Consider the following 251,778-nt stretch of genomic DNA (forward strand, 5'->3'; position numbering starts at 1 on the left):
TTTGCTCTTTTAATAAATCTAAAACATTTTTTTCAGTCTGTCAAGGAAATAATTAACATGGTATACTTCATGAGGTAGCAAGAAAATTCTTAACACAGTTGGCCCAGGGTTTCATTTGGTAGGTCTAATTTCTGTCTGACTTTACAGCTATGAAATTCCAAGTTTGTGCTTAAATACCTGACTAAAAGAAAAAAAATGAAACAACCAATAGTATGTAGCATTTAAACTTTTATTAATTAAACAGAAAACTAAACTCAGGCAGACAACTGCTCTGTTCTTTCATCTGATCTGACCATATGCCAGAGAAGTGATTCTATATGAGCATACAGGTGAGAACTTTCAATATACCAGTTCTATAAAAAATGGCATATTGGAATACCTAATAAAGTTAAGTAAATGAAATGAAAAAGAGAACAAATTAAATATTAAAAAATAACAGAACCTCTTCCTCAAATATCAGGGGCCTTAATAGTCTTCACTGTAGCTCATTTGTAATCAAGATCAATCATATTGCGCAACTCCCCAAGGAAAATACTGAGGGAACTCATGGATAATTTTCACAGCTTCATTGTAAAGTTCAAGATCTGAAAGAAACATTTTAGCAAACATTTAATTTACAGTGAAAAGTTGTAACATTAATTATCTAAAAGATTTCTACCTCTTTCTCTTTCCTCTCCCTTTTAGAGGTCAACTTATTTTCACAACCTATCTTCTAAAACTGAGATATGGATCATCATATTTATTTATTTTGTGGCTCCAACAAATAAAAGACATGGAGGTATAGGAGACTATTCATTGTATGGGCAGTTCTTGCCCGGTTGTGTTTTAGGTGTTATGCATTATTTGATGCCTTTAAACCATATAGTAAAACAAAACAAGATTAACACATTTTTGTTTGCCCTATTTTAAAATTTCTTTCCACAAATATTGATTAATGTCTACTGAGTTCCTCCATACGAGTATATACATACATGCACTACTTAGAAGCAGCCTAAAATGTCCTCCCATTTTCATTTGGGATCAGAAAATTCTACAGAAATTGAAAATATAGCAGGACTGAGATTCAAGACCAAGACATGTTGAGTTAAGAATAAAATTGTTTCCCTCCTAATACATGAAACTAGAATGCTTTATTTACCGAAAGGACAGATATCTTCTTTAAACTGGATATAAGATGCACACATAATGGTTGCCTTGGCTGTTACTCTTCCAACTACTTCCACGATTCCAGAGAGTTCTTCATCAAGCTAAAACAAAGAATGCAATGTCAACTTCATGTTACCACGTTTTCAATTGATAATTGTAAATTGTTATACAGCCTAGTATCATTTCATATAATTTTAAAATTTACCAATGCAAAAATTGAATTGTAATTTTAAAAAAAATGTTTGCATACTTACTATCAGCATGTCACAAGTCCTGTATCTGTAACACTAGCTTTAGGTCCACAGATACAATTAAAGTTTAAGATGAAGATAAAATCACTTAAAGATACTGAGAATGTCCAGCATTTCTACAGGAGTAATTCATTTAAAAGACCCATTGAAAGGAAACTTCTATTATGGATTTGTCTTAAAAGACCATGAAAATGTAAACATAAAATGTAAAAACAAATTGACAATTGAAAATGTATATAAACAAAAATAGAAAACAATTTAAAAATGTAAAACTCGTTAAGGAAAGTGATTTAAATGGGAGAATTTTCTTACATGATTTTATGATCTTTCTTAGAAATAAGAATTGTCACCCAGTATCTAAGGGATATAATAAAATAAAAAAAATCACAGCCCAAAGAATCATTGGTTAGACACGTAAAGGGAAATACAATGTTAAGAAGAGAACAAAATTTAATTTTAGAGCCAGGGAAGTTTTATAAGCTGGTCCTTTATACATCCACTTCAAGAATCAGAAATACCAGCAACAAACCAAAACAATATCTAGAATTAACTATATTACACTTGAATTAATACTTAAACATACGGGCTCCATCAACTCAATGGTTCCACTTTTTCCTTCTCCGTCTGAAAGAATAAACATTTTTCCACTGGGATGAACCTAAAAAAACATTAAAAAATACCACAAAAACAAAACCTTAACATCTCATTAAACATATTAAAAGTTTGATAAAAGATGGGCAGATTGACCCGAACTTAGTAGATGCACACAAAGTAACTGTCTTTGAAGTTTATTTGGTTCAAATTACAATCTTGTGTTACTCTATCAAAGGACGCCCAGTTAAATTTCAATTTCAGAAAACTACTTTAGTACAAATATATATTTCTATTTGCTAAAGCTGCAACGCTACACTAAGAACAAATCAAAGGAGTCTATCTAAAAGTGAGATCTACTGGCACCTATGACTTAAATAGTACATATCCCCCTGAGGGTATGTTTTAGGAGTAAAAATTAGGCATGGTGAAGTAAAGAGAGATCTGGTTGTCAGAAGACCTGGGTTCTACTCCTGTGAGGCTGCTGCCAAGAGTACAGTCAAATCCGGTTTGAATGCCAGCTTTGTAACTTGCTGCGGCCTTGAGCATTTTAACCCTACGCCACTCCTACCCAGTTTTCTCACCCGTTAAGTCAGAATAAAAAACCAGTTTCACAAAGAGGATGTGTGGCTGAAATAACTACTAAATAAGCCTGTATGTAATACTTGTTTTTCTTTCAGCTTGCTCAGTGCAGTGATTACGAGGTTTTGGGCCTGTTTCTCACCAGTAGAATGAAGGGGCTGCACTCTAACACTGGGGCAAGATAAGTGACTGCTATGGGATCTGGAAGGGACAACTGAATGTTTTATGCAGAAGTGACTTCAACGAGAAAACGAGATTTGAGAAGAATTGCAGAAGAGAAGGAAAGAAGAAAAGGAGACTAGCTGTCAAGTGTGGCGAACCTAAAATGTCAGGAGAGGAATGTGGGAGTCACGTCTACAATCTCTTCTACGTAAACACAAACAACGGAGGTGGGGGGACTAGAATTTAGAACGGAGAGCATTCGAAAACATTGTTATTTCGCGCCATAAAAGAGGCGCCAAAACGGGGCTGCAATAGCTAAAGTGTGCAATTAGTCCCCTAGTACAAAATAAAGCTATCGGGCGTGCAGTGATGCTATGAAAGCCTTCTGTCCTCCTTCAACCCTCAGTTACCCGCCCTGAGGCCTCAACCCAGGCGGTCACGGGGTCCCTCCACCCGGACCGGGGAGCCCCGGGAGGCAAGCTCGCGCACCTTTTCCAGCCTCCCTACGAAGCAGACAGGCCGGTCGATGTACTGAGCTAGCATGCTGGCGTTGATGCGGGACTTAGGCAAGTCCATCACCTCCACCATGATTGCGGTGTTAATTCTGAAGCCGGCGGAAAACAAGCAGAAGAGTGAAAATGAGCGCCCCGCGGGAGTCTATGGGACGGATTTCCCCGGCACCAATCGGCGGAGACTAGCACTCTGGCTCCACCAATCAAACGCGCGGAAATTTTGATGGCCATGCTCGGTGAAAGAAACCGCGAAAGAAGGGATGCGTCCGGAAGAGGAGATTTACTACTTAGTGACGCGCGGCGTCCCGGAAGTTGCCCGGGTCCTCCGCTAAGTGCCCAGTGGAGGCGGGGCTTGGATGGGGCGGGGCCTGAGGCTTCCTCTCCAGATTTTGGGCCTCCCCGCGGCGATTTGACCCCCGGAAGCTTGGTGTTGGATCCTGTGCAGATGCGGCGGGGGACTGCGGCCAGAGCCTCAGGTACCTCTTCTCGCGGGAGGCGCCGCAGCCTTACTTTTTCCCCTTCTTCCCACCGACGGATGCTGAAGAGAGAGGCGGAAGTCGGTGCCTGGCCCGCCCTAGCATTCTCGGTGCTGTGTACCAGCTGTTCACATTTCTCTGCTTCCCCCTCTTCCAGTTTCTCCGTGGGAAGTGCGTGATTCTTGCTGAATGAAATCTAGGGATCGGTTTCTTTTTTTTTTTTTGACACCCACTCTCCCGGAGACGGAAAGTGGGGTCGCCAGTGATCTTCACCGCCTTTGTCGGGTTCCTGATGCTGGGTGGCAGAGGGTTGGTGATTGACCGCCCAAGATGCGTCACTTTCCCTTGTCAGTTTCCCCACCTCTAGTAAGAGGAGTTACCCAACTTCTACGACCCTTTCTTACCCTGACACTCTGGCCTCACTGCGGAGGTGCGGGTTTTCTCACCTCTGTTAGCAACGAATTGAGGCGTTTGGGAGTGGGTGGGAGGAAGTACCACAGAGCTAGGGTAGGAGGCGGATTTAAACAGATGTTAGATCCTGAGCAGGTGGGCTTCTCTCTTGAGACACAATTTCCCCATTCGCAAAATTTAAGAGGTTAAGTAAGTTAATGTTTAGCAAGGTCCCAACTGACTAACTTTTGTGCATATGATTCACGGACTCTTTTTAAATCCCCAGCGATCGTTCTTTTCCCCCATTGCTCTCCGCACCCCAGGACTGTGGAGGGGAAATCCGGAAGTGTGGAAGATAACCTGTTTCAGGGAAATTTGGGGGGATTCTCAAATCTGTCACTGGGTTACATGGCAGTTAATTTTCGGAGTTTTACCTCCCAGAATGAGTGCTCATAAAAATAACTGCCAGCGGTGCTGCGGAAATTGGAAAACACCTTTTATTGAGAGATTATTATATTGAAATGAATTTGCCTAAAACCACCTAGTTGTCACCGTTCAAATTCAAGTACCCGTGCCTTACGCCAATAAGATACTTTTGAGACTTCACGTGGCAACTTAAGGTGGAAGTCTGATGTACCATAATTAAATGATAGCTTCTCTCAGTGTTTACGTGGCACTTAATATATTTGTCTGAATGTTGCTGTCACTGAAACAAATGTCAAGGATCTCATTAACAGATGCAGGGTGCATGTCAGTTGGTGTGTAAAAAAATGGTTGTATTGGTGCAAGTCAATAAATAAAATCCATGTTGTATTTTTGTGCAAAACCTTAACACCTTTAGCACTTGAGTGTTGCTTTGGAAAACAAGTTGATGTGCATTATATAGGGTAGTGTATGCATGAATATCTTCAATAGCAATTTTTTTAAAAAAGCAGCCCTTAAAGTAACAGATGCTACTATCATTGTTTTATTGCAGTTAAAAGACCACTTTTATGTACCCATGACATTTTTTTAAACAGGAAGATGAGTAAGAAGATAATTTAAAACAGCTTTTTGGCTGTCTTTTGAGTCACCTAAAATTTATTATGTAATATATTAATACAAGGCACAGAGAGGAGTATATATAACTGATATTTACACAGTACTTTCCAGAGAGATTAAGTGAACCCATGTGGGCCTCTCATTCAGCTTAAGAAATGGAACTTTACCTATTAGTTGTACTTTCTCAATTAAGTCCTCCCTGCCAGCCAGAAATAAACATCTTGAAATTTGTATTAGGCCCCCTAAGCTTTTCTAGTTTTACCACACATGTAGGCATTGCTAAGTGGTATGTTGTTTAATTTTGCCAATTTTGACCTTTATATCCTTTATATAAATGGAATCATACCATATATAGAGGGTGCCAAAGAATGCATACACATTTTAAGAAAGGAAAAAACTGTATTAATTGTAATACTCAATATATACCGATAACAAAAGGTGAATACCAGTCATGTTTGACTTCTGCAATTTTAATAGGTGCTCAAAGTGGTTACCATCAGCGTCCAGACACTTCTGATTATGGCAAACTACTGCTTGAGCATAGATAACATCTCTTAAAATGTGTATACATTTTTTTGGCAACCTGGTATATGTTCTGACTTGTTTTTTTGCTTGTTTTTGAGATTGATCCATGTTGACGCATGTAGGCGGTGTTCATTCTTTTCACTGTTATTTTGCTGTTATTATTGATTGACATTTTGATTCTTTGCAGTTTTCTATTGTATACAGGGCTTCTGTGAATATTTTTGTCCCTATTTGTTGGTGCATGTGTGCAAAGATTTATCAGTAGAATTGCTGAAACATAGGGTGTGCATCTTCAGCTTTACTAGTAAAACCAAATTTTTCCCCAAAGAGTGGTACCAATTTATTCTCTTATCAGGAATGTGGGAGAGTTCCACATCTTTGGCAACTCTTTAATGTTTTTCCTCCCAATTTGGATGGATATGAGATGATTTATTATGGTGGTCTTAATTTGCTTTCTCTGATTACTAATAAGGTTAAACAACTTTTAAAGTATTTATTGGTTAGTTGTGTTTACTAGTTTTTGTTTTTTGCTGATTTTTCTTATTGATTTTTGAGAGCAATTTGTATTAGTATGGATAGTAATGCCGCATTTCTTAGTTTTTGGCCTATTTTTCCTTTCTTTTCATCTTCCTTTCTTTCCTTTTATTCTTTCTTTCATTGGAAAGAGCTCCTACTTTTAATATAGTTAAAATGTTTTTTCCTTAAGTTTAATATAATTGAAAGGTCAATTAAAAAAAATTAAGAGTCCTTTCTTAAAATAAACTCTTAAAGCCATTCTATTTTAAAATGTTTTGAATAGTTTTGTCTTTCATATTTAAAAAATATTCCATCATTTAGAATTGAGTTTTTATGTGTGTTGTCAGATAGGTATCCAATTCTTTGTTTTGTTTTCATTTTAATTGTCCCAGCATCATTTATTGCTATATCATCATTTGCCACTGACCTTAAGTTTCCATATATGTGTGAGTCTGTTCCTGGCCTCTCAATTCTGTTCCATTGGTCTATTTTTCTGTTCCTGCACTAGTACCCACTGTCTTTAATACTGTGGCCTTATGAAAATTTTGGGTGTTTGGGGAACAAGTCCTTAGATCTTGCTATCTTCTTCAGGAATGTTGGCTCTTTGCTGTTCCATATAAAATTTAGCTTGTCAAGTTTCATGATAAAATGTGTTGGGATTTGATCACAGTTGCATTTGAATCCTTGGATTGATTTAAGGAGAAGTAACATCTTAATGACAACTCTTTATTCTTGAACTATTTTCGTCTTCTTAAAATCTTTTCAAAAATTTCTTAGTTTTTTTACGTAAAAGTTTTGACTTTTAGATTAGATTTATTCATAGGTGTCTTATTTTTGTTCCTACTATAAATGGTATGTTTTTTAATTAAAGATTTTTAACCAATTTTTGCTGATATCTAGAAATGCATTGACTTTTTTTTTTTTTTTTGGCCGTCCTGCTAAACTCTTATTTATATTAATTTTCTGTAAGATTAATTTGGATTTTCCATTCATATGTGAATAATTATAATTTTATTTCTTAACAATTCTTACATGTTCTATTTTTCTTGCCTTTGTGCAGGTTAGACCTTCCAGTACCGTTTTGAATAGAAATGGTGTTTCAGTTAAGATTGGTGTTTCACTGCATAAATAAAAGTGTCCTTAAATATACAAAGGCTTAGTTTTACATGTCAAAGACATCCAGGGATGCAACTCAGCATGCAACTGTGTGGTAGTGTCTCCCCAGACATCAGGGACCCAGCTTCCTTCTTTCTCACTCTTCCTCTATGCTCACTATCTGTTTCCATCCTTACGATCACCTCATAGGCCAGGATAGGAGCATCAGCCGAGAATCTAGTCCCCATTCCAGGCAGCAGAGATGTGGGCAGACAAAAGGGTGGGCTTCGCGGGATTCAACTCCCTTTAAGGAGTCTTCCCAGAGGTCCTCACAATTTGAAGTTCTATTTGCTGGGTTAAGGGCCTTAGAGTTTTCTGAGTGGTTATTATTATTTTTCTTTAACCTTAATTAAGATGATTGATGAGAATATATTTTCCAGTATTGAACCACACTCGTATTCCTGGAAGAAACACAACTTGGTTATGATATGTTATCTTTTATTATATATTCCTGATTTGATTTGCTATTGTTTTGCTTAGGATTTTTGCATCCATGTTCACGAGTAAGGTTGACCTGTAATTTTTCTTTCTTGTTAGGTTCTGGTATTATTAGGATTATACTAGTTTCATGAAATGAGTTGTGGAGTGTTTCCTCTATTCTCTAGGATTCTGTGTAAAATTGAAATGATCTGTTCGTTTACTGTTGGGTAGTACTCACCTCTAAAACATCTTGGCCTGGTATATAGGCATACTGTGCTTTATTGTACTTGGCTTAATAGCACTTCATAGGTGTTGCATTTTTTACAAACTGAAGGCAAGACCCTCCACAAGCAAAAAGATTATGACTTGCTTTATTGCAATACTTGATTTATTCCAGGGGTCTGGAAATGAACCCACAATATCTCCGAGGTATGCCTATAGTTACCTGTATCTACTGGTTTTTCACTCTTGTTATATTTACTTTTCTTTTAAATTGTGATTCTGTTGTAAGGTTTCAGGTCTCTTTATCTGCTTGATCCTCAACTTGTCTTTGGTGTTCTATAATTCTACTGGGTTTCTCGTATTTAGTTTGCCGATGAATATGTTGTGCTTTGTGAATCTGATAATTCTCATTTTTATCAGTATTGAGACATTTTCAATCATTATCCCTTCAAATATTGCCTTTGATAAGACAAAAATTCTCAGATGTCCTAAATTAAATTACAACAGGCTGCAGGGCAGGAGGAAGAGACAATAGAAGTTAATCAGTTTACAGCCTAGGGCCAAAACCAACAGAAGACTGCTCACATTCCTGAATGTATGTTGAAACTTTGAATGAACTTCCAGGTCCGTTTCAGCTCTTACCTAGAAAGGACAGCCAACCACTGCACACCACAGAATATTGCTTAGGTATGAAGTTTTTGGATTGTTGCCCACAACAATCCAGAAGCATCAAATACTTCTTCCTTATGGACTATTCACCTATCCCAGAACTGTCCCTGCCTCACCTTTTCCCCCACACCCTTTATCTACCACCAGTGTAATTCTTTCCTCTCCAAATCCATAGTATACAATAGCCCTTTCAACCCAGGTTTGTATTCTCCATCTGGCTGCTGCTGGTAATTTAGAGGGTGTGGTCCTTTTCTGGCTAGCATATGGCTCAAAAAAGCTTTCAGCCTTGGAGGTTTTCTGGTGTTTGGTTTTTTTTTAAACTTTTATTTATTTAAGTGTGTTTTTCCAGGACCCATCAGCTCCAAATCACATAGTTGTTTCAATCTACCTTGTTTCCCCGAAAATAAGACCTAGACGGATAATCAGCTCTAATGTGTCTTTTGGAGCAAAAATTAATATAAGACCCAGCATTGTATTATATTGTATTGTAGTGTATTATATTATATTATAAAGACCGGGTCTTATATAAGACCTGGTATTATATTATATATTATGTTATATTATATTAAACCCGGTATTATATGTTATATTATATTATATTATATTAGACCCAGTCTTATAATAAAATAAGACCGGGTCTTATATTAATTTTTGCTCCAAAAGACGCATTAGAGCTGATTGTCCGGCTAGGTCTTATTTCCAGGGAAACACTGTAGTTTTGGAGGGCGCAGCTCACAGTGGCCCACGCAGGGAAGAACCGGCAATCTTGTTAAGAGCACCGCCTTCTAACCAACTGAGCTAACCTGCCGCCCCCCCCCCCCCTTTTGTTTTAAGCACCTCTCTCCTATTCTCTAACTCTCTCTGGAATTCTAATTAGATGTAAGAACCTTCTGATGTGCTCTTGACCTCTGTATTATAATTCAGTGGTTTTCATTCTTTGTTCTGAATTCTAGATTATTTATATCTTTCAGTTTACTAATTCTTTATGCAGTTGTCACTCTGTTTCTAGAAGTTCTGTTTGGTTCTTTTTTACAAATCTTAGTAGTTGTTAAATATATATATATATATATATATATATATATATATATTCTCATAGTTTTAGGTCTCCCTTTGTCATGTTATAGAATATAAAGTATATTTATAGTCTAGTTTTGATACCCACAGTCTTTATGGGTCTGATTCTGTACTGTTTTTTGATTTTGCTTACTCTTCCTTGTTGTGGCTCATTGCTTCATTTATGTAGTAAGTTTTGATTATCAATTCATTTTCTTGTTGTTGTTGATTTCTCTGAGGTTTAGTCTGGGAGTGCTTTGCCGGAGAAGATTGTGTTTTCTTCTCACCAAGATGTTAGGGCTCCATCTTTGTCCTTGTTCCCTGTGAAATATGGATCATTAAAACCCAGGCGTTTAGCTATTAGAAATCAGCAGTGGCCACAGGGAAAATGTGAGCTCTAGTACTTGCATATACCCTTGTGGATTTGTAAACTTTGGTCCTTTCTGTGTTCTATAGAATTTCTTTATTACTGGCTTAGCCATACATAAAAAATAAAATAAAAGACTTTTATATTTAAGACATTGGCACGAATGCTCTTTTAGAGTGCCGGTGTGGGGATTTTGTTAGTTGTTGAGGATAACACTGTCTGGCGAAGGCATCGTAGGGCAGTGGCAAGAATGAAGGGTAAAGCTTAGTAGAGACCAGAACTTGGAATATCTTCCTTATATGCCATCCCAAGGAGTTTAGTTTAATAGTGATGCTGGGGGAGAGCGTTGGATGGGGAGGGAAATGATCACTTGATATTTCAGGTAGAGGATTTAGGGTTCAGGATAAAGCATGGCTTGGGACATCCTAATCAAGGTGCTTTTGGTACAAGTGACATGACCACTTTAAACCAGCTTAAGCTTTGGTTTGATTGGTTGATGTGGTAAACTATACTCACAGAAAATTTGCCATTTTAATAATTTTTGAGTGTACAACTCAGTGGCATTAGGTACATTCATATTGTTGTGCCACCATCACTACTGTCCCTTTCTAGAACTTTGTCACCATCTCGTACTGACACTCTGCATGCATTAAACAAGCTATGAATTTGACTACTCTAGCTACCTCGTAAGTAGATGCAAACGATATTTGTCCCTGTGTGTCTGGCTTATTTCACTTAGCATTGTCTTTAACTTTCTTTCATGTGGTAGCATGCATCAGAGTTTCATGCCTTGTTAATGTGGAATACTACCCCATTGTATGTATATACCACATCTTGTTTATTCATTCTTCCATTGATGTACGTCTGGGTTGTTTCCACCTTCCAGCTTAAACTTTTAAGTCAGGGGGAAACTGATTAGATCATTTTGGGTTAGCTTGACTAGCCCAAGGTTTACTGACCTCACGAGAGACCGGAACCGTGAACAGGAAACCCTTTAGAATCCAAAGCTGTCTTCTGTCTTTCTGTGAGGCCACCTTCTCTTCAGCTAAGCATCTGTTGCTTCATTGTTTACATAGACCTACGGGGTTATCCCAGGCTTTGTGATCAGCTCTTGGGAGAATCTAATTTGCCAGCTCTAGTCATTTGACCATACCTCTTCCAAACAGCTATGATGTGGAAAGGGACTTGGTGAGGATTGGGTACAAACATGGCTACTGGGAGTCCACTGTGTTGAAAAGGTGCCCAAGGAGGTTGTCATAAGCCATACCAAAAATCCAGGCAAGCTGAACTAGTGGTAGAATGAACAGAAAGAAGCCAAAAGTTTCATGAGCTATCATGAGTTACAGGACTGAATGGTTGATGGACGGGGTGAAAGGGAGAGGGTGAAATCAAGGTAGCACTTACGGTTCTATCTCTAGCAGCTGTTTGGAACATCATACTTTTTTTTCTGAGATGGAAAATAGAGTAGGGACAGTTGTGCCGGGAAGATGAGTCAGGCTTGGACATTGAGGCAGTGGAGCACAGAGTGAAGAACGCAGACTTTGGAGTGGACAGCTTAGGCTAAATCCTGATACTTTCCCTTCAGTGACTTTTAGACATGTTATCCTTTCACAATTGCAATTTCTGTACTAACATGGGAGATAAGGTTAGCGGTAAGCATTAAGTAAGACTGTGTTTATATAGCCCTGAGTACAATGCTGTGTTATGCTATGCACTTAACTAATAATTTGCAACTTATAACTGTTACTGGCGTGACCACATTTTCCTTAACTATCTGTTGGACATCTTAGTGGTGATGAATAGTGAGATAGAGAGAAGAGGGAAGAAAACCCCCGGTGCTTCCCCAGAAGGGAGGGAGGATGTGGGCTTGTCTAAGACTGGAGATCTCGGATCCACCTGGTTTTACTCAGCTCTGCTCAGGAGCCTGGATGTAAGTAAGTAAGATCCTGGATGTAACCAAGATTCTTTCTCTACCTTTCAACAGTTACTTGTGGAAAATTACCATCAGAGAGCTCTTCTTCCTGTTAGTCTAAAGCAGGGGTGTCCAAACTTTTTTCAACGTTTTTCACCACGGGCCATATGCGGTAAAATACACAAACAGCCGGGCCACTCACTCGAGGTGAAGTACGTATTGCCTTACCTGGTTTATTTAAGCAAACTAAATATATTTTTGGAATTTGCTGCGGGCCAATAAAAAATGGATTGCGGGCCGCAGTTGGCCCTCGGGCCGCAGTTTGGACACCCCTGGTCTAAAGGTCCATGTTTTCCCTTCTTTATGTTGTTCTTAGTCTGTTGATCTCTTACTGAAGGAGAGACTGGGGGGGGGGGGGGTGATTACCTTAGTCTCCAACTTTATTTTATTGCAGGCAACTTCTTGTTTCCTTCTGTGTCTAGTCCTGAAACACAAGATGGATGCACATACTCCACGGCTTGTGCAGTCCCCACCGGCTGACCAGCTCTCGTGTGCAGGGCTGCTGGCCTGAGATGGAGTGGCTCAGCCTAACTTAGTTAGAGAGGAGGAGCAGTGTGTAGTTCTTCAAACATGAAGACCTCCTTCCTCTGCTCTGCTCATGAAGCATTTTCTGTTTGGGACCCTGTTTTGCGAAGTCTTCTTGGGCCGTTACAAACCACTGACCTTCTCACCCCTCCCTATTGCTCACCCAGGCCAAAAGCTGTCCTCTCTGAATGGAGGTGGAAGGTCTCCTGGGAGTGGTGTTGGGGTGGGAGGGGTAGGGATAGGGGAGAGAATCTAGTTCTGCCAGATTTTAGAACAAGTTCCCATGCAGTGGATATCCAGCAGCCTATTTCTTCCAGTAGGTATAGGTCCTGAATTTTAGAATTATGTTTAGGCAATGGGAATGGATGAAATGCTTTCCCCATCTTTATGTTTCACTCTCCTGTTTCAGTTTGCTTGTTTATCTGCTTACTTATTCATTCATTCCTTGGATGGAAGATGTAGCATGTGGTAGAAAATACAGTAATGAACTCTTGGTCTATCTCCATGGAAATTTGACTCAGCTTTGGCATGTTGTTGACAGAGTTATTGCCAGTTTTTGTCTTGTGTATCTTATGTGCATTTTGATGAAACATTAGGAGGAGGTAAAACAGCCAGCTTTCATGTTTACTCTGGAGTCTAAAACAAGTTTTCTGACAGCAATACTTCTTGACTACAGTGTTAGCCACGTGTTAGCTACTTGCATGGTGGGGCTGGGCTTACAGAGCACTCAGCGCGGTGCTTTGTGCCCACTGGCATGTGAGTGGTGGTACAGAGCAGGCCAGGAGGCAGCAGATCAATTGGGTCGTTCCTTGAATTTGGAGAAAGTGCCTTGTCTGGTTTTGTTTCTCTAGGGCCTAGTACTGTGCCTGGCTGGTATTTGGCTTTCAAAACATGTCGGTTGAATGAATTAAAAATGAAGAAATGACTGATCTTAGTTTGTTTGTTTTTTCGAGAAGGAAGTAAAAACTTTTGATGTTACAGTTAGGTTGCATTAAAAGTCAGTGATACAGGTTTTTGGTGGGCAGTTTCGGGAGTGAGTCCTCTTGCAAGTTGAATGTGATGGTTCCTCTTGTGTTAAATGCATGTAAAAGTGAGCAAATAGAGCAACTGAAAGAACCACACTAAATAATGTTTTGTTTTTTCTTATTCATTCTAGGTTTCCCTGTGCTATAGAGAGTTGTAAAGAGGTGTGACCTCACATCGATGACTTCTTCTCCCTTAAGACATTATTTAAATGTGTTGACTCACCTACGATATTTGTTTTATGTGAAGGGATGCTTTTTGTGAGAGATGTCTGGAGACTTTTTGGGGATTTTTTTTTTCATTTCAGAGTTGCAACATTGAATGCAGGGGGTAAAAATTAGTATTGTATTGGTAGGTTCAATGTTATTTAAGCCAAAATTTTTTTGGTGACATTTTTGTAGAATTATGTTTGTAACTGTTTTAAAACATAAAAATACATGTATTGTTGCATCATTAGTTTAGAAGAATCAGGATAACACTAAAGTGTCTCAATTACCTACTTGGTCAGTGAATGAGACTTAAATGATATAAATTATAAGTACAGTCTGTTTATGAGCTCCAAAGTGGCAGCAACTTTATCTTCTAAATTTCGATATCTCCCCACGTTATTTAGAAAAAGAAAAAAAAGTATGGTTTTCACATGTACTGCATTAAAAAGAGGGAAATTGTTGTTTTTGTTTTTTTAAATAAAATTTCTTGAAATTAAGATGTCTTCTGACTACAGTGCATCGTATACTAGATTATCACACCCGACTACAGAGGAGTAGATTACAACAAAGAATTATGTGGACAAAATGCTAAGAATGAAGAGATTGAGAAACCTGGGTATTCTGTAATGGGACATTCCCCCTGCCCCAGATTAGTGGACTCAGAGGAGACTTTATTATACAGCTGTATTTTTCTTTTTATGAGTAAGGAACAGTAGAGGGAAAAAGTAGTCAGTTGCTGTCACTGCCAGGCTATCATCTTGATTCTGAAAATAATAGGGTAGTTAATTAAAAGGAAAACAAACAAACAAATTCCCCAAATCCAACAATAAAACTACACACAACTTCCTGATGATTCTAATAGAGACTTTGGAGGTCACATTTATTTACAAAGTAATGAAAGAGAGTAAAATTCTATGAGGTCTGTTTGACCTTAGTGAGACTTTCTGTATTCAGTGATGGAAATAGGATCTGAGAAGAAGGAAGCCTTTGTTCTAATATTTTCTTAGGTCAACTTGTGACTTTTCAAGATGACTATCATACACTTGAAAAGGAATTCTGCTGGAGAAAATTCCAGAAAATTAATAATTCCAGATAATGCAATGCTTCCATGATAGCAGGATTTTATTATTATAGTGATATGATAGCTAATGCTTGCAAACACTTCTTGGTGGTAGGTATTTTACATGCTGGTGATGTGTAGCTGGCAGTTGAGATTATCAAATGAAGTCTCTGTGCTGCTCTCCATGGCAGATAACGCCAACTGTTAAAATTCATCAAGTTATAGTGATAAACTAGGATCCCCCCACACAGTATTCTTTTAACCTAGGATTTCCTATGTTGTGTTTAAGGATTTCATGTTTGAATCCTATGTGTCCTGTTTCTGAAAAGCTTTTCCTGCTTTTAATTAATATGAAGTAAAACAGGGAAGGATTTAAACTATAAGGATAAAAATAAAAGAACTATAAAATCAAGAAAAAAAGGCTCGGCTGGACCCTGTTGAAATCTACACTGTGAAGTTCTTGAGAGCTCCTTTGCACTCTTCCAGAATCTTCCATTGCCTGATGAGTTACTATCATAAATGAGCTTGAGGCCTCTGACTTTCTAAGTATTTTAGATATTTTGTTGGGGCTAAAAATGATACGTGCTTAATTTCTCAATTTGCTAAAAGCAACTACGGTCATATTAGGGAAGTGGGTCTTATTAAATCATGGAAGTTCAATTTTAGTGGCTGTTACATATGTGCATTTTGTTGCTTTCCAATTAGGTGACAAGTGCAAGGTTAGGAGTGTTAAATTAGAGAAGAGGCTCTCTTAGAAATGAGGTTGCCACCACCACTTTATATTCATCTGGATTGTGGGAAAAGCTCCACTATTGTGTTCCCAGGGCATCTCCAAGCTGCTCCATACTCCAGACCAGTGGAAACAGAATGGAAGTAAGAATTCAAGGAGGAAAAAGAACAATGTGCAATTTCCTGCTGTTAGAAAAGAACTTGTTCATCTTTTTAAAAAAATGGTTGATGGTGGATATGAAGATGTTATGGTGCTTAGAGTCCATTGAGTAAATGTGGAAGAATAATGTAATGGTTTTCTTTCAACATACAAATATTTATAGTATGCTAGAAACTAAATCCTTTATAATTTTCAATGGCAAATTTTAGATGTCAACTTAAAAAGTGCAATGAGGTGCATAATTTTTCAAAATTATCTTAGGAAGTATGTGAACCCCAAGTATGATTAGTGGCTTTGAAAACTTTTTGCTTGCAACCCAAACTAAGAAATACATTTCATATCATGACCTAGCATATGCACCCAAAAGCAAAAGTTCATAAAACATTACTTACCATATATGATGCTCTCTGAGAATGTGTTGCTTCCCCTTCTCTTTCTTCTTTATTTCTCCTATTTCATTCTGTTAAAAACTGTGGTCATGATGTATTAAAATGAGTTTATTTCCAATAAAGTATTGGGACCTACAGTTTGAAAACCAGCTATAGATCCAAGATTCAGTTCTTTATTGTGTTTCATGGGTGTTTTTTTCTTCCTTTCTTTTTTTTTTGGTGGGGGTGGCTGAGCATAAGTCAGAGAGGTGGAAATAAAATTTATGTTCTGTGGAGCTCATTTGGGACAGCAGTTTAAAGGTCTTTCCCTGCTCCCCTCTTGCTTATCCTTCTAGATATCTGGAATTACATCAATATCACAAGCCTTCAAAAATGAAAAAAACCTAGGTTGGGTGGAAAAATGGGAGAATCTATAGGTAATCCTTACTGGTCGTCTAAAGTTATATAAATATATAATCTATCAAAGACTTTACTTGTTAATTAAGGAAGAAACTAGTAAGATATTATAAATGGTTCAAAAGATTACTCAAAGTATCATTTAAAGTATTATTTATAGTCAAATGAGGCAATGATGATTTTATAAATAGATGCAAAACTGGTCCCTCCCCTAGGACAGTAATTAATACATTCTACCAGATACATTTTTGTGGACCAGGGATTAACTGCAGGACTGTCAATTTTCTACGTATTATCTCCTACAGGGTTGTAATATAATCTAGTCAAAGATAAAAGATGGAGATAACCTGGATGAATGAGCTAGCCAGAATATCCACTAAATTCCAAAGTCTTTCACAATTTCTCTTTATGCTGATCAGATTTAGGCTATTAAACACATTCCTATCCTAAGTGAAATTTTGCCACCTGAAGGCCAAATCCAGTTTTTAGAGGATTTAGCCAATCTGCAGAGTATTTTTAAACAGTTTGAATGTGTTGCTATCATCTAAAAATTAGATTTTTACATAACAGTTGGATTTCCAGATTGTCTCAAAATATCAGACTTGATGACACCGGGCCCATATTCCTTCATAGAACAGTGGTTGGAGCTGTCAAAGGTGCCTTCTGTTTTTTGTTTTTCTTTCCAATTTTAAAAAATCTTTATTTTTTATTGTAAAATAATGTATGGTATTTGGCTTAGAAAAAGCAAATACACAAAAGACCCATAAAGTGAATGACTATAAACCGGTCGTGCATCCTGCTCACAATAAGTATTAGGTTTGGGGTGTATGTTTCAATATTTTTTTTCTAAGGCTATGCAAACTTACTCTCTTTCACACACAAAATCAAAGTTACTTTTACGATTAGAAAGCCTTACTAGTTTCATTTGAAAAAAACAAATGAATTAGAAAAACTACTGGAAAGGATAAAATAGTATAAAAGAAATATGCCAACTAAAGGTCACCTCTCCAAAAGAACTGGGTGACAATAACAGCAGCAGTTCTGAGCCCAAGCTTCATAGTCCCACACACAGGCATTAAAGGGGAGAGACCTTCCCATACAGGCAGCTTCAGACCTCCAAGTTCCATGTCACAAAGGCTCTTCGATGCCTTTACCTTAGCTTCAGCCTGGGCCTGTTTTTTTGTTGTTTTATTGTGGCCACAGCCTAAGTGCAAATATGACTCCAGGCCTTCCCAGATCAACATCTTCAAAAACTCTCACTGGCTCCTGAATCGACTTGTTTGGGGTGAGGGCTCCCTCTGTCGGCTCCGTGGGTGTCTCTGTCTTTCCCTAAAGATGCCTTTAAACCAGGCCTGCACTCTCCCTCACTCTTTCTGTTTCACACTCTGCTGGTGTCACTGAGTTACCTGCCTGGCATTTGAATCTACCACCCCTGAATTCTGCTGCAAAGGTCACTTGTTTCTGAAGTTTTAAAATATGAAACTATAATGGAGTAAATAGTTTAGTCTTGGTACGGCAACCAAGTATAATGTTTTTGAAAATTTTGAAGAAATGGGAGTATACGTATCACTTTGGTGATATTTAAGGGGATGTATATATGTTTTCTGTGAAATACCACTGATGTTCATGATCTCATCTATCACTTATATGCTAACAACTCCCAAATTCCAACTTACTCCTTTCAGTGGAGCACTAGCTTCTATTTTTCCAACTGTGTTTTACATATTTCCATTTGGACCAGTCGCTGTTTCTCTACATCTATCTTGTCTGAAATGGAATTCATTTTTTTTCTTCTCTTGAAATAAACTACCCTCCTTCCCTTTTCTAATTCATAATATCACTTTCTTTGGTCCCTTGGGCTTGAAACTTCAGCCATTTTTTGTTCCTTTCATCAGTATTTTGTAGAGTTGAGAGTCACTGGATCCTACTCCATATTTCTGTACATCCCTTCTTTTTCATTCAAACTTCTCCCATCTTAATCCAATCCCTTTCACCACCTTCTGACTTCTTGACTTCCTACTTTCAATCAACTTCTCCAGCATATTACTTTAAATTTTAATCTTTCTGAAACACTCCTCTCTTCAAGATGCCAGACTATACAATAATGTCAAACAAATTCTGATATGCCACTCTGGATATTCTAAGTTTCTTAACTTTTCAGCCCTTTCGATAATTTCTGTGTCTACCTTTCTTTTGCAGACTTACTTTCTCCTGCTTCTCTACATGCCTCTAGTGAGCTCAGCCCGGTGGCTGTCCTGTAAACACTGCTCTTCGTTCATACTGATCCTTTTTACAGGAAAGGCCTTCCTTCTCTTTTGTGTTTAGGTCTATACCCTACCCATCAGATGAAGTTAAACTCAAGATAACCTATTTGTGAAGTCTACCCAGGGCTCTTCTAATTCTCATTGATCCTTCTGGAATGTTTTATACTGTTTAATGCTGTTTTGGGTAATAAAATCTTGTCTCTGAAGATTAGAACTACCAAAAGCATGGACCATTGTCTGTTTGGGTATCTCTCAGAATAAGTTAGCAAACTTGTTATCTAAATTGGTATTATTCTTGCATAACTGTGTAATTCATAATCCACCATACAGAAGAAGAGGAGGAAGATTAAAACATTGTTCAGGATTTTAATTTTTCAGCAGCATGAAATTTACATATATATTGGATTTGGGCACAAATGTGAAGAAAAGATGTGTATATATATTATACTTACTGTAATTAAGTGGCTGCTGTTTGTGTATCACACATAGAAATTTCAGTTTATTTGATATATTTACATTATGTAGTAGTTTGTTGAAATTGAAAGAAGATAATCAAGTTGAGAAAAGCAGGTTGCCTTAATCATTTAATCCTTCTGTAATGGGTAACATTACGTAAAAGGTGAGCCTTAGAATAACAGGAAAAGAAGACTTATATTACTTGCCCTACACTTCTCTCCTTTAGAGCAATAGTATCTGCTCTGCTTAGCAATCAGCCTTCCCCTTTTATATGCTGCTCCTGGGAAGAAGCTGTCATTTTATTTTTCAGTTTTGTGTGAATGCTTACAGAAAAGAAGCATTTTGTTTTACATACAAAGACTCTATCTGTAACACACCCTAAACATGGTTTAAGATTTGAGATAATTTTCTGAATGATTGTGAACTAAAGCATTTGTACAACACAGCATCTAGAATATCGTGCTAATGAATTTTAAAAATAGCTTTACTGAGATATTATCAACATACGATAAATTACACATATTGAAAGTGTTCAATTTGATGAGTTTTGACGTGTGTTTATACTCCTGAAACCATCACCACAATCAAGATAATGAACGTATCCATCACCCCCACAAGTTTCCTGGCGCTCCTTTGTCATCCCTCCCTCCTCTCCTCCCTTTGCACTTCCCCATTCCCCAGGCAAACACTGATCTGCTTTCTGTCACTGTACATTAGTTTGCATTATCTAGAAGTTCATATAAATGGAATCATACAGTGTAAACTCTTTTTAGTCTGGCTTCTTTCACTCAGCTTAATTTTGTTGACATTCACGCATGTTGTAACGTATCTTAGGACTTCGTTCCTTTTTCTTGCTGAATAGTATTATGGATATGCCACAGTTTGTTTATCCATTTTTCTGTTGTTGGACATTTGGCTTGTTTCCAGTTTGGGGCTATTACAAAAAAAGGCTGCATAACATTTGTGTAGAAGCGTGGACATATGCTTTCAGTTTTCTTAGGTAAATACCTAGAGGGAGAAGGTCTGGGTCATATAGTAGGTGTATGTTTTACGTTTTTAAGAAACTGCCAAACTGTTATCCAGAGTGGTTGTGCCACAGTGTACAAGAGTTCCAGTTGCTCCACATTTTTGCCAGCACTTTGCATGGCAAAGCCTTTTTAATTTTAAATATTTTAATAGGTATGTCGTGGAATTTTAATTTGCTAATGATGTTGAGCATCTTTTACATGTTATTTTTTTCCATTCATATGTCTTCTTTGGCAAAATGTCTGTTTATATCTTTTGCCCAGTTTTCATTTATTTGTTTTTTCGTTATTGAGTTTTAAGAGTTTTTCAATATATTTTATATACATGTCCTTTATTGGATATGTGAATTGTAAGTGTTTTCTCCCTGCCTGTGGCTTTGGCAGGTGAATTCTTCATCCTCCATCTATTATCAGGGCAGCTCCAGGATTCTCATATTTGAGAATTAGGAAATATTCCGTGTTGGATCCCAGCTCAGACAGGCAAGAGCATTCCTGCTAGCTGATTCTGTATGTTTAAGAATGAATTTTGGTATTTTTTTTTCTGTTTATAAATGTAAAATTTGCTCTTTGTAGGCAATGTTAAAAATTCTTAAAATTGTAGATAAGGAAACAAGACTGGGATATGCTTGAGAACTTCAAGCAGAAGAAGACCAACTGTCAAGGCCATGCACATCAGAAGCATGAGTGCTTGGGGCTTAGCATACACTAGGATTGGGGCAGCAGGACTATTATTTTAATAGGGCTCCTCCACTCTGGGTTTGGGGCTCCTCAGTTATTCTTAGTTTTTCTAAGGAATGCCTCAGCATTATGGGAGGCTCAGTTTGCAGTTTGTTCCCTCGAAATATAAGTCGAGTGCTGCATTTGCAGTGCTCAGTCACTAGCTGGCCTATGCACTTCATAAATGTTTATAAAATACAAGTATCAAATAAGTGAAGGTCTTGTTATAGAATTCACAAATGTTTTCAGAACCTACAGCTGAGCAAAGCTTGGAAAGTAGGGATTGATAAAGAGAAACATGAAATTAATCAACTGTATTTGACTAATATTGGGAAATAGTATATTAAAGTTCAACACAACTGTCTTAAGTGTCAAGGGCTCCTTTTCTCTGGTGCTTTGTTGATGAAAAGCATCCAGTTTTGGTGCCCAAAGGACCAGGTTTAAGATTCTAGCTCTGCTGTTCACCGGCCTCATGAATTTGGACCAATACTTCACCTACTTCAATTCTTTTGCTTACACATTGGGACTAATGTGTGCCTAACGGGTGATTGTAAGATCATAGGAGACAGTACATAAAGCATTTTGATATAGTGCCTGACACATTGTAGTGGGGTTTGCAGTTACTCTGCTTTTCCTTCCCAGTTTCTAGTCTGAGAGTAACCAAATCTGCCTGCTGCGGCGGTGACCTAACCATGCAGCTTTCCCACTGTGAGAAGCAGCTCCTAGCGGGGAGATGTTAGAATAGTGTTTACCAGCCCTGCCAGGATAAATTTTTCTACCACAGTGTGTTTTTCAGTGATATGAAAAAATATATATATCATGGGATAAAGATAATTTGATTATAGATTTTATTGCCTCAGGACATAGTCTTTTCATGCGTGGAGCAATTACTGTAAAGATATATGGTGAGACTGACTTGAGGTACCTGGCGGAATGAGTCTCTGATGTCGGCAGCAGGACTGATTGTACAAGGAAATCCTGAGACTTGTAAAATTGGAACCATGTTCCCATGGGAAAACGTCTTGAGGTGGACCACTGTGGAGGAAGGAGTTAAGGTGATGGGCAGATTGGCAGAATGCTCGAATGAGGGTGACTGGTACCAATTGTACCAATCGGTACCCAAATTGTACCAATTTTAGAGCTGTTTCCAATGGATATGGGTAGTAAACTTGTCCTTGCTGCCATTCCGAATTCTCTTATACTGTCTCTGCTACTTTTCTCTTATTCCTGACCTGTGTCTTCCATGCCTGCAAGTTTCTTGACTCTTAGAGCCTAAATTATCCCTCCTTCTCTAAATACGTCTGGAATTTTATGATGTTCTTACTGGCATTGCCAGTAAGTCATACTACCAACAAACTGCTGCAGCCTGTAGATTAAGTTTTATGTTTTAGGTCATGAAAAACTTACATGCATTGCTTAGTTACTTAAGTTATAAATTCTGTACAAAATACTTACATTAAGAATAGATTCTTGCACGACAGCTACGTTTGGTCTGGCTTTTGTAACAACATATCTAAAAGATTGGAGCTTGATAATGACGTATCAGAACCACTTTATGATTTCCATGTTTGTTCCATTTCTGTTTTGTGGCCAGACATGAAAAGATATTGGAAATTCGAGTCCTTCTATTAAAAGGCTTTTCTTTATATGTTAGAACAGGAACCACTGTTTTTTGTTTTTTGTTTAAATTTTATTGGGGAAGGGGAACAGGACTTTATTGGGGAACAGTGTGTGCTTCCAGGACTTTTTTTTTTTCCAAGTCAAGTTGTTGTCCTTTCAATCTTAGTTGTGGAGGGCGCAGCTCAGCTCCAGGTCCAGTTGCCGATGCTAGTTGCAGGGGGCACAGCCCACCAACCCTTGCGGGAGTCGAGGAGTTGAACCGGCAGTCTTGTGGTTGAGAGCCCACTGGCCCATGTGGGAATCGAACCGGCAGCCTTCGGAGTTAGGAGCACGGAGCTCCAACCGCCTGAGCCACCAGGCCAGCCCAGGAACCACTTTTTAAAGGGCCTCTTTTTCTCTGTGTCCACAAGGCTCCTTGTTATAGCATTCTAATGGCATGTGACACAGTGAATTAAGTAAGCCACATGGCCATACCTACCTCATGGCGGTAAACAGCTGCAGTCCTGATGTGTCTTCATAAGGCAGAGTGCCAGAGAGCAGTCCTCATGATTCCGTGATTTTCGTTCATGGTCACCATAGACTCAGCTCTCTTCCTGCTGTAGGCAAAAATGACTCATGCCTCCTCAAGAGCAATAACCCAAATTGCCCCATTCAGCTATAGCATCACGTTCCAAGTTCAGTATCTCTTCATCAGGTTTCAGATGTGTTATCTCTTGGTCTGGAGACTTCAAGTAGTCTTTCCCTTCTGTCCACTCCTGCCCTAGTGGAGTTGGGAAAGATAACTGACAAAACCATTCCCACTCAGAATGGGAAGGACTGGGAGCTAGCTAGCAGTCACTGAGTGGTAGCAATTCTGAAATCCCACTGAGCAGGCATTTTGGGGGACCCTCACCTTGGGTTGGAAAATGTTTATTCCCAGAGCCTGCTTCCTGGAAGAAGCCCCCCAATCTGTTGTTCTCCATGTCCATTGGCTCTACCCTCTTGGAGTTCCTTCCTTTTCCAGTAACTTTCTTGGCTACCACTGAAGTGGGCGTTGGAGAACAGGCCTTCTGAACAGTTTTCTCTGGCAGCTTCCTGTCTGTAGGGTGGTTTTTCATATCTGACACTCGTAATCCTCTTAATCTAGGCTGGTAGTTATTTTGGTTAGTACAACTCTTCAAAAATTTTGTTGACTTCTTATCTGATTGTAGTCAGCTTCATGTATCAATAGCCAGATCTACAATTTTGGATAGGTGTAATTCTTAGATTTGCTGTATTTCTCATCTTTTTCACCCCTACCTGTGCCCCCTCTCTCTTTATTTATTTGAGGGTATCTTTTCTCTATCAGGCTTCATTCAGCTGGAGGCCTACCTCCTTTGTCTTTTTTTTCCTGAACCATTTTATCCGAAGTGAAAGAATTTACCGAGTGCCACATTAATGCATGCTGAGGTTTTAATATCAGGTGTGATGGCTATTCCCCTGGTTTGAGCCTTACCTGAGGCTGAGTTTTAATCAGCTTTTGTTCTTTCAAAGGCCTTCTCCATTTTACTTTTAACCGTTTGGGCTTGAGAAGTTAGTTGCCTCTTTCAATCTTTTAAGTCTTTGAACTTGAACTTTATTTTCTTACATTGCTTCTTATACACCAACCATTTTTTTTTTTTTTTTATTTCTTTCTTGCATGGGTTTCTGTTTATCTGATTCAGTAATAATAATAATAATAATATTATTTTGTCTCGTTCTTTGTCCTTTTGTATTTTCCTTTTGCTTTTTTACCTAAACTTGTTTTTCACCAGTTTCACAGAGCCTGTGTCTTCTGTACTCTATCCAGTGTGCCAAACTATTTCCACATTTTTCTTTTGGATCCATCACTACGTCCTGTAAATTCTTTCTTTGAGAATTTCAGAGGCTATTCCTTTCCTTTATTGGAATATTTTCTTTTTTACATGGCTTGTGTTTTTCTTCATTTTTCATTCCTTTAAAAAGTGAAATCTGCCAGATTGTATTTATCAATAAATAGGCTCTTTTACCATCCACTGGGATCTACAGATCAGGGCAGGTTGACCTACACAAATCCCAGGTCAGTTCTCAGTTTCTAGAAGGCTTTTTACTCAGGTAGAATTTTTACTTACCCTCCCCGCTTGATTTTCTGGTACGGGTGGAATATATTAAATAAAAAATATGGAGCTCTAGCTGCCGCCAGGAGTTTTCCTTTTTTTGCTGTCTCTTACATTGCTTTGCTTATAGGGACTGTCCCCAGAATGTAATGTGCTCTTGCAAGTTCACTCCAACTTCCTTCCCAGCTATTTTCTAGGAGTTGTTGCCCTGCGTGAATGTACAAAGATGGGAGGAGAAAGAGGGTGTGTGTGTGTGTGTGTGTGTGTGTGTGTGTGTGGTTTGGCGGAAGTATATAATAATCTCACCAACACAAAGATCTGCACTGAGGGGAATTTAAAGTTGGCTGCAATTTTACAATGGATACAGTTCTTAAGAGTCTGAATCAGATAACCAACTGCAGAGAATGTTTGAAGTGCCTTCTTTTTTCAGATGGCGTCATGCGGAGCGGCCTGCGGGGCCTCTGGTCCCGCTCCCCACATAAGAAAGCAGGATATGGCTAGGCCAAAAAGGACCACCCCCAACCATAGATAAGGGAGTCATACCACTATATTCTCTCTGGTGGCCCTTTGCGACACACGCAGTAGTAGCCACATGATCCGCAGTCCGCCATTCACCTCTCTGCCTGCCAACCAACCAACCAATCAACCCAGCCCCACAGTTACATCAGTAGCCAGTTGGCTAACCAGTTACAGTTGATGGCCAACCAATCACAGTTGATGGTCATTCACTACCTGAGCCAGCACCTCCCCACGCTAGGCTGAGAGCCTGGAAACCACACTCCTGGCTCTGTCCCCACAGATGGTCTCAGTTTTATGAGGCATAAGCTAGTTATGGCATGACAGGTCTTTCTGTTTTTTGGTTTTATTTTCGTTTCCTCCATTGAGTGTCTGATTTACCGTTAGCGAGATCCTTCCAGGTTCTTGGATTATATGTTGATTTTAGTGTTACATGCAGTGATTTCTTGGGTTATTCCTGCATGTTCAGAAATCAAGAGGTTGCATGATTCAAGGCACACATGATTTTCAGCTGGAAGTCCATGTCCACTAGCTTCTGGCTTTGTCTTCTGACCCTTAGAGAGAAAAGCTCATGTTTTTAAGTCTGGTTATAGAATTCCTATTATAATAAAAAGTAATTCTTGTGATATCTTTATATTCGGCTTTTTACTAGAAAGGGTAAGAGTTTTATAGTTTCATTTGACATTATGTGGTATTTCTATTTCAGATCACAGCAGCAGCAATGTTTCACTTCTTCAGAAAACCCCCGGAATCAAAAAAGCCCTCGGTACCAGAGAAAGAAGCAGATGGATTTGTCCTTTTAGGTGAGTCTTTGTAAGCAAGAAAATCATAATTAGATGAATTATTTTTCTTTTAAAAAATTACTTGAAATATGATTGATTTTTAAATTATTTCCTACCAATGCCACAATTTACGTATATGAAATCTATAAAAATAAAGTTCATCGATCACTTAGAATATTGTCATCAAGTTGGACTCTTATATAGTGGTGTGGCTATGTTTTTCAAATTAAATTTGTAAAACCATCCCATTTTTTGAAATCTCCGCTATGCTAGTCAGTGTTTTTAATTGTGAAAAACCAAAAGTCTTGAAGAATCCTTGATAATTTCACATTCTGTTTTATAAATAGCACCAAGCCTTGTTTCTTAAATTAGCATCTGAAATTAAATGAGGCATCCAATACATATTTGCTAAAGGAATACACTTTTAAATCTAAATAATGTTAAATAGTGTCTCCTAAATGTTTAAGCCCAGTTTATTTCCTATTATAAAATTAATACTGCCAATTATTAAGATCTTAGTGGTTTTAAAAAATATTGCTTTCATCCAAATACTGTGCTTTTCCCCAAGGGGAAATCTGAAAAATAGCATTTTCTTCAAGTCACTGTGTCTTTCCCTGAGGAAGAGATTTACAGTCTGGTGAGGAGGAGCCAAAACCCATTGTCCCCTTGTGGTACAAATCATCTTCCACCCTGGACTTCCCCCGCCAAATTCGGACTCTTTCTCCAAGGGGATTTGTATGAATTCATAGGATGTTTCCTCCCTGGGATGTTTCTCAGATGTCATCCCTTCCAGAGTCTGGTTTCATACCTCTTCCTTTACCTTGGCCCAGTCAGACTGGCATGGGTAGGCTTTAATGATAATCCTGAATTTTCAGCGTCGGCCCTCTCCGAGCCAGGGCTCACTCCATGCCTCTGACCCCACACATTCAGAAGTATGGTGGGTGGGTCTGCCTCTTCAGCCTTTCTCTTTAAAATCTGGTCTCTTGCAAAAAGGACACAGGGCTTTTACCTCTCTAGCCCTCTTCCACTTCCTGGCCTTAATCTCTGGGACATCAGAGTAGAGGTTTTCTCATAGCTAAACGTGACTGTAGAATATGCCATCTTTTCCACAGTCAAGTTCTGGCCGGCCTGTGTGTTTTCTGAATCTGCTTCATGTGGCCTTGGACAAGGGCAATGGCTGCGGTAGTCAGAGTTGTCTTCTCTCTGACCAGATCTTCTACAACTCAGGCAAAATGGTGGGGCATAGTCTGGTGAGGGCTGGTGATTTTTTTCGGGAGCTGTCTGTCCGGGATAAAGTGGGGTGCTGTGGACATGACCGCTTATCTGGTCTTTCTTACCGTGTGTGAGGAATTTGTACCTTGGTTTCTAAGTCAGAACTGGCTATCAACCCCAACTTCTGTTCTTTGAAAGCTGCCAGTGTTGCTTCCCTCTCAAAATTATTCTTTCTATTAGCAAATAGCTGTTTAAAGGATGTGAGTTTAGTGTACAGATAATTAAATAGACATAGGCAGATTAACAGGAAAAAAGCATGCAGATTTTTAAATGTATATGGGAATCCTCATAGAAAATAAAGACCAAAACAAGTGGCAAAGCCTAAGTGCTTATAGACCCGGTTGAATAAAGAGGCAATTGTGGAAAAGTAACTGAAACATGTGGGGAGACTAATGGAAGATAAGAGTTATTTTAACAAGGTCTGCTTGTATAGTTTCTTGGCTTCCACTCTGCATCTCTGGTGATAAGCATGTTTCTTTCCTCCTGATATCTTTCATATGGGGGTTTTTATCTCCTGCTTTCAGCTCAAAATAATCTTATGCCAAAGTGGCATATTTTAAGGGTGGTATATGTGCCACCCTTCACCATTTTGGGCAAATTATATAATCTCCCGGGTGTCATTTAGCTTATCTAGAAAATAAACATGCTAACAGTACCAACCCCATAGGGTTACTGAGAGGATTAAATGCGTTAATGTGTGTAAAATGCTTCGAACAACGCTGTGAGTGAAGTGGTGCTATTACATCTCCATATACAGGTAAGGACTTAACTTGTCTAAGTTTCTCCAGCTAACAACACAGAGCACATCTGGAATCAGCCCCGGCAGTCTGACTGCAGAGCTGTCCCCTTAACCACTATGCTAACCATTTTTAAATGTCATTATCATTTTTAATTTTGAGACATCAGTGACATTTTAATCTCTTTTTAAAAAATTTAAATTGTGGTCCTTATTTGTTTAAACGAGAAAGTTTTGAGTTTATTTTTAATAAAAGAGGGTTGGTTGTTATATGACTGTTCATAAAGTTTGGCTTTAATTTTGGCTACTCCAAACTTTTCACTATTTAATATATTAAATATTTAAAAATATTGCATAAAACTGTAATCTCCTTAATGAAGTTGAGATTGGAAGATGGTATACATTGTTTAGTTGGTAAAAAAAAAATCCTTCAACAGTTAAGTACTTAACTGAATTGACTGGTAAAAGTCAGAACAGATTATTAGGAATATAATTAATCTCATTTAAAAATAAGATGGTAACCTCTTTTTTAAAAAACTGATTTGTTCTGCTGAGTTGTTCTTTCTAGCATATGGTTCTATAGTGACGTATATAATATCTACTTTAGTCTCAGAGCATACTGTGTAAAATATTTTGGAAAATGTCAAATAGGTCAAATGGTAGATATGAAAAGCCATTACTAACATGGCCCCATACTTGCACACATGTACTTTGGTTATCATGTATACACATAACTTTCTTTGTCCTCATGCGCAATTGATACATTGCAGGAAAATAAATGTATATGATTGTGTGTTTATTAACCTCTAAATGATACAACGAACTAAAAACTTAGAAACGTGATTATATTTATGGCAACAACTTCTTGTTCATATATATTTCACAGAATTTTTTAGATGACCATCTTATGCCTCTGTAACTTGTTTCTAATTAAAGGTATAAATTATCAATTTTTTCCCCACTTGAGAATACCTTTTCCCCGAGTCCAGCCTTCCCACTTAACACAAATAGGCTTTAGGTCACATTTATTAGATGGCATTACTGAGTTGCTAAAGTAAGCTCCTCGTGACTTGAAATTCAGGGTCCAGGCAGAGCCTAAGCACTTTTGTTGATGATAAGAATATCTGGGCTGTTCATGTACAATCAGCTCACTTTTGATCGGACAACTTTTTCCGTGTTAAGGTTTCCAAAACATTTAGCCTTTGTAAAATGTTGAGTGTGTTGAATAGGAGTAAGGAGGGGATGAAGGCCGAGTAGAAAAACATCCTTTCTCTTGTATCCAGTTCCTATTCACATAAGAAGGTAATAGCTATTCATTCATTCAGTAATGAAGTTGAAGTAATCCTCCAGGGTACTCATTTTACACAAAAACAAATTGCAGTTTTCATTTGCATCACTGGGTGGCGAGTTTTCTTAGCCTTTTACTGCTGTTTGAAAATCCCCAGCAAGCATGGTACTATTTGTAATTACCAAGGTTTCCTTCTGTTATGACATATTTAATTGTACTTTTAAGACATTATCTTTAAATTGATTACCAATTTGCTGTAGTGTGCAACCTCATAGTTATTTTAAATTAGGAAAAAGGGTATCTGTTGCTTGTATGTTAGCATATAATTCCTTCCAAAACTAAGACAAAGGCATGGATTAGTTTACTATGCTATAGCAAAAAGAAAGAAAAATAACAACAACAAAAAAACCCCACAGAATAGAAAATGAAAGGGAATAATTTACATTACTGTATAGACCAGATATTAAACATAACTCTGGAGCAGGCAGAATGAATTGGGCAAGCGCTATTTCAGAGATTAAAGGAATTGGGTTACATCATGTTTTTCAGACTATGCAGGTGCTTCTTAAAGTAGGGCATAAGAACTTCTAGTTTCCATTAAGCTAATTATTTTGTAAAACTCGCTGAATTTAGAATCAGAGCTTAATAATTCACAGCAGCTTGGATGTCATCTTTTAAGTATTGCTATTGAAATGTGTAATTTAGTCTCCCGTTTTCCAGTTTAAATGATAAATCAGATTTTGAAAAGTAGTGGGTTATTTTTAAGATTGTCTCCAACTGAATTCCTCATACTGGGAATTATTCAAACCATGTACACACACTAAAGGTAAACTACCACATTTTTATATGGAGCTAAATTTAGGTCATTTCTTCCTCTCTGTATTCTTTCCTTTATTTAAAAGTGGAAATTTGCTGTGTATAATAAAAATTTATATTCCAAGGAATAAGGGACAGTAAGTCATTTTGATAATGTCTAGGATTGAAGGGTTTAATTAGAACAATGACAAAAACCAAACAGATTTTCAGCACGTGCTTCCTATTTTTACTCCGTTCTTATAACAGAATTATACCAAATCTTAAAAAGAAAAATAGTGTTTATGGATTTTAAAAGCGACTTACCCTATTAATATCTCTTTACCCATGTGTAGTGATATCCAGAAAGAATCCAAGAATAATTAATTTACTTGGCAATCCTCGTGTGTTTACTCTTGAACTTTCAATTCTAAAGCAAAGCGAGCCAGGATTTTTCAACCAACTTCATTATTCAATTGCTTGTTTTCCCACTAGGAAATGCGAAGTTGTACATCTGATTGATAGAATTAACGGAACTTGCATACTCGTTGGTTCGTAATTCTGGTTCACCTGTTGACCTCGTGGCGCTTCAGAGGTGAAAATGTTCAGGCCACGCTGTCCCATGAGGGGTGTACCTGCCTTATCTCCTTGAATGTGCAGAGAGAAGGGAACTTCATGGGGCAGAGAGAGGTGCCAACTGTACGGAGAGGCAGAACTGAGCCCTCTGTTTCATGCAATTAATTATGAGAAAGTCATTCATTCTTACAGGGGCTGAGTGGACTTAGCTGACTCAAATGTAAGTTAGGGCTGTGTCTCCCTAACTCCAGGGCTCTAACCTTCTTGAGCAGTAGGGGGCGCTTTGAATATATACTGGTACTAGGGCCTCATCCCTAAGTTCTGATTAGATGGGCCTGGGGGCTGGCTTGGATTTTCTTTTTTTTTCTCAGAGTTTGGTTCTATTGTGCATGGAGGGCTGAGAAACTCTGTAGTTCACTCTATAATTTTGTAATTGAACACCATCCAATAATGTGTTACTTTGAAAAAGACCTCATAAAAATACAAAGTTGTAGTTTTTCTTCCACTGTTGTTGAGCCATAAACAAACAAAAAGCAAATAAAACCACAGAATTCTAGGTTAAACATACTTCCTCTCGGACATTAAATAGACAAAGAATAGAAAGCTTCAAAATTCTAAGAAATGAAATCCGTTTGTAAGAGTAATATATTCAGAACCTTAAGTGTGTGTTTGTGTGTGTTTAAATCAGTTACAGCAATTAGGAAGTATTTTATTAAATTAATTATACGATTGTGAATTCCAAGTAGCCTATGACTTTTTGTCTTAGCAATAGTACATCTGTTAGGTTGGTGCAAAAGTAATTGCAGTTTAAAAGGTTAAAAATAATTGTGAAAACCGCAATTACTTTTGCACCAACCTAAGAGATTGACTTGAGGTAAAACTATTTGACAGATGAACACGCATAAACTTTTCAGAGGAACTCTGACATTCTTTTTCTTTGAACTAAAACCTTCAGGCAGTCATATTTTTAATATAGCTATTTAGGGGTAATTGACTGGTTTACTATGGTGCTGTTTCCCTTAGTAGAGAAAAAATTGAAGTATGCACACAATATTACCTAAATGGAGTTTCCTTTAGTATTTCCTTAGAGGCTTGCATAATGCTGTATCTTCTACATCTGAGACTATTTGACTGAAAAATTGTGATGCATAGCTTTTATAGTTTAACAAAGTTTATTCTTATTTCCTTCTGTTGAGGAAATAAATGATGAGGATGAGAATCTGAGTAAAGCGTACACAGTGTGAGCGTTGTACTTTGTACTAGTAATTCAGAGAGCGTAGGGAGACCTAAATATTGTCTTTCTGGTCATCTTAATACTACAGTATTGTTTTATATTTAAGTGGTCATGTTATTAACCTTCTGTTTTTGTTTGTTTGTTTGTTTGTTTCCCTTTGAGTGCAACCAAAGCATTTTATGAAGGGAAGAATCCTTACTGGGGTTCTAATCTTTACGTACTAATCTAATCACATACTAATCTTTATAAATGTGAACTTATAAAAATCTAAGCATCTTCTTTATTATATCATGATACAGTTATGATGTTAGACCAGAATAGCATTATCTAGTAAACTAAGCCAGAAGGAAAACATCTTGAATTAGTGTGATGCAGTCTTTTCTTATTGTAGAAATTCATCATCAAGGGAACATTCTAGATGTTTACCTTCTTTGTCCCAGGCGCTCTGCTCCTTGTTAAAGAAGCTACAGGTTCCTGGGCCTGGCCCATACCTAGTGAAGTAGCAGAAGTGATGGAGCTATAGCTTGAGAATTAGCATTTTTGAAAAAAACAACACAGCAATGCACGTGATTCTTATGTGTGCTGGTATTTGGGAATTGTTGGAATAATTATATTATAATGTGGTAGAAGAAAAGCTTCCAGGTGGTGACAGACTCGGTAAAATATGTAGATTCAGAAGGATTGGGGACATTTAAGCCACTTGTAGAAAGGCTTCTGTTACTTGTAGGAAAATGTCTAGACTGATGTTTGATAGGTATGCTTGTAATGCTACATCTTCCTGGATAATCTTTTCTTGGCAAAGACCCTTTTAGTTTTTAATATCCAGACTTCATGGAATATCTATCTTTCTATCTATCTATCTATCTATCTATCTATCTATCTATCTATCTATCATCTATCTATCTATCATCTATCAGCTGTCTATCTCAATAAAGTTCTTCAGTTGATGTTTGTATAGGGAAAGTTTATTTTATGTCCTCTAAAACTCAATTTTTAACAAACAATGTATGGAGATAGTTACACTTCAAATGAAATGAATAGATTGTCAGAATCACATGGAAACATTTTGAAAGGTGTGCCTGGTGGCATCGAAAAGGATGTGAAAGGGGATCAAGTATATGGTGATAGAAGGAGAACTGACTCTAGGTGGTGAACACACTATGGGATTTATAGATGATGTAATACAGAATCATACACCTGAAATCTATGTAACTTTACTAACAATTGTCACCCCAGTAAATTTTAATTAAAAAAAGAAAAGAAAAGGATGTGCATCTTGGCTCTTGCTGGCACCGAGGGAGGCCATGTCACTGCTGCAAAGCAACCGGTGGTGAAGAACCATATTAGTTGTTGGGTGATCAACATACTAACAGAATAGTTTGCTACTTGTACACAGGCATTTTACTGTGTTACAAGAAATTGGTGGGTAGGTTTAGATTGATGTACAACACATTGTAATTTTTCCCATCTTAAGTAATGGGAAATAGGCTCCTGCTGCATTTTTCTAAATGTCCAATTTTCGTGCATGGATTACTGATGTTAAGCAAGAGATTCCTCTACTAATCTCGACCAGCTATTTTATTAAGTTAACAATCCTGCTACCGCTAATATAGTGTTACACTTAATACAGTTTTAAGATAATATAGTCTTAAAGCAACTCACCAATTTGATTCATATGTCTTTATGAGTTACATATTTAGAAATGTACCATTTCCAAAAATGCTGAAGGCAAATTATAATCCTTTTTTTAAACATGGAAATTTGGGAGAAAAATTGAAATGTATATGTTTACCTTTATCATCCCCAATGTATAGCTCTAAAATCCCTTTTTAAAGTTCAAAACCAATTATATTTTATGTTTTTATTTTAATTGCATGTTAATCATGCTCAATATGTCAAATTTTAAAGAAGAGTTTTTAAAGGCCATGATAAAAATTACATTAATCTCTTTGTTAAATGTTTATAATTTTTATTATAAATTGAACTATGATTCATAACATTCTGCCATTAAAGGGTGGGAGTAATACAGTATACAGTTTTTAGGGCTGGAAGGACATCTTAGGGATAATTCTAAACAGCTTCATATGTGACTATTTCTGATTAAGAGTTGTATATATTCAGAATACAGTGTGTAAATTCTTTTGTTTGCTAAGGAGAGAATGAAAGGTATATATAGTATAGAAGCTACGTTGTGTAAAATACCAAATTATGGTATGAGCCAATTATAGTAAAAGCATTTCCTTCGCAGTGAGATATAAATGCCTTTCTAGCCTGTGGGCATCTTTTTATTGCTAAAGTTGGGTTAAATTTACCACCACAAAAATTCAATTATGATTTCTGCCTGTTATGAAGATATGCTAATACACCCACATATATTTTGATATTCTCAGGTCAGATATACATAAACGTTTCCATTCCCTAAAGGAATGTAATTTCTTTCAGGTCTCTGTAGGTCTCTAAGGTTATAGGACCTTGGAGCATGTAGAGCTCAGTGAGATACAGACCTGTGTTTCTCAAGTTATGTTCTATGTGTACTTTCCTGGAACTGGGCAGAGGTGTTACACTGCCAAAATTGAGTAATAGTGGTGTTTTCACACTTTGTAGGAAAAAATAAGCTTATGGAATTTCAGGCTTTTCCTTCTGAAATTTCCCTTAAATTCTAGAGAAAGCCAACATTAATTTTACAAGCAGTTATTAGGTAGGTAACATATATGAATGAGGAGCAAATGGTTAGTCAAGGAACAGTTTGTAGACAGACAATCACATTTACTTGTATGGCTGTTTTGTTCTTTGAAAGTTTGTAGTCATAGTCCTGGTTTTATGTTCTATTTTGTAACCTGTAAAATAAAATAAATTGAACATTAAAAGCAATTTAAACTTAGAATAACAAAACATACAATTTTATCTAAAATTATAGTTTGTATGACAGAATTTAAAATACCAGTATTTCATAATGTTCTGCGAAGAGCATTTTGACTTCCAGGCACTTGATGACATTCACTGTGTGATGAGATTACATTTTGAGGAAGATGGAGTCTCCGTTGCTTATTTTTTTTCTCATTTTCTACAGCTCAAATCACTTTACTGGGGCACAGAGTCCTCATTTGGTGAATGAGAGATTAAATTAGATTTTTATTTCTAAGATTTAGTTTGTTTTTATAGCTGAACATTTTAGTAATACTATTTTTGTTCTAGATATTTAAAAATATGGACAGATCGCTCAATTTATTCTAATCTCTATTGGAATAAATTGATGGTACTAATGTGTTTTCTGTTACACTGAGTTCTTTTTCAGGAGGGCAAGAAATCTGTCTACCGGCTGCCAAACAAAAGTCAGTTTGAAGATTTTTTTAGTTAAAATTTTATCTGGCTTGTAGCCTCAGTTTAGCTCTAACTAATCCTTTATTAAAATACTCGTGATAACAGAGGGAAACTTTTGTAACCATACCAAAACTTAAGTGTGATAGCTTACTGCCAGAATCAGGGGTGCAGTTAGACTGAGGAAAACCGCACTCATCTGCGCATGGTACAGTAGGGATGTTGAGGGTTCCATCTTAAACACCTAGAACTTGGCAGTGCTCCCTCTCTACCCCTGGGGTTCTGTTCTGTGAAGGGAGCAGAGGACTTTGTTTCCTATTCCTGTACTGCCCTCACATACTTCACCATGTTTCTCCATTTTGGAAAATTGTTGGTCAGCAAATAGAGGAGGGACCGGTGGTGATGGAGGACCCATGAGGGCGGTGTAGCTCCCGCCCGTAAAACAAGGTAGGCGGGAACAGAGATAAAACGGGTGGTAGTACCAGTAACTTGGGACATTTTTATTTTAGCTTTTAATATACTCTGGAGGAAAAGGTGGTAGCAAGGAAAGGAAAAAGACGTCCCAGAGAGAAGAGTTACACTGGGTGAACGCCTAGGAAAGACAAATGGATTGAGTGCTCCCTGCAGCCGCCTGCCTCCAGCTGGTGGGGATTTTTAAAAAAAATAGAAGTATGTATTAGATCTGAATAAGTGAGCAAAGTAAACAGAAATAGTCTCAGAAATATAGAGGAAAAACTGATGGTTGCTAGAAGAGAAGGGGGTGGGGATAAGGAAGAAAGGGAAGGGATTAGACAGCATAAATTGGTAACTACAGTATTGCCATGGGGATTTGAAAGACAGTTTGGGGAATATAATCAATAATGTTGTAAAGATTTTGTAGGGTGTCAGGTGGGAACATGTCTTATTAGAGAGACCACTTCAGGGACGGTGTAGATGCTTGACCACTGCGCTGTACAGCTGAAGGTGAAGTTGAATAATATTGTATGTCAACTATAATTTAATATATATAGTCGTGGGATATGGAGTATAGCACAGGGCATAGAGTCAATGGAATTATAATGTCTACCATGTGAGAGGAGCAATAGATTGGGGAGGGCGGTTATCACTTTGTGAGGGGTGAAATGTCTATTGCATTGTTTTGTATACCTGAAACTAATAAAAAACAAAATTTCAGGTATAAAACAAATAAGTCATGAGGATGTAATATATAGCATGGGTCAATAATATCATAGTCAATAATATCGTGATAACGTGGTATGGTGTCAGATGGTTACTAAACTTATCATGGTGACCACTTCTTTAGTTGGGTGTTGAATAACTATCTGTACACCTGAAACTAATATAATATTGTATGTTAGCTATACTTTTTTTTTTTAAAGGGAACAGGACTTTATTGAGGAACAATATGTACTTCCAGGATTTTTTCCAAGTCAAGTTGTTGTCCTTTGAATCATAGTTGTGGAGGGCGCAGTTCAGCTCCAGGTCCCATTGTCATTGTTAGTTGCAGGGGGCAGAGCCCACCATCCCTTGCGGGACTCGAGGAATTGAACCAGCAACCTTGTGGTTGAGAGCCCACTGGCCCATGTGGGAATCGAACCAGCAGCCTTAGGCGTTAGGAGCAGGGAGCTCTAACCGCCTGAGCCACTGGGCCGGCCCCATGTTAGCTATATTTTAATAAAAATCTTTAAAAAAACTGAAGTATAATTATCATATAATATCCTGTTAGTTTCAGGTGTACTTCATAGGGACTCAATATGTATATACATTATGAAATGGTCACCACAGTAAGTCTAGTTACCATCTGTCACCATATAAAGTTATTATAATATTATTGACTATATTCCCTGTAGTATATATTACATTCCCATGACATACTTATTTTGTAACTAGAAGTTTGTACCTCCGCCAGTTGGAATTTATATTTACACAATCTGTTTGGAAGATAAATTGGTATTTTATAAATCAGAAACTTTAAAGAAGTAGATCCTTTTTGCCTTATAAATTCTACTTTTAATAATTTATCATCAAAACATAAACACATGCAGTTTATAAGATGGTATGTTTAGCAAGAACCTTTTCGTTATATATATTTTGTATGCTTAAAAGTCTCTGAAAGGAAAACCACTTATTTACCTATAGATCTTACGATTACAGATGATTTGATTTTTTTCTTCCTTTTGGAGAGGGAGAAATAGTTACCTAATTTGATTAGTTATACTTACTGTAATGAACGTGTAGTACATGTGTAACCCTAAGACCAAAAGGAGCCCCAAAAAGATATGTCCCCAAACCCTTGATTCTCTCATGAACACTGTAGTTCTTCCAAAAGCAGAAGTGCATTTCACTCTTACTACCGAATTTGCATTGTACTTCCTGTTTTCCGCATGTAGTTCAGTTCACCAAACATTTATTGAGTAAATATAAATACTGTTAGTTTCTCTTAAATACTGGGGGTGCCCAAAGAGTGTATACAAGTGGACACTTTGGTCAAGGTTGCTCAAGCAGTAGTTCACCGTAATCAGAAGTGTCTGGACGCTGATGGTAACCACTTTGAGCACCTTTTGTAATTGCAGAAGTCACACGTGACTTATATTCATCTTTTGTTGTCAGTGTATATTGAATATTATAATTTTAATACAGTTTTCCTTTCTTAAAATGTGTATACATTTGTTTGGCACCCTTTGTATTTATATTCATAATTATAAATATTGATAGATTCCAGGCTCGAGTATATAACACAGGAAAATCTCATCTTAAACTCTTCATTCATTTTGCAATAACTTTAATAATTTATAGCATTTTTCAGAGGAAAAAATGGCTTGGGGAAAGAAGTTAACCAACTCTTCCTTAAGTTTCTCTGTCATTTTTTCCTGGATGTTGACAATCTTTTTATTCCGTAAATACCTAGAACTTCCAGTATATCAGGAGGCATCCTGTAAATATTAAGGCCAATTTTAAGAGGAAAGTTCACTGTATTTAAGAAACTGTTTATGTAAACTATCATTTTTATTGGATTACACAAGTGTGTATCCTGTTTACTATAGTCTATCTACTTCTTAGCAATTTTAGTAATATGAATGTGGTTTTATATTCCTCTTAAATTACTTTGCACGATGTTTCTTTTGAAATTTTAAGTTTAAAATTTTAAACTCTAATCATACTGTGAATATACTCATATATAAAAATTTTTCCTCTACAGTGGGTTTTTGCATTGATTGTTTAGTTAATAAAGTTAAAAATCACATGTTATTTTAAATGGTGATTATTTAAAAAAAGGTCTTTCTGAGGAATGAGATCTCTTTTTGTTACCATTGTTGTCAGTTGATCTGGAATGTCTGTGGCTGAAGGCAACTGAGTTTTTATTTCAATTGAGTGATTATCTACTTAAAGCAAATATATCAGAAACTTTAAAAAAAAACAAAAAACCAAAGCACCAAACCTTTGGTTTTTCTCTATACATATAGAGGGGCTATTAAGTACCTTATTAAGTAGTTGGAAGTTTATCTCTAAGTTCTATTTGAACATTTGGAAGAAGGAATTAAGCTATTTTCCAAGTAGAGGAAAGCACCATTGCTCCCCACCAGGTAGGTAAGCATACAAAAGTTTGTTTACTTGCCATCAACGTTTTCCCCACCATAGTTTATCTCAGACAAAATTTTCAAGCCCAGCCAACTTTAGGATTTGATTTATAATAATGGTTATGTTCTATTAGATAAGAAAGGATAGGGAGAGAGAAAAATCCGCTAACTTTGTCCCTCCATCTTTTTCTAGATCTAGTAAGTTGATTTTTACTCTGATTCTTTAATTTTTGTTACATGTGCTTCTCCACCATGCACTTTCCTTGCTGCTTTGAGGCATAGAACTTCCTAAATATTTAGTCTCAGCGCAAGAACACTCAGGCTTTTCATGTTCTTTGGCATTAGCGGCTGTAACACATTGAATTTTTGGCAGTGGAATTTCTCCTGACAGAATCTGACCCCTTGCACTATGGCCCTGAATAAAGAAACCTTGCTTCTGAGCATGTGTACCTCAGCACGGACCTTCAACTCTCGTGCTAAGTAGACCCAGCATCTTTTATGTCTATGCGTGTTGGGAATTATCAGTCAAGTATCGCTTTTAGGTTCTTTATTTTTCCGTATCTGTCTTCTCACATGATTATAAATGTTGATTACAAATTAAGCAGCATTATTCACATTATATTTTATGCACTCAGAGTTGGATTTAGTAAGGTGTGGGTGTGAAAGAGATGGATTATCAACCTTTATCTACACGAGGCTCTTTTAAACGCTACTGTATCTCCATGTGTTTCTAACAAAACTATTAGCAGTAAAATTTCTTTTCTGCCTGAGTGTATGTGAGACTCATTCTTTTAGAGCCGAAACGGATAGGAATAATTTGGTAGGTTAAAAAAATATATGGTCTGATTGGTGAAGTATCATCATAATTTGGAAAACTACATGGAATCATATTAGATGTGTCTTAGTATAAACCTTTATTTTCTAGAAAAAATATTTTTTAGAAGACCCGAGTTTAGCCACTGAAATTTTCAGGCCATGAGTCCTACTGAGGAATTGCAAAACTTGTGGTATGAATTTGGTAAGTATAATTGTGGAAATTCACATCCCATTTGATCATGGGGAAGAGTATTTTTCTCCAGCTATTAACTGATGTCAACTGCCTGAAATTTATCGATCTCAAGGCTCTTCCTCATTTGTTGCCAGTAACTCTCCCTCATACAGAACAGATGACTCACAAATTCAAGCTAAATAAAACACTCTGTAAAGATTTTCTGCCTCTCAAACTGCTCAAAGTGGGCATTGAGTTGTGGGCACTGATCCTTGCCAACTGGTTTACCCTTAATAATTCCATGGGTAGGGCCCTGTCAGACCAGACTCAGATGTAGACGCTCCCATTTTTTTTTTTTTTAAACTGCCTTTTTCAGACATTCCATCTGAAATCTGTTAAGAACAACATAAGACTGGTCACAGATTTATTGATTTTTCCTGGTCATTTGACTATGTGAAGTGGAACCAGCTATGACCTAAGCTTAGTGAGCTCAGTAAACACCCACTACTTGCTCCAAGTTCTATAGAAGTTCAGTTTTACTAAGTGTTCCAAGCAGAGTCAGTAGGAATGGTCTTGTGGTAGATCAGATCATTTTTAGTAACAGTAAATTGAACTGTTTTGCTCTTCCTTTTATTTTTAAAAATTCTCCTTTTTTCACCCATTAAAATCTTGATGAACAGATGGCTCTTCTCAGTGAACTGGGTACCTGACTGAAGAGAGAGATTGACATCTACAACAATGTTGATTGCGTAATTTTTTTGACAGGTCCTTCACTGCCTCGTGCTTCTGTCTGATTTTTCTCTAAAACAAGTGCCTAATAGTTATTGCTTTCACATCAGAATCATCAGGTTTGCCAGACAAGTTGCAATATTTAATTTGCTTATCTCTAAAAGACCTATGGAACAGATAACTTATCCATTTCATCTTTTTAAAATTAAATTTATCGGGTTAACATTGGTTAATAACATTATATAAATTTCACGTGTACAGCTTTATAATACAACTCTGTATACTACTTTGGGCGCTCACCACCCAAAGTCCAGTCTTCTTCTGTCACCATATATTTGACCCCCTTTAAGTGTTCCTTGAAGTTATCTGCTTAAAACATATCTTATGGGTACCTTTTAGAGACTTTAAGAAATGGCTAACATAAAATACAATTTTAAAAAGTATTGTGGCCTCTCTGTAGCAGTTCTACTCAAACTTTTCTTTCAAAGTACCCCAGTGATGAAGGAGCATAAACATATACCCCCTAAAAGCCTTTGGGTCAGGCACTTGGCTTCGAGAAAAAAGTTTTTCCCCCCGGAGCTGGTGTTATCTTAAACTCAGCTGAATTTTTCACTCAGTGCCTAATGTAGCTGTGATTATTTTAACACAAAATGCTTTAAATTATGTAGCATCAAACAGTAAACTAGATGCTAGTAGATTACTGTGTTTTCCCTTTGTCATCATGTATCTTCTCACCTGCTGCATATACTCCTGGGGTACCCGTCTTCCAATGGGAGAGTTTACATCAGAGTTCCTCAGTTGCTTAAATGACTCTGTTTAATGAGACCTGAAGTGTTTTCGGGGGCAATTTTGGTATCCCTTCAGCCCACTTCATAAGGGCTGTTAAGTGACCTTTTCTTTGGGGGAGTTGCTTGGAGTAGATTCCTTGTCAGGCTGACCCTCTGCTCATTCAACTGTCAGAGTGTACAATTCTGCTTTTAATCAGCGGTAGAGAATTTCTGCATGTCAGGGTCTAGCCAGAAAATATGTTATCTGGATCTTTTTATTGTCAAATTCTTATCAAAATCTCAGTAACAAGCAATATTAATAGTAGACTGCCTGAAAGATAACTAATTCATCCATTACTCAAAATATGTCTTGTCCTTTTTTGAATATGGACTGTATGAGAATCTGATGAAAAATGCTATGTACCCATGGGCCAAGTATTTTGCCTCTAAGTTTAGGAGACTTATAGAATCCTTATGAACCATTCATGGACTTCCAGTAAGTTAATCATTTATTCAGTAAGTATTTATTGAGTGCCCTTGGGTTAGACACCGTGCTGGTAAGTACTAAAAATTAAACATCTCTGTTTCTGAAGGGATTTTACTTACTAGGAATTGCTGGGAGCTTCATCAATTTTTGTGTGTATGTGTGTGAAATTAATGAAGTAGGATAGAGGTGGGTCAAATTTCTGTGAGAATGTTGCAAAATATAACAATTGTCACTTTTAACGTAGCTGTGGAGCATTTTCTTTAGTGTTTTTTTGTGTGTGTGTTATATGAGTGCATTTCCCCCCTCACCTCTGCCATCAATTTCATCCGACTTGGCAGAAGTTTTGATTAAGTGAGAAATGACCGTAAGGTGACTGGCTTTCAGTGTTTTTAGAACTTTGCCTTTTCCTTCGAAATCACTTCTTGAACCAGACCCACCTGACTTAACAAAAAGTGTTTGAGTTTGAGTCATTGCAGACTTGATTCTGTCTGAATATTTTTCCTATTTTGGGGTATATCATATGCCTGGAGATCCTGTTAGGGCTATTCAGTCCAAACTTTTGACTATCAAGTAACCAAGATTTACTATGGGTGGTGCAGCTTTAACTTCTCAAGTCCTGTTTCACCTTTCCTTTTCCAGCCCTCTTTAGTATTGCCAACCCCTCTTCCTTAATAATTGTTGAACAGTAAAGGGAATGAGAATCTTGTCTTAAAACGAACTCATCTCAAGGTAATTTGGAGCCCAAGATCCTGATTTTTCTTGCAGCATATAAATAATGGGTTCTGTGGATATCGGTTTCCCCAACATACCAGCACTGACTTCACCGATTATGGGAACAGCAGATCTTGCTTGGAATGGTTTTGTGTTTTTCCATCTTAGGTAATTTTTTAAAGATAATAGAATGAGATTTTTTTTAAGGCAATAGAATGAGATTTTAGGTCTCTCAGGTCCCTTTTTCCAATTGATGATTTGAAAATTAAGTATGTTTATTCTTTCACCATTCATAAACTTGGGTCTCAAGTTAAAGTTTTAATTTCCTTAGTTCCTTAGAATTTTATAAGAATTTATGATTTAGAAGTAAGTGCGGATTTATTTTATTTTTCTTACATTAAAATAGAAATCATTAAACTGTTTAAAAATAGTGGCACCAGGCTGAAAACTAAACAGGAGTACTGGAAAGTTTCCCTTTAGAAACTCTGTTAAGAGAAGCAAATCCCTAGGGTGGTCCAAGATGTGATGTTCCAATCTGTAAGGTCATCTTGGAAATAGATTTAGTTCTAAGTTTAGGACCAGAAAAACTACTTCCTTCCTCCAGGCTTTTCACATTTAGCCCCAAAGTTATATTCAGTGAGGGCAGATACATTTTTAATTCCACAACTGCTGGGGATTACAAAGCTTATGAGGCTTTGTAATCTTAGTGCTCATATAATGCCTTACAAACATTATTAGGTGGTCAGTAAATATTTGTTGAGTGGGAGAGAGTGGATGAATTTGCATGGTAAGACCTCTAAACTGAGCTCTGGGTTATAAATAATACTGTTTATGTGGGTGGAAATAAGTTTTTTGTTTATTTGTAGTCAGATTATACTCAGAAAACAATATTTAAAAATAGGGGAAGTTCTGAAGAAAAGTGAAACTAAAAAGTAGTAAAGTATTTTCTTCTCATGAAGTGTGGTGATATTTTACCCACTTATAACCCATTTAAATATTTAGAGATGCTCACGCAAGTAACTAATTTTTTTTGGGAGGGGAGGGCCCAAATTCAAAAATTTATGGTAAGAAAAAATCATTTAAGTATAATTCACATTTGGATTTCTACAGAGATTTGGTTAATATTTCAGTTGTGTATCACGCATTCAACAAGCATGTTCTGTATCCTCAGAGAAAAATGTGTGAGTTAGAATGGAACCTATTGGTACCCTTTTAATATACTCATATACATCTACCTTTAAAGGGATGAACCATATAGTTTCCTCACTAACTGTTGGAGTTAGGGCCCTGAAAACTCTTGTAAAGATGAAATTGTAGCCGACAACTGAAAACCTTAAGGGGAAACTAAGGTTGGGGCCTTATTTGGACGTGTTTCTGTGACAGTTTTTGTGTTTGCTAAAGGAAAACAGTAAAGCAACTAAACTAAAAACAATCTACATGACATTTTTCACATGTTAAATTAGAGATACTGGAAACTATCCTGAGCGATTCCACTTACCATTCCTTTGTTTGCTAGAGACTTTCCCAGAACTCTCTCCCACACTTGTAAATTTGTGTTGAGAAAAAAATATTTATAAAGAAGCATTTTTCTGAGCCTCCCCTTTCAAATAAATGTGCTGCATCTTTCTGCTTTTCTGATTCAAAGTTGACTTTCGTCCCCTGCCGTACAGGTCCTGCCTAGTCGTGGTCTTAGAGAAGTATGATAAGATGCTGATTAATTATTAGGATGATTAAGGGAACAAGTGTGGGTGTTTACCTGTGGTTACTGCCCTATCTGTTCATCTGCTCCCTTCATTATCTCTCGGTTTTGCAGTTGTAGGCTTTTCCCCATGTTTATTTAACGATAAAGCCTTTTACCACTTCTCTGATCCTTTGCTCTTAGAGGATACCTGAGTGTATTACTTCCTGCTATCTCTCTGTAGCTTTTCTATGATTTCACTGTAACCATTTCTGCTCTTTTGGCCGTCAGCTATACTTTTCTTTTCTATTTCTGACCTCTTTAATCTTCTTTTATGAATTTTCCCAACAAAAGGGGGTCATGATTTATAAAAGGTAGAACTGAAATTCTTATTGAAATTTAGGCAGAAAAGATACATGGAAATACAGAGGGTGCCAAAAAAATGTCTACACATTTTAAGAAAGGAAAAAAAAAAAAACATTAAAATTGTAATACTCAATATGTACTGATAACAAAAGATGAATACATGTCACGTGTATACATTTTTTTGGGCACCCTTGGTATAATTACATATAGTTGAATTCTGTGGAAAGGATCTCAAGGTAGAGAAGTGATTACTATATAGATGTCTAATCATCTCCCTTTTTCCATTATTTTTGTGATTGAAATGTAGATTTTATAGAATTATTCATAGCTTGGCTTTAAAGATAAGGCATTTGATAATATCAGTACAGTAATAGCAGGCTATTTCACATTTTAAAATTCTAAATCTCTATTAACTAGCTCTTTCACAAGTTGGTAATATATTTGATATTTTCCTTCAGGGCCTGGAGTTCCCATGCTTCCCAAACTGACTTTACAAGGAAGAAATAGTTCAGAACAGTTTTAATGTGATATATTTTATTAGATTTTATTTTGAAAACATATTTTATTTATGAAGTAAGATAGAGAGAATTCTGGTCTGGGAAACAGGAAGCCTGGCTTTCAGTCACACTTAAGTGGCTTCTAGATAAAACTTGGGTGTTCTTTTCTGTAATACTGTATTCTCATTTAAATTCTTATTCCCTGTCTTTTTCTTGATGCTTTTAAACTTTTGTTTCATTTCCAAATGAACAGCCCTCAAGGATGAAAATAAAAGCAACTATTTCTTAATACATTAAGCAAATACTTCTAAATAAATTATTTTAAGTGATTTTCCTTAAATTGAGTCTTATTTTTTTTCCACTGACTTCTATTATAAGCTCTGAAATGTGTTCCCAGGAGTAAAATATGATCATAAGTCAAGCTGCTCGGTACCCTTTTTCATTTTTGTAAAAAATGCTGTGAAATAAGCCAACTAGTTTGTGTATTGAGAAACAGATGCTATGCCCACCTGTACAACTTCATTGTCCTAACTTTTACTTCTATCATTCTTCAGTCCCATTATAATATGAATTTATTATGTGTTCTTTGAAACCATAAGACCAGCCACAACAGAATTTCATAGAGAAAACCATCAGCCAGTCTTCTGGAAGCAGTAGGCTCACTGAATTTACTTCCTGCTTTTAAAATTCCTGCTTGCCAAACTTTCACTGAATGGCTCTTCATGTAATTGAGTACAGCTATAGTTTTGTTTTGTTTTGTTTTTTTGCCAAAAATAATTACTGTTGCCCACTAAAATGGCGATAAAATCCTCTAGATGTTTGTAACTCTTTTTGCTAAGATTTTGAAAATGTGCTTAAAATGTGACTTCTACAATAACAATCATGTCAGTTTCTTGAGTTATTGAATTTGTATGTTTTTGTTTACAGCTGCTGTTTAAACTGATCTTTTATCAAAATTGACAGTGAAGAATAAATTCATTCCCATTTATTTTAACTATAGAATTTTAACCTTTTTTTAATATGGAGTACCATTTTGATATTACTCTGATTTTTTTCATTTATTAAATAAAAATAAAAAGAAACTCTGTCCGTTGTGTAGCTGTAACAGCACACATGGCAGGAGTATCTTATTAATTTAGAAAACATTTTTTCTAACCTATATTGAATCCCAGAGGCCCTGACTCAGGTGTTAAACCACCTCTGAATACAAGTGCCTACAATGCAGGGGATACCAACAATTTGTCCTAATCAGCTCAGAGGCTGAAGTTGAGTCCCTGCGTTTTTTCACTTCTTTCTTCTTTGGCCAGTGAGATGTTTTAATTGTGAAATACCTTAGAGCGGCAGTTCTTAAAGAGATGCTTTCATGGGGTCCATGAAGTCTTCCCTTTCCAACTACATATCTCTGTGACCCTGGGTTTTCTTTGATATACTTCAACCACACAACATGTCACAACAGCCTGAATGTAGAAGCAGCAAGGAGAACCTAGCTGCCCACGCCTAAGTGAAAAATTAAGGGAGATTTATGAAAATAATGCAAATGAGACAATGCCTCTCTATTCAGTACATGTTTGTGTTTTTAAATATAGCTATTTTTCATAAAACATGATATTTATGTTAACATTTAAAACAATTTTAAATGAATTACTAAGTAGATTTAAAACTTCTCAGTTTTGATTTCTACTATGATAAAGTATGAATAGATATAACTGATATAAATAAAAGCCCTTTGAGGTCCTCAATCATTTTTGAGAGTGGAAGTTAGCTCACAAAGAACTGCTGCCTTAGAGAATCGCTTCTGTACCAAAATGTCAGTTTGACTTACAGTTTTGAATCACAAAAGGCTTATCAACAGGAAAAGATTATGATGTGTTTTATTTGGGTGGAAGTAAAAAGGCAGAGAAGATGGGGCAGATCGTAAATACTATTCATTATCTGGAAAGGGATTCTGGAGTAACTCAGCATGTACAGAAGACGAGTGACACACAGGGCCCATGATGCTCCTTGGCATCTGTGAGTGACACGGCTGCCGAAGCTCTTGCTGATATGGTCATTATTCTCAATTCTCACATGTTGTGAACCAGCCTTTGTTTTTTAAAACTTTTTATGCTCTGGTGAAAAGAGAATTCACCTTAGATCCGCTCAGCTCTTACTGAACTGCATAGCATGAGAAATGAATATAGGAACGAACTTCCAAGGTGATTGTAATGAAGTTTGTATAACTGATGCACTACAGTTTAGTTTTTGTCATTATTGAGACTGTGTTTGAAAAAATAACTGGTTTATAAAAACAGAATTTTCACAGTTTTTAATTATAATAACCACTTACATTATTAGAGTATTTTGAAGTACTCCAATGAATGAAAAGTAACTAAGTAACTTTATGTGTTCTAAGAAGGTACTCAGATGTAATGTCAGCATAATAAAGTAACTATGTAGGACTAGGTAAGTATAAGAGGATTGGATATAAATGCTCTGTGTAGCCTACACCCAGTGTTTGTATTCAGTGTGATATCATAAAATGCTTAATACATATTTTAAATAATCATCTGACTCTAAGTACTATACTTACCTAATCCATTATTTTGATAATCATTTGATTATTTCCATTATAAGGTGATGAATTACAATTCTGGCTGAAACTGTTGAACGTATTTAAAAACAGAAATGTATATGTGATCCATAATCTATTATTGTTAGAAATCTTTGTTGCTATTTTTGTGTGGAGAAAAACAAATGAAATCACTCTTCCCTAGAATAAGCTATAAGAGTCACCAACCAAAGTTATCAGGGAGTTTGGGTATTGAAAAGAAAGTAGATGATGCTCTGTGGTGTTTGAGTGTATTGAGTGATTTGGGGAAGAGAAAGAGTAGAGATTAGTTAAAATATGTGAAATCCATATTGAATCAGAACAAAGTGGATAAATGTATTTTGAAAAGAAAATCATCAAAAAAAGTCTGAAAAAATAATTATTGACATAGGGTTGGGGAAAATCTAGAAGAGGTGGGACAGTGAGGCTAACAATGTTCTCACACTGGTCTAGCTTTGCTGGTTAGAGTATGTATGATTGGAGAAGAGAGGGACAAGCTCCGGAAATAACAGCAGAACACAGGAACTGCCTTCAGAGATTCTAATAAAATTCAAAACTAATAAGCTAGCAATGCTAACAATATAAATGACATATTTGGTCATTTTAAGCACTTTCCAAAGCCTCAATTAAATTGTGCCTAAAACAATTAGGTATTGTTAGTTTTTAGAGTTGGGGAAAAGTAAGTACACAAAGCTTAAGTAACCCATCCAAAGACACACACCAGCAGGTAATAAAAATAGCAGTGATGATAACTAATATTAACTCATTTAATCCTCATAGCAGCTCGAAGAATTTAGTACCACTATCCCAAATCACGGATGGGGAAGCCAGTTGTGAGGGAACTTGAATAACTTGCCCAAGATTGCACAGTTACTAAGTGCCGGAGCTGGGATTTTAAACTAGACTCTCTGAGTCTATGCTCTTAACCAGTGTGTTCTATGTCCTATCTGTTGTGTCTGTTATTTTTGGATAGACTGTCTTGACTTAGATTTTAAAAATAATTCAGGACATTACAAACGTTTGCAATGGTGCCTAATCAGATCCTGACAGTGGCCTAGGAAAATGATGACAAATCGTTCTTATATTCTTCTCCCTTCTTACCTTTGAAATCAAAACATTTTCAGTCAGTCCCTAGAAACAGTAACATGACTGTGTTAGGGCATTCGTTAATTTAGTAGTGAGGAGTTGTTTTCTCATTATAAATACATGACTAGCCTTCTTTGGATAGTAGGATTACTATTTGTGCATGTATTTGAATAGTTGGGACAAATAGGTTAAAATCAGTTTTCTCAGCCCTGTGTGAATATTGGTCTCTGCAGGAAAAACTGTATCTGTTATAGTAGTAATCTCGCTGACGTGCCTGTAATGTTAATATGGAATGAATTTTATCATCAAATAAGTGTAGCTTAGAAGACTTGTGAAAATAGCCTTATGAGTATCAAATTTGTGACTACAGCATTTCACTTGCTTGAATGGCTTTCTTAGAAGCCAGAAGCCTTGTGTTCCATTTCTAACACCATCATGAAAGGTGCCTTTGGTAAATCATTTAAACATGTTAAACGTATGTTTCACTTGGCAGTGGGATGCCATATGCCTTAGTGCAATTTTGCAAAAGTGACATTGATTTTAAAATATGGATATGTAAAGTGATTCCATCACTTATTAAGTAGTATGCATTGTATGCTTCATGAATCTAACCAATAATAAAAGAATAGTTGATGTTTTAAAAAAAAAATGCTTTAGGTTTGTATGCCTCAAAATTCAGCTCAGTTTTGCCTTTAAAACTATCCTTAGTGTTAACATCTAGTGCTTTTAAAAAATTCAGCCAAGATAGTCTTGATATTTAAATTCCTTTTTGTTCAGAAATGTCATTAACTTGAAATATAAAGATGCTTTCTAAGGAAACTGGTTTGCCTAGCTAGATCTTTTAATGTACTTATTTTGTGATGTGAGCTGTAAAACCCAAACATTGAGGCTACTTTCCACAATGCCTTGTTGCCCAGACAGTGATGTCATGTTTTAAGCATGTTTAGTTTGCAAAGGTCCTGCTTTTGATCCTTTAGTTGTCACTTTTTTTATGCAGCTCCTCCTAAATTACAAAGGTATTGAAGTAATTTGCTTCATTAAGGTCTGTTGCTGACAGTGTTGTATTTCATTCGTCATTCTTCTGTAGCCTCCTTCATTAAGACCTTATTCAAATTTGGATCATGGTTCTACTGCGACATCCATGTCATTATCATCTAAATAGCAATTACATATTCAAAAACAACAGCTTCTCCTTAACTGTCTGTAACTTAACATTTTACATAGATTCAAGTGGGAATTAAGAAGAAAATGAATCTTTGTGATTTACAACCCTCCCTTTCACCCTTGATTTTCTAGTAGAAGTTGAATAAGCTACTTGCAGACGAAGGAAGACAAAATTATTGACTGCTCAGCTTTAGTTTTGTAGAGGTATATATAGTACATATTGTATTTAACAGTTACCCGAGTGACAGTGACTCTGATTTAATCACCCGTTTATTTATTAGACAGCATTTACCATTTTGGATATAATGGAACCCGGTTTAATGCTCTATTGAGAAATTAATAGTATCTTTTATAAAAGTAGCAGTGCTTTATAACTTGAAACATATAAAGGAAACCTTTTAAAATGATTCAATGTATTTGTCCTTTGTAGTATAAACCTTAAAAAATAGAAGCAAATTCTACTATTAAGATAATATACTTTTCAAACTACTTTGTTTTGGCCATCTTAAAATTATGTTTTATAAACAGTAAATACTAAGCTGATTTGACAGTAATAAACAGCTATGGTTATTGAAGACAAAGGGTTTCAACAGATACAGTAGTCATAAATATTAGTACTTTTTTATTACATTAATATGTTATTTAAAGGAATATGTCAGTACCAGATTCCAAGCACATGTGTATATTATGTATGTAAAATATAGACAATTATATTGTATGGGTCTCTTTTGAGAATATTTTAACCAGTAATAGTGTGTGTGTTTGTGTGTAGGAGGGAGGGAGGGAGAGGAAAGAGGAATGCAAGGGAGAAAAGAGGAGAGAAGAGGGTCCTAAAGAACTGAAATGCTAATTACCTATTCAATACCCGGTCTTTTGACGCCATGCATAATAATTTCATACATATTTTACAAATTTCTTATGGTTAAAGAATTTTATTCTTCGCTTGAGATGAACTTCTGTTTTTTTCTTTTTATATCCATATTCTCAAATGTATCAGAATTAGGTATGTGTGAACAATTATATAACACAGTTATTTCCAGTGTAGATTTAAATGAGATTTTAGGCTAATTTTTATACATGTGAATATTAGAAACGTGTTCAATTGTGTGGGTCCTCACCACTGAGAGTCAGAAAGACTCATTCTTTGTCATCTCATCATCTTTTGTGAAGGTGAGTCCTGAGGAGACTCTCAGAGGTCAGATGTTGTTCTTTTCAAGCAGCACCAACTGAAGAGCTCTGAATGCTCTAAAACAAAGTAGAAGAGTCTCAACAGAGGTGAGCCGTTGGGAAACTGAGGAGTTGAAAGGAAAGTCAGGCCCTGAGCCTACAAGGACTAAGTGAGGCTTGAGGGATGCGTAGGGTCTTTTCAGAAGTCATCGGTCCCAAACAAGTGTCTGTTTGACGTGTCCCTTTATTACGTTTTGTAATATTGTCTTGTGACCAGCTGGGACATAGAGGACACAATGTCATAGGTCATAAAAACCTAAAATTGATCTAAAATCTTTCATATTAGGAGAGAATAAGAGAAGACCTTGTAATCATTCAGTTAAATTGGAGACATTAACACTTACTAGTTTTATGGGGGATGTTAACAGTTGGTAAAAAAGGAGAATCACGTTTAAGTTAAGCTTGCGAAATGGTTGGCTTAAAATGATTAAAAATATATCCCAAGAACTCTTTAGCCTTTAATATATTACTGTGCCTTGAAAATATCTAACTTGGGTGTATAGTATTCAACATTTCCCAAACTGCCTAAAGATTTCTTTTTTCATTGAGGATCTTGTAAAACTGAGTATTTTACTACACCTCATGTATTAAAATACTACTTAGGACAACTTTCAGAAAGTTATCATTAATTGTTTAACATTTCAGAAAATCCTCAAATTACAGATTTGGAGATCTTTAATTAAAAAGTCATTAAAATTAATTAACTTGTATTAATTAATAACAGTGCTTAATCTTTGCCCAGTGCCTTAAAGATTTCAGAGCACAATGACATATCTGATTTCATTTTGTCTTTGAAACAGCCCACTGTTGTGGGCAGGCTGCGTGTGTCCATCTGGATTCATTAAAGCCTCAAGTTAAACACGTCCTGTAAATATTGCTAGAAATTCCATTCAGGAATTCTGAACTTTGTTGCTAAAATTCTTTCCATCTTCATTATTGATTCATTGAAGTAATACATTAGTGGAAAACAGTAATCCAATTAATTAAAACTTATATCAGTTTATGTTATCATTTTCTGGTTCTATGTGACTTATAACTTTGTGATGGTCAACCTTAGCAATTTTAGCTTGACTAGTAGAATTCTGATTGTCTGACTTCACTATTACTGAAAACACAATATTATCTATATCAAGGTGGAAAAAAATACATCCATTGTTTGTTCTATTTGAAAAATGAGTTCTGTTTCACTAAGAAAAAATTTAGATTTAAAACTTCTCTGATTGATTGACATTTAATTATGTATACACCAATCAAATTTCTTTGGAAAACTTTATTAAAAAATACAATGATAATAGTATATTATCAAAATAAGAATTAGGCTGGTCCTTGACAAAGATTTGGAGAGTAAATATTTATTTTTCCTTAATATCCCCCAAATACTATTGCTTACTTTTTGCTGCCTCTTTTATCCATTACTTTGAGAAAGCGGGGTCCCGTTTTTTTCTCAAAAGTGTACAAGGGAAATCTTAACTGACCTTCAGTTTAAGTGGCTTTGCAGATTGACGGATATTCTTCACTTTTCTATGAAGTCCTGAATGTTTGCAGCATGTTCTCTGGTGAACAGGCATGCTTCTGCTCCTCTAGAAGAGTCGTGTTCTGTCCAAGTGACATACTCTTTGCTCCTAAGCATGTGTACTGGTTAACTGTAATTGCACAATTTAAAAATATATGAGTATAAAAAAGGCGTAATTATTTCTACAAAAAAGAAAAAAAGGAATCTAGGAATCTGCATCAGACTGATTTGTAACTGTCTTTGTCATCTGCTTAAAGAGATTGGAGATTGTGTACAATTAATTAAATTTTGAGCTTACGTAAGAAAGGCTCGGAACTCTCTAATCAAGAGGCTCTACTGCTCAGAAAGGCCTCGGCCCAAAATGTTTAGTCATCAGTTGGGTTAAGGTAGTTCAAGTGATAGATCTTATCAGAAATTATTTTGAGCTCTTGCTTATGCTGCCTTTTCATTGATAATGACAATTTTATTGCAGTCAGTTATGCTGTGTAGTTGAAACAGTTCTGCAGAATGTTGACATAGAGGCAATAGAGTAAAAAAAATAAAGTTAAACAAAAAAGTTTTTTTTTAAAAAAAGATGGAATTACAGTTGCCTTAGGCAGCCGTGCAACTAGAACTAACAAATTACAGGTTTTTGTTATAGGCAAATCTGCAAATCTTAGAACTTTAGAAAAATGCACATTATACACGTTTTAGTTTTTTTACCAGATGGACTCTAAATTATTTATAGGATTTTTGCCCATTAATATGTACCTTCAGGATAGGAACACTTGAAAATAAACTTACCTGAAACGACTGTGCTCCCTGTTCTGAGAACCTTAGAGAAACTGTTCGAAAAGGCATAGTTTTGCCATTGAATGTAATGTCCTTGCTCTACCCTTTGAATCAGAAGATTTTGGAGTTTTAATTTGGGGAAAAAGTATAAGATAGAACTAGCTGTCATATAAAATAGATAACATCAAATATTGAAAAAAATAGGATAGTGATAGCATCAAGCAAAATTTTGACAATGAGCATTTAGTAAACTTTGGTGAAAACTATGACTTAAGAATATTCTGAATTACAAGGAGATACTGAAAAATGTAGTTTGTTGTTGTGTTTGTGTTTTTCATTATCTCAGACAAACTGAAGACTTTTATCAATTAGTAAGAGTAATGTATGGTAAACTAATAGTCACAGTTTTGTTTTTTTAAATGAAATTATGGATGATACAGAAACTATACAGGTTGTGACAGAAAAGGATGGATCTATATGAAGAGGAGTAGAGCAATCCAGAGCCAAAACTTACTCATGTCGTAGTTATAAATGCCCTAGAAATAGTTTTATGTTGTGTTGAATAATAGCCTGAATCCGCATTCAGTAATATTATAATATGGGATGGAACAGTGCTGGGAAAAATTGTATTTCTTCTAATTAAGTTCAATTTATGCACTTTATTAAGTTGATACAATTTATTTGTTTTGAATTAAAATGTTTAAGGTATGCATTTTTTAAATGATTTCCTGTTAAACTGGATTTTTATTAAATGAAGAAATGGTTTCAATCACATTGGATAAGATGGCCTCTACTGTATTTCATTCATCTATTTTTTTCCACTTGAGGATATGAACAAAATGGAGTGTTTGTAGAACCACTTGTATTTTAAACAAATAAAATAAATGTTAAATAACAAAGAAATTAATTTGTAATTGTAGCGATCAGGAACTGTGGTCTGGATGTGAGATTGAGATTGAAATTTTGACCTCAAGATTTTGCTTAAATCTCACCACTGCTATCTATGCGTAAGTTTATAGCCATAAATAACTGTCAGATTAACATTTCTGTCATATGAAAGCCTTTTTGGAGAGTTGCCTGTTAATTAGACTTGATGTTTAATGGTTATTTTAGAATATTAAGTAGAGTATCTGAAATGTCCGTAGATTCTATTTATCATAGTTGTATAGCTTTTCGATGTTAGGAAAATCCAGTTTTTAGAATTGACAGTGATTCATTATTTGAGCAGAGTGTTGAAGAACCTGTTGTAGCAGAATGTTTGTTAATTTTGTATTTTTGTATAAAAAACAATATACGTTTTGGATCAGATAATGAAGTAAAACTGGCATCGTTCATTTAGGAAGGAGAAATAATTGCATAGTGATTTTTCCAAATAATGCGTTGACTATAACTTGAATGTGTTATTTTTATCCCCAAAGGCATTTTGAAATATACTAATGTGAATTTCTTATACTACATTTTACTTTGACCATAGAACTATTTTAATATTTTAAATTTTTTTATGATGTTATACATGATGCTAGATGTGTGGTGAGGGCATGGGTTATCTGTTGTTGTTTATCACTGTATTCCCAGCACTTGTGTAAAATGAATGAATTATTAAGAAACAGGAGAGTAGAAATACATAATTTAAATTTTAAAATGTATACCTTCAAATTCATACTTTAAAGTTATTGTGGAGAAAGTTATTTTGAAGACAAAACTATATGCCTGCAAGAAATTGAAATAGAGGCTTATAAAAGTGAGGCTATATAGAAATGTGTGTTTTACTTCTCTTCATTATTGTTTACATTCAAAAACATCCTCTTGGAACCTGTTTTCTGATTAGCCTCTGTGGCGCTGATGATGCTAGGGTTTTATTTCTTCCTTTGTTTTAAAAATTCTTATAATTTCCCTCATCTGTTTGTATATATATCATTCTTGACATAAGGTATTTATTAAATATGGACAGTAATGGGCAGTAAAAAGACTACCTGAGATAGGCAGAAACCTGTTTCTTTCTGACTCTTAGAAGCAATACCAGCATAAACTTTATTTTAATGTGTAGATTAATTTTAAAAGAAACCTCTTTAAATTATGACTCATTAAATGTAATGTGAAGCTGGAGAAGTCTACGATTTTTTTCCAAAACCTCTTGGATGATTTTGATCATCAGTCAAGTTTAGAAAGCACTGAATATGATTACTTTCCTTAGAATTTCCTAGTATGTTTAATTCCAGGCAGGGAGAAAATGGAAAAAAAAAATTTTTTTAACATATAAATAAAATTTTTCTAGAGGACCTAACTTTTTTTTTTATTTAAAAAAAAATTTTTTTTTTTAAGAACTGTTTTTCTTCTGCCTTTTTTGTTGATAAGATTCAGTGGTGGCTTAGAGAGCTAAAAACACCTTTGGGATGGATTCAGGAGATCCAAAAGATACAGTGATGAAATGTGATTAGCAAGCTCTAGGGGAGGGTCACAAATGTGTGATTTTGAATTCTCTCCTATTTGAAACCCATTTTCAGAGTCTTGAATTTGATCCAGTATACAGTATGCTGCAAATGGAAAGCTTAAACTGGAGCAGTATAATTAGGGTAAGCCATTGCATCTGCACTTGTATCACAGCAACTGAATTTGAAACCAGCTGCAAAATGGTGACTAATCTCTCTGACAAACCCACATGAGAGTGGAGCACAATAAGCCAGCTTCAGCCTCATGAGCACATGTTTCCTCAGCTCGCCTCTGAGCAGGTGATGGTGCTGATGCCATCTGATTATACTTTTGAATTCTAACCACAGTCAACAGTTGAGTCTCACAAGGGATTTCACAAAAGACTCCAAACCGACTATGTGTTCTCTCAGATAGTTTCAACTATAGAAGCCTATGACAACTAATATAAATTTTCCCCTTAGTGACTGGAGGACTTTATAGCCCCTTGTAATCTTAACTTTGGGAGGTCTTAATTAATTTTTGCATGTGAAATGAAGACGAGAAAAATAATGTGGAAAGAAGAAAGTACTTGAACTTGAGCTCTTATTCAGCATTGTCCATGACTGCTTGTACGGACCAATTAAAATAAGTAAACTTCCCAGATTGTTTAATTCTGTACAGGCAAGAGATGGTGAAATCAGTGGGCTGGGAAGTGTTTCCGTGGTACACTAACCTTTTCCATATTCAGAGATGTACCTCCCCAGATATATACGCTGTCCTGATGAGGTGACGTTTAACAGTGTACTGAACATTAAAGGTGTTTAATAAATACTCAGTTTGACTTGGCCTTGAGCCTTTGTTTTCCATCTTTGAAGGGAATAATAGTTTCTTCTTCCAGGGTAGCACAGAGGGATATAGTGAGGATGAATAAAGCCATCTGTTTAAGAATGTATGTCATTTTTTGGGGGAAAAAGTTGACAGGACCTGAAATATAGTTACCAGTCTTCCAGTAATCGGAATTTATAGAAAAGTAGTTTTAGATTACCTGGAGGAATGAGTGGTTAGCATGTGTTATGGGTTGACTTGTGTCCCCCAAAAAGATGTGTTTAAGACCTGTGAATGTGACCTTATTAGGAAGTATAGTCTTCACAGATGTGATCAAGTTAAGATGAGGTCATTCTTATTTGAGTGAGTCTTCATCCAGTGATGCGTCCTTATGAGAAGAGGGAAATTTGAACACAAATATACACACATAGAAGCGAAGGTCATCTCATGACAGAGGCAGAGATTGGAGCAATGCCGCTATAAGCCAAAGAACACCAAGTATTGGCAGCAACTACCAGAAGCTAGAAGGAAGCAAGGAGGATCCTTCCCTAGAGACTTCCGAGAGCATGGTCCTGCTGACACCTGATTTAAGACTTCTAGCCTTCAGATTTGTGAGAGAATAAATTTCTGTTGTTTTAATCCAATAAGTTGGTGGTACATTTTTATGGTAGTCCTAGGAAACTAACACAGATGTAAGTGTCTCTTCTCTTATTTGGATTTTTAACCAAAATTAGATAGGAGAAAGATGTTGATGTTTCTTTTCTCACATATTCTATATGTGTATAGAGGTTTAGGTGCTTTGGACCTGCCCTGTGGGCAAGTTGGAATTCTGTTTGCAGTGTCCAGCTAGTCTGGAAGGGTTACCAAATGAAATCTCTCTAACTCTGCGTGCTTGCAAGCCATAGGGGTTCCCGCCCTTAGCACCCAGTTGTTTCTTAAAAAGAAGCTCGTGTGTTTGAATGAATATTAAATGGTGATGTCTGAGTTTGACTACAGGATACGGAAGAGACTTTTGTCATTAGTAGGAACTGCTCTCCTTCACGGGCTCCCATTGCAATGAAAATTCCCTCCCGTCTCAGGGAAGATCCACAGAGTCAATGAATCAACCTTTGTGCTGCTGCTCCCTCTTGTCTCTGGTCTCTTGTGCCGGCCCAGGAAGATTTGGGCTACTGTTCTCTCCATGATTTTATTGAGCTCCCCGTCCAAGCCTATTCTCCTGCATTGACCCGGTTTCCAACTTTTGGGACCACCATTCTGTTATAAAACATCATGGTGAAGAGCAGCGGCTTGAAGCCAGTCAACACTGGTGCGTGTTCCCATATGTGCGTGCATCTGGGGTTGGTTTTCTGAGGAATATGTGGCTTTAACAGTACATATCCGTATGGCCACCTCTACCAAGGGATAGAGTACCTCTACTTGGGAAAACCTTGGCTCTGCTACTTATCTGGTGGAGGACCATAGGTAAGTCATTGAATCTCTCCGAGTGTCAATTTCCTTATTTATAAAATTGGGATGATAAAACCTACCTTAGAATTCATGCAGGGATTAAATAAGTGGTCCTATCTGGTCTATAAGAACTGCTTGAGAAATGGTATCTCTGGGTACTATAAGAATAATACCAAGATTCCATCAGCCTTTTCACTGTGTTCACATATGTATCCATTCATTTATTCATTCATTCATTCACAGCATTTATAGTGGGCCTTGCCAGTCGCTTTGGTAGGCATTGGGAATAAGTGGTGATTGTGATAGATACAGTCTGTGCCTTCACTGAAGTGACAGTCCAATTGGAGCGACAGACATTAATTATACGATCACCCAAGTAAGTGTAAAACTACAGCATTGATATGTGCAATGAGAGCAGATGACCAGTGCGGAATCTTCCCTAAGTAAGTAATATTTGAACTGAGAGTGGAAACATGTATACGAGTTAACTGAATGGAGAGCAGCGGGAGGTGAGAGGGTTCCAGACTGAGGGAACTGCAAATCATAATGTCACTTTCGGTGAATTGGAAAAAGGCCCTTAGGCTCTTGGGCAGGGAGTTGGGAGGGAGAGTGGAACACGATGAGGCTGGGGAGTTAGGCAGCCCCAGGTCATGTAGACTTTTGGGGTCTGGTAATGTCTTTATCTTAAGAGAATTGGAAGCCATCTACAAACATTAAGTTGTGGGTGAGGCTGACAAGAACAAATACGGGTTTGAAAAGATCCTTCTCCATTGTCTTCCTTTAGTAGAGAGGATTCAGCCCTCTCAGACAGATGCTGCACGTATTTTCATACACTTGGAACTTCTGTGATCAGGGTTGTCATTCTCCTGCTGCCACCCTGCCACATCAGTTCATTTCTTTTCTACTTATTAATAATAAGGACACCACCTTCTGAGCTTCACACCACCTGCCATCCTCTACTCACTCTAGAATGTGCCTCAGACTTCATAGGCCCTTTGACGTGGCTTTTCCCCTTCCCAGCTGCGATAGCCTGGGTAGCCCTAGCTACCACTCTAACCTCAATCTCTTGTCCTCCAAAGACTTCTTTGCACTGACTCTTACCTTTTCTACTCTAGCAGTTCTCTGCTGTGGCCTTGCTCTAGATTATATAATCACTCAGAATGATGCCTCCTCGGAAATCTTTCATCTTTAACCCAGAAATCCTATTCTCAGATGTCAAGTTCTCTCTTTCATGCCACTAGTCCTGCCCGTTCAACTAACTCATTAACAACTGTTGTTTGTTCAGTCTCTCACCACTTCCCGACTTCTTTTCTTATCCATTCCGGGGCCTGTGGTCAATCATTGCAGTATTGTGAGATCAGGTCTCTCGGTTATTTTGATCCCTGCCAGTTTTCAACTGTGGATAAACCCATCCTTTCCCTTTTACGCCCCTGTTCCCAGGCCACTAAGCATTCCTGGAGAAAATCATAATTACGTTTATGGGCACTGTAATGAGCTGTCAACTCTCTTCTTCAGTCCTCTCTCCTCGGCTCTGTCTTAACACAGTGGCGGTCAACTCTGACTGCACATTAGAATCATCTGGGGGTGTTCTAAAAAATACCCATGCCTTGGTTCCACCCCTGGAGATTATGAGGTAATTGGCCTGGAATTACATCATAACTCCAGGGAGTGTTAGATACTCCCCTGGTGATTCTAATTGTGCAGCCAAGGTTGAGAAGCACTGTGTTAGGATGCCCACAGAGGCTGTGTCCCCTTCTTTTGGAGCTTTCTGCTAGCCCTCACTTTAAGCAGATGATCTTGTCTTCTCTGACTTCTCTTCCTTTTCTGCCTTTAGACGGACTTACTTTTCATTGCATCCATACATCCTTTTTCAGAGAAAAAAATAAATCGTCTGCATCCTAATATTGAACCCCTTTAAAAGTACACCAGGTGTCAGTCTCTTTCTCCTCCTCCACTCCTGATCCGAGCGGGGTGTTCTGAATGGTTAGGCTTAAAAAGCAGGCATGTACTGATAAGCACGCATTTTCTCTCAAAAATAAAACTTGGGGAAATAAAGCAATCAAACCCAAGTTTAAGCAGTATTAAGCAGAATATTGAAAGATGAGAATTTCCAAAGTGAATAATATTTGATGAAATATAGTAAGAAGTGATGCCTGAAAGATGGTTGGGACTGCACAGGGGTAGCAGTGGGACTGGGAGTGGGGCTGTGCATATTATCCTAAAATTGTTGAACTTTGATTTTCAAATACTTTGAAAGTTTTTCTTCTGAGTGGAAGAAAATGGTCAAATATATGTTTTAAGGATAGAACTATGGTAGCAGTATGGGGCATGGTCTGTAGAGGAAACGGGTTTGAGACACGAAAGACATTTGGGAGCCAACTGTCATGGTGGAGGCAAGAAATGATGGTGTCCTGGACTAAAGTAGTAGAAGAAGAAAGGGGAAAAAGCTTCTAGAGATATTTTTAGAGGTAAAATCAGGAGGATTGGGTCATTTTATATTTTAGAATATTATTTATGTCCAAGACTTACAGGTATATTAATGTGCTCCTAGTAATTAACCCAAAAGATTCTTTGCTAACTTGCCTATTTATTTTTAAACTACCTTTCTTAGTCTGTTTGGGTGCTATAACAAAATTACCTGAACTAGGTGGCTTATAAACAACAAATATATTTCTCACTGTTCTGGAAGCTACGAAGTCCATGATCAAGGTGCTGTCAGATTGGTGTCTGGTGACAACTTACTTTCTGGTTCACAGATGGTACTCTAGCTGTGTCCTTACATGGCGGAAGGGGTGAGGGATCTCTTTTATAAAGGCATTAATCCCATACATGAAGGCCCAATGACCCCTTATGATCCAGTCACCTTGGGGGTTAGGGTTTCAACATGAATTTTGGGAGGACCCAAACATTTAGTCTATAGCATTGCCCCAATAAAAGAGACTTTTCATAAAACATTTTTTAAAAGAATATAAATCTTATCTCTGGAATATAGTGTTAGACCAAATTTGAGATTTGCTAATTTGATTAGTGTTACAGAATGTCTTTTTATGGTCTATTAAAATGTATGAAAGAAGCCTTAAGTATAAAAGCATCATAATTAGGAGAAGTGTAGTGCAAGGGTTTGGATAGTGTATACAAACTGGATTTGAAGCTTGGCTCCTGCCCTAACTGACCTGGTGACCTTGGGAAAGTTGCTTAACGTTGCTACGCTTCATTTTTCTTATCTGTAAAATGGAGAAAGTAAGAGGATCCACCTCAGAGGATTGAGAGGGATATCTGAGATAAATGTTAGCTAGTATTATTTTGTATTATATAGTCAATTCTAGATAAATATTCTTACGGTTTCTGCTTGGATTAATTGCTCTAGCTATCAGTATTCACTAAAATATTATTTAGTAAGCAAATGCAATGAGTAATTCACGTCCCTTTTAAGAAAATATTTATTGTCTGAGCATTTGTGAACCGATACGTTTGACTCTTGATAAGTGTAAAAAAGTTGATTCTCCCATGAAGTTCCAGTTGAGCATTTTTTCCTGAAATTTGCTTATTGTCCTTAACTGCTTTAGTCCATAAATTCTGTGAAGAGAAAACAGGTAGGCAGAATAGTAAAGTGAAAAGGGAAACAATTATTATCATTTTTTTGGATCTTCTATTTTCTAGGCCTTTTATTTCCAACACTTCCATGAATATATCTGAGCAGTAGCTTCCTTTTTGTTGACAAGTGGTGTCTAGTTATCTTTTGCTGTGTAACAAACTACACAAACTTAGTGGCATAAAACAATGATTTGTTATTGTCTCTCATATTTCTGTGGGTTAACTGGGCTTAGCTGGGCAGTTCTTGGTTGAGCTTTTTCATGTGGTTGTAATCAGGTGTTGGCTGGGGTTGGTGTCATTACAAAACTTGACTGGGCTTGATGTCAAGAGTAGCTTACTCACATGACTGCCAGTTGATACTGGCTCATGCTAAGTCTGTGAAGAAGAATACCTCTACAGCCCCTCCATATTGCTTGGGTTTCTCATAAAATGGTGGCTGGGTTTTAAGAGTCAGCAGCCAGAGAGGCAGGAAGTAGAAGCGGCTAGGCCAGTTAAAAGCTACACCCAGCAGTGGTACAGCATCACTTCCACCACGTTTCATTGGTCAAAGTAGCGGCAGGGTGTTCCCAGATTTAAGGGTATAGAGAATTAAATACCAGCTCTTGATGGAGAAATGCTGCTAAAGAACCCATATGATGGGAGATGTTGTGGCCAACTTTGGAAAATAAAATTTGTCACCATCAGTGAGAAGAGGGAAGGTAGAGAAGAAAGTAAGTACAGAAGCTACCAGTAGTCTCATCACATTAAAAAATAACAAACTTTTATTTTGGAATAATTTTAGATTCACAGAAGAGTTGCAAAGATATCACAGAGTTTTTTTGTTGTTTGTTTGTTTTTATCCTTCCTTCACATCTTACACAGTCATGGTAGATTTGTCAGAATTAAGAAATTAGCATTGGTATAATACCATTAACTAAACTCCAGACTTTATCTGTGTTTTACCAGTTTTTCCACTATGGTCCTTTTTCTATTCCAGGATCTAATTCAGGATACTACACAGTATCTAGCCACTTTCTGTTTTATAAACCAATCTCTGTCTCATACAGATTTTTCTTCTTTCACAACCCATTAGGAAATGGTTTACTTATGACTATGTATCTTTATAAATAGTAATATTTAAAAACTATATTGTTTAAGTCAATTGGAGAATCAGTGATCTCTAAAATATATGTTAAACTTTTTAAGATACTATAAAATATTTTCTAATGAGTTGCTGTTAGTCTCCTAACATGGGAAAAATAATAAAATTTCTAATAGAAATATAAACAGCATAGCCATTTTGGGAGCTTTTAAAATTTCCATGTTAACTTTAAACTTTAATCTTTGTTGTATTTGTGAAAGAAAAAATTAAAATGACTTAAATCAGTGTGAATAAGACTTTAACATTGCCATTTAAATTTATAGACTTCAACATAATCACCATTTTTTGGTGATCCAACTTTCAGTCTGATTTTCCACCTCATTGAAAACATTCTCCAGCTGCTGCCGAGTGATTTCATAAATTGCATTCATGATCCTGGCTTGAAGTTCCTTTAAAGAATGTGGTCTGGATGAATACACAGCAGTTTTAACAGAGTCCCATAAAATATAGTTCAGTGGGATAGGTCAAGTTTAAAGTTGCACAAGGATTTCATAAACACCCCGAGTAGATGGGCACTAAAACTTTGAATGTGTTATATGGAAAATCCTTATAAAGGATGGCAGTGTTCCAAACCTAGATTAAGTTGGTCATCTATGAAACAATTCCTACTACTGATGGTTCTTAATAGTGCCACCTGCTAGTTCTTTCATATTAAATTGCGTGAAATAACACATTCTGTAAACTGATGAACTGCTTATTTATTTAATAAATCCATCAATGAAAGAAACTTCTGTCATAAGAAATGGAGTTATTTATGAGACCCACAAGGTCTTAAGCCAGAAATGTCAGGGATTTTTGTGGACAGAGAGTGTTGTAATATGGCATTGTTTTTTAAAACAGCAGCAAGGAGCACATCATACCCAGTTGGTATGTTAGTCCTTTATCTGGCAGGACGCTCAGAATCTCTGGGTAGTCAGCCGAATGCCAAGTTAAACCTCAGAAAGACACCCCTGGTCTTGGTGTATAGATCCGAAGATAACACTGGGCTATAAGTGCGCACTGAAGACTGACATTTTGGTTCTTCACTGATGCATTTCCTTTGTCAATTTTATTTATTGGTTTAGTGGGAATGTCTTGCACAATTGTCGTCCTAGAAAACAAAGCAAACAAATATAAAGTTCATATTCCTAAATCGAAATGGTGGTCCCCTTGTTACAATAGACATTGCTCATGTTTTGAAATTAATATGATCACGTGAAATGGATGATAACGCAGAAAATATTAGCAATATGTGCTAATTGTGCCTACACAGGCTGTTATGTTGCCAGGCATTGTGCAGAATTAGTCCCAGGCGTTTTTACTACTCATCAGTCATGTCACTTGAAGTTAGTTTTCAACTCTGTCTCACTAGTTTTCAACTCTAATGCCTCACTAGTTTTCAACTCTGTCACCGAACCTTTCTTTAAATGTTTAGTAACATGTGAGTTGTTTATGCTTATGTATTTTATATGCTTAATATGCTCCATTTGTATTAGTAGCTTGGAGCTATCTTGATTCTAGATACCACATGGCAAAATAGATTTCCCATTTGTTAATAAAATTGTGTATTTCTATCATACATAATATGAACATCTTTCTTTAGAGAAGAAAATGACTATAATTTATATATATATATATATATATATATATATATATAAGATAATCCTGGACTTTTAATTTGCTTACATTTTCAAAGAATTGCAATTACCATTTTCTTCCTTCCTTTCTTCCTTCCTTCCTTCCTTCCTTCCTTCCTTCCTTCCTTCCTTCCTTCCTTCCTTTCTTTCTTTTTCTTGTTATATTAATAGTTAAGAATTAGTGTGGGCTTTAATTCCAAAGTACAGGGTTATTTTCCCCCACCTTTTAAAAAAAATTTGATCCATGTTATTATCAAAGTTATAAAGTTATTTGTAGGCCTATAAGCTTACATTAGAGCATTCCTTCTGAGATAGCATCCCTAGTTCTGTCATTGCCCCAGTTCTGTAATCCGTTAGCTCATGCAGTCTCAGAGCTGAGTCCGTTAGTGTGATTTCAGGAATGCTAGGCCAAATTAAACTGTTAGGTTTACCCTGGTGTGGATGTGAGTCTTCTCTCAGTTCCCAGAAATTCTCTGGTTCCCGTACGTTGGGGTTATAACTAACCTTAATTTATTATTGTTAAGATTTTTAATTTTAGCTAAACAACCCTTAAGAAGAAGTTCATGAATGTGGGGAGCTTATGCTTTTGAAATTGTCTGCTCTACTTGAGCTATATTTTGGTACTTTTACTTTCTAGAATAAAATATCTCTCCTTATTCAGCTTTCACCTAAGTAAATTAGAAAGATTTGTTATTCTTCACTTTATGGAAAAGTATATACATGTTCCTGTACATTTGAAGTTTCATCATAAATACTCAAGATCATGAAGACTATGGATAAAAAGGAGCTCTTCATCACACCATGTTGAAACCAAATGCCTATCCTAAAAGGCTTTTATGATCTCACTTTTTTTCATTATTTGTCTTAACATGAAATAGTTATTATTTTCATTAGTTTGCATTGATGGAGAAACAGACCTTAAAATGGTTCCCTGCCACGTGGAACTGACCTAAAATGGTGGCCTGAGTGGAGAGAGACGTCCCCAACCTAAGCCCCAGCCGCTTCCGCATAACCCCCTCCAAGCCACACCCCGAGCCAATCATCAGGTGACACCTACCCCTTCCCCAACTCAAGGAAGTCCCCAACCCATAAAATCTTGCTCAAAACCTTGCTAGGAGCTCAGTCTTTGGGAAGGATCCCGCTGAGCCCGCTGGGTAATAAAGCTGACTCTCCTAACTCTGAGGCCGCTTGGCTTCTTTCCAGTCTTGGATTCTGCTACAGCATCACCACCTTATGATATATCTTTTAGTCTTTGAAGCCAAATTAAATACCAACTAAATTTTTTTCATTTATAAAGCAGTGTTTTTAATCCCAAATGTATCAACTAAAAATCCTTTGTAATCTGCCACAATGTTCTGGAAACATCTAAGACCTAAGGCTGATACCCAAAAGCATTTTCATTTGATTTTAATTGTATTGTGTAGTGAATATAATATTATAAAATGTTTTGCTTATGCTTCTAAAAGTGTGCTTAATGAATATATTGTGAATAGGGTGGTGTTATTTTGGTAGTTTCTATCATGGAACACTTGGGTTTCATAAAAACCAATGGTGTAAAACAATTTCCAGGAACACATCAAATAAATTGCTATTTAATAGACAATGATTAGCCCATGAACGGTGATTAGGCCTTAAGTGAATATTGTTGCAAAGTAAGTCAAAGAGAAAAGTTGGCATTGGGTGATTTATAGCGTACTACTCTTGAGGGCACAGATATTATAGCTAGAAATAACCCATATTGTGTGTGTGTGAGTGTGTGTGTGTGTGTACTGCAGACTTCTGCAAATATTTAGTCCAAGTCCACTTTTAGTTTGTTATAAACATTTATTTCTTGGAGAACCACTGGGGGTCCCACAGTCTTGTCTCGCCTCCAGATATTAATTCCTATAAAGGAAGTTTTAATTATGTTGATCTAAAAGTTTTACTCTTTGTTTCCCCAAAGTCTGCCTCATTCAATTTAGGAGGACTTGGGAACACCCATCGAGTATCTCCCATAGAATTTTTGTAATAGTGGTTGTGTTCCTGGAAGTCATCATTAAAGATGGGTCTCTCATTTGTCCCTGATGGGAGAATTGCTTTCTCTGATAAAATCTTTGTATGTCCTGGTAAAGAGGAAGCTAAGCTGTGGCATTTATTACAAAGAGCTTTGCCATTTGTTGAGAGACAGGGTTGTCTTTTGGCAGTAAAACGTGTCACGTGGTTTTTTGTGCTTTCCTTCCCAGTGACTGCAGCACATTCTCCTGGGACGAAGACTTCCTGATTGTTGTTGGGGTTTTCAGTGTTCTTCGTACTTAGTTCGGGCTGCATTTAAGTCCTAGATATAAATGAGTCATTTCTCTTCTCAGTTCCCAGTATGAATGTTACTTGAAAAACTTGGTTATTTGGAGATATCTGCTGGTGAGGTAATCTTCCTGAGACTCAACCCTTTGGATTTTTGCCTCTCAGTTTTGAGATTGCTACATTGCTTCCTCTTAAGTTCCAGTTCTTGGGCTAAACCATGGATCCTTAGGACCCAGCTCCATTTTTCCACCTCCTAGTGTGATGAAAGTGGATGTAAATGCTTCTTCATGTACCGCATTTCTATCTCTGCCCTTAGATGGAGGAGTTTTGCTTATTTAGATTGCATATGTTCTTGCAACTCTTTCACGTATTCAGGTGTCTTTATTTATTTTATTCCAGTGTGTTCTTCAAATTGTCTGTTGATACAGGCCTTCTGAGGTGCATGATAGCCCTTCTTTACTTATTTTCATTTCACAGAACATGTTTTTCTTCTTCTAATGGCATTCCTATAAATGTTTCTTCCAAAAATCATATTATTTTCTATAAAAAAGAGTTTTCTCTCTTCATGTAGAGCAACAGGGCAAAATATGAAGCAATAGACTCATTTCTCAATGTGTTCAGATGGGAGTTGCTGTGTCTACAGAGTTTTTCCACAGTTCAGAAGGCAGATGTCATTCTCTGCCAGTTTGTCCAGGACAGCTGACCACTTTCCACTCCCTCATGGTTGGAAACACACCGAAAACAACCAAGGTGGCCAGAGGTCACCAGGCCTCTGGATTCCCCACAGACCCTTCTGTTACTCCAGCCACAGTTGCTGCCTGGCTCCGTGAGGGCCTTCCTTTCCTTGGGTTGGGCCACGCAACTTCCTACCATCTTCTCTAAAGTTACATTTTAAGAATCAAGTTGTTTTGGAGAGAAAGGAGTTAAGCTAACAAAAAATATATGATTTATTGTTATATGTTAATTTAGGGGAAAACCCTATTGTCTAAGCGAGTCAGACATTTGGATCTGAGTCTCAGCTCCGTTACTTGCCAGCTGGGACGTTGGTGACTAATTAACCTCTCTGGGCTTCAGTTTCCTCTGCTGTGAAGGGAGGATGATGACATGGTCTCAGTAGGGCTGTTGTGATGTTTAGATCGGATAACTTACGTCAAGTACGAGCCCAGTGCTTGGCCCAGAATGAGTGCTCACTCAACAGCAGTTTCTCCTTCTCCCCAGCACAAAGCTGAGGTTTCTGCCCAAGCCCACCACCAGTTCTGAAATTTGCATTTTGTTTTGTTCGTTATTGATTTAATTTCCAGAGCAAATAATGTTTAGTCATGTTGCGGGATCAAAAGCCTGGAGAAAACCAACTACCACTACAATATAGGTGAAACACAAAATCAATAAGAAATACTCAGTATTGTTTATTGCACCTATAACAGTTTTATTTATTTATTTTGGTGACACACCAGTGGCTGTACTATTCTTTTAATGTATGCATTGAGATGTATAAAATTTTAATTGCACCTGTATTTTCATCTATCAGAAAATGATTGTTTTTGCTTTAGTTACCTGTAAGGTTTTGCTAGCTAAATTGGTCTCCTTGAAGCTTGGCATATTATCTTTTTTATATATAGTAACTTAAAAAAGAGTATGGCATATGAGCAGGTAGTATACTTTTAAATTTTTTTAAAATTATTTTTAAAATTAAAGTTTATTGGGGTGACAATTGTTAGTCAATTTACATAGATTTCAGGTGTACAATTCTGTAATACATCATCTATATATCACATTATGTTTTTGCCACCCAGAGTCAGCTTTCTTTCCATCACCATATATTTGATCCCCTTTACCCTCATCTACCACCTTTTCCTCCCCCTTACTCTCTGGTAACCACTGAACTATTGTTTGTGTCTATGAGTTTTTGTTTCTTCATTTATTTGTCTTGTTCTTTGTTGTTTTCAGTTTTATATACCACATATCAGTGAAATTATATGGTTCTCTGCTTTTTCTGCCAGACTTATTTCACTTAGCATTACGATCTCAAGTACCATTTGTTGTCACAGACAGTACTATTTCATTTTGTCTCATGGCAGAATAGTATTCCATTGTGTATATATACCACAACTTCTTTATCCATTCATCTATCAAAGGACACTTCGGTTGTTTCCATGTCTTGACCACTGTAAATAAAGCTGCAATGAACATTGGAGAACATATGTCTTTATGGATAAATGTTTTCAGATTTTTGTGTAGATACCCCGGAGAGGGATTGCTGGGTCATATGGTAATTCTATTCGTAATTTTTTGAGGAACCTCCATACTGCCTTCCATAGCGGCTGCACCAGTCTGCATTTCCACCAACAGTGTATGAGGGTTCCTTTTTCTCCACAGCCTCTCCAACACTTGTTACTATTTGTCTTGTTGATGAGGTAATATACTTTCTTATTAGCCAAATTTTAAGATGAAATGTAGAAACACCATAATACCAGGTTGGCACATTTGCTTCTTTTTAACTAATCCTGAATATTTTTTTCTTCTTGAAATGAAATCTGTTTCCTTGGCTTTGCCTCTCATCTCTTTTGCATGCTGTCAATAAGCATCTATAGATTCAGCTTACAGAACTCACCTTGGGGTTTAATCTAGACTCTCCTTGCTGAAGGGTGCTTCATGCTGGGTAGGGGAGTAGTCTGAGTGATCCCTTTGGTGCATTGAACCAAATCATCTACGGCAAGTAGCCTGTGGTGGGAGATCCCAGTGCGAGACAGTCTACCCTAGTGGCGAGGGGCTTGGCTTCAGGAGCTCTTTAGACCTGAGTCAAATGTGGTTTGCATAACACTGATTAGCTGTTGGGCTTTGGACATCCCTTCCTAGCTTTATGCCTCAGTTTCCCCATCTGTAAAATGTAATAATAATGCCTAATTTATCAGATAGTTCTAAAGATTCAGTGAGGTAATACTTATCAGAGGTTCAGCCTGACACTTCCTTGCACTGTCTTTGATAAACATTCGCCATTATTATGTAATGGAAAATTCAGTGTTAATAAAGCTGTCTGATTAGTCACCTTAAAATAAAGCAACAGTATCATCACGTTATCAATTGAGAAAATGGATTCTAAAGACAAGCTAATAGAAAAAAGTCATTTTGATACATATAGGATTATAATTATTTTGAATTGATAAAAAGGTCTATAGAATATTGAACAGTAGCTAACTATTGAAAGAATCCAGTTTCTTAAAGATATTTAACATATCACCAAGGCCTAGTAGTGTAGGCATTGGAAGACTTTACTATGCTTTATGAAATTTTCCTGCTATGGTATCCAACTCACTGAACTTGAAAATGAAACAAACAAAACAGAAGCTTGCCCATAGTGCCAACAAGTAAATAATTGTTGTATTCATCAAATCATAAAAGTTAAATCATCTCTATTTGAGTTGGACACCTCAGGGTGGTTGACGCTAAACCACTGGTTCAAGGAGGACCTGGTGATTTTTAATGGACTATTGTTCAAGGTCAATTGACACTAGGTTGTTCCATCAATATTAAAACCGTGCACAATAATATGGATGTGTAAAACCCTCCATGAAACAGTGAATATAAATGAACTTTGTTTGTCTTTGTAACCAAATATGCTATGGCTTACAGTTATGTAACCAAATGCTATACATCAGAACATTTTCTTCCTTTAGGTTTACTAATAATTTGCCCTTTTTCTGAACTAAGGGCTGTGGCTACCTAATGATCACACATGTAGGCATTTCTTTATGTATTTCTCCTGCTTTCATATTTTCTGCCGGCCAGAACCCCCAGCCTTTATCCTCTCAGGATGATGCTGATGCTCAAAAATGGCAGTCTTTACCCTGGACAGTAAAGTGCCAGCGTTTCTTTTACATCTGCCGTGTGCAGTTACCTTGACGCGGCTGCATTTGGAATTAGAAGGTAGCTGGAGAAGGTCGAGCCACTGGCCTCAGGGTCAGTGTTCCCAAGTGAGACAGATAATGGGAAAAGGAAATCAAAGGAGAGAGGGCATAGGGGATGAAATCCTGATGTTTGGGTTTCCTGAAAGAACTGGCAGAAATTTTAGGGGAAAGGGTAAGAAATGATTTTTACTTTTTGGCACTATTACTCAGGCACAATATCTGAATAGCTATAAACGTATAAAATAAATAAAGTATTTCAGATGTTGCTTAATTGTTACACAAGTATGCCTGGAGTAACTTAGGTTAATGTACTTTTAAAGTAGGCAATTATAGTTTGTTAAAATACCAAGTTTTTAATTTGGCAGATCACAGATGGGACCATATAAATACTTAGTAATGAACTGTGGCATCAGCATCCATTTAAAGTTTAGTCACACAGTCAATTTGTATCTCACTATCTTTACCTTGCTTGGTCCCTGTGAAAGTCACCATATTGTCAGTAACCTCAGGTGAAATTTGGCATTTTTTCCCATTCCTAAAACCCACACTGTTCATGTAGTGCTCAGCAAAATACAGTTGACCCTGGAACAACATGGGTTTGAAGTGCACAGGTCCAGTGATACGCCGGTACTTCTCAGTAAATATACAGTCGGCCCCCCGCATTCCCAGGTTTTGCATTTGTGGATTCAACCAACGTCTGATCGAAAACAGTTTTTTTGATTTGTGGTTGGGAATCCACGAATGTGGAGGGCTGACTGTAAGCCTTATTCTACACCATTTTCTATAAGGGACTTGAGCATCTGTGGATTTCGGTTTGCTTGGGGGTCCTGAAACCAGTCCTGGTTGTATCCGAGGGACAACTGTAGTTAAGCTTTTGGGTAGTCAAACGTTATACACAAATTTTTGACTGTGTGGGGGTGGGCGCCCCTAAGTTAACGCTGGCCTTGTTCACGGGTCAACTGTAAAACAGTTCTTTGTAAGAAGCATCAGTAGCTCAACCAGCGTCTCTTTGGAGTAACTGATTATTTACTCTTGTGTAGTATGGTTTGAACCTCAGCACCTTCACTGGCTAAAAATGATCAGAAATATTTTCAAAATTTAAAATCTTCACGATCTGTTTTTCTCGAGAGCTGATTCGTGTTCCTAATGACATAGCAAACCAAGGAATAACTTAAAAAAATCCTGGATATTTATATTAGGGTCAAAAGCACTTAGAATTTCTTGAAATACGTATGTGAAACTAGAAACTGTGCGTTTATACTAATCAAGGTATTTCATGATCTTCAGAGAAATTGTAGGATTTTTAAAATATTTAGAATGATGAATTCATGCAGAGGAGAAGAAATGACCCAGCTTGCCATTGGTTAGTAAGAGAGGCTTATAAAGATGTTCACATTCTATGTATTAATATTTGTCTCTATGAAGAGGAGCACGAGACGGTTAGCCAGGACTGGCCTGAAGAGAAATAAGGAAGCTTCACAGTTTCTGAGTCAGTGGGGACAATAGAAAGCATCTCATTACTATATGGTGAATCCATCTTTTTCCTTAAATAGAAGCATAATTGTTAAAAGTTCTTGAAACCCTGGAATTGCTGCTACTTTCAAGGCATGAAGCAAATTTGAAATTCTGAGCAGCACGTTAAAACTTTATTTGAAAACTGGTCAGTAGCAAATATTAATATGAAGCAAAAAAATGTATTATTTGCTTCAGACGTACATATTTTTTGCATCCAACACAAAGGGTTTGGGAGAATTCATGACTATGCTTTGTAATAACAACCTTATAAAGTTAATTATTCTCTATCCCCACCCAAATATATTTGCAAGATTATGTTTAAATCTACAAAATCCATAAAAACCACCTCAATTCTTCAAACTATTATAAGTTTAGCTTTACACCTCTTATAAAATTGCTTTCGATCCATAGCTTAAAATAATATTTGCCCTAAATTATTTCACATTTTAAGTTGGTATTGCCTTTGTTGTAGAAATCTGAAATTGTAGATTTTTGGAATTTGATGAACAAGTTCAAGTAGGACATACTTTTCATAACAGTTCATCACACTGTGTACTCTTAAAACGGCTTTTTGCATTTCCCTTTCCGCTCTGAAGAGTCACAACCCTTTTTATAGTTTACCACCTATAGCAATCAATAGTTTCCATAATTATTTTAGTTTCTTTGGACCTTATCCAGCGTCCATTTATGTCTTGACATGTAACTGCCAGAATTAAAGACAATTTGAGAGCAGAAATATGCTTAAAGTCTTCCTTACCTAATATTGAAATCAGGAATTCATTATTTCTCTGAATCCTCATTAAACCCTAACTTTTAAGCCTAATTTTTTTTTTTTTTTTTTGCACTCCATTCATTTGATGGAAACATTAATTAAGCTAATAGCATGGCTGTATCTCCCAGTGCCACTGTGAGTCCCTGAGCAATAACGCACATTACATTAACTACTTTCAGGTTTTAAAGCCCCTATTTTGCACGATGAAGCAGTAATTTCAGGGAATTCCACTTAATGAAGTTTCCCCGGTGTTGAACTTACTAGAACTTTGAATTCATTTTAAGTGCAAGGAAAAAATAAAGAAGTAGGTTAAAAACAAAAATACAATCAAAGAGATTTAATGTAATGAATTAAAATACAATAAGGATGAGAGTCCTTTATGCTGATTGAGCCAACAATAGACATGAAACCACTGGCTTGCTGAAAAACAACTGGAGACTTTTCAGTTAACTACAATTCATACGATAAAAGACTGAGCAAAACCTGCATTTCTTTGTCCTCTGAAAATGGGACTAGTAAGTATAAGGCTTTAAATCAACTTATTAAAAATGTAACACCTTTGTAAAATGACAAAATTAAGTTATTTTTCTACTCCTACATCAAATGTTTAAATTTTTTGATGTAATAAAATTAACCATTTTATAATTACAGTTTTATTGAAGAAATCTTTCCTACCAACTTGCTGTTAAAACTTACCCTAGTGATCAAATGCTATCGTTAAGCCATTACTGATGGGAGCCACCTCCACTGTATAGCACAGGAAGTGGTACATAATAGATGCTCAACAAATGTTTATTGATATGTTGAAGATTTACATAGTTGTGGCCTCTTTCTGTGTGACATACTTTTTATAGTCAAATTCATAGTAGTTTTTACTCTCTTTTAATTATCTAGGCCCTACTTCTATTTAGTTTTCTTTCTAAAACTATTTTTATTAGATTTAATTCAAAGGTAAACATTTGTACGAGGAAACATACTAAAATAAGTTCATCTTTGAGCTGTTTACCTTTTAAACATATGTTTTGATATCTGGAAAGATCAAAGAGAAACTGTTAACAATGGTTGCTTTCAGGGCCTGGGAATGGGGTGTTGGTGGAGAAGGGGGCTTTTCACTAAATAATTAATTCAGTCAGTGTTTATAAAGCACCTATTATGTGCCAGATGCTATGCAGAGTGTTGGCTATGCAGGGGTGACCAAGACAGACATGGTCCTTGTCTTTATAAATTTTACAAGCTAGTGGAAGAACCAGGCGTTTAACACACATATGTGCACACACATGTGCGTGCGCACACACGTTTATTTACTTACAAATTGTAGTGAGTGATATGAAAGAAAGAAATGGATGCCATGAGAGAGATTTGACACGAGGGAACTAATTTAATTTTGGGGGGCAGTTTAGGGAAACCCCTCAAAGGAAGTGGTAGTTGAATTTAAACTTGAAGAACGAATCAGAGTTAGCTAGGCAAGAAGTGGAGGAACGTCTTCCAGGTAGAGGAACGAGCGTGTGCAAAAGTCCTGAGGCAGTAAGAGTTTTGGCTTAGTGGAAGAAGTGAAAGAAGACCAGCACTGCTGAAGGGCAGAGAGGGGAGCAAAGACCAGGGGATGAAGATGGAGAATAATGGGCAGGTCAGAACGTACAAGATTTGGTAGTTTGAATTTTGCTCTCAAGTACAAGGGGGAATTATGGAAGTCATTTTAAGCAGAGGAATGATAGTGTCTGCTTTTTGGTTTTTGTTTGTTGGTTTGGATTTAGTGACCTCACTGGTTGTTGAAGAGGAGAATAGGTAGGAAGTGGCCTAAAGCAATAATAACTTGTCCAGGGGAGAGATAGGGGTGACTTGGACGAGGGTAGTGACAATAGGAATGGAGAGAAGTGGACACAGTTGGCATATACTTTGGTGATGGAATAAATATGAGGACAAGCAAGTACTCTAGAACTAATCTCAGTGTCTGGTGGCCTGAGCCACAGGGTGGAGGAAAGAAAAGTCTAGAGAAGGAGCAGGTTTGAGGGGAAGATCAAGACTGCAGTTTTTGGACAAAGAAACTTTTATGTAGTAGTGGACATTTTTAGCAGAGGTTTGGGCTTATAGTATAAATTTGAGGATTCAGAATACAGATGGTATTTACATCTTTGTGAATGGATAGGATCACCTAGGGAGGGAATGTTGAGAAAGAGAACCCAGGACCTAACCCTCGGGAACTCTAAAATTTAGAGCTTGCACAGAGTAGGAGAAGCTCATGAAAGAGACAGAGAAGGAACACTAGAGAGTCGGGAGGAAAATAATGAGGAGAATGGGTGCTATGTAGGAGAGCTCAAAGAAGTGTTTCAGTAAGAAGTAGACCTATCCTTGTGTAGTGGAAGCTTGTATTAGTTTTATAATTGCATGTGTATATACATACATGCATATATTTTTCCCTCTAAAATGCCTTTTTATGTATTGGTATCCAAAGAACAAAGTACACTGTAACTAAAAATGAAGTCAGCCAGTCAGATGACCTAGGGTGATCTCTCTTTTAGACTAATTTTCTTAACATACAACTCTAAAAGACATGTTCAAAGTCACATACAAGATGCAGAGTGGAAAATATACAACACGCAGAATCCAGGTAGAAATGGTTTTTATAAAACCAACATCCTATTTTCTATGTGTTACCATTAAATTGCCTTTGCTGGTTGGATTAGAACTTTAAGAAATATAAATGTTAAGGTTGCATTTACTTTAGTTTTGATTGTATATTTGTTCTGGTATCTCAAAACTTGGAAAATTCGGGATTGTTATGCATAAGTGTTTTATTTTTTCTTCCTAGCTGGGAAATATATTAATAACTGAACAAGTCAGACTCCAGGAATATGTCTGGTATTCCCGAGTCCTTTTACAGTTGCAGTAACTGAGGCTGCCGAATTATCTTGCTAAATGATAGACTGTTTGCTACTGGAAGGAAGAATGGTCTAATGGAAAGAGCATGGACTTAGACTCAATCCCAACTCTAATACTTCTGCAAATGTGCACAGGCTACAGAATCTCTTCACCCTCAAGTTTTCTCATGTATGAAATTCTTATACATAATGAGACCTACCTCACAAAATTCTAGTGAAGATTAAATGCAATTAAGTACGTAAAATGCTAAAGAAAATATCTTTTACAAAGTATGCACTTAATGATTGTAGTGGTTTTTAAAATTTTATAACAATATAGTTTCTGGTGCCTCCTAGCCCTTGCATCTAATGTTGATCAGTATTATTTTTCTTATCTAAAAAGATTACATTCCTTTTTTATCACAGAAACTGAGATTTCATCATACTTGATATTTTTGCGTGTATATGTTTATATTTTATTAAGGCACAAATTATGCCACTATTTGTTGCTCAGTTTCGCAAGGTGTCTTTTCCAAGTCACAACTTCTTAGAAGGATCAATTCTGCTAATTAATGAGACTAACACTTAGAACCCAAATTTTCAGGTAAAGTGATTTCCAGAATTGTCAGATGAAAAGAAAATAAATGTGAATAATCACAGATTTGAAATTCTGTATTCATTTATCTAAAAGAAGCTTGATTGATGAGAAAGGTACTGTTGTTTGACATTTAAATGTTTCTGGCTTCTGATGTTAATACTTTATTTTGTATAAAATAACACCATGGTGGAATATTTACTCATCTTTTTGCCATAATAGACTTGCTTTAAGCTAAACCCATCAAAGTGCTATACATTCAAATATAATCATGTTAAAGTAAGAATTCTCAGTGTAGTAGAAAAGACTTGTAGAAAAATATTTATTGTAAAGCACATGGATTTTACACTACGTGCACTAGGGTGGTATTCCTTGATTTACACATACTGTGTTACCCCAAAAATAAGACCTAACCGATAAATAAGCCCTAGCATGATTTTTCAGGAGGACATCCCCTGAACATAAGCCCTAATTCGTCTTTTGGAGCAAAAATTAATATAAGACCTGATCTTATTTTGGGGGAAACACGGTATATGTGTGTGTGTTTACATTTAAGTTGAAACCTGAAAGAGATGCTATATATTTAAATATCTTATTTTTAGTTTATCCACATCAATGTGCATTTCTGTGTAAGTATTTGTCTAGAACTGGTTTAGAAGCAACACAATCAGATTTGGTCTGGTGAGTCAAAATGAAATGTGTACAAATTGACATTCTTACAAATAAGTTGCTCTAAAATCAAAGTAGGAGAATAAATGTAGTGTGAAATGTTACGCAGAATCCAGGCACAGCATAATTAGCAAAGGGGAATAGAAATGCTATTTGTTAAAACCTGAATTGTAACAGTCAATTAATTTCCTCACAACAGGAAATAGCAAAGCAGTTAACAAACATCATCTGTCAAAAACAGTGTGAAGGCAGGTTAAAGAACCACAAATACGACGTTTATAATTTATAAAATTGAAAACAGAATGTTCAATAGCATTTGATTTTGATATCCTTTACAGATTTTTTTTTATGCTCTACTGATTGAGTCATTTCAATCAACTTTCCAAAAGCATGGTAATACTTTTCATATATATGGGCTTTTAAAGTCTTTTAGATGTGGGATTTTCCTACTTTGGACAAAGCAAGTCTATTGGAGAAAGATGTTACTAATAAATTAAAGCCGAGGAAAATAAGTTAATTTTTTTTTCCATTCTGCATTGGTTTTAAAATTATTTTATTGTGGTAAAATATGTATAACATAAAAATTTCCATTTTAAGCATTGTAAGTGTACAATTTAGTGATACTAATTACATTGACAATGAATGTGAAATCATCACCACTGTTTATTTCCAAAATTTTGCATCACCCCAAACGGCAACACCCATATATTTTTATTTTTTTTAAATATTTTTCAGTTTTTCAATTACAGTTGACATATAATATTATATTAGTTTCAGGTGTACAACATAGTGATTAGACATTTATATTACCTACGAAGTGATCACCCTGATAAATCTAGTACCCTTCCAACACTGTTCATAGTTATGACAATATTATTGTTTATATCCCCATGACTATTTTGTAACTACCAATTTATACATGTTAATCCTTTCCCCCTTTTTGCCCGTCCCTCCGACAGCCCTCGCATCTGACAACCATCAGAAAGTTCTCTGTATCTATGAGTTTGTTTCTGTTTGGTTTGGTCATTTATTTTGTTTTTTAGATTCCACACATAAGTGAAATCATATGGTATTTGTCTTTCTCTGTCTGACTTACTCCGTTCAGGACAACACCCTCTAGGTTCATCCATGTTGTTGCAGATGGCAAGATTCCATTCTTTTTCATGGCTGAGTAATATTCCATTATATATATATGTACCACTTTTTATCCATTCATCTATTGACGGGCAGTTAGGTTGCATCCATATCTTGGTTATTGTAAATAATACTTAAGTGAACATAGAGGTGCATATATCTTTTCTAATTAGTGTTTTGGGTTTCTTTGGATAAATACCAAGAAGTGGGACTATTGGATCTTTCTTTGTCCCTTATAACAGCCTTTGTTTTCAAGTCCATTTTGTCTGGTGTAAGAATTGCTACATCAGATTTTTGTTTTCCATTTCCATTTTCATGAAATATTTTTTTCCATCCCTTTACTTTTAGTTTGCGTGTGTCTTTCAATCTGAAGTCTTTTGATTGGAGCACTTAATCCATTTACATTTAAAGTAATTGTTGACAGATATGTAGTTATTGCCATTTTATTATTCATATTTTTAATCTTTTTTTTCTTCTTGAAGAAGCCCCTTTAACATTTTTTGTATTACTGGTTTGGTGTTGATGAATTCCTTTAGCTTTTTCTTGTCTGGGAAATTCTTTATCTGTCCTTTGATTCTAAACCATAGTTTTGCTGGGAGTAATCTTGGGCATAGATCCTTACTTTATATCGCTTTGAATATTTTATGCCAGTCCCTTCTGGCCTGCAAAGTTTCTGTTGAGAAATCAATTTGACAGTCTTATGGGAGCTCCCTTGTAGGTCGCTAAGTGTTTTTCTCTTGCTGCGTTTAAGATTTATCTCTTTGTCTTTAACCTTTGGCATTTTAATTATGATGTACCTGGATTTGGGCCTTTTTGGGTTCTTCGTGTTTGGGACTCTCTGTGCTTCCTGGGTTTGTATGTCTATTTCTTTCACCAGGTTAGGGAAGTTTTCAGTCATTATTTCTTCAGATAGGTTTTCAATTCCTTTTGGTAATTTGATAATTTCTCTTTTCTCCTTTTGGTAACTCTATGATGCAAATGTTGATATGCTTGATGTTGTCCCAAAGGCCCCTTAAACTGTCCTCACTTTTTTAGATTCTTTTTTCTTTTTGCTGTTCTGATTGTTTTCTGATACCTTATCTTCCAAATCACTGAATCAATCTTTTGCTTCATCTGCTTCAATCTACTGTTCATTCCCTCTAATGTATTCTTCATTTCAGTTATTGTTCTTTATTTCTGACTGCTTCTACTTATATTTTCTATCTCCATTTTTATGTTTACTATCTCTTTGTTGAAGTTCTCCCTGAGATCACTGAGCAGCCTTGTAACCAGTGTTTTGAACTCTGCATTTGGTAGATTGCTTGTGTCCATTTTGTTTAGTTCTTTTACAGGGGCTTTGTTCTGTTCTTTCATTTCCAGTATTTTCCTTTGTCTCCTTATTCTGGCTGCCTCCCTTCATTTGCTTCTATATATGAGGTAGGGCTGCTATGTCTCCCAGTCTTAGTAGAGTGGACTGTGGGGCCTAATGGCACAGTGTCCCTGGTCTTCTAAGTCAGGTGCTCCAGGTGTGTCCCTTGTGTGGGTTGTATGTGCCTTACTGTTGTAGTTGAGCCTTGGTTGCTATTGGCACATCAATGAGAGGGATTGACCCTGGTGCAGGCCACGGTCAGCTGATGCCTGTGCCCTGTCTGGAGCCACTTGGTATGAGCTACAAAGTGATCTGCAGATGGGTTGCCACTTGTGCTGGGCTTGGAGGTGCTTGGGAGAGCCTAAGCTGTAAACTGAGGCTAGTTGCCACTAGTGCAAGGCTTGGGGCTACTCAGCAAGATGTATGAGACACACTGAGGCTAGATGTTGCTTGTCTGGGGTTTGTAAACCTTTGAGAGATTTTAGGAAACTCCACAACATGAGCCAAGACAGGCCGTTTGTATGGAAAAGCCACTGGACGTGGCTTGGGTGTGCCCATAAGTTGGGTGGGGCTGCCCTTTAAGAGGAATGTCTGGGACTCCATCTGCCCTCTGTCTCACTCAGCCACAATTTCTGTTAGTTTTCACAGTCAGAAGTTGTGGGGACTTCTCTTCCTCACCGTGGAACTCTGGTATGTGGCAGGGACGCCTTGTTCCTCAGGGGTGACCAGTGCAGCCAAGATATCCTTCCCAGTTTTTAACTACCACATGTGGTGTGGGACCAGCCTGTTCTGTGTTTCCTCCCCTCCTACCAGTCTGGAGGTAGCTTCTGTATATCCTTAGTTATAGGGAATCTGTTCAGCTAGACATCAGATGATTTCTTAAAGACGACCTATAATGCAGGGACTCAGCTCCTGCTTCCCACACAAGAACACAAGACATGGTGAGGCCAAAAAGGAACACCCATGGAGCCACGGGGGTTCATACCACTATAGTCTCGATGGCGGCTGACCGAGACACAAAAGCAAACATCCGCCAGTACCCCAACAAGGGGTCTTCCTGCACCCCCATCTCGCTGGCGGCCGAAAGAGACACAGGAAGCAGGATCAACATGATTCACAATGTAATCTGCTCGCTAACCGCACTTGCTAGCTGCAGTTAGCTGTCTGCTTCTCTGCCAACCAACCACCCCCTAGTGTAGCCATGGCAGTTATATTAGTGGCCAATGGCTAACTGGTAACAGCTGATGGCCACCTACTACCCGAGCCAGCACTGTTCCATGTGAGGCCGAGAGCCTGGAAACTGCTCTCTGGGACTCTGTCCCCACACGATTGTTCTGTAGTTTAGTTGTAATTTTGATGTGGTCATGAGAGAAGGTAAGTACAGTGTTTACCTACAGCACCATCTTGATCAGAACCCCCAGAAACTATACTTTTAAAATAAAATTTTTATTGAGATATAATTCACATACCATAACATTAACTTACTTACAGTGTACAATTCAGTGGCTTTTATCATAACCACGGAGTTGTGGCAACTACTTATCGCAGTCAATTCTAAAGCATATTCATCACCCCAAAAAGAAACCCTGTACTCTTCAGCAGTCAATTTCCATTTTCCCCCAAATTTCTGTCTCTACAGATTTGCCTATTATGGATATTTTATGTAAATGAAATAATAAAATATGCAATTGTGACTGGCTTCTTTTACTTTTATGTTTTTGAGTTTCATTCATGTTGGAACATGCAGCATTACTGCATTTCTTTTCATTGCTGAGTAGTATGCCTTTATACGGCTACATCACGTTTTATTTATCTCTTCATCAGTTGATAGACATTTGGGTTGTTTCTACATTTTTGGCTATTGAATAATGCTGCTATGAGTATTTGTGTACTGGTTTTTCTTTAGACATGTTTTCATTTCTCTTGGGTATATACCTAGGAGTAGAATTCCTGGCTCATATGGTAACTATATGTTTAATCATTTGAGGAATTGTCAGACTAGTTTGCAAAGAGGCTGGTCAATTTTACAATCCTATTAGCAGTGTATGAAGGTTCCAGTTTCTCCACATCATGGCCAATACTAATTGTTACTTTTTTTCTCCTTATAATCATCCTAGTTGGTGTGAAGTGGTATCTGTCATGGTTTTGATTTGCATTTACCTGCTGGCTAATGATGTTGAGCATCTTTTATGTTGTTTATTGGCTATTTGTATTATATATTTTCAATGGACAAATATCTATTCCAATCCTTTGCTCATTTTTAAATAGGGTATTTGCCTTTTTATTATTGAGTTGTAAGAGTTTTCTTTATATATTCGTGTGGGGACAGAGCCCCAGAAAGCAGTTTCCAGGCTCTCGGCCTCACATAGAAAGGTGCTGGCTCAGGTAGTAAATGGCCATCAACTGTGATTGGATGGCCATCAGCTGTGGCTAGTTGGCCATCAGCTGTAACCAGTGAGCCATTGGCCACTAATATAACTGCTGTGGCTACGCTAGCAGAAAAAATGGGGGCTAGCAAGAAGATGGTGGCTGAGCTAGCAAGGGCGGATTGCAGAGAGGCGGATGCCGCCAGCGAGCATATAGCGGTATGACTCCCCTATCTATGGCTCCGTGGGTGTTCCTTTTTGGCTTCACAATATCCTGCGTTCTTGTGCAGGGCGTGGGAGCAGAGACCCCCGCATGACACCCTGCATGACAATTCGAGATACAAGTCTCTTATCAAATATATGATTTGCAAATATTATTTCTCATTCTGCAGGTTGTCTTTCATAAAATTTCCTTTCTAAGACTATTATTTTTTCTCTCCAATTTGTAATTACATTGTGACTTTATTTTGGGAAACTCTGAACTCCTTATAGGGTATGCATATCAGTAACAAACAGAAAGGTTATGCTTCCATTTCTCTGTAACAACAAAGTCCATTTCCTAAACATGCACTCTGTGTTGTAGCATTCAGGAAACATTTTGGTACCTACTAATGTGGTAGACACTGGGACCAACTTCTAGGGGTACAAGATAGAACCCATTGTCAGCTTACAGTCTAGTGGACAGGTCCCAAAAAGCTTTATTATTAGCAAAAGCACTGTATCTTTACAAACCAAAGAGATACTATTTTATTAGATTTATGACCTAGACTTGCAAGTAGTTGAGGGAGACTTGAATATCACTAGGTATATTTTACTTCATGGTGTGTAAAATCTAGTCTAGTTCAGTGATTTTCAACAAATGGTCTGTTTCCCCATATTTCCCACTGTCCTTCATCAGAGCTCTTTGCCCTGTCTCTCTGGACTCTGGAAGCTTATCATGATGGGTCATTTATTTTTGTCGTTTTATTTTCCCAGGTTGTTTCTTCTCCCCATTTAACCAAGTCTTATCTTGTATCTTACCTGGCCAAGACCTATCTTCAGGCCTCTTATGACTGGTGTCTTTCTGATAACTGATAATCTTTTATTTCTCTAAGACACCTTAATTATGTCTTAACTAATAGTTTCATATTTAAATGTTTAGTTGCCCTCATAGCTTGCATGTACCATAGAGTTCAGACCATTTACTTACTTCTTTGGGACACTACTCATGGAACTCGTAGAATGGAAGAAACACGAAAAAAAGCAAGGGATTCTGTTCTCACTTTGCAAAATCATTTGGGAAAGTGATGGAGGGAAACCATACTCTGGGCAAAATCAGATAGCAATGGGCTAGCAGATGCAGGAGTTGACATAGTTAATTAAACAAGCTGTTATGTAGAGTTGAAGGCAAAGAAAATATACAAATTCAGTTATAATTTAGGCTATTTGCATGTTCCTTCCAGATTTTTCATGGGATATGCAGTTTTAGTAGGCTAACTTGGAACTCGCATATGTTTAAAGTTTTCTATTTCACACATGTTGTCTAAATATGTGCACGTAGTTTTTGCTTTAGCTACCGACCTAATGAAAGCCTCTTGTGAATGCTTATCACCTTGTAAAGTAGTTACCAGAGCTGCAGTAAAATTTGCCTGCAAGTGAAAAGGCTTTGACTTCCCTAGAGGGAGAATAAAAAACATATGAGACAAACAGCAGCAACCGAAATTACCTGGTGTGGAAAGTGGCAGAATGCCAACCAAACGCTCTGTCCCTAAAATGTTTTAAACCTTTATCTCAACTCACTAAAAGGCCACCTTGTTTAAAGAACTTCAAACACGAACTTGGAAATGTCTCATTTTGTTACAATTTACACAAAGAATCCCCTTTTCTATTGCTATCTTGAGGTATTAAGGTCCTATAGATTTAAAAGTAGTTTTAAAATTGTTTATATTCCTTTTAAAAAGTAGTATGTGTGTGTAAATTGTTACTGAAAGTTATTGCCATGTTTATTTCATATATCTAATTCGAAATGATGTTGATTGTTAAGTAGGCAAATTTGGCTTCAAGGGCACAGTGAGAAATAGTAACCAGATACCTTCATTAGCCAGTAGGCCACGAGGACTTTTTTTTCTAAATCATAGAGATGGAAGGGGTTGATTAATCCTACTATTGTTGAGGAGTTGCCATGGGAGAGGAGACCATATTATGTAGTAATGGGTTGATGCCTGTCCTAGGGCAGGGGACAACTTTAGCCTTGTTTTGCTCAGAAATAGTGGTATTTTTTTCGAGTTACCTTCTGGAAAGGTCACTCGGCCCTTTTCCTTTATAATTCTCAAAATTCTTGAAACCAGAGAGTCGTAGAAGGCCCAATTATAGTTAAATATGTTTTATTTCATTAATAATCTATTATTTTGCTACTATCATTAATACCGCTTTATTAAACACTTCCTGTCTTGTAGAATCTTTCATGCATGCTGCTTTATTTGATCCTTGTAGAAATTCCTAGAACAAGGCAGGGCAAATGCTTTTATCCTGGTTTGTGGAGAAGGAAAACTGAGGCTCAGACATCGCCAGTGACTTGGTAAAGTTCACAAGATGGTAGTAGAGGATGGTTTTCTTTCCACTTCTCTCCAGTGCCACTCAGCTTCAAACCTTAGGTGATTGTGAGTCTCAGCAATTATGAAATATATTTTTGCCAAGAAATAATAAACCTTTTAACCAATTGAAACTGCCAGAAAGGCTGCCAAGGTAGTGAGTGACTCAAAACAGAGCAGAGATGGAGGTTTGGGGTCCTTTCATCTCAAGCGCTGAGCCCACTAGGTCAAGGTTTCGGGAAATTGTCATTGTTACTTGCTGAGTAGCCCTGTTTCTCTGTATAATGGAAAACTTGGCCTTCATTATTTTCAGTTAAAAAAATAATTTTCCTTAAAGGAAAAGGAAGGTTTGCCTGTGTTTTTTCGAAGAAAATATAGAAATTAAATCTAAACCATTGAGTTATTAGTGAATATGCTGTTTCTGGGCCAAAAAAATTAGGAAAATGAAGTACATCATTTCATAAAGCATCATATGTTTTCTTGTGTGCATTATGTTTTATATATCAAATTAAACTTTTTATTTGTTTCATTATATATATTTAGATCATAAAGTTAAATGATGCGAAAATTCCTTAAACCAAATTTTATTCCATGGATTAGAACCTATTATAAATCCAGGACTTATTCATAAAGCAAAGATGTGTAGAAATAATACGAAACTAACGTTGACATGTTGACACAGTTGCTGTTACAGAACCAGATGACCAATCCCAGAATTGCAATATGAATTAATAATTCTGATGGTTAGCACTGCTGTATTTTTGGGGTAGGCTGATGAGATGGGACTTATTTTTGCCTTGGATTTCCATGCAGAGCAAAGTAACCAACACCGTGCTGTCATCAGCAGCGCCGAAATGGTGCTGATACATTAATATGTACTAATAATGCTGATGCATCCAGTTACCAAATGTGGTGAACTCTCTATTACCTTTTCATACCTATTTAAATACTCCATATCATGTTGCTCTTTAGAGACTAGTAGTACATTTTAATTTATAAACTGATTTTTTTTCTGTTAGTTTTAGAAGCAAAAACTTTGGGAAAGGAATATAATATTTATGACAATAATACTTTGGGATTTAACTCTATCAGCCTAGAACCAGGTCTGATAATCAGTAAGTCTAGGAACCACCAAACTTCCCACACTCCTAACATCCCTTTTTCATCCCCGTTTACCACTGTGCGAGAGACATGGATCGCACAAGATTTTCCTCTACCCTGGGTTCCCCCTCACCTAGATCAATGTAATTGCATTGATTTCTACTTTTGCGATTTGTTTTTTTTTCTTTAGTCCCCAAATCTCCCTTGCTAGTGCTTTTAAAAGTTCTAGCCTGTAACCTTTCCATACTTGGTATTTTTCTTTCCATACTGGTATTTTACAAGAGATTTGAAGAAAAATTGCGTGGGATGCCACAGCAGACTCAATTGATCAGTTACTCTCTTTTTGAAGTTAAAATGAATAGCTAACAGTTCCATAATAAAGACGGTGAAATTTAATGTGCTAATTAATGTAAAGGGTTCTGACATTCTTTCCTTGAAGGACTCTTTTCTGGCTTTTTATAATCTCACTTAAGTGAGGATACAAGATGATTTAATTACTTTCCAGCAGTGCACGGCCCGTTCTAACAGCCAGCATTCCAACTTAAAGCTATGTGTCTTCTTGGGGTTGGAACTGTTTCCACCTAATCCAAGGAAAAATATTTGAGGGGCACTATTTAATGCATTTTCCAGGAATGGGAGTGGGTAAGCATTTTTTTTTCATAGCTTATAGAATATTTAGCAATTTGAGCCTCTAATATTTAATTTTATAGCATTCCCAGTACTGATGGCAAGGGCTTCCTCTAGAAATGTGAGAAATTTTGTGAATTCCCTTCTTGGTATGTTTAGGAAGGCAAGTCATGAATCTTTAGTCTCATAGTTTTCTAAAATAAAACCGGGCATTGATTTTGCTGTGATCTAATATGCAGATATGATGAAAAGATTCATAAAGTAGTATGATTTTTGGGAGTCCTCACAAAAGGTGGTCTAACTGAAACTATTATGCAGAAAACATCTAAGCTATAATTATTCTTTTCTGTGATAGTTTATCTGAATTCTATAAAAACTTTCATAACGTTAAGTGCTAATGAAAGGACCTTGTGTGTCACATTTGCATTCATAAATATCCATGAAGGATCTCTTTCACCAATGTTATTCAATCTTAGTCCAGGACAAGGTCAGACATTGATTATGTTTGACAGTCTTAACAAAAGTGAATAGGGAAGATAGATTTTCTTAATTACACTGCTAGAATGGTGAGGGGCAACAATCTTTATTATACAGTGTAATATGTAGAGAGGAATATTAACAGACTTGAATGATAATGGTTAATTGCAACTATAATAACTACTATTTATTGAGCATCTGCTAGATGCCAGGCCACACAATACCTCTTTATGTATGTTTCATATAATGTAATTTTAGCACCTATCTTGAGAAGTTCAGGTAGTATTATACCCAAATGTGGAAACTGAGGTTCCAAGAAGTTAAATGAGCTGCCTGAGCTGCCCATTTTGCATACATCAGATTCCCCTAGACCAAGCTGCTCGTCATTGTTTGTCTACCTCATGAGCAGAGCTAGATAAGGTGTTGATAAAGGACAAATTGCTTATTTGGCTTAGAAATGTGTTTATGCTTTTAAGTTTGAATGAACTGTTTTAGCAGTTTGGAATTTACAACATTATAGGAAATAGTAAAACAACTCATTAGTATGACTATTTTGACTTGAGCTTCTCTGATCATTCCCAGTGATATTACGTACAGATACATATTTTTCTCATATTTAACAAACATACATAGCCTAGTGTGTGTCAGCTGCTGCTCTCAGTATTTATGAATATGAATTCTTTTAATTTTCACAGCATCCTTGTGCAGTAGGTATTATTTCATCCCCATTTTACAGATAAGATAACCGAGGCACAGAGAGCTTAAGTGACTTGCCCAAAATCACAGTGGCTGAGCTGGGCTTTGAACCCAGTTTGGCTCCAGAGTTTGTGCTCTTAACTGTACTTTCCAGGTTTTACAGAATTTGTTAAAGATGATAATTGTTTGAAACCTATTGCTGGATTTACAAGGGAGAGAGGGTAATAGAGAAAGTAAATAATATCAATAAAATATTTAATAAGAAGTAATGACCCCTAAAAAGACCTTGGAATTCTCTATATTAAAAATAAAAGATGAATTAATTACAAAGAGAAACTGAAAACAGCTTTAATTGTGTTAAAAGCCAGTTGGGACTCCTACTTTATAGATCTGTTTGATGTTGTGCAGGCTTCTCTTTGTGTATATAGCTGAGCAGTGTGAATATAATGTCATCGTTATTGTTTCCTGTGTTGTACCACTAGTTATATGACTTCCATTAATGAAGTATTGAGGTCTGGGATGACTATTTGCCGCCCCGGTTACATGTATCATGGCTTTAACCCATATGTTGTAAAGGAGAGATATTTTTTATGGATTTGTGGGGCAAATGAGACTTTAAGAGTTGTTATGTTAAAACAGGGCTGCTGTTTCCAGAGCTTTAGAGAGACGGAAAGGCTGGACTCGTCACTCAAAACAATGGATTGGTGAAACTGAAGCTGAGGAAGTTTCTGAAAAAGAGTTAGACATTTTTGGTTAATTAAGATTTCAACTTGTGTGAATCTCAGTTTTGGCAAAAACTAAGATTAAGCAATTCTAGCTGTGCATTGTGGGGAATGAAGTTAGAGTTTGCAGGAAGACTTCCTAGAAGTATATACTTCAGCCTGAAATTGAATATTCTGTGCGGGGGTGGAGGGACAGGTGAGGAGAAACACCCAGCTCCCTTGGGGGTAGAGCTAAGGACCTTTGGCTTAAGCTACATCTTCTAACTACTCTGTTTACCTGTAATCAGAGGCAAGTTTACTGGGAGCTAATTTACTGGGATTTAGGTTTCAGGGCCTCTTCCTTACATGGGCCTCCAATGCCCTGGGAGGATCTCTGAGCTGTGTGTTCACATGGCCATATGGGTTTGCAAAATTTGAAAAAATATTAAGATATTTCAATCACAATTGGTTAAGACTGCTGTCTCTTTTCTACCCTGACCTTCCTTCCATCACATTTCCTCACATGTTGGATTGCACTGGAGTGTTCACAGGCATTTTTCAGATCTGGCTGGAGGGAAGTTGAACTGGGAATTTGGGGAACATTTCAGTAAGATGACTAAGAAATTAGATTCCTACTTAGACATATATGAAGAGTTCATTTTTTTTTTTGGACACTTACCTTTATTTATTAAAGAACTAAGAAATTTCAGATAATGGAACATAAAACTAAAGTAATAAAGATAAATGATGAAATAAATAGAAATTATTGTGATAACAAGTATATTGTAAAAAATAAAAAATAAAATAAAATAAAGATTATCTCCAAAGCCATAATTCATGTGAGACAAAGGTATACATTTCAAATAGAAGTAATAAATATGCTTGATGGATTGTTTGAAAATCTAGTTAATGAAGAGGAGTGAATCATATGAAATGCTCATTCATTAAGAAAAGAGTTATGTTTCTTGTTGATTTGAGCACAAAATACTAATATGGAGGAAGATAACATAAAACTTCATAAATGTGATTACAATGAGCTTTATAGTTAATGAGTATCTTCAATTTGAAGACTATTTGGGATTAGTCAGCACATGAGAAACTGAAATGCCCTGAAATCTTGCAGCTCATGTATGAAAGAAACTTTATGGAAGTTTCCCCAAATTTAATGGTGATCTTTACATGACTTGATTTGTTAAAAGAAGGTAAAAGCCACTTTCATAAATGTGGATTTCTAAGCAATTATGTTTCTATGTCATCATTAGAAGAAACATCAAATTAGTCCTCAATTTTAAATATGGGAATTTACAAAGTTGTCATTGTCAAAATGTTAAGTCAAAATTGTTATGAAAAACAGTATAGAGGTTTGCCACATGATTAATTAATAAAAATAGGGTGGTATTTTTCTGGATTTTGTGATGTTAGTGGTATTTTCAACTGTTTCAAATTTGTAAATTTTGGTCACTTTTCTTCTAAATGTATTTTCACTTTCTTGTATAATTTTGTATTCTTCTTCTATAAAAGGATCTATAAGTTGTATAAGCTTCAGACCCTACATGTAAGCTACAACCTGCATGTAATTAATACGTTTCAATGTGCAAAAGTATGTTTACTACATGGCATACAAATTCCAGAAGGTATAATGTGAGAAGATCCCTCCCCCACCCCGTTTCTAAGGCTCAGAGGAAAACAGGTTTAACATTTCCTATGTATTTTCTACAGTTGTTTCCATCTGCTTTGTCCAATAAAGTAGATGCTAGTCACACGTAGCAATAGAGCACTTGAAATGTGACTAAGGTCCTGAATTTTTAACTTCATCTAAATTGTTTAATTTCATTAAAATCTAGTGTTAATGAATTTAAGTTTAAAACCAATACTCGATGCGTTCATTGGAAAACTTTTAAGTATGTTTGGAACACCTTGGGTATGTGAATCTACTTCAGCTGTAAATTTCGTGAAATCTAAAGTATGGCACTGGTGCGTGCATGTGTGTGTGTGTGTGTGTACACTCTTTTTTCCACAAACAGTATCATACTCTGCAGATACTGTTCTGCATGTTAGCTTTTTAACTTAACTACGTGTTTTCTACATCTTTCCATAGAAACTTCCAGATTCATCTCATTCATTTATTAGCTGCATAATCTATTTGTATAGCCTTTTATTTTTCACATAGTTATTTTTTGAAGTATAAGTGAGATCACTCCGGTGTTCAAAACCCTCCCATGGCTTCCAATCTATCTTGAAATAAACTCCCAAGTCTTTAGTATTTCTCTAAGGCCTGACGAGGTCTGTTCCCTCACTGCTGTTCTGCTCATTCACGGTGACTAACATTGTGCATCTGTTAGTCTGCAATGTGGGGCTTGAACACAGGTCCTGCGTTCTTTTTAAGAACTCTGTCAGAAATATTACCAGGAAAGCAAAGTCTCTTTTTACAAAATTTAAAGTCTTATTTAGTTTCTCACTTATCTGACCACCACCGGCTCCTTTTAAAGCAAAGAAATCCTATTTTTCCACACCAGTGGTGCTCACCGAAGTAAAATAAACTTTACTAACCAAAGTAAAAAATGTTGCAGGGCTCTTTCTAATCAAGAGTGCATTTCAAGGAGGAAATGGTGTTATGGCAGATAGCTGAAGTGCACTGTGTCTTAAGAATTTGGTGCTTCTTTATTGCGAGATTAAATTTCAGAATTCAGAGTATAAATTTTCCCTTTCACATCTGGTGGTACTTTTTTGTAATCAGTTGTGCAAAAAGGAGAAAAATCTGTCTCCCTCCTCTCCATGCCTCTCACGATAGTCTAGTCTATGCCAGGCTGAAGGAACACCCTTTTGTGTTGGCAAGGAAACTCCAAAATGGTTTCCAAGCCTATTAAAAGCAAAGGAAGAGTTTTGCAGAAACATTTAAGAATTCTTTTTTTAATTGGAGTGGTGGAAAATAAACAATTAAAAGTACTAAACAATGAAAAGTAAAAACGTATTGCCTCAGGGTGTCTAACGTTAGTGTCCTAGTGCAACCAGTGTAAGGCAGATTCCTGTGGCCTGTTTACACTTAATTAAATTTAAGAATGCAGAATTTTGGAGGATTTCTGCTTATTGATAGCTATAGGGGTTATGATGCAAATTATGGTGATAATTATAAGTATGCGGACCGGCACACATTTATCATTGAATGAATGTGTTGGATGAACAAATGAATAAACAGGGACCATGTTGCTCTCAATGAGTAGTGTTTGTAAGAGCATCGGTGCCCTGGGAGCTGGGGATTAAAACCAGGGAGGAATTAAGCAGAAAGAAAGGAATGTGAAGTGAAGGCAGAGAAGCAGTGAACTCTAAAACTGGGGATAGTATGAAGTAGGACTCCAAAGGGTGAAGGATGATTGAGAAATGACAAGATAGCCTGGTATGTGTAAGATTAGGCAAGTGACAACCCCAGTTGGAATTATCGACTTGAAGACTAACATTTTAATGAAATCAAGAATAAGGACATGTGGTGGATTTACGCCTGGCGAATGGACCAAAAGCGAGCTTGTCAGTGTGTTCAGAGTTGAGAATTAAAGTGTAAGTGGGTCTGTCTGAACTGTCATTAGAGACTATTTATGAAGTGACAGAAAAGTCCATCTTACCCTGGCTTAAATGAAAAAGGGCATCTATGGGCTCATATAAGCAAATAGTCCATGGGTCGGGCTGCCTGTGGGCAGGCCCTGATTGAAGGTTCAAAAGATGGCCTGAGATCTTTGGCTTTGCACTTTTCCTGTGGAGGCCTGGTCTTCAGAGCAGCTGCCCCCCTCTGGAGGCAGGATGGCTACAGCAGCCCCAAACCGGTCAGACTGTTCTTCAATGTATATGATGACCACTATCACCTCTCACACTGTGTGGGTTGCCTTCCCACTCTGTAGGGTATCTTTTAATAAACAAGTTTTTAATTTTAATGCTGAATGTATTGGTCTTTTTCTCTTTCAGTTAGCTGTTTCTGGGTCCTGTGCAAATAATCTTTGCCTACCCCCAAATGAAGAAAATACTCCCGTATGTTTTCTTCTGGACACTCCTGTCTGTTTTACCAGTCCCATTGAGAGTTACAGTCTGCTCAGCATTCTTTTAGAATTTCAGGGTGATTCTGCTGTGCAGCCAGGATCGGGGACCACTGATCCTGAGATCTTCCCAAGGGTGTCCCCAAGACTCATGGATACTGACTGCCACAGCCCAGGTACCGACTCACCCCAGAAGAAATGACCAGTTTGATAGAACACCTGCATGTTGGCCTACTTTGTGGCAAACTAATATGCATTTAACATTTTTTGTTTCGAATTCATAGGATTTGGCCTTTCTTTGAGAGATGAGTGACTGATTTTTTAAGAGATGAATGATGTGAATGCGTTTGTGGTTAGTACAAGGAGAAAAATCTGGAGAGGGTATCTGTTCATAAGCAGTGATCAATTACGTATAATCAAGGTATCATCTTAGATTCTGAGATCTTGAGACTCTGCAACTTCAGGACCCCTTGATCCTTTATTCTTGACATTGTTACACATATGAGGTATCCAAGATGTGAGAAAAGAAAATTATTCCAGATGGTGGTCCTTTTGCATTTTTAAGAATGTTTTCATCTAATTGTCTCCCACTAAAGCAAAATTCCCCTTGGAATTGCTTCCATTATTATTTGTATTCATTTTTAAACCTTGACAACCATGTGGACATAAGGACAGGCAGTGTCGTAAGAGAGTGACCTGTAAAGTTCTTTGTGCTGCAGAAGGAGAAATACTTAAATTACCAAAGTGGAGCTGCTTGAAAGTAATTAACCAAGTTTTGGAACCAGATGTTAATGAGGTAACTTTTTTTGAAGTTGAGCTGATTTACAGATATTTGGTAACTATAATTTTGGATAGACAGCAAGGCAGAATGACACTGATTATGTGTCAGGCTCTGGCTCGGATCCTGATTCCACCACTTGCCAGCTGTGTGGCCTTGGCAAATCCTTTAGCCTCTCTGAAACAAACATGACAGTAATTCCCACCTCGTATTGTGTGGATTAGACAGAGAATGCGAGAATGCAGATAAAGCTCGAAACTATCAATGCCTAGTACCTAATATGTGCTCACTAAATTTCAGTTAATGCTGTTGGTTCTGCTTCTGCCACCACACCAGAAGCTGCAGCAGGGTGTGTGTTGTGTTTGATCCTATCTCCTTATGGTCTACCCCAAGTGGGGGCTGGATGGGATGGGGTCCCTCTTAAAATCAAGATACAAAAGTTGAGGGAAGGATCTGAAGTGTGATTTGTTTAAAAATTTAAAATCTGTGTTTGCTTAGTTGGTTTTTTTGGTCTGCTTTTGTTATCATATTTTGGGAAGCAGAGACTTCTTTGCTTCCTTTCTATTACATAGCCTATCTCAGTGGTCTTGAGCCCTTCAACACATAGACTGCCTAATCTTTACTTCTCTCTGCGCTGAATTTTTATGGTACCTCAAAAGACAAAAACATAACAGATGATTTTACAAATCTTTCTTTGTCTTCAAATTGTATTATACAGCAATTAAGCTTTAAAAAATTATAAAATAGAACAAGCACCCACATGGCTACTAGTAGCGTTAGAAATAAAACATGGATACCATGGAAGCTTCCTGTGTATTGCCCCCATAGAAGTACCCACTCATTCCCACACCATTTTTTTTTTGTACTCCTACCACATACCGTGTATAATTCCAAACTATATATAGTATTGTTTCACTTGTTCTAAAATTTATATAAGTGCTGTCATTTTCCTTGTTTTCTGCTACAATTTGATTTCTTTATTCAATGTTGTGTTTGTTGGATTCATCCATGTTGATATTTGTAACTGTAGTTCATTCATTTGAACAGTTGTATAGTATTTCTTTTCATAAAGATACCATAATTTACTTATCCCTTCTCCTGGTAGTGGGCACTTGCAGTCCATCTCTCGTAGACAATGCTGCCACCAGTATTTCTACTCGTGGAGTCTTTGTGGCTTTGGTTTTATTTTGTTTGTTTTTAATACAGGAAATGAATTACTTTTAGTCCATTCACATTTCATGGGTTTCAGTCTTTTCATCAAAATAATAAGATTGAACTACGTCTTTTATATCTTTTCTAGCTCAAAATTGCACTTTTTATAGCTTTTGTCAACTGGATAGTTTGAATTATTGGATTTTGTTACTAGTATAATTTCACAGTCCCATTAGTGTATCTCTTCAGTATATTCTGTACGATATGGATTTTACTTTTTCAAGGGAAAGTTCCAGTTTGAACATTTTTGAGAACAAAAATATTTGGAATATTAGAAATGATCATTATGCATAATGACATAAGATACTGAACACCCCCGACCCCCATTTTGTTTACCTTTTCTGGAATCTATAGTAATTACACATGCTAATAGTTTGGAATAAACATAATCATATACATAGGTAAAGAATGTTGTCTGCCTGTGATGGATCAGCCTCATCCAGCATCAGCCCAGATATAGACCTCAGTCCCTCTACTTGACTCCAGTCATGTTGAGTATTTGTCCTCTTTCAACTTGAATGAAAAGGGTCACAGCATTCAACTGCTCCCTTTGCCTTTCTCTTTCACTTCTTACGTGAATGAAAACCTAATGTAAGCTTATGAGCAGCAAAAATACGATAATGAAGAAAAAAGTACTAGAGAATCTGAAGCAATGAGAGATTAAACCTGGCTGAAGGACCTAAAAAAGACTCTTGGAAGAAGGGGAATTAAAGCTGGTCCTTAAAGAATGAAGAGCGTAAAGGTCTGTGACCAGAGGGAGGAATGGGGAACCTCCAGACTAGCCCGTCTATGAGCTGAATACCAGGACCAGAATGACCTTGAATGTGATTGCACAGCACAGAAGAAATGCTCTATTCTGTCCAAATTTCTGGCCCACACATTTGTGAGGTATAATAAAAATAGTCATTGTTTTAAATCATAAATTTGGAGTAGCTTGTTATATACCAATTGATAACAGAAATGCCAACCAAAGCCAAGGAGGAGAATTTTTTTTTTTTTCCAGATGCTTGCTGAAGACAGTATTTAGTCTAAAACCTCTCCTCAAAATATAGTACTGAATGTAATTTAGAACTTCTAGCAGGAAGATTGTTTGGAGAGAATTCTGGGCAGAGGAAATGACATGAATAAAGATAGCAAGGTAGGGAAGGACAGGATATGTATGTCAGGCCGACAGTAATTTGATGTGACTGGGAGTAGGGCATTTTGGGGATTAGTGAAAGATGACTAGAAAAGAAGGTTAAGGACATGGTGTAATGGGCCTTGAATGTGCATTTGAAGAAACTCACGACTGGACCACAGGAGAGATTTTGGAAGGATAAGTTATACTAGTGGAACTCCTCCTTAGGACACTTTTCAGATATTTGTGGGATGGATTCAGGTGTGGAGAAAGTAGGGGATCAGTTTGGAAGCTATTTCAAGATGTGATGTGAGTCTGATTTGTTTTGGCTGCAGCCAGAACGAAGACTAGAAGACAGATGGGAAACATTTTGGGCAGGACCACCACTAAGCCACTCAGTGCATTCTGGGCATTAAAATGGTGCCCCTTCTTCAAGACATTGTACGAGGTGTGAAAAAATGCAGTGAGTGTTTAAATTTTTAAAAAATTGTATTATAGTAAAAGACACAATGCCCCTTGCTTAATCCCCCTCAAAGTACTCCCCCTCGCTTCAAACACACTTATCCCATCATTCTTGCCACTTTCTGAAGCAGTTCTGGAAGTCCTCTTTCATGAGTGTCTTTAATTGCACTGACGTGGCTGCCTCGATGTCCTGAATCGATTCAAAACATTTACCTTTCATGGTCATTTTGACTTTGGGGAAGACCCAGAAGTTGCATGTTGCCAGATCCGGTGAATAAGTTGGGTGAGGACACACTGTAATGTTTTTGTTTGACAGAAATTGCCATATACCAGAAGTGATGTGTGACATGGAGAGTTGTCTTGATGGGGATGATTTACGGCACACTTTTAAACATACCTTAAGGCTCTCAACCGTAGCTCACACCCGACTGACTGCACCAACCAAGTTGAAACTTGTCTCACACTGTTACTAAGGTTCGACGTGCTGCTTCCCGTATTGAAGGTCCCTGCCTTTCTGTTGGATGGCACTCCAGCAGCATTCACCATATTTTGTGATCACACCTTGTACTTCTATCTGTTAAAAAATTGTTGTAATATATTTATATAATTAGAATAAGACACTTGACTGCCATCTACTGGAAAATTGTTAAAATAAACATACACATTTATGATATGAATGCTTCTCCCCTTAGAGGTGGCACTCTTGTGTAGTACACAACCTGAACTACCATACCTGTGACTATAATCATGTGGGGGTGAGTGATATGACTTGGTAACTGATTGCATTAGTTATCAGAGGGAAAAAGAAGAAATTTCAAGTCTAGGTGTGTCACGTGGGGTGGCCGGCAGGGTCTCTAGTCCCGCTCCCTGCATAAGAATGCAGGACATGGTGAGGCCAAAAAGGAACACCCACGGAGCCATAGATAGGGGAGTCATACCACTATAGTCTCACTGGCGGCTGGGTTGGAGAGACAGGAGGCAGGAGCCACACGATCCGCAACCCTCTGTCTGCTTCTCTGCCAACCAACCTCACTCGCTTGCTGCAATCCTCCTCTCTGCAATCCATAATCCACACTCCACCACGCCACAGCTACACCACCACTACACCATCCTTTGCTAGCTTAGCCGCGGCAGTTATATCAGTGGTAATGGCTAACCAGTAACAGCCGATGGCCAACTAATCACAGCTGATGGCCATCTACTACCTGAGCCAGCACCTTCCATGTGAGGCCGAGAGCCTGGACACTGCTCTCCTGGCTCTGTTCCCACAAGGTGGTAGGAAAGTTGGTAACAACATTAAAAGAACTGAAATATATTCTTAGGGAATAGGTTCACAAAACAGAATTATTTTAAATATGGAAAATTCAAGAAATTCACCATTTTGTTCATTGATCCCAGTAGTTTCATTTACTCACTAAGAATTTATTGTCTTTAGAGTTTCACTTTTCCACCCTTTGTGACATCTGAGAATGTTGACCAATCCCTCTTCTCTTTTGGGTTCCATATACTTCTCTTCTGTATCTGTCCCTTCTTCCCTAATCATTGCTTCTTCTCAATCTCCTTTGCAGGCCCCTTCTTCCCCCCAGGTTTTCATTCTTGTGCCTTTGCATGTCGTGGGTGCACAATAAATATTTGTTGAATTGAACCACGTTGCCTTTGAAAGATCGGTTTCAGGTTTACCCAGCCAGGAGCCTGACTCATAGGCGTTAGGCACTAAGGGCATGCCAGAATTCAGAAAGTAGAAACCTATCCTAAATACAGTTCCTTGTTTTAGAATCTATGTTCTCCACAATGGGTCACTCTTTATTGGGGGAATTCTTGTACTGTTGATCTGTTCATCATTGTTCAGCAGTGGCAGCACCAGGAGAACAAATTGTTTACATTGGCTGTGTCATACGGGTGTGTCTAATTCAGAAAATACTTTCAAACAAAATAATCAAGCTTCCCAAGCTTCTCACTTGAGAGGAATGAAAAGTTCCTTTTTTTTTTTTTTTAAGTCTCAACTGTGTTCAAGTACATTAGTGAGGGGTTAACTAAGATCATATTTAAATATTTTCATTGGAGATTACTTGCTAACATTCTGAGCACCACCTCCCGTCCCCCATTCACTTAGGTACTTTTGCTTTCATTTTTCATGGGGCTTGTGTATCAGGGCAAACCCAAGAACACTGCTCTTCTGACATAAAACTTCTCAAACATTTATTGTGTGGCTGCTTCGTGCAAAGTGCAATGGGAGGCCTCATGGAAGATACAAAGGTTTCAGATTGCTTCTGCCCTTCAGGAAAGATTGTCTTAATGGGAGAAGTAGGCACACATGTAACTGCTCCAGCGCAGGTGATGACAAGGGTCATAATATAGTGCAGGCAGAGCCAGGATTCCCTGTGTAAACATCACTCTAAGACTGAGCCACATACATGGACCTGCCATATTTCTTTTCTAAACTCACATGTTTAACTCTTAATTTGCCTGAGTTGGATTAGAATGTGTTTTCTTAAAGATTCTTGAGTCAAAAACGTACTATGATAATGAAGATTTAATGGAATTCAACTAAAAATGCATTGAATAACATTAATTTTAGCAGATTTGATTTTTAAAATGCTTTTAAAATGCACTATCAAAAGAAGTTAGGGAAAACTAGAGTGATATTAAATAAAGGATATAAAACAAGAGTTTTATGTTTATGTAAGCACAGTATTTAGGAAATAAGTATCCTGAAATTCCCTAGCCAAATTATATTTTAAAATATGTTTTGAGCACAGGAAAAAAGTTATAAACAGCATAGTAGGAAAAAAATAAATATAACTCTCATAAATACAATGAGGCATTATTTAAAATATTGAATGGATCACTGCTGTTTAATTAAGTGCCTTTTATTTAATTAAAACTAATGACATTCTTACAGTTACTGGAAACCCAAAGACATTTGGATTTCAAAATTTTAAATATATTTTACATTTGAAGTTTTAACAAAAATTTTACTTTTGCTTCTTTTAAAATAGTCATTACCTTGACATTCATTAACTCAATCTCAAAAAAAAAGTGAGTGAAATGGAGCCAAGTACACACATAATGCAAAAATAAATGCTACTGAAAATCATTTTAACTTTTGTTTAAAGCTAGTCACATAAGTTAGAGTGTATAGTCTGTGTAATAAGTACACAATTCTGGTTTATTTACTTAATAACACGATGATGTGCAACTCTTACTAAAGAAATTTATTTTTCTTACTAAGATGAAATACAACTCTGTCCCGAAGGCATAGTACCTAGTTTTCCTTCACATTTTCATTAAAAATCTAAAATTGGAAATGTATAGTGTGTCAACCAATTCTACAAATGATAGGAAATTGGGAAGCATCTCAAATAGCGAAATAAGAGAAGTATCACCAAGATACCTAAAAAGGTTTAGAAGTATCACAGGAAATAGTAAGTGAGATTCAGCCTCAGAAAATGCAAGCTAATACATCTAAGAGCAACTAATCTGAAATAGATATTCGATGGGAGAAAATGCTTAGTAATGCTGAAAGGGAGCCAAGGTGATATCAGACAGCAAAGTAGGTATGAGGTTGCAATGGGATATGGCAGACACAAAGAGCCATTGCCATTTGGGGAGTCATCTTGCAAAGTCATTACAATAAAGAAAGGAAGCAGAAACCTCTTACAAAATAGACAGTATTAAGAGCACATTTGCTTTATATCAACCCAAGAACTTCCAAACCAGTAGCCATCAATATTTTGAGTAATTTGGAAAATAGATATTATGATGCTTAGAATAGGGAAGAACTGACCTAATTAAAAAAAATATTTAAAAAATAAAATGTCTTCTCTTTGGTTAAGTAATAAAACAATATGAAGTTATATGATGGATATAAGCAACTCGTTGGAAGACAATTTTGTTTAGATTAAACTGAGACTGTGGAAGCTTGGAGTAATGCGAACACTTTCATAGGCAGTTCTCAACATATAGGCCAGCTATGCAGATTGCACAAGAGTATCTGCGAAAAGAAGTGATGGATGGGAGTTGGGTCACTTGAGGGAAGTATAGAGTTCATGAAGAACCCCGTTAGTGGTCTTCCCAAATCCAACCAATACACAGCTTTCCACTTACGCCAGTGAGGACAGCATGTCACTGATCAAAAAGCCCCAACTCCTATCTCACTCATATCCTGTCTCTCACCACTTTTCTCTTTATGTATCTGTCCCTTTTCTTCCAGTAGCCAAACTCTTACTCTGGTCTTGAGATCTTTCTCTCAAAATATTCCTTTTGTTTCTTGCACAATACCGCATTGCTGAATTGATTGGAAACAGCTTGTTATAACAATGAGGTCGTATTTCTAATGTTGTCTGTACTGATCAGACTTCTCGGCCTCATCGTTTACCATCTATGGCTCAGAGTTTATACCCCAGGACTATTCGGATGTCTTTGCCCGAGTACCTGGCCCTTTCTCTTAGCACCCTTTGTGATCTTGTCTTCTAGAATTTCTTTGCCTGGTTTACATCTTATCTCTGCAACTGGCCTTCTGTCTCCTTTGAAAACACTTCCTTCCCTGGATGTACCGGCTCTCCTGTCTTAGCCCTGATCGTATTTGTACTTGAGCTGTCACTGCCTACTGCTGATGACACCTCTTTGCTCTGATTCTCACTATCAGTAATGTTTTTAAAGGGCTCATCAAATCAGATGTTGTCTTGGCTTCTCACACTTAAATTATTGATGTGCTCTTCCTAGTCTTCCCTTCACCATCCAACCAATACACAGCTTTCCACTTAACGCCAGTGAGGACAGATCTCACTGATCAAAAATCCTGAACTCCTACCTCTCACTCGTATCCTGTCTCAAACCAATCTTCTCTTTATGTATCTGTCCCTGTTCTTTCAGTAGCCAAACTCTTACTCTGGTCTTGAGAGCTTTCTCTCAAAATATCCCTTTTGTTTCTTGCACAATACCCCAGTGCCTGAATAATAATAGTACTATTTAATAAAATCATGCCGTTGTCTCAGAAACTACTGGTGACTCACAAAAATATCTAATTTCGATTAAATTTCTATTTTTGATACTTTCTTGATTAAAATCATCTGATAAAGAAATCAGTCATATTAAGCAAACTTAGTATTTGTAGCTTAATGTTAAAGCCCTAAAAGTTGCCTTTTAAAATTGAAAATCATTTAGGTTATTGAGTTGTTATCTTTTCTTGAGTTCTGTCTTTGTGTCAGAGATGGCGGTAGGCTTGTACTGAGGATTATGAGTGAGGCATGGTTTCTGGCCTTAAAAAGCTCACATTCGTGTTATGGACAATAATTTTGGTTGAGTGAATGAGGAATCGTTCATATGTGCCATAAATATTTATTGCGCTCTGACCCTGTGCTAGGCAGTGTGCTGGGAGCCTAGGGATGCAGTGTGGTGAGCAAGACACATAAGATCACTGCTCACATGGCTTTCATTCAGCTGGGGAGACAGATCGTTCAACAGTTTAATAAAGTCGAGAGGGGCTGTATACTCGGGCACTTAACCTAATAGATGAGTGAGCAGGACCTGTAGGAAGATGGAAGTCGGAAGTGACATTGGGGAAGAACACTGCAGAACACAAGGTTCTTGTAGAGCCAAAAGAAGGTTGATGTGCATTTACTGCAGATTCAGTTGGGGAAGGGTGAGTTCGACTGTTAAAGAGAGAAGAGTGCTGGTAGCTAAAGGGAGACCTGGGATCCTTACAGGCTCATTTAATAAACACACGTGTATCTGTCTGAAGTTTTAGTACTAAAATGTCTTACCCAAAGTTTTAGCAATAATTACCTTCCTCCCATTTAGTAACTTTGGGATATTTTTCTGAATACTTAATTACTTTCTTAACTAAGAAAGTAGTGTGTGTATAATATATATGTACTTCATATGTATTACATATATTACATATAAAATATATTACATATATGTAATATACATATAAAATTAGTGATAGAACACTTCTCAGTTACAAGTTATTTAATAATGGAATAATAATTTTAATCAGAATGTCTTCTGGTCATTTTTGGGGATAGACTCATGTTAGAATCTAAATATGGCAGGTAGCACCCCAAAGTAGGAATTTTCTCATTTTAATAAAATTGTCATTGTGCCAGGACATTAGATTGTAATAGATCAACCTTGCAATAAACAGCAAAACTTACTTGTCTGTTTTTTCTCCCAGAGTACATATGTAGTTAAATTCAATCAATTTTTTAAAATATTTTTTCACTGCAAGTTATTGCTTATCGCAGACAAGCCGAGCGACATAGTATTTGTTACTTATATCTGCAGGCCAACAATTTATATTAGGAAGTAAAACTTTTACTGTTGAACATTCAAGTTTATCTGATTAATAAATTGATTACTGCCTAAGATTTCAAACTTAGTCGTGAATAAAATAAGTCCTCATGCAGTTTAAAAATAGTGCACCAGCTGCACGTCCAGAAAACACTTTTACTCACAATAAAAGAACCCCAAAGCCTTATAATTTATAGATTCATAACTGCTTCTTGTTGAATTTATTCTTCTAAATGGCGCAGGTGTTGCTTTGGTTTGAAACATACAACCCATCCAAGGTGCTTAATTTTTTTCCTTCTTAGTGTATTGTGAGCTGGTTGGTGTTGAGGGTAAACTTAGCACTTCATTTAAAACTCAAAGGTGTGATTGTTTGAAAACTTGCCTAATATTCCCTTTTTTCATCATTTAAATATAGATTTAATTTCCTACAGATGTGTAATTGATCATTCATTTAAGATTGGGACAGTTCATTTTAAACCATATTATTCATTTACTCAAAACTATTATGCTTCTGCCATGTTCCAGCACAGGTTTAGATACGTTGGTGAATACAGCAAAAGTCCCTGCCCTCATGGAAACCTATAGTCTAGTGGAATTTATATTCTAGACTCCACAAGCATTCTTGCCTGTTCTGCTTTTACAGAACCTCTGGTCTGGTGAAATCGAGGCAACTTTTTCAATCCTTTCACCTTAAAATCATGGCATGAGTATATTGAGTCAGAGATGGCTGTTACTACTAATTGTCAATAGGGAACATTCCAAGAAATTAAGCTCTTAAGCAAATGTAGGATTAAACAGTTTGCATTGCTAAGCATGCTTATTTTAGGTTTCACCTCTAGAGTATTAGTAGCTGGAATTACTTCATTAATATAGCAGCATTTTTGCATAGTTTAATAAGACGATTAACAATTTTCCAGGAATCAACAGCAGCTAATATGGACTCTACAGTGAAGTACTCATCTCCAAATCATAAAAGTAATAACCCCCCCACCCCACCCCACACAATAACAGTTTATCCTTAGATGCCAAGTACCATTTTAAGAGGTTTACATGTGTTTGCTAGTCTGACCCTCAGAATAATTCTTTGAGATAGATACTATTATTCCACCTCCATAGTCCATAGGAAGAAGCTCAGACTAAAGAATTCATCCAAGGTTACAAACCTAGCAAGAGGCCAGGCCGACATGAGATCCCAGGCAGCTGCCTCCCAGCTTTTATGCTCTACTCACTTAAATACATGCTTTCTTATTTCCCTTCTTGGTGTTCCGTGATGTAGTAATTTGCTTTCTCTTAGACACGTAAATATTAATTTGTGTAGCACACACTTTGTACTCTGAATGGGAACGTGAACTACTGGCTTTTTTATTATGATTTTTTTGTTTTCCATTGGAAGTCCAACAGATATTAACCTGGAACTTCATTTGTTGTTTTGGTTCTTAATTGTGTTTGCTTGCTTATTTGTTGATTACTATTTTTCTTTGTTTCTTTATACCTCGTACCCTGGCAGATATATCAAAATGAAATGAAAATGAAGTCAAGTTCATTGCATACAAAATTTTCTTTTTCTGTACCTCTGGTAAACAATGGAAACAGAAAAGCAGCTTTTATTTTCCCATAAAGAGAAAGCCTAATTTTGCCAGGCTTCGCGTTTGGAGCGGGATTTCCTCATTTCTCACTGCAGTATTTCTGGTTGCTTTTCCCCCTTTGGATTTCTTGCTGGAGTGAGTCTTTCTGTTCTTGTGTCTCCACACCCCGTTCTCTCACATGCCTGCGCTCTTTGCTTCCTGGATGGACCACCTCCTCTGCTGCCCTTACCTTTTCTGTTCATTCTCCAAGGTCAGCGGATGGCAGCTTCTGGAACAAGGCCTGTGCTCTCAGCTCCGGCAGGAGGACTTACTGCCTTCTTTGTCAGCTTTATTTCCTTGGCCATTTGTTCATTAAACTCCTTTAGGATAACTTTTTTTTTTTTCCTTTGTCTGTGTTTTCTTGTTTCTTTCACTGCTAAGTCCCCAGCACCTAAAGTAGTGCCAGGTCTGTATTAGGTGATTGATGTTTGTTGAATAAAGGCATACCTACAAGCTAGCACTTACTATATTATATTTAATAATTTTATACATGTTTTTCTCGTCCCCCAGATTGTAAGCTTCTCATTTTATTCATCTTTATCTTTTCTCCAATGCCCGTAATATATTAGGTAGTCAGTAAATGTTTACTGAATTAATGAATGAGTGACTAATTAGTACATTTACATCTCTCTGGTATTGCCTGGAGATGATTAAAAGGAGGGGGCACGAATGGGTAGTGACTAAAAGGACCAGTGAATTGTGAATTTCTGAACTCTGAATCAAGAAAGGGGGAGTAGAAACACCAGGACCAGATGTCCCTTTTCATTCATCTGTCTAGAAGTGTCGCTTTTGCGTGCTTGTAATTTGCACATTTGGGCATACCAGTCAAAATGAGTCCCAGATACTCATTTGTCCTTCCAAGTTACATGCTAAAAAATAGTTCTAGAGATAGAAAGCCTCAGTGAAAACTCCATCAATTTGCTTCTGTCAATTAGGGAGACTTAAGTGGCATTAACTTCTACAAAAATCTCAAAAAACAAGTGACTTCCAATGTCTGCTTTTTTTTTTTTTTTTGGTTTTTGGTTTGTTTGCTTGTTTGTTTTTTTAGGATGTAGAGCACTTTATTGAATTTTAAGTTTTAGAATGAATCAGTTATGGAAGAAGAACCTCAGAAATGTTATACAAGTTCATTGCATGGGGTGGGGAGGGAGATACTTAAATATACCAGCTATTCCCTTTTCTTCACATGCTTGAGAGGACCTGCCTCCCTCATACGGTGGGTTTTCCGTACATGTCATATGATCCCTTCACAAATCAAATGCTTGTAGAATGCTCACTGTCTACCCAGCTAATTGTCTTGGTGGCCTGCTGTCCTTGGCCAATCAAATTTATTTTGGAATGTTTTTGTTCATTTGTTGTTTGTTTCCATAAATAGTGGAGGGAATGAGAGCAGGGTAGAGGGAAGCACATTAATATAGAGGAAGCAGCATGTCCTAAAACAGAGTTCTGACAGCATGGCATGTTCTAGAAATGGTACAGAATGTTCATTATGGTTGGAACACAGTTCCCAGGAGAGGAACAGGAGTGAAATGGCACTGGCCTGGGGAAACTGAGCTCAGGGGATGAAGGTGGGTGTTGAGAGCTGTAGGTGAGTTCAAACCAGCTAGCACCATAATGACACTCTTCTCCCATCTCCTGCCCACCACTGTTGCCACCAGCTTTCTTCTTACTGTGTTGACTTGGATACAGATTTATGATTTCCAGCCTTAGCTCAATGCTCATGATGACTTGCCTCTCTTCAATTTTTTCAAACTTATTCCTAATCTCCTACTTTTTAAATCATCCAGTGAACTGGATACATCTCAGCTCTCATGACTCCCTCCTTTAAAAGTAATCATCTATACCCCTCATCAGTTTCCTAAGGAAATAGGTAATACCTGGCATATGTTCCCTCTGCTTGCCTCTCTCCCCAACCAGACTTCCCTCCTCCACCTCCAGCCACCGTTAGAACCTTTCTTTCTGCCTCAGAGAGAAGTGTGTCTTCATGTTTTTCACAGCTGACTCTCTTTCGGGGCCCTTGAGCTTTCCTGATGCTCTGCGACTTTGCTCTATGTTTCATCTCTTCCTATTCCTTCCTTATTACAGGCTCTTTCCTTTCAGCTTATAAAATTCTCAAATCTCTCCTGGCCTTAAAAGTCTGTTCTTTGACTTTTCTTTTTCCTCAAGATGTCCTCTATTTCTCTTTATTAAAGCAAGGGAAATGGTCTGAGTATTCAGAAAGATGACTCTGGCTGTGACGTGGAGCAGGAAGTCCAGGAGGGCAGACATTTGAGGGAAAAGCTCTATCGGGGGTGTTGGATTCAAGTGACGGTGGCCACGCACGGCTTTGAGAGGCATCAAGGAGGGAGAACTGGCCAGACTTTGAAATGGATGGAAATGAGATTTGAGAGAGAGAGGGAGGAATCCATGATGACTCCCGGGAGTCGAAAGCGTAAATACAGGCAGAGGAGCAAGTTTTAAGGGTCAGATGATGAGTTCCCTTTGGAAGTGTTGAGGTGAACTGCTCATCCAGTTGAAACAGCCAAATAACATTTGGAAGTATGGGAAGTGTGGTCTGTAGCTCAAGGAAATATTTGTTCTTTAGAAATAACTGGTAGTCAGACATGTCAGTCCATCTTGAGTTAGAGTGTTGGATGAGGTCCCCTAGAGGTGCAGTGAGAAGAGAATACAGGCACACTTCAGATACATGGCGGGTTCCGTTCCAGACCTCCATGAGAAAGAGAGTCGTCATTTTTTTGTTGCTGGAAGGTCTTGCCTCCAGTTTGTAAAAAAAGGCAATACCTGTGGAACGCAATAAAGCGGAGCGTTATAAAACGAGGTATGCCTTGTAACCTACGGTGATTCCCCCAAAATAAGACCTAACTGGAAAATAAGCCCTAGTATGATTTTTCAGGATGACATCCCCTAACCATAAGACGTAATGCGTCTTTTGGAGCAAGAATTAATATAAAACCCGGTCTTATTTTCGGGGAAACACAGTAGGTGAATCACGGGGAAGGTAGAATAAGAAGAACCTGTGAAGGAGACGGAGCACAAATGGCCAGAGAGAAAGAAGGCAGGCAAGTAAGAGGTACGTCTGTGTGCGTATGTAATTTTCGTTAGATTATTTTTTCCTAGCGCCTTGAGGAAAAGGATAATTGTATGATCACCTTCTAGCAAAACCTGGCAAAGTTGTGTAGACTCAATAAATACCTAATATATGCCGTTATTGATGCCACTCAGTGAAAACAGAGTCATCACTTGGTGAGAACCTAAAATCACATATTGTAGGGTTTCTGGAAAGAATGGGCTTGTAAATCAGATCGTTTGGAAAGGTATACAAGTAGTATCACTAGGAGACATGGAAAGGCGGGTGACCGGCATGGTTAGGGCTGCCGTCACTGCGGCAGCCACAGGATGTTGTTTGCAATGGAAACTTGTTCATGGCTGTAGGCGATATTGACTGCTGTCTTGTGTTAGAGAGGGATCATTGGGAGCTTCCTCCCAACGGTTTTGCCACCAACGTGGAGGTTCACAAATCTGAATATTTTCTTTGTTTTCTCCATAACATTTGATCACATTTAGGTTGCACTGCAACACTTTAGTCATGAGTCAGAATTAAAAACTCTTCGTAACTAGATTATATCCTATGTTTCCACAATCATCTTGGGGGGCAGAGGTGAAATTTACAGCAATCAAACAATTCATCCAAAGCCACTAACAGCTTAGTGTGGCCTCACATTCGCCATGGCCCACTTAGGGTCTCTGTGGAGGGTGGGGAGGAGATGGGCAGTGCGTGCTCCGTGTTTGTAAATAAGTAAATTATACCTTTACATAAATATAGGGGAGGTGTGATCAAACATATTTTAATTTATGTGTTTGAGAATGTATTTCGGAGACCTCAAGTATAAACCATAGACATTGATTGAGCAAGTCAGTAAATTAGGAACATTTAGAAGTTTCTTAACAAAATTCTGTCAATAACTTTAGCTAATATCAGATTCCAAGTGTTTTAGTTGAAAATGCAGATGTGTGCCTTGACCTTATTTCCACAGTATGGATTTTAACTGAGACCATTAAAACTCAAGTTCAAAACCATTTGTTGCCGTTCTTGTGAACACTGCGTCTTTCTCATGAACTACCTAAAGCCTGCCCCCCCACATACGGTATGTTCTTTACAGTCTTCCTTTAGTCACAGGCAGTTTAAGCTCTTAAATAGTATCTTGCTTTAAAAGGTAGGCTGATGGCGTTTCTATCTTCTGGTACATCTGGTAAGTTAATATATACAGTCTCTGTGAGTATCCTGCAGGGACCTGTTTTTACATGCATACAGGGACGTTTATGTAGAAACCAAAGGCCATGAATCAGAAAGACACAACTCTTGTTTCTAGTGTACTGGAGGCTTTAAAAAATTGGCTTTGAAAAATTGAAAGTAGTGTGGTTTGTTTTTATTGTGGAACCGATCAGGAAGAACAATTTACAGTCATTGCCATTCTTCACAGCTGAATGGAGTGGAGGTGCCTGCCTCGTGAAATGGAGCAGCTGCACCGTTTTCTCTGGGCTCACAAAAACATTTGCTTTTTCATCAAGAACTTTGGATGGTGGGGTACAGTTTGTTTTCATGACGGAAGTGGTCAGTTGTGCCTTACCAGACAGCTGTAGTGTAATTAAGAAAAACTGTGTGAAAGTGGATTAAATATAACAGAAGAAGCCCTTAGAAAAGGGGATGGGGGGTCACCTTAAATTTAGACTTTTTTCTTTAATACTTAAAGGCAGAAATACCACTGTAATTCTGGTCTGCAAGATTTTGCTGTTTCACAATATTGTTCAGCTCTAGGAAATATAAGATGCTCTACTGCAGAATAATTATTTTTGTAACCAATGCAAAAAAGTACAAGTTTTAGGATGATTTAGCTTGTGAGAGAGCTGCTTTCAAAATAAGGAACTGCACAGTTATATTTATGTTAACTTGAATGCATTTAAAAAATTTTGTGATCTTTTGTAGAAAAACAAAATTGTAGCTGCTTTGCATATAATTTGCAACATTAGAATTATCTGTTTTTTAAGACCAGAAACTATGAAATTTACATTTTTTTCTTGATAAATTTTTAAATGAATTAGTTAAATAATAATGAAATAAACCGGCGAAGTGTTGATTTGTTGTAGTTAAATGTGGAGCATTAGGCTGTCAATTGCTTTGAAAAGCATACACTTATTTTATGCAGCAGACTTTGAAATAAGAATAGACAGGCCTTAATTTGCATGACAGTCTACAGTAGCAAACTAACTTAAGGTCAGAGGGAGCTGAATTTTTAAAATAACTATTGTGTTCACAAGTAACGAATATTTGTACCAGACACTCACCCATGGTAAGATTTTATACTGATTGTCCAACACACTAAAAAGCAAAGATTTCACCCTAGACAAAATACAGGTGCCAGGTTTAGATTTGCTCTAAGAGTTTATCATATACTGATGATTTTCTAGGGAAGACTCTTGGGCTTTATTTCAGTTAGGGGAATTTGGAAAGCTGGAGGGAGGGAGGGGTTGTGCAGAGAATAATAATATCAAAGCTCTAGCTGTTTCCAGCCTTGCAGCTCTATGTTAGGTGTTTTCCAGAAACCCCAACTGTCATTTCCCTCCCTTTATCTGGTGGCTGCTCTCTCCTCATTCCTTGTATCTTTCCTCACTAGAGGCCCTAAGAAAACAGAAGCAGGCCTGAGTTCACTAAATGGCAAACATGGCTGCAGCTTGAGCATTGGTATTTCTGTTTGTGGACTGAGCCCTCAGGTGCACGAGACTCTTCTGCAGATGCCTTCCTCTACAGAGCATGAGCACAGTGGGTTTGGAAAGGTGAATAGAGGAGTGTGTCCGGTGGATTGGCAAGGTAGAATAGCAATTAAGAAACTGTCCAAGGCCAGGTTTTAAGGTAAGAATGGACATGAGAGCATTAAAGGTAGACTGCAACATGATGCAGTGGAAATTACTGGAAATTCTGATTACTGGAATTAGAATCAAAAGATCTGGATTCAAGTCCTAGCTAACCAAGCATTTGGGGAAAGCCATTCTCTCAGCTTCTTTTTCTTCATGTATAAAGTGGAACTGCAATACCTGTTCTACGTACCAAACAGGCTGTGAGTCCTAGAAGAGAAAGAGGGAAAGAGAAGAAAAGTGTTGCGAGATAGTGAAGTCCGATAGTGTAGTTATGGAACCACTCAACCCATTTGTCTTTCTTTTTGGAACTCTTGGTAGCCAAGGAAAGGGAACGCAGCAAATACTAAATTGTACAAACAGATTCTTCCTCTGTGAGTGCTCAGAGATCCTTGATAATCCCATTGTTTATCTCTGTTTGATCCCCAACCCCCCACTCCCCCCACAATACCAATTCCAAACTCTTTCACCCTTCTCAAGCCCCACCCCACCCCCAGCCCCACCTTTCTTAATCTCAGTAGATCAATTCCTCTCATACTTTTCCAGGAAGGTTGAATAAGGTCCTTGAGCTTCCCTGGCCACCACCTCTCAACGTCTGTTTTTACCCAGTTTCCTTATCACTTTCTATCTCTGTCTTGAAAAAGGTAAACTGTGGTCTTTACACATTCTTGTCCCACCTCATCTCATACTTTGCTTCATCAGTTATCTCATTTCCTGTTCTTTTAATCTTTCTCTACCTGGTCCTTCTCCATAGTCAATAAATTCTTTTGAGTTCAATATCATATGTGTCGCTTTCATTTTCATGGCTGAAATTTTCAAAAGAGTGATTTGAAGCTCCTCTTCACCATTCTTGCTTTCTTTTGATCCAGTCTAGCTTTGGTCTGTCATTGTATTGAAACTCCTGTCTCAAAGACCATTGTGTCTCCTTAAATCTAGTGACCATTACACTATGTTTGTTTCTGTTGGTCTCCATGGAACGTTCTATGCAGACTGTCAGCTTTAACTCTCCTTTGTTTGCAGCCATTTCCGTCTTTGTCTTCTGTGTGTCAGTACATTGCTTGTTCTCTTCCAACTGCTGTTCTCTTTGCTTCAGCCCCTAAGAGCAGATGTTCCCTAGGATTCTGCACAAGGCTCACACAATATATAAAAATTAATTCAAATTGAATAATAGACCTAAATATAAAATCTGAATCTACAAAACTGATAAAAGAAAATATAGGGGAAAATCTTTGTGACTTTGGACAAAGATTTCTTAGATATAACATAAAACATGATCCATAAAAAAAGTGACTATCAAAATTAAATTTTCTGCTTTTGGAAAGAATATGGAGAAAGCCTCAGATTGGTAGAAAATATTTACAAAACCTGTATCTGATAAATGACTTTTATCTGGAGTATAAAGAACTCTCAAAACTCAATAATAAGAAACAAACAGCCTCATTTTTAAAAATGGGCGAAAGATTTGAATAGACACTTCATCAAAGAAGATATATGGATAGCAAATAAGGACACAGAAAGATGGTCAACATCATTAGTTACTAGGGAAATGTAAATTAACACCACAGTGAGATACTACTACGCCCACCAGAATGGCTAAAATCACAACTGATCATACCAGGTGTTGGTGAGGGTGTGGATGCATTGGAACCTGCATGTATTGCTGGTGAGAATGTAAAATACCACAGCCATTTTGAAAGTTTTGCAATTTTTTAAATACAATTTATAGCTACTATATGACCCAGACATTCTACTCCTATATACTTACTCAAGAGAAATGAAAGGACATGCTATATGATTCCCTTTATATAAAAATCTAGAAAATGCAAAAGTGTGGGGATGGAAAGCAAAGCAATTGCTTGGAGATGGGAGTGTGATGTGGGAGGAATGGGTTACAAAGGACCATGAGGAAAACTTTTCAGGGTGATGGATGTATTCCTTATGTTGATTGTGATGATGCTTTCACAAATGTATATATATGTCAAGACCAATCAAATCTGACACTTGAAAATGTGCAGTTTGTTATACATTAATTATCTACAGTAAAACTATAAAAACTTATACAACTGCACACTGAAAAGGATAAATATTACAACATGTAAATTATCCCTCAACCACCCTGACTTAAAAAGAGCATATTGGGGGCAGCCGGGTGGCTCAGTTGGTTAGAGCGTGAGCTCTGAGCGGCGGGGTGGCTGGTTCAATTCCCACATGGGATGGTGGGCTGTGCCCCCTGCAACTAAAGATTGAAAACGGCGACTAGACTTGGAGCTGAGCTGTGCCCTCCACAAATAGATTGAAGGATGACGACTTGGAGCTGATGGGCCCTGGAGAAACACACTGTTCCCCAATTTAAAAAAAAGAAAAAAGCATATGGGAAGATAAAATATGGGGATAGAGGTTGCAAAAAATTATTAAAAGCCAATCTCAAAAGATTACATACAGTATGATTTCATTTGTACAATATCCCATTATATAACCTCAAATGAAAAAGTTATAGAGATGGAGAGCAGATTAGTGGTTGCTGGGGTTGGGGATTGTAATCATGGGGAAAACTAGGTGAAGGCTACACTACTATTTTTGCAATGATATAATATATAACTAATCTATAATTATCTCATAATCAAAAGTTTCTTTTAAAAATGCCTTTTAGATATTATTGTGTTCTCTAATGTGAAACAAAGATAGCATGGCAAAAAAAATCGTCATTTTTTTATATCGTAAATCAATAATAATGGTTACCATGCAAACGCTAGAAAGTATGCTGTCATGGAGATGATTACAACTTAACATTCAGTGTTGCAGATAAAAGAAAAAGCAAGAATCATTTTCCAATTTCTGGTTCCCCATCTAAACATTTAGTATCTTAATTTTTCTTCCCAGAGGTTTTTGCTTAAAATTTTCTGACCAGATAATACATACAATTGGTTCATACATACATAAAAATGGATACACTGAAAAGTCTTTTTCTAACATCTGTCTTCCACACAGTTCATACTCCCCCCAAATTAAACAACTAATATTAATTTCTTGCATATTGTTCCAGAATTTCTTTATGTATATATAAACAAATGCAAATATGCATTTTTACCCTTCTCCCTGCTTTTACACAAAAGGTAGTTTGCTATACCGAATATTTTGTACCGTGCGTTTTTCTCTTAACAGTATATCCTCAGAAATTTCCCAGGTGGTACATAGAGAGCTTTTTAATTCTTTTTCTTTTGACAGTTGCATAATATTCCATTATATGGTCATGCTACACTTTATTTACTCGTCCCCTATCTGTTGACATTTAGGATATTTCCACACTTCCACTTTTGTAAACAACACTGCAGTGAATACCCTTATACATACGTGATTTTCCCACTTGAACAAATATATGTGAATATATGAAATTGCCAATATTGACTTCTTTTTAGTCTAGACACAATTTTATGTGGTTCCATCTAAAATCTGGAGGATATATTTTCAAATGTGTAATTTCTTGAGACAAAGTGCTTTGTGTCCTTTGGATTTTCTAACCCACCACCAGATATGCACAGTAACTTGGGTGCTTTAAAAAGGGAGTGGAGGACCTTCATTTAAATGTTCTCTCTGGTGTAGCTGTAGGGAAAAGACCTGTGCACACACAGGGATGTTTCGCCATTCAGTAACAGGTCTAACTCAAGCCGTCATCCAAGTCTGCCAGGCTTCCTTGCCTGTTAGTGAAAGCCTTTGCTTTCTCCTTATTAACAGACGTAAGAACAGAGCTCTGAGACCCTTTATCTTTCCCAGGGGGGGCATTGAAAAAATATTTTTATCTACTATCAGTTGTATTCTCCACTGGTCCTCGCAATTACTGCAGCTTTAATATTACTACATAACATGCATTGTGCAATCTACTAGGTTCTCTGAAAAAGGCTGACTTTTTGTACACATGGCAAATAGATGGAATATATTCTTCTACACAGTGAACTAACTAATGAGTCTTGGATTCTCCAGTACTGGCTGTGTGTGTGTGTGTGTGTGTGAGAGAGAGAGAGAGAGAGAGAGAGAGAGAGAGACAGAGAGACAGAGAGACAGAGAGACAGAGACAGAGAGACAGAGAGAGAAACGTGGGAGGAGGGCGAGGAGGGAGAGTAACTGGCAAAATTTAACAATTGGTGAATGTAGGTGAAGGTGAATAATCTAAGATGTTCTCAAAATAAGAAGTAGAGAGAAAGCATATTCTTTGCCGAGATTACTTTGAATTAGGGTCTATTATTTCGTTACCTATTATATTCTTGCTTTTTGTTTTGCTATTTATAGATCAAAAGACACCTTAGAAACTCTGCCCCCAGATTAAACACAAAATGAAGATAGCAGTTTATAATTTTTGAGGGTTTCTTCTGTGCCATATGTTGGGCTAAGCATTTTATGTGGATGATCTCATTTCAGCCTCTTATCAACCTTTTATCATCTTCATTATTGTTTAGATGTGGCCACTCAGGCACAGCATCACTAAATTACTTGCCTTCAAGTCACACAGCATGTGTAGAAATGCTACTTTCCACCAGACCTGCTGTTATTATGCTTGACCTGGTCTTTATTTTGGCCTGAAGTATTGCATTTTTAAATGGAGAGGTTATCGTTTGGCTAAAACTCTTACATCAATTACCTGATCCAGATAATGTGATCATCTGAAGGCCTCATGAAACAGTACAAATGGGTGTACACAGAGAGGAAAGTGGACAAGTTCCTTGTCACATTAATTTGCAAAGCTCTATGAAAAAGAACTGCTTTGTATATATATTGTGTTCAAAACCTTCCTGTCCCTTTTTGAGTTGCTTATTTTTGTATACACTTACGAGCCTGCTAAGGGGCATTATTGTTCTTTTTCGGTATATTTTCTGTACTTTTCTCTCTCTACTGACTCCTTTCCATCAGAACTTAAATAGGTTCAAGCTTTCCCTGTCCTAAAACCATGCCCCTTTACTCCACACCCTCAAGCCACCGCCATCTCCTCTTCAAACCAAGCTTTACTAACAAATTACTCTTATAAGATATTAGGCGCTCTTTTCCTGTCTCCTGCTAGCTCACTTTAATTCTCCCCAACTCCCAAACCCACATCTCCAACTACCTGTTTTCCTTCTAGCTATTTTTCTATGCTATTCCTGTATTCACAAAACAAACTATATTTTATGTACAGTTTTGTAGCTTGATTTTTTTTCCATTTTAATGTTATGGATATTTTTCTCTTGTCATTAATTTTGAAAAACTTTTTTCTGATGAATAACATACATACAGAAACATGTATAAGTGGTAAGTCAGTGACTTTTCTTAAAATGTCACTGGTCGAGAAATATTTCTTAAAATGTTTCTTAAAATGTTACTGATCGAGAAATAGAAATGATAGAATCATAGACTCTACCCCCAACACTCCCCTTTCAGTCACTTCACCCTACTCCCCAAAGATATTCTGACTTCTGATGGCATAGATTGTTTTATATGTATGACATGTATGTAAATGGAATCATAAAGCATGTACATTTTGTGTCTTGCTCTTGCACTATAAATACTGTTTGTGAGATTTCACCCATACTGTTGTGTGCAGTTACAGTTCATTATTCTCCTTGTTATAGAATACTCTATTGTGTGAATGTATATTAATAAGTTTTAAATATAATGTTAATGACTGTATATTATTCCATTGTGTGGATTTGCCATTATTAGTTCTATTACCTTTGTCAAGTTTTCACTATTTAGAAATAACACTATAATGAACATCTTTGTATAAATACTTAAAATAATTTCTGACCTCAGAGTAAATTCTAGAAGTGCATTTTCTGGCAAAAATGATATATAAACTCTTTAGAACTTCTTGATACATATTGCCTGATTGCTTTCTAGAAAGATTATACCAGTTTACTTTCCTATTAACCAATACCTGACACAAAGGTATTCAATAATTTTGTTGACTTGCACTGAATGTACAAGTTTTTTTATGTCCTAGAATCCATTTCTGAGTTTTTTGAGTCATTGATCTGTCTTCTTTCTAGTTCATTATTGTTTTAATTAACTTGGTTTTTTTTTTAACTTGTATTTTTGAAAATTTAATAATGTATATGGCACAAATTTACCCCCTTTATTCTTTTTCAAAATTACGTGATTGTTCCTTTTAAATTTTTACTAGTAGAACTTTAAAATAGGTTGCCAAATTCAGGGGGAAAAAGTGGGGATTTTAATGGAATTACCTTCCTGGTATTTCTATAAATTTATGTGGGGAGAATTGACATATTTATATGTACATAATTCTATCCAGGAATGATTCTACATTTATTCAAGTATTTTTATTAAATTACCCTTAGTAAAGTTTTATAGGTTTATTCATATAGGACCTGGTTGTTTAAAAATAAATAAATAATAGAAAAAATTATTTCCAAATATTTTATATTTTGTGGCTATTGGGAATTGGATAATTTCTTTCCATTATATTTTATAACTAGTTATTTGAAAGCTATTGAATTTTATATGTTAAATCCTTCATATTGAGCTCTTATTAATGCTAACAGTTTTTTGTTTGGGTTTGGAAACATTAATGATTTGGGGCTTGGGACCATTTACTTTCTAAATTGAGAAAGGGAGAAACTGATACCTAGACTAAAGAAATAGGAAAACAGTAACCTGGAAAACTATTTTAAAAATATAGAATTCTGATCATTTGCAAAACTCCATTGTTTTTATGCATTGAGGTACTATCTTTGTCAAATCCAAACCATTTTCTCTAACTTTACATTTAGAATGAAGAAGTAAGTCACAGAATTAAACATAAAATTAATAAAGTAATTTCAAAATGCGAAAATAACCTATCGTTACATTAAGCAAATTACTCATACAATGGAAAACCACATTAGTTACCATTTGTGTTACTTTAAATTTATTTTCCATTCGCTCATCTTTTAAACTTCTGTTTTCTTATCTGTTCTCTATTTTGCTTCTCTATTTCTTTTTAGGTATACAATAATTTGGAAATATATATATTTTTTAATAATAATAGAAAATAAACTTCAGAGTAAATAGGGAAAATGAAAATCAGTTTTGTTTTCTGTGTTTTTTTTCCCCCCTGTATTCTCATATACCTTTCTGTTCTTCTGGATATTTCTCATGATTCTTTGTCTCCTCATGCCATTTATTTATCTGAAACCTTTACACTTAGGCATGTGAGATACACATTTGTGTTTCTGTCACATAATGTGTTATGTATCACCAGGGATAAGAAAATATGTCTAGGTCGTGTACATACATGTTATTGGATATAAAATAAAAGTAAATTTTTTCTTAGTTTACTTTTAATTAAAAAATTTTAAATTTGTGGTTTCATTATTTTTTATTCATTTTAAATTGTAGGGAATTTTTGTTTTGTTTAATCTTAAGAATAGTTTTAATACCTAGATACTTGAGCCACGAATGTAATCAGAATAATACTTTAATCCTAGTTAATCCACATTATTGACTTTCTGTGCCTACATCAGCAACAATAGCAGAATGTCTGGTACAAAATCTCTTGTGTGGATACACATACTCACTGGCCAAGTCTGATCTAGAAATGAACTATACTCTTTTGAGATGGTAGTTTTGCTGAAGAGACTATCTAGGGTCTTGCTTGATCCTTATAAGAGCAGTCTGGTTGCACTGTCTCTCATCTAATTTGTAAAATGAAACTAGGTCAGATCAATTACAGATAGTTGTAACTCCCTCTAAGTGGTCTGTAAGCCAGGACTGGTGTTATTACAATACATAGTTCCTCTGTCAAAATAACAAGAATTCACTGTCTCTATAATGGCAGTAGAATTAGAGTATGAGAACTTAAGAATCCTATCTTCTGTAGAATAGAAATTATAGTTTTAAAAAGGTAGATACTATAGGGTGTGTGTCTGTGGGTGTTTGTTAAGCTTTGGGGCAGGGAGGTGAGAGTGAGAATTAACAGTAAGGACACCGTGTTCCAGATCTCAGTTATAAAATGGGGTTGGGAGCAGGGATGGAGAACAGCAGTCAAGATAAGCTCAACATTTGCTTCCCTGTTTAACTACCAAGAGTTTTCGTTTAAAAAATGAACTGTTGGAAATTGAAAAGGTAAATTGATGTGCTTTCATTAGAAAGATGTAAAATGAGTCCCAATTCCTTAAGAGAAGATAGAAATGAAACATCAGAGCCAGAAATAATTACACCAGTGGAATACTTAACCAATAACAAAACTGCTTCAAGAGGTGCCCTGTTACATGTGGTATTCAGTTTGTTTTGCCCAGTGTTATAAAATGTCTCATGTACTTCTGGGAAAGCAAAACAAAACCAGAACTGGGCAGTGTACTCTCTCTACTCTAATTGAATACACTCACAAAAAAGAGGCAAAATACTGAAGAAATTGAAGACGATCAATGAATCCATTTGCCTATGATAGTAAGCCATTCTGAAGGTGGATATGGTTCATGGAGAGAATTCAGAGTGAACTGTTTCCTTTTATAATTATATTAGAAAGAATATAGATCTTGGGCTAGACAAAGTTTAGTTTGAATACTGTCTGTACCACTTAGACATTTTGTGAGGTTGGGAACTTTAAAATCTTCTTTTTTTGTTTTGTTAGTTTCTCCACCTGTTGAATAACCAAAATTATTCCTTCTTCATAAAGTTATTGTACAGAGATTCCTTTCTTGAAGTTGTCACAATTTCCTTGAAAAGTAGAAAACAATATTTGCTTAAAATCTTTGGAGAAGAAGTGCCATATAAAGAAAATAAACAGGACCAGCCTGGTTACACATTACTGTATCCTCTGAATGCATTTTAAAATTAATTTCTGCCTCTCCTTCTTGAAAGGTTCCCTAATTATGTGAACTGCGTTAGAGTTTTTGTTGCATGTGAAACACCCCTGGATAACTGCACATACTCCTTTCCTGTAGAATCATTTACAAGTGAAAATGAAAAGGTGAAAGTAAAGGATTAGTTCTATTTGGTTGGTGGTTAAAAGATTCATTGAGATCTCTATCGCTACCTCTACCTCTGTCTCTGTCTCTGTCTCTTTATATTATGTCTGTATATTCTCACCACCTTAACTTACTTATTTTCTGTTTATTTTGAAATAATTCAAATTTACAGAAAAGTTGCAAAAATAGTACAAAGAGCTTTTTGTTTTACCATTTGAGAGTAAATCAGCAATATGATGTGTCATTACTTCCAAATACTTTAGTGTATATTTCCTAAAAGCTGTGTATATCCCCTATATCACTCATCAAAATCAGGAAATTCACTATCAAAGCCATACATTTACATTTTGTCCAAATGATGTACTTTATAGCAAAAAGATCCAGTTCAGATCACATGTTGCATTTAGTGTTCATGTCTCTTTAATCTCTTTCAATCTGGAATAGTTCCTCAGTCTTTCCTTTCAACATGTAGGCACATTTGAGGATTACTGATCAGTTATTTTATATAATATCCCTTAGTTTGGGCTTGTCTGACCTGTCCTTGAAATTACATTTAGGTTATGCATTTTTGTTAGGCATATCACAGAAGTGATGTGTTCTTCTCATTGCATCCTCTAGGGTACTGCACGATTCCTATTTGTTATATTATAGAGATGTTAACCATGATCACTTAAGGTCATATCTATCAGATTTTGCTACTGTAAAATTACTCATTCTCTCTTTGTAAATCAGTATTTGGGGGGTGGGGCTTTGAGACTGTAATATCCTGTTCCTTATCAACCTCCCACCCACTGGTTCTAGCATCTATCTTTGTTTCTTGGCTGAATTAACTATTACTATGAGAGTTGCCAGTAATTTTCTAATTCCTTCATTCCTTCTCCATTCATCAGTTGGTGTTCCACTACCAGGAAAAGCTTCCTCTTCTCCTTATTTATTAATTCTTTTATTTATATCAGTATCTGTACATGGATTTTGAAAACTATTATTTGTGGATATTGTTAATGGACATTGAATGGATATTTTAATATGTTATTGTAATTATTTATTTTGATACGTAAACTATTCCAGTTTGGCCAGTGGGAGTACCTTCCAATTGTCCTCCTCATTCTTTAAGCGCTTTAGGGCACAGGGAGATGACCCAGGCCCATCTTTACCTGCCTTTACTTCAGTTGTCCGAACCAGCCCAGTGCTGTCACAGCCTGCCCACATCCTCCTCTCCTCACTTGGGCTGCAACATCCTGACACTGCCTATTGCTGGGGACTCAGTTATTCAGGAAGAGAGAGAGGAGGAAAAATTGGGAAATAAAAATACTAGCTCACCAGTCCTGTAGAGGAACAGATATTTGGGTAATTGGAAATGATGGATAAGCCCCAACTAATTTATTTATTTTACTTTTGGAAGGTGTCTTAGTCCATTCGGGCCTCTGTAATAAAATGCCAGAGAATGGGTAGCTTATAAACAACAGAAATTTATTTCTCACAATTCTGGAAGCTGGAAGTCTCAGATCAGGACTCCGGCATGGTCGCCTTCCTGGGAGGGTCCTCTTCCTGGTTCAGAGCAGGTGACCTCTTGCCAAGTCCTCACATGATGGAAGGGGGCTAGGGAATCTGTGTGGGGTCTCTCTATAAGGGCACTAATCCCATTCAGGAGGGCTCCACCCTCATTCCTAATCTCCTCCCAAAGCACCCCATCCCCTTCTAATACCATCATTTTAGGGGTTAGCAGTTCAACATAAGGATTTTGAAGGGATGTTTTCAAACCATAGTAGAAAGTTTTTGTTTTCTACTGATATTTGAATATAGGTCCATTTACTGTCTTTGAGAACTTGGCCTAAACCAACCAAAGTTCTCCAGCTGTTTATCTCATTACATGTGTGTACTGTCTCACAACCTGGGAAACTTCTTATCAAGCACACTGTTTGCTCTAATCTTAGAATCAGGCTTAACAAAGAACCCTGTATTTGATGCTTTTCTTCCTGACTTGTTTTGCTATGAGATGGGTAGATGCACGGTGTACAGAGCAGTTGGCACTGTATAGAGAAGTAAGCATTCAGTATTTTCCTCCTCAGGAAGCCTTGTTGGGAGAGCTACTTCTTGCTCTTTCCTAAAATTGTGAGGCTCTGCCAGTTGCCACTGTGCTGTTTCCAGGGGCTTCACTAGGGTGAGTGTGCGTTCTCCTAGGGTGAAGAGGGAGAATTTGACAGCTATAGGAGAGAGGCCTGCTGTATTACGTCTGGAGGTGGTTAAAGTGGGCAACTGGGAAAAGAAAAGGAATTTGATTGAGACAGGTTGATTTGAAGGAAGCAACAACTCTCAGACAACTTTGTATAACAGCTGATTGGTTAGATGTTTCTCTTTTCCATTTAAGCCTTACAAAAATGTTACTGGAGATTGGAACTTTTTTTTTTTTTTATGTGTTGCAGTTAGGCACATGTCCAAATGAATTCTAATTTCACTTAACCAGTCCCTGGAAGACTACTGAATTTATTTGAAATCATTAGTCATGAGGATATAAATATATAGTGGATATTTAATAAATGAATCCTAATTTTAGAATATCAAATTTATGAATCTGAGCAATTCTGTGTAATTTGGTGGTAATGAATGAGAGATACAAATTTAAACTTGATAAACCATATACAATTTTCATAACTCTAAAACGACAAGTGCTTTTACTATTTAACCAGTCTTGAAGTTAGTGATTCCTTCTTAACAAATGAAAAGACTGCAAATTTTTCTGAATATTACAACTATTTTTAGAGGAATTTTTAAAATATCACAAATATGTCAGTCTATATTTCTAAGGTAGTACTATGATTTTAAAGAAGGTATTTTTAAATTTGTCAAATAATTATCAATAATAAACTTAAAACTACAGCATTAAATACAATAAAATAAAAATACTTTATCAGAATTGCTTTGGAATCTCAGCACCGCTTATATTTCATGCAATTACCTCAAACTCACTGTAACTACACAGAACCTGGTGAAATCTCTTCTCTGGTTTCAAAGTCACTGTTGACCCTTTGTCCTTGTTCTTCTATCCTTACAAACTGCTGGGAAGTGTTTCCAAGTCTCTTCGAGCTGGACTACCTTGTCCTTCATTATTGCAGAAATCCTGTCCAAACTTCACATTAGAGCTGTGATTATTGATCTCTCCTTAAGCCTTTTGTTCAGCCTCTACCGTTCACCCACTTCTAAGAGCTATTAATAAACATATTTTTTACCAATCATAGGGCATCCCCTTCAACTTCCTTTATATATCCCGTAGTTTCATCAGAAACTTTTATTTTTCTGAGCCTATCTCTCACCCTCCTCTTGACAATGCCACGTTTGCTGTAATGCCTGTCAGAAAATAGCCATTTCATAGGACCTAGTGTGTGCATACTTGGTGCCAATCTCTGTACTAGATGCTGAGAACATTGTGGCAAATAAAATAAGCACGTCCTGGTGGAACTGGCAGTCTAGTGGGAACAACAGCTATTAAACAAGTGAGTGCATATAATTAAATGATTGCAAATGTGTCAGGTGCTTTGGAGAAGATTGTAGGGGGGCATGGGTTCTCTTGGGGGAGTTTTGAGACAGTGAGGTTGGAGCTGAGATGTGAAAATTGAGTACATAATAGCTAGTTGAGGAACATTTCAAAGAATGGGCCTTGCTCTTTCCATCATCACTTCTACACTGTGATCAAGCAAATTCTCCTGCTTTTTAGCCATGCCACCGGCTCACTCTCACCAGGATGCTTCTTCCTTCAGTGGGCGTTTGCCGTGTAACACCTTTCAGATTTTGTGCCATCGACCTGTTTTGGAGCTCCAGAGGTCAATATCCCCCAGCTGTTAGATTAGGATCTACCAGTATCTGGCCCTCAGAGTCTGATTTGTGCACTGCCTCCTACCCTGTTACTCTCTTTTCTTTTTTCCCTTAACTCTTCCGATTTGGTGGGATTTCTATGGGAAAAAGAAGGACCAGCCAGCAGTGGGGACCTCAGTTTATTTGTTGATTTGAACCCCTTCCCCCAAACACCTGGATTTCATTGTCAGCTTCCCTCTGCATCCTAGTGACATCAGGGCTTAAGGGGATTGAAAAATGTCTCTTCTTCAGAGGAAGTTTAGGTATTTTGCTTTCGATCATTAAAGGACACACATATTAGCTGTGAAGTTCTGCATAATCTATAATTGTGCTTTATCAGTTTTTCCAGTACTTCATATTTCAAATTTCTTGTTTCAAGTTATTCAAAAATGTCAGTTTTTATAGCCAGTAGTTGAGATTTTTATAAAGCATAGCATATTGACATTCAGTATTACTACTGTCATTACCTGAGAAGGTAAATGCAAACCAGCTTGCAGGTACAGGCCACAGAAACAGCTTGATGTACTAGTACAGAGTGATCAAGTGTGTTCTCCTGGTATATTGGTTATCATTTTTTGTGTGCATTGTATCATTTTAAAGTTCATTGTAACGGGACAGCTGGTCAAACCATTTATTACAGCTGGGCACTTTAGTAAGCCCTCGCCTACCCTGGAGCAGAGAGAAAGAAAACACACAATTTCTTTATCTTGATTTTTCCTTTTTTCTTTATATATAGATTTATTAAAATGATAACATGAATATGGGATAAAAACTAAATATAACAGCTGTATATAAACACTTATTAGAACAAAACTAAAATGGAAAATACACTATCGACCAGTAGTAGACTTATCTTTAACTTATACCATTTTATTGCTCTAAATAGAGGATAACACATCTTATTTTTAACATGTTTATATTTAATTGTTGTAAAGTACACATAAGTTTTATCATCTTAACCATTTTTAAGTGTACAGTTCAGTATTGTTACGTATACGCAGTGTTGTAAACCAGTCTCCAGATCTCTCTTCATCTTGAAAACTCAAACTGTACCTGTTAAACAACTGTTTATCTGCCCCTCCCTTCTGCCCCTGGTAACAAGCCTTCTGCTTCCTGTCTCTATGAGCTTGACCGTTCTGGGCACCTCATGTAAATGGAATCATACAGTATTTGTCTTTTTGTCGCTGACTTGTTTTACTAGGCATAATGTCTTCAAGGCTCATCCATATTGTACCATATCCTTTTAAGGCTAATAATTTTCCATTGTATGTATACAGCACTTTTGTTTATCCACCTTTTGTTTATCCTCTGGGTTGCTTTTGGCTCTTGTGAATAATGCTGCTATGAACATGGAGGTACAAATATTTCTTCAAGACCCTGCTTTCAGTTCTTTGGGAGCTTACTGAGCCCCAACCTAAGCACTGAGATGCATCCTCTCTAAATATTTAAACAATGTGGGAGGGAAGGAGAGAAGGAGGAAGGGAATAGTTATTTCAAAAATTAGGCGCATGGTAATGTGTCAGCCATGTAAGGTTATCTCAAGTCGGCCTCAGTGTTTCTCAGTGTTGTCCGTGAACCCCCTGCGTTAGAACCTCTTGGAATGCTTGCTAGAATTTTAGATTCTTAGGCCCTTCACCAAACTTTGCAAGTTTGAATCTCTTGTGAGACGCAGGAATTTGCACCCCAGGTGATTCTTACACACACTGAAATGTGAGCTGCACTGCCCCACTGCAAGCAGATGTCCCAGAAATTTCCTCTGTTTATGCATATGAAGGCCCTGCTCTCTGTTAACTTTCAGCCCCTGCTTTCCTTTGGGGCACACTCATCCCAGGCTAGCCCATGATTCCCTTTCTTTCCCACTCTGTCTGTATATTGTAGCCCAATTAAAAGTTCCCTAAATTTAGCAAAGACTGGCCAGGCCTGAGTTTGCAACCCTAAACTTTGATCCAGGCCCTTTCAGGGTCCTTCCTCAGGATGGTAATTGGTGATTCACTGTTGCTGTCTGCCTGCTCCTAGTCAGTGGACCAGTGAAGGGGTTAGGACTTCCTCCCTCAGGCCTCGCTGCTCCTGAGTTCTTAAAGGGACCAAATCTCTTTTCTTACACGAACACTTTAAATATGGCATAGTAGCCTGTGACCCTCAGGACGAATGGAACACATTTATATCTTATAACCGATGACAAGTGCGCTATCTATAGCTTCAGTGAAACCAACCAGCTTCTTTTGCATTTTGAAATCAAGCTCTCTGAATTCACCTAGTTATCATCACATCCTGCCACCTCGTCATGTCTGCCATGTGTGGCTTTGCTTCTAATTGTCATCTGTAATTTGCGAGTGATTCATTTGTCTAACATCAACTTTTCTTCAAATAATGTTGGTGCCTTTTCAGAAGTATTCTCTTCAGACTTTTGTGTGACACAAGAGCAGGTTTAATATTTGACTTCCATTAAAAGTAATAATATTGGCTAATATACTTTTTATTTTTTTAATGAAGGGAACAAGGGCAAAAAAAAAAAAAAGCCCTCATAAGGAAACTTGTTTTGTTATAGTTGGCCACTTGTTTTCATAGTGTGCTCCATACAAGTTTCTATTCCTTAACTGACTTGGTACTCTCATAATTTTTAGTTTTTAGCTCATTTTTACATCCAAATTTCATGATTTTCATTTCCTTGTTTGAAATCCAGTTTGTAAATGCTGTGAGGGCAGAGATGGTATTGCTCTGGTTCACATGGTGCCCAACGTGATATATGGCACATAGTAGGTGCTTCACAAATGTTTGTGGAGTGAGTGAAATTTAACTTGAAGCTGATGGCAATATATTTCATATACTGCTAAACATTTTCTTTGCAGTTTTCTGTTGTACTACAACTCTTTCATCAATCTATGAACTAAATTTCCTTTTTTTTTTAATTAAAGTTTATTGGGGTGACAATGGTTAGTAAAGTTACATAAGTTTCAGGTGTACAATTCTGTAATATATCCTCTAGATAGCACACTGTGTGTAATGAACTAAATTTCAAGAGAATGAGAAGCTTACCTACCTAATATCTCTGGTTGGACCAATTGATGCTGCAGGTGAAAACACAACATTTGATCTCCTGGGGTCACTTCTTTCTCTGTTGAAAACTGACTGAGCAGAACTCCTAACGCCAACCATTAATTTCACAAGTTTATTCTATTGTTTGGAAAGGAGACTGAACCCGCATAGTGTGAGTGACTTGATGCCAATAGATTTCCAACCTCGCTTTGCATTATTGGTGATGGATCAGTGCCATCATCTTCACCCACAACAGACAGCACATTTGAGTCTTTGTTTCAAGATGCCAGATGACCTGGTAGAGTGAGCCTTATTTTTTTTCCTCTTTACAAATTGAGGCTTCAAGCTGTGCGCACTGAAAATCCTTCCCGTGTCAGTTCTGTTTGTTTTCAGCAGAGCCTGTAGAACCTGTCGTCAGGGGACCGCTCAGAGCAGTCCTCGTAGAGAGTTCTTTCAGCAGCATTTTGGGATCTAGGGTCAGGAATGGTTGGCCCACCTCACTCTCGCAGTATATAAATTTACTCTGATTTAGGAAAGATTAACAAAAAAACCTTTGACGGCAGATTTGTACAGCACGATACAGGATTGTACAAATGTACAGGGACAAAATGAACTCAGCCTTTTGTGTTGCTAGTCTCCAGCCTACAAGTAAGAATGCCTAGACTTAACTGCTTAATATAGTGTTAAATGCTTAAATGATGTTTTTGGATTGCTTTAAGATCTTCCAGGAAAATTATTACCCATAGCTACAAAGTAACAAGACTCAGACCTAAAGACATCTGTGGAATTCCAGGACAAGTTAATTAAGAGCAGGCCCGTAGGACTATAAGTGTGTCTGACCTCAGTTAGATTCGCTGGTATTCTTACTTCCCTGAGTAAAATGCTTTTAGGTATTCAGTGTGACCCTAACGTTTTAAAGTAGCCAGCATGGTTTTTACCTCTGTGATTTTAATAGCAGTCATAAGGTAAAACTCTAACATGATGCCTAAAAGTTGTATATAACTATGTATTAAAATTAAGATTTCCACTAATAGCTCATAAAATAGATTGCCTATTCTATTGAACTCTTAAATTTTTCTTCATATTTTAACAAACATTTATCATTTTTCTAGAAGCCCTTATTGGGGGTGATAAGGTGGAGAGAGAGAGAGAGAGAGAGAGAGAGAGAGAGAGAGAGAGAGAAGAATTATATTTCTTATTGCCCCTTCCTGCCATACTGTCAAATCAACAGATGTTTATCAGGAGTATTCACTTCATTATCAGAATGATGCCAGTGTATTAGTTGTATTCTATTCTTAGCGAATTTTGTGTGTAGAAATTTTGGAATGCTAAATTAATAGGCTCTTGGTGCCATTTTAATTTGCTTTTCTTTGATTCCTAGTCAGCTTGAACCTTTTCTCCTACATTTGTTTGCTAACTGCATTCCTCCCTGTATGGTTTAGCTGTTCCTACTCTGGCTCATTGTGTGTGTGTGTGTGTGTGTGTGTGTGTGTGTATGGGGTTATAACAGTTGTCATCAGAATCCTGTCCTGACAGCAGCAGCTCTTGGGCAGGACACATCTTCAGCAAGCAGCACTTTTGCTCTATTCCTCCTTTATTATGGTGGGAGTAAGTGGACAGTATTAGGAAAAGTGGAAGAGCAAACTAAAGTGAGCTGGGGAAGACTTAAATATAAAGTGTATCAAGCTAAGTTGGATAAATTAACTGAAGTTTTAATAAGTAATGGGAAGCCCCATATTAGTAATGATTTGGTATTGTCAGTAGACTTGGATTTTAACACCAAGTCTGACATTCCTTTTTTTTTTTTTAAGATTTTATTGGGGAAGGGGGACAGGACTTTATTGGGGAACAGTGTGTACTTCCAGGCCTTTTTTCCAAGTCAAGTTGTTGTCCTTTCAATCTTAGTTGTGGAGGGCGCAGCTCAGCTCCAGGTTCAGTTGCCGTTGTTAGTTGCAGGGGGCGCAGCCCACCATCCCTTGCGGGAGTCGAGGAGTCGAACCGCCAACCTTGTGGTTGAGAGGACGCGCTCCAACCAACTGTGCCATTCTTAAGTGGATACAATAAAGCCAACTTCACAACACAGCCGTGAGCACTAAATGAGATTACACGGGAGGGCCCCTCCTAGCACCTCTGAGATAGTGACAACAGCTACATGACAAAGGTACAACAGCAGTTGACACCAACACAAAACCTCTGTCTTTCCCCAACTCCTATCCCTTCTTCTCTGCAATTAGGGTTTAACATGTTTTCTCATTTAGCCTTTATAACAACCTTATTGTTTATTATTATTCCCATTTTTTAGATGAGGAAATTGAGACTCTGAGAAGTTAAGTAACTTGCACAAGGTCATGGACTGGGTAAAGGATTTGGGTCGAGATCTGTCAGATTCCAAAGCCATTCTCTGGCCAAAGTGCCAGGCTACCTAGTGTAATGAGTGTGTGACTGAAGGATGAAAAGGAGTTAATGGGGTGACCATCCCACCATTCTTTCCACTACTTCACTTGGTGAATGACTAATAAGCAAACACTCCCAGAGGGTATTTGAATTTTCAAAGAGGAGCTCATTAACTCTAATGAATCTCTCTAATTGGTGAAATTTGTGGGGGAGATATTTCTGAGCACTGGGGTTTTCTCCTGTCTTCAAGGTGCTTGGCTATCCTTTTCTCCTCTGTAGATTATCAACTGTTCTGGCGTCAAGAATTGTGTAGTAGAATAGTCACATGATGCTGATCTGGCCCAAATGCAACTGAATGGATGAACAGGGAGTTGTGAAAAGAATCATCTAAAGGAAAGTAACTGTGGGGTAGTATTGTGTAAAATGAATGTGCAAGAGTTAAGTAACAAATTTGGCGATGTTGAGGGTCTTCTAAAGAGTCAGGTAAAAATAATACATTTCATAATCAAATCTAACTTTGGAAATGTTATATCAGCATTTTCCATAGTATGTTCCTAGACCTCTTCAAGGTGTTCATTAGGTGAATAAAATGACTTCTTAGTCAAACATGTTATAAAAAAAAATTTTTTTTTTAAATTTCTTTGCTAAAGAATTTCTCAGCGCCTTTAATATGTTAAAGTGCATTGGGCTTTCAGCTTCTGGCCTGGGAGACCACGGTGAAACTTTCTTTGGTCATCCTGAACCCTGTTCATCCGACACCAGCAGCCTCCACCACGCCGCCAAAGTTCCAAGGACATCAAAGTCGTATACCTGAGGTGCACCGGTGGGGAAAGTGCCACGTCTGCCCTAGACCCCAAGATCGGCACCCTGGGTCTGTCTCCAAAAAAGTGATGACTCGCCAAAGCAACCAGTGACTCTGAGAATTACGGTGAAGCTGACCATGCAGAACAGATCGGCCCAGATTGAGGTGGTACCTTCTGCCTCCGCCCCGATCATCAAAGCCCTCAAAGAACCTCCAAGAGACAGAAAGAAGCAAAAAAAGAGAAAAAAAGAAAACCAATAAGCACAGTGGAAATATCACTTTTGATGAGATTGTCAACATTGCTCAACAGATGTGACACCAATGTTTAGCTAGAGAACTCTCAGGAACCACTAAAGAGATGTTGGGGACCGCCCAGTGTGGGCTGCAATGTTGATGTCCGCCACCCTCATGACATCACAGATGACATCATCCGTGGTGCCTGCCATGGAATGCCCAGCTAGTTAAGAACTACAGAGAAAACATTTCCATTAAAAATCATTTGACAACAAAAATAAAATGCATTGGAAATCAACTGAAGGGGAACACATTCTAGGTTCTTCACATAATTTTGACTGAAAAAAATATTTAGAAATATTTTTTCCAGGTGAACCCCTTGAAACTAGTGTTTTGTAGACTGCATTCTCAGATAGGGATTTCTAGATAATTCCTCTCTAATCAAAGAAAATAGTTTTCTGTATTAACAACTTTTCGTTGCAGGCAGTATGCAACCCTGTCCACACCAGCCCATTTCCAGTCTTGTTGGACTCTAGGGCAGTCCAAGAATAACACCTCTTTTCCCCAGATAAGATCTGAGCAATTTACAAGCAAAAACAAAGAAAAAAAGATGGAGACCCAATTCTCATCTTTATTGCCTATAAAGCTAGTGTTGAATGTGACTTCTATCAAGGAGCAAATAGGTTTCCTAATCCCAATCCCAGAATCACATTGAGCTCCATCCAGTTACAGGATATGCGAGGCTGGGGCAGCCTCCCCCAAGGTCCCTGTGGGAGGTCATTTCAGACAGTCCTGTGTTCTATGTTATCCTCCCATTCTCGGAGGGAAGAGGAAGAGGCAGAACCATGCAGCCACATCCTCCCAAATCACCAGCCCATGGACGGGAGAGTGGAGGGAGGCCTGGTGTGGGTGTTACCTGAGCTTCCTCCATCCTGAAGGAGACCTAACGAGTGAGGTCACTTCCTCCCTCATCCACTACCAACCCCTCCACCGAAACAAGTCTCCTATGGCTGACCCAAATAGGCATCTAGGTTCCCTCCAGTCACTGGGGAGTTCTTTCTATCTTTCCTTACTCCTAGTGCTCACCCCTACACTACCGTTTCTCCTCTCCCTCAGCCCACTTCACACAGGAGAATGGGATCATGATGATGTTCTAATCACTGTCCCTTTCTCATCTCCTTGTAGAATTCAAACATGACTCAGCTTTTTATCCCTGGAAAGGTGGAGTACATATATTCTCTAAAACAGGGCTCCGGAAACTACAGCCTGACACCTGTTTTGGTAAATGAATTTTATGGGCACCCAGGAACACTCATTGATTTTTATATTGTCTGTGGCTGCTCTCAACGACGATGGTAGAGTCCAAAACTTGTGACCGAGACCACATGGCGCACAAGGCCTAAAATAGTTACTATCTACCCGCCCTTTACAGAAAAAAGTTGCCAATCCCTAATCTAAAATATAGATGAATTTCCCTTCAGTCTAAGTTCTGAAAGAGCTTCATTAATGTGTATATGTAGCTTTTATCATTTACTCACTCTAAATAAAAACTACATTTTAAACCAAGAAAATCACATGGTTGTAGTATAAGAGAGATTTTTACCTCTTCTAAAATTGTGTCTATCCTTACAATCTTCTGGAAAAGTATCAAAGGGCTTGTGTGTTTGCTTTGAAGGGCCAGAAGGAAGGACAGAGGCTTGCCCTGGCCAGCCATATGTGGTATCATCAGCAGAAAGAAAGATCAGATAATGGATGGGGCCTATGGGAGAAAAAGGGAGTAGAGAGGTGTGCAGGGGCCCAGGGAGTTGGACCAGCACAAGATCCTGTCTTCAGAGAGTGGGAGCCCTGGGCTCTTCTCTTCATAGCCTGTTCCCTAACTCAGAGATCTGATTCCTCCCACCTTAGCCCCCACCCCTCAGAACCTTCCACAGAATCCCAGGAGATGTCAGGAGACTGGGTGCTGCTCCCACTGAGACTGCCTTCTACCTGGGAGACCTTGGACATGTCACTGAATGCTCCGCCCCTTAGAGTTCACTCACCTGTAAACTGGGGGGTTGGAAGTGAAGGATGTCTTACTGAGCCACAGTGAGAATCAAATATTGTATAAAAAAGGCTTTATGAAATGTAAAGTACTGTGAAAATGTTGGTTGTTTCTATTTTTTTTTTAAATAGCTGACTTGCACGTGAAATTTTCGACTCTATCCAGATATAAATTAGAATTAACTGATGTTTGAAAACCGAAGTACCTTATTTCACATTGGTCACATGCATCTTTATTTATTATTCAAGTATCTAATTTTCATGTGGGTTATAAAAAATAGGTAAAGTAACTGAATTTTTACCATGATAGAATGATTCTTCAATGGGAGAAAAAAAAAACTTCAAAAATCGTATTTCTCTGTGACCTGTTTTTGGTCTTTTTTCTGTTTGTCATTTGTGTAGTTTTCATTTTGTGCCTTTGTTTATACAGAATAATCTTGCAGATGGCATTTTTCCTTGTAATCAGTCCTATCTGAGTCATCGACAGACATGGCATTTCAGTAAATAGTGATTCGACAATCGCTTCCAGGCAGATGTGTTGTGTGATATCAGCAACACTGGCTAATAACCTTTCTGGTTATTCAGGCAGTAGGGAGAGATAAAGTTTTGTATAAATACCTCGGAATCAGAAAATGGCAAAAGAAACCCATTAAATGCTTTTAGCCAAATACAGTGTGTGGCTATGGGATGGAACAATAATCATTTTAAAAGGTAAAAAAAAAAAAATCTTTCATATTGAGTGATACATAATTTTCTTACGAACATCATGCGTGGGAATTATGAAACACACCTCGACCTCATTTTTACAGACTTGAATCCTTGGTTGTTCATGCTGCCATGGTCTCCACCTCTAAACTCCTTATGCCTTGATTTTGCCACCTCTAAATTGGGGGTTGATTATCTGATCCCTAACTTTCAGAGAGAAGCTGGATTTCTAAAAATCAGCCTCTTTTCGATATGCAAATAAATGGTCAGTTTAAACAATTGCTTAAAAAAATCACTCAAAATGGTTTTGTGAGAGTCTAGGTCACAAGAATAGGTTGTTGGTTTTTTTTGGTTTTTTTTTTCACTTAACGATTATTAACTTTATAATCCTATAGCTATAACACAAAAGTTCCTACTGCTTTTGTTTCAATATGATTTTTTAAGTCATTAACTGTTTTTAAAATTTAGTAAGTTATACCACAATTATGGATCACTAGTAACAATACATTATAGTGGTATTTAATGAATTTGCCATTTAAGTTTTACAAATATGTTTTAGAAGAAAGAGACTAAATATATGCTCAAATACAGTTTTTATTACATACCATTTATATTCATCACAGTTTTATAGACTGGAAGCTATAAAGTGAAGTTCACTAATTTATTCTGCTAGTATTTGTTGAACACCTATTATGTGCTGGGTCCTGCCTAGCAATTATGTTACACATAGCTAAGAACAAAGTTTATAGGCTGGAATAAACATTTTGGGGAGTTAACTTAAAGTAAAATACCTATCTTAAGTAAGTAAACTACCAATTTAATTCTTCATGATTTTAGAATTGAACAGAATTTTCCTTTATAATTTTCATGAGGCTCTTCCTTGATTATAGCCATTGTAAACTAAACTTTTGTGTTTCATATGGAAAAGTTAAGCTCAGCCAAGACTTTCATACTTTATCTCCAGTCAAGACTTGGGACCTTCCTTATGTTAACAAATTCCTAACCTTTAGTGTCAGCCACATCATCATCTGTGAATTTTGTAACCTCACCCGTTGTAGAAATTCCTGAGCTGGCTTAAATTTATGGGAAGTGCAGTTTACAATTTACTAAGTTAACCTCTCATTGTGCTTTAAAGAAGGAGGATAATTGTTTCTTTACTTACCATGTGTTAATCACAGATCATTTGTGCTAATAATATAGGTCATTAATAAATTAAATTATGCTTATACTTATCTGACTATGTTTATGGTTATCCTATGTCTCTGGAGCCAGTCTAGTCACCAACTTCACTGAGTAATATAATCCACCCAGGTACCAGCCTTAGGAATCAAAATATTAACTGAAGGCTAATTTATGAATTTGTTTATAGTTCTTTCCTGCTGTAAAGTTTGTTTGACATTGGTTAATTATTACATACAACATATCTACCTACGCTAAAGCAAATCCGCAGAGACACAAAAACTTACAGAGTAATCCTTATTATAAAACTAATTTGGGGGACAGTTATTTATATTATAAATACTTTTATTTGAAAATAATTTGCCTTATTTTTAAGTTGTAAGCCTTCCTAGTTTACTTCACATATGACTTGATTTACAAATGTGAATTCACTTGATTTTTGCAGAGTAAACCTGTATAAAGCAGGATACATTTCTGGTTTAGGTTGTATGTATATCTATTTATGGATGATTTATGGGACCTCTATAAAATTACTGCTGTTAAAAACCAACTTATTTTCTTTGTAACAAAGGAAATAGTAGTCGACTCCATAATGTGAAACATATAATAACAAAAGATATTTCAAATAAATAGATCATTGGGCCTTAATAGTATAGTAAAAAAAAAAAAAATTTTTGTTTTGTTTTTTCTTTTGCTTCTCAGGAGAGACAGCAAATGAGCGAAGAATGGAAGCAAGAGGTGAAACTTCAGATGTAGAAGGCAGTCAACCTTTGGAGGTAAGTGAAACTCAGTGAGTCCACTTTGGGCTAAAGCTGAACAAGTCATGAAGATTATATATTTCTCTGAGGATAAATAGTAACTTCCACTCTTGCCATGCAGACAGGTGTCTCGATACCAAGGAACAGGTGACCTACTCAAAGTCAGGGGATGACAGTAGAGGGAGTGACTTCCCAAGTGCTAAGCTTTTCCTTGTGCTGGAAATGGAAACTTTATGTTGGGGGGAAAACAAAGAGGAGTAGAACACGCAAGTTAAAACATTTGAATTATTTTTAAGTGATTATTTTCTAATACATTTGACTAAATAGATAAGATATGAGCATATAAAGAAAGGTTTAAAAATAATCTATTCAGAACTATATTACATTACCATTTCCAACATCAAAATGCAGTGCTTGACATTGTTTAGTAGAAAGATTAGGGTTCTTTTCCACGTGGGACAACTATTTGCTCTTTGAGGGTACTTGAAAATGTCGTTAAGGTACTTTCATATACTGGGAAGAAAAATACTAACATTCTGTAATCGCTAAAATAATCATTTAAGATTTAGGGAGAGTGTTAATTGTTAGAGTAGAAGGGATAACCATGAATTTTGAGACTTTCTACCCCTCTACTTGTAGCACTGAGGGTATTAGTGTTTACAGCTGAAGTGGGGTCCGGAACCTGGCCTGTTCGGTTCATCACCACATCGCCAAAGCCTAGCACAAGTAGACAGTCAAAATGTTTGGTTGAATGAATGAATGAATATAATCATGAACTGTAAATAGAAAGTAATTTGTATTTTAAGAAGAGCGATCTTTATTTTTTTATATTCAGATTTTCCACAATGAGCAAATACTTTATAACCAAGAAAAAAACTTATTTAAAGAGGTGATGTAGGAAGTAAATTGGTGTAGAGGAAGAAAGAGTCATCTTTCCCATAAAACTGTATGTTCATTTTTCATGTGTGCATGCAACACATTTATTAAGCACTGACTGTATTCGAGGTGCTGTGTATATAGTGGGGACAAAAAGAGATACAAGGACAAAGAAATATATCCAGTCTCCACATTGAAGCAACGTGACCTTTTTTATTTATTCAAACATTTAGTGAGTGCTGACACTTGTAGCATCTTGGATAGGGAATAAAGGTTGATGTATTTGAAGTCTGGGAAAGAACCAGCAGGATGGTTTAGAAACCATCCAGGATTACTGAATTTAATTGCTTAGTTATGTGATTCACAGGAAATGTCTGTGGTACTCTGTTATTGTTCAAAGTTGATTCATTGATAGAAACACTTCCAAGATTAATTCTTAGGGAAAGAAGCTTCTGAGCTTATGATTCTCCCATATTTCAAACTAGCTCATTATTGTGCTGCTTTCTAGTCTCTCCATTATACAATCCATTCTTATTCATAAAGAGTAGATTTACTCATATAAACTCCTGCTATAACAGGTATTTGAAAAATGCCTTCTATTCGAATAGGTGCTGGGCACTCAGAGGGCAGTGTTTACTATGAAAGAGCTTACTTATGTGGGAAAAAAGAAATAAGGAGACTGCAAATGAGACCACAGGTTTAAATCACAGCACAAGAGGATAATAATAAAATACTTTTAGAGGCTATGTATGATTTGCCACAGAAAAGCCAAATAATCATTTACCTCAATCTTAAATGTCTAAAATGGAATTCATTATTCTTCTTTCAAGATCAAAAGCTAAAATATTGCTGCTTGTTCCCCACCTTACCCTCACCCCCTAGTCTACCTCGATTAGTCAAGGTGAGTCTGATCCAGTCTTATGAAAATGTCCATTGATAGATAATCGAATACAGAAGATGTAGTACATACAAACAATGGAATATTACTCGGCCATAAGAAAAGATGAAATACTGCCATTTGCGACAACATGGATGGATCTTGAGATTATCATGCTGAGCAAAATAAGTGAGACAGAAAAAGTCAAGAACCATATGATTTCACTCATATGTGGAATATAAATCTTGAAAGAAACAAACAAATAAGACAAACAAAAACTCATGGACGCAGACAACAGTTTAGTGGTTACCAGAGGGAAAAGGAGGAGGGGGAATGGTAGAAAGGGAAAAAGGGGGTCAAATATATGGTGATGGAAGGAGAACTGACTCCTGATGACGAACACATAATGCAATATATAGATGATGTATTACAGAATTATACACCTGAAACCTATGTAACTTTACTAACCAATGTCATCCCAGTAAATTAATTTAATGAAAATTAAAAAAAAATCGATGCAGAGGCTGATGACTCCCAAAGTATGTCTCCCCCTAGACTCATGCCCTGAGCTCTAGCCTATGCTAGACTGCTTATGTACCGTTTCACTTACAAGTTTCTAGATGGTTCAGCCTTTACTTAACAAAGGAGAACTATTGATTCCCAGCCCCACCACCCTGCAATTTCTCTCTGCTTAACTTTCCATTCTCTCTGTTGAATGTCACCATCATATAGTCATTTCGAATCAAAACCTCTGAGGTGCCCCCGGCTCCTTTCTTTTCCTCACTTTCCACATCCAGCCCATGAGTAAGTCCTGTCACCTTTCCCTCTCTGCCCAGAATTTGACCTTTCTCAACATCAGCACTGTTGGAACCCAAATATAAGCCACCACTTTCACCAGGTCTCTCTTCCTCCTTTAAGACCCCCTTAAGTCCACTCTCCACACAAAGACAAAAATATAAATCTGACCACATCACTCTTTGGCTTGAAATCTGCTGGCTACCCACTGTAATTCAAATAAACACTAGGCTCCTGACAGTGGAGGAGCCTAGGAGCTCCAAGGGGCTGCAAGGAGCTCTGTGTGCTTTCCAGTTTTTCTCCACCTCCGTCAAACCCCATCCCATCCGCAGCTGCCTTTCTGCCCCTTGATCATGTGAAGCTCTGTTCCACCTCAGCCTTTGCATTTGCTCTCTGTTCTTTACCAGAGCTTCACTTGGCTGCCTCCTTATTATTCAGGTCTTAGTTCAAGTGTCACTTTTCATGACTACCTCAGCTAAAGTATCCATCCCTCAGCCACTGTTACATAACCCTGTTTTATTTTCTCCAGCATGTTTACCACTATCTCAGATTATTCATTTGTTTACTGTTTGCCTCCCCTGACTAGAATGAAAACAGACCTTGTTTGCCTAGACTAGTGCCTGGTACATAGAAGGTGCTCAATAAATACATGTTAACTGGTAATTTAGATTTCATTTAATGTCATCTCTGTCTGCCAAGTTAAAGGCCCAAAATTCCCATTTTGATTCATTCTTCTCACCCTCTTAATCAAATCTATCAAGTCCTATTGATTCTACCTCTCAAACATCTTCCATATCCGGTTCCTTACACTCCAACTAGGTCCTCATCTGTTCACTAGACTGTTATTAAACGAGGAGTTTCTTTCCCAAATGTCTTTCTAAAAGAAGAGCAAGTTTTGTTACTTCAGGCCACAGTCTTGAAATCTGCAGAATAAAACTTGAACTCCAAACCCTGTTCAAATGTCACCGCTTTCGTGAACTCTTTTCCCTTCTTCCACATCCAGACAGAACTGCAAAGTCCTCTTACTACTACTTGTGTTGTCTGTAAGGAGGGGAGTACACCTTAATCAGACAGTATGTGTGAAATACTGTCACACACGTCGTGTGCCAGAGAGGCCATGTCAATGATTTCTGGATGGATAAATGAATAGATAAGTGGTCCTCTGCAAATGCTGATTTATGAGTAAAGCTCTTCATTAAATTCTGTTTTCCTTCTTATAAGCAGTTATTTTTTTCCCTCTCTGTTAAAAAAATATATATTTCTTAGGAGTTACCCATTTAAAAAATCTGTTAATTTACATTATTTTTGGCACTCTTACAACATTAGCAAGGAAATGTGTAATGATTTCAGTTAGTTTTAAAAAACAGACATACATCTGATTACAAAGTTGTAATTATACCCAGCAGGAAAGACTTTCATTATTTTAATTTTTAATGGCTATACAAGAAATATTGAAATATTCTTTATAATGAGAACACATTTGGTAAATAAGTACGGGGTTCCGTAAGGATTAAAAGTAATACTCTTAGTTGCCAAAATATAACTCACTTTTCTAAGGACCCTTTGGAGGTGGCTTTTAATATAACAAAATAGGTTTTTTGGTGAATTCAGATAAACATATAGAGGCCTACTACTTTTAAGGAATTGTTGGACAGTCCAATTGGAGGACTAGCCACCTCATTCTGTTCCTTTTTTCCTGTTGCCTTTCTGGGTAAATTTTGGCAGTGCGTGGTCATGACACTGCAGCTACTTAGACCCTTTTGCTTAGGCTAGGAGCCTGTTACATACAGCTCAAGGGGGATAAACCACTGGATTCAAGGGGGGCCTGGTTTTGAGTTTTTGCCTTTATGAATTATCTCTGTAGGAAATAAACATTACAAGTAAGCCAGTAGGTAGACATTCTTTTCTAATCTTAAATTGTGGAAAGTGTTTCATATTGTGAAAACTTGGAACCATATTAGTTACTAATTTACTAGTGGACCTATTCATGTTTGATTTTGTAGGTATATTTTCAGAGCTATGAATATGTAAATTTCAGGGGTTTTTAATATAATTTCCAATTTTAGTGACTACTAATTTTTTCCTAATTTTAACAGACACTTTTAGATTAAGTGTTTGTTGAACTTAAATTTCTTTTATATTTGCATTATAAAAATTATTTTTAAATTTGCATTTATTTTTAGTCTCTAAGACTGAGAATATGTTTATTTATTTAGCCACTGGCCTAAGATAGCAAAATACAAAAACACGCCAATAAAAAACTCCCCACAAAACCACAGTTCTATTTGTATATTTGTCTTGAGTGACAACTAATTCATATATGCATATAGAGCCACATATAAAATAATAACTAACAGATGGTATAGCTGCAAAGTAGGATTTATAAAGATTATATCAGCTGGTGGTATTGAGATGCTCTTGTGGTTATACTGACAGAAGACAGAAAAATTATTTATAATAATAAACTATGACACTAATATCCCCCCAACTTCTGTTAACCGAAGTAGCTTATTGCATATTTAATATAAATTTCTTAATGAAGACCTAAAACAATCTTACAGCCAATTTGTAGTAGGAAATTTAATAGACAGCAATTGCAAAAACAGTAATTAAGGTACTAGAACCAACAACAAAATGTTTGCTAAAATTAAGTGCATAATATTAGAATCCCTGGAAAGTAAAGTCAGGATTTGGGGGAGTGTGTTTATTCAGGTCATTTCAAGCGCACTCCCCAATCTAGTACACAGTATTTGTAATTTTGTATTTGTGTATTTGTAAATAGTTGAGTTATATGGGGAATTCACAGTTCAGTAATTTAGGGAACAAAAGTTAGTTTTTTTGAAAAGGTATGGAATGCATATATTAATGAAACATTCATTTTTTTCTTCTAAAGTGTTTTCATACTTCCCTTATGCCTTTTAACAGAGCTATGGAGGCTTTAGACTCTGTAGGGACTAATTTCCTTACTGCAAGTATTTCAGATAGTCATTCAAATGAATGAAAATGTCCTTGAGCTTTTTGAATACCATATGATATAGACTTGGGTTACCACTCCTTGAAAAGGGGAGTAAGATTATTCCATTAAAAACTGAGTTCTGTGTAGAAAAGAATTGGGATTGCCTGGTGTAGGAAAAAGGAGACTGGAGGGAACAATTTTTAAGAATATGTAGTTGCAAGAATAGCAAACATTCATCTACTGGATGTCAGGATTTCGGTTTTAAGAATTTTTTAGTATAACGTGGTATATAAGTTTATAAATTTAAAGTTTGGGGCTTATAAAGATGATAATGAAACTGTTTATTCTCACAATGTATTCATAGTCCAAATATAGGTATAGTGGGTATTGATATTGAAGGCAGTTTAAATTGGTACAACTATTTTTGGAAAGCATTTTGGCAATAAGTATCAAGAACCATAAAGATGTTAATATACTTTGACAGTAATTCCGCTTTTAGGATTCTAAGAAAATAACCTTTTAAATTCACATGAAGTTATATGTGCAAAAAGATGGCCATCTACTCAATGGAATATTTTTCACTTTTTATAAATGAAATTTATGATTCGTTTTCAATAAAATATGAAGACTCTTGGTTTCATAATTTCAGTTAAAAATATGAGATACAAAATTGTATGTACAGTATGGTTGCTGCTATGTAAAAACTGTGCAGGAAAAGATGATGTAATGCATGAAAACATAAGGTGTAGTTGCCTTTGGGATGATAGATACGTGGGTTAAATCATTCTTTCCACTGTTCTGATTTTCCAACTTGTCTATAATGAGTATATCTTATATTTTAAATGATAATAAGGTTGGTGGTGAGGAAACAGTGTATTCACTCAAGGGCAGGTTTTAACTTAATAGAAGAACTATTTTGTATGGCGATAACCATGGAGCAATCTATTGAGGTTGATCTTTAGGAGATGTGTTGCAACTTCCCGCCTTGGTTCATTTAGATTTAAGATCCCTTAATTAGTTGATCACAGAGCACCACATCTGATCACAGCTTGTCCAGACATCTGTCCTCTCACCCAGGGGCGTTTTCAGCAGTGAGAAGCGTAAGGTGACTTGGGGGTTATTCTTCACAGCTCATTGGATGTCACATGACCCCAACTTTTCTCATTGATCAACCTGACTATCAATGTCATTATATCCATTATAAAGTCAGATTTCCCAAAAAAAGTTGTAGCTACTAGTTTGAACATGTATTTGTCTTAAAATCTTGCTTTTTCCTTTATACGTATTTAAGATGCCGAGCCTCTTAGTTTGAAGATACTAATTTTTCCCTCTATAATGATTAGTTTATGAGAATATAATTTTGTCAGATGAGTGTGAAGTTCTTTGTTTTTTGTTTCTCTTAATGTAAAACCCTTTCAAATTTCTGATTTACTGGGAAGTAAAGCACAGTTAGATTAGTGTGCTGTTTATAGCATTTAAATGGTAAACTTAATTCTTTGATGTGTTTATCCTCCTATGCAAGATACTTTTTGGGAAGAAGATTTTGTGGAGTGCATTTCACCAAACTTTATTTTCATTTGAATTACTGGGCCATATAATATAGTAGAAGGTATAGTTTTCCTGGACTCCTCTCCTTATGAAATATCTGATCGGGGACAAGTTGCCAAGCTTCCATTTCAATTCTTAGTCAGTTGAAGTAGGTTGATTAAATGCGGTGTCTGAGATCTTTTCCTCCTCAGAAGTCCTGGTTCTTTCTTTACCTCTTTGAACAGTGAGTTGGGATTTTGCCACCAAATGCCCACCTTTATATTACTACTTTGACTGGGGTGGGGGAAAGGGGGGATCTGCTCAGAATGAAGATTTTAGGCATTGATTAATCACACTCATGCTTCTTAGGAAGGAATAGTCCAACAGTCCTTGCAGGTAAAGTGTCAGACTGCAAAAACCACTTCTGAGTTCTTTGCTCTTGCTTACAAAGTCTGTCGTGGGAAATTGTAAATTTGGCCACTTTAAATCTATAAATTCTTAACTTTTATATTTGACAATTGAATTAGCATAGGTTGTTGATTGCTCAAAACATCGACAAAATGAATTAATTTGAGGAGTGTATAAAGCTTACCGGAGTGTGTAAAGATGTTTGCTGTAACTTCCAATTTGTATATGTTTGTTACCACTACATGTTTGGTCCTAATTTTTTTGCTGAAAAAAAATTATAATTGAACAGTCATAATTCTGGTATTTTCTGGCTTTCACTGGGGTTAACTAGCACACTGAAACATAATGTTCATTCATCCCAGCCAGTAAGGCCAAACTATGAGGTGTATGAGAGCTGCCCCTGTTTCCATCCAAAATGCACATATGGTGTGGGTAAGCCAGTAATGTGAGTTTTACGCAATGTTTCTTGCTGCTGTACACAGTCTGTTGCTCAGCACCAATTATTCCTTGCCAGAAACCCGCTAACCTGCTGCTTTGTAGTTCTGCTTGATGAAGCCAGGTAGCTTAAAGGGACCACGGCGATATTTATTTAACTTTAGCAATCTTAGTTTGTTGAAGTTCTTCTCTAACTTTAACCTCCTACCTCATCTGTTGATTCATTGCAATTACTGCAATTAGAATCAGAACTGGAACCTTGTTACTATATTGCATGGGGTACATTAGGTCCAGTATGTGTGCTTATTATGTATGTGTGGAAAGGAGAGACCATAATGTGTGCAAATCGTAGTTTTTTGCTTAACAAATGTAGTTTACTATCTCCAATTTAAATTATTATTTAAAAATCATACAGGATATTCTATTTATGTTTTGGTTGTCATTTTGTTGTCATGTTTCCAGCTTTCACTCTTGTAGTTTTAAAAACCACAAAACCAGCAGGGTGAGAGGTCCATGTTGGGAGAACAGCTGTTCCCTATTCCCCACACCATCTTTTTCTAATCCCCCGTTTTTTAATTAGTAGCAAATGGTCCTTATTTTTTCCTCCTTTGGATCATGTTACAGTCGTAACTTCTTGCAACTCTATAGAGTTAAAATTAAAGCGCAACCATATTTACTCTTTCTTCACACAGCTAGAGATTCTTTTATTTTTTTGATGGATAAATTCCATCTGACTCTTTATGCAGTGGAAAGGTAGCATGCAGGTATGTACTTGGTATAACTGATGTTTTTTGGATATTCCACTTTGTACCCTATTGAGGATTCTTTTTGTGAATATGCCCATGAGAGTGCACCAATATGAATAAACAGAAAATAATTATTTTAGTTCAGCTCAGCTAAATTCACATAGATTTTACATGTCTTTCCAGATCTAGCAGGCCCCATTCCTTACTGTGTGTCAGTTATTTTGTTTTTCTTTTTCCATGAACTTCTGTGTTCTTCCTATCCTGCTCAATAACTAACATTAATTTCTACCCATTCAAGGACTGTTTAATGTCCACTTTGGGATGTCATATTCTTAGGGACATGCCTTTCACACATTGCCTTTTAAATGAATTAAGAAATCATTATGGGTGTGAATTCATAAATTTTCTCTAACACCAATTATATAATGGAAAATATGTGGACCTCCTAACGTAAAAGCTGAAAGCCATAATTTAAGTAATAGCAACCCACATTTTTTCTGCTGTTTTATGACTCTTGGAGAAGGAGAAAGACTGGCGTATACTATACCTAAGAGCATGGTGATGGTGGACTCAGGTACCAGGTACATAGTAATCAGAAGCCCATGAAAACTTTCTCAGAACTTCTGAACTGAAAAGAGTCAGTAAATTGTTACATAATCCTACTTAAGTTGATTTCGATTGGAGAATAATTTGATGAACATGCTGTTTGTTCATCTCGATATTCTGGGATTTATTACTAGATCAAGCCAGCCCAGCAGAGAGCTGTATAATTTTCTCTCATGGCTTTAGCCCTACACCGATTGCCTTCCCTGAACTGGTATTTTAGCTTTGATAGAATAACTCTATGAGAAACTGTTGTGTGGCATGCTCTGTGACATTTATTATGAGGGAATTTTCACCAAGACGTCGTCTGCTACATGACATAGTTTCTCCTGTGTGAAGTCCCTGTTAGGTCTTCTGATTTCTTAATAGCTTTTACAGTAATAGAAAATATTTTATTTCTGTTGAGATGGTAATATACTTTTTTTCATGGCCGTTGTGAATTTTGTACCAAATCATTTATTCCATTTTCCTTTGGCAAGAAGAAGCTCAGACCTAAATTTACAGTTCAATTCTAGTAATTATTTACAACCCTATAGGATATGTATCTACATACTTAAATTTCCTCTTATCTCGTGCTCCTCTTCTGTATTTTTCCTGGACATGATTTTCAGATTTATTGTGAATCGTCGTTAGCTGCTTCTGATTCACTGTGTAAAGAGTTAAAATGTGTACACATATAAGTATATTTCTGTAATACTTATATAAAATAAGTCTGTATTTAAAGTGTGCATTTTATTTTAATTGGTTATGAGAGATATACGTAACTCCCACTTTTAATTTTCTTTCAGTCCTCTTTCTTTGAAAAACAATCCTATTTGACAAAATTATACGTGAGTTTTTTTATTTACTATGAGAATGTGTGACATTGGGCACCTTATCCAACCCCTCTCTCCCATGCCTCAGGCTCACACACTGATCTCCAGTCTAATGTGATTTCTTCAGGGTCTTTGTTGACTGGAGGACACAGGTGAAAGGAGCCTCCTTTCCAGATCACCTTTGTCTAACTGCTCTCAGGCACCTGAAACTCGCACCACTTGCCACATCAACCACTACGTGGCCTTCTTCTCTGCACACTTTTTTTTCCACGCTCTGTATCTACCTTTTAGATGGTTTACCAGCTGAATTTTAGCTATCAGTGTGGAGGACCTAGGAAAAGTGGCTTCCTAATTTAGAGCTACATTGTCATGCGAGTAATGGTTCCTCACAGTGGTGAGTTCACAGAACACAGACCCCCTGCCAGAACATGAACTTGACCATCATACAGACCTGAAGCTCAGACCTTGGCTGTGCCCTGCAGTAGTATGGCACCTTTGATAAAATACTTAGCCTCATAAATCTTCATGACTTTTGCTATGAAATGGGAATGGCACTACTTACATTGTAGGGTGACTGTAAGAATTAAATGAGAATTAATATTCATATGTCTATACACACAGTGTCTGACATATACTGGACACTCAATAAATGTTCATTTCTTTTTAACTTGGAAGGAAATTATGGTTGATGCCTCGAAAATCATGTCAAAGTACAGTTGGAGGGATTAAGTTAGTTAGAAATTACGCTCAGAAGAGGCTTTTATCTTTCCCGGTGATGAGAAGTCTGGTGGAAGGATTGTTTCAGGAGCTCACGTATGTCAAGGCCGATGTCCTGTGAGTCTTGATCTTTGCCCCATAGTTACCTGATGCTTTTGCAGCTCCATCCATTGTATCCACTTTGTAGGAAGTTGGAAGGAGGAAGAGAGCAAAGGGAGAATAAAAGTACCTGCCTATGACCAGAAACTTTCCAAAAACTTCTCTAACAGAGTTCTACTGGCCCCATTGTGTCACATGGCTGCCCATAGAGGCAAGGGAGCCTGGGAAATGTTTTCAGCTTTGTATTTTACTGCTACCAGCAGAATGAGAGTCCAGTAATATGGACGAAAGGCAAGATGAATATCGGATAGACTGAAAGCTGTCTGTGATACAGATATCATCCTGTTTTGCTTTTAGAAGCTTCATTTTTCTAATATAGACATCAGTGGGGTGGGCAGGGTGAATAGAGAGAAACACCCATTGGTGATAACTTCATTCTCTCTGGCCGCAGGAAGTCTTTGAGTTGTCAAAGGGGAATGGGAAAGAAGGATATTTAGTTCATTATCGTATTTTGAATCTATGGTAAGTTAGGTATGGTGCTGGTAGGAACTTTACATATATTATCTCATTAATTTTTACAGATGAGGTAGGCTACACTATCTGTTTATTTTATGAAGGAGGCAACTGAGGCTCAAGAATAACAGTTTCCCAAGGCTACATAACCAGTAACGGTAATAGAGCCGGAATTCAGACTCGCACTTGACTGATCCCAAAACCTTTGCTTTGCCCTGGATTGCTTTTCTGCATAACTCAGCCAGAAGCCTGCTATTGCACTTGGCTTTTATTTTCCATTGTCCCTTGTACTACTGGGGTCCACAGTAACTACATGTTGACTTTATTTGCACACAGAATGAAACTGAGCATCATCTAAAGGGCTGATGCCGCTGCTTGCTGTAGGTTGTAGAGATGAAACTGGGACAGGCACAGGTGGTGCTTCCCTCCGGTCACCAACACTCAGAGCTGGTGGCCATCTCCATATTTCTGCCTTTAGAGTCATTAGCACCTAAGAACTTTCTTTAGGGCAAAGGGAATGTGGCAAAGCAGCAGTGACCAATCTCAGGGAGCCAGAATCCCAAACTGAAAGCTGATAGAATGCCGTGGCATGGAGACAGGTATCTTCTCAAGTCAGAAGCCAGGGAATGGATCTTGACTCCTTCCTCTTCTTCTACTCTAACCCAGTTGATCACCAAGTCACTCTGTTCCCACCTCACTTACCTGTCCTTTCCTCTCCCTCCTCACTGCAGTTGCAGTAGTTGAGGCCTTATTATCTCTCACATGGACTATTGCAAAGAGTTTCTGAAATGGCCTCCCGACCCCTAGTCTGACTTTCATTCCCTCCATTCACCCACAGATCCGACCATCAGGTTGCCTGACTTGATGACATCAGGGGCTCTTCACCTGCCTATAGGATAAAATCCAGTGACTTTTGTCTGATGTGCCTGTCAAGTCATGATCTTCCCCTGACCCCTGTATAGATATGCAGGTCTGTTCTGTGTCACCATACAGAGGTCCTTACTATGCTGTGAGCACATTTCTTTCTCTTGGAGTTTACACGTGCAATTCCCTTTTTCTGGAGAGCTTTCTTTACTCCTTACCCCTCACGTTCACTTGGAAAATTCCTATTCATCCTTCAGACGTCTGCATTGAATACCTTTCATCCTGGATGCCATCTTTGTGCCCCTCGGTCAGCGTCCTCTCTTCTCCCTCATCACCTTTGCATACCTGTGTTCTAGCTGCTTGTATCCTGACCGGGAGCGTCGTGAAGTGGGGATCCTGGTTGATTGGGCGTTTCAGATGTTCTGGGCTTTCAACTTAAAGAATTGTAGTTTTGCTCTGGAGAAGAAAAAAACAAAAACATTCATATTATGGTAGGAGGCTATTTAGTCACCAAAAGATCCAATGAGTAACTAGCATTTGCATTTTTCTTGTTGCCTAACTAAAAGCTGATTAGCCTGGTTAATAAATTATAATTCTTTAGCTTCTTATCCAAGTGCATTTTTGAACTATCTGACCATTTCATTTATTTCAATAAATATATCTCAGTCACTTACTTTGGGCAATGCTCTGTTAAACATTGTTCTCCCCGTCTGAAAATTTCAAGGTTATTATTCTGTTGAAAATTTGTGGTAAAAAAATTCTTGTACTTCTAAAACCTCATCATTGCTAGATTATACAGGACAGTTGACCATAACTGAACTCCAGGATTGGATGCCATAACTATGTCTTTCAGAGGTAGTCGTCACTCAAGCAAATTTTAGGGTATCACAATTGTCAGTCAAGTCAAAATCCATACTTGAAATTAAAATTTTCTAACAATAAATTAGAAGAAACAAAATAAACTAACGTTTATGTTTTAACAACATTGTATCTTTTAAATTTTGAATATTCAGATTTGAGGATTTATACTGGCACCTCTCTGTCCTTTATTTTTCTGCTAATGACCATCCCTGCTTCAGCTCTTTGGAATGGTTTGTTGGGTTTCATTTTAGCAGGCACACCCTTACGCTGTCTTTTGTAGTTTCATAAGCGCCAAAGAGCTATTAGCCTGGAATTTAGTGTATTTTGGTACTAATTTGTTTTCAGTTATTCTTTTCTTGATGTTTTGGATCTCTTTTCATGAGGAAACTCTATGATTCTTACGAATTAGTCATAAACCAGTTTGGATTTAGGAATTACGTAATTTCCTACTTTGGAACAATACTATGTTATTCAGATAACAAATGGTAAAGATGTGAATATCTCACAATCTTAGGTGACGTGGCTGATAATTATCCTCAGAGAAAAACTAAAACTCCTTAAGTTTGTGTCAAGATGAGAAATGTGGCCAGGGAAGAAAGCAGTTTAATACGTAAATACTTGTTATTAATGAAAATTAAGCATGACCTTCTTAGGATTCAATCCCTATTTTTAGTGGTATAGCTTTTTGTGTTTTTCCTGTGTTCATTAACACAAAGAACAGGTAACCCACCCTCATTAGTGGCTTGAGATTTGACTCACAGGAAAACATTAGGTAGTAATTAAGGATAAGGTTGTTTTTTTGTGTGTTTTTTTCAGTTTGTGAAATTTTAACTATACTGCCTGACCTGGTCGCTACTTGCCACATGTAGCTATTGACCACTTGACATGTGACTAGTTTGAATTCAGATGTGCTATACGTGTACATACTGGGTTTCAAAGACTTGGTATAGGAAAAGATTGTATATTTTTGGTAGAGTTGATTACATGTTGCCATGATAATATTCTGGATATGTTGGGTTTAAAAAATGAGTATTGAAATTAATCTCACCTATTTCTTTTATCTTTCTTACTATGTCCACCAGAAAATGTCAAATTACACATGTGGTTCGGCTTAGAGTTTTATTGGACAATGCCAGTCTAATAGGTAAATATTAGTTATTAACAACATATTTGATTCAGCTTTTTTAACCTCTTGAATAGTGGATCTTTTTGAAAGCTGGGAAGCCCAGTTATTCTGTTCTCTCCAAGGGCTGCAGGTTAAAGCAGCTGATCTTTGGAACTGCCAACCCCGACTCGGCTGACTGATACCAATCGATAGATAAGCTTTGGAAGGAAAAAGTGCCTCTTTGTTGTCGTGCAGCCCAAATGAATGAGCTGTACCTACTGCTTCTCTACTTTCCACCTCGTCCCCTGATGGTTTTTACCTGGTTGTCAATCATTGGCTGATATTTATAGTAACATAAATCTAAATAACGCAGGTTTGCAAAGACCCAATTCATACATTACAGTATGTAAGTAATTTACCATGAATTACAGTATGTCATAAATGATCATGGCTTATCTTATTTACAATCGTTGAATAATATTCTGTCACTTGTTATATTATTACAGATAATATTCATAACCAAAAATGAGTTTTTGATATTGTGCTTTTATAAGAAACCAGCCAAAGCAGAACCTACATGTTGTTGGAGCTAGGAAGCAATCATTTATTAATACTCAGCCTCTCTTTTCCAGTGAGGTTTAACTATTGTGAAAAAAAATCATAAATTCTGTGTGTACTTTATTTTAAATTATTTCATTTATGAACTGTTTGACTCCAACTTAAAGGGTTTTGGAGCACTAAGATTAGGAGAACGAAGTCACATTATGTTAGGCAGAGAGGCAGTTGAATACACATTGATAATACGCGTAAAGGTTCTTCTGTGAAGATAAATGTAATACTTGAATTAGTCAGTCATTTACTTTGTCTAAAAAAGTTAATAGGTTCATCTTGTTCCAAAAAAGTCCTCTGAGATTGGTAGTTTTCTTTTTAACGCCTTTTGTCTTAGGCAATCTTTTGTATATCATGCAAAGGACCATACAACTAGCATGAAATGAGAGAGCACTTTTTAAATTTGATGAATAAGGGCTCTTTTTCTCCAGCTGATATGCACATGCAAGGTGGAGGTCTGTATCTCACCAGCAGACAGGGTATTTGGTATCTACCCAATAAGTAGTTCCCAGTTTATATCTGTGCCTTAATGAGGAAAGAGGTCTGGAAGTAACAAAAGTGAGCTTAGAGTGTATAAAAAATACCCACAACGCTGTAGTGTAAATGCTGCACAATTCTCAGATTTGGACAGTTGGGCTTTTCACCTAGCTCTCAATTCCAAAGATGGCCCTCTCTTTCTGGCAGTCAACTGAGGACATATTACTTGTAAGATCTCTGTGACCATGAAAACCTTTTTTTGGGGGAAGAGGGGGCAGGTTGTCTTTTTCTGTCATTTATCACAACAGTATGCTTTGTTAAAATATTTGTTTTCTAAATTTTATCTCTTTAGAAAAGTTCATTTTGTCTCTATATTCTTGTGTGCTGTTTGCTTTTTAGAAATACCTGTCTTTGAGGTTGTAGTACATAATAATATTGCAATGAGCATTATTCTTTCTTTTTTTTACAATTAAATTTGTTTATTGAAATAGAACTGTGAGTAATACAGATTGTTTTCAGCATAACATAAGTGTCACACATTTCTGCCCTAAAAATTTGTACAGTGGAGATGCCAGCTTCTCTGGTTCTTAGTTTCCTCTTCTGTTAATGGGGTTTGCTGATCTCTAGGGAGACTTCCAGTAATAACATTTATTATTCTAGATTATTCTAGAAGAAACTATTGTGTTTCTTCTGGCTATTTATCTGTTATCTTTTTTTTTTTCCTTAAAGATGTGTTAATACACTGTTTTATCAATTAGGAGTGTCCTGCCACCCGGCTGTTTCAAACAGGACACAGTTTTTAAAAGATGTGATTCCCAATATTGTTGGGAAAGTTTTATAACTTAGTCATTTATGCTCACATTTTTATATTGTTCTATAATTCATTCATATGTAGCAAAAACATTTCCCATTGCATAAAAGAAAACAAAATGCCACAAATAAGATAATGAGGTCATTCATTGAGCCAACTTTTCCTCCTTAAGGTACTACCATAGCGAGACTTCCAGATTTAGCAAATAAGAACACTGGATGCTCAGTTAAAATTGAATTTCAAATAAACAGATAATTTTTTTAGTATAAATTTGTCCCATGCAATATTTAGGTCATACTTAGACTTAAAAAAATCATCTGTATTGGATCTGGCAAACAACCATAACTCAGCTCTCTTAACTCAGAGAACTCCTGGAGTCAGGTAAGTTCTAGGCTTAGCCATTCTGCACAATGCTGTTTGCTTAGAGATACCATGTTTCTCCAAAAATAAGACCTCGCCGGACCATCAGCTCTAATGTGTCTTTTGGAACAACAATTAATATAAGACCTGGTGTTATTTTATATCATATAAGACACGGTCTTATATCACAGTAAAATAAGACCGGGTCATATATTAATTTTTGCTCCAAAAAAAATGCATTAGAGCTGATGGTCTGGCGAGGTCTTATTTTCTGGGAAACAGGGTATAATAATATAGGTACAATTCTTTGAAGGTCAAAGTGCTTCAAGTATATTTTGTCATTTATCCACATATTTTGAGGGAGATACGAAGGGCCACACTGTTCTCATCTTGGCCGCTTCTCATTTTAAAAAAGAAGAAAATGCTGCCTTATAAAATGGCAGTACTGATTCTGAAAGCTAGGATGACACCTACAGCAGAATTGGGATTCTCCTTCTCACCCCCTTCTATTTTTGATTCATTTAGTATGAAATCTCTAGCAGTATAAGTACAGATAAACAATCTTTAAAAGAGAATTCAGAGAGAGCATGCATTTCCTGTTTTGTAAATGTGGAAGGCAGGTGGGTGAAAAGTGACTTCCAAAATGAACACTGCCATCCAGGTGAAAGATTTTAATTTCCCTTCCCTCTCCCTTCTTCCCCCCCACTCACCTCCCCACCCCCCACCCCCAGATAACAGATCCTGAGAAGAACCATTCAGCATGCACAGCCTCAGCCCTTGTGATTTGCATTATTACTAAGGTCTCCCAGGTATTCCAGCCTCACACTCTTCCAAATAGACAGCCAGCAGTGAAGCGGCCATGCCACTAGCTCATCTTCAGTGACTAACTTATCAGATAAAACCCACACTGCTTAGCATGAGAGTCAGTGCCCTTTTTGATCGGCTCTACTTAATTCCCATTCTTTTCCTTGGTGCTCCAACACAAATATTTGTAGTGCCTCAAACATATGCTTCTTCATATCTTCAGCTTTTTGTGCATTGTTCCCTCAGACTGGACAGCGTACCCCCTTTTATCTCCCTAGCAAAATCCTCTTCATCCTTGAAAATCCTGTATAAGCATCATTTGCTCTGTGAGGCTTTCCCTGACCTCCTTTCATGCTCCTTAGAGGGAATTCTTCTCTCCTATGTCAGCTCTCATATACACGTGTGGCATCACATACATCACAGCATATTGTAATGAGTTTATTTGCATGTCTATCTCCTGTAGAAGGGTACATGTTTTTTTGAAGACAAGATATTATCATCATCATCATTTCCAAATCTCTAGTTTCTAGCACAGAGCCTACGAAATAACAAACCCTTGAGAAGTATTTGAGTGCCTGAATGGATCAACTAACTGTCCGCTCGCTAGGGAAAACTTTAGGTAAATCCAATCCTGTTGAACGAATCCTGTGCTGTAACTGCTCACTACCACAATTTTGTCTTTCTTTCACATCAGTTAGTGAATAGAAAAGAGACTCAGTGTTGAACTGGACAGGTGGTCTACCAGAGCTGTTTATTAGTTAGCTAAGGAATATTTTTGTAAATAAAGTACTTCCATATAAAAGGGTGGTCACGGGCAGCCTTATGTAATAAAGAGACATTAGTTTGCCTTTGGCACCTTTTCACTTCAGGCTCTATATCTCGCCTTTCGTTTTTGTACCTTCTACGTCTAAGGCTGCCCATCAATCTCTTTGGGGTGGGGTGGAGTCAGGTTTGGGAGTGGCATGTGGAGGGGGGCCGGAGAAGGGAGGGAGAGATTCTTACTATAGTAGCCTCACATTGCTCCTTTCCTGAATAGTGTTCCTACAGGAAAACTTACCTGTCTTGTGTTCCATCCCCTCAAGGCCTACCCAATTATGGAAATTTATTAATAAATTAATTTACAATTATATTGATAGCTTAAAGTGTAACTCTTCAGACATTTGCATTTTCACAGATGCTTTCAATCCCAATCTCCAAAGAATGAATAATATTGGCAGGATAAATTTCATAGCAGATATAAACTTTATAATACCAAGGAAAAGTGTTTTTGAAAAATCTGGGGAACTTTTAATTACCCCCCAATTAGTATTACCTAGGTGCTTCCTTTAATGTGGACGTATATGAGTGAATCACGAATTACATTTGATTGCCAACAATAGGCAATCTTAAATCAGGGGGGTTATTTTTCTTCATCTATTCTAAAACATCCTGAGTTAGGCAATTGAGGGCCAGTGTAATGGCTCCATGATACCATCAATGTCCTAGACGGCTATCTTTCTGCCCCACATCTTTAATGTGTAGCTTCCATATATCAGTTTGCCTCTTGATTACAAGATGGCTGCTGCATCTCCAACCAGAGAAGAAGAAGATTGAGGCAAAAGCAAGCCCCGTTTAAATAACTTTGCCAAATGCCCTGTCCAATAGCTTTCAGTTTACCAACAATGATGTCTGGGAAATGCTATTAGCAGGGCACATTTCTGTTCTCACCACCCAGAGTCAGTTCTCCTTTCATCACCATATGTTTGATCCTGTTTACCCTCTTCTACCCCCCTTACCCTCTGGTAACCACTAAACTGTTGTCTGTGTCTATGAGTTTTTATTTCTTTGTCTTGTTCCTTTGTTGCTTTCAGTTTTATATCCCACATAGGAGTGAAGTCATATGGTTCTCGACTTTTTCTGTCTGATTTATTTCACTTAGCATGATAATCTCCAGGTCCATCCGTGTTGTCGCAAATGGCAATATGCCATCTTTTCTTATGGCCGAGTAATATTCCATTGTGTATATATATACACATCTTCTCTATCCAATCATCTATCAAAGGACACTTAGATTGTCTTAAACAACGTGTCATTGAGCCAAATGTCCCTTTACCACTGACTGATCACAGAATGTTCCACTTTCCCCTCTAAAAAACTTAATTTGATTTGGATTTACTATTACTCCTACTTTATTACGTATTTTAAAATTTTAGTATCACCATTTTCTTAAGTTACCTTTTAGTTGGCAAGTAAAATTGACTTTACGTTTATGATACTGGTCTGAAATTTTCTCTTTGAATATATGTATTAAGTTAAAATGGGTTCGTTTTAAAAATATTTGTGTTAAAGGGACGTTTGGCTCAATGGCATGTTGTTTAAGACAAACATGAGATTCTATATCCTCTAAGACAATTCTGGTTCTTAGTGTTAATATTAACCAGCAGCAAAAATTCCAATTCACATGTACATAAAGTTGGAATTATGTAAGTATATTTAACACTGTCTTTCATAGGTTGTTTGTCGAATTAGTTTTTAACCAGAATAGTGTAGATGACTTTTTTTGGATACATATTTCTTTCAGGAAGCCATTTTCAGACTCTCTTCTTTTGAATGTGTCAGATTATTGGATAATGTTTCAAAAGTAGTGGAACAAAAGAGTTCTTTTGCCATTCACCACTGCCATCTTGTTTGGGAAAATACTTACAAAAACCTTTTATCAAATTCAAAGCATTGTCATTGAATCCTTCATTTGAGTTTGCAACCCAGTGTTTTAGGAACCAAAGGGGTTTTTGATAGTTGCTGGTTAGTTAAATGGATGAATAAGGTTGGAAGCCTGAGTCTTGGAGCTCCTGTGTCCTGGATCGGCGTTCAGTAATAATAATAAAAACTATTCTTTATTGCTCTTATACTATGCTTAGGTACTCTGCCGAGTGCAGTGTATGCACATATGTCATTTAGTTCTTCCCATTTTTTTAGAAATGTGAAAACTGACATTCAGAAACATGGAATGACTTGCCCAGGTCACTTGGCAAACATGTGGCTCAAACTTGAACTCAGATGTATTGGACTCAGTCCAGACACCTGATTGCCATGTCACTGAGTCAGAATCAGGGGCTACACTTCTGCCTCAGGTTTCCCAGAGCCCCTAGTTCTGAGTTCACTAGGTCAATCTCCAGGGACCCACCACCCCCATCCCTGCTGACCTCTGTGTGTACACACACATGCTCGCACGTGCAGGGGTTCAGGGATTGCCACTAAAGGCTCTGACAGAAGAGAAAGGAGACTGCCCCAACCTGTCTTGCCCTCCACCATGCTGCCTTCTTGCCCATGAAGCCCTCCCGAACGAACCCCAGCCTCCTGGTACCCTTCTTCCCCAGCACTTGCACAACCAGTAGTACAAACCCTCCCTCCGCAGCCATCACTTACCAGGTATTGTAGGGAATTATGACTAGAAGTTAACTGGTCCAGGTCATCTAGGGCTTTTGAACGTCAAATGCAAAAGTTTTACCTTCATTCTGTATCTGATTAGGAGGTCACTGACAATAATGTTATCTTTAGGGTAGATAAAAATCACTGATTTTCCTTCAAAACACAAAGGTGGAACACTATTATCAGGGGTAAAATTTCTAATTCTATAATATTGACCTCACAGTCGTGTCACTTTCTAAAGAAACGTTACATTGCATTGCAATATCTCCCACACATTTTCGTGTTCTATCTGTTCGTGTAGCAATTCTTAGCATCAGCACTAATGAGGACTTGGCTTTGGTACAGCAGCTAGCAATTTTTCATAACAACAAATTTGGTGATCAGGGTAAATTATTTAGGAAATAGATTATTTCTGATGAAATTTTAAAATTGTCATTTAATGAACATCCCTTACCCACCTGCATTTAACAAGTAGTGTAACACTAACAGCAATAACTGTCTACAGGTTTGGAGAACAGCTGATTTCTATTTGACTTCAATTTTTAAATTTATTCATTCAGCAAGTAATTCTCAAGCATCTACTTTGATCATAGTTTTGCATTATTCCTGGCCATGTGGAAGGGGGATGCAAAGACACTTGGTGAATGCAAGTCATATGAATCTCGGGGGAAAAAATTAAAACTCATTTTCTTTTTTATAAATGTAAATGAACGGAAAAAGGAAAATGCTGAAACCTGAGCTAGAAATACAACCACAGTCTCATACCTTGAGTCTGGCTGACATAGCACATTTCATTTTTATTTTAAAGAAAGATACATTTCATATTATGATATTAAAAAAAAAAATTTTGCATTCTTTTCATTGTTGAAAAATATCTAAAAGCATTCTAAAAATATTATAAAAGTAATCTAAAAATATCTAATATTTATGATCTATTTATGTTAATTTTATTGACACGAGCCCTAATAAAACGCTAGAGAAAACACGCTGGCCACATCAGCCTTCTCGATATCCTTGGTCAGGAAGGATTTAGGGGCCCGAGTCATGTGTGGCTCATCCTTTTCCTCACATTTAATTATTCACTAAGTCCTGTCAGAGAGTCTCTTGTTTGTCCTCTCCTTTACCTCATCCTATGCCAGGACCAGTGAGCAGACCCTTATCGTCCCCCATCTGATTTATTATAGAGCCTCCTGACAGATCTTTCTTCCTCCTGACTTTTGCCTTTCTGGTCTATTCTTTACATGGTGTCAGAGTTTTGTACTTAAGAAAAAAAAAGAAAAGAAAAAAAGAAAAAGTTCTATTCCCACTCCCAACCTAATGTTACCTATTACCTAATAGAAACATGCGAAGCTTAGCATGGCATTTGCCTGTGGCCCTGCAGCTCTTGCCTGGTCCGTCTAGGACTGCGTTCCACCTCACACTCTGTGTTAGAATCTACTTGCACTTCCCAAACACGCTGCGTGCTTACCCAGCTCTCTTCATTCCTGGGTATGGAATGTCCTTTCTGCAGCAGCCACTGGAGTTCAGCTCTGACCTTCAAGCCCAGTCCAGAACGTGATTGACTGTTTCCCCGGGTTCCCTCGTGGGAAGTCAGTTCTCCGTTTTAGGCACTCCCACCCTACATTGATTTTTACCTCTGTTCAGCATTTTAAAAAATGTAGTTCTATGGTCTAGTCCCTCTCTTTTCCCACTTTCCTTATTTTTTTTAATTTTATTTTTTGTAACATGTGTGCTTTCTTTTTTGCTCTGGTGCCCAGTAGCTTTGAGCCAACGTTGAAGTGTAGAACCACAGTCCTGCTGAGTATCGTCAGCATGTTTTGTTTCTATTTTCCTTGTCCCTGACTTTCTATTTCAGTGTTTTATTTTTCCTTTTATTGGCTGTTACCTCAAACCTTCTGCACGAAGAGTTATAGTAGGGCTTGAGTGAATATAAAGAAATGCGTGGACCATACGATTGTGAAAGCAGGAACACGCCTGCTCATCTTTGTACTTTGCAGTGTGTGTTTTCACCAGTAAGGTGAATTGAATTGAAGCATATTTGTATCTCCACACCTTTATAAGTATCTGCATGGAGGAGCTAGCAGCAGTTTTGATGAATAAGCAAATCACCCAAACAAGTTTACGATGAGGCTACGAGAAAATTTTTGAATTATAAAAAAATCAGTCTTTAAAAATAGATATTTTGTTGTTGAAAGTGAACCCTCAGATCTCTCTCATTCTGAAAGAAGATGTTAAGGTTAGACAAATACTAATGATGTAGCACTTAAGCATTTCTTAGGAAATTTATTTGTATTAAATTAGATATTCTGGGCTAGTGTACATTGGATGCTCCTGACTAGCAATTTGACATGAATTCACAACAGTCAGAATTAAGGTAATATTAATTTTAATTTGTTTCAGTCCCTTACGTCATGTCTGCATGTCCTCATCTCATAGCTGCTATAATCAGAATATTCCGTCTCTTGTAGAAACTTACTCCTCTTACATACTTTTGAAAGTACCATTCATTGGGGATGCATTGTATGATTCTCTGTACTTTTTTGTGTGTGAAATATTTGATCATGAAATGAAAACAAGGAACAAAAACAGTTCCACTTGTTAGCTCCATTCTTGATGTTCTCTATGTTCCTTTGAATAAAAGAAGTCAAAGTAGTTTCTAAATCACAGGCCAGTTTTTACTCTTCTGAAATTTGATTACTTATTTTTGGTTTGATTTTAGGCTCATTTTTGCCGATTATGTGAACCAAATTCCCCCTTGAACCTCCCTGGTAACCTGGGCCACTGTTTGGAGCCGGGGGGGCTGGGAACTTCACTTCCCTCTGTGGCTTTTGACAATGACCTAACTTTCCTGTATTTCCTCATTGACACCGTTGGGGTAATCGCCTTTCATACCTCATAGGAGTATTGTGAGATTAATTAATGTTTGTGAAGTGTTTTCAGGATCACGATGAAAGGTATTCATTTGTAAGCATGTGGTATTATTATAATTATTAGTAGTAATAGGGATGGTTGTTTAATGCAAATTTTCATCTAAGTGTAGTGTCATATTTTCAAAGGACAATCTCTTTCTTTGTGGCCAGATGTGGATACAATTAACCCTTTACCCTTTATTTTGAAGCTACAATTAGCCAATTGTGTACGCAATTAGATGTGTATGCAGTTTTTGCAAGAACAACTAATTACAGCCTTAGTAAAAGTCCTTTTGAAAATGCTGGCCCTTTGAATCTGGACTGTCCCTCTCTGTGTAATAAGCAGTTTGTGCTAAGCATATTTGGGGGCCATGGAGGCTCCTAAATATTGAAGAATTGCTTTTGCGGTTACTGAGGAAAGATTTTACTTTCTTGAAGACATCGCCTTGTATTTTGCCATCAAGCCTAAAAAGCCTTTCACATAGTTCTGGTTTCAAAGGTTTTATTGATTTTTCTTAATCTTGACATTCAGCTGAAAGATTTTCCACAGACTGCATTTTGTGAAACAGGTTTTTCTTTTGTAATTTTTTTTCTCCCTTGAAAACTCCATTTCCTTTCTGTCTCCAATCCAAACATTATCATCTCGTATTCCCCTTACTAAATAGTGAGTAAGGAACGGATTAGTACTGATCCTCTCTTTCCAGATAACGGCCTCGTGACACCATTTTACAGAGGACTTTTAGTCACTATAATGTAAATTCTACTTATCTATACAGAAGACTAGAGAGAACACTGAAGAGACCAGGAAGATACTGTTATATCCCTTTGTCTCCACTGATATCCTGTTATTATGTGAAAGGGGAATGTTCATGGCTTTTAATAGTAAGTTGAAGCACAGCCTTTTTGAAGATGTCTGCCCCTTAATACTACGCGGCACTGATAGTCCTTGAACTCGACGTTGTGTAAGGCACCAGCCTGCCATGGGAGATTGAGAGAGGAGCAAAGCACACTTGTCATCTTCTAGGAGCTTAGAATGAAGTGTTGGAGATAAGAAAGACGCTCAGGTCTGCAGACTGCAGTAAACGCTGTACAAACTGAGTGCTGAGGTGGGGGTGGGGGTTCAGTGGAGGTGGTGATCACTGATCAGGGGCATCAACAGAAGCTTCTCCTAAGCTGCCTTTGAGATAGGACATGAAGGATAGGTCAACTTTTGATAGACAAGACGGAACGTTTTTTTGTGTGAGTAAAGGCCCTGAAGCTGCTAAAATGGAGGCAGGTTCAGGGAAGAGTGATTGGTTTTCCTAAAGTTGTAGTGACTTTGAAAAGGAAGTGGTAAGTGATCAGGCTGGAAAGGCAGCTTGAGGCCACATTGTGGAGGGCCCTGAAAGGTAGGTAGGAAAATGTATACTTCATTCAGCTGCCAACATGAAGCTAGTATATGGTTTTGATAGAGTGATGTGATCAGAGCCGGGCTTTAAAATTAAGCAGGCCCTCGCATGCCAGATGAAGTGCAGTGGGGACAGACTAGAGGAGCGGAGATAAAGTCAGAGATGTTGCCTAAATGAAGACCACAGGCATCTCTGGACTGTTAGCACTGGGGTGAAAAAGAATTATTATACACATGAGGCCTACTAAGGAATTAGTATTTCTTGATATTGGCAAGTGTCCTGGCATAGAGGTGAGGGACAGGAGCTGGGTCAGGATGACTGGGAAAAAAGAGAGAAGTACCTTTCATCAAAACAGGGATATTGGAGGTGCGACGGGGGCAGATACAAGAGAACTAACTCTTGTGAATTACCACACTCTGGCATGTTTCTACAAATAGAAAAAGATAGAAGGATAGAAGAAGATGAATTCTAGATATCCAATGTGTAATGTTTTCAATAAGAATAGTGAAAAGAATTATATTTTCTCTCAACAACAAAATCAACTTATATTGCTAGGGCATCTTATTAATATGGCAAATGAGAGAATATAAACAGAAAGCTTGAAGGAATTAAATACATTTCTTAGAGCCTATTAACCTTTATAGTATGAAAAACTAATTGGAAAGCTATATATATATATATATATACATGCTCAATGTCCAAACACAGCTCTGTGTATAGGCTTAAAAAATATCTTTGGTGGTTACTTTTTCAAGTTTGTGTTTGAAATACTTCAAATGAAGAAGCCAGAGCAAAACAGTATTCTCATATCTAATCTTAGGAAAGTCTGTTCTCTATCTCACTCTGTCAAACACTGGTTTCCAAGGAGGTTCTATGGATAATTTATCATGCCATCAGCCTCAAGAATGTGGAGATCTACCCAAGTATCCCTACCATCCTTAAATAACCTGATATGATTCTGTCATCCATAAATTTCCTATCCTCTTTGCAGCCTGTTAACATTTTCAGGTTTCACCATGTCACTGAACAATAAATCTCGTAATTCAGAGAGACATTACCAATTATTAAAATAAAATGTCTTCTCAACCTTCATTTGTAAAATTTAAAGTCTGCAATCCATATGGTAGATGCTCTGCACATAATTTTGGTTGCCTTTCTTTTTCAAGTAATGAGGCATTGTGGGAAGACAATAGCTTTGGAATAATATCTAGTTAACTTTTCTGTAAAATGGAAATAATGACAATTTATCCAGTTGCTGAGACTGAATCTTTGGAGTTATGCTGACCTCTTACTCTCATTTACACCAGTCTACCAGCAAATCCTGTTGGCTGTACCTTCAGATACATCAAGAATCCATTTTTTCCTAACCCTTTCACGGTCCAAGCACCCATTATCTATCTCCTGCTGGATTACTGTGGTAGCTTCCTAACTCCCTTCTTCCATCATTGCTGCTCAGCGGTGTCAACATAAGAACCTCCAAACCTGCAGATAATTTTTTTAAAAATTCATTTGAGCCAAACAGAAGATATGCCTGGAAGCAAGATCTCAACAGATTGAGAAAAACACTTCCTAAAATAGCAGTTTGCAGGAACCATAAGGAAAGATACATGGAGGTGGGAGAAAGCAAGGCAGGGATTGGATTACAGGATAGTTAACAAGATTATGTGCTCTCTCAAGGGTGGTTTTGCTTGAGAGATCTGAAAAGAGGCATTTCAAAGGTGTATTGGTTTAGGTGTTTTGCTTCTGAGGGGTCTGAAAAGAGGCTTTTCAAAGGCCTGTTAACCTAGGTGCACAGAAACAATGGACAGGGCTTGCTTAAGGGAAAGATAAACCTTTTACTAAAAAACTATATGCCTGGGGCGTGTCTACCCACCATGACCTGCCGAGCTAGGAATTTATGATCAGATCACCCTGTGAGATTACTTTCCATAGAACTGCTTTTCCGTCCATGTCTATTCTCAGCTACACAAAGGACATAGTGATTGATTTCTTTTCAAACATAAGCCAGATCACTTTCAAGTTCAAGTTGAAACTCAAGGCCCTACACAGTCTGGTCTGCCAGTAGCCCTTTCTCCTGCTCTCATTTCCATTGTTCATGCTGCTCCACCCTCGCTTGCCTCCTGGCTGTTCATACTCCTGCCTCAGAGCCTTTGCGCTGGCTGTGCTGGCCTGGAACACCCTTCCCTCATCTCCTCCAAGTGTTTGTCAGTTATCATCTTCTCAGGAAAGCCTTTCCATAGTAACTTTATTTAAAATTGTAACTCCCCACACCAACAACTCTTCATCCCTCCTTTTTTGCTTTATTTTTCCTCATAGTACCTGTCACCAACTACTTTTATACGATATGTTTCACCTAATTTTACTATATGTCCTTCCCAGTGTTGATAACAATGCCTGGCATAGTGGGGGTGCTTGGCAAATATTTGCTGAATGAATGAAAATAGCCATACTTTTAAGCACTGATTATTAACTGCAATTGCATATCAGAACAACGTAAGTTGCTCAATAAATGTCACCTTCATTCTTCCTCTTTCATTTCTTAAAGCATAGCATGTAGAATTGCATACAGTGTTCTTACATTTAACGTAGTTTTTGTGCAGAAAAAATTATTTTACGTGTGGCTATAGTACTGTACTACACTAGTGCCTTCAGAAAGTATTCTTCCATCTTCCTGGCCACTCCTTCAGGCTTATGAGATTTTCCTGCAATTTATTTGTCTGTTTGAGTGTATGACTTAGAAGGTATTAGATAAATCTGACATTTATAAAAATGTTAGTCCAGTCTTCATAAATGGTTTCCAGACACTTAGACTTAAAAATTTTTTCCACCTAGATAAATTTATATCTATTCCAAATTTTTATTTCAGTCCCACAAATTGTTTTTGTAACAGTTATTGGGGAAGAAAGCTTGTCAAAAGCTTTCTTCCCTATGGAATCGAATAAGTACTTTTTAGTATTGATTGTTTTCTGACTGAACAATATATGTCTACTTAGAAAATAGTTGGTGGGTACAAAATAATTTATATGCATATAAAATACACACACATATACATTCAAGGGGGTAAATTATTTAAATACTTTATGTTCTTATTTACATTTTATCCATCCAATCTATCAAAGACTATTAGAAGTATATTAGTTTTTCATAATCATTGTAATTCTCTCATTTTCTGTCTGTATTTCTCTTTTGTGTTGTATATGTTGATCCTGTTATTTGATTTAACAACTTTTGTGACTTTTAAATTTCATTATGGATTTTGTCTTTGGTAACAACAGAAATATCTTCTATATATTTTTTCAGTATTTTGCTGTTACTTTTAAATGACATTTTAATTGTAACCTCAGCTTTCTTTTTGTTTGGCTTTTATATTTAATCTGTCTGTGATTTGTAGAATTTATTCATTCACTCATTCACTGATTGCTAGGACCGACACGCCTATTTATTGAGCTCCTTGCAATGCGGGTGTGAACAAGACACCATGGTCCTTTCTTACGGAGCTTATATTCTAGTGGAGAGAATGGAGCAATAAACAAAATAATTCTACTAGTGTTAAGTGCTATGAAGACAATAAATTAGAATTGTGTGCTAGCATGACAGGCAGCATGCTAAAGTAAAATTCTTATCATTTAGGTAATGAAGGAGATTATTTGACCTTCAATAAAGGGACTTAAAACACATTTATTGAAATAGCTGATCTGTGTGATCTTATTATGTTAGTTATTTTAGGTTTTCTGGCGGATTTTGTTACCTTTCAGTGATTTTTATTCTTTTCATTCTTATGGATAATACCTCGTATTGTTTGGAGAAACAATGATATGGAAGATGTTATTGTTTTTATTTATATGTGGTTATTTTTACATTCTCTGAAAACATTCTCTAATCCAAATTTTGCTTAACTGTCAAATCCAAGAATTATATCTTTTGTTTTCCTCTTTGTAACATAATCTTCTATACTCCTTACCTATAGTCTTTATTAATATAGTTTTAAGGGATTAATATAATCTTTATTAATATCATCTTAAGTCTATATTAACTAAATCTTAAGGATTTAATTAATTGTATTAAATAACTGTTCTTAATCTGCTTTCATATCCACAACAATTATACTGATTTATCTCTATATTTAACTGCTTTTAATGCTTACCATCAATACAATAATTTATCTTCCCAAATTTCTTAATCTTCATGTTAAACATCTTTGAATAATTACTTTAAAAATGGCATGGATATAGTTTCAAGTTCTTGTAGATATAAAGCTGCTTTGCTGTTGTCTTCACACATGAAACGTGTGTGTGTGTGTGTGTGTGTGTGTGTGTGTATAAATTTTACTCAGCCATAAAAAAGGAGGAAATCCTGCCATTGGCGACAACATGGATGAATCTTGAAGGCATTATACTAAGTGAAATATGTCAGACAGAGAAAGACAAATACTTTATTACCTCATTTATATGTGAAATGTGAAAAAAAACAAACTTATGGAAACAAAGACTAGATTGGTGGTTGCCAGGGAGTGGTGGAAAGGAGGAGATGTTTGCCAAAGGTATAAACTCCCATTAGAAGATGAGTAAGTTCTGAGGATCTAACTTATACTATGGGGACTAAAGTCAGCAATGCTGTATTATATACTTGATGGTTGCTAAGAAAGTAGATCTTAAATGCACTCTCTCTCTCTCTCTCTCTCTCTCTCTCTCTCTCATACACATACACACTACGTGAGGTAATTAAGGTGTAACTGTATTGTAATCATTTCACAAAATATATGTATACCAAATCATCATTTTGTACACCTTGAACTTATATAATATTATATGTGAATAATAATTCAATAAAACTGGGGAAAAGAGAATAGCATTTACTTCACAGTGAGCAAGGGAAAGGACTAGATAAAGGGGACACAGAGTCACCTTCAGAGTTCCCAGCGATGCTCTGTTCCTTAAACTGAGTGGTGAAATGCACGTGCTTGTATTTTGTTCTTTATGCCTTGTACATATTTTAATCTATTCTCTTTGTTTCAGCAATGAAATACAATACACAGTGGGGGTGGGGTAAGGAAACAGCCCGGATGGACACTTTTTTGAGGCCTTTTACTATACAGAGCAGAGCAATACAGCAATAGGAGGAGGCAGATACAAATAAAAAGATTTCTTTTAGAAAAATAAGAGATATTATACCATGTTGGATGTTAACAGGAGTGATCTACTAGAGCAGTGAAAAGTCATAATGAGGAGAAAGAAGGGATAGTTTCAAGAACAAAGTTGTGGAGAAGTGATGCAGTGTACAAATGAACGGCTTGGCCTTTCATCCAGTTTAATGGAGGTGGGAGGAAGTAAATGGTACAGTTGCAAGTAGGTTGGTAGACTTGTTGATGGGAAGTTGAAAGTGACCTCTGGAGATTTTTGTGCTCACCTTTTACACTCTTACTTCCTTTCCCCCCCTAAAGAAAGAGTGTTATTAGTCAGGGTAAACAGTACTGTTTAAAGCTAATGTGTACTTGTACGTACTTTAGTGACTCCCCAAGAGGTAGTCTCACTAAACGATTCAAGGAATTCCACTGGGTACAAACTATCAACGTAACATAAATAACCTTTTTTTGTGTTATTGCATACAAAAGCATGTTTCATATAGATTCACTGGATCGCTGGGAAAGCTGGCAGGCAAATATCTTAGAAAAAATAGTGTCAAAGAAAGAATTGGGAAATATTCCCATCTGAAACATTTCAAATGAGTTCTCTTCTAGTTTGAAGAAGAATGAGATACATATATCTCTCTTTATATCCAACCAGAGTTTAGTTTGCCGTAAAGAGATACAACATCCCTTATGTTTTGTCCCAATCCTCTCTGTCTTCCATGATAGTTCTTGCCCGCTTGTATTAGAAATGAATAAAAGAGCTAATTAAAAAACCTATCATCTGATACAGAAGGCATACGCTTTCCTCCATGACCCTGTATAAAACGAAAATAATGATGACAAGGCTTGATAATGATACTTGACAGTAAAGAATGTAATTTCTATATAGTGTCTCTGTTTGGTATGTTAGGTAAGCAAGAACAATAAACTAAGGTTTATGTTTTACAAACCAATCATCTTTCAAATACTTTCAACTGTGTTTCTGTCTTCTTTTCACACTTGAAATTCCCAAGTATTCATTTACTAAGGACATGACACTGAGTGACTTAGCTCTGTGAGCTCTAGTTCTGCCTCTGTAACATGAGGGTAACTCTCTCTCTCTCTCTCTGCATTCTTCACGGGGAGGGAGGGTGTTAAAAACAAATGAGGTTATAGATGTGGAAATACTTCATAAATTAGAAATTGCTACATGTAATGGTTTTTGTAGTTCTTGTTACTCATTTTTTGTCATTGCTATAGTTCTCATTTAAAAGGTGGATCTTAACTTATTTTGATAAGAGAACCAGACCTACACAGGCTTCAAACCTGATCTGGCATTACTAATATGAGCACAAGAATGCAGGACATTTACAAGTTTTTATTGTGCTGCATCAGAAATTGAGAATGACTTACTAAAGTCTAAAAGAAAAATAGCATTATATTTTCTGATAACCTGTGGGCATTTCCCCGATGGTGCTGAGTAAATTATAGGAAGGCAATTCAAGTTGTCTTTTTATTTTTTGGACTGCTGTTGTATGACTGTTGCACTGAGAAGAGAGTTCAGTATCTGAAGAAAGCTATAATTACCCTAGGGAAAAAATAAAGAGTGTATCTCCTATTCGATTCATATTCTTCAGAAATCTAGGTCGCTGGCGGTCCATTGTTATTTCTTTTAGTGTCTCCAGAGAAAATACATTTTTCCCCCATTCAACAAATATTTTCTAAGCCAGGCATGGTTCTCAGGGATGGAGAGAGAATACAGCTATGAACAAGACAGACATGGCCCAGCCCTCCAGAGCTCTCAGTCTGTGAGGCATAAAGGTAGTTAAAAATATCCAGGACATTCTGTCCTGTGATAGTGAAGGGGGACGCCAGGCTTTGTCATCTGCAAAATGGAGAATCTCACCATTTCTTAAATATGATTCTGTTTAAGATGGCCCATCTCATACAGCCAGCCCTTCAAACAGCAGTATGGATGCACAAATGAAAAAAATCTATATAGTGAATCTATTTTGCAGAAACTAAATTAAGTCTTGTCACTTTAAGAAGGAAAAAACGCAAGATGCCATTTTGAGGCGTCCCTGCTTTTAAAGTTGGGCACTGGATTGCAAAGTTTGTAAAAGGTCAATTGCTTTGGCATGTAGGTGTCCTGTCAGGGCCCACACTTGTCTGTTCTTGAGATTCACTGCCAAGACGAACCTTTTTCTTGGCTCAATCAATTGCTCATTGGGTGCTTTTAGAACTGAAATGATTGCTAAAAACTGGCAGGTTCTTCTGTGAGGAGTGGTGAACCTTATTTTAAAATGAAAGATCCTCAGAACTGCTGACTGCGTCTAGAGCTTTATGTGCACCCCTATTTCTTTGAACTAGTCTCTGTATGGATTGGCAATGAGGAATACTATTCTTATTTTTACACATAGAAAGTAAACGAAAGGAGATCAAGTAAACTACCTGTAGTGGTGGGATTTAATATTATCGAACATTTTCCTGTGCCGGGTACTTAAATTGAGTTCAAACCTGTGCGTAAATATGGGACTAGTAGTCTGGAGAGCCTGAAGAGCCTACATAAAGGAAGATGGAATAAAAATAGTTTCTGTACTTTCTGCAACGGGGATTCCTTACCACCTCATGATTCTCAGATAAAATTCTTTCCATCTAGGAAAAAAGGTCCGGCTTTGGAGCCAGACCCACCTAGGTTAACAATCCCACTTCCACAGTTTCCTTAATTGACATTACTTGAACAGCTAACATGCCCCAGGCCCAGTAATGGCAATTCCATAACCCCCCAAAAGCTTTCCTGCGCCCAACCTCAAAAACTAGCAGGGTGTCTCTCCCTCACACAAACACATAAAAATTTATAAGTTTAAAATTGAGGTTTGCTCATAAGAGTAAACTGAGTGAGATAATAGTTCTTGGTTTATGACAAATTGGTCCTTTCCTGGTTGCCGTGGGAAGAAATGAACACTTTCATGTAATTCATGAAATGCTTATCCTAAATTCATCCACCTGACTGAATAAAAATGCATGGCTGAGGTTGCTTTGGTGACCACTCTGGTTCTCTCTCTTTTTTTCCTCTTTATGAGAGGCTGGCATGGCCTTCCCACCTGCAGGAAGGATTATGCAAAACCTTCATCTGAATCTCAAAGTGGGAACTGGTTGCTAAGAGGGCACAAATTACACATAGTCCAGATGTTTGCCTTCAACAAACTCCATGCCACAATCTTAGTATTTCTCCACTTATGGTACAGCTCAAGATTTGAATTTCGTCTGTTATTTAGGATGTGGTTGTTGTAAAGTGACTTGCTTATCAATGTTTCTGTTAATAACTTTTAATGTGTTTTGTTAATACCTCTTCTTAGAGGAACCCAGGTGCATTATACCACCAGTGACTTGCCAGTGTTAATTCCTTTCCTGACCTCACTCTGTCACAGCTGTCATTAATTTATGTTTAGGTCAAAAATGACAGCCTTTCTGTTGGTGTGACTTCATCTGGCATGTGATTATCTGGATTTTTAATCCTTTTTCCATTTTTCAGTTCAGACTATAAGTTCCCTTTAAAGTTACACTATATGAATGCAAGGCTGAATCATAAGCAGGTAAATATTTTCTTAGGTATCTGCCTTCCACAGATATCTCATTCTTACTCCCCAAAGTCATGTAACATGCTAGTGATCCAAGTGCTACAATAAGATAAATTCAAACTCATTCACATCAAGTGTTAAGGACCCTTTAATTTACTATTTATTGCCCGTATCTTCCAAAAAAAATCTTCAGTGTGCACTAAGAGCTTAACTTGCCAATTTGTTGTCTTTCTACAATTTACATTTTAAGTCATTGAAAAACATCGGTGGTTTCTGTTTTCTACAAAGGAATGCCATCTCAGAGATAGATTTTCAGGCTTCTGTAGTCGAGGGCCTTCTTAGTGCTGTTATTAAACCTCACTGTGTAGACAGCTCCTTTTATTAAACCTAATTTCTGCTGGTGTGTCTTCCATTTAATAAGGAATATTCCTAAAACATTTTATATAAATTATCGGAGAAGAGACTTCTGGAGATTCACTATCCAATATGGTAGCCAGGCAACTGAGCACTTGATATATGAGTAGTTGGAATTGTGCTGTAAGTGTAAAATATGCAATAGATTTCATAGACTTAGTGTGGAAAAAAGGAACCTAAAATATCTCAATAATTTTTTATTTTTTGAACTAACATTTTAAGTATATTGGGTTAAATAAAATATATTGCTAAAAATTAATTCCAGCTGTTTCCTTTTTCTTATGGTGGCTAATGGAAAATTTTAAATCATATATGTGGTTCTCATTAATTTCTATTTAACAGGACTGATCCTTTCATATAGCCCCTTCATTTCAGAGATAAGAAAACCAAGTAGAATTCAGAAATAAGAAGTGCCTGACTGTAAGTCACATAGCATCTTAGTATAATAGTAAAGCCTGAGTGATGTACTGTGTTGTACTAACCGTGACCTTGCACCAGTTATTTAATGTCTCTGGGCCTCACTTTTCTGTCTGTAAATTAGGGATAATATTGCTACTTGTCTGTAGGGTGGTTGTGTAGATTTGAAAGACACATATATAAAGCATATTTGGATGGCATAGTATTCTGTAGTATATCACGGTATCAATTTTATCTTAGTACAAAGGAAAGGTAACAAGAGCAAGTATTTGTTATTATCTTTAAGATACGTTTAGTCTCCTCCGTCTTTCCCAGAAATCTTCCACCATTAAAGTAAGAGTTCTTGGTCAAACCTGGTTTTTAGGACATTTTATTTTCCACAGAGATATAAAAATTCTTAATTATTATCTGAAAGATTGCACAATCTTTACAACACATATAGCTGGCTATGCTCTCATTATAAATACAATATCCATAAAATACCACATTTATGTAATAAAGGTAATGAGATCAGACTATGTTAAAAAGCTCATCCAAATAGTAGTATTTTTTTTCCAAGTGCATAAGAAAGAATAAAATACCTAGGAGTAAATTAAACCAAAGAAGTGAAAGACTGTACACTGAAAACTATAAGACATTGATGAAAAAAATTGAAGAAGACACAAATAAATGGAAAGATATACCATGCTCATTGATTGGAAGAGTTAACATTGTTAAAATGTCCATTATACCCAAAGAAATCTATAGATTCAATGCCATCCCTATCAAAATTCCAATGACATTTTTCACAGAAATAGACAACAATCCTAAAGTATATATAGAACTACAAAATACCTGGAATAGCCAAAACGTCTTGACAAAGAACAACAAAGCTGGAAGCATCATGCTCCCTGATTTCAAAGTATACTACAAAGCTGTGGCAGTCAAAACAGTGTGGTATTGACATAAAAACAGACACATAGGTCAATGGAACAGCATAGAGAGCCCAGAAATAAACCCATACATATATGACCAATTAATTTATGACAAAGGAGTCAAGAATAAGCAATGGTGAAAGGACAGTCTCTTTAATAAATGGTGTTGGGAAAACTGGACTGTCTTATGTAAAAGAATGAAACTGGGCCACTATCTTATACCATACACAAAAATTAACTCCAAATGTATTAAAAACTTGGACATAGACCTGAAACCATAAAACTCCTATAAGAAAACATAGGCGGTAAGCTCCATGATATCGGTCTTGGCAATTTTTTGGATTTGACACCAAAAGTAAAGGTAACAAAAGCAAAAATAAACATATGGGACTACATCAAACTAAAAAGCTTCTGTGGAATGGGAGAAAATATTTGCAAACCATATATCTGATAGGGCTTAATATCCAAAATGTATAAAGAACTCAAAACTCAATAGCAAAAAATCAAACAATTCAATTAAAAAATGGGCAGAAGACCTGAATTGACATTTTTCCAAAGAAGACATTCAGATAGATGGGCAACAGGTACATGCAAAGGTGTTCAACATCACTAATCATCAGTGAAATGCAAATCAAAACCACAATCAGACATTACCTCACATCTGTTATTAATAGAATGGCTATTATCAAAAAGACAAGAGAGAACAAATGTAGGTGAGGATGAGGAGAAAAAGGAACCCTTGTGCACTGTTGGTGGGAATGTCAATTGGTAAAGCCACTATGGAAAACAGTATGGTGTTTCCCCAAAAATGTAAAAATAGAACTACCATAGGATCCAGCAATTCCACTTCTGGGCATTTAAAGAAACCCAAAACACTAATTCAAAAAGATATATGCATCCCTGTGTTCATTGCAGCATTATTTACAATAGCCAAGACATGAAAGCACATGAAAGCATATATATATATGCATATATCTATATCTATATCTATCTATATATATGTATATATATGGAGTTAAAATTAATGACATCATGTCATTGGTGGCAACATGGATGGATCTTGAAGACATTATGCCAAGTGAAATAAGTCAAACAGAGAAAGACAAATACCATATGATCTCATTTATACGTGGAATCTAAAAAGAAAAAGCAAAAATACCAAAGTCGTGGATACAGAGAACAGTTCAGTGGTGCAAGAGGTGAGGGGAGAAGGGGTAAGAGAAATGGGTGAAGGTGGTCAGAAGGTACAGACTTCCCATTATAAAGTAAATAAGTTCTGGGGATGTGACGGACACATTGATGACTGTGGGGACTATAATTAATAATACTGTATTATACATTCAAAAGTTGCTAAGAGAGTAGATCTTAAAAGTTCCCTTTGCAAGAAAAATAATTTTTATAACTACGTGTGATAATGGATGTTAACTAGACCTATTGTGGTGATCATTTTGCAATATATACAAACATTGAATCCTTATGGTGTACACCTGAAACTAATATAAAATATTGAATGTCAACTGTATTTGAAAAAAAAACACACCTCATTTTAGCAGTTTTTAATGCATTCCAGTGAATTTTGTAATTGAGTTGAAGTTACACAAATGTGTGGTTTCATTGCAGGAAGTCTCTAGTTCCTACATCAACAGTTGGTCTGGTGTCTAAAATGTTCACAGTTTGGTTAAAATTATATTCAGTAACAAATATCATACTTCTACCAAGATAGGTAGAGTCAGATGACACTTCTGGTAGTCTCAGAAATGACAATAGAGGATATGTTCAATAAAACTCACTGTTACTGAAATGCTTGTTAGAAGAAGTTATTTCTCTGAGCACTGTTAAAGAAAGGGAAAGGGAGAAATTTGTGAAATCTTGACTGGAATGCTGCCTTGATCCATACCACTTGGGTTTGGAAGCCAATTATAATTGGCTCTTTTATTATTTAGTCATCAAACTTAATGGAAAAGACAACTAGAAAGTCCAGTCTCCTTTTAGAAAATGATTAGGTCAATTATCAGTATTTTGGAAGGAAAATTCTTTTAAGCAGCTATATATATACTGTGGCAATCCAGTGATATTTTACTGCCAGCTTTATTTAAACTACTTTCTGAATTTGTAAGGAAATAAAATAATTTCCTTGTTCTTTAAAAAACTCTGTATGCTTAGATTCTTAATAATGATACTAGTCTACCTATTATTTAAGTTATGATTAATTTTATATTACTTGCATTTCTTAGAATAAAGCATGTTCCTTATGCAGAAATGTAGGATAATACTGAATGTGGCAGGCTTAATTGACATTTTCAAATTTCATTATAGTCAGCAAGGAAATAATAACATTTACTGAGTACTTACTGCATTCCAGAAGCTGTGTTAAGGAGCTTTACCAGTGTTCTCATTCATTCATTCATCACATCTTACTAAGTAGGTTCAATTATTCCCAATTACAGATAAGGAAACTGAGGCATATGAGGATTAAGTAACCAAGGTGCAGAAACATAAGGTAACTTTTCCAAGATCACATAGTTGGGGATTTTGATATGGATTGCATTGATTTCTTTTTTTATAGATAAGAGTATTGCCATACTATTGTCTTGTGATTCATGAACATGGGATGTTTTCCATTTATTTAGATTTTCTTTAATTTCAACAATGTTTTGTAGTTTTCAGAGTATAAGTTTTATACTTCTTGCATTAAATTTATTCCTAAATAGTTTATTCTTTTTGATGCTATTATAAGTGGAATTGTTTTAATTTCATTTTTGAATTGTTTATTACAAGAGTATAGCTATACAACTTGTATATTAATCTTGTATCCTGCAACCTTGCTGAATTTATTAGTTCTTATTTTAGTGGATTTCTTAGATTTTTTTATACACAGTACCATGTCATCTTTGCATAGAGACAGTTTTACTTCTTCCTTTCCAATCTGGATACTACTACCTATCTCTATCTGTCTGTCTGTTATTTATTATTGATTGATTGATTGCATAATTGCCCTGGCTAAAGCCTCTAAAAACTTGTTAAACAGAAGTGGCAAGAACAGGCATTCTTTTCTTGTTCCTAATCTTAGGGGGAAAGCATCTAGTCTTTCACCATTCAGTATGATGTTAGCTTGGGTTTCCTGTAGATGTCTTTTATCAAGTTGAGGAAGTTTCCCTCAATTCCTGATTTGTTCAGTCTTTTTATCATGAAAGGGTATTAGACTTTTTCTTTTTTTTTCTGAGTCCATTGAGATGATCATGTGGTTTTATTCTATTGATGTCATAGTTTTTATTCTATCGCGTGATTACAAATGTTGACTTTTCTTAAACTCATATAAACCATACTGGGGGACAGTATAAACCTCATACTACGAAAAATTATATACTTTACATATATTGTCCATACAGGTCTCTTTTTCAAGAACAAACTAACTTTTTGGGTTGTAAGAAAGAAACTGAAGGAATAGCATCAACTGGGTAAATTTTTGTGCAAGTGAAAATATTTTAGTGTTTTCCTCTCAGTGATTATATACTCAGAATTTTAAAATTGTTTTCAAACTTGTGATTTGCTTTACTTTTTCTAGTTGAGGATACAGATATTTTTATCTTTTTAAGCATTCACCATAAAAGTTCCATTTTGAACTGCCTCACTTTAATCAATTTTTGTTTAGGTTTTAGTTCAAAGCAATTAAACAAATAGGAAGTAAAATACACTCATGGGTCTTTTTTAAAGCAACTGTACCCTTTGAGCATGAAAGCACTATTTTTATTTGTGCTACTTTGGGCATAAATAGTGATGATGTACTTCCCCTTTTCTTTCACATTTTAAGGGTCCACCCAGAAGTTTGCGACTATATTGAGTCCCGGAAATGTTCTCATACTCTTTTCTTGCCTGTGATATAATCTCTTAGCATAGTTGGTCCAAGAATCATGTTAAATGGGCCCAGATCATGTGTTTGAGCCTGTAAAAGGCAAGGTATCTTCTCTTTTTCCTAAGAACAGGTTACAGCCCAGGTCGCAGCCACCTAACACCTTTTGTCCTTGCTTACCAAGTGCCATGGACTGCAGAATATGGGCTGTTGAATGCATCCAGTCCCTGTGTCACTGGACAATTGGCCACAGAGGGCTTGTCTTAGAAAGAGTCATCTTCATTGAATAAATTCTAGTTAAATTTAACTAGAATATATTTGGTTAAGGTAAAAAGGTTATTTTAAAAATACTACATTATTCAGGCGTCACAGCAGTGTTTTAGGGATTAAAATACTCTAAACAGTCTGTAATTTCAGGGTTTCTAAGATCCACACAGAATTAGCATATCCAGCTGGATGTAAAAATGAGACATAATACAACACCCGATGTTTTTTTTTTATATTTTTTTCAAAAAACTTGGTATCCTCCACATTCCATGTGTTTTTGTTTACTTGATTTGTTTTGAGAGAAAAAGTATGATCATTAGGAAAGTATTCTATAATCCTTTCTGAAGGAGAAGATGCTTTTCAGTCTTTGAAACAACTGCACTGCATTTAAAAAGGCTTGGAATTAAGTTCCCCTAGACTGTGTTGGATTTGGGAGGCAGCATAGAATAGTGACTAAGAAAGCAATTTCAGAGTTAGACTGAATTCTCTGTGTCTCAGCATTTCCCACCTGTTAAGTGGAGATGAAAGCAGTACCTACATCATAAAGGAAAAATTTAATGAGATAACATAGGTAAAGAGCTTAGAACAGCGACTGGCAAATAAATGATCATTAAATGTGAACTGATATCTGTGGTAGTAGAAATAAGTCCACTATATTAGAACCTTAAGACTGACTCAAAATGAAGTTAATGAAATTAGAATCAGTAATAACTAATGTACTTTACTTATTAGTATACATCAGGGCTCAAAATGTAAACCCTTATTTCCACCCTCCGGAATGGACCATAACTTACCTAGTTTCTTCAGAGAGACTTCCTGATATTAACTAGCCTGCAAAGAAGGCATGGGAGGAAAAACAAGCTCCGTGGGACTCTTGAGTGTAGCTGCTATACATTTTAAGAACACTTTTGGAAATTATAAGTGTTCGTTTTTAAGCCACTTTGGCTGTTGAAGCCATAGCACTTATTTCCAGAAGACCAAAGGAAAATTTGTACTAGGCTCTGAAAATCCATTGCCTAGAAACTGTTGAAATACCAGACCTTTGAAAACTAGCGCTCAGACTATCAAGAACCGCCATGCAAACAGTTGGTCCCTAGAGAGCTACCTACTTCCTCCCACCTTTCATGAGGCCTCCCTGTTCCCTGGTTTGTCCATCATGAAACCCAAGGGGACCCAGGGTGAAGTCACCGGGTGGCCAAAAAGGAACTATGTGAGGCTTTTCCCCATCACATCCCATCTTCCCTTTCTGTCACTTAGGAGATGGACTATGTTGAGACTTTCACTTCTGATAACCAGTCATGCCCCACGCCAGTGAACAGCTTTCTTTCATACACATAAACATCTGTCTTAATCCCCTCCTCTTTACCAGATTTTGCCACTAACCCCAGGAAAATTTTCCTCTGTCACTTTACTGTTTATGAGATGAAACAAAAAAGTGTCTAAGAACACAACTCTCCAAATTTCCTAGAGATATTTCTAATGAAAATAATCGCACAACAAACCTAGACCAGCAGTTTGAAAAGTGTTCTGAAGTATCTTTGATATTTTCTACCAATGTTCAACTTCTACAACTAAATTTGCATTTTTCAAGCACTGACATTCAAGATAATTTTAATATGCTTAATTTAATTTGTTATTCTGATTGTAATACTACTATTATAATTTTCCTACATTTAGTTACTGCAAATATATAGGATTTCATCTCTATTGTGGACTCATTGGCCTGAGAAAACACATTCTGAGTTCTTAATAATTATAATGGTGATTTTTAGACCATACCCTGTTAGAAGATTGACAGCTGCCTATATTTTTATTTAGTTCCTACATCCTTATTTTGTTTCTTATCATAATCAAGAGCAGTGAGAAGTTAGGTATTCTTCCATGATTGGAATCCTTTTCAAACCTTGGGACTATCCTTTTGAGTTATGAGTTTCTTCTCAAGATGTATACCCATCAGTTGATACTTTCTTTTAATTGCTATCATTTATATTGATTTCAGTGGTATTCCCTTAAGAATTTTTACTAGTGCAGAAGATATGGGGTCTAATTCTACGTGGGATCATGGCACTTTAGAAATGGTTCATCTGGTCCAATTTATCTCACATTCAGAGGAGTTAATTGAAACAGAAAAGTTAAATGATTTGTTTAAGGTTATATGGTTTAGGTAGAGGCAGGGATCATTGGGACTTGGATCTAGTATTTGTTCTACTAATTAATCTGACAGATTAATTTTCATCTTGATGTGCAACTAACAGTATATATTCTGATAATTATCTTCTTTCTCCCTAAAAACTTAGAAATCTTGAAAAAGAAAAAGGATGACCCTAAGAATCGATTATACATTGATCAACTTTTCTGTTATTGATCTGAAAACATTTTTCAAGCACACTATGTTGTGTTTTGTTTTGTTTTGTTGAGAAATTCCAAGGTCACTTACATACTAAGTGGCATTTAAAATTGTTTTCATTAAATCTTAAAAATGTATTAAGCTATGTGAATTTAAATTTTTCCTCTCATTATTTTTCTTGGACATGATTGTGGCTTTTCATTTTTAGTCATTTCTTAGCATTATTCACTCTCCATTTTGTTGGGTAGACTTTCCACAAGAGCAGATAACGACCTCTTGTACCCTTATAATTACAGATAAAATAATTATAGTGTTTGTGGAAGGTCTTATAGATTATGGAGCTGTTTCAAATAGGATTGAAATACCATCAGTTATACTCAGATTTTAATTCATAAAATATTAAGTTGGCAAAGCCTATTTTAATTATGATTTTTTAAAGCCAAGCAAAGTATGTATTACAAAAGTGTAGAAATTTATTACACCTAAAAAAATTACAATTCAAAATAAGCAGGAACCATGGTTTCTTTCCCTCACTTCAGGCTCTTGCTAACTTTCCTCCACATACTTAAATATTCTTTATTCCTGTACTCATTGAATCTTGACAGCCCTTTTAGAATTATTTCCTAGATTTTCCACTTGGTTGATTTTACTCTAGCTTAAACATATGATCCTACAATAGCCAAAAGGTAGAAATAACCCAAATGTCTATCATCAGATGAATGGATAAACAAAATATGGTATATACATACAATAGAATATTCAGTCTTAAAAAGAAATGAAGTTCTGATACATGATACAACATATATGATCCTTGCAAACATTATACTATTGAAATAAGCCAGACACTAAAAGCATGAACATTGTATGATTCCATTCATATGAGGTACCTAGAATAGGCAAATTGATAGGAAGTGTAACGATAGAGATAACCAGGGTCTGGGGTAAAGGAGGATTGGAGAGTTGTTCATTGGGTGCAGAGTTTCTGTTTAGGACGATGCAAAAGTTCTAGTGACGGATAGTGGTGATAGTTACACAACATTGTGAATGTACTTAATGCCACTGAAATTTCATGTTGTATATATTTTACCACAATAAAAATAAAATTATCCCGAGTTAGCCATTAAGTGAAATAATAGCACTGTCCTTTGGGCTCTGAGTGTGTACTCAGAAGGGACGCAGCCTCCTGCCATTCATTCTCACTCCGGGGTGGAGAAAACACAGCTGTATTTACTTTTCCAACCCCATCTTCTATTTTGAAATACAACCTTTTTGCAAATGAAAGCCAATGGCAAGGGACACAGCTTTCTGCTCACCTCTTCAGTTTACCAAACGCTGCTTTTCTAGTGGAGTTCCGGGTTAGGTGCTGTGAGTGGGTGATACTGTTACTCATGTGCTCTCTGAGTGGAATTTCACTAGCTTCCCTTCTTAATTGACTATGATGCATTTTCTTTCACTTTGTATATGAAAATATACAGTTGTGTATTCACCAGCATTAGTATTTCCAAATGTGTGGATTACTCCATACATTAAATTCAAATTGCAAAGAACATAAGGCTTTTTTTTTTACCCAATCTGTTCCTGTTTCTTAAAGAATTATTTGTTTCCTCAGATTAGAAAGATATTTATATGCAGGGTGAATATGAGATCCTACTGATTCATCTTTGAATTCTGGATATGGACATGACAATTCTAAGTACATACTAAAAATTATATATTTATGTTTTTGAATAATGGTGGAAACAGTGAAAAAATAAACTTTTCAATATAGATTAAGAGCAACAAAAACATTTGAGCTTTCTGTCTTCAATAACAACCTTAACATGAAATAATTATTTTTATTTTTTATGATACATTACATATCATTAAAAATATGTATTATACTTAGGTTATGAATTTGTCAAATGTTCATTCCATCAAAGCACACACGAAAAAAAAACCAGCATGTAGCTACCACTTCACATTTTTAGATTTACTTTATTTCTGTATTTCCTACTAGTATCCTATGCTCTTGATTTGCATTCAATCAATATCACAAAAATGATGTCTATCAAATTATATAAAAATAAATGAGTATAATATAAATATTTATAGTTTCTTTCCAGCTTTAAAAATAGAAAGTATTTCATTTTCTTTCTTATTACATATGCAGACAGTTGAAGTAATTTATTGTTTTACAAAATGAAAATTAATCATTTGAGTGAAATTAATATTCAGTGTACTGAGGAGATGTGCAAGATCATTTTTCATTGTTTTCCTTTGAAATTATCGGGAAAAAATACGATCTTGTTGCATTGCATTTTGAAGAAGTTGAATAGATATTTTAAATAAAGCTATATAAATAAAGCAAAATAAATGGGAAGTAGAATCTAGTGTGACTGATAAGGGATATCAAATTCATCAAACCTGTGGTGTATATAATAAGCTTGAAGACTTCACACACAAAAGCTTAAGCAATTGTGTAACCTTGACTGTGATCAGATGCTACAGTTTTCTAAGCTATTACATATTGTATCCTGCGTGGTAGATTTAACCTAGTAATAACACGCTTAGTTGAACCATTACTTTAAACTCAGTTTCTAGTGGAGCTGTCTTTATTTTTGGACCTTCATCCTCTACCCTGGGTAATCCTTGTCCATAGAGAAATTGCTAACTATGAGCCCTTGGGGGGCAGTGGGGGGGAAGCAAGCTTTAAAATGATTTCCCTCGATGGCCTTTACATCAGAAGGGGGGCACTGGATTGTAAATAAGACCCAGGATATAAGTTTCTGCCAGTTAGTAGTGGTGTGACCTTAGATAATCACGAAGCTTTGAGCCTCAGAAGATAAGAGGAGAAACAATAGCTTCCCTATCAAATTTTGTGGGTTGTGAGGCTCAAATGAAATAACGTATGTGAAACTACTTCGAAAACTGTGTAAAGCACTAAACAAATGTTAGTTGTCATTTCCCCAAGATTCAGATTAGAACCTTGCTGCTCCCACAGATTTACCTGAATGATGAATGTAATAAAAATCATACTCATAAGTTTTATAGAGCATGATATGGCATTATAACTTTTGAAAACTGTTAGTTTTGTTGTGTGTTTATCTTTCAGATCTTTTGACATCTGCGTGACTTTGTTGTTTGGTGTGGTTAATAGGCCTCTCGTTCTGGTGTAAATGGAGTTGCTTTGGGAAGTAGCAATTGGTGAGGGTCTTAATGTCCTAATACAGAGCACCCCCTCTTCACCTGCACCCTGAGCCAATGGAGAAATAAGACGAAAGAGGCAGCAAACAGATAAACAGGATGGCCCCCTTTGGACCGAGGCAACCTAGGTTGGAGGATGCAGCTAAAATGGACTTCCAAGGTCTCAGTAACCCATATCTAGACGTGTGTGGAAAGTTTCAGTCAGTACAGCAGACGTTCTGTTTACTTGTCTGCCATGGTCCACATAGAGAGAAGAGGAGAAAGAGACTTTGCCCAGGCCTCAGGACCTTGGATGGTTTAGTTTCCCTCATCTAGAAACACGGACCTATGGCTGTCATGCACCAACCAGGCAACTCACTCTTGGGAGGAATAGGGGGCTGGAGCCGGAGGCAAACATGCTTAGAGAAAAATCCCTCTTTATGGAAACCGGAGAAGAAAGGAAGGCTTTTTTTTCTCTTTAACAGAGGTGAACGGAAATTAAATCAATGGGATTTACTTACCCATCCCCTCCTCTACCCTCCTTTTCAGCTCTCATCTCTGAGCCTTACAAGGCTCACCTAGTTCACCGTCCTGTTGCTGGCCCTGCCCCCATCTCCCTGCCCCCAAACGCAGGCTCCCCTGCAGCTCCTTCAGACTGTACTGCAGAGTTGTGGAGAAACACTGGTTCCTGGGAGAGAAGAGCTGTGTATGGCAGGCTGATGCTACAGACTGAACGTGCCCTTCCCCCCATTCTTATGTTGAAATTAATCTCCAGGATGGGGGTATTTGGAGGAGGAGCCTTTGGGAGGTGATTAGGTCACGAGGGTAGAGCCTTCATAGATGGGATTAGTACCCTTATAAAAGATGCCTGGCCCCTTCTCCCAGGTGATGTCATAGCAAAAAGCAGTCTAGGAACCAGGAAGCGGCCCCTCTCTAGACGCTGAATCTGCTGGTTCCTTGATCTTGAACTTCCCAGCCTCCAGAACTGTGAGAAATAAATTTCTGTTGTTTATAAGCAACCCAGTCTACAGTTTTTAAAAATAACAGCCTGAATGGACCAAGACAGTATTTCAAGGGGAATTTGGAGAACATAAGGTTAGCTTCTTTCCCTCTCTCAGTGAAAGTGGGTCTGTGGTAAAACTATTTCCCAAACAGTTTCATCTACCTTGTAGCAGGACCTCACTGAACTTCCTTTGGGAGTCATATTTGTGAATCTGTTCATTTGGCAAGTCAAAAATAAACCATCTCATTCTTCAGGAAATGGGTGTAGCTGGGGTCTCAAACTAGTTTCAGTTCTGTCTGTATTTAATACCATCCATGGTTCACCATGTTGGTGATAATGTAAAACAACAGTTGGTAAAATCTCATTAGAGGAAAAACAAACAAATGCAGAAATCCAGAATCAACATAATAATTTAGCTTATTCTGAATAAATGTGAATACAAAGTTTATGAAGAAATTTAAATTTTTTAGTCGTTCAATAAACATGTATTGATCACCTATTATGAGCCTGGCATTGCTCTGATTGCTAGGGAAATGGAGAGAAAAGCTATTGTTCCTGACTTTAAGCTGCCCACAGTTTCATGAGAGTGACAAAGAATTCTATTCCAGTATGATGTATACTGTTAGAGAGGTGATACATAACACATACTGTTAGAGAGGTGATATATGACATATACTGTTAGAGAGGTGATATATGACATGTACTGTTAGAGAGCTAATATATGACATGAACTGTTAGAGAGGTGATATATGACATACTATAAGAGAGGTGATGTATGATATAGGCTGTATGGGAACACAAAGGCAGGCACTGGGCCCAGGTTTGAGGAGTTACTTGGGGAAATGTTTCTAAAAGAGTGTTGATGTGCACCTTGAAGGGCAAGTTGAAATAGGCAAGATGAAAGGAGTAGAAGAAGAGAGAAAGGTGTCTTAATTTAGGCCAAGGTAATTGAATAAGCCAAGGCTCAGAGCTGAAGAGAGAGCCTGGCATGTTTAGATACTAGCCAATACCTTGATAGAGATGGCGTAAAGAGTTTAATAAAAGAAACTGGAAGGATAAGCAAGGCCAGCTCACACACACCTTATGTGGGAGATTATTCTTTCCTTATAAGGAGATTATTCTTTTCTCTGAAGGCATTGAGGAGTTTTAAGAAAGGAAAAGCCTGCGTTTCAGGTACCCCCGGTGATCGGGACACTGTGATAGGGACACATAGTGTAGGGAGGAAGGCCACATGTGGGAAACTCTTGCGACATCCAAGGCAGGAGACCACAATGGCCTACAAGAAGAGAGTGACGGCGGACCTGCAAAGAAACATGAAATTTGGGGAGACATTAAAAACAGCAAAGTCAGTAGGGCTTGGTTATGTGCTGGATGGAGTGGATGGAGGAAGTGACAGGGAGAGAGAAGTCAAGGATAATTCAGGTTTGTGTGTTGGGCACCCATGTTGGTAACCTTCACTGACACAGAAAATATTAAAAGAACATTAACTTGAGGGTACAGTTGGGAAGGAGATGAGAGCCAGGATTACAACATGTTGAGTTTAAGATTCCTATGGAATATCCAAAAAAAAAAGTCTATAATGGGAGTTGAACATATGGGTTAGGAGCTCTAGATAGAAACCTGGGTTAGAGATTGGTGTGTGTGTGTGTGTGTGTGTGTGTGTGTGTGTGTGTGTGTGTGCGCGCGTGTGTGTGTGCGCGCGCACGTGCATGTATCCGTATACTTACTTACGTTTGAGGAGTGGAGGAATAAGCCACTAGGCAGCGTGGATATGGATAAGCTCATCCAGGGAAGTGCGCTGAGACGAAGAAGAATAAAGGAACAGAAACGAGGCCTGGAGAAGACCATCAAGTCAGAAATAGGCAAAAGAATAGACACATAGAAGGCAAAACTAAGAGGCAGCACAGAAGCCAAGAAATGAAACCCCAGAGTCACCAATCTTCAGTGCCACAAAGAGGTCATATAAGATGAGCACTTCAAAACCTCTTCTGAGTTTTAGCAAAAGAGTGATTATTAGTAACCTTGGAAAAGGCAGTGTCAGAGGGACAGAGACAGGAGGCACATTGCAGGGGTGAAGAGTGGAGCAGAAAGCCACTGTCCACAGTGGTGTCAGCCTGGTTGTGAAGAAAAGTGCAAAGACAGTGTGGGAGCTCCAAGTTGCATGAGTGAGACAGACTTACGGAGAATTTTCTGTGAATGGCGAATTGATTATAAGAAAGATGAGCCATTGGGAGAAGGCTTCTAATTGATGCAGCCATGTCCTGAAGAATGGGGGCCGGACCGGGGTGGAGGACCAGGGGAGAGGGCAAGCGGGTAGGAGGGCAGCTTGCCCAAAGCACAGATGGGTACAGACGCAAATACAATTTGGGGGGTGGAGAAGGTAGAGGAGAGCCTCACGCACTGGTTCCTGTTTTTTCTGTTAGGTAGGAGTCTGGCCCACCTGCTGACAGCGAGGAGGAAGGTGTCATGTAGGGCTAGAGAAGCGAAAGGGTGAAATGTGTCCTGTGAAGAATGAGGTGGGGAGGCCTACTGGGAAAACAAGAGATTTCTGGTCAGTTTAAGGTTAGAGATACGAATTTCTATAAACTAATTTTTTTAATTTTTTTTTTAAATCACTGGAACAGCCTTTTATATTTTCAAAACCAGTATAAACAGGATCCTGCATTGAACACACTGTTTCTTGCTGGTTCCTTTCCTTAAATGCTTCTTTCCTCTTTCCACTGCTCCCCCACTCGAGTTGGCTTGCACAGATTTTCCGGCTGCAGTCAAGCCACTTTTCCAAGAATTCATGGAACAGATTACAGAAGCAAGTGACAGCCGGCTTCCTTCCCCTTCTTCACTTGTATATATTCAGCTGGAGTCCTGAAAAGAGGAAGTCAGGAGAGCTTTATTTTCTTTCTTTCTTAATTTCTTTCTTAATTTCTTTCTTTCTTTCTTTCTTTCTTTCTTTCTTTCTTTCTTTCTTTCTTTCTTTCTTTCTTTCTCTTTCTTTTTTAAGAAAGATGGGAGAAGCAGGCAGCACAAGAAGGTGGAAATACTGAGGAAAAAAGAAAGAAGAGGAAAGAGAACAAACTGTTGGGAAAAAATTATGAGCCAAAATTGAACCTGAAATGATATCGGAGATCAGAAAGGAATGGGAATAAAGAAAACCTCTTTCTAATCTAGCCTCTTAGTTTGCTACTCAAATATATAGCATTCTGGAATTAGAAGCCCAGGTCACGTGGTACACACAGGTTTTCAGTCAATTCAGCTTTCTCCCCCTCACTGGTAAAGTGTTCTGGGCTCTTTGTATCTTTGGTCTAATCCCGCAATTTACAAATCAGGTCTGGGTGCCTAACATATCTGAGAAACGAGTGGACCAGATTCAGTGCCACTTGTCACGTGCAGGTACTCCTGTGCTGGGTAGTGGGGATTTGCAGAAAAATCAGAAACAGTCTCTATCTTTTCAATATAATTTCTCCCAAGTGAGAGACTATTGCTTAGGACTTACATAGGTGTAAGAGACCAACCCTCTGGCTTTTATCAGCTAGCCAAACATTTATTAGCAACCAGGTTTTTAGAAAAAATAAGAAGCTTGAGTACTGCCTTAATTATGCCATTGCTTGTATCACCTTCTCTTGTGCCCTGATGTTTCGGATTCAGATTTACCCCCCACCCCACTCCCATCAAGAAGCTGATGTAATGCAAGCAGATACCAGCTGAAGCCAGAATAGAATGGATAGTTATCTGGGGAGATAAAGTGACAGTGTTGCCTACTCAGGCTATTGTTCAAAGAAACATGTCTTTTATTTATAGACATTAGAATTTAACGGCATAGACAGCCAGAGCTTGCTATTACGTCTCACTATATCTCGTTTTCTAGAAATATGCTTGTTATAGCTCCCTTCTTTGCATGTAAATGGAATATGTTAGGTGGGTGTTTTATACCTGGTTTCATGTTCTTTTAATAGGTTCTGTAACTGTTTTTGCTTAAGGTTGGTTTGTAAATGTGAATGCTTCAATATTTTGCTTTTATAGGATACTATTTTATCTCTCCTTATCTGAGGCATGGGTTGCAGAAAAAAAGCAGGAGGTTATAAAAGATGCCAAATATGGGTGATGTTCATATTAATAAAATATTCACCCATTAGGCGGGTATGGCCAAGTCGATGAAATCTCCAAATTGTTAGTGGGTTTTCAAAGTTGGCACCCCTTCCTAGATTTCAGGGTGGTTATTGGGGTTTTTGTGCCAGAAAAAAAATGTAGTTGTCCTTAGGCCTGCATTTTCTGCGTTCAACACTTAGGAGTGAGGTTCATGAGGGTGCACTAGCCTTCTGCTCCAGGGAAATGACTTGGTTTTTCAGAGGCTTTACTAAAAAGTATGCTCTGCCTGGTATTCTTGGAGTGTGTTTTCCCCTAAGTTCTGAAAAGATTTTACAGATTGAACCTCATGAGTTTTTTATAGCCCCTCTGCAAGAAAGGGAGGAATAATGCTTAGAAACCTTTTGGAATTATTTGAAACACAGATAACACAATGTGAGGAACACAAGATAAACTTGTTCAGTCCACTTTTAACAGGTTAACTGATGAACAAGAAACGCTTTTTATGCAAACATGGAAACAGCTAATTAACTGTAAACATTGTTGTAATGATCTTGATAGGGAAATTTATTTTCTCCCTAAGATTAAAAAAAAAAAATTAGACACTATAACATGGTACGCTCACACTTAAACTACATAAGGGAAAACACTCATTTGAAAAAGAAGTATTAAAGCTAGATTATACCAAGGAATTTATACTCAGGAATATTATCATAGCAGCACTTCTGTGAACAGGATTAATCACAAAAATAAAGAATATGTTTTGGAGAACTGGTCAAGATGGTGGAGTAGGTAAATGCTATGCTTACCAATCCTCTCACAACTGTATCAAAATTGCAACTAAACTACAGAAAAAGCGTCATTGAGAATCGCCTGAAGTCTTGCTGAACCAAAGCCCTACAAATATGGACACACAGAAAAAGCCACCTCGAGACTGGTAGGAGAAGAGACACAGAATGGGCTGGTCCTACACTTGCGTGTGACCAGGAGGGATATCTCAACTGCGGAGGTGCCTCCCTCCCCCAGAGGAGCAAGGGGTCGAAGCTTCACACCAGTCTCCCCAGTTCAGGGTTCCAGTGCCAGGGAGAGAAGTCACCATAACTTCTGGCTGTGAAAACCAGCAGAGATCGTTGCTGAGTGAGACAAGGGCAGCTAGAGTCCCAGATGATCCTCTTAAAGGGATTGTACTTGGGCTTATATACAGATTCACTGGCTGTGAGCTCCAGTGCTGGAGCAGCAGCTCAAAAGGCGCCAGGGACATATGGGGAGGATCCGAATGGTCTGGCTTCAAGGCGAGGGCTAGAGAGTGCCGCTTTCTCCTGGACAGAAGACTTGGAGGAAGCCATTGTCCCTGAGTCCTCCCCACTCCCGGCATGTAGATGCAGGAGGCCACCATATCTGAGTCTCCATCAACCTGGCTAACACTGTTCATTCGCTGTGATTCCCTGAGATCCCACTCCGCCCAACTTGTGGGCCCACCCAAGTCATTTCCAGTGACTTTTCCGTATAAATGGCTTGCTTGGCTCACGCTACAGACTTTCCTAAAAATCTTTCAAAGGTTCACAAAACCCAAAAAAGCAGCATCTGGCTTTGGTGTGCCCCATAAGCCTAGCACTAGTGACAGCCAGCCTTGGTTCACAGCTTGGCCTCTCGGGACACCTCCACACCCAGCATGAGTGGTGGCCATCTGTGCATTGCTTTGTAGCTCATGCCAGGTGGCTCCAGGCAGGAAACAGGCTGCAGATGAATTTGGCCTGCAATGGGGCCCCTCCCAGGAGGCCCCACGGCTGGCACACCTGGTGTCCAGCTTCCAACCCAGCCAGAGCATCACCCAGCCGCCTCTGGGGATGACACACCCAAAGGGCATACTGGGTCCTGCTAAAGCGAATTTTGCTCTGTGTGGTCAGCCCCTGCACAACAGCTCCTCCACTGTGGTCATGCCCAGTCCTCACAACCAATCAGCCTAAGGATGTTCAAACAGCAAGCAAGGCTCAACTATAACAGGAGGGTACACACAACCCACACAAGGGACACACTTGGAGAACCTGGCTCTGATGACCAGGGAGACTGTGCCCCTGGGCCCACAGAACACCCACTACATAAGGCCACTCTACTAAGAGCAGGAGATATAGGAGCCATACCTAATACATAGAAGCAGACACAGGGAGGCAGCCAAAATAGGGACACAAAGAAACATGTCTAAAACAAAAGAATAAAACAAAGCTCCAGAAAAAGAATTAAGCAAAATGGAGACAAACAATCTACCAGGCACAGAGTTCACAACACTGATTATAAGGATGCCCAGTGATCTCAGAGAGAACTTCAACAAAGAGATAGGAAACATAAAAATGGTGATAGAAAACCATAAAAAAGAACCAGTCATAAATAAATAATACAGTAACTGAAATGAATATGTTAGCGGGAACCAACAGTAGATTAGATGAAGCAGAAGATCAAATCATCGGTTTAGAAGACAAGGCAGAAAACACCAAAACAGAACATCAAAAAGAAAAAAGAATCCAAAGAAATGAGGATAGTTTAAGGGGCCTCTGGGACAAAATCAAGCATACTAACATTCACATCATAGGGGTACCAGAAGGAGCAAGGAACTGAAAACCTATTTGATGAAATAATGACTGAAAATGTCCCTAACCTGGTGAAGGAAATATACATACAAGCCCAGGATGCACAAGTGTCCCAAACAAGATGAACCCAAAGAGTCCCACACCAAGCAAGACACATCATAATAAAAATGCCAAAGCTTAAAGACAAAGAATCTTAAAAACAGCAAGAAAAAGTAGTTAGTTACCTACCCATAAGACTGTCAGTTGATTTCTTAACAGAAACTTTGCAGGCCAAAAGGGATTGGCAGGGAATGTTCAAAGTGATGAAAAGCAAGGACATACAACCAAGAGTACTCTCCCCAGGAAAACTACCATTTAGAATTGAAGGACAAATAAAGAACTTCCCAGATAAGAAAAAGCGAAAGGATTTCACCAACACTGAACCAGAATTACAAGGAATCTTTAAGACCAAAAAAAAAAAAAAAAAGATCAGAAATATGAATAACAAAATAGCAGTAACTACATATTTATCAACAGTTACTTTACATGTAAATGGATTAAATGCTCCAATCAAGATAGGGTGGCTGAATGGATAGGAAAACAAGACCCTTACATATGCTGCCTGCAAGAGACTCACTTCAGATCAAGACACACACACAGACTGACAGTAAGGCAAACAGATATTTCATGAAAATGGAAACAAACAAACAAAAAATCTGGGGTAGCAATACTTATACCAGACAAAATAGACTTTAAAACAAAGGCTATAACAAGAGACAAGAAGGACCCAGTAATCCCACTTCCTGGTATTTATCCGAAGAAACTCAAACTGCTATTTCGAGGATATGTGTGCATCCATATGTTCATTGCAGCATTGTTTACAATGGCCAAGATGTGGAGGCAGTCTGGGTGTCCATCAATGGATGAATGGATAAAGAATAGGAGGTCCATATATACAATGAAATATTCCTCTGTCAGGGAAGGGAATGGTTTATTGCCATTGGCGGCTGTATAGATGGTCCTGGAGGGTATTGTGCTAAGTGGAATGTGTCAGACAGAGAAAGATAAATGTCATAGTATTTCACTTATTTGTGGGATCTAGAGAACAAAATAAATGAACAAACAAAATAGAAACAAATTCATAGATACAGAGAACATTTTGATGGTTGCCAGATGGGAGGGGGTTTAGAAGTGGGTGAAAAAGGGGGAGGGTTTAAGAAGTACAAATTGGTTGTTATACAGTAGCCATGGGGATGTAGGGTACAGCATAAATAATATAGTCAGTAAAGAGTAATAACTATGTATAGTGCCAGGTGGGGTACTAGGCTATTCGGGGGGATCACTTCTTAAATTATACAAATGTCCAACCACTATGCTGTACACCTAAAAATAATATAAAATAATATTGAATGACAGCTGTAATTGAAAAACTTTTAAAGTAGAGGGGAAAAATGAAGGGGAATAAGAGGTTCAAACTTCCAGGTATAAAACAAGTCATGGGGCTGTAATTTACAGCATAGAGAATACAGTCAGCAATATTGTGATAGCGTAGGACAGTGTCAGAAGGTTGCTGGACTTATCATGGTGATCACTTCTTTAGGTATATAAATGTTGAATTACTATTGTGTATTCCTGAAACATAATATTGTGTGTTAGTAATATTTTCATAAAAATGTACATAGGAGGAAAAACAAAAAAACTGAAAACGTATGGTTATAAATAGCAAAACAAAACAAAAACTCCAAATAGTCATGGAGATAGAAAGTATAGCATAAGAAATATAGTCAATAATATGGTAATAACTATGTGTGGTGTCAGGTGGGTACTAGATTTATCCGGGTGATCACTTTGTAAGTTATATAAATCACTGTGTTGTGCACTTGAAACTAATGTAATTTTGTGTATCCACTGTAATTGAAAAATAAAAACTGTTTTAAAAAAGGCATGTTTTACAAACGTAATATTTGAAGTAATTTTTTTAAATTTGGTTATTAACCATAAGGTTAATTGATTCTTTTCTTCTTGCTCTATTGTGGTTAACATAGTTATTCTTCCCTTTAAAGACCCGTTTTATTATGCAGATGAAAAAATGGGAGGACTGTGTCTAAGAGAGGGGCCTGCTTTTTGCAGGGGAACCCATGCACCTGTTTCAGCCCTCAGCCCCCACCTCTCCTTCCACTGGCTGCCAAACTGGAGACTTAGCGATCCGGTTTAGTGGGTGTGGGGTCCTTGAATTTTGACTCACATTTTCTGTGGGACGTATTCTTGTTTGCCTTATAATTTTCTCCTCTCCCGGCTTCCAGCGTGCCAACAGCAGCTGCATCATGGCGCTCACCCTGCTGCCAAGGGGGCAGGCCGCCTCCTTGGAGACTGTAACATTGCACTCTAGCCAACTGTTAGGAGGTGGATGCTGGAGTAGCACGCGCAGCACCACGGAAACTCAGATCCTTTTAGGAGGCATTTGGTGGAACCCTTTGTCCATGGTATTTTTAAAGTTCATTTAATTTGGGTAACTTTTTATTACGGAAAGTTGTCAAACATATACAGAGGTAGAAAGAATACTGTCGTGTGTTCCCATGTACCTTCCTATTCTCTCTGTCGCAATAATGGTCATCTCACATACAGTCTTGTTTCCCTGTCCATGGGGTTTTCCCCTCCCAGACTTCTGGTAGAGTCATTGCCAGGGATACATATCCCTTTAAATTACAGTTGCTTTTCAACCTTCCTCCAGTCTAAGATTTGGTACCTTAATGAATTCTTAGTCTTTTCTTCCTAAAAGTAAAAGGTATTAGAGTCCTTTTTTCCTTCTCAGTTAAGCCCAGATATGCTATGTTAGTAACTGCCATATTATCTAACACTGTCCCCTACATTTTCGCAGCTTTGTTCATTCACTCAGCCAGTCTATCCAACGCATGTCTGATGTGTGCAGGATCTTAGCATGTAGTAGAGCATTAGACATCACTGGGTTTGATTCTCAGTTTCACCACAGACAAGCTGTGTCACCTGGAACAACTTCCTTCACCTTTCTGTGCCTTAGTCCCCTCTTGTTTTTAACATGGGACTTATACTAGTACACAGCCCACAGAGCTGTTTTAAGACTTAAGTGAGTGAATGCATTTCAGATACCTACATGGACTCGAGCACAAAATAAGTGTTCATCATATGCCCGTTACTGTCATCGTCATCATCATCATTTTTTGTCCCTCACCAGTCATTTTACAGAAGAGAGAACTGGAGCCCAGGTGGGTGAAGTAACCTCCTTCTGGTCATGTGGCAGTTTTATCAGAACTTGAAAAAGAAACCACATCTCAATTCATTTATTGTTTTAAATACAGTTTGACATAGTCTTGTCCTCAAGGAATTACATTCTGGCAGACAGAGTGACTTGGAAAAGGGATGAGGATTCATAAAAGCATGAACAAAGAAATAAATATTGCTGCTGGAGAGGGAAACCCTAGAAGCTTTGTGTTTAGAGAGCAAAGTGCTTTAGTGGAGGTGAGATTTCAAGAATGCTTTTCTTTAAGAAGGGAATTGATTTGGCTAATTAAACTGGAGAACATTCTGTACACAAGAAAGAAAAAAGAAAGTTCAAGTACAGGACGCGACTAACAAATCTAGGGAACATTTGCACCTGAGATTAAAAGAGAAGGCAAGATAGAACCAGAGAGGGGAAGGGAAGATTCCTCGAACCACTAGTGAATGTCAAAAACAAAAGAGATGGATGGAGCCTAGACTTTATCTGAAGCCAAATGGGAGCTGATATTTCTAAAAATTTTATTTATTCACTTTAACTTACGAACATTATTTGATCCGCATATAATCCTATGAAATAGGTACTATTATTGATCTCATTATACAGCTAAGGAAACTGAGGCACAGAGAAACGAAGTAACTTGTCCGAGGCCATTTGCTTATTGATAAGCAGGAGATCTTGGATTTGCATCCACGCTGTGTGGCTCTAGAATCTATGCTCTTAAACACCCCGCCAGCCCTGCTGCTCCATCATGACCAAAGCCCTTGGCGCATACTTAATCTTGAAGAAACCAGCACATGGTGAAGCTCTTTACAGAGGCTGAAGTTGTGGCATCATTGCGACCTGAGCTCTCGGCTGACCCCCAGACACCAGTTAGGTTTCAGGAGGCAGGTTCTGTCCACTGCATGTTGGATCTTTCTCGAATAAGCTTTGTCATAACAGGGTATCATTCCTTTTGTTCTATTTGCAGTCCTAAGAAAGTACTCTGGTGTTTTATTTTCACATAAAGTTATAAGCCCTCTCTTGATATGGATGTGTTCGGGAACTTTGTTAATTTGAAGTCGTTCACTAACCAACTATTTCTTGAGGGTCTCTGTTTTATGTGTTGGGTGACGCCTGTGAGGAGAGCAGCTTCTCCCCTCCAGACTCTCCACGATGTTTCCTTTCTTGTGAGCTTCTCATTAGCATACGGACTGCCATTATTTCAGCCTACTTACAAAACAGAAAATAAAATGAAGAGACACCTCACTTGACTCCACATCTCTTTCCAGCTATTGGCCCATATCTCTTTCCATTTATGGCATAATGTCTAGAAAAATAGCCTGTTCTCAAATTTGTCTTCACTTTCTTCCCTCTCATCCTCTTTTTAAACACACACCAGTCAGAGTTTCCCAACCAGATCTCACCCAGCTCCAACTCAAATTATATCCCTCTGCCTACCAACACCCCCACTTGGGTGTCTGTTACGTACCTGCAGCGTCCAAACCCGAACTCAATAGCCTTGTTCAACCCTGCTCCCCTGACACGCTTTTCACTCAGGTCAAAACCTTGGGCTTCATCCTGAGTCCACTCTTGCTCTTGTACCCCACATCCATTCTGTCAGCATATCCTGTTGGCCTTACCCTTAATCTATCCAAAATCCAACTGTTTCCTCTCACATTTACCGTCACAACCCTAATCCACGTCACAATCATCTTGTTCCCAGCTGGCCTTCCTGCTTCCTTCCCTGGCCACTGCACTCCCCATGCCTACTGCCAACACAGCAACAAAGTGATCCTTTCAAGACAGTCTGAATATATCTCCTTTGCAACGATGTGTTGTTTTTATCCCACATGTAACGATGTAGATAAATCTCCTACATACAATGTTGCATGGAAGAAGCCAGAAATAAAAGTGTTCCTACTGTATGATTACTTTCACATAAAATACAAAAATAGGTAAAACCAACCTATACTGTCAGAAATCTGGATGGTGACGGGAGGTGGGGACATGGAGTTGTGACTGAAAAAGAGCCCCATTGGGGCTCCTGGGGGAGCGGGCCATTTCTGTGCCTTGGTCTGGGTGCCAGTTGCTTATAGGGGTTTAAGTTGGTTAAAATTTAGCAAGCTGTGAACTTACAATGTACCCTTTCCTCTGTGTATTTCACACTTTCATAAAAAGTTTTTTAAAAATTGTTATTTCTTACACAAAATATCATTCTCCTGTAGAGTTAGAGATTTATAAGCATTATAATGTACACCCCTCACAGGCAAAAATCCTGTCTGCTTTCATCCAGTCAGCAAATATTTATTGAGCACCAGGCACTGATCTGGGCATTTGGGATCCAGCAGTGAACACGAGAGACAAAAACTCCTTAAGCTTCTAAGGGAAGATAATCAGAATAAATTCTATAATATATAACAAGGTACTAATGACTCTGGAGAGGAAAAAAGCAGGCGAGGGAGAGAGGGGATGCTGGAGTGGAGGACGGGGAGGTGGGCAGGACAGGACACCGTTTAAGTAAACTGGGCCAACGCTTGGAAGGGGATGAGGGAAAGCCCAGTGTGTCTGTGGGAGAAGAGCCTCCTGGGCAGCAGGAAAGGAAAGCAAAGGACTGAGGCAGCAGTGGGCTGCTGTCATGAGCGCAGGCAAGGAGGCGGTGGGGCTGAGAGGAGGGAGCCAGGCACATCAGCTGGGGATGAGTTCGGACAGGCCCCCAGGGCCTCCTAGGCCTCTGTAAAGACTCTGAAGGGTTTTCTGCACGAAACCAGGTGGGATAGGGGAGCAAATTTTTGCCTGAACTGATTTTAGTTAGGTTTGAGCCACTTTGGGGCTTGCATAGAGTGCTGCTATGCAAGCACACGTCTTTTGGCAAACGACTGTATGCATGGTACACTGACTTTAAAGAAATTGAATAAGACATATCAATCCTTATTGGAATAACTTACATAACAAGTTAGTTCCAGTGAAAGTCAGGCAATCAGTCTATACTCATGGTACACAGTCGAGGTAAATTCTTAAGTATATATTAGGGTAAGGCAGTGAAGTAGGCAAGGCAGAGAATCCAAAGAAAGGTCAAACACACTGCTTGTCCTCAAGGATGCTGAAGTCTAGTTGGGGACATGATGAGTGCATCTGAAACAGCAACTAGCAAGGACACGAAGGAAATGCCAAATAATATACTAGGCGATTTGCCCTGTAATCATTCTGACATGGGCAAAGTCCCTTTGGGCTGTTGATATAAGATTTCACAGGGAATCTGGTAATCCTGTGGAACCTGAAAGGACACATCAGATTAAGCAAAGCTGAGGCAGATTTTGTAGACATTATCTGGGCTAGGGAAATAGCCAGAATGCCAGTCTGTATTTAAGGGGGCCTGAGAGAGGGTCGGGTTTAGGACTCATAGGAAAGCCTAGTAGAGCTTTCGATGTATTTCTTAAGTAAAGCAAATAGCTGCATTCTAATCTGAGAAATGGGGTAGGATATAAAATGTTCCCAATCATTTTGATATATCCGCGTCACATTTACCATTACTAAACCTCCAAGTCCATAAGGTCTAAATGATTTAAATATATATGTATTTTTAGACTGGCCAAGAAAACGCATCCAGTGTGACTGTAGCAGGCTCCGAGGCGGAAAATAAGGCAGGCCAGACTCTGGAAAACAGCTCGTTAATGGCCGAGCTTCTGAACGACGTGCCTTTCACCTTGGCGCCACATGTGCTGGCGGTGCAGGGTACCGTCAGTGACCTTCCTGACCATTTACTCTCCTATGATGTCAGCGAAAACTTATCGCGGTTCTGGTATGATTTCAGTCTTGAAAATTCAGTACTTTGTGATTCGTAATTTGTATGTTTGTTTGCACCGTCATAGCTTTAAGACAAAAAGTTTGCCTGTTTTCTTTAGCCTGTTTGGTGTTCTTTGCCATGTCACGGTTTGGAGGCCCTCGGGAGAGCAAAGATCATAAAGCAAAGAAAATAACATTATGTGCATCGCTCTATGTTTTTAGAATTAAGTATATTTGTATAAAAATTGAACTTAAATTATACTTCCTTTCCCTCACATAATAAATATAAAAATTAGGCAATCAGGGTTTTAGGAAAGGAGGCGATTCCTTCAACTGGGTTCTCAGAATGTAACACCTCCAATTTAATCTCCAAAGCACTGTGAAAAAGAACTGGGGCATTTTTCTTAGTTACTGCCAAGTCTGAAGTCTGCCCTCAGCCTGAGTAGGAATTCTCTTCTTTGGTTTGGAGGAAGCTTGAATTAATGTAATTCTCTTTCTTCTTCCAAAGTGCATATGAATGAATTCAGATAAGAAATTGTTGCCGGTTAGCTTAATGTCTTCACTCTTGATTTACACATTGACGTGGAAATTGAAAACTCTTCCTAAGAAGTAGGGGGAGTTTGCTGACATAAGGAGGCTATAACACTGCTCTGGATGCTGTTTCTCTGAGTGACACATTTCAGTTTCCCTATACCCGTGGCGGTCCTTCCCCCAGGAAGGATCCTGCGTCCCTGCCTTTGTTTTCTGCCTTGCTGCTACTTCAGCGTGAGCTTGCTCATGAGCTTTCCAAAGAACTTCCCTACTCCTGCCTCAGTTGGCATTTGCTCTCCTTCCCACATACGTTCCAGTGTATGCAGAGATCCACATTTCCTTTCAACATCTCTGCCTCCTGAAGAAAAGCATCTCATGATGACACATATTATTGCTGATAATACCGTTATTTAGAAATTTGTGGGCCACAATACAGATGGAAATGTTTTATTGCTAGAAAAACTGAAATCAACTAATTTCTAATCAGACTGTAGGCAGAATACCTAAATATGACTTTCAGTTCTTGAATATCCAGTATTTATTCCAACTAAAACAGAAAAGAACTGCCATTGGTCAATAAACTGCAAAGGGAAGAGGTAAACTGAGTATTTTCTGTGCCATGTAAAATTTAAATTACATTTGTTCTGAATAGTAACAATACGATTTATTAACTGTGCCAAATTTTAAGTATATGTTTCACAAAGATAGAGTGCTATAGCAAAACTAAACACTGTGCATAAGGGTACATGAATTATTCAAGTTTTAATGTGTTATGCATGTTTGTTTAATAAATGTGACATGGTGTTAAAAAAATGCTACATTATTTAAAAGATAAAGGAACATTTCTATTAACAAAAACATGCTTCATTTACAAATAATGTTACCATATGAGGTGAATGATTAAATTAGACCTCTACAGTTTTCGTAAAACATCAGTCTAGCAAATATGACTTATTACTGATACAAATACATCAGTCTAGCAAATATGACTTATTACTGACACAAATGTGAACATTTTATATCAGTTTTTGTGAAAGCACATCTTTTTCAATATCCATGTTAATGTACCTTAAACCTAAATGTAAGCATGTCATCAATTTATCTAATATATGTTAAATTTTGTCTTAAATAGTTATACATTTCATTTATATTTATGTCTACCATGTTATAAATATGCTTATATGTATTTTCATTTGCCTACAAAAATTGTTATATTTAAATAAATGTAAATTAAAATAAACTGACATTTTGATTAATTTCAGATCCAGAAAAATGGTTTTCTTTGCATTATTCATGTCTGAATGCAAGTTATTGATTCTTTGGGAGGCAAATATTTAAGTAAATAGTTTGCGTAGTGCAGAGAAAAGTATGAAATTTCTTATATGTATGTTTTAAGAAATAACCTTGGCAATGGTAAGATTGCTCACTAGCTTTGGCTTAGTAGGACTGGAGAGATTTGGGAGAAGGTACATGAACATGTCTCTATAGAGCCCACACAAAATTTAGTAATCACCAGTGTTAATAACCTATTTTTAATAAAAATATTGTGAACATGGCCATTTTCATTTTCTTATTCTGTATGTAAATCGATGTTACCATTTTAAAACTGGACTCCATTTTACCCAAGAGAAACTTGAAGCCTAGAACGGTTAAATGACTTAAGTTACCTAATTAATGATATATAAATGTTTAATAGTGTTGATAATGATGATATAAATTATAACAAAGCTGCACGCTCTGGGAGGAAAGGGTTCAGGCATTTGAGGCAGACAGACGTGTGTCATGGCCGCCTCACTTACAAGCTGTGGGACTTTGAGTCAGTCCCCTAACTGCTGGTGCCCTTAGTTTCCTCGCTTGTTAAATAGTAATTGTATGCACCTTGCAGGCCTGTGTTAGGTTTTTAGGTGGTGTGTGTCAAATGCCTAGCAGTATAAAGTTTGACACATCAGAGGTGTTCTGGGAAAGGGAACCGTTGTTGTAATTCTCATTACTAACCACACACATACAATAGTCTAATGAAATGCAAAATATATATTAACTGAACTGCTTAAAGGGTAATATAAAAAATAGCTACCCGCATTTATTGTAGATCCCTCCTGCCCCATTATTTTTTTCCATATTAAGTGCCTCACTGTGAAAAATATTCCTAAAACATGTTGCTTGACTCTTCTGCAATTCCTTAGTTAAGAATTCCATAGGGAACACTTTTTATCCCTATTAGTAAGCATCATGGTTTTTTCCTTAATATAAGTTATCATTATAAAGTACTATAGGTATAGAATGTACAAATGATTTTACTGAATCTTATTTTTATCCCTAAAATATATGCAGGAAGTTGCATGTATTTTGTTTTCCCTTCAGCTTTTTAGAATGGTATTTGCATCCTTTCCTAAAAACAGAATTAGAGAGGCAATTCTGACCAATGTATTATTCTGGTTAATTAAATTTTGATTAACTGAACTTTTAAAATTATAATTATTAAATGTTAACAAAAGCACGTTTCTTGTTAACAAATCTAAAAACCCCACAATCTTTTTTTTTGAAGTAAACATTCATTGACACTAACACTTTTTTCCCTTTCTCAGAGTAAAATGATAAATTGAACACAGTAGGAAAGAAAAATCTTCTAAAATTCTGAGAGCCCTGATTTCTTATCATGGGAAAGGACAGCTATAGATTCTCAAAGAAATAATCTCATCCTTGTTCTAACACAGTGGTACGTCAGACCTTACTCCCTTACCTCTCATGATGAAAATTGATCAATAAATGTATGCTGCCCTCAGGAATCTAGCAAAGAGTATGTTACCTTCAGAGATTAAGACATTGATAACATTAATAACATTCACATGAAATTGAAGTGTACTGGATAGGTGGGTGAAGGAATTTACATCTTTTAAAGCCATTGAGAAATACGGGTTTGTGGACACTGTCTTTTGAGCATTTGTGTTTTATTACTAAGACCACGACCTAAGTATTATTGGGAAATCCAAAGCTCTCAGAATAGGTCTGACTCCATTCGTACTACAGTGGCCGGAAAGATAAAGTATTCTTATGTGTCAGGGAAGTGACGCTATGCCATATGGTGTGGTGGATGGGTGTGGGTGAAAGAGAGAAAGAAAGATATGTTATTGATTGATACAGAGGAACTCTGCCACAGTCAATCTAGCAATATGTGAATCATCTTTTTTCATTTAAATAAATAAACAATTATTTAAATAAATAATTTTAGAGTAGTTTTAGATTTATAGAAAAGTTACAGAGTAGTGAAGAGTTTCTGTATACCTCTCACCCAGTTTCCCCTCTGTGCTACAACTAAGGAACCAGCGTTGGGACTCAAGTCCACGCTCCATCCACGTTTCACCTTTTCCTTCCCCTCATGTCTTTTTTCTCTTCCAGCATCCTCTTCAGTATGACACATTGTATTTAGTCATCATGTCTCCTTAGGGTCCTTCAGGCTGTGACGTTCCCTCAGACTATTTTTGTTTTTGGTGACCATAACAGTTTTGGAGCTAGAAGATGGTCAGATATTTTGTAGATGTCCCTCAACTGGGGTTTATCGGATGTTTACACATGGATAACCATGGTTATGAGTTTTGAGAGTAAGAATACAAGGGTGAAGTGCCCTTCGATGAGGTCACGTCATATCAAGGGTACATGCTCTCAACCTGACATTACTGCTGATATTAACCTTTATCACCTGGTCGAGGGAGTGTCCACCTGGTTTGTCCACTGTAAAGTAACTCTCCCCCACCCCTTTTGTATACCCTCTTCTTTGGAATTAAATCACAAAGCCCATATTCAAAGAGTTGGGAATTAAGCTCTACCTCCTTGAAGGGTAAGTAGCTACATAAATGATTTGGAATTCTTCTATAGGAGTCATATGGCTCTTCTCCCCAGTTTAGTTATTATCACTTACTAAATTATACTGGGACTCCAAATCTAAAATCAATGGGGACCAAACAAGAGACATATTTACATTTTTATAAAAGTTAATAAAGAAAATGTAAAACATTTTACAGGATGAATACCATTTGATGTTGGATATGATAATATATTCTATAATTTTCTCCAAATGTATCTTCCTGTAAATATCAGCTATATTTCTCCTTAACTTGCCATGAGGACAATTGTATGCACAGTAGACCTTTCCTGTAGGGCTGTGTGTGTTGCATGCTACGTGGGGCCCTCTTATATACTTGGTTTTTCCCTACCTCATTCCCATAACGATTGCCCTTTACACGTAATGTCATTCATCAACAAGTGGTATACAGGCAGGGTTATAGTGTGATCATTTTCCTCTTTAAAGAACCAAGACAACTCATGATACAAAGAGCTGTTCTCTACAATAGACGAGACTTTTTTAGTAATAGCAAAAACAAAGTTGTAGCTCCTTAAGTTTCTAAAGAAAGAAATGTTTCATTTTCAGCCGCTAAGAAACAGTTTTAAGAAGCAGCAATAAGGAAACTCAGTCTTCTTTCAGAGGGGGGAAGTGCCCAAGAAACTCTTCTTCATACTTTTGAATAACCGAAACTCAACTGTGCGTTAAAACATGAAGCTGATCTTATCCAATTTCAGTTGGGGGTGTGGGGGACGGGGAAGCAAAAAGCATATTATTTTGTCCTTGGAAGTAACCTGAATATAGTTTTTTGTCAAGAATTTTCCCAGTCCCAATTTTTACCCCTACGAAGGGAATAAATTCCTTACAATCAGAGGTAAGGCAAAAGATAATTGCATCCAGAACAACCCATCAGTACACTAACTCTGAACCAGCGTACAGACAGCTTGTTAGTCACAACCCAGGCTAGAGAGGGAGTCAGACAATAGGCCATTTCAGAGGTCAGTTAAGGAGACGACCCCCCACTTAGGACTGCTGCCAGGGACGCACAATCCAGTGTCTGACATCTGGGGGCTGCAGCTGCCAAGTCTGCCCCTTGTGTGGCCACAGGTGTTGGCTATAACTCTGAGACACATGGAGGAAGGAACAGGGTAACGTCAGTTTCATTGTGCATATGTGTGTTTATGTGTATGGTTTCTCTTTTGTTTTTTGAAAAAGTGCATAATTTATTTTGTTTCAAAATTAATGTATTTCTGCATAATGGCAAGGAGAGTTTGGGAGGCCAACAAAAAGAAGCTTTTGTTCATGACCAAGAGCAAAACAAAGCCAAGTTTTTATACCTACAGGATATGGTATACTATACACGAACGTCTGTGTGTGGTATTGTTAGCTTAGTCATTTGAATAGGCCTTCTCAGGACCAAAAAGAAAGAAATGGATGCCACAAAGCACACAGGCAGTTGGTCTAAGATAAAGCCTGAATCCTCGTCCTCTCCCTATACGATCTCTCCCCATTCCCTCATCCTTGTTTTAGAACTTAATGAGAATTTGTGTTTAGCAATATGTATTTCTGAGCATGGAACAGACTGTCTAGTTTTCTATCTCACACTACGCCAGCTTTAACCATCAGCTAACACAACTTGAAAGAGTTAACACTAAGCTCTCCTCTTCCCCTTGCAGGAGACTTAGCTCCTGTTCGTGAGGCAAATTGAGACGTTTCTACCTCAGATAGGTATTTGACATTCCTAACCCTAAAGGTATGGGCGGCTGTGGAAAGGAAAATGATTAAGAGATGAGATTAACACTGGTATGAACTAGAAGGACACAAAAGTCAATAGCATTTTTTAAAAAATACATGTCTATACCTCCATAATTAAATGCATACTTCTTCCTTGTTTTACCTACCTCATAGCCTGAAATTAGAAATTGAATTTAATGGCAGAGAAAGGACTCTTCAGATTTCATCTTCTTACTGAATCTCTTCTAAGGAGAAATGCTTGACTAATTAGGCCAATATTTCTCCACCTTTTAAAGCCTGTGTGCCCGATGATGCTTTTTTCACTGTGTGCTCTATATATTCCTCCAGTCAAGAAGATTTTTGACAGGTTTTACTTTGTATATTCGATAACAAAGGCAAAAGGTACATCAAATATGCTTTTTCAGCACACAGCCACCACCAGTTTCCCTTAAGAATCTACGCTCTCTTGGTGTTCTATCAGACTTATGCTTAGCACATAATAAATCCTCAATCAAGATCTGTTGAATGAGTGAATGACCAATGAAATAAATCATTAAATTATAAATGAGACTCCAAAAGCAAAGGAATAGAATTTCAAAATGTTGGTAGTTTTTCGGGCCCCAGTAAGTTCCCCAAATTACTGTACTGTGTTTACGCGGCTGAAAATAATGCTTAGCTTACCAAGCCTCTACAAATTGTGCCTTGGGTCTGTTTTGGGTATTCTCTATGTTTTTCAGGTTGTGTTTTCCTCTGCCCATAATGACTACGTATGTCCTCATGATGAGTGAGAACGGATTCTAGCCAATACAGTATATTTTGGTGCTGTGGATGAACTCATTTGAGGTTTTCTCAAGCTGCCAATGTTCCCTTGTGTGTTCTTGGTTCTGTTTGCATATAGTCCTGTCCCCGAATTTATTAATCCTATTTGGCCTGTCCTTGAAAAATGTTTTCCTTTTTCTTATGCTTTCCTTCAAGCACAGTTGGGTATTTTGAAGGACTTTATTTCAGAAAAAGACACTGTTTTTCTAGGAGCAGTAGTGCCACCTTTCTACTAGTGCTCGTCTATTAGCTCTGTCTTCCGTTTCCTACTCAACCAAGTCTCTTCCCTGGTCATAGAAACATGTTTAGAGCTTTCCCCTCCAACTCCAACTATAAGCTTTTTCCTTCTTTTTAGAGTCAAGCTTCTTGAGAGAGTGGTCTATATTTGTATCTCCATTTTTTTTATTTTCTATACACTCCTCCACCTTCTGTGATCTGATTTCCCATCCCTGGTTAGAACCTACACTGAACTGGTTCATATGGGAGCCACCTCCAACCTGCCAATTGCTTTATCTCGATTTCTTTGAGGCAGTTACTGCTATTGATTATTTCCACTCTCCTGAAATTGTCTTCGTCTTTGATTGCTGTGACACTGCTTTTCTGGTTTTCATTCCATCTCAGATTATTGGGGACTTCTTTTCCTTACTCTACTCCTAAAATGTTGGTGTTCCCCCAAATTCTAGAGTCTTTGGCTCTCTTCGCTTTCTGTCTTCTCCCTGAACAAGCACATTCATGCCTATCTGCCACTGTTGATGCCCAAATCTATCTCTAGCCTAGAACTCTCTCAAGGGCCATATCCATAATTCGTTGTCAGACATCTCTCCGGACTCTTACGCTTAGCTCCTCTAATAGATCATGGTAGCTGTTGTTTTTATTTGCTTCTCACTCTTCCTCATCCCCCCTCCTTCGTTCCCCTTTTCTTTGGGGAATTCCTCCTTCACTCCTGGAAATACGGTCCTGATGGGAAATAGCATACTTGTTACCATTCCTGCACCCCAAGGAACAGAGACATAATCTGACCTGGTTCCCTCAGCATCCCTCAATCAGCTGGTACTTGATAATAAGGAGAAAACAGTGCCTCTTTTGCTGGTGTACTGCCCACAGCCACCATTCCCTCCATGTTTAAAGTCCTGCCCATATCATTTGAAGCCCTGGATTACCCAAGCAGGAAATCTAGTTTATCCATTCTTCCTTTACTCACCTCCATACTCAACTGATGATAAACTTCGGTTAATGATATATCTTAAAGGCTTGTCTCTTAAGTGTGTACTCTCTTCTCCATACCTGCTGCCCCTTCTTCAGTCCAGGCCTTTATCATTTCTCCTGATCGCCCTGTCCGTCCCATCCATCCTCTACGCTAAAGCCAGAAGACCTTGTTAAAAAAAACACTTGACTCCTTCCATAGCTCTCTGCTGTCTTCTAGAGAACTGAAGACAGATAGGGGCCCCCACCTGCTCTCTAGCTTCACCTCATGATATTTCTACTCACATCCTCTGTGTTCTTGCCCTATTGAGTCATGCCCGGCACTACGGAACGTGCCACACCTTCTTGCAGCATTTTTACATTCTGATCTTTGTGCCTGGAATGCACTGGCATTCCCTTCTTTTACTTTCTTCCTTTTTTGGTTTGTTTGCTTTTTCTGGTTGTTTTAGGGAATATAGTGACTATGACATTTACAATGTGAAGCAATTTCAATTCTCTCCAAAGTCAGCCCAGCCTTCAATGCTCTGCAGACGTAAACCCACCGGTGAGACTCATGAAAGTCAGTTTGACTAGTACACACAAGGCTTGTCGTGAACCTTTACAACTCGCGCATCTGAATACCTTCGGTGCAAAACCACACACGTGACGTGTGCAGCAACAGTGCATTCATACTAGTCTCATGAGTCATCGGTAGTCAACTTGCATGAAACACCAGAATAAAAGCAGAATGGAGCTCACAAAAGGGGCTAAAAAATGAACCTATCCTTGCAAACTGCACATCGTAATGGAAGAAGAGATCATTTTTTAAAGTATTAAGTGCACTACAGAAGCTGCGTTCATTCCAGCCATCTCAAGTGACCCGATCTGAGGCTGAATTCTTTCTCGAGGTTTCCTTCGGGTATCGCCTCCTCTGGGAAGCTTTCCTTATTCCTCCTTAGCTGACTGGATGTCCTTCCCTGTTCTGAGTATCCTGTGCTCTCCTCTTTCCCTGGACCCACACTATTATAATTGTTTGCTTACCTGAATGGATCCTAACACACACCGGCATGTTTAACATGATGCTTGACACAGGGTGTGGGCTCAGTAAAAGTGTGTTGAATGGGCAAATGATTGAGTCACCATGGATTCAAGGAAATGTATGAGGGTTCTTGTCCCTTCTACATTGGAGTTTGCCCTTGAGTCTGTGTTGGTAACCTTGAGGCAACCTTTTAGACGTTCATACTAGAATATGCTACCTTTCCTAAATGCTCCCAAACATCTTGTAGCCTAAATAATTTAGTGTCTTAAAATTTTTGAAAGTAGCAGTGTACCTTTTGTTTGGTTACCTGTACCAGTCCTAATAAACAATATTTTGTATTTATTATAACCTTGTAGACAGAGTGAAGTCTTTAGAGTAAATTTTGGGGGCCTAAGTGATTATGAATCTATCTAGTGTTACTTGAGTTTTATTTTTTGTTTTCCTTAATGTACACATAGAGGGAACTGTCTTCTGCCTTCTATTAAATCAACATTGATTAATGCTAATTAAATTACATGGCTCTTTTTAAATCGTGGATTTGTATAGATTTAAACATATACCATAAAATGGAATGCCTGATGTTTTAATGGGATGTGGCATTTTGTTTTTATGTAACCTAACCTTACTGAAAGGTTTGGAAATATTAACCCTTTTGGTAGTGAGCCACATTTTTGAAGAATAAGCTCATTTTACTTTTGAGGGGAAAAAATAATTATTTGAGGAAAGAAGACCATCATGTTGATTTTTTTCATGCAATCAAAGCAGGTCTTAAAATAGTCTTTAATTGGTCCATTCATTTAGTTGCCAGTTTGCTGCATGAATTCAACTTTTTAATTTCTGTAATGGATTATGATTTTGTACAATATTAGTCAATCGAATTTCTAACCAGTATTGTCACCACATGAATTATTGCCCCCTCTAAAGTTCCCCATTTTCATGGGTACTATCTTCCCCCAGATGCAAAAATGTAGATATACTACAGTTTCAACAAATGAGGAAACAATAGTACCCAATCTCTTAAAACATTCAGTCTATTAAAAAAAGAAAAAAAAATTCCTGTTTTATGGGTTAACAAAATTCTGCATTTCTGTTGCCTGAATAACAACTTGCAAATGCTTTATAACATCGAGAAGTAATAAAACCTTTCATTAGACAAGGTATTCAGCAAAAAGAGTCTCCAGAACTCAACTCAAAAAGACGTTCTTAAGCTTTATTACCTTCCTCTTCTTGAGTAAAACACTGTGTTAAATGAGTATCAAGGGTCAATAGTTTTTTGGGTTTTCCTCCCTAATCGAAAGACTATCTACTGAAACTCTCTCTGCTCATCTTAGGTTTACCACCCTAGTAATTTTAAGTGATTCTAAGTCTCTACACTTGGCCATGTACACCTATGGGATAGTGATTGTAGGAAGAACACCCTCGTTAAGCAGAGCAGTTGGTCTCCTGGGTGTAGGTTATGTTCATTCAGGCTTTTTTAGCATTCTAGGAGATACACTGGAGGCACGAATTCTCTTTTCATGTAGATTGTGCCAAGGGCATCATTTTCTCATCTATCACCGCCCTGCAGGTGGGAGACCACTGGGCTGGCTCCTTCCTTGTGCTGGAGGACAGCAGAGGCCCTGTCCTTCAACCTGGGCCTGCTTTGTTAAGCGTGTCAAATACAAAGTGCCAGGAATGTACCCGGCCTTTGACAAAATATAAAACTCAAAAGGGCTCTATCCTTTCCACTTCTTATTCCAGAATTAAAAATAGCAGGCAGCAGTAAGAATATCAGGTTGACTACCAAAGACAGGTTTGATCCTTATGAAATGCCAGGTAAGTGAGCCCGTTCAAATGGAAATCATGTAACAGGGTGAGTGGGAGGGCACGTGGCGGTTATTCCGAGGAGCTCCATGAAATTTGTTGGGAAATAATACATGGTTTTTGAAAAATGAACATACATTCACGTTGCCTAGAGTGTGTGACGTGAAACACAACAAGAGACGAAAAGCTTGGGCAGGGGTGGGAGGAGCGGAACAGAATGAGAATCTAGAAATGAAGCCATATTCTCTTGTGACTAGCCTGGAAGTAATAAGCTACTTACTCCCTTTCTGGCAGCACTCTCACTGTTGTTGAACTTGATTTCCCATGGGGGCCCGGTCAGGCCAACTTCTTTATTATGTACTTAGTCCCCACCGTCTTTCTAGGGCCATGTAATTCCTCCGTGGATGGTATTTCTCTTTCTTTCAGTCTTCTGTTCTGCCTGTACACATTCCACCCACTGCCCAGTGCAGTTGTTTCTCGTGCCCTCCCAACGTTCTCTGAGCGTGGAGGTCACGTACCATCTCAGAACCCCCAACAACCTTCTGATGTTCGATAGTTTCTTCCACTGGTTTTCTGAAGAAATTGTGTAGTGAATCTTGACTCTCTAAGGTACATCAGGGCAAGCTGGTAATTATTGTATGATCTAAAACACACTGCACACAGCAGATGCCCCTTGAATACCCGACTTCCAAACATTATTCCCATTGTGGATCTGAGATGATTGACCATCCACACTCGTCTACAAGATCTCCAGTGCTAAAGTAAGGTTTGCTATCACCACTGTCATCCGAGCTTTATCCCCCTTCCCTCGTCCTTCTCTCCTGCTCCCTGTTTTAATGTGTCCCTTGGTATATGCACCTCCCTGCACCAGGTCCTCTTCCAAAATGCGTCTCCCACCAGCTACGAAGTTGGCCTGCTGGGCTCCTCTGCTGTGGGCACACCGCTTACCTCTCCTCTCTGCCTAACCTACCCTGTTCCTTGGAGGCAGAAGTTTATTTTTCTCACTTAGAAAACGGCACTCTTCCTGGCACCGGCCACGAGTCACTATAGGGAGCTTTTGTTTTGTACCTTTGTGAATGAAACGTTAGGTGCAAAGGATGAAAGTCAACACTATTTATGAAGCTAAGTACTCCTACACCTTGGGAGAAATCACACAGCCCAGTTCTAGAGAAATTTCTGATTTGATTGTACAACTATTTCATCATCACCAGAAATGCTTATTAAGCACCTCGTTTTCTTCTTTGTTATTTTCAACAATTCAATCATGTGTCACTTAGGCTTAGGTTGGAAGCATAGTATTTCTCCCCTAGGCAGTACGTGATCAATTCTGAGTGGAGGCATGGAAGGATGGATGCACAAATGAAAATGGGGTGTTGTCCATCACACTTGCAGATGCTCATGGACCCAAGCGAGTATTGTTGGATTTGAATGGTTCAGTAGGTTCCAACCATGGTGTTATGCCTGGGTACCCACATAGGACCACATTCCTCCTTGGAACAAAAGCCAATTGATGGGGTGAATGTGATGGGATGGTACTTAGTGATAGCAGTGATAGTTTTAGCTGACATTTGCTGAGTTCTTCTTACATACCAAACACTGTCCTATGTGACTTAATTATATTATTTCATTTTACCTTTGAAAACCCTATTATTGCCAAAAGGCGGAAACAACTCAACTGTCCATCAACAGGCGAATAGGTCAACAAACAGAGGAATATACAATGGAAACAATAAAACGAATGAAGTTCTGATACATGCTAATATATCCATGAACCTCAAAAACATTATAATAAGTGAAATAAGCCAGACACAAAAAAGCAAATATTATATTACTCCACTTGTGTGAAATATCTATAATAGGCAATTATAGAGACAACAAGTAGATTAGAAGTTACCAGGGACTTTGAGGGGTGTGATGGAGGGAGAAGGGATAGCAATTGTTGCTTAATGACTAGAGTGTTTGTTTGGGGTGATGAAAAATTTTGGAAATAGTGGTAATGGTTGCACAGCATTATGAATATAATTGATGCCACTGAATTGTACACTTAAAAATGGTTAAAATGGCAAATTTTATGTTTTATATAGTTTACCGCAATAAAAAAAAAATGGAGGAAACCCTATTAACTTAATTTGAAATGTGAGTATACAAGGAATGTTTAAACAAATAGGAGTTATCCATTCTAACAACGAGAAGTCTAGGAGGGTGACATGGCATTGGTTCATAGTCTCAGCAATATCTAAGCCATCTTCTCTTTGACTCTCTTGGCTTTCCCTAACGATAGCAAAATGGCTGGTGCAACTCTACATATTCCATGTTCAGGGTGGGAAGAAGAGAAGAATGGAATGATATCAGCCTGATGTTTTTCTTGTATTAGGAAAAGACAAAAGCTTTCCTCACATCCCTAATACATTTCCAGCTAATCACTGGGCAGAACAGTGCCTCAGGTATCTCTAGCTGCAAGGCAAGGGAGGCAGATGACATGAGTAGTTAGCTTTTCCAGCCTCTAGAGTAGAGGCAGCAAGGGGAGGGGCTGGAAGTGTCTGTGAAAAGAATGAACACTGTCTGGCACAATGACAAAAATGAGGAAGAGAAAGGTTAAATCAGAGTTTCTCAACCTGGCAGTTGATATTTTGGACTGGATAATCCTTTCCTGCAAGGGGCTGTCCTGTGTATTGAGGATATTTAGAGCATCCCTGGCTTGTACCCATTAGATGCCAGACGTCTCCCACTTCCCAGTTGTGACACTCAAAAATGTCTCTGGTCACTGTCAAATGTTTGGGGAGGGAGTGGCAAAATCACCCCCAGTTGAGAACCACTGGGTTAGATGTTGGCCAAAGTCATTGCTGAAAGGGGTGGAGCTGAATTTGGAACCCAGGACATCTGACTTTAGAGCCTTTCCTCTTAGCCATTCTGACTGGCTTATGCAGTTGAACGAATGGCCTTGTAGTTAACACGGGCTATGGATCAACTGAACTAACTTGCCATAGAACGAGTTAATGAGACACACAGGAGATGCTATGCTGACTATCCACGTCTTTCCTGAGCACGTGTTACTTATCCATTACCCTTTTCAGTTGAAAAGTAATAGCCGGAATGTGATGGAGGAGCAGGGATCAAGTAGCTAGAACCCAGACATTCTCAACAGGGCAAATTGCTTCTTGGGACCTCAAAAGTGTCTTAGATATTAAATGGTCTGTGGCCCTCCAGAACCCAGCACTACCCAACAGTTCTGATCTCGGTATTTAATTTCTCTGTAAGGTAGTATTTAATTTATTTTTCTCTTTGAGGAAGCAATAAAAATTTTAAAAAAGTTGAGAAACACTGTTGTAGCCCAGGGAACCAGGTGGAACAAGCAGTATATTTCAGAAAAGGTGGGAAATCCTATTACCTAAAATGAGATGGCAGATCTCTAGCATGTGGATGGTGAGTGGATTTTAGGGGTCCTCTTGAGTGTTTTCATCAGCTATTGCTCCCGTCACTCGTCATCCCAGTTAATACACTTTCATGTCTCTCTGTTTGTGAATATGTTTTTACATTTGTCTCTTTTTTTTCATCTCATTAGTTTCACTGGTGTACACCTTTCAATTTACTTGTTGAAATTCGTTCATGTCTTCCTTATTCACAGGCATCTCTCTAATGCTTTCTTTAAGAAATAGAAGTGTCTGGAAATACACTCACAGTATTCAAATGTCTTTGGATCAGCAGCTGATAGCTTACATCATGGAATAATAAGTAAATAGAGGGAGGCAAACAAGTTTAAAAGCCATACAATTCAATATATCTAGGTTTAATTCCTTAACTTTGGGCAAGTTATATAATCTCACTGAGCCTCCATTTACTTTTCTTTGAAATGGGCACAATGTTTACTTCATAGTACTGAGATAACAATGAAAGGAGATATCACATGTCAACGGCTTAGCAGAGAGCCTAGCTGCAAAGTAAGTTACCAATATGTAGCGACTACTGGCAACAGTATTTGTAAATAGTATTTTGTAAGGCCAATTTTTGAAGAAAAAAAAATAGCTAGTAATATGAGAATGAACTGACTCAACTCAAAGTGATAAAAAACGTTCCTCTTCAATCAGTGGTTGGCTCAGGAGAGTAGGCCAGGATTGACTGTACACAAAAGGAACCAAGCCCTGGTTCTTGCCAAGCACAAAGCCAAGATGCCCAAAGTCCATCCAGGACACAGGCAGCAGTGGCCCGTCTCCCTGATATTCTTCCCTAGAGAGGATGCTGTCCACCACTTTTGGCAAATCACTTAACATCCATTTATCAATATACTCCTTTAGGAAGATGGGATCTGCCTTTCTCTCTTCGTGAAACTGTTTGTGGAGATCAAATCAATTCATTCATTTATTATATATCTATTCCATGCAAGACGGAATGAGGTGTGGTTCCTAGCCACACAGAGTTTATATTTGATCCACTGACCATAGGATCTTTCTTATTTCTTTAAAACCCTTTGCTTAGTGCTTGACACACAGTAACCACTCAGAAGGTAACAACTGCTTATTTGTTACATTATTCTCCAAAACATATCCATTTAAAAGGCAACTTAACACTGTAATGCTGGCTGATGGCCTTAGGAAAGTGGGTACGCATTGTTGCCTGGGTACCTGAAGTAGGTGGTCTGGATGAAGAACTAGCTATACCCCTGGGCACAATTCAGTTGTCTATTGATTCTGGATTATAAAGTGTTCAGAGAATACTTGCTTTTATAATGGGTCAGGTAGAGATGAAAATTAGAGGGCTTCTGAAAGTAACTGTTGTTTCTATTTTTATATCTCTTACCTGAAAAGTACGATTTAGCTAGTATTTCTTCTTTGAGCTACTAAAGCTATAGATGGGAGTTGAGAGAGAGGGGATATGTAATTCTTTCTGAATCCTACATTTTTGACACTTTTTCCAAGCTGTTAAAATATATGTGCAATAGTAGCATTAAGAAGATACAAGAAAATAATCCATCGCTGTATTTTATATTTATGGATTCATCTGGCTGCAAAGCAAATGGCCATGGAATAAAGCACTTTAATACTGACCGTACTAGTTTAAAACCACTGTAATAACCACTAACAATGGCTGTATTTGCTAGAAAGTCACCTATTCTAGACTAAATTTTGGCCTAGAGATCTGCTAGTAATTCCGGTACATGAAGAGTCACAGGATAACCTTACAAAATAATCATAGCAAAGCACTGCATTTTGTCTTCTCTGACACTGTCCCAGCTTTCTTCAAGAATTCCTTCTTGCTTACATGTGGCTGGTACAAATCCTCCCAGCATTCGGCTTGAAATTGTTGCTAGTCCTGTTTGACTTGCAACTCTTACTACTTTTAGCCATTATCTCAGAAATGTTACTGTATATCATATTCATCTCTTCTGGAACATCACTTTCCTTCAAATCAACTTAATGGACCTCTTCTCCCACCCCCTGTAGTATTAACTTTATTATTATTATTTTTTTAACTGCAGGAATGGAATCATCTGACTATAAAGTTGGAAGCACAAAAGTCATGAAATGTTAGGCCCACGTGCTCCCTACAACAATAAGTCCTCTTATGGCCCCTTTTGCATATTCTAGTATTCATTAAAAGCCCAACTAGTCATTTTCCATTCTTTACAGGAAAACATTAATTTTTGGATTCCTGGCTTTTTGCATGATTGTGTTCAAGTGTTTCTTTTACTTTGGAATTTCTGGTTCATTTTCTTTTTTCTTTCTATCTTATCCTCTTCATTCTAAGGCAGGGGAGGATTGCAGATGATTTACATTGAAGAAAAATATACAGCCCCAAATTGAAATTCCATGGGCTTGAGGTAAGTTTCTTTAGACCTTGGGGTGACGTTCTTTATCTATCCCTTTTGGTTTCTTGGATTTGGTAAGGAATTCTCACATCTCTGCTACTGTCCTTTGGGATCCAGTAGAATGAATAGAGATGCTCAGGAAATGTGTCTTAGTTAATGTAATAGTAAATGCTCCTTAACGTGTTTATTTTATTCCCCCGTCTTATCTCATTTGATGCACTATGCAGTGTGAGTTCTGCCTGGTGGATGCCAGTGCGTGGGTCGTATCTTCCTGGTTAGGACTCTCTATAGGCAAGTTATCAACTAAGCCAAGGGCAATTATTATTTTCTCCTATAAAGCAGAACTTTAATGTAGCTCATAAGTCAAATACAAAGGAACATTCTGTTTCATTAAAAGTCACATAATAAAATAAACTTATAATCCACATTTTAAACACACATTTTAAAAAGTCGCATATAGAGCTAGGACTGAAGAAATCCATATCTCTAGGTACAGTTAAATTCCTCACTAACATATAGCTAGTCTCAGTCACTGTATTCCAAACTCAGTATTTCCCTGGGCTTCAGTAGATCCCAAACTTCAATATATAGACTAGCCTTCTAGGGCGTGTCCATCTGAAGCTCTTTGTGGATATTTCTAGACAGCCTTAATTTCTCTCTAGTAAAAATGATCTTTGCCTGCTAGTTCTCAGGTTAAAAGAGTGGAGAAGCTTATTTGCCAAGTAGATAGATTCATTTGCTTTCCTAAGTTGCTACTATCTCATTTAATCTAAAACATACAGACAGAGAAAGTCCAAAAAAATCGTGCTAACCACTAAACCTAATCAAAAGGAATTTCACTCACTTCTCCAATCCCCAACTAGAGTATCTACTCTAGTTCCAGTCTGCCACATTTGAAAGATGAATCTCTTTCCTCAGAACCTTTAAAAAAAAGCAACAAAAAAACAACAACTCAATCATACACAACATTAATAGTATTGAAGTCGAAATAAAGATTTTCTCACCCTTTCTTGCTGCGTTTGTAGTGTGTTTTATCTACCAAAGTTGTTTAACAATTGATTAAACTTTGTAAGGACATGAAAAAAACCTACTTAGTAAGCCCTTCCTAAGGAAATAACAGAAAAATTCCCCCAAATGTTGCCTGCTTGGAAAGTCAACGAAAAGTTTCGTGCGGAGGAAGTGACACTGAATGTTTGGCAGCTTGGAATGTGCTCCTCTTGAGAGTCTGCCCATGTGCACAGTTGGCAGAGAGGGGGCCTGGATGGGCATCAGAAGCTCCACCAGCCACTCAGAATTGCAGGTTTTGATGGGATGGGGGAGCAGGAAGAAGAGAAAGCAGAAACTGCGGTTGATTTCATGCTCCTCTGGCTTGCCTCTTATACTGTAGGCACAGCCGAGAGATGCTCTGGCAGGAGTGGCAGCAGCTGGATAGATTAAGAAAGGCCTTTTGGCCCTGCCATTCACTAATAGTCCAGAGTGGGGGTGACAGATGCAAAATAGACAGGCAGGATTCAGGCAGGTCCAGAACGATCTTAATATTCTGAAGCTTATTCTTGATTAGCAAACTTGAGGTTTTGTTTGGAATTTATTAGACAGAATTTTTCCTCCTATGGATGTTTTGAAGAGAGCTTCACCCCTCCTCCCAATAAAATAACTTTCATTATTTTATGACATAAAATAATATATGACACCAAACACATTTTCCTTTCCCTTTAAAGATCATCATTAAGAACGTTTACAATGAAATCATGGGACATCAACCTCTCTCAAAATCTATTTTTATGTGCTATTACTAGAAACAAACACATAGTTTCTTTTTCTCAGTCATTCCAGAAAAAAAAAAAAATCGTGACCAAGGATGATGTGGAAAACTACAGCATTAAAAATAATAGCATAAGTAATCCAAAAGGGACATTAATCTTCACTTGGAAGGTGTTCACTGTCACAAACACTAAAATAATGAGTAAACTGGATCTCCTGAGACAATGCCACCTGTCACCTGCTGCGTGCCCTGGGCTCCAGGTGGAACAAACCTCCCTCGCTGCCCTAACTTCTGACTCTGTGGGAGGAGACTCAAGAGGGCTATCTCTTCAAGCAATTAGAAACAATCCATTGTGTTATTAGACACCAACTTCTCCCATTAAGTCACTCAGAACTGGCCGATTTCTATAACAAGTGACACTGTTGTTGCTATTGAAAAATAAAAAGAGTAATAATACAAGGCAACTTCAAGTGCAAAGTATGTTTAAGTTGACGGTATCTCATTTTGCAGCCCTTTAGGGACAGCTGATGTGGTGGAATACCCATTTATACCCAGACACAGAGACTGGTCCCCTAGGGATGGCTCTGAGGGAAATTTCAGGGCAATGAAACGTATCAAGAATTTCACTCAACTTTATAGCATATTTGAAAATAGGTATAGTATGAATAATTTAAATTCATCTTCGATAATGTTCCATGTTATTATATAAAAGGTGGAAGTTCAAAAGAAGAAACAAAGGTCCTGAGCAATCCAATGAATGATCATTTACTGGAAAGTTAGAAATTAACTCTGGGGATGCCTGTTACAGACTTGGCTTGTTGAAATCATTTTCTTCTGTGTCCACTTCCCTCCAAATGGGCTTATCTTCGTGTCTCTTACTATTTTAGGGGTGATACAGGCTCTGCCACTCCAAGCTCCATACCTCAGCGCTCACCCATGAAATTCACAAATGTCTTCATCTGTTAGTGTTTTTCAAGAATAGTAGCAGATGTGGACCACGCTGTGAACAATCTTAGCAATACGGATTTTTTAAAGGTTTGCAGTCCCCCCAAAAGAAAACATCTCAGCATAACCATATGCAAACTAGTGTCACATTTGACTAAAACAACACCTACTTCTGACAAGTGGAGCTATATGCCAGAGGTTTGGGGGAAGGGAGGAGAATCAAAACCTGAATGGGAGAGAAAAATCAAAGGAGGAAAAAAAAAAAAAGCTTGTAAGTACATTATCTTCTCTTGCAGTGGTAACATGGAAATAAAAATTAAAGACACTAAAATGCCCTTGGGGGAAAAATATATGAAAACGTTTAAAAAGGGATATATAATGATTTATACACCAAGACATCTATAAAGAACTTGAAGAAACATCTCTCTCCACCCTGACCTTCAAAATATCTAAAAAGAAGTTTAGGACATTATCTCAATTATTTTAACTTTAAAAATACTTCTTCTAAACAAAACGAATAAAACAGAAACTATCAGACCGGATTTAAGAAATCTCAAGGTCACTTCCAGCTGCTATTCATAACTTTGTTGGAATGCTGGTATATCAGAGGGTGTGTTTCTAATCCTTTCTCTCAGGTTCCCTGATAGCAGGCTTCCCTAAATTGAAATGACTCCTTCACAGATTGCGTCTAGTTTCTCCTCTTGCTCTCCCTGAACTGTATTATTAATTTTGTGCTATGCTAGTGACTGTTTATGTTGACAAGTTTCCTGAGGACTGTTGAGCACTGCCCACAACGAATCCCACCTTTTCTCTACATTGGTGGATTCGTGTAATTTATCATTTTAACCTATGAGTTAATGCACTGGAGAGATTATTTAAAAGACTATTTGAGACATACCCTGTTTCCCCGAAAATAAGATCTAGCCGGACAATCAGCTCTAATGCGTCTTTTGGAGCAAAAATTAATATAAGACCTGGTATTATATTATGTTATGTTATGTTACGTTACATTACATTACATTACGTTACATTACATTACATTACGTTATACCTTATAGTATAGTAAAATAAGATCTGATATTATATTATATTATATTATACTATATTATATTATAAAGACCCGGTCTTATATTATAGTAAAATAAGACTAGGTCTTATATTAATTTTTGCTCCAAAAGATGCATTAGAGCTGATTGTCTGGCTAGGTCTTATTTTCGGGGAAACATGGTAGTGTAATATGGATTAACATAGCTAATTCAAATCATTAGATCTTTACCAGAAATTATTTGCTTTTGTGTGCAAGTAAAACCAAATGTCCTATGTGTACAATTATTTTGATTTTAAAGGCCATGCTTATTAGAGAAAGAGAAGATTAGGACTCTGTAGTTCCCTTTAGTGCTCCCTAAGCATCTTGCTTATAGTCATGCCTGCCTATGTATTAAGTTGTAGTTATCATAGTTTCTGTATAGGTTTGAGTTATTTATGTATATATATAAATGACTATACAGGGATATGTGTATCTAGATTTTGGTATGCACAGATATAAAAATAACTTTATAAACCTTGTTGTAATACAAATAATTACAGATAGAATTTAATATCACATGTCTTAAAAGCAGGCCCAAAGAGTAGTAGGATTTATTGAAAAGACTACTGAATTAGACATAAAACATGGTTTCTAGTCCCCCCTTTATCACAGATTAGGTAAGTCGCTTAGACTTTTAGGCCCCAGTTTCCTTATTTGTATATTGAACATACAAAAATAATTGTAAATACTTGACTCTTTAAATCATAATAGGGAACCTTCTACTGGGAAAACTGAGACAGAAATTTCAGCATGTGTGTTTTATTTATTGAACTTCACAGATTAAGAATAGAACTGCCACTTCCAGTAGCAGTGCCAGACAAGACACTCTGCTGGAAACCAATCAAATGCCATGTAAAACATTTGGGGTTGTTGCTGGACTCCCTGGAGGTGGGCAAAATAATTTCCAGGTTCTAGCCTCCTCTCTCCCACTCCCCAAATAAAAAGGAACAAGCTGAGTCAACACTGGAGCTTGGAGCAGTGAACAGATAATTGTGCTGAGCAAGAAGCAAAGGAGAGAAATGGTGTTATAATCAGGAAAATGCCAATAATGTAAATTCAATGGATACTGAACCTAGGGTCAACAGCAAAGAAGGGGAACTAAACCTGAGGTTCTGCATTAAGGCCGGACTCATGGAGAGCTAATGTGGCCCCAGGTTGGTAGTCTCCTCAGCTCCTTGCCAAAACACCCCAAATTTCCATAGGAAAGTATCCTACCGTATATCCCATCAGATTCCCACAATTTATCATCAGGCAAATAAAATATTAGTGCACAAAAACCATCAAGCACACAAGGAGGTAAGCCATCTATATCTGAACTGATACAGAGCAGCTGCTTATGAAGTATTTAAGAAATAAAATACAGAATCAAAAGAATGAGCAAGCAACAGAAAGCTCTTAGGAATGATCAGGCAGTTCTGAAGAATAATAAATGGAATCTCTAAATATAAAATATGTAAATGTTGAAAGAAAAAAAAAACATGTTAAAAAGCACATTAGTCACATCTGAAAGAGAATTAATGAACTTGAAGATAGAAATGAATAAATTAACGAAAATACAATCCAGAAAGAAAAATGACTGGAAAATAGAAGAATGATTTAAAATATTGAGGATAAAATAATGTCAAATCAGAGCCACAGAAGGAGAGAGAAAAAACGAAATCAAGGAGTGATAATAGCCGAGAAATTTCCAGAAATGCTGAAAGCTATTAAACCACAATTTCACAAAGCACAATATTCCTAAGCATGATAAATAAAATCAGTGCCTAGATATCACTGAGTAGTGACTCTGTAGAGCAACAAAGACACCTTTTTAAGGCAGCTAGAAAGATATCACAAAGCAATGATCAGTTTATAGACTACAGACCGTGCAACAGTAATAACAGAAAACAGAAGGCAATGAATTAATGCATCCAGTATTGAAAGGAAATAACTATTAACTATCAAACTTTAAAGTGAAATACAGGCATTTATAGTTAAACAAAACAGAGTTTGTCATCAATAGACACTCACTAAAGGAACTTTGAACCTAAAGTTTATTTTTTAGGAAGTAGTATTCTCCATTGCCAATTGAATTAATATACAAGTCAATAGCAAAAAGATATTTTTAAAGTTCTCACATCTTTGGAAATAGAATAATCATTCCTTTACCAATTATGAAATTATAATGAAGTTTTTAGATACTTGAATCTAAATTGTAATGAAAATAAAACATAAAAAAACCCTAATATTTTTGAGGGAAACCTGTCAGCCATAATGCTTATATTAGAAAAGAAAGAACTCTGAAAATGAACTAAGCACCCATATTAAGTATTTAGAAAAGAACAAGAAAATAAATGGGAACAAACAATGAAAATAAGAGCAGAATTCCATGAAACCAAAAACAAAAGTACAACAGGAAGATCAGTAAAGATAAAAGCTTTTTGAAAAGACTAATCAAATAGGCTTTCCTTTGGCAAGACCGATTGGATACAAAAAGAAAGTGCAAACAATATTAGAACTAAAAAGGAAATGTAAATAGAGACACAGCACAGATTAAAAAGAAAATATGATGAGCAGTTTTATGCCAATGAATTTAAAAACCTAGATAAAATTAAATAATTCTTAGAAAAATTTAACTTACCAAGACTTACTTAAGAATTACAAAACTTGAATAGTATTAGAACTATTAAAGCAATTGAATCAATAGCTTAAAATCTTCTTCCTACCAGGAAAGACTAGGCCCATGTAACTTTATAGGTGAAATTACTAAACACACAACAGTTAATTTTTATATTCTTTTGTAGAATTATGCAGCAAATAGAAAAATAATAAATACTCCCTAAATCATTCTGCATAACCTGGACACCAAAAAGAGACGTGTACAACTTGAGAATAGGAATTACAGATCAATCTCACTCAAGACCCTCAAAAAATCATTACCAAATATCACTCAAGAACCTAAACAAAATATTACAAAATACCAAATCCAGTGGGGTTAAACAAAAAAGTTATTTACCGTGACCTAGTTGGGTTTATCCCAAGAATGCTGGAGTAGTTTAACATTAGAAAATCTAGAATTGTGATCCACCATAATAGAATAAAACAGAAAACCTATATATAATCTCAATAGAAACAGGAAAAGCATTGGATAAAGTTAACCATTGATTCAATTTAAACAGTCTTAGTAAACTTTGAGTAAGGTAGAATTTTCTTTACACGAATGAAAGTTATCTACCAAAGCCTCCCTAACACATCAATCTTGATGAAAAGTTAAAAGCATCCCATTTGGAATCAGAAACAGGACAAGTTAGCCCACTATCACATTTTGATCCCCAACAAAGCTGGTGGCTCTAGCCAGACAATAAGTTAAGAAAAGCAAGTAAAGGCATACAGATTAGAAAGGAACAAACCCCTCATTAGTTGCAGATACTATGATTAAATATATAGAAAACCACAAACAATCTAAAAACAACTTATGAGTAATAATAAGAGAGTTTAGTAAAGTGGCTGGCTCTAAGACCAATCTACAAAACTCAATTGCCTTTCTAAACAATGTTCATAAACATTTTAAAAATGTAATATAAAACAGGTACAATGTATAATTGCAACAAAAGTATAAGGTATCTAGGAATAAATCTAACAAAGGTTTACAAGATGTTTACAGAGAAAATAATGAAACAATTGAAAGTCAATAGAGAATTAAATAAATAAGGTGTACAATGTTTATGGATACCAATATTTAATATTGTAAAGATATATGTTCTGTTGAGTTGACCTAGAGATTTAAAATCCCAGCAGGATTTTTCATGGAATTGGCAAGCTAAGTTGAAAATTGGTATGGAAGAGCAAAGGGCTAAGAAAAACTGAGACTCCTAAAGAATGGAGTATGACAATTTGTCCCAGGTATGAAGACTTTTTTTTTTTTTTTTTATAAAACTGTAATAATGAAGGCAGTGTAATTTTGGCAGAGAGTTAGATCAGAGGAGGAGCTGGGGAGTGGCTGCAAATGGCTAAGAGGTTTCTTTAGGGGGTGGTGAGAATACTCTAAAATTAGAAGATGGTGATGATAGTACAACTTTGTAAATATACTAAAAGCTATTGAACTATGTATATACTTTCAATGGGTGACCCTTATGGTATATAAATTATATATCAATAAAGCTATTAAAAATAAGTGCTCTATAGTAACACAAAACAACAGTGATGAATCTTTAAAAATCTAACGTTGAATGAAAAAAAAAAACCGTATCCTCCTCCTCATCTGCCAGGGATACATTCCAAGACCCGCAGTGGATGCTTGAAATCATGAATAATACCAAACCCCGATATACACTGTGTTTTTTCTATACATGCATACCTATGATAAAGTTTAATTTATCAATTAGACAGTGTAAGAGTTAACAATAACTAATAATAAAAAATACAATAATTACAACAAAATACTGTAATAAAAGTTATATGAATATAATAAAAGTTTTGTATATATATATATATATACAAGTGTATATATATACAAGTATATATATATATATATATATATATAGAGAGAGAGAGAGAGAGAGAGAGAGAGAGAAAGAGAGAGAGGAAGTGAGGGAGGGGGAAGAGAGAGAGGAAAGAAAGAAGCGTGAAAATGAACTAAACACCCATATGTATCTGGTAACTGATCTAGAACCTATGTGGCTACTAAATACCTAATGGTATACAGCGCAAATACACTGAACAAAGTGATGATTCACGTCCTAATGGGATGGAGCAACGCGGTGTGGGATTTCATCATGCTACTCAGAAGAGCACGCATTTTAAGACTTAGGAATTGTTGAATTCTGGAATTTTCCATTTAACATTTCAGGCTGCAGTTGATTGTGGGTAATTGAAACCTCAGAAAAAGAAACCGTGGATAAGGGTGCACCGCTGTATATAGTATGATATCATTTTTACATAACAAAAAAAAAACAAGCAAAAAGAAGTAATATAATATTTATGGATATATACATACATGATAAAACTATTTGGAATACTGCAAAGGCAGGATTAACATGCAGGAGATTGCTCCCTCAGGGGGGAGAGAGGGAAATGGAAGAGGGAAGGAAAGTGTTAACTAGATGCAATGTTATTGGTAATTCTTTTAGTTCTTGAGTTGCGTGATTACTTACAAGTTTTTATTTTATTATTTATAGTTTACATATTTTCTATTTAATCTTTTGAATGTATCAAATGTTGCATTAAACAGATAATTTAAAAAAATGCCTTTAAAATGATAATAATGTAGGTATACCAGCAAACAGTAAGTCCCTTATAAAGGAGGAAACAGATACTCCAGACTTCCCTACATCACCCTCAAAACCAAAGACAGTGCAGCAATGTCTACAGAGTTCTGAGGAAAAGAATGCATGACATGAAAATGTTAAGCCCAGTCAAATTATCTCCCAGGATAAATAGCAAACATGAAAGAACATAAAGAAATAAAAATCCATGGGCTTTTCTTTGAATAAAAAACAAACTAATTAAAAACTATTGTATGATGAAATCTAGGCAACCAAGGAGATGAATTAAAGCTAAGAGTGCAGAAGTGGAGAAGCCACAGCACGAAAAGGTCTTGTGGTGAGTACCAAATCATTTAAAAGAGAACCAAGAGTAAACAACGGCATTAATTATGGTTTCAGAACAGAGTATTAATGTTATAATCTCAAGCATTGTAAAGAATAATGTAACTAACAAAAAAATGGGGTTAGGACAGAGGCAGAAGAGAGTGAAATGGTGTCTGTTTTCTCAAATTTCCTAAGGAATTCAATAGATCCTATGCAAAGCTGAAACATAATTTTAAAAAGATATTGACTCTACCTCAGTGTTTGTCACTGGGGAAACTAGTGACATTTGGGGTGGGCATGTCTTTGATATTTGGAAAGTCCTGTGCATTATAAAATGTTTGGCATCCCTGGAGCCCAGGCACTAAATGCCAGGATATCTCAGTTATTGTTACCACCAAAAATGCGTCCAAGCATTTCTAAACGCTTCTTCCTAAGGACTTGGCACTGATGTGGACTGACAAACACTGCTCTGACTTCAAGTTTTTCATAGTCCTTTTCCTCTTAAATTTAGAGCAATGCTAGAGAATTAACATCTCTTGATTTAAAAGCACAAACATATCATTTTACTTGAAATACATTTAATTTCATGTTGGTACCTTCTATCAAATTAAAATAAAAATAAATTTAATACAGAATAAGCCTGCTTATTTAATGCAACATTTCTGTTAACAAAAAGTACTTGTTAAAACAAGGAATCTGAAAAATTATACATAATTTTATTTTTTATTGTGATAAAATATAGATAACAAAGTTTACCAGTTTAACCATTTTTAAGTATACAGTTCTGTGACATTAATATATGCACATTGTTATGCAACTATCACCACTTTCCATCTGCAGAACTTTTTCATCTTCCCCAGCTGCATATTTTAACATAAACCATGTAAAGAGTCATTTGCCAATCTTTTGATTTGAGGCCAAGAACTTTTCTTTGAGAGTGGTCCCCTGATTGGAATTCCCCCTGGCTATCTTCTTTGCATTAATTACACCAATAATGAGCTCTCTAGGATTTCCGGTTTCGATTTCTTTAAAATGAAACAAGAACTGAAAGACATTTGGGAAAGAATCTGAGATCAGAATCCTCCTAGATCCCCAACCCCCACCTCCCAGTATTTTGTTGTCACCCTCATGTATAAGTTGAAAGCAAATTTTGAATTACCTTACATCTATCCATCTTCCTAATGCACTCAGCCTAGTCTTTATGGAAACAATTCATTCTTTTTTCATTGATATTTTATCTGTTTTCATAAAATTTAAGTTATGTGATTTTAAAGATTTGGGTTCAAACATAATTGACTCATGGAAAGTATCCAACTGAACTGTACGGGCATTTAGAGAGCTGTCTGCTTACTGTGAACATTTTATGTGAAAGGTGTCACTTATGAAATGATCTGGCAAGTTGGATATTATATTAAATTTAAAATAGTGTGTATACCTGTGATGGTTAATTTTGTGTGTCAACTTGACAAGGCTGTGGGGTACCCAGACTTTGGGTTAAACATTCTGTGTGTGTGTGTGTGTGTGTGTGTGTGTGTGTGTGTGTGTGAAATTAACATTTGAATGGGTAGACTGAGTAAAGCAGATTACCCTCCCCAATGTGGGTGGGCCTCATTCAATCAATTGAAGACGTGAATAAGACAAAAAGGCTACGTCAGGAGGGACTCCTATTGCCTGCCTGCTTTGAGCTAGACGTTATTTTTTTTCCATTCTTTGGCCTTGAACTGAAACATCAGTTCTTCTTGGGTCTCCAGCCTGCTGGCTTTCAGAGTGGAACTGTATACATCGGCTCACCTGGGTCTCTAGCTTGCTGGCTGCAAATCTTGGAATACTTAGTCTCCCAAATCATGTGAGCCAATTCCTTATACTAAATATATCTAGATAGATAGATAGATAGATAGATAGATAGATAGATAGATAGATAGATAGATAGATAGACAGACAGACAGATAATCTCCATTGGTTCTGCTTCTCTGGAGAATCTTGACTAATATAATACCTGACAGTTAAATGCAAGGTGAATCTTGGGACACAAAGAGGACATTATTGGCAAAACTGGTGAAATTCAAACAAAGTCTTGAATTTAGTTAATAGTCATGTACCAGTGTTGGTTTTGTAGTTGTGTTAAATGTAGCATGGTAATAATGTAAGATGTTAACAGTAAAGGAAACTGGGTGAGGGATATACGAGAATACTCTATACTCTTTGCAATGTCTCCATAAACCTAAAATTATTCCAAAACAAAAACTTTCTTTTAAAAAATAGCATGTACCATAGGATCCATTATCTCTCCTTTATTTGTATTTATACATTCATTCACCAAATGTTGGTAATCAGTACTTTGGGAAATTACTTCTTTCTTTGAACTTTTCTGTATTGCTTGAATTTTTTTTTTTTTAACCATAATAGCCATAAATATTATTTCACTAAAACTATAAAGTCATTCTTTAAAACACTTGAGTCTGTTTGACAAGGTGACTTCTAGAAATCACCCAGACTTGAAAAGCAATATGATGTTTGATTTGGTGGTAGTTTTTAATAACATGGTTTCATCTATGACACTTTCCTTGTGGACCCAAAGATGATTTTAAGATTAGGCTCTAAGATTAATACTATGCCACAGAACTAGAAAAAAGAGCAGGTCACGTGAGTAGAAAAATATGTTGATTCGACCCATACCATAGCTTAATGGTTTATTTCTCTGTGTTACTTTTGCTTTTTGTCAACTATAACAGTCACAAGGGAAGGAAGGTTCTTGGCTGTGGTTCTGTGATTCTGTTCAGTGGAGCCGTGGGGGAATAAAGACCTGTCAGAGATCTAAATCTCCCTGTCAAAAACTTGCCACTGGGGAACTGGAGGGATTAAAAGGACAGAAACCTAGATATCCTAATACTATTAATAATATTATTCAATGCTTACTCTCTTTACCTTATTTCTCCTCTTTTATCTTTGTTCTCTTCATCCTGTCTCTACTATCTCTCCTGCCGTCCAATTCCTCCCTTCAACTTTGATTATTAGGTATTCATAAATGCTCAAGGGAGTCCTTTCTTTTCTTTTTCTTTACTCCAAGATGGTGAACTCTTTGCAGAGAGGGACAGGACTGTCTTCATTTCCATTCCCCATCACCTAGCACAGTCCCACCCATCAGTCATGGTGAGGGTTGCTGAATGAATGCCTTGGAGATTGGAGATTGGTGATGTCTACAAGCTTAGCCACAGCTGTAAATGGAACCTTCAGTCTTCTAGTTCCTTCTTCTTGAAATATATAGCTGGAGGCTTATTGCCTTTATTCTGTACCTTCTGAATGTGCAAACTCAAGGGTCATTATGCTCTTTGAGTGAGGTCAGTTCTTCCCTTTAACTGTGTTTCTAAAAAGTAATCGTCAACAGGGACGTCCTCACTGTATCCAGAACATCATGGATAGGTTCTGTGACTTTAAGTGAAATGACAGAATGAAACCAATTTTACCACAGACTAATTCAGCTCCTGCGGCATCTTACCACGGTTATACTGAAACAGCATTGCATGAAATGACGTTATTCTCGGACGTGCTGTATACCAGTGCTTCTCAAACTTTATCAGGCATCAGAGTCACCAGGAGGACTTGTTAAAACATAGACTGCTGGGCCTGACTGCCAGTTCCTCGTACAGTAGGTCTGGGGTAGGGCGTTTCTAACAAGTTCCCAGGCGATGATGCTATTCTGATGCTGCTGGTCCAGAGGCCACACTTTGACAATCACTGATCTGTACCCCACAGAAGTACTACTAACCAGTAATTCTCTAACCCCCTCTGCCAGGGAGAAATGAAGGAGCTAGAAGTGTTCACTGACTAGAACTTAACCGCGAGATACAAGTAACAGGAAGAATATGCGTGGTTTGTTTTAAACCCTAAAAGGAGAAAGGTTTTTTTCCTTTATAATCGTCATTCTCTAATTCAAATCATTCCATAGACAATAAGTAAAGTTAAAACTGCTAACAGTGAAAAGACTATGGATATTTCTATCAGAAGATAAAAAGGTTAATTATAGTGTGCACATATTAAAGATATTGCCATGTGAGGCATCTCCAGAAATACTTGCCATAGAACTGAAATAGAAATGATTATATGAGTAAATTATCACCCACACTCCTTGCCTGCATCATTTCATCCCGCAAGCCTTTTCTCTTTTCAAGGAATAATGGTTTTTACATTTTACTTTGTGACGGCGCTCTAATTGCTCAGTGTAATAGGGGCATTATGCTACAAAGTTAAAAAGATTCCAAGTGAAAAGATAAGTCAAATACAGTAATCTCATCTAGCCAATGATTCTTTAGCGTGTGCTCCTCTTTTTCTTCCAGCTGTCTCCCAATTCTGAACTCTCACAGAGTGTGATTAAAACCGAATATGATGGGAGAGAGCCTGGAGCCAAAAGAGCAAAAAATAAAATAAAATAAACTGAATATGATGGCAGAAAAGAGCTAAAAGGGATCCTGGACTTCATCTAGTCCAGGCATCTGCAACAATGAGCCACTGGCCAAAGCTGGCCTCCTGCCTGTTTTTGTGTAAGTAAAATGTTACTGGGAAACAGGCATGCCTGGTTGTTAGTGTGTATTTCTAGGGCAGCTTTCACACTACAATGACAGAGTTAAGTGGTGGCAACATGCCATGTGATCCAAAGCCGAAATATTTACCATTTTACCCTTTACCAAAAAAGTCTGCTGACCTCTCTCTCTAGTCCAACCTGCTCATTTGACAGTTGAGAAAAATTATCCCACGAGAGAGAAAGAGGTAGCTCAGGGTTACACGCGCCAACGCAGAACTGGAGAGTACCAGGCACTGTCCTCAGGGGTTCCCGAAAGAGCCTCGGTCCCCAAAAGGCACAGCCATCCTTCATGTATTAGTAGAGAAGGGGATAATGCAGTAAGTTTGCATCTCATTACAATTTTCAAAGAGCCCTCCATATGACAAACCCAAAAAGAACAGTGTGACAGAAGTGTGCTTTGATGTTCGTCCAAAATGAATAAATGGCATTATTTTTTCACACGTGTACGAAACATAAGAGCAGCCTAACATGGGGGGCCTGTTTCTAATCACGAAAACGTCCTTTTTCATTGATGAGAGGAGCGTAAGCATCATCTTGTCTTACAGAAAATATACTAATGTTGTTTCATGGAATGTGCTTCACAGGATCCAGAGCTTTCAGAGCCGGTGACTGACCGTGGGAGTTCTTATTGTCGCAAGTTATTAGATGCACCAACGTGACAAAACCATGTGGGTGAGTGTGCATGTGTGTTTACGTAAGTGTTTTTATGTCCTTCATATATCTGTGTCTAAAACAAAATGATACAATGATGTTAGGTGTCATTGGTCCCCCAATCTCTTATTTGTACATTCAGGAAAATATGTCTCTCCTGTAAATGAACCCACATTCTATGGTTTCAGGTAAGTGCACAGAGCTGTACAATGAATACAACAGGATTTGGAAGGTGAAATAAAACTGGCACCCAGGCAGTCTGCATACAGAGCCCACATGTCTCCATGATTAACTCTGCTTCAGTGAAGCCATAAACCCCACACGGGCAGGGCCGTACCTTGTAGCTTTAGAGCCTAGCACAGGGTTGACGCATAGTAGGGCCAACAAGCAATGACCATCATTTATTGTTCATTCATCAGTATCTCCTCTGTGCCAAGAACCCACTGTGCTGAGATTGATGCATAAAGAGACTAAGAGCACCTCCCTGTCTGATGGGGGAGGCCACCATCTAAAGACAAGCGGTACAATATTTCTGCCAGTTCTGCCATGGAGAGAGCACTGAAGAGACGTGAGCAGAGCCCTGAAAGATCGGTAGGGGCTTGCCATGCAGATACACACATCCCAGGGAAGTGAAATCTATTCTAATGTTACCTCCCTCGGGAGACTTTCTTGACTCATCAGTCTTATTTAGAAATCTGTCCTTTGTGTTCCTATCGCCAACATCTATCATAGAACTGTTCTCTATGCTTGGCCTTCAGTAGGTATTCTGGAAGTGAATGAATGAGTGAGTGAGTTAGTGAGCATACAGAAGGCACAGGTGTGAACCACTATGGCCTATTCAGGGAACCATTTACAGGGCTAGAAGACAGAACATGGGGAAGAGGGGGCAGGCCTAGGGGAAGAACAGGCTGGAGAGGTAGGTCAAGGTAAGATTATGGAGGACCCCATATATCACACTAGGAATTTAGATGGTATTCCTTATTTCAGCAACTCCTTGTGGGCCCCTACCATGCGTCAACCCTGTGTTACGCTCTGGAGCTACAAGCTATGGCCCTGCCCGTGTGGAGTTTACTGCTTCACTGAAGCAGAATTAACCATGGAGATGTATGGGTTCTGGATGCAGCCTGCCTGGGTTCCAGTTTTAACTTACCCTTCAATAGCTATGTGGTCTTCAGTTTCTCAGTGCTTCAGTTTCCTTATATGTGTAAAACTAGAGTAATACTAGAACCTACCTCATACTTGTTAGGATGATTCAAATGAGATAACGTAGATAAAACTGCCTTGCACATAGGAAGTACTCAATAAATATTAGGCACATTTACCGGGGAAAAGAGACATTGAACAAAGAATGTGAAGTATGTTGGAGAGCTATGGAAGGTGAGGCCCAGACTGCAATGAGAATATGATGGTGGTGGATGGTGGTGAGCACAGGGCAGCCAGTACAATCTGGAGACTCAAGGAAGGCCTGTCTAGGGGAAGAATGGGTGGAAAGATGTTCCAGGATGAGGGACACTCTGTGAAAAGGGCAGAGTCCGCTGTGAGAGTGAAGTAAGAAGAACACCAGTCTGGCTACAGCTTATGTACTGAGAGGAGCAAGGAGAGAAGAGTGGCTGGAATTGAGGCTGGAGAGGCGGGCAGAAGCCAGCTCATGGAGGGTCTTATAAACCATGCTGAGATTTTTGTCTTTGTCCCAAGTTAGTGGGAACCACTGAAGGGATTAAGGGAATAACAAAACCTGAATTGTATTTTTAAAAGATGGAGAAAAGTAGACACACTCAAGAGAATAGGAATTGAGTTAATTGCTGATTGACTGGATATAAGATGTGAGAGAAAGTAAAATGTAAGATGTCTCCTAGATTTCTGGATTGAGTTGTTGAATGGATAGGGTACCATATACTCAGATAGGAATGTGAGAGGAAGAGCAAAAGATGACAGCAGTAAAAATTGAAGTGCCAGCATGGACCGTGATGGAGTTCAGTGTATAAATGAGCATAGGAACCTGGGTGTAGACAGATTGCTAAAGAAAGTATATAAAGTGAGACGACAACCAAGATGGAACTCTGGGAAAAGAGGAATCCGAAGGAAACTGAACAGAAGCGATCAAAGAGAGCAGTCAAAAACTAGGAGATGCTGGTATCACAGAAACCAAGGGTGGAGACAGGAGGATATAGTCAACATTATCAAATATTGTCTCATTTTTAATCAGAACTAAAAATGGTCACTGGATTTGGCAATTAGGATATTTCTGAATAGGGTTATCTGAAACTCTCCTAAACCCTGAACACATTGATTTTTGGAGATCCCATCACATATTATAGCAAACATAAAATGTACCAAATTCCACATTAAATTTATCTCTTTAAAAAAATTAGGAAATTACAGTTTTTTCCCCTTTGAAATTAGTACTAATTAAAATTAGTTTTAATTTTTGTATTTAAACCAATTGATTTTCCTGTATATGTGCTGCCAAAGCGAGCACCATTGATTTTCATGTAGATCTCAAACATGTTATCAGTTTTTGAAAACCCAGAGGATCTAGGATCAAATCAATGATGACCACATTCAGAGAAGGCTACACTGGGTTATAGAGCGAATGACAAGGCGAAGACAATAAGTATGGCCTTCTCTTTGACAAGCATAACTAGGAAAGAAAGGGAGAGAGAGCCAAAGAAAGGAATAAAGTCCAAGGAGGGTATGACTTATTTAAGATTAGAGCTTTTCACACAGTTTGAAAGAAAAAAATAGAAGAAAAAAAAAAGGTTGGTTAATGATGCAGGAGAGACCAGGACCTTTTGATCAAAATACTACTGGAGGAGACAGCAGATCAGAAGGGATCCAGAACATAAGTAGGACCCACCTTCTTGACAGTCCCTCTTCCTCTGAGTCCAGATGGAAGGAAAGAATGATAAGTGAGGGGACAGATGTTCACACCCTATAGCTATTATTAATAATAAAAATGTTGCAATCAAGACTTTCGAATAACTCTAATACCATCATTCAGCATTGTTCTTCTAAAGATCAGAAAACAAGAGTGACACAGGGAGGTTACAGCAGTTTACAGCTCTGTGTTTCATACACAATCCCAAAGTACTCTATGATGCAGAGTGCTATATAGATGCCTGTTGGGGTTTGGCTCTGGTTCTTTTATGAGCCAAGAAGAGGGAAGTACTGTAGGAGTAAAGTGCCCACACGTGTCAAACAAATTGACTTGTCAAAAGCACCATCTGATAGATGAGTTGATTCACACAGAGAAAGCAGGAGGTATACAGAAAGTGCGTTAACTCTTTGGGACCACGGGGGCAACAGGAGTAAATCATTGCTACAGTACTAAAAGGTACCCCTAATGGGCCCAAAGTCTCAGATGGTCCCAGGTGGTCATTTGCCCTCTAAGACTCGGAGTGATTACAAGCGCTTTACAAGCACTAGGTCAGCGGCCCAATTCCTGCTTTACAGATAAGGAAACTAAAGTTTATTCTAGGCCACTTGGCCAGTTAATGACAGAGCTTAGATTAGATATTAGCCAGCTAAAATGGTTAGCTAATAATTGGCACTGCTTCCCAGTGATCATCACAGTAAATGTTTGTCATCAAAATGTAATTGTTCAGCGTGAAATACTCCACAATTTTTTTTTTCCTCATGGAGTAGACAAATGGTTCCAGTAAGATGGAATCGAATGGTCTTTTGCAAAAATGTTTTAGTTGTGGCATTTTGTTGTTGTTAGATGGTTGCCAGTTGCAGAAATAGAAATGAAAACTCAGTTAATAAAGAAGGTAGGAAGTTGTTTCGTAATAGAAGTGGCGAGTCGGCCCCCAAGTTTTACGAGTGTGTTTATCAGGCTCGTGCATTGAATGAACTGGATCATCTTTGAAGGTGTTGCTTGACGAGCTATGAGTGTTTCAGAGCTATGAGAGATCCTTGACTCAAGGGCACTTATTTGACAAACGAAAAAAATGGCCCCAGAATGACCGAGCCAGACTTGAAGCTTACAAAGTGAGAAAGCCCAGTTACTTGAAGGCAACAAGAAGTAGGGGCCATGAACAAGTCTAGAAGCCACTCTTAGAGAGGTGGAGAAAGACAGCATTGCGCGTGGCCATTATTATAACTCAGGTTTATTGTAAAAAAAAAAAGTTACCAGTTCTTTACAAAACATACATTCAGTTACTAGGCCTTCTCCCTTTCCAAGGAAATGACAAAGTATGGAGGGGGGGGGGGGGAAGCAAGAAAAATTAGTCACCAAATAATGAGCATGTAAAATTTGATTCAAGAAAGTTCCATTCTAGGACTTACGTATACCTCTACATTTCAAAGCTAACTTGCATGTTCAAGGGCTTCCAGGAATTTAGTGACCAGATGCCCAATTGTGAAATTTCTAGAAGAAGAAAAATAAAAGCTGCAACAATAAATTGTGCTCTGTGAGCACAATTGAATATTATTTTTATGATGTTTCTAGTATAGTATGAATGTGTTATTGTAAAGCTCACATAGAAGGCAGTGGCCTGTATAATTTTCACCTAACATGGTAGCTGTTTGGTCAGTGGACCAAGAATGAGGGCAGCTTAGGGTTCTGGGGTTGCCAGGAATGGGACATTGCATGGTTTTGTTTTGTCTTGTCTTTGGTGATTAGATTTAGGACTTAAGCGCCAAAATAGCCTGTTTTAATCAAGAGTAGGACTTTCCTGTAATGTCTTGGCTAAGATCAGTGAGTTTTGTAAACACAGAAAAAGCAGACTTGAATAAAGGCAGAAGGGTGGACCAAAAAGGACATTTAGTGTTCTTGTCTAAAAAAGAGATGCATGAGATTATTAATCAAAATAAATATAAGGGTCACATAATTACAATCACATTAATCTCTTTGGGGACTTGGGACTTCTCTAATATCTATAAATTAAGAATTGTTATTAATGAATTCATTAATTAATAATAACCCCTTGCAATTCATATGTCATCTTACAAGTTACAAAGTGCTTTCACCTATTGTGACTCGGATGTTTATGTGGGCAGGGCAAGTGTTATTATGTCCATTTAACAGATGAGCAAGTTGAAGCTGCAAAGGGTCCAGGGCTCTCTCCGTAGACAACTCTAAGGTCCTGTTAACAGTCCCTCTGTGATGAATAATTACTTCTTCATTCAAGTAAGGCCTGAGCCTTTAAGCATGACTGTCACTTAATATAAATGTTGACTGAAGATTTACCCATCCTGCCCTGGACACATACGAAGAGTGCCATCGACATGTCTTTATGAAATTCGAGGAGGCTACCTTTTGCTAGCAGTAAGGATTTAAATAAGTTAAGAGAGTACAGATTAAACATATGTTTTCAGTTGATGGTAGGAATGTAGAGAGGATCCTAATTAACGAATTTGTGAGGGGCTCTTCCCACTCTGCTGCATGCCCAGTTATCAGTGCCAATCAGTTGGACTTTGGCCACAACATTTATCTGTTTCTCCAAAAGCCATTTTCATTTATACTCAAGTTAAGTTTACCCAAGTGGTACAGTGCACTTTTGCCAGGGTGGTGGAGGTTCTGAATGTCTCCACACTAGTGCTCCCTAAGAACCTGTAAACTATTCTTTGCATGTCAGCTGTTGTACTCCTTTGACCTCCCCTATTTGCATATGGTACATTACTCAACAAGAGAGTTTTTCTTTCTGTTCCCCCAAACGCAGGTGCACAGTCATTCCATGAGAGCTCTCATAATCGTCCATGTAAATTACCCGCAAGGTCCAAGGTCTGAAAAGATTAGTTTTTCAGAAAGACAGTGAAAAACCACAGTATTTGTACTATTTTTTTTTCCAATCTTCTGAAAAAGCCTTCTTCCTGCCTGTAGCAACCTCACAAATGGCACCAGTCACTGTGGGAAGGATTTTTTAACTAGTGTAGGTTTGTAGAAAAAAAAAAATTTTCCCCAAACCACAAGTAATGAAATGAAATATATTGGCTCACTTTGCTTTCTGAAAAATCCCACCAAATTCCTTTTTTTAATATATATATTTACTTTTAAAATCTTCCTAGATACTTAAGAATTCTTGGACTCTATATCTTCTCAAGCATTATTCTTTTCTTCTGCAGCCATTTTCTATAAAATATACTCATCTCACACCAAGAACACCAAACTGAAATACCCAGGTGGAAATTTTCTTTCTTCCTCAGTTACATTTATGTGCATAGATGCTAACTAGGGTAGAATAAATGGACTATGAACCTTTATACATTATAGAAAATTTGGGCTTATTAAAATATGCAGTGTCTTTAGCCTTAATCCAGTGTTACTGTAACCAGAAGTCCTAAGGATATATAAAACACCTATGTGCAAACCAGACCCCAATAATAATAGTTTATCCTGTAGCTCTTTTAAAGTGTCAAAAATTATACCACATCTCATAAAAGAAAAAAATATGTGATTTTCATGCAAACTAAGAATTTCATTAATAATTCAGATTTCACTTACCATCAAATATAAGATAATTTTGAACTTATTGTCTCTCAATAAATATCAACTTTCATCGATATGAATTATTGCTCTATTCAAAATTTGCAAAATCATTAAATAAAAATACAAAGAGGAACACACATTTTCTTCACATGACTCCTTGCATTCTTAAGCTTTGTTCAAAGCTTGAGCAAACACTATGAAAGACAAAAAAAGAAAAATCCTTCTCTGCTCTTCCGTTTAACTTAGTTTCTAAGTCAAATTTTATAATCACATTTAGGGTCACTGAACTTTTAATGTTTAGATTTTATAGAAAGAAAAAAGTATTATAATTGGTATCCTTTGTACTCCGAATAAGGCATAGTAGAGCCTTAAATTGCTTGCAATAATAATTAGATGAGAAGGAAATACATCCTTTTAGGTTAGACAGTATTGTGTTGGCTAAGCTCAGCTAACTGGGTGGGGCACTTCTCTGGATGTTAGGTAAGTAACCTGTGTTGTAAGAGACAAGTGAACTCAAACACCATCTTCAAGGTCAGACAGACTCTAGTCCCAATGGGCTTTGTAGAAAAGAAGAATTTTGTGCCATAAACATGGGCAGTTTGTCCAAATTCTTCCTTCTTAAATATACCTTCTGGTCAACCCCCTTTACTTTCTATTGATCAGGCCATTGGGAGAAATAAAAGGATTTTTTGCAAAGTATGGTCCTTCAAGCAGACTGACTTCTGTATATGAAAATATATAACTCCCATACCCTTTCCTAAGAGCCACCAGCCATCTTCCCTCACCCGTCTGTGCCTGGAGCTCAAGTCCCATGGTCCTTTTATTCATGGGACTGGTTTCTCATCCACTTGAGATTGTGCCAACTTGCTTTCTTCAGGAGATTGTTGCTGCAAATAAATGGCATGATTTGTAGTAATAATGGTGATGCTAATGAATCTTAAAACACCTTCCTAATCCCAGCAAACTCTCTTGTGGTGTTAAGGCTGTGGACTGCATGGTTGGCTAACAGTGAGAATGACTGAAAACAAGGTGATGAATTACTATGCAGATTGCTGATGGCCTATGATTGTCTCAAAAGGAGGACCTTTCATAACAGACCAATCCTATTTAAACACAAATACTTGTCTGTGTAGTATTGTAGACATCTGGGACTGTATCTGTACAGTTTTGACAATAACTTGCTCCATAAAATACAGACACCAAACAAGTTGGACAAACATTTCTGAGGTCAACGGTCACGGGAGGTGAGAATTAAGGTTGTTTTAGCTCTTCCTTGAATGTCTCATTGTTCCTAGATCTGTAAGCATAACTTTAGAGACTCCACCAATATAAACACAAAACTACCTAGTTATGAGCCTGTGTTTACACAGTCCGGATCAAAAGCACAGACACTCAACGAGGGTTCATTTGCATTTGCTGCCAAAAATGTCCTGATTCTTCTTTTGAAAAGTAGTAATAATTCATATTTTGATGCCATTTACTCTCAAGGTTAATGTATATTTACAAATTTTATAAAAGGCCTCGTATTCTTGACCATGTTGCCAGTACTTTCTCTCCTTTTGAGTAGCATTGTTCTTTTCTAAGGCACTGATTGTGTGGCAGATCATCGGATCATTGCAGGGAGCACAGATGAAAAGCCTGTTATTCCAAAGGATTAAATTACAATTCTTAGTGAACCATGGCCAAGCTATTTTATTTTCAATCCCGGGGAGGATTGGAAATAGGAAATGTTATGCCTTGAAAAGGGGTGGGAACAGTTGAGTGGATGAGAAAGAATAATCATCCTAGTAAATGTTATTAAATTCTCCTCAAGTAAAATCATGAAGCAAATAAAAGATGATAAAGCCTGGAAAATATCCAAGTGATCAGGCAGAGTTTGCAAGAACTAATAATATCATGGGATGGAGTTTTATTGAATTAGGAAAAGGAATAAAGAAAAGGACCTAATAGGTCTAGCATATATACGTGAATACACAAAAACAATTAAGATGCCAGCTTCACTTCAGCATCTGTGGTGTTCAAGGAATATGGGGGCAGAGGACTAAGATTTGCAAATCACTGACCACTTGCATATGTGCTCTCTTGGGAAGGAGCATAAAATGCAATGGGAAGACAAAACGAAAGGGAGTCTCTACCAAGGGTACTTGGGGCAGCATAAGCAAGCACTTTCCTAAAAGTCTGACCTTCTAAAACCAGGAGGAGAAATCAGTGCTGTTTGAGATTCCAAACACCAGGGAGGTATATAACCTGTGAGGGAAAGGGATAAATACACTTGGGAAAGAAAACACTATACAGAGAAGAGATGTTTTACAATTCAATTCTAAAACATATTAATGCAGGGACCGGCCCAGTGGCTAAGGCGGTTAGAGCTCCATGCTCCTAACTCCGAAGGCTGCCGGTTTGATTCCCACATGGGCCAGTGGGCTCTCAACCACAAGGTTGCCAGTTCAACTCCTTGAGTCCCCCAAGGAATAGTGGGCTCTGCCCCCTGCAACTAAGATTGAACACGGCACCTTGAGCTGAGCTGCCACTGAGCTCCCAGATGGCTCAGTTGGTTGGAGTGTGTCCTTTCAACCACAAGGTTGCCGGCTCAACTCCCACAAGGGATGGTGGGCTGCACCCCCTGCAACTAGCAACAGCAACTAGACCTGGAGCTGAGCTGCACCCTCCACAACTAAGACTGAAAGGACAACAACTTGAAGCTGAACGGCACACTCCACAACTAAGATTGAAAGGACAACAATTTGACTTGGAAAAAAAAGTCCTGGAAGTACACACTGTTCCCCAATAAAGTCCTGTTCCCCTTCCCCAATAAAAAATATTGAAGAAAAAAAACAATATTAATGCATGTGGAAGGAGATAAAGGACTTATGTGCCCAGTGGCATGGAGAGCCTGAAGGAGAAAAGAAAATGACAATTTAGCTCTGTGCCGTCATTATAACAAGGAGTCTATAGGATGCCATTGTGATTTCTGCTAGTGTGTCACTATAAGAATAACTCCCCATGAAATACTGTAATAAAAAGTTCAAAAATATGCAGAGGGTTTCCCATGTTTCAGTCACATGTCAAGTATGATGATAGGTGCTTGGGATGAAAAGAAGGATGACATACAATCTGTGCTCATTAAGAGTTCACAGTATTTTGGAGAAAAAAGAAACATTCAAGCAGATGATCCCAGTAAAAACAAAACAAAACAATAAACAAAATGGAGCAAATGCAACAAAGATACGTAGTACAAAGCAAGCTGAAGAGTTACAACTTGCTTTGCCTGGAGAGGGGGTAGTCAAGAAATGCTTTGGAAAGGGGGTAATGTTTGAATTGGCTCTTGAAGGATGAGTAAGAGTTCTCTAGACACAAAGAAAATAGATGCAAAGAATAAGGTACAGACAGTGTGATGAGTTCAGGGTGGGTGAGCTGAAGGAAGCCAGCAGATGAGGTTGGAGGATGGTGCGGTCAGACGAGGAAGGGCTTTCTGTACTGTGCTGAGGGGTTTGGCCTTAACCATGTAAGTGAAAGAGAGCATTGCTAGCTTTAAAACAGGGAAATGACTTGATCTAATATGTATCTCAGAACGGAAGCTTTGGCTATAAGGGTTAGGGTAAGGCTCAAGTCTGCAGGTGGCAGTCTGGAGGTCATCGTAATGGCCACAGAAGGGAGATAAGAGAATGGATTCCATGGATATTTCGGAGATGGTATGAATAGAGCTAGTAGATATTAGGGGTGAGGACAAGGGAAAAGTTTAAGGGGACCCTGATTCTTATGACGGTGATGCCATTAATTGAGGTAGCGAGTACCATGAAAGGAATACACCATTTATGCCTATAGCAGAGTGACGTGGAGGGTCGGGGGTGGGAAAGGTTGGCAGATCTGTTCTTGAAATCCTCGTATAGTGGAGGAGACTACAATTCACAGAGAATCAGCCAGAAATATATCCTCCCTCTGCCCTACCCTACTGTGTTCTTGATGAGACTCAAAAAACAGAAAGAATTCCATTGGCATTTTACTGAATTTTTACAAAACAATATTTTAAAAGACAGGCACATTCAAGTGTGTGACATACCAAATGTTATTGCAGTAGAGGTCATCAATGACATGCTTACTTGTCTCACCAAGTTCACTGTCTTGGTGCAGACCTCAGAACAAATGAAGTTCCCTCTCATTACTTAGAATGGTATCCTGAGAATGCCAGGTAACTTGTTTAAAAACTACACACACACACACACACACACACACACACACACACACACACAGAGGGTGCCAAAAAATATATCCACATTTTAAGAAAGGAAAAAACTGTATTAAAATTACACTGATGGTAACCACTTTGAGCACATCTTGTAATTGCAGAAGTCAAACGTAACTTGTATTCATTTGTCTTTTCTTATTGGTATACATTGAGTATTACAATTTTAATGCAGTTTTTTCCTTTCTTAAAATGTGTATACATTTTTTTGAAACCCTATGTATGTATGTATGTGTGTGTGTGTTTTTGTGTGTGTGTGTGTGTGTGTATTTTTTATTTTTTAACCATTTCCAACAGCTTATCTTTGTAAGAGATAAGGAAATCAGGATAGTATGCAACCAATAAGAAATCACAAAGATAAATTGGCTGCTGAGGCTCATGTAAGGTGATAATTGTCATCTAAGCCCTGAATTTTAATTTTAATTTTGGTGTCCATCAAAACAGCCTTGTTTTTGTCATTGAATAAATATGATGAATTTGAAATGTGTACTAAAAATATTCTTATCTATTTTATATATTCTGTTTTATATATTATGATTCTTCATAAGATTCCTTCTAAAAGGGGATTCCACCTCTAAAAAAGTTTTCCAAAAAACAGAATGTAGTTGTATTATACTACATCTATTTCTACTGACTTTTATCTTGAGATTGTTAAGCAAGTCTTCAATTTGTTAGATGCATTTAAAATTATAAAACCATCCTTTCACTCTGTTCACACACATGCATATTTTTCTCCCTGCTCCCCACTTCTCCCCAAGCTTGGTATTTACATCAGGCAGTAACAGGAACAATCTGATTTGGCAGGATAATAATAATCAACCAAAATGTGTCTCCCCTGGTTTTCATTTTGCTTGATTATGACATTAAAATACAAGAATGGGTGAATTATTTTGAAGTCTGGGCTTTGAAAACACCTGTTTACTGATGTGGATGTGTGTGTGTTTCCCTATTTAACAATAATAGCAGCATACTCTGTCTTTTTCCACACTTTCATTGCAAAAACAGCAGCCTGGATATATCTTGGCAAAATACATTCAAATGTTACGGTAGAAGCTAAAATTTTCATGGAAGAATAAAAAAATGTACATTAATATAATATACACTTATTAATTTCTACAATCTTATGTAAGCGACAATCAACTCCTCTGTCATATATAACTTTTTAATGTGTTATTTGAACTTCATCAACAGCTTCTTGATTGGGTCTCAAGCACTAATCAGGCCCCCCACAAGTACTAACAGAGGTTTAAACATCTTATATCCATCATGAAGAGTGGGATCATAATGACTAATCACATTAGCATAGTTTAAAAATGTAGAGCATGAATAGCTCTTTCCCCAAGATTTACAGTAAAAACATATGCACAATAAGACAGCAATGATTCATTACACCATTGGCTTGTTTATATTATAACATATTTATGTGCCCAGCAGAATGAAACCATAAAAGCTCCATTAATGAGTAGAGGAAGGATTTTTTTTTTAACTGAATTACATGAATTCGGGATGAATATACATACGTGTGCATATATATATATATATATATATATATATATATATATATATATATATCAAGGATGGGAAATTGCTATCTTCTTATGTCCTCTTAGCCCAATCTCACTATAGTTTTTTGTTGCTGTTTTTTGTTTTTTTTTTAGTAATCTACATTTTGTACTTTCCACTAGGAGCCAGTTTCTGGCCAAACAAGAGCTGCAGGTGAAATCACTGCACATCACAGAAGCACAATATTAAGCGGGAAACAAAACAAAACAAACCACCTTTTTGCATCTTGCCACCCAAATGGACATAAATTCACCAGCTCCCTGTCTGGACTTTGGTGTGTCTGCTTTAGCACTGAATTGGTCTCTAAATAGGAGGTACCGAACCAGACCCTGAGCATGGTACTTTAGATGCAACTATGAAAAACGACAAACACAGTCCTGCCTTCACAGGGCTTACCATCTAGCGAGGAAAACAGAAAAGGAAACAGACATCTAAGTTACAGTATCAAGCTAAGCAGGAATTCGCCAGGTGAAAGGACATGAGAGAATAGACAAAAGTACTCCAGGCAAAGAAGAGCAGTTTATGTGGAATGTTTAAGGAACTGAGCATAGTTCATTATCAGATAATTGTCAAATAAATGTTGACTTCACACATCTATAGATTGCAAGGGAAAGTGGCAAAAGATGAAGTTAGGGATACAGGGGCCCAGGTTTTTTCAATTATCAGATATTCAGGGGCCAGGGGACCTCAGTGCACTAGACAAACATGGCATTTGCCCTCAGGGAGCTTATAGTTTGATAAGGGAAGCATAAAAACATAATCAACATAATCATGTCAAATTGTGATCAATAAAGGAAAAAAGGTGCTAGGAGACAATAACAAGAAGAACCTACTTTAGATGGAATCCAGGGTGACATCTCTGAGGAGGTGAGATTTGAAGAATGAGAAATGGTCAGATCGTGAAAGGCCTGGTGAACTCACTAGAGAGCTGGGGTTTTATCTTGATGATTATCCATGTTTTAAGGTTTTAAGCAGGGAAGAGATGTGGTCGACTTGCGTTTTTGAGGGCTAATCATTCTGATGGCTATGGGAAATAGAGATGAATGAGGCAGGAGGCAGGGAGATCAGTCGGATGGCTTTTCCAGTAACCTGGATGAGAGACAATTTCCTCGTGCTGGGATATCTTAGTAATGGTGCTATTAGGCAGTGGCATATTAAATGGATGCTACCCCAGCAGTGAGCAGGGTCTGCGGGCCTCTGCTGGGCCAGGCCAGACGGGACAGCTGGATCCCAGAGGTGGGGCCAGCACGACGGGCACGTAAGCCAGCAGCCTCTTTACAATCAGTGTGGAAGTATTTCAATATTGTAGCAACAGATGCAGCTGTACCAGCCTGGGAATTAAGTGTGGAGAGCCAGGGAAAGATCCAGGAGGTGATTAGGAAAGAGAAGATTTGGGTGATACATGAGGTGAGCAAAAGGGAGGAGTCAGAGATGAGGCTGTGCTTGGGCAGCCAGGTAAACTCATTTACGTATTCAAGCACATTTATTCAGCATGTTATGTTTAAGACACCTGAGAGACTTGAAATGTCAAGTGGGCAATAGGGTATGTGAAGAAGGAACTGGGAGAAGATTTGGGCTAAAGAAATACACTGGGGAGTTTTCAGCCTAAGGACGTCATTGAAAGCTACAGAATGGCTGAGGTCCCCTAAGGAGAGAGTAGGATGAGAAGCAGAACGACTCAGGACGGAACCCTGAGAAACTCCAGCATTTACGGCTGGTGAAGAGGAGAGGGGCCTTTGGTGACTGAGAAGGAGGGTCTCCTGCTGTCAGAGGAAAACCAACTGTGTGAGGTTTCAGAAGCTAAGCGTGGAGAGTGTTCCCAGACGAAGGAGGAAGGAGTGGTTGGCTGTGTTGAAAACTGAAGAGGTTGAGTAAGAAAAAGAGGACTGGAGTCTCTAAAGCATTTAGCAACATGGAGATGGTTGGTGACCTCGATAAGGGCAACTTCAGTGGGTGGTGACCACAGAGGTCGGACGGTCTAGCACTGAAGATACACGAGGGGTGGAGAAGTAGAGGTGGTGAGTACAAGGCAAGTCTTTGCAGTGATGTGGGACTTTTGATTTTTTTTTTTAGGAAGAGACTTGAGCAAGTTGGTGGCTAGTCGGGGAGATAGGAAGTAAGGTATTTCGATAAGCGTCCAGGTGTCAACAAACCAGGGCTCTTACCAGTTTTTTTGTAAATAAAGTTGTATTGGAAAACAGTCACTCCCATTCATTTACGTATTATCTATGACTGTTCTTGTGCTACAACAGCTTCCTTAGTTTAATAGTTAAAACAGAGACCCTAGGGCCCACGAAACCAAAAATATCTCCCCTCTGACCCCTTAGAGAAAAAGTTTGCTGGTCCCTGCATTAAACTAACATATCACGTGCCCTAGCCCATTTAATTTCCACAGGATCTCAAATAAATACATACATATGTAAATGCATACATGAACACATAACTAACAAAATTTCCCAAGTCAAAGGGGCTATGAAAACTCTCCCTAGTCAGTTGACCAATTGATCAACAAAAAACACAAAAAGGCTTAGCTATTTCTCTTCTGTTGATAATACAGTAAGTTCTCACTTAATGTAGTAGATAGTTTCTGCTACTTTATGTATAACGAAACCAATTTTACCCATAAGCTAATTGATATAAACAAGAGTTAAGTGCCTGTGGTATCTCATCATTACAACAAAATGACACCGAATGAAACAATGGTATTCCAGGACCTGCTGTAATATTATACCTGCTGTATATATTATGTTGTTGACCACATAAATACATTTTACTCACTACTACATACCTAGTACATGGTACTGAGCCTGACACATCGTACGTACCCAGTAAGTATTCGCTAAGAGAGGAAAACAACTAGGTGCTGTACTTGACATTCACAGGGGCAAGAGGTAGGGGGTCTTTTTTAGATTTGGGGAGATAGCAGAGGTGCTCTGGGTCAATGAACTTATATGGAACCATCGCAGTGAGGTGTGTGGAGCCTGGAATAAATCATATCCCCCTAGAATTAGCTTGGGAAATGAGGGGGAATGGGTTGGGGAGATCTGTCTAAAGTTAGAGAGTATCCTCGATGTGAAAACAAATTCATAAAGTGGCAGTTTGTAGTTTGGCAGCAGGAAAGGGCAGTCTCGACAGTTCTTTATTTGTTGTGATGAAACAGAGATGAACTGAATTTATGTCCAGTCCAAGCCAACTCATCCCTCAGGAGTAGGACCAGGAGTTGGTCTGTTAAAAAGTAGGTTAAAGCAACAAATCAAAAAATATTTTCCACAAACTTGTTTAACTGACAACAAATAAGTATATATGAATTAACTAATCTTTTGACACAAGGACAAGCAAGGCCTTTTATTTTCACACAGGGCATCACTCTTGAAGAAAACACACCTATAACATATTAACTGAGATTTAAAGTATGGATGTCTTTAAAGGAGAGTGAAAACAGAAAAATGGGAAGCAAACTGAGTGCAGAATTTTTCTAGATATTTTTCCCCACACTCTTTTGCAGCTACATCACTCACACTTTATGAAGCTTTCAACTTGTTTTCATAGAAACAGCTCTTCTCTTTGTCTTGAAATTTCATCTATTTATGTAATGTTTAATAAAATCACATCATTACAATAACAAAATATAACTGTCATAAACGGATGTAGGAAGCAACTGCCTCTCAGGGATCATACAATTCACATCAGAGAGAAACCTACTAACTTGGTTCTCTGTGTGGGAGTGTTAGGATACAAAGTGAATAGTCAGTGATTGTGGCAAGTCCAAGGAGGAAAGTTAAGAGTGTGTCTCTGTGAGGGTGGCACAAGCACGGTACGGGGCCCCAGCCAGTACTCCTTGAGTCCCTGACAAGCTGCCCGCGTAGCTGAGTCCCCTGATACTGACTGCGGACAGCTGTCCCAAGTCCTCACACTCTAGGGACCGTGGAGTATTGTTGGAAAGCACACATTACACACTTGCTTGAACTTCTCCTGGAATGTAGTATGTGGAATTACAGATGACTGCTCTCAACCATGCAACTTGCAGAGAATTACAACTGATGAGAAACCAGCCTTATATCTCTCCGATTTAGCTCTGCAAGGCATATGTAACATTCTCAAGTGGCTGAATCTAGACAGAGACAGTAAAATCTCGGTAAGCATATTCTGGTGGCCTGTCACCTGGTAACTCACAAAGAACACTCCCAAACAGTAGGCAGAGATCACTGAACAATATAAAAGTTGGAAATGAGAGCAATGGTTAATGTATTACTAAGAACTGAGACTGGGGAGCCCTCTGTTCTGCAGCAAATGCCTAGCCGGCTTTCTGATGTATTTCATGCTAAAGTTAGGTCGAAGAAAAATGATCCTAGTCTCTATTGTCAGTACTTTGGAAAATTATTTCTAATAGTTTAGAAATGAGGGAATAAGATTGCCCTGTGAGAGTTAACTGTAACATCAAGAATATCTTTGGTGAAATATAGATATGCAATATCTCAAGAGAGAATATTTCCAACATGAAACCTTTTGTAATACTAAATTTTCTATATTGAGACATTAATTCATATAGAACTCAAAAGGACCAGAAAGGTCCAAATAGTAAGACTCAGAAAGCTTGCATGATTTGTTCAAGGACCTAAGGCCAGTTATGAGCTAATCCATCCTACACCCTATGTTCTCCCAGGTTATAATAGAAATATAATCTATTTCTCTTTATAACGCCCTCCTTCTACGGTATATAGAATTTTCTGATTAGTTGGGGTCACTCCATCCTTAGTAATCTGGCTACTGAATAAGAAATTACCCCATAACTCAATGATGTAAAAACCACTTGTGATGCTGATTGAGTCTCTGGGTCACAGATTCAGACAGGACACTGTGGGGATGGCTTGGAGCTGGGATCTGAAGACTTACTCACTCACATGTCTGCTGATTGATGGTGGCTATTACTGGGACCTCAACTAGGGCAGTGGGCCACAACTCCAACAAGTAGCCTCTCTGTGTAGACTAAGCTTCCTCACAACATGTTGACTGGCTTTCAAGGGTGCGCATCGCAAGAGAGAGCCCGACAGAGGCCATATTGCCATTTAGCACCCATCTTGGAAGTCACACAACATGACTTCCCTCCCGTTCTTTTTTTGTGGAGGCAATCTTAAAGTTCTACTCCAGTTCAAAGTTAAGAGAATAGACTTCACCTCTGGATAGGAAATGGCAAGGTCTTGGGACAGCATGCGGGGTCAGAAATATGGCCGTGGCCACTGCGGGAAATCGCAATCTGCTCTAATTAGAATTAAAGACATTCTTTACAAGAAGAAATTTAGAGGGAGAAAAGAGGCCGCAGAAGAACAACTAACAAATCACACCTGAAGGCTGAGTGTACCCGCTCCCATTTCTTTCCCTCTGGGGAACTTTGCAATCTGTGCTTACTGCAAATTGAATGGGAATAAAGCGTTTTAACTCAACATGATTGAAGCTTTTATTTCATTTAACTGTCTAGTTTGGGGTGTTGGAAAGTGTGTTTATAAGATGTATCCCTAACATAAAAGCCTTCACAATGAGTAAAAGGGGGGAAATTATTTTAATTGAAGAAATTATTTTTTAAAAATAGACCATGTACTTGACTACAAAGAAAACATCAATAAATCTCCTAAAGCACAAAGTGCACAGACGTATTCTCTGACCACAGAACAATAAAACTACAAATTAGGAACAAACATTTAAACAAAAATTTCCCATCCACTTGGAAATTTTAAAATGCTCTTCTATATATCTCTTGGGTATAAAAGGGGAAATAAGATTGCAATTAAAGAATATTTAGAAAATAAGAATCATGAGAACGCTACCAACCAAAACTCATGAGATACAGCTCAAGCTATGTTTAAGAGGCGTATGTATATATTGGTAAGGCATGAATAACGACAACACCAGCCGTGGCAGCAATGGCTGCCACCTCCTGTGTCTGGCACTATTCTGGAAGCTTTGCATGTATCAACTCCTGTAATCCTCACAACAGCCCATAGATGGTAGGTTCTATTATTTTCTTTCTCATTTTACAGAGGAGCAAAATGAGATGCAGAAGGTATGAGTGATTTCAGCAAGATCATGCAATTAGCCCCTATCATACGGCAAGCAATATCCCCGGTGTTGGTGTTACAACAGTGACCAGACAGGCACATGCTGCTGGGTGGAAGTAGGGTTCTGGCTCCCCACAAGGCCTCCACAGATACCTTCCTGGCTGGGAGGGGCCGACGTCCTCATTATTGCTCCACATGTGGCCTCATTACTGCTGGGTGTGGTGAAAGCCCTGAAGCTCTGCTAGGCCTTCCCAGACAGCAGAGCCCTATCTGGGAGGGGAAGAGGGGCCTAGTTACTGCCACGTGGCAGCGGAAGTCCAGGCTCCTCCTGTGTCCCATCGGTCTGTGTCATTCCTGACTGGTGGGGATGAAAATCCCAGCTTCCTACTTAGCCTTCTCTGAGGCCACCTTCGCAGGTGTGTTGGGAGCCTTGGTACAGCCTAGCAGATGGGTGAAGTCTAGGTTTCCCATTACGACTTTGCTACATGCGTGGGAGTTGGGCCACATTTTTTTCTGTGGTTTTTGGCTAGAGTAGAGCAGTTTATATGATTCTGAAAGTTTTCTATTTTGCTAAGCCGAACCTTTCTTGGTTCTTTGGCTAAACAGACCAGGCTTTTGTTGGGGCTTTTTTGTCTATGCCTGTTGGTGTTTGCGGGTTGCTAGCTTTTTCAGCTGCAAGTCTAGGATATATGAGGCAAACAAAGAAACGAACAACAAAGGAACCTAGACACTGTCTTTCCTTAGGTCCCAAAGTCCCTAGCTGGTCTGCCTTCCTCTCTTCACCTTTCAGTCTTCTTATATTTTCTTTCAGATGTAATGTCCAAGGGTTTTAGTTTTACTTAGTGGGAGGAATATGGATAAGTATCTCAACTGTATCTTCTCAGAAGAAGTAGTCTCCTTTTTTGTGCTAAGAAAAAAACCCTAACAGCATGTGCCCATTCTTAGAGCAGGTGGAGAAACAGAATGACTGAGAATCATTGATAGTGATGGGTAAAGGGAGAAAAGGGGGCAGGATCCTACAACAAGCAGACAGGGTGGCCTTAAACATGAACATGGATAGCTCAGCTGTGGTCACAAGAGGGAAAGCTGAGAATACATTACAAACAGATGGAGTTTGCTGGGTTTGGTAGTGAGCAGACGAGGAAGCTCTCTGGTGTTAGATTCCGTTGTCTCAATGAAATAAGAAGAGAAGCCATCAACTGAGAAGGGCTGGGTGAGCTCAGGACAGGCTGAGGGTTTGCAGAGAGAAGTTCCTTTGAAGGGTGGAAGAGTGAGGTGACTAGACACATATACAGTAATAGGATCGCTGAGCATACTGAAGCCACATAAATTTAGAAGGAAACCAAGCAGCATAGTTGCTTGTTTTCCTCCAGAACCAGGTACCTGGTAGGCAGATAGATGTGGGTTTAATCAAAAACGGTTGCCAGGTCAGACATTAGAAGGGGAAAGAAACATGGAGTGTGTGTGTAAGGAAGTGATTATGATGATGGGAGACAAAATCAGTACCGTAGCATGGCATGACTCCGGACGGCACTATTTACATTGTATTTTGTAACACAGGACCCTGCATAGACTCTAATCTAGAGGAGGATGAATCTGAGAAAATGGACAGTGAACATCTGGGTGTGATTGGACTGGGAATCCTAATAGGGTTGAAGAATTGTTAAAGTGGGACCTATAAATTAGAGGCATTCAAAGGATGGGGGATGAGGGCCACAGAAAAGATACTTGAAATTGAGATTTAGGAGGTGAAACAGATATTGGAAATGAAAAGATGTAGGGTATAAGAGTGCATAGCTGAAGTGGGGTGGACGGAAGACCCTGGGCAAACTGGATACCCTTAACAACCTTCCCTCTGACAATAAATAAAAATGATGAATAAAATAGAGAAATATATTTTTAAATGCTTCAATGAACGAGTAATAAAGTCTGGCCAAAATGAATTCCCTAGTGAGTTGCCCCAGACACTGTTGCTGGTTTTTGCACTGAGGACTTTTGACAAATCAGGGACTCTTGAGTTCCAGTGTTCATAGCCTTGTGAGATGTGGAAGACAGTTGACAAGCCCAGGGCCAGCCCAAAGACGGCATCTCATGTTAGGCTCAAAAGGGTATATACTAGAAATAAAATTGCCCCATAGCAGACAACAAGGACATTTGCTTATATTAAAATATGGCACTGGGTAAAAGGGAAGAAAAATCTTCCCTGAGAGTTTCTAAGTCTAAGCCAGGCCTCATGCGGGAGGTTTTCTGCCTGAGTGGCACTACCTGGGTGCTCCGGAAAAACTCCAAGCTGAGAAATTAAAGTGGCCCTCCTTCAGTAGCACCCATGGACACCTGGCAGAAACAAATGCAAATCCTTTTTAAATGAATGTCCTTCAATCTAGGCATCAAAGAATGCCCTTAGAAATATGAATCCACAGTTGAAAAAAAAGAAAGGCACTATGATTGAGACCCAACAAAAGTAACAAGCAACTGACAATCACCCACGTTAGTCACGTACTGGAAATATCAGGTGGTACAAAATGGGCATATAATTTATAATGATCAGAGAGGCAGAAACTAGGGAATCAGCATTTGCAGGAGATATATTTTTTTTTTTACATAGAAAATACAAAAGAATCTATATATGAATTAGAATTAAGATTTCTTAGTAAAACTGCTACTTTGACAAGGTCAGTATTTTAAAAATACATGTCTATATACCAGCAACAAACAATTAAAGTATGTGATAAAAAACAGATATTATTTATAGTACTATCAAAAATATTAAATACCTAAGAATAAATTTACCAAAATATGAGTAAAACTTGTATACAGAAAATCAGAAAATTATTGAAAGACGTGAAAGGATACTTAAGTAAACAGAAAAATACTATGTATTTTCATGAGTAGGAAAATTCACTATTATAAAGTTGTCACTCCTTTTCAAATTGATCCATAAACTTATTTAATTACATTTAAAATCCCAACAAGGTGTTTATTTTGAGGACATTGAGGAGTGGATACCGGACTTGGCAAGTAGATTCTCAAGTGTATCAGAGATGACAGTGAAAATCAGTTGAGAAAGTACGGGCTTTAAAACATGATGCTGAAGACAACTGGTGATTCACATAGAAAAAAATTAATCTGACCTTACCTCACACCACATGCCAAGAATCAATTCTAGGTCAATGAAAGACTCAATATTAGGTAGAGCTTTAAAACTTTTTGAAGATGATGTAAGATAATGCCCTTTTCAATTAAAGGCAGGGAAGGGTTTCTGACGCTAGACAGAAAAGCACAGGTAGCAAAGAAAAGTATTACATAAGTTTCTGGCTAAAATGACTAAATATAATAAAGATTTAAATTCTTTCCAATTTAATTTACAGGATTAAAATAATCCCAAACAAAATCCTGATGAAGTTTTTCTTAAAGTGATAAATGGTTCTAAAGGTCCTCTGGAAGAATAAATGGGGGAATCGATGATAGAATTCTGAAAATTATGAATTAAGAGGTTAGACTTGCTCTAATGGGTACTGAAATGTATGATATAGCAACCATCATTGAACCACTACGATACAGCCAGATAGGAAGCTGTTAAATATCTACTAGAAAGTGCTCAAACATATCTTTCTACTTTTTTTTTTAATTTATTTTATTTTTTTTAAAAAGATTTTATTGGGGAAGGGGAACAGGACTTTATTGGTGTACAGTGTGTACTTCCAGGACTTTTTTTTTTCCAAGTCAAGTTGTTGTCCTTACAATCTTAGTTGTGGAGGGTGCCGTTCAGCTTCAAGTTGTTGTCCTTTCAGTCTTAGTTGTGGAGGGCACAGCTCAGCTCCAGGTCCAGTTGCTGTTTTCTAGTTGCTGGTGGCACAGCCCACCATCCCTTGTGGGAGTTGAACCTGCAACCTTGTGGTTGAGAGGATGCACTCCAACCAACTGAGCCATCTGGGAGCTCAGTGGCAGCTCAGCTCAAGGTGCCGTGTTCAATCTTAGTTGCTGCCCACCATCCCTTGCGGGACAAGAGGAATTGAACTGGCAACCTTGTGGTTGAGAGCCCACTGGCCCATGTGGGAATCGAACTGGCAGCCTTCGGAGTTAGGAGCACGGAGTTCTAACCACCTGAGCCACCGGGCCAGCCTATCTTTCTACTTTTAAAAACAGTGTGTGATGAAGGAAATAATAGTAACAGAGAAAGTGATGAACAGTTTAATACATGATGTTAAAATAATGGCTAGGGAAGTGTAATTAATTTGTCACCTTACACTGTATTCTAAAATAAATTTAACTGTATTTATCTAAAATAAATTCTAGATAAATGAATGTAAAACATTTAAATAATTAAAAAGAAGGGAACGCAAAATATGGAACAGATACAGGATAGTATAAGTCACTAAATCCAATGACTTTGCAGGACCAAGCGATAGTCTTGACTACAAACCCTCTTCCTTCCCTTTGCTTCTGTGGGCTTCCTACGACACACACTGCCCTGATTTTTCTCCTGCTGTGTTGGCCACTACTCCAATTCCTTTGCAGAATGATCGTTCTCTGGAGCCTGTTATATGTTTGAGTTCCTTAGGGCCCGTTCCTTCTCTACACTGTCTCCCAAGGTATTTACGTTCATACCCATGGCTCCAATTATCACCTCTACTCAGGTGACTCAGTTTAACTTTAGCCCAGCTATGTCTTATCAGTATTAGTCAGCGTCCCTGAAAGAAATAGGTGGCATACTCAAAATGGGTAATTAAGGAGATTTTAGTTAAGAGATCATTTACAAAGGGTGTGGGCAAAGAAACAGTGGATATTGGTACAGTATCTAAGGGAGCTATTACTGCCTTAGGCCTAAAGAAGCAAGGAGGAAGAAACGATTACTGGATGAAAGAAAGACAAGAGAAAGAGGTGGGAGGAAGAAAGGTCGGAGAAGGAGGAGGCAAAGGAGGAGAACCTGAAGGCGGTAGGGTGGAAAGAAGAGAGAATGTAGGAGGTAAATAATATGAAATAAATAGCCTTTACTTTCTTCCTTCAGTCTTCTGCCTGTATCTCCCATTGGCTGAACCCAACTAGAAGCCACAGGACATGGGAGCCAGGTGCTGGGAATACATGGAATCTTGGTGTATTCCATATAGGTCTGTCTCTCTGGACATGGAAAAGAATAGAGAAGGGTGGAGAGTGGCTCTAAATGGGTAAACAGAAGATATCTACCCAATATTCACCTCCTTCTTAGCTTCTTCTTTAGGACATCCCAAGAGTATTTCACAGTCAACAGGTCCAAAATTAAACTCATGAACTGCCAACTCCATACCCTCTCATGTCAAAAACCAAACTAACAGAAAACCAAACTGGTCCTCTTTCAGTGTTCTCTATGTCATCGAATGTCAGGTCTATATTCTCATAACCGTGTAGGAATGGATTGCTGTGGGGCAGGGGTAGGTGCAAATAGATCACTGAGGAGGCTATTCCATTAGTCCAGGCAGAAAGGATCATAGAACAGGCCAAGGAAGTGTTGGTAAAGATAGAGGAAAGTGGATGGATTGACGCAGACAGAGTAAAGAGATACTTAGAAAGCAACATTTATAGGATTTAGTATTGTATTGGATGTTGGAGGTAAAGGTAATGTGGTTGTCGAAGATGACACCGTCAATGATTTCTCACAGACCTTAAAGGAGGCACAACTCCTTAACATGGACTTATTGGCCCTGCATGGTCAGCATCCCCACCTCCCAACCTGTCCATCTTCATCTTATACCAGGCCCTTCTTGGGGTGTAGGCTATATTTACATTCTTTCAGTCCTTCCTATATCTTCGGCTTGCCCGTGAGCAGGACCTTTGCACTAAGCAGGACGCTGGTATTTCAACTGCCCATCGTGCTCTTACCCAATTCCTCTTTATCATTCATAGATCAGTCACCACTTCCCCACGGAAGCTTCCTCTGACTTCCTTATGTAGTTTTAATCCTCCTGTTAAAGCTCTCATAGATCGGTCCTTCCCTTTGTAGGATCTATCCATTAGCAGCTCACACTCATTGGTGTGGCTTTTCAGTTAATGTCTAACCTATTTTTAAGCCCCCACTAGGATATAAGCTCCATGAGGACAGGGACTGTGAGAAAGTCTCATTGCCTCTCATAGTGCCTCGAACCTTGCAGTTCTGTTCTCTCTCTCTCTCTCTCTCTCTCTCTCTCATAAAAGTAAGGGCAATGTTATATCGCTATCACAAAGAAAAACACTGATAGATATAAATTATAATCTCTATATTAAACAAGGGTAAAGAGCAAATGATAAGAGATAAACTTGGAGGCAAATTCATAACATAAAGACAAGCAAGGTCATATCCCCAGTAGAGTTCTTGCCACATGAACAAAAACAAAAAAAATAATAATAATACCCAACAAGAATCAACAAAATCAAAACAAAACCAAAAGTCCCACAGAACAGACAGAGTTATGACAACTTTTCACTAAAAATCGAAACTCCAAATCAGACTCCCCTAAACAATAAGGAAATATATTATCCCCTATAACCAGAAGGATAAGATGACTTCTCTCAGGGTCATCAGGTGGTCCCTGGCAACTACTGGTGGCAACAAGCTTTCTTGTTCACATCCATCAGAAGAGAAATGGAGTCTCTTTCCTAGCAATGAAATACAAATCCTCCTCTTCAGCCTTGAGTCAATTTAGGAGCAAGCTGGATCAAATCTGCTGTCAGAGGAATGCATGTTCTGAGTATGAACCATGCACTCGCAGGAGAGATTTGATTACCATGCTTGGTTTATGTTAACCAGGGCCCATTCCTAGTGCTGGGGTCGGTTCCAGAAACCACACTGTTGCTGAGGAGTCAAATACAACGTCCATTAATATTGGCCATAACTGTAGGGGAGAAATGGTCAACCTTAGGAGTTAGGAAGATACAAGAAAAAAGGCAGCAGCAAGGCCTCATTGTTCAACTCTTAAATTTAAAGTTTGTTTGCCTTTTTAAAAGAATTACATTTACGTTCATTGAAAAATGGATTATAAATTGATTTAACTTTTTGAAGGGCAATTTGGCAATATATGAAAAACCTTCAAAACATGACAAATTTTGGAAAGTATATGTGTGTGTGGAAATAAGAAGGAAATACTCAAAAATGTTCATGTGGTTATCACTGGCTGCTAAGTTTATTGGTGCTTTTCATTTTCTTTTAAATATTTTCCAAATATGATTTAACAAGCCTAATTTCATGTGTTTCAATATGAAGAACATGAAGTAACCTGTTACTTCAGAACATGGACAACTTTCCGGAATATTCTCTGGAAGCTTAACTAATGAGAAAGGTAGTTCAAGGGATTCATATGCTCTCTTAAAGTGACAAAAAGAAAATAGCAACTATTTGAATCAAAGATTCTGAGTTATGGAATTCTGTGCTTCTGGAATTTTAGTTTAGCCTGGCTGGTCTGAAATCCAAAGGGAAGAAAGAGACAAGGCATAAAATCCTGCAGAAACACATGTAGTTACAACAGACCATTTAGCATAAAGCTTTTTCTAATTCAACTCCAAGGGCCCTTGCCTGCTGGCCCTGGTGAATAAACAGTTGAGGCCACATGACCACAGTTAGCTTGTAATGTCACCTTCACTAAGGAGAATAGCTTGGACATTTTTAAAAAATATATGAGCCCAGGAGAACATCTGAACTCACTTTTAAGTTAAGAGTCTGAACACCTAGGATAAAAGAATGTGTGTTACTGAACTGGGATTTCCAACAGAGACTTAGTCCAACGTGTGTATCTTAATTCAATGATTTTTATTTGGTGATGAAGTTCTTTCTCTAGATTTAATTTGAGAATTTCCCCCTTTTGATTCTTAGACCACTCCCTGAATTCTCTTTCTGCCTCTACCATTACATCTCTGAATAACATTGGGCAAAATCATTTAACTGCTGCTGTGTCCTTTCTGAAACAGGCCTCTGTTGTGGATTTCCCTCTTTCTAAAAACATCTCTGCAGTTTCACTGAAGTGAAGGATCAGTAAAACCTCTCTGTGAATTTAGGCTAGCCCTTTGGCTAATGAGGGAGGACTGTCGTTTACACAATTCTCCTTTTAAAGGCTTAAAAACAGATCTCTCACCTAGATTAGAAGGGAATATGACAGCTACAGATTCTACCCCATCAGTCTCCCAGCAGTTACAGCAGCCAGCAGCTCAGCCTGTGCCTAAATTGGCCATGAATAGACAAGTGAGGATAGCAGAGAGGCAGGAAATGGGGTTAGGTTGATTTCCATCTATTAGCAGCAGCTTAAACTGGTGTGCTGGGCAGCTCTGTCTCCCATTGGCTACAGCTACTGAGAGCAGCAGGATGAGGGTTGACCTATATCTGTCGGGTGTAAGTCAAACCCTGAATGTGTAGCGATCACCAGTGTTCCAGAACGCCAGATCTGGCTTACACCCAACCACATACAATATTTTTATCAAGAACTGTGATATCCTCCACCTGTGAAGAACTGACATCTGTGGGTTTCTCCCCGCTCCTAGATTCTTGTACCTTCTTTCTTACTGTCTTTCGCTCCTCATACCCTCTGACCATTTTTGTCCCTGTTTGTGTGTCATCTTCTGGCCGAGAGGGGTGGTTATGGTCACAGCTGTGCTTCTTCTAGCGCTCACAGTAACACTGGGCCTTTTCTGCCTGCCCCAGTTTCCGTCTGACTAGGTTGTGCCCACTCCTTACAGTTGCAGTTGCTACCTCAGGTTGGCACTGCCTCCTGCCCATATGTGCCCTTCTGGGACACCAAGAGTTTCAGAAAATGTCAGTTGCTAAAACAACTGCAGCTGGGGACAGAAATACAGCATAAACACATTTGAGACATCGGTCCTCAAGTTCCTACACAGCAAATGTTTCTTGGTAGTTTTTGAAGGCCACATAATTTTTTCTTGTTTTTTTAAAAAAAGAGTTTGAAGTGTTTGGACATTTATTTTCTTAGATTAGAGAATAAACTACTTAAACTTTCATGTATGCAGCCACCATCCAAATGTGGCAAAGCTGCTTTTCCTTTGTCTTGGGTCTCCATCAGTACGTGTATGTTGTTTTGGTTCTCAATCCATATGTATATGTATTTATTTACACTGACATCTCAATACAAAA

At 37.6% G+C, this 251,778-nt stretch overlaps 2 protein-coding genes across 2 annotated transcripts; one reads left to right on the forward strand and one right to left on the reverse strand.

Moving 5' to 3' along the window:
• Positions 1–215: 215 nt before the first annotated feature.
• Positions 216–3,537, reverse strand: RPA3 (replication protein A3). The gene is made up of 4 exons (XM_019729781.2): positions 3,222–3,537; positions 1,981–2,055; positions 1,139–1,247; positions 216–584 (listed from the first exon to the last, which is right to left on the reverse strand). Exons 1-4 carry the CDS (start codon positions 3,318–3,320, stop codon positions 502–504), a joined length of 366 nt encoding a protein of 121 aa, XP_019585340.1. The 5' UTR covers positions 3,321–3,537; the 3' UTR covers positions 216–501.
• Positions 3,538–3,580: 43 nt separating this feature from the next.
• On the forward strand, positions 3,581–194,853 carry UMAD1 (UBAP1-MVB12-associated (UMA) domain containing 1). The gene is made up of 4 exons (XM_019729780.2): positions 3,581–3,720; positions 25,939–26,035; positions 133,319–133,392; positions 192,863–194,853. Exons 2-4 carry the CDS (start codon positions 25,954–25,956, stop codon positions 193,118–193,120), a joined length of 414 nt encoding a protein of 137 aa, XP_019585339.1. The 5' UTR covers positions 3,581–3,720; positions 25,939–25,953; the 3' UTR covers positions 193,121–194,853.
• Positions 194,854–251,778: the final 56,925 nt, after the last annotated feature.

Source organism: Rhinolophus sinicus, linkage group LG09 (assembly GCF_036562045.2).
Source record: "Rhinolophus sinicus isolate RSC01 linkage group LG09, ASM3656204v1, whole genome shotgun sequence".
In the NCBI taxonomy this organism is placed as follows: domain Eukaryota; kingdom Metazoa; phylum Chordata; class Mammalia; order Chiroptera; family Rhinolophidae; genus Rhinolophus; species Rhinolophus sinicus.

What these genes read in the sequence shown, in the direction of transcription:
- RPA3 (XM_019729781.2), bottom strand. Translation starts at nt 3,320, where the DNA reads ATGGTGGAGGTGATGGACTTGCCTAAGTCCCGCATCAACGCCAGCATG. An exon ending in TCGTAGGGAGGCTGGAAAAG is followed by an intron (nt 2,056 to 3,221) that starts GTGCGCGAGCTT and finishes ATGTTTTTTTAG; the next exon opens with GTTCATCCCAGTGGAAAAAT. An exon ending in CCATTGAGTTGATGGAGCCC is followed by an intron (nt 1,248 to 1,980) that starts GTATGTTTAAGT and finishes TCTTTGTTTTAG; the next exon opens with CTTGATGAAGAACTCTCTGG.
- UMAD1 (XM_019729780.2), top strand. Translation starts at nt 25,954, where the DNA reads ATGTTTCACTTCTTCAGAAAACCCCCGGAATCAAAAAAGCCCTCGGTA. An exon ending in AGATGGATTTGTCCTTTTAG is followed by an intron (nt 26,036 to 133,318) that starts GTGAGTCTTTGT and finishes TTTGCTTCTCAG; the next exon opens with GAGAGACAGCAAATGAGCGA. An exon ending in AAGGCAGTCAACCTTTGGAG is followed by an intron (nt 133,393 to 192,862) that starts GTAAGTGAAACT and finishes ATGTATTTTTAG; the next exon opens with ACTGGCCAAGAAAACGCATC.